The 288,358-nt window shown below is 39.9% G+C and overlaps 2 protein-coding genes across 2 annotated transcripts; both read left to right on the top strand.

The window, feature by feature from the left end:
- The first annotated feature begins 20,697 nt into the window (after positions 1 to 20,697).
- Positions 20,698 to 35,454, top strand: LOC136881771 (uncharacterized). The gene is made up of 3 exons (XM_067154209.2): positions 20,698 to 20,753; positions 21,176 to 21,293; positions 33,706 to 35,454. The coding sequence occupies exons 2-3, from the start codon at positions 21,186 to 21,188 to the stop codon at positions 35,452 to 35,454; spliced, it is 1,857 nt and encodes a 618-aa protein (XP_067010310.2). The 5' UTR covers positions 20,698 to 20,753; positions 21,176 to 21,185.
- Positions 35,455 to 155,721: 120,267 nt separating this feature from the next.
- Positions 155,722 to 277,884, top strand: LOC136882302 (guanine nucleotide exchange factor DBS). The gene is made up of 22 exons (XM_067154874.2): positions 155,722 to 155,975; positions 163,941 to 164,018; positions 166,398 to 166,512; positions 169,182 to 169,272; positions 172,399 to 172,512; positions 175,682 to 175,798; positions 179,435 to 179,560; positions 180,490 to 180,668; positions 182,268 to 182,388; positions 188,089 to 188,202; positions 211,026 to 211,220; positions 214,741 to 214,950; positions 217,206 to 217,421; positions 220,874 to 221,062; positions 227,346 to 227,531; positions 233,029 to 233,220; positions 233,308 to 233,433; positions 234,453 to 234,656; positions 262,822 to 263,045; positions 265,870 to 266,062; positions 272,075 to 272,219; positions 276,700 to 277,884. Exons 2-22 carry the CDS (start codon positions 163,949 to 163,951, stop codon positions 276,819 to 276,821), a joined length of 3,249 nt encoding a protein of 1,082 aa, XP_067010975.1. The 5' UTR covers positions 155,722 to 155,975; positions 163,941 to 163,948; the 3' UTR covers positions 276,822 to 277,884.
- Positions 277,885 to 288,358: the final 10,474 nt, after the last annotated feature.

The raw sequence follows: 288,358 nt of genomic DNA, 5'->3' as shown, positions 1-288,358 counted from the left end.
TCATAGCCTACTGTAATTTCAACATATCGTCAACATTTTTTATCTCTTTACAAACTTTGACATCTTCAGCATATAATAATAAACATTGAGAAAACCTAATTCTAGTAGGCAAATCATTTATATATAAAATAAAGGGCCAAGGTTAGATCCTTGTGGTACACCATAAGTAACATTGTATGCGTAAGACTCATGTTGATGATAGCAAACATATTGTTTCCGTGCACTAAGATAGGATGCAAGCAGTTTTAACCAAGGAGGGGTCCGACCAAAGCATGACAATTTTCTCAATAAAACGCCATGATCTAATTTGTCGAAGACTTCGGAAAAATCTGTGTATATTACGTCGACCTGTCCTTGATTATTCAAAACGGCATACGCATATTGTATAAATTTTAATAGATTAGTCGTAGTTGATCTACCTGTCATAAAACCATGCTGATTAATACGCATACCGACCCTCACCTGATTAAATATGCGCGCGTGCATTATTTACTCAAATACTTTAGCCGGTGCACATAAAATACAAACATTTTTACTGTCCCCACATTTAAAAACTGGACACACTTTCGCTATCTTCCATACTTTTGGAAAAGTTTGCGTTTTTACCACAATGTTATATCAGGCTCGTAAGGGGAAATACAACACATTCAAACACATAACCCAAGCATAAACCAAGAAAACGCGCGAATAGCAGTGTTTTATTTGACTTCCTTCACTAGAATCACTACTGCTCGGCTTCCTTTTGTCGTAGATAGGAGTTTCATACACCTAAACCTTCATCGATAAAGACATTATACCCTCCCCCATGGCACTATAGCCCTTGAAGGGCTTTGGCCTACAAAGCGACCGCTGCTCACCCCGAAGGCCTGCAGATTACGAGGTGTCGTGTGGTCAGCACGACGAATCCTCTCGGCCGTTATTCTTGGCTTTCTAGACCGGACCGCTATCTCACTGTCAGATAGCTCCTCAATTCTAATCACGTAGGCTGAGTGGACCTCGAATCAGCCCTCAGGTCAAGGTAAAAATCCCTGACCTGGCCGCGAATCGAACCCGGGGTCTCCGGGTAAGAGGCAGGCACGCTAGCCCTACACCACGGGGGCGGCTAAAGGCTTTATACGGTACAAGAAAAACAATTGCTAGTTGCTTTACGTTGCACCGACACAGATAGGTGTTATGGCGACGATGGGATAGGAAAGGCCTAGGAGTGGGAGGGAAGCGGCCGTTGCCTTAATTAAGGTACAGCCCCAGCATTTGCCTGGTGTGAAAATGGGAAACCACGGAAAACCATTTTCAGGTCTGCCGACAGTAGGGTTCGAACCTACTATCTCCCGAATACTGGATACTGGGTATACGAAAAAAAAAACATTAAAATTATTGGTCACCTTTTGTCCGCGTTTTGCTAACAACCAAGTATTTATTTTACAAAATACGATCTGCCATTGCTCAAGCGTTAAGGCACTCAGGACCGGGTGAGTTGGCCGTGCGGTTAGGGGCGCGCAGTTGTGAGCTTGCATCTGGGAGATAGTGCGTTCGAACCCCACTGTCGGCAGCCCTGAAGATGATTTTCTGTGGTTTCCCATTTTTACACCAGGAGAATGCTGGGGCTGTACCTTAATGAAGGCCACGATCGCTTCCTTCCCATTCCTAGGCCTTTCCTATCCCATTGTCGCCATAAGACCTATCTGTGTCGGTGCGACGTAAAACAAATTGTAAAGAAAAAAAAAAAGAAACTCAGGATTTAGTCTTCGAGGAGGTTCATGTCTCTGTGTTATAGGGAACACCCGTAAAGTTGACCCGATAGGCTTCAAAGACCGGTGAAAGGGCTTTGTAGATCCGACGATCAGATTTGAAACGGCTGAAACGCACGAGGGAAAGAAAGCAACATGTTAACCAACCGAACCCACTCTTATCAACAAGAGTACCAGTTGGATGACATCCAAATCATCTGATAATGGTTGGTGCTGGAGGAACCTTTCCTCCCTTTTGTGCTAAATTCTGCAAATAATTTAACCTTGATCAGGCATTAAATAAGAGGAGTTGCAGTGACTGCTTTGAAAGATATAATCCAAATCCTAAAAGACCATTATCTCCCAAACGTGTCAATGAAACCGCATATATCAGATATGTTATTAGCCAATTATTATGCAGTCAACTCCTCGCAATTACGTTACCAATTTCTCTTGTTTAAGAGTATACAATCTCCAGTTTGGTAAAAGTTGAAATAAATAAACATAGTTTGGTCCGGGTCTGTTGTGTAGAGGTTAGTGTGATTAGCTTCCTTCCCTCTTCCTTATCATTTCCAATCTTCCCTTCCCACGGCAAGGTCCCTGTTCAGCATAGCAGGTGAGGCCGCCTGGACGAGGTACTGGTCATCCTCCCCATTTGTATCCCTCAACCCAGAGCCTAAAGCTCCAAGACACTGCCCTTGAGGCGCTAGAGGTGGGATCCATCGCTTAGTCCGAGGGAAAAACCGACCCTGGAGGGTAAACAGATTAAGAAGAAGAATTAATTGATTTCTGCAACTATGATTCTCACAACGGAGGAGGTGTTGATCGGGGAACATTATTTCCGGTCATACGGAGTGGAGCGTCAAAATGAGCGGAGTTCACTTCACGTTAAAGAACAGTAGGAGCAGCGATTTCATAGGGACCCACCAAGAAACAGAGCAATGTCATACGATATCAGTCTTATGTCAAAGAAAAGGGACAGCAAGGCGCCCAAGGACTGTCACCACAAAACGCTAATCATCGAGACTCCTTCAACAGGTGTTACACTCCCTAATATGTTGATGGTGATTCGTCCGTCGGATGGCGTCGGTGCTGTTCGATAGGAGTAGGCTATGTGTCGGCACCTGGTCTCATCCTCTCATCTCATTAACTCCTCTAATGAGGTTGATGTCAGGAAGGGCATCCAGCCGTAAAAGCTCGCTACGACAATTCATCTCACTTCACACCCGACCCGCAGATAAACAGACAAGGGTTGGACACACACATGCAACTTCAAAGTTAACTGCAAGATACTGTATCAGCAAACAGGTCTGCTCATTGTTTGGTTGGCAACACAGAATGCAGCCCAACAGTTATAAAATAAGTATAAATCACAAGGTTCACCTGTAATGGTGGTGGGAGAAAGAGACAAAACCTACAGACCGTCTGAGGTTTGACAGAGGCTACACACCTTCAGACCAGATGAGGTTAGTGAAGACTCCGAATGAATTGCAGCCGACTGTGTTCGTGTTATCCCTAGGGTCGTTTGCTCTGTATTATGCCTCTGGATCTTTCAAAACATCAAAACTACCCGGCGAATTGGCGGTGCGGTTCGAATCGCGCAGCTGTGAGCTGGCATCCGGGAGATAGTGGGTTCGAATCCCACTGTCGGCAGCCCTGAAGATGGTTTTCTGTGGTTTCCCATTTTCACGCCAGGCAAATGCTGGGGATGTACTTTAATTAAGACCACGGCCGCTTCCTTCCCACTCCTAGGCCTCCCCTCTCCCATCGTCGCCATAAGACCTATCTGCGTCGGTACGACGTAACACAAATAGCAAAATAAATAAATAAATAAATAAATAAATAAATAAATAAATAAATAAATAAATAAATAAATAAATAAAAACATTAACAAAACTTAGGACTAGCAATGAGTGTTATAGTTGTTCGACAAATTTGACCATTTTCGGTCCCTTAGTTGGTCCGTATTGACTAGGTTCATATAATATACTACGAGTGATTGTTTGGTCCGCCCTGTCAATATATTATCAGTAGAACCCGGATTTTTATGCATTAATAGGTTAGAATGCAAACTTACTGAAGCGAGTAGCAAGTATAGTCTACCTTCACAACGATCATGCTATGGGGTTTACATAAACATGAGGGGTACGGCCCATCAGAACCCCTATAATTTATGTTACTCTTGCTACATTATGGAAGATCGGGTGGCCGACACTTCCTACTAACCAAATTAGTTTGCAGTCTAACCTGTTAGTGCATAAAAATCCGGGCTTTAATTATCGGTTTATAATGTTGTACAATGTTTCACTCGTACGTGTTACGGGAGCCCCAACTCCCTTTATCAGCGATTTCTACATCATACATCAATATTCCCCATATCTTAAGATCTAACATTTTTCAGCTCTACGTAATACATCGTCAACATATAACATTATTTTTCACAGACGCACACAAAATGACCATTTCTTGATAATAGATAAAGCCCGGATTTTTATGCAGTAACAGGTTAGATTGCAAACTAATTTGGTTAGTAGCAAGCGTAGGCCACCCGCTCTTCCATAATGTAGCAAGAGTAACATAAATAATAGGGGTTCTGATGGGCCGTACCCATGTTTATGCAAACGCCATAGCATAATCGTTGTGAAGGTAGACTATACTTGCTACTCGCTTCAGTAAGTTTGCATTCTATTATTATTATTATTATTATTATTATTATTATTATTATTATTATTATTATTATTATTATTATTATTATCGAACGCTTACAGTTTTCCCTTGTTCGTTGCTTACTTTTCGACGGAGGTGTACCTCAGTGCCCTCCTTCCTATGTTATCGATATAAGGTCCGTACTAGTCTCCTCTTAAGACGGAGGTGCTGAGTAATCAAATCACGCTCGACGTGTTCTATCCAGCTTTCTCTGGAGGCTCTTCTGGAGCCTAGCTCAGGATTCCCAAGCGATTCTCTTCTTGTGATGGTGTTCCTACAATAAAGGACTCCAGACTTGAAGTGCTGATACTAAGATATGGCGTGAACTACTGGAATGCGATACTACAGTATATTTATTTATTTATTTATTTATTTATTTATTTATTTATTTATTTATTTATTTATTTATTTATTTATTTGCGAGGCGTGGCTAGCTCAGTTGTTTAGCTGCTGGATTCTCACCCGAAAGGCTGAGGACCGAGCTCGATAGCTGCAGTCGCTTAAGCGTGGCCAGTATCCAGAATTCGGGAGATAGTAGGTTCGAACTCCACTGTCGGCAGCCCTGAAAATGGTTTCCCGTGGTTTCCCATTTTCACACCAGGCAAATGTTGGGGCTGTACCTTAACTAAGGCCACGGCCGCTTCCTTCCCTGTCCTGGACCTTTCCTGTTCCATCGTCGCCATAAGGCCTATCTGTGTCGGTGCGACGTAAAGCCAATAGCAAAAAAAAAAGCTGAGGTTTGAATCCTGGTGGATTAATTTATTATTATTATTATTATTATTATTATTATTATTATTATTATTATTATTATTATTATTATTATTATTATTATTATTATTATTCTTTTACGACCGCATTGGACCACTGTAGTCAATTTCTGTCCGGTATTCTATGATGTTTTATGTTTTTTTCTTTTTTGTTCTTCCAGTATTTCTTCATTCTATCTGATCTTCGTTGTCGTTCTTCAGCTGAAAATACCCTTTTAGTTGTTTCTCTATTATCACATTTTGGTAGGAATTTAATTTTACTATTCTTCAATTTATTTACTTCGTTTGATTTATTCTTTAAATCCTCCAGTGCTATGTCTAATTTTTTCATGTCTTCTTTTATTTCTTTTATACAGACAGGTTGTTGTTTTTCCTTCCAAAGCTTTTCCAAAAGATTAGTTAATTAATTTCGAATGCTCTCTCCCCAGTTGGTGATTATCCGTGACTAGGAGAGAAGGGTGTTTATTCAGTCAGTCAGTCAGTCTGTCAGTCAGTCAGTCAGTCAGTCAGTCAGTCAGTCAGTCAGTCAGTCAGTCAGTCAGTCAGTTAATTCATAAGGTTTATTTTATGCTGACGATAACTCTGTTCAGACTCGTGACACAAATAAATACTTGCACTAGATCTAATACAAATTTATAAAAGTAAGATACATGTCATCACTCACTACTGATCTGCTTTTAAGGCAGTCGCCCAGGTGGCAGATTCCCTATCAGTTGTTGTTTTCCTAGCCTTTTATTTTATTTTATTTTCTTCCTAAACTATACAACAGTAGTAACGTCTTGAACAATAATTTAAAAAAATACTGTAAATAGTGATTAGACTTATTTGAAAATGTTTACTGTAATTATAAATACATAAATTGTAATAACGAACCTCGTATTTGTATCAAAATATACTTTGGATTGCACTAACTGATTGTTCTCTCCGCGTTTTCAGGCGATCTGGAACTAGGTGATATAAATATTCTATTCTACTTATTTATTTCTTACCGAGCGAGTTGGCCGTGCGTTTAGGGGTGCGCAGCTGTGAACTTGCATTCAGGAGATAGTGGGTTCGAACCCCACTGTTGGCAGCCCTGAAGGTGATTTTCCGTGGTTTCCCATTTTCACACCAGGCAAATGCTAGAGGCTGTACCTTAATTAAGGGCACGGCCGCTACCTTCCCAATCTTAGCCCTTTCCTATATCCCACCATCATAAGACCTATTTGTATCGGTGCGACGTAAAGCAAGATGTATTTAATTAATTAATTAATTAATTTATAGTCACCTAACATTGTATGTTCAGTGCTCAGCCCGAAGGCCGGTTTGATCCTCAACAGCTACACTGTTAGCTGTTATAGATGGCCTAGGCATCACTGAAGAGGCGTTCTAGGGAAATGAGGAGTGAGGTAGTTTCCCATTGCTTTCCTCGCTGAGCCAGAAGTCGCTATTACATACCAGTCTGCCAAGCCCATTGAAATGCATGCAACAACCGACCCTATGAGCAACATTTCCACAGTATTCACAGTAGGAACTGGCTGCATAAGGAATGGCATTACTAGCATCGTTCATACCTCAATCACTTTCATGTTGTCAAAGTAACAAAGTTGTTCTAGCCTATACCAGAAAACATAGTGCACTGTTAACACTAGATCTCACCAGCCAGGGCATTCACCTATCATTACAGAAGAAAATAAACGTAAACTTTGATGCAAGTGTAATGGGCTATTATAACTTGGAAACAATTCTCTAACCCCTGGGTAAATAATGAAAATATCAAGCTCGGTTATTATTATTATTATTATTATTATTATTATTATTATTATTACTATTATTATTATTATTATTATTATTATTATTATTATTATTATTATTATTATTATTATTATTATTACCGTGGTTGGTGGATCAGCAGAGGTGAAAGAAGGTGCCGGGGTGAATGGGTCTAACTACAAAATCAAAGCTAATTTAAAACTGTAACAAGGTTATATTTTTCTCTCTCTTTTTTTTAAGAAACAAGTAACAATGTAATAGGTACAAGTAGCGAAAATTAAGTCTAGGAAAGATAAGATAGGTGGTATAAACAGAACTTGGGCTTCAAGCCCTCACTTTACATTTTCTGAGCTCTCAGCTCACAAACACATATTTACCAAAGGGCAGAAATCCCCTAATACCTGGAGCATTTGCTCCCAAAAATTGCAATATCAGGCCTCCCAAGGGCACTTTTACACACTCGGAAAGAGCTGACACGCTCTCAGTTTTTCAAGCCTTTTCAAGGCACCATAATAACCTTACAATTACTTGCCATCAGGGCACAAATTACAAAAATGAAACAGGGGTATCTTGTACCCAACCTATTGGGCCTTTATGGAACGCGAATAATGGTTAAGAAAATGGCCCGAAACCAAAATGAAAGGAGGCAAAAACTTGCACTCCTCGATGTGACTCCTTAAAACCTAACTGGCACTAGGCCGAAGAAACAGGGGCTATTCCCAAACTATGGACGTGACTCGTATAGGAATAATTTAAGACAGAAAGAAGAAAACCAGTTACGAAACGTAGTCACCTCAAACCAAAATGAAGGAGAGCTCGAGAGGGTAAAACACTCTCTATCCCCGAATTACGGTTACAGATTTATAAGGTTTTTACATAAGCCGGAAGAACTTACATTTTAGAGAAGTTGGTTACATATTAAAGTTTCGGACCTTTCCCGCGGGTTAAACTGCTGAGCTAGCAAGAAATAGGAAGTTAACCGGCCATTACCTTGCTGAAGAGCAGCTGCCTGATCAAAGAGGCACATCCCGCCTCCTGCTTCACATACCCACACTTAGTTAGACGTTGATGGAGTGGCCAAGAGACGTGAAAATCCGCAGTTTATAAACCCTCGGGGAAAGTTCGAGACCTTTCATGAATAATCAAGACACACCCACAGGTTTTTATTGGCTACATAAAACAGTTACACACAAAATCGAAGAAGAAGTACGGGATTCGCTGAAAATTAATTACAGAAATTATTGATTGGCTAACTTCAAAACTGGCGGAAGGAAAAGATAAAAATTGCCAACCCAAAAATGAATGAACAAAATTTAGTAAAGAAAAAACTCATCAATACAAAATTTCTTCAAAAAGGTTCTTTCACTTCACACCAGGGTGCATGATCATAGTTTTTGTAGTGACATCTATGAGAGAACGTCCACACTTCTTGACCAATGGAAAACAAAACAAGTTGAAATTGACACAGTACTGGCAACTTCGTAATCACAAAATTTACGGTAGTGACATCTTCTGAGAAAAAATTTAAGTTGATGTAGTTCCAAGTTCAGTGTTTCTTCAGTAGAGGAGTTCTAATTGGCGCAAGATTTAAACGTGCGGCGTAGAGGTCTACCACCCGGTACAATTATTATTATTATTATTATTATTATTATTATTATTATTATTATTATTTACGTAGTTATGTACCAACTTTATTTGATATAAATCGTGGTCGAAACAAAACATGTGAGGTTATGACACAACACGTTTGCTGTATGTACCGTATATTAATATGATTTTATTTAATGTAAGAACAAGTAATTAATAGTATACAATTTAATATTACCTGTAAATATGATGAATGAATCCAATGTAATGTTATGCAACACAGGGTAATAGTCCAGAACAACGCATCTTGTCACTAGAATTGTATAGAAAATTCCATTCTTTGTAAATAGGCTATTGGAGACTTCAGAAAGTGGAAATGACAAAATCAAAAGTGTAGGCAACGCTCATCATCCTCTTTGGTGGCATTATCCACAGGGAATTATTTTATTCCCACCGGCACCACTATCAATTCCCAGTATTATCTGGGTGTCATGGATCGATTGTGCAAGAGGATTCAGTGGGTTCGTCCGCAACAATGGAAGGGGAGGAATTTCTTCTTGCTGCACGACAATGCGCCCTCTCACATGGTTGGAGTTGTTGCACAGTTTCTAGCGGAAAAACAAGTGTCAGTTCACAACCAGCCTCCATATTCACCGGATTGGGTGCGTAGTAACTGATTTTATTCCACGAAATAAAAAATGCACATGAAGGGTCACTGCTTTGACGACATAACCGACATTCAAGCTACTGTGACAAGCGAGTTGAACACTTCTGGTAGATACACATGGTTATATGAACGTTCTGAGCGTTGTAGCTGGAAGACAGTACGTTTCCGTACACGAGTTCCTATGATAAACTAAACCGTCTTGGTCCCTCGCTCCAAGCCCTCAACGTCTGTAATGGGAATTAGAAACACCTGTAGACTGTCAAAAGAGTCGCCGTGGAGATCGTTTCAGCGATGTTTCAAGGGATTTGCGCACCTGCCAGTATTTTTTAAATATTAAACCGATGCTAGGTTTTTTATTACCTGAAGGAAGAGATCAAATCAAGATCAGCAAACAATGCAAAGAAATGAAAGTGCAAAGGGCCACAGAGGGCAAGGAAGCGAGTACGTCACGACAAGCCATTGACAGGGAGAGCATGCCCACTTATGTGCTTCGCAATCTCGGGAGCAATGAGTAGAGTGCACATGCTATGTCAACGACTAGAACTAGTTTTAACTAAATCGAAACTGTAGAGAAATGGCTTCCACTATATCAAGAAAACGAGAAAAGACAATTTTCAGCACGGAATTATTCTGTTTTATTTTTATATAAATATGGCTTAGGCTATGCCCTAGGTGCGAGCGTCCAGCGTGCGCGCTACTTGTTTACCGGCTTCCATGCATTCATTGTCGTAGTTACCAGGCTAGCAGCATGATGACAACTGAAAATAAAGCAAGAATTTTTAGACGTGATACGGGCTTTTAGACTTATATCGTGTCAAGAAACCAAGGTGAAACTGTTTACGTTTCGCAGATAATTTTGTTCTGCGTCTTCAGCAGAAAATCTCGACTGTTCACGAGGAAGACTTCTACAACAATGAGGGTTGAAGGTAACGTTCCGCAGTATTCAAAAATTTATTATAGAGGTGACAGAACTCCCCTAACGGATGCCGACCTTTGACTATAATGCCTGCTTTACCTCGTATTCCCACTTAACTTCCTCGCGTTCATAGAGGATGGTTGCACAGTTGTGCTTCCTGTGAAAAAAATTACTAACCACCACCTCCACCACCACCACCACCACCTCTCACTTCATTGTCTGTGTCTGCCGCACGAGAATGGAACCTTTTAATGGATGACGTCACAAGAATATCAACCACAGTGTAATTTAAAAGAGCGTTAAGTGGTACAGCAAGATACGAGTGGACTGTGCATTTCTAGTCTTTCGTTGACAGTATTATTAGAATATTATTATTAATTGTACAATTATATCACTATGTATATCTCACTGAGGTTGAAATTTATTTTAGTTATAACATATATGATTGTGTTAGAGTAACTGTGCTTTATTTAGTATTAATTACGATTCTACTGTACAATTATTGTTTAATGTAAGAGAAGACCTAATCACCTTAGCTACGCCATTAAAGACATTTATCTATCTATTTACGTTCGACCCCGTATCAGCAGACGGGACTAAGAGGTAGACATATGGTGATAAGAGTGGATGGTTGCTCAGTTATACTTTCTCTTAAGGGAAAAATCGCAACCGTGAATGTTTGTAACTATTAAAAAAGATATTTTATACTGAATTTTTAGTAGGCTTGTTTCTTCAGAATGTAACTTCAGCGTAGATCTGTTAATTACTACGTAAGTCATACTACTATAGTCAATAAGTTCGTGGACTGGCGCCTATAGTCTAGGCAACACGGAGTACACCAATGTAGTACAGTAATTAGGTTCGTGGACTGGCACCTATAGTCTAGGCAACACGGCGTACACCGATGTACTACAGTCATTAGGTTCATGGACTGGCGCCTGTAGTGTAGGCAACACAGTGTACACTTATGTACTACAGAGAAAGTTCGTGGACTGGCGCCAATAGTGCAGGCAACACGGTGTACACCCATGTACGTTCTACAGTCAATAAGTTCGTGGACTGGCGCTTACAGTGTACGCAACACAGTGTACACTTATGTACTACAGAGAAAGTTCGTGGACTGGCACCTGCAGTGTAGGCAACACAGTGTACACTTATGTACCACAGTCAATATGTTCGTGGACGCGCTAACAGCTGAAGGATCACATAGTCTTTTGACCTGCCTTTCCGCGACTTTTTCCCGTCGTGATGACACGGATGATTTCAGCTTCATAATCTCAAACGTTTCGCTAGTTGATGTGCGTCATTTTTGGCAGAACTTGTAATTTACCTGTTGCTTAACCTACGACATTCTCAAATTCCGCGGAACTACCCTTCACAACAATGACCATGGTTTTGCTTATACAGTAAGTACGTGACTGCCTTTTGCTGGGACTAGCGAAGAACTATCACGGCACGCTAGACGGTCATTCTACGAACTTAATGACTCTGCTACGTAAAATGTCTGCTCGTGAAAGGCGAGTGAGTTGGCCGCGTGGTTTGGACCACGCAGTTGTGAGCTTGCATTTGGAAGATTGTGGGGTCGAACCCACTGTCGGCGGTCCTGAAGATGGTTTTCCACGGTTTCCCATTTTCACACCAGGCAAATGCTGGGGCTGTACCTTGATTAAGGCCACTACCGCTTCCTTATCTCATCATCGTCGTAAGACCTATCTGTGTCGGTGCGACGCAAAGCACAATCCTTTGTGTATTCTTCAGTCCGACAAGTGTAGAAAATTTCATGAAAGGAACTGAATGATTTTCACCAGGCAAACACCGGAAGAATACGGTTATAGTAATACATAGATGTAAATAAAAGCAGAAATATATATAATACATTAAAATGGGTGAGGGGGAGAGCGGATGTTTATTTCCTTAATTCCTCACTGAACTTGAAAACCGACTTAGTTATGAATATCTTGATTTCTCATTTGCTTGTGCAAGGGGACCTTGCTGCTTGTTGTTTTAAGGGACCTAACATCGAAGGTCATCCGCCCAAAGGGGACCTTTATTATTGATGCTTGCACTGAGATTATAGTTTGTTATGGTTATATCTGGTGATTTCAATATGTAACTAGTCAAATTGGCAACAGTGATGAGCCATTAGCAAACGAGAATAGGGTCTACGTGCCGAGTGCTACGAGCATAATATTGCCAAATACAGTACAGACAATTTAACTTTAACAGACAGTTAAAGTATGGATCGCGCAGGTCAGAAATGTTGGAAGTACTATACAAATCTCTTTGCAACTGGAAGAATATCTATGCAAACACAATATTTACTTACATTTTCTTGTCATGAGGGTAACGGAAGAAAGACCGCGAATCCTTCTGCACTTCATAGTCATTGCAGCCAAACACAGCAAATATCTTTCCACTCATACTGAGAGGAGATATAAAGGAATGACACACGCTACTATTTACTTACGTCAACTTAATGCAAACGCACAAATAACCCCAAAAACTTCACAAACAAATACACGTGCTTTTATGACAATCAGTAACTCTCAGGTCACACCGTTAGATAGAGCTCTAATCGCTGTCCCTCGATATCTCGCAGTGTCGCGTATTGTCTCTACTGTATTTGATATTGCTCGTCTTTCCAGACGACCCCTTAGCGAGACCATGCTGATACTTTCCGCAATACATACATGAGCGGAATGTGGCTGGGCCGTTCTGGTTCCTTCGTAGTTCGTGTGCACATACCAGCCAGCCTGCCAATCTTAAGTTTCTGACTACCAGGAATCGAACCCGAGCCTCCGAGGGCGGTTGTTAATAGCTCTAACCGTTACACTATGGAGGTAGTTTTAACAACAACAAAAAAGTCAATACTTTATTATTTATTTATGTATTCATTTATTTATTTTTAAGCCTTCATTCCTCCCCTGAAGGGGGAGGCGGGCCACCTAGTACCGAACACCTCCTCTCTGGCCAAGAGAGTTGTTACTTTGTAAAACCAGATGTAACAAGAAATTCTAAATTCTTTCAAATGCGAGTTCTACCAAACTACTGTAGTAGCAGCATTTTCCACTAGGCATTTGCAAACATAGCTTTTCCCGCCACGCTATGCTGAAATATCACACCGGAAAACAGTGCAAAAATCTATATTCTTACTGTATATAAAATACGAGTTTTGTTTGTACATTGCTCGTAATTTTAAAAGAATGGTATTTCTGTATAGGTCGTGTTCACACTAACGTCTGTCTGTATGTACGTATGGGCATCACAAGAAAATGGCTGAAAAGATTTTACTGAAAATCGGTACGCAAAGTCGGGAAACAAAGCACTGCAATCTAGGCTGTAAATAATTTTATTCTCGCTAAATGGTAGTTTAGGGTAAGGCCTAAAATATAATTCTCAAATATTTCTTATTAATGGTCCCATCGATAAATAATACATATGCAACTAAAGATACGAGGATTTAACTTTGCGAACATTTATGTCTCACATTTTTGCCGTACCGGCTATGATAACAGAGTTATTAGTGAATTTCGATTTTTGTTCCTCAGTCCATATCAACGCCGAACCACGAGGGAATAAGTTGCTACAAGCTAGGTTATAAATAATTTTTATTCACGCTGCATGAAATGGTAGTTTAGGGGAAGGTGCCTAAAATTTAATTTTTTAAATACGTATGATATCGGTCCTAGCGAATAATATTACACACCGTAACAAAAGGTATAGATAATACAAGTTCCAATCATTTATGCCTTATATAGTTTTACCGTACCGACTATGATAATAAAATAATGAATTTAGACTTTTGTTGCTTATCCATATTAACGTCAAGCACTGTTAACTTGTTAACAAGTGGAGTTTGTGTTGGAGCTAGGAGAGTAGAATATAGAAGATTTGCAGATGATATGGTTGTGATGGGAGAAAGCCAACGTGAAATGATACAAATGTTAGATAAACTCAACATGGAACTAGAAGAATATGGAATGAGAATTAATAAGAAGAATACCAAAAGTATGATAATTGGAGGAAGAGGTAGAAGTTGTGGTATTAGTATAGGGGTAGAATAAATAGAGCAAGTCAGTAACTCTAAGTATTTGGGAAGTATGATCAGAGATGATATGTATTGCACGACAGAAATTAAGAAAAGAATTGCCACAGCAAAAGAAGGCTTTAAGAGAAAATCGAAATTACTTAGTGGACCACTAAACAAAGATTTAAGGAAAAGACTTGCTAAGTGTTATACGAGGGTCGAGTCATAAGTCATGACAACCATTTTCTTCTCGCGGACAGGAGACGACACGGAAAATCTAAGATATGCGTTTGGAAATATAGGGCATGCATTGTACTTGTGCATAGTGCCTGAAGACAAATTCTGACTTCAGGAGATTCTCGTAGGAAAGTGACAGAACACAGGTCATTGGTAAACATTGTTTTATTTTGGTATAGAAAGCAAATACACAAGACTACGTACAAAGGACAGGTCCCCACTGGTTACAGACCTTCGAAATAATTACCCAAGGTTTCCACTGTGCGTTGCCAGCGGTGGGGCAAGCGCTGAATACCATTCGCTGCATGTGTTTCGCTAAGGTGTGACACCTCTCTCCGAAATGCTGTTACGATGTCCTCTTTGTTAGCAAACCTTTGCTCACGTAGGCTTCTTGACTTTGGGGATTAGATCATAGTCACACGGGCTCAGATCAGACGAATAAGGTGGGTGTGGAAGAACCTCCCATACGGTCGTTGCTCCTGCTTGTTGACTTCCATTTTGTGACGCTCTCACTCATACACTGAACTTGGGGGCATGCTTGGACCCACACTGTTGTTTACATACACCATCTAGTTGCATCATACGCAAGTACATACCGTACGTTTCCAAATGCATATCTTAGATTTTCCGTGTTGTCTCATGTTCGCGAGAAAAAAATAGTTGCCGTGACTTATGACTCAGCCCTTGCATTTGGAGCATAGCGCTGTATGGTGCAGAGACGTGGACATTGCGGAAGGAAGATGAGAGAAGATGGGAGGCACTAGAGATGTGGTTATGGAGGAGAACAGAACAAGTGAAATGGGAAGACCGGGTAAGGAATGAGGAGGTATTGCGAAGAGATGGAGAAGAACGAAGTATGTTGCAAATCATTAGAAGGGGAAAAATGAATTGGATCGGACATTATAGACATGATACTGTATAAGCTTTTGGGCTTATGCCGTGTCAAGAACACATCATGCCATATTTTAATTATAACAAATAAGCAAATTAAATTAACTCTTACAGGGAGAATAGCACTGCCTCTGACTCTGTTACATGAACAGACAATACCACTTTTAAAAAGTAACACTGCATTAAGGACTGATCACCATTCACAGCGAAGAGGTTCAGACAAAGAAGCAACATCGTGAAACGGCGGGAGATTCAAAACCTATTTTAAGTTCTGCAGTCTCTGACTTATAGTCGGGAGAAACAGTTAACTGATCGGGAGGTCGTGAAGCAATGTAAAAACAAACACCACTTCTCCCTTTGAAAATTTACGGCCTGTTTCCAGTCATTCGATCGGATCGGGAATTGGATGAATGAAGCGCCCATCTAGCGGCGAGGATAGGAATTGTGCCGGCTGCCGAAGCCTATCGCATTCCTCTGGGGCAATGATAAATGACTGACAGATGAAATGAAATGATACTGGAGAGTGTTTTTGGAATGAAAGATGACAGGGAAAAACGGAGCACCCGGAGAAAAACCTGTCCCGCCTCCGCTTTATCCAGCACAAATCTCACATGGAGTGACCGGGATTCGAACCACGGAACCCAGTGGTGAGACGCCGGCGCGCTGCCGCCTGAGCCACGGAGGCTTGCAACACCTTTCCCTTTTTTTGAAAATCAATGGTCATAAATATATCTCTCGGCCATGATTATCCGTCAACGGCTCCTAATTTCAGATGACCATACCCTGCACAGTTCGTAGGTAACATTGTCTGGTCATCCATCCATACTTTACATCACAGACTGCACGGTTGCTAGGTAACATTGTCTGGCCATCCATCCATACTTTTCATCACAGACTGTGTCCGGCTCCATGGCTAAATGGTTAGCGTGCTGGCCGTTGGTCACAGGAGTCGCGAATTTTAACCATACTTGGTTAATTTCGCTGACACGGGGGCTGGGTGTATGTGTCGTCTTCATCATCATTTCATCCTTATCACGTCATGCAGGTCGCCTACGGGTGTTAAATAAAAAACCTGCATCTGGCGAGCCGAACTTGCCCTCCGACGCTCCCGGCACTAAAAGCCATACGCCATTTTATCACAGACTGCACGGTTGTTAGGTAACATTGTCTGGCCATCAACCCATATCTTACATCACAGCCTGCACGGTTGCTAGGTAACATTATCTGGCTATCCATCCATACCTTACATCACAGCCTGAACGGTTGCTTGGTAACAATGTCTGGCTATCCATCCATACCTTACATCACAGCCTGAACGGTTGCTTGGTGACATTGTCTGGCCATCCACCCATATCTTACATCACAGCCAGCACGGTTGCTAGGTAACATTGTCTGGCCGTCCACCCATATCTTACATCACAGCCTGAACGGTTGCTTGGTAACATTGTCTGGCTATCCATCCATACCTTACATCATAGCCTGAACGGTTGCTTGGTAACATTGTCTGGCTATCCATCCATACCTTACATCACAGCCTGAACGGTTGCTTGGTAACATTGTATGGCCATCCGTCCATACCTTACGTCTTCAGTTTTTGAGATATAAGTATCCCTATAAAAAAGAATTCAACCCCTTTATAAGACCTTCCGCCAACCCCACCTAAGTAGATTTTCCGAAAACATGGCCCCAGGGGCTTTGAACTTCGGGGCGTGGGTTGGAGACCACAGGGCCGTTAGCTTAGTCCTGGCATTGTTTCCACTTACTTGTGCCAGGCTCCTCACTTTCATCTATGCTATCCGACTTCCCTTGGTGAACTCTTGTTCTTTTCCGACCCCGACGGTATTAGAGCATTCGAGGCCTAGGGAGTCTTCCATTTTCACGCCCTTCTTTTTTTTTTTGCTAGGGGCTTTACGTCGCACCGACACAGATAGGTCTTATGGCGACGATGGGATAGGAAAGGCCTAGGAGTTGGAAGGAAGCGGCCGTGGCCTTAATTAAGGTACAGCCCCAGCATTTGCCTGGTGTGAAAATGGGAAACCACGGAAAACCATCTTCAGGGCTGCCGATAGTGGGATTCGAACCTACTATCTCCCGGATGCAAGCTCACAGCCGCGCGCCTCTACGCGCTCGGCCAACTCGCCCGGTTTCACGCCCTTCGGAGCCCTTGTCTTTCTGTGGCCAATAGCTTCATTTTTCGAAGTGTTGGTTCCCTTCCATTTTGTTTCTCTCTGATTAGTGTTATGCAGAGGATGTTTGCCTAGTTGTACTTCCTCTTAAAACAATAATCACTACCACCTCTCTACTCTCTCTGTCGTTGGAGCATTTGTTAATACTTGTTTCTGTTGTTTTTTTCTGTTATTTAATTTGAAACTGATGTTGACGGATTTCGAGTTTTAACAGTAACATTTATTTATTTATTTATTTATTTATTTATTTATTTATTTATTTATTTATTTATTTATTTATTTATTTATTTATTTATTTATTTATTTATTTATTTATTTATTTAGCATACGGGAAAAATACAAGACATACATACCAGTCATATGTTCAAAATATGCAAGGACAAGAAATATGCATGATTCCTGAGTCACTGAGTCTCTATCTACTCCACTAGTAAACTTCCATGTTATTTATAGAACATTGTTTATTCTTGATTCACACCAGGCAAATGCTGGGGTTGTACCTTAATTAATGCCGCGGTTGCTCCCTTCCCACTCCTAGCCCTTTCCTATCCCATCGTCGCCATAAGACCTGTCTGTGTCGGTGCGAAGTAAAGCAAATTAAAAAAAAGAAACATTTGTTCTTGGACTACAGCTATGAGTGTTCATGTGCAAAAATGTGTCCCCGAATGTAGCCTGCTCGACATGATCGTTAAGGCGTGAAGTCTATACGGTCTAACACCGTGGTTAACCGGTTTGAGTCCCGTTGGTCGAAAACATATCCCCATCAGAATATTGGCCGTCAGGGTAGGAGAGTAATGGTATACCATTTCTAATCACTAGATTGCTTAGCAAAATTCTGGATTAAATTCCGAACCTCTCCGCAGAGCTCGTATGATGGTGATTCATCTGTCGAATGGAGATGTTAAGCATTGAGCAAAACCCTTCAGCAGTAGGCTATGTGCCCGTAAATGGCAAACTCGATAGGTAGTTCCGGCCTGACAGTTCACACGGATGACGTCACACTTGTAGTGTTTCAATATGGAGGCATGAGTCTTATTTTCATGATAGTTTGTTAGCACGTTGTTGTTATTTCAACATTATTAACGGCGTTCGTTGATGTTTTCAAGGGTTAACTGCACAAAAAAGCACCAGTAAAAGATGTGTTTTCGACAATAATATGTGTTTGCTACTACAGCATTGTAATTTGAGCAGCCTGATGGTAGGAAGCATTGCTAGGTTATGCGATAGGTTATATGAACCCACTGAACTATAATGAATTATCTAACGTAATTTAAAGCTTATCGTTTAATTATTGAATTATGATTAGTATTATAATGTGTTAGTATACGCTCCTCTTTGCTATATGGGACGAACGTGTAGTGTGCCTGGTTGTACGTATACTGTAATTACCGTTCAAATAAGGAAGGGGAAATGTCAACCTTTGCATTTCCTAGCGGTAAGGAGAAGGAAATAAATGAATTCGTGCTATACACCGAGTAAATATGCCTGTGCCTGTATTGAACATTTTTCTGAAAATCATATAATTCGCGTGGACACGGCGAAAAGACCAGACGTTTCGTTTCAACTACCGGTATGCCCAGAGAAAAGCCGAAATTAACTGATGATGCTGGGCAGTCATCAACACAGTGAAAAGCATAGGGATATTTTGGAAATGAAAATTGAAGAACCTGGCCAATTTCGGTGACAAACGTGGGTGTGTGGTGTTGCATTAATTAGTGTTGTGTCCAAGATCTGTCATATGTCGTTATTCATAAACAATTAATAACAACATCATGTGCTCGAACAAGCATAAAACAATGATATCATTTTTAAAGAGAACAATTCACCTATAATTGTGACTACCAGCCTACAGTCCAGTTGAGTAGCCTTCATTCCAATATTGTTAATATGCAACATATGTTGAGTGCATATATTTCTGTATTTGTGTGTAATGTCTTTTGATAACGCTTCTACAATGTTATGTGTTTATAGGCTTATTATTGCATATATTTTGCTACATTAAGAGAAGAAGTATCGTATCGGTAGTATAGGAATTGCACGCGACAACGAAGACTTAGCACTTAGCGTGTGACGTCACAACTCTTGGTAGCAGGCTTCTGTATCAAGATGGCTATGGCCGGTACCGGGTTTCAACCTCTCCCTTCCTACTATCGTATATCACGTCATCATTTCATGTCATTTACTCCTCTGAGGAGGTGACGTCAGGCAGGGCATCCGGTGATAAAAACTTGCCACGACAAATTCACCTCACTTCATACCCGACCCCGTAGAGAAACGAGAACTATCCTTCTGTTTTTGTCACTTTGTTTCAGATACTTTTTTTTTTGCTAGTTGCTTTACGTCGCACCGACACAGATAGGTCTTATGGCGACGATGTGACAGGGAAGGGCTAGGAATGGGAAGGAAGCGGCCGTGGCCTTAATTAAGGTACAGCCCCAGCATTTGCCTGGTGTGAAAATGGGAAACCACGGAAAACCATCTTCAGGGCTGCCGACAGTGGGGTTCGAACCTACTATCTCCCGAATACTTGTTTCAGATACAGAGATAGACGAATTTCCACATTTTGTCAGAAAAACATCTAAATACAACCTATAAAATGTATGTAATCTGAAAGGGCACTGTCGAATGGTTTCCCATGGGCACACTGTACCTAGTATTTACTTTACGTAATTTCGGACTCTCGTTACGTACGGTGCCTAAATGTAGGGGTGCTTGACCATGGCCTTCTTAACGTGTCTTAACTCTTCTCTGGGTTCCCATAATGGCAAAGTTTGAATTCTGGTCTCTTTTTTTTTTTCGTGAAAAGTATGTAATATCTTCCGAGTTGCTAAAATTCACCATTTGAATGACCCGGTTCAAGACATTTCAATGAATAAACAGACAACGGCGTCAATCGAGGAATAAATATTGTAACGCCGATTCTGCAATAGCACGATCTACGAGATTCAGAAGTGAAACAAGGTGAGAAATTCACGTATTATTCCACGAACGTCTGATAAATTGAGTAAACAACTTTCTCCCGAGTGTACGTATCGTATCGACCTGGCCGATGGTGGAGGCATTCGAGCGAATTTGGCGGCGCGATGATCTAGGAAGCCATCAAGTGCGGCTTCACCGTGCGCCGCCGTGCGCCATATTGGCGAGCTGAGGTTGGCTCTATTTATATTTAAATAGTCTTATTTTTCACAGAGATGTCCTTATATTTGGACAGAAAGAAGATGTGCAAGTAAATAAAGGTCAACTTCGAGAGACTCAAGATCGAAGATAATTAGTTTACTATTTATTTCGAGGTAAGTAAGTAAGAAACGGCAAATGATCATAGAGCCTATATTTGTTTGTTTCTAACCTTGACTTGCCATTTTGAACCATTTCGCCAAGCAATAAGGTTCAATATTGAAAGTAGGAGCGGTCTTTTAACTTGTCAAGTGGATTCATTGCATTATAATCCATTTTACTTTGGGAGTATTTATTTCCCGTTGGACAGTGATGAGGAGGTTCATTTATAGCCAAATGCTTATTCGTCTTTGCCTGCTTATTGATCATTGACCGTGTATTTTGATGTCTTAATACTGCTTGATATATATTTCATTCAGGGATAGAGATACGGCGATGATTACAGGTGGTAAATAGGAAATCAGTGTGAGCTTGGAAATGCGTATTTATGTCTTCGTAATGTCACTGGTGAAAAATTTGCGTTTCTTGTATTTTATAGGGTACAGAACATGGAGCAACTTGATGCTGCTGAAAAAGAAGCCAGTGAAGTGCTCCACTCGTTATTATCAGTTGAAAAAATTGAAAAACATGCTCTACCCCACGACGACGAGAATCAGGTATGTAAAATAATTATCTTTTTTGTATCCATTGGGAAGTTAGGCGTATGTAACAAGGGCATACCACTTTCCTGTAAACATTTACATGAGAAACATATTTCCAACAGTTTTACTATTGAAGTATGGTAAGTCATTCAACATATAGGTTTCTTAATTAATTAATTAATTAATTGAGTTTCACTGCTTGTGGAAGAAACTAAAAAGTATCCATTTGTAATTTAATTATATTAATTTTTTTTTTCAAAACAGCTGATATTTGCATGACTCGTGACTTAACAGCTTGGGTAACAGCAGTGATGTTGCCTGTTTAAAATCTGTAAGTGTGCACACACAGCAGACAGTAGATTTAAAAAACATATATATATATATATATATATATATAGGCTGTAAGTTGCTCTTCAGTCAGGTAATACGTTAATGGGAGCCCAGTTAGCGTATACTGTGTTGGTAATATTTTAGAATAAACCGACATGAATACAAATACAAAGTTAACACCCACAATTTAAAAATAACTTGCTTACCGGTAATATTGTTGTAGAAACAATCCCTCCCCTCTATTTCATCCTACTGAAGAGCTGTCAAAATAGTTGATAGGAATTGTAATTAATATTTTCAACTACACAAGCAGAAAGTACAAATCTACTCTGTAAGCAAATAGCTAAAAGCTTATTTGGTCCGTTAAGCAATATTATGCTACTCCTGCGACTGACAAGAACAGCGCCATGTGGTTGGTCAGTTAACCATTCTTTGGTAGCAGCCCTGTGCCTTACCCACTACACGTTACATGCTGCCATCTGTGGGATTTGAAAAAAAATTTATGAAAAGGTGTTAGTAGAAAGGGCCAGCAGACTGTGATCACACCAAGAATTGTGCTCATATTCGCCACACCCACAGCATTTAACTTGTCGTTCACAGTGGGGTTGTGATCAGCTGACACGGCACATGATTCAAATGAAAACGGAGAGTGAATCGGCACTTACACCGTAAATACGTTCTAAAAATCTTGTAATCATACAATATAGTGTAAATTTCAATTGAGATTACAGAGGTGTTGATGTGCTCGTATGATCCTTTTGACAAGATGCTCCTGGGTAAACAGTATACATTGTTCCCTCAGCACGAAGTACATAGTTGAGGAATGTGGATCTTTGAAATCTCACCTCGTATAACCTGTATGAGAAAGAGTTGTGTGCATTGCCATAGCCACCAACCTGTCTCTATTCTTCTTCTTATTGTTCTTGTTATTGTTGTTGTTACTGTTGTTATTATTGGTGTCAGAAGCACTTACAATGATTGAAGTTAATATGGTAATAATGCATAATATGTACATGATACACAAACAATATAGCCTAACATTGAATTGACGGTTCATTTACACTATTGTTGCCCAGAAGTTAGCAACATCGATTGCATTTGGTGTAGCACGAATCAGGTCTTCCAGAGTACATGATGGCGCTCATGACACAAGCTCTTGTTAGTTTTCTTTCAAAGAATGGTCATTTAATTAAACAGCATGTTAACTTAAAATACATATTGATGTCTGCTGTTACATCATATGCATTGCAGAATTTATGCTTGTAAGTTCCTTATTGTTGTGGTGCAGATCATATTACTTCCCTGCCAGCTAATTGCTCAAAAACCCATCGACATGAAAATTATAGTTTAGGCCTGTAGATTTACACATAACTCACCTTAATCCCTCTCAGTTTTTCAGCTAGGTGTTTAATGTAATGTCAAAGAAGCCAGTTTTCAACTTGTTAGCAGTTAAATTCAGTAGTCAGTCTGTGGCAAATCTGTGATGGTACAACATCAGAAAGTTTAATACCTCAAATTTGTCACCTTCCACTTTAGACTTCACCTGCGGATTGCCTACCATGTGACCACACCAATAACACTCACTGTACATGGTTAGGAAGTACCTACTTTTGAAATAATGGTACTTACATTCTCCAGGTGAAGTTTGATGACCATTGAAATATCATCCAGTGTTTTGTAGTGAAAATGGCATGCAGGTCCATTTTCTGCTTTCAAGTGAGACTCCGCTTTTCTACTTTCTATTGTTAGAATCTATCAGGATCATCATTGTCTTAGTATTGTCCAGCAGGAGCAGGGTCCACTTTTTGAATCTTCGATAACCACTTCGCTCGGTCCTGGGCATCAGTTGGATTAATGCCACAGATTCTCAGGTCCTTGTTGATAGTGTCCTGCCATCGTTGCTTGCGCCTGCCACGTGGTCGCAGGCCGTCGACGGCAAGGTGATAGGATATATCTTGGTGCTGTCTGTAAGACGTGGCCAAACCATCGTAGTCGCCCTTCTTGCATTTTATCTTGAATGGAGGCGATACCAAGCTGCTGCCCGCGGGTGTTGTTTTTGGATGTGATTCTGGAGGGAGACGTCCATTTCCAGCGAGCCATGCGCGTTTCCATTGCATGAAGTAGACTTTTGTTAGTTTCTGGTCGTGGGCCAGCATTCCGTGCCATAAAATGCCACTGGACGTACAGCAGTTGGGTAGATCTTTGACTTCAGGTGGTATTGGTATTCTGCAGTGACACAAAGTACCTGTGACTTCCCTTCACTTTGACCGAGTCGTGCTCTAACATCACCATCAATTCCACCCTCACCCTGCAATTATGATCCCAGGTATCTAAACAAGTTAGTTTTATGGGGATTTAAAACATTAACTTGGATGGAACCACCAGCCGGACTTGTTTCCAAATACTCTGTTTTTGGAGTGTTAAGACAAAGTCCAAATTTTAAAAGGCGATCGGCCCACATCTCTATTTGTTGCTGGAGCTCTTCACTGGTTGCAGCTGCAAACATGACATCAGCATATAACAATGTTCATGGAATAAAACAATGCAAATCACATGTTATGGTGTCTGTGATGAGGATGAAAAGCATCGGTGATAGTGTAGATCCCTGATGGATGTCAACTTTCACACAGTCATCATCAGAAGTGCCGACTGATCATCGAACGTGGTTGTGGTATTTGAGTATAGTGGTATTTCAGTATCCAGCGCTGCGAGTACCATATTAGCTATAAGCTAGGAAAGCTTATTTGTAATGGCTTTCTGTTCTCCTGGTGTCTCTTCTAGTAGCATCTTTGCATCAGAAATTGCAGCTGTAGTGCTGGGACCTTTGACAAAGCCACGCTGTTTGATGGTGAGAGTGACAATGCTGCAAAGGCGCTGGTCAGGAACTGGCTCGAATATCTTCAGGGTGTGACACAAGAGGTGAATTGATGAATAGTTTGAACACAACGACCGCTCTTCCTTTTTTTAATAATAGGGTCTGTTACGCTCAATGTTCAGTCAGTAGGAATTGACCTATTATGGTTAAGTTTATCAACAGTCAGTTCTGACATTAAAGATGTTTTTAAGCCAGGTAATAGCAGTTCCTTGAGCTCTGCGATCACTGGGACCGGCTACGTTCCAGTTCTTCATGTCATTAATAGTTCTCTCTAAATCTGGTTGTGATTTGAGGTATAGAGCCTGTAGTTTTCTGACCTTCAGGGATAGACTGGTGGGGGAATTCAGTATTTCAAATCTCACTGAAGTGCTCTTGCCACCGTTTCAGAATTGCACTTCTGTTGTGTAGCCTATGCCTATGCATATCCTTGTCTTTCACACACTTCTATCGCTTTGCTTTGAGCTCTTGCCAGTCTGTTGATAACATTCTTTGTACCCAGATGTTCGTGAAGGCTGCAGTAGTCTTAGTCACCTGCGGCTGCTGCATTCCTCTTAGCTTCTCTCCAGATGTTCAAGTACTTCTGCCAGTTCTCATCTGTCTTCAGTGCAAACCATTCCGTGAGGGCTGACTTCTCCTGCAACTTTTGCTTTACCTGGTCTGTTCAAAACCATGCCTGCTTAACAGTGTGGTGATGCCTAAGCTTCTTGATGCCAAGTGCTGTATTTGCAGCAGTGGTGACTGGGTCGTGGAGAGCTACTGACGCAGCGGAGAAAATCGTGGCTGTCACCTGGCGATGCCGGTCCTTCAACACCAAGGCCAAATCGCTTTGGCAAGAGGACCATGCTTTGTGTCTGGTGGGACCATATTGGTATTGTGTATTATGAACTCTTGAAGCCCGGCTAAACCTTAATACGCAATACTGTCACCAACAAATGATACATGGCAAAGTGATTTTGTTACAAGACAGTGCACTGCCTCACACAGCAAAACCAGTGAGCGACACCTTGAAATCGCTTGGATGGGACATCATTTTACATCCGCCGTACTCCCCCCACTTGGTGCCATCTATCACGTCTTCGCATCAATGGGGCACGCGCTCACAGAGCAGCACTTCAGCAATTTCAAGGAAGTTAGAAAATGGCTCAAAGAATGGTTTGCTGCAAGAAACAAGCAGTTTTTCTGGCATGGTACTCATAACTTACCTGAATGATGGGCGAAGTGTGTATAAGCCGATAGGCAATATTTTGAATAAACAAAAAATGAATTTCCCTTGAAAATTACGTGTTTTCTTTACTACAAAAACTGGCAAAAACTTATGCATACACCTGGTATTAAGATGAATACACTCAGTTTACAAAAGAAAATATTTATAAAATCCTCCTATCAATACAATTCAAGTCATCTGTTAGATGAAGCAAAGTCTATACATGTTTCAGCCTAATCTCAAGGCCATCTTCAGTAGTAAAACAATGATTACATAATATACAAACAAATTAAAAAACGTAATGATGTGAAGTGACAGTGATCATGATTAGTGAGTTAAAAACACATTGAGGTGCAAAGTCCTCTCGTCTAATAGATCTTGCTGACTGTTAAATAAAACACTATGCTGAGGAGTGTAGTGAAACCGTCAATACTACGAATAAAACGTGTAACATCTGTAATGAGAAAAAAGGAATATATGAGTGGATGAAGAACAAGTTAAAAATGATGTACGAAAAAGACTCATATGACTTTCTTGTAACTAAAAGTTGTCGTCTCGAATGGAGATGACCTTGTCGGTCTCAAGTCACATTGACAACTAAGCCTGTGTGTGGCTTGCTGTGTATCTGTGTCGATGTGGTTGGGAGGGGTAATGGAGGGGGAGGGGCAGGGAGGGAGGGACGTTCTGATTTGCGGAAGGAGGGTGTTGATGGAAGGGCGGGTCTTGTGCTAGAATGTCGGTAGTGAAGCTCTTTTTTATTAATGAACTGTTCGCAGATGAGCGGGACAAAGGTTTCCAATAAAATATTTTTCTTTTCGTTGATTTCATTTAAGTTATAGACGGGATTGTTATATTGGTCGATATCTATATATATATTCTCTAGTATATTAAGTAAGGGACCTTTCTGTTCGTAATGCAGGATCTTTAAATCTTGATCAATTGTTGTGTATTTATGATTTTTCTCTCTACAATGTTCGCTCATGGCTGAGTAGCGATTATACTTTAGGGCATTAAGATGTTCGGAGTATCTTACATTGAAACTGCGGCCTGTTTGCCCAATATACGTTGAAAGACATGATTGGCATTTTAATTTGTATATTCCAGAGTTAGAAAATTTTTTGCTGTTGACAGTATGAGAATTAAAAAACATTTTTGTATTGGTGTGAACGGTCTTGAAAGCTACTTTTAACTTGTGCTTTTTAAAGATGTTTGAAATAGGACATATATTATTATTATTAAAGGTAAATGTGGTGAACAAAACAATCTGGTCGTAACTAAAGCGGACAAAGGCAACACCACAGTAGTCATTGACAAAAATGTATACATTCAAAAAACAAAAGAAGTTTTCAATAACGACACCTTTCGGATCATACGCAAGGACCCTACAAATATAATACAAAGAAATCTCAAGACTCTACTTAAAAACACGCACCTACTACTTACCGAAACTGAAGCACAAAATCTCATAGTTATGAACCCCCAACTACCGAATGCAAAAGCTCTTCCAAAAATACATAAGGACAACATACCCATGAGACCCATAGTAAATTACAGAGCAAGTCCTACATATAAATTATCGCAATTCATCCAAAAATTCCTCAAAAAACATTATTCATTTCAAGCCAATAAAACTATACACAATTCAGTAGACTTCTGCAACAAAACTAAAGAGCTACAACTAGAACGATACCATTCCTTAGCGTCTTATGACATTACCAATATGTACCCCAATATCCCCACTAAAAAAACTATAGATATAATTTCATCCAACCTCAAAACTTACAGTAAACTAAGTAATTTAGAAATCGAGGAATTTATAATAATTTTAGAATTTGCCGTCAATAACAACTTTTTTAAGTTCCATGACACAATTTATCAACAACTAGGCTTACCAATGGGTTCTCCCGCCTCCGGTATAATTGCTGAAATATATTTAGACCACCTCGAATACAACTCAATCAGTACAATAAACGGAATATTCTTTTGGTGCCGTTTTGTTGATGACGTATTTGCTATCATCGATAATAGACTAACCAATGACAACACTTTGTTAGACACATTAAACACCATAGACCCACATATACAGTTTACAAAAGAATCAGAAAACAACTGCAAACTGAACTATCTCGATTTGACCATTACTAGACAAGACAGTCATTTATCTTTCAAAATTTATCGCAAGCCTACCCATACAATAAACACAATAGCAACAGATTCCATTCATCCTAGCTCCCATAAAAAAGCAGCATATTACAGTATGGTGTATAGAGCCTTTAACATACCGCTTTCAAAAACAGATTTTAATGAAGAGATACATTTAATCCAAGAAATAGCAAGAAAAAATGGATACAAGAAAGATACAGTCAATTCAATCATTCATAAATTCAAATTAAAACCCAAAACTAAATTATCAAAAATAGACAAACCTAAGAAAAACTACGCAACCTTTACATTTAATAACACGCACATATACTCGTTAACCAACATTTTCAAAAAACATAACCTTGAAATAGCCTACAGGACTACACATAACAGCAACATCATCATACATAACACAAAAACTATCAACAATAACAACAAATACCTTCGTTCTGGAGTTTACCGTATCCGCTGCAATAACTGCCTAACAAGCTACATAGGACGTACAGGCAGAAACTTTACTATCAGATACAACGAACATGTCAATGCCATAAAACACAACCATTTTTCGGCAATAGGACAACACATGGTTGATTACAAACATAACTTTACTAATATAGATAATGATATGATAATATTAAGCACAAACCCCAAAGGACCCTTACTCAATATTACTGAAGAACTATATATAACAGTAGACCAATATGCCAACCCTAATTATAATATTAATGAAATCACAGAAAAAACCAATATTTTATTTAATAAAATCATCCCTTTTATAAAAAACTATTATATGAGAACAGTCAATAAACAACACCACGCGCAATCTACAGCGCAGGAGAAAGACACAACTAACTCCACCTCTACACAGTTAGCAACTCCCCTTCCCCACCCCTCCATTCCCCTCACGACAACAGACACTAATACCACAAGTTCACGATATAGTACACGCCAAGCTGCCAAGCGATACACTTCCCAATCATCTCACGACAGTAAGTAATCTCTACAATACACACACACACACACACACAGACACACACAAGTTTAACACTTTAACATTCTAATGCGCTTCTAACTGATTTCATTTACTTTTTACAGATAGTTAGCAAGTATCATAGACCGAAAAAGAACCACCTACAACAACAGCTTTCATAACCCCAGCAGCACATTCATCTTCAATCTGTATATTCAACAAGACAATATAAATTTATAGTGATTGGACTTTAAGCAAATAGTGGCCAATAGTGCCCCATTTGAACTTGGCATGTACACGTGAAGAACAGTACTTCATATGAAGTTTTACAAATTTGCAGGACTGCCTCTTACCTTTTAACTTATAATGAAATGTACCATTGTTTTATGTTGAATTTAATGTATTTTACACAGTATATATCTGAAGAGGCCATTCAATACAGGTTTTAATTACCTGGCATTTCATTTCTCAACGCAATCTCAAAATTTAGATTCACATTACTTAATTTGACAAAGTTTATATAAAGTATACTACCCCATTTGAAATTGACACATACGCATGAGGAAAGAACATTACTTCATATAAATTTCACAAAACATATATGATTGTCTTATACCTTTCAACTTTTATATATTGAAGTGTGCTAATGTCTTCTTTGCATGAAATGTATTTTAAATAGCATATAATTGCAGGAGTTATTCAACAGAGGTTACAATTACCTAGATCACTATTAATTCAAACGCACTTCACTTTGTTATTGTAATTTCAACTTTGAATTCACATTATTCATTTTGACAAAGTCTAAGCCTAATAAGAAGTATCTGTATAAGCACATGCGGCTACATTTAAGCATATTTAGTCGACTAAAAACAATGCAATATAAAAGTCCTTTTAAAGAACTATTATTAGTAAAACTTGAACGATAATGCTATATTCAAGATCAGGTGTAAACAACAAATTTTATCATGTGTTGTAAAAAAATTTTAATGTGTTAAAGATAGATATCTTTTTAATATTCTTGATCCTTTAAACTTAGATGTAAGAAGCAGAATTTCACTTCTAGACATACTACCTAATGTCTATCAAACACGACATGTTTATTTGTAAGATACAACTGTTTGAACATGTATTCTAATGTGTATGTAAATGACAGCTGAAGATGACTTGTAATAAGTCGAAACCGGTCCTGTTTTAAATAACAATATTAAATTTAGTATTGATAAGGTGGATCTCTTTCTTTCTATGACATACTATAGATATCAATACGGAACATCATGAAATTTATTAATCAAGATATTAATCGATAAGGTTTTATCGAAAAAACAAAGCACTCTTGACAAGAAGTGGAATAACTTAATAAAAGCTTCCCATAATACCCCAAACACGCAGAATCACGCGGAATCGAACGTTTTTCACCCGCCGGTAGTGAACCTCAGTCAAGTTGACCTTGATCCTAAGGACCTCAAGATATTAAATAAGGGACCAAAACATAACTAGGACACGTCCTTCAACCACGACGATTTAATCATTACGTTGGCTGAATCTGAATTAGCGATTAATAGGTTACCTACAGACGTTCAAAATGAGGTTAGATATGAAGTTAAGCGAAAGTTACTTTCATCTTTCGATCAGAAACATACCGGTTCTGGCAAACCCAATAAAGAACAAGTCACCAACATACGCAATCTCAAAAAGAAAATTAAAGATAACGATTTAATAGTAACTAAAGCAGATAAAGGTAATGCTACTGTGGTTATGGAGAAAAGTGACTACGTAAATAAAGCACATTTCTTCTTTACTAATAATAACTTTAACACAGTAAAGAAGATCCTACCAATAGAATACAAAGAGAGCTGAAAGCTTTAATTAAGAATTTTTTATTTTTGTTTAATGACGTAGAAAAATCAAAACTGATTATCATGAATCCCAAGTTACCTACGGCGAAAGCGTTACCGAAGATTCACAAGGCGGATGTCCCCATAAGGCCCGTTATTAACTTCAGAAGTAGTCCGACGTATAAAATATCCCAATTTATTCACAATTTTCTTAAAACACATTATTCCTTTCAAGCTAACACGTCAGTTAAAAATTCCCTGGAATTCTGCAATAGAATAAAAAATCTCACGTTACCGAAACATTACACCCTTCACTCTTTTGACATAGAAAATATGTACGCGAATGTACCCGTCAATAAAACCATCGAAATAGTAAAAAACAATCTTTCCAAATTCAGTAAATTGACTGTAGGGGAGATAGAAGAGTTTATTCAGATTCTCAAGTTTACATTAAATAATGGCTTCTTTACTTTTAACAACATCATATACCAACAGAAGGGGCTTCCTATGGGGTCACCGGCCTCGGGAATCCTCGCTGATATTTACGTAGATTTCCTCGAATACACTCACATTATAGGTAAAATTAATGGGATCAAACATTGGACTCGATATGTGGATGATACTTTTATTATCCTGGATTCTCACATTACTGACAGCAACACCGTTCTTGAATTACTTAATAACCTGGATCCACACATAAAGTTTACGATAGAATCCGAGAACAACAATTCCCTTAATTATCTCGATTTAACTATAACTCACAATCAGAATAAAACCATTTCTTTTAATATTTACAGGAAGCCCACTCACACAGTAAACACAATCCATCAAACTTCTCTACATCCAGGGACACAGAAGAAGACAGCTTACAATAGTATGATTTTCAGAGCTCTTAATGTTCCTTTATCCCGTAAGAATTTTAGAAAGGAAATCAACACCATTTATGCAATAGCCGAAGGTAATGGTTTCAGTAAAGCTTTTGTGAATAAAATTCTCAATAAATTTAGAAATAAACCCAAGACCACCTTAGAAAAACAATCTTCCCATAAAGAGAAGTTCACCACATTTACCTTTAATAATAATAATAATATATATCCTATTTCAAACATCTTTAAAAAGCACAAGTTAAAAGTAGCTTTCAAGACCGTTCACACCAATACAAAAATGTTTTTTAATTCTCATACTGTCAACAGCAAAAAATTTTCTAACTCTGGAATATACAAATTAAAATGCCAATCATGTCTTTCAACGTATATTGGGCAAACAGGCCGCAGTTTCAATGTAAGATACTCCGAACATCTTAATGCCCTAAAGTATAATCGCTACTCAGCCATGAGCGAACATTGTAGAGAGAAAAATCATAAATACACAACAATTGATCAAGATTTAAAGATCCTGCATTACAAACAGAAAGGTCCCTTACTTAATATACTAGAGAATATATATATATAGATATCGACCAATATAACAATCCCGTCTATAACTTAAATGAAATCAACGAAAAGAAAAATATTTTATTGGAAACCTTTGTCCCGCTCATCTGCGAACAGTTCATTAATAAAAAAGAGCTTCACTACCGACATTCTAGCACAAGACCCGCCCTTCCATCAACACCCTCCTTCCGCGAATCACAACGTCCCTCCCACCCTGCCCCTTCCCCTCCATTACCCCTCCCAACCACATCGACACAGATACACAGCAAGCCACACACAGGCTTAGTTGTCAATGTGACTTGAGACCGACAAGGTCATCTCCATTCGAGACGACAACTTTTAGTTACAAGAAAGTCATATGAGTCTTTTTCGTACATCATTTTTAACTTGTTCTTCATCCACTCATATATTCCTTTTTTCTCATTACAGATGTTACACGTTTTATTCGTAGTATTGACGGTCTCACTACACTCCTCAGCATAGTGTTTTATTTAACAGTCAGCAAGATCTATTAGACGAGAGGACTTTGCACCTCAATGTGTTTTTAACTCACTAATCATGATCACTGTCACTTCACATCATTACGTTTTTTAATTTGTTTGTATATTATGTAATCATTGTTTTACTACTGAAGATGGCCTTGAGATTAGGCTGAAACATGTATAGACTTTGTTTCATCTAACAGATGACTTGAATTGTATTGATAGGAGGATTTTATAAATATTTTTTTTTGTAAAGTGATAACCGTCAATACGGAATGAGATTCATAACTTGCAATGAATGCACTCAGTCCTTGAGACAAGAATTAAACATGCATAGTTAAATTACTTTGCATGGCTGAGAATCAAACCTTGGGCCCTCTGATACAGTGACCAATACACTGACCATTCAGCCAATGAGCTGGGTTTTATCCATCATATGTGAATAATCTATATATAAAATAACATGTCCTGACTGATTCACCATCGCCGAGCCAAAACTACTGAACATATAGATGTGAAATTTTGGGGATACATTTATATTATGTAGGTGCTCGCTAAGGGACGATTTTTGGATATTCTTTCACTAAGGGGGTGAATTTTTAAAATGAGTGTATATCTCAGAAATTTAAAAATTTACAGATGTAAAAATTGGTATTTAGAATCTCAAAAAATAAAGAAACATGTCTTCTTCCATTTTCGAAAAATCCACTTAAGGGGTGAAAAAAATTGAAAAATTAGTTGAATTATTTGTTTTGAGGATAATTATATCCATAAAAGCTAAAGATGTTACAGACGTGGAAATAGGTCTTCGAAATCTCCTTTAAAAATATAGAAACATGTTTGTTTTTTCCGAGTTTAGAGAAGACTTTTTCTCACATGTACAGTTCTATGTTACTTGATCATCTTAGCCTCAAAAGGCAGTATCACAAACATTGTTTACAAAGAGTTTCTGTGGTAAATAAAGCTAAATTTTTCGGTGAGTTTTAATACTTTAGGGATTTTCAGATAATGTGTTAGTACAGTACCAAGGAACGATTACTTTTATCAAATTACGAAATTCACGCGAGCGAAGCCGCGGGTACCTGCTATTGTTATATATATCTACTTAAGTTAGCTATTGACTTCTTTCTTTTATTATGCCTTCTTTTTCTTACAGGTGGTTGTTGTAACTTCTGAACCCGATATTGTGACCGATTGCCAGGATCAAAGTTCAATACAATGGCATCATGGTCCTGTTATGTTTGCAAACATGGTTGGAGGCAATCCTGGCCTTCAAGGAGAACAGGTGATATGGCAGCTCAATCATACCTCATTGACGGCCCAGCAGCATGGCACAATCTGCATTCCAACTATGCATTCACTTCAAACTTTAGGAGAGGATCATTTCACTACCCAAACCCCGAGTGAACCGGCACCAGTTGTCTTCACTGCTGTTGAGAAAGAAAAATCTGTGAACAAGGTACAGTCCTCAGGGAGTACACAGAAGTCATCTGGACAAAAGAAAAAGCAACAACAGCAGCAACAGACCCAGCAGGAGGAACAACATCAGCAGGTGCAGGATGGTAAATCAACTTTGAGAGCAGCCCCACTTACTCTGCTCGAGGAGAATGCTCAGCAGGTGCGAGAAAGGTTTGAAAGAGGGTGTGAATGTCAGGAAGAGAATTGTTTCAAAGGTCTAAGTCCTGAATATGTTTATAGACACAGACTTAATATAGCTGAACTGACCAAAGGTGAGCACGACATGTACTTGATGGGAGTGACGATGGCTGTTCTTACAAATCCAGACGAAACTGTAAGACACAAGGAGAGACGTAGATTAAGAGCTCAGTATGTGTTTCAAGGTCGTAGAGTATGTTTAGATGCATTTCTTTACCTTGAAAATTGCACACACTATCAGCTAAAGAGAATAAGAAAACATGTGATGACACATGGTGTAGCTCCTCGTGTCCATGGTAATCACGGGAAGAAACCTCACAACACATTTCCACTGACTAGTTACAGACATGCTGCATTGTTCTTGCGCCAGTTCATCGAACAGCATGTACCTGGTGCTACTGCTCTAACTCATTCTAGCACACCGATCAAAGGTAAATCAAAATCCAACAATAAGACAGCTCCTATTTATCTTCCTTCAGAAATAACTCGCAAGACAATTCACAATGCATATCGTGAACATTGTGAAAAATATGAGCCTTCCATCAAAATTATGGGGTATTCCACGTTTAGACAGTATATGAAAGAACAATTTGCCCACGTCAGATTTTCTAAATTGGACAGTGCTGTGAGTAAGTTGTCTAATAGTAGTTCCAATGTGGGGAATCTGAATAATAGTTCTGCCAATTTTGGAAATGTTAGTGTTATTAGTAATGTTCCAAGTATTTCTAATAACTTTGGAAGTGTTACTGTTGAAAGCAGTGGTACAGATATTACTGATAGTAATCAGCAGCAAAATCCTGTTACCATGGAAGTGGAAATTGTGTCGCAGCAGAATCCAAAAATCCCAGATGATGGTATAATAGCACAAACTATTGAAAGTCACCACGAAACGCAGCCTACTACTATGATAAACTCGGCCAGTGATGTCCAGCAAGTAACTGCTATTCCTATTGTACTTTCACAACCTAGTTCTCAACCTGATGCTATGGTACAAACAGGAAGGCTTTCCCAGTCACAGCAAGAGCAGCAGCAAACGACTTACATTGTCACTCCCGTATCACAGATCCTCCAGTCCCCTATGAATCAGGCTCCTTCCGCTGGTAACGGTGCTACTGCGTATGCTTCTTACCAGTTAACACCTGCTACTCCTTCAAGTTACGCTGCAGCACAGCACATAGCACCTACCCAGGTTGGTACTATTACCGTTACTAATTCTCAGGCAGGTACCTATGCTTTCACTACTTTGTAGTTTTCCTGAGTTATAGGAAAAGTGTGTCGAGGCTAGTTGACAACGTTACTGGATAACATTTACTATTTGGTTCTAGGACATTTTGTACCATGGACATTTCATACCACTTGACCGGCTGATTACCTGCAAAGTGTCAGGTAATGATTTGAAAATATTTAGGAGAGGACATTCCGTACCACTTGAAAGAGTGGGAAATACTGCGAGGTGAAAACGATGTCCTACTACATATATTCATTTGTATGTCCGCTGTCCACTACTGGTGCAGAAGCCTCCGCACGGTGCCACTACTGATGTTAACTTTCCGTCGAGAGCAACTGTTCTGGTTGGCACACGTGTTAATTCTTATCTCGTATTCGTCATTCGCAGGACTTAGCGACTTCCACATTTCAGTAGTTTCCCTGTTTCTGTATGACCTTCAAGCATATATCGGCCAGTTCAACAGAATCTTTTATTTTACTTACTTGATAATGAAATAATGCAGTTTTTTATAAATATTCACAATAATAGTAATAATATCCTGTCGTGATCCTAAGGAATCAGCAGGCTAAGGACCTAGGTTCGATTTTTCGGGAGCTAAACTTAAAAATGACAAGAATCAGCTTTGGAACACACACAATTCCCTTCACCTGTATTATCTCAAATAGACACACACTGTACAAATACAAAAAATACAGTTATGATTCTTGAAAATTTTTGTACAAGTATAGTCTCTCTCAAAGTCCTTGACTTTCCAGTTCATTAACACTCTGCAATACAACAAGATCAAATCCCGCGAAACTTTGCAATTACTTACCTTGTGATTGAAGACTTCTTCTTCCGTCTTTCTTGACTTTCTTCTCCGCACCTGTGATGCCGTAGTCGTCCAGCGCGATGCAATGTTTAGTAGAAGCGGATGTGTATCTCCAGAGTTCGAACACGACACCCACAAACACCGTCGTCGATCAGAATAGCTTATCTCCCAACAGTTCTGGCTACAAGGTTAGGTTTACTGATAGGATATGCTCACTATATTACACGGCCTTCGTAGTAAACAGTTCGATGTTCATTCCCAGTCTTAAGGATTACAGCTGCGACAACTAACTTAGTCGTTGCAGCTCTAAATCTTTCTATAGCAACCTGCTATTTATGCTGTACTCAGTAATATCCTCACTGCCTCGCCTAACCCTTTCCAATAACTGGACTGTTTTGCCTAGCCACATATATTACCGGCACACTTTATCTTGGTGCATTTACACCCTAGTACTGAATCGGTCGACCTCGGCAATATTCGAGATACGTACTGGCAGCCTTTGAAACACAAACTATAAATCGCTTAAGCATCGTTGTGTGACATCTGGCGTACACTTTACGTACTAGTACTGTTGTTGTTTACACAGCAAAGCCAAACAATAGAATTCATGCTAGGAACAGGATTCTCATCGAGAAATGTTATATAATGTTATATAATGTGTATATGACACAGTTGTTGGCTTAAGATAATAACGGTTTAGAAACTTCATATCGATCGATCATATTCTCTATTCAATTCAGATTTCATTTTCATTCAGTTGGCAGCACTATCGGAACCCTCCTTACTCCTCACCCCCGTACACAAATGCACCAAGATAAAGTGGTTCTGTGGCTCACTGCCACACACATAGCCTACAAATTCTGTATTATTCTGACTCACAGACACACACACATATGTTGCTTGCACAAAAGCTGGACAGTTTCTCTCCCTTTGTGGTGCACTGCTACGCGCATGCTGCTTTCATGTTAGACAAATTCTCCCCAATCTGTCGAAGTATCATTCCCTATATCTTACGTTCAAAGTTACTCGAAGCTTTTCCCCTCTGTTTCTCCAGAAGTCTGTAGTTTTAAGTCTGATTGGTTCATGTGTCCCTCACACTAACTGATGGGGAGTGTCATCGAATTTACTTTAACAACTTGCTTCTTACTGCGTCAAAAATTCTATGCACTACTTCCTTCTAGAAACACTTTCAGAACTTCTATTGGGTTTTCTGTTTTACAGTGATGCTGTGTTGCCAGCTATTACACAACATTACACAGGCATTAACTTTGCGTTGCACCAGCTTGCTTCAAGTAAAACTTGTATAAAATCTTATGCTTAAACACTTATCATTTTTCACTTAATAAAATTATCACTCAAACATTTGAAGCACTATGACTTCTTGCCACTGTTACATGATCGTAAAAACTCGAGATCAGTACTCAATATCCTTGGTCTCGCAGATCGCGGATTTAAGACTCGCTCGAGTCAGTTCGCTCGCCACTGAAACATGAAAGGGGGTGCGTCGCGACACGAGGTCGTGACAATCCATCCTTGTGCTTGTCAGGCACATTGCGCCCGAACAAGATGTGTATTTCTATTGTATTGTTTTGTTTCAGGACTTACACTTTAAAAAATCGACTGTCTTATGATAATATTTACGTAAACATAAGTAATAAGTATAATTTAAAGGGCAATTATGAAAATAATATATAGTAGAAGTTTTCTTCACTATATGTTGTAAATTTTTTTTTTTTCTGATTTCTAAAGTGTGTCTCTCAGGCTCATTATGCCCGCTGGCGTGGAAATGAAATTCCAGTTTGTATTAAGTGGTACGGATTGTCCTGGTGTAAATATTTGAAGATTACTAGAAAACCGTCGCAGGTAGATAACGACCTAGGTTGTACTAAATGTCCTCAAAAATCTAGTGGTATGGACTGTCCGTGGTACGAAATGTCCAGACACCTACTATTTCATGGTGATCATTGCCCTAGCAACCTTCATTTACAGTGCAGCTAAGTCAAAGGATATGGTGATATACTGTAGATGAGTGAAAGCCTGAAGCTTTAAATTACTCCTTAAAAATACTGTTATCCATCTTATACCCCAGTAAAGCAGTAACAACGATAGTATCAGTCACCAGAACCCAAGATCGCAGGCTCAGGTAGTCAGATTTTTTAGGGACTTTTCTACCCGTTTGGCACTCAATGTCTTAAAATGTTGGCTTGTAAAATATCTCTGGTGACACATTAGTGTTTATCTGACAAATTCAGCACATTTACTATGGGGTTAAAAATTACGTTTGCCTTCTCCCCTTCGTAAGTGAAATTTTCCCGTTTTCCGTATTGTTGTGGATATTCTAAGGATGCATTCTTACAAGAGCGCTAAATTGGAGGAGTTCAGTCATGGTTCAGTGCGGTGGCATCAGAAGGTGATCAATAGGGCTCGGATGTTTAGGAAAAGTCATATTGTTTTCTTTGTCTCTATTTTCTTGTCTGGTTGGATTTCGGTGCAAATCAGGTGATTATCGTCACAATTAAGTAATTTTAATTTGTCATATAAATGCATATTTTGGCTATTTTTTGCCATAAAGTCATATTTTGAGCTATTTTAGTAGAAACGTCATATTATGTTAGCCTTCTCCCCTTCGTAAGTGAAATTTTTCCGTTTTCCATATTGTTGTGGATATTCTAAAGATGCATTCTTATAAGAGCGCTAAATTGGAGGAGTTCAATCGTGGTTCGGTGCGGTGGCATCAGAAGGTGATCAATAGGGCTCGGATGTTTAGGAAAAGTCATATTTTTTTCTTTCTCTCTATTTTCTTGTCTGATTGGATTTCGGTGCAAATCAGGTGATTATCGTCACAATTAAGTGATTTTAATTTGTTATATAAATGCATATTTTGGCTATTTTTTGCCATGAGGTCATATTTTGAGCTATTTTAGAGGAAACGTCATATTTCGGCGGTTTGACGACAGCTGTAGGTGTGCGAAATCCTCTTCAATTTACCAAATGTGAACTAGTGTTCACAAAACTGCTTCTCGGTATCACGCTGTTGATAAGTCGAATAGTCGAATAACCGACCCGCTGTACTCGGCAACCCGGTCTCCCAGGTAGAAACAGAAATAATCCGGAAAATCCCGTCCCAGCAGTGAGCTAATTACTTCTGATAATTGCTCACTTGTCTTTGTCCAGATATTGGAATCTCAACCTCTTTTCACTTACACAAGCGTTAGTTTACAGTAAATCGTATCCCAGCACACATTCCAGTATGCCTAAGGAAAAGTCTTCTACTAGTGTTAAGTTACGAAGCTTTGTTAAGGAATTTGGAGAAGAATATTTCTGTACAGACAGTTTAGTTCTATTTTGCAAGTTGTGTAAAGTGAAAGTCGTGGCTGAAAAACGTTTTAATGTGCATCAACAATGTAACACAGCGAAACACAGTAACAATGTCAAACGACAACATGTCGATAAGAAGAGGCAGCAATTGATATTCGATAAGGCTGTTACGTCTTTAGCGATGGACAGATGTTCGGATTTTTCAAAGGAACTTTGTGAAATGATGGTGTCTGCAAACATTCCTCTAAACAAGGTGAACAATACCCATTTCAAGAATTTTCTGGAGAAATACACTAAAAAATCTGTTCATACAGAAACAACACTGCGAAAAAACTATCGCGTTGCTATGAAGATACTCTAAATCGAATATGACACAGTGTAGCAGACAATAAGATTTGGACATCTATTGATGAGACGACGGACACTGCAGGTAGATATATATAGGGAATGTAATTATTCGAACACTCCGTGCTGATCGCCCTGGGGATATTTTTGTACTAACCTCAGAAGTTTTAGAGAGTGCAAATCATTCAACGATTGCAATTCTTTTTGATAATGCACTAAAAATGTTGTGGAAGGATGAAATTAAGCAGGAAAATGTTCTTTTCTGTGTTAGCGATGCTGCTCTGTACATGGTGAAAGCTGCTGAAGGCCTCAACCTGTTTTATCCAAGAATGATTCACGTCACTTGCCTTGCGCATGCTCGCATAGAATGGCAGAAGAAATTCGTGGACATTTTCCTGAAGTCGATAAATTAATATCTAACGTCAAAATTTTTTTTTTGAAAGCACCACTGCGGGTTGCGACTTTCACGGAGTTAGCTCCTTCGACGCCACTCCCTCCACAGCCAGTTCTTACTAGGTGGGGGACGTGGCTCGATGCTGCGGCGTATTATTGCGTAAACTACTCCACTATCAAAAACATTGTTAACGGATTCAACAAAGATGATGCCTCTTCTATCAAGATTGCCCAGGAATTGTTTTCCAACAGTTTGTCAGATAGTTTGGCATATATTAAGTCAAACTTTGGAATTATACTGAGTGCAATTACACGTTTAGAATCTGCTGGCTTGGAAATTCATGCAAGTATTGACATTGTGAGAAGTGTTTAACTTTCAGTACAACAATCACATGGAATAGTTGGTGACAGTGTAAAACGGAAACTTCAAAATGTGTTTAATCGAAATGATGGTTTTCGCCGTGTGTGCAAGATAACTGATGTTCTTTGGGGAAAATATACCAGTACACTTCAAGATGAGTGCATGCTCAACAGCAGTGTTTTAACATTATTTAAATATGCACCAATAATGTCTTGTGATGTAGAAAGGAGCTTCTCCTCTTACAAGAATGTGTTAAGTGATAATCAAAGGTCTTTCGCGCCTGATGCTTTGAAGATGAATCTTGTCATACACTTCAATTCCACCCGCGGAGAAGAATGAAAAAGGTATGCGAGTTTGCACTATAGGCTCTGACGCCCTACCATAATGTATTGAAAGACATCTATTTAATTCGTTTCTTGGTGCTCAGTTTAAACTTTTAACGCATTTGAATAATGTTAATGAAATCTGGGCTTAAACGTTCCAAAATATATTTTTTAAATAGATTGATTTCTAGTTTTTTTTTCGTATTTAAAACCACCAGTGCAGGGTGCAAACATGAACTTTTACAATGTTGTGTGATCTGATAATCTTAGCGAACTTAGTTCACAAAAGGTTGATAAGTGAATCAAGGATAATAGACTGTGGATAATTGCTGTATGTATGTTCAGTCCGTCAGCGATTCCGCTGGTGTGATCCTCAAGAGCTCTGCCATCAGCTGTCATAGATGCCCTAGGCATTACTGAAGAGGCGTACTAGGGATATGAGGAGTGAGGTAGTTTCCCGTTGCTTTGGTGCACATGTATATTCAGAAAACTAATATTAAAGTAAGAATAAAGAATTTAGTTAACAAATATATATCAGAGGAATTACCGTTCCGATTTATAATTTATTTCAAAATGCTCATATTTTTATTATCATTTTTGGGTCATATTTTGTCATTTTTACATCATATTTCGTCACTTTTGAGGTCATATTTCCTCATTTTTGAGGTCATATTTGCTTGCTTATTTGGGCTATTTTTAGGTCTTAAACATCCGAGCCGTAGTGATCAAATACATCTGCCTCATTTCAGTAGATTTACTGGCTTGTGAAAGAACTACTGTCACAAAATTTTGGCATCAGCATCCCTGGAAACCATAAAGGTGGTTTACTGTTATGTTCGATCACGGAAGTCCTTTGACTTGACACCATTCGGACAACCTATGCGTCGATTTGCAAGTTTCATTTTCTCTAACAGGTTGAGCTACTGCAGATAATTGCAGTCAGGGCACCCTTTAGCGAAACAAAGAGCTCTATGCAGGTGGATTAGATTTCTGGGAGAATTTTGTCAAATCAATACCCTGAAATTCGTTTACGTGAGCAGTGAACAAGATTTGTTTTGTCTTCAAGAATTTATTGATCATGGCTGTGATGAAACTTAAGGTCTTAATACTTGGTACTTAATATCATATTTGTCAGACATCATCACACCCGTTTGAGTAGCTGAGTCAGTAAAAGGATGACCTTATGAGCTCAAGTTGGTGAGCTTCATCCCAGCTCAGTCTGGTATAATTTGAAGGTGCTCAAATATGTCATTCTTGTGTCTGTATATTTACCGACTTGTAAACAACTTCTTGCTGGACAAAATTCTGACGTCGGCGTCTCTGAAAACCATATTAGTAGTTAGTGGGATGTAAAACCATTATTATTATTATTATTATTATTATTAGACATCATGTTACATACATGTTTCGTCTAGTCGTACCTCTGTCCTGATTATTTTATATATATATATATCTTGGTTGTTAATTGGCCATTACAAGCAAACTTGGATGAGGCAAGATATTCCCATCAGTAATCATGCTAGTTAGTGAGCAGCACGTGCTGGTGTATCCCCTCCTCCTAGTGCAAGCGTACTTGCGTGAATTAAGCTTTTGACGTGTATGTGCCCATGCATCTTTGACTGGCAACGTTAATTGCTCCAAATGTGGAAGAAGAAGAAGAGCAGCAACATTATTGTATCTTTGTCCGTCTCCATGACTAAATGGTTAGCGTGCTGGCCTTTGGTCACAGGGGTGCCGTGTTCGATTCCCGGCAGGGTTGGGAATTTTAACCATGATTGGTTAATTTCCCTGGCACAGGGGGCTGGGTGTATGTGTCGTCTTCATTATAATTTCATCCTCATCAAGACGCGCAGGTCCCCTACGGGTGTTAAGTCTAAAAGACCTGTATTTGGCAAGCCGAACTTGTCCTCGGACACTCCCGGCACTAGAAAGCCATACGCCTTTCATTTTTTATTGCATCTTTTACCAGTTTGTGTTTTAACCCAATCACATCATTTGGCGACCCTAGCTTGCAAAAATTATTCGTGGCATATGAATCCAATGACGAGCTCAGCTCACGGCGATTCACTGCTGTATTTCAATGCATGTAGTTCAATTACTAACTCACAGATGGCACTTGTATGCGTTTTGAGCTGAAGTTTAGACATCTGGCTTTGGTTATTTCCCGCGTTCCAGGTTATCACACATTTCTGGAACAAGAGATAAAAGAATCTTTGTTCATATTATTTTGCTCACGTCAGTTGCAATCATGGCGTCAAGCAGATGTGGTGTTGATGAAGATGGAATACGAAAGCTAATAGTGTTTTAGAGAGTGATTTTGAAGACAGTGATGTTTGTGACGACAAAATAGACCCTGAAGAAGAATTTTGTGGTACAGAATGAAATTATTATTATTGTTGTTGTTGTTGTTTAAAGGGGCCTAACATCTAGGTCATTGTTCCCTAATGGTACAAGATGAGGAGAAATGTAATGACAATTACAATTCCAAAATTCATCCGCTGACCAGAATCCTGCCGTAGTGCAGGATTTAAATGTGTTTTCTCAGTGAACTGCTACGGTATTTAAATAGGATGCGAATGGGTTAAGAACTGTTATCCTTACACAGATAATTTAAGTCGCTTGCTTCATCCCTCTTCTCTTCTAGAAAATATAAATGACTCAGAATTTTCTTCTTAGATAGCCTAATTTTAGTCCAACAAGATGGAGGAATGCACTTTAATTTTATATTCAATATTATACAGGGTGTAATTGAAATAAGGTGTGTTTTCTTGAGCTGGTGGTGGAAGATGGTATTCTAAGACAATTTAATTAAAAAAATTATTCCTGTCTTAATTAGTGTAGCAGAAAATAAGTCACAGAATTTCGGTCAATGTTTTTGATAAGTCATTAGGTACTGGATACTCCCCTCTGCTAAACAGAATGTTGACACAGCTTGGTTTCCCCAGGTTGCCCTCCCCTCCAAGGCTGTGCTACGTTCTAGATCATTGTGTTTCAGGTCAGTGCACTACATATAATTTTCTTTTGTCATTTATTCCTCAGCTCATGGAGGAGCTTTTTTATTTTTTAACGATACTTGTTCGTGGCGTCGATCTCTGTAAATCTTTTGCCACTACTTGCACTATATGATATGAACCTGCGTGTAATTGTAATTGCTGAAGTGTAAAGTGTTGAATTTGAGGAAAGAAACATTGAGGACGACACAAATACCCAGTCCCCAGGCCAGGGATGTTAATCATTTACAATTAAAACCTCCTGACCCGGCTGGGAATCGAAGCTGGGACCGCCGGGTGACAGGCGGACGCGTTTTCCCCTCCATCGCGGGGCCGGAGAAGGAGAAGCTTAATTTTCTTTCATTTCATTCCGTAATGCTCAGTACAGTGAGGATATTAATTTTCTTTTACTTCATCCCTTAATCCTCAGCACAGTGAGGGGCTTTATTTTATTTCATTCTTTAACCCTCCACATAGTGAAGAACTTTTCTTTTGTTCCCAGTCATAATCCATTGAACCCTGCTTTCAAATCCTGGTAGGACCATGTGACATGTATGTAGGACATTGCTTGACAGATTGATTAACGTACATTTTCAAACATACTTCCACACCAGGGCTGATCATCAAAATAATTTTATCCTTTAACAACAATCAATCACTCAGTGACTTTCACACTTACTAGGTAAGCTATACGGTAATACCGGTCCATATATTCCAATCCTTTATTTGAGGTTACAACAATAATCTGTTCGCGTAGGTATTTTACCAGGTGAACTCTGGTATTGTCTTACCAGCTGACTCCCTCCCCTCCTCACCTCTGCCATCAGGCAGTCATTCTGTGAAGACTATAATGGAGGCTAAAGAAACTAGAGCTTATTGAGCCATTGACGTAGATGCACCATTATGCATTGAGTAGGCCTATGTAAAGGAAAATCAAACTATCAGTATTCACTGCCATGTGGAATGATTAATGAAGCTATCTACCTATCTTCTATATATATAAAAGTGGATGTTGGTATATTTGAGATTAATAGATACAAAAGCTACTGGACCGATTTTGCTGTAAATTTCACAATTTGTTCTTATTACTCCTCAGAGAGTTTATGAAGTGGTTTGAACAAAATCTGATGAATAGTTTTTTTATGATGAGTAATTTTATGTAATTGCAAAGCCGCACCAAGATTGGATCGACTTGATGTACGAATTGTCGCTAGGCGACAGCAGCTCGCGCTATATCATGATAGTTCGGTAATAAATGCTGCATATAAGAGGATGGGAACATGCCACCATGTTTTGTAAAGTACCTTTCTTGATAGGAGGTCCATTCTTATGCCTGTTATTTGAAAATAGCAATCCAACATACTGTGATCGAGATGTACTTTCATGTCCTAGGACGAACTTTAATAGGTCTGCCCAGTTTGAAGAATGTAAATGTGCAACACATTAAGAAATTGTGAAAAATATAGAATATCAACAGTGGAATGACACGAGTTAACTACTACTAACAAAGAACAACTGGGGGATTCCCAATGAGCAAAAGCGAGTCTATGTAATCTATCTATAGGTATATAAATGTCATTGTATGTGGGTATGTATTACATCTCCTCTTAAACCACTTGAGCGATTTCAACCAAACTTGGTACACTGATGACTTAGTTGTTGTTGTTGTTGTTGTATGTTATGGCTATCCCGGATTCCAATCCATCAGCTTTCTTGTGTTCCAGTATAGTTGAGTGAAATTTCCTGAAGTTCTGGCTGTCACATCAAGTTTGTTGCAATGTAGCAGGTGTTCCTTGTCCGTTTTGCTTCCAGGGTCTTGGTAAGGTGTGCATTTTTCAGATCCCAGGATGTTGATTCATTTCAGATGAGCTGCAAGACAGTCGTGGCCAGTGTTTAGTCTGAAGAAGGCTACAGCTTCTCTTCTTGGTTTTATTTTATACTGATTCCATTTAGCATCAATATCCTTCCATAATTTGGTTTCTGCTGTTTTCATTGGTATTTCTTCATGCTTGTTTTTAGTAGTGTTTTCAAAATCCTTTTTGCTGACATAAAATCAGTCTGACTGGCAGGTTGTTGTAGTGTGGTGCCTTTTTTTGGTTAATCTGTCTGCCTCTTCATTACCTGTTATTCCAACATGAGAAGGAATCTACTGAAATGAGATCTGTTTGTGGAGTCATTTTGTTCATTTCTTTATTTTGAGACTTATTATTTGACGACACTGCTTGGGTGGCTGCTTTTGAATCTGTAAGGATAACAAATTTTTGGTAATCATTGTTTCTGCCTAATAACTGTGGTAATGCATGGGAAATTGCTTTTATCTCTGCATCAAAATTTGTTTAATTTTGGCCTACTGGGAAGTGGAGTGAGAAGAGAGATGAATGTATTCCCGCCCCAGTTCTGTTTTCCTTGTCCTGTGAGCCATCTGTATATCTTTTTAACCATTGATTAGACAGATATCATTTTTCTATTGTACAGAGGGCCAGCTGTTTTAGATCATATGGTGAACAGTCTTTCTTGCAGGCTCTTCTAACGAAGTAAGATCTGCAGTCACTTGCATATATTCATAGGGGTTGACTGGCATACAGAGTTGTTCAAGTTTTATTTGCAGATTGCTCTTATTAATATATTATTTGGCAAGACTCAACAGTCTTTTTGGGTTTTAAGATTGGGGCTAGTAACTGGTTTTTTTGACCCAGGTCATTTGGGGTAGTCTTTGTAAGCTGAGATATGCATTGGTTGTTTGTTGTTTCATCTCTTCTTCTATTGGTAAATTGTGGGTATACAACTTTAAGGCGGTTACAGGCGTGGTTTTTATTGCTCCTGTTATGATTCGTAGGGCATTATTCTGACACCTCTCAAGGTGATCAATGTTTGATTGGGGTGCTGTAGTAAGTACTTCATTGCCATATATTATTATAATAGGTTAGATGTAAGTGTTGTAGGTTCTGTTGAGTGTGTCTTGAGTGCTCCCCCAAGTAGCTCCTGCTAGTCTCTTCAGCAATTCATCCTTTAGTTTTCTTTCTCCTCCACATGTTGTATGTGTTCAGTCCAGTTCAGTTTCTTGTCCATGATGATACCTAGGTACTTGGCGCTTTCACTTTTTGGAAGTTCCTGATCACTGAATTTGAGACTGAAAGTAGGATTGTGATATCTCAGGGAGAAAACTGATATACTGTTTTATTAGTAATAATTTCCATATTATTTTCAGTCCAGTTTTTAAGTTTTATAAGTGCCTGGTTCATTCTGTGTTCAAGAAGCATTTGCTGATTTGGGCTGTTACGTGTTGTGGTCAGAATGATAACATCATCTGTAAACATGCTAATATTCATATCACTTACTTCCTTTATTGTTGCTGGAAGATCATTGAATAATGTTGTGCTTGATACAGCTCCTTGTGGGAGGCCAAGTTTTGATTGCTCGCACCCTGAAGTTTTATTGTTGTAACGAACATTGATCATTCTTTGGGAAAGGAATCTTGAAAACCTCTTTACCCTCGGTCCATTTACTTTGAATCTGATAAGCTTCCTTAACAGCATGTTTTGCCATGCAGTATCATAGGCTTCTTTAAAATCAGTGAAAACTGCAAAAACACTTTCCCTTTTCTTAAAGGCTTCCTTCACAGCTTGTGTAAATCTCATTATTTGATGGAAGGTGGACCTGTTTTGTCTGAATCCTGCTTGTTATTCTGATGGGAGAGATTTTTTTTTTCCAAATATCAATTGAGTCTATTCGTAATCATCCTTTCTAGAATTTTTACCAGAATTGAAGTAAGTGCTATAGGTTGGTACGAGGGGATTTGGTTTTTTGGCTTGGCCGGTTTTAGGATCGGAATGCTAGTTGCCTTTGTCCAGTCGTTTGGTAGGTTTTCATTTGTTGTCCAAAATTTGTTGAATATGTGCAGCAGTATGCTAAGAGCAGATGGTCCAAGGTTTTTTTTATGAATTCTGGCAATATCTCGTTGGTTCTTGGTTGTTTTCTGACTTGTGTGTTCTTTATCGCTAACATGAACTCTTCTATGGAAAATTCATTGTTAAAAATGTCTTCTGCATTATTATTAATGAATTTTTCACTATTTGTTTGAGGGTCATATCTTCTTTCTTTTTCTGTCTTGATAACCTATTTGAAGTGTAATGTTTACAGAAGTGGCTTGCTATTTTGTGACAATCTGTAATTTCCTTATTTATTTTAATAGGATTCAAAGGAGTGACTACATGTTTGTTGTTTAGGGAATTGATAAGTTTGTGGGTTTTATTGCTGTCTCTCGTATAGTCAACTGTTGTTAAGAAAGTGTTCCAAGATTCCCTTTTTGATTTTGTTATGGCTTGTTTTAGCTGTTACTTGTTGCTATTTCCGTACATCATTTTGATCCTGATGACTTAGTATCAGGAGACAAACCTCATGGGGGGTAAGACACCACAAGCGCCCTTGAGGGGGCAAAGGGGGTGAGATATAAAAATAATAAAAAATGGTGTCAAACCCATTATTGCTGAGGCGAATAGTGACACTCCAGAATTTTTAAAGTCCAAGTTCAGCCCACTTCGGGGTGGAGGGTGAGGGGAGCGAGATATAAAAATAATTTAAAATAGTGTTGAATCCATAGTTCTCGGGATCGCTTAGATGAATAGTGACACTCCAGACTAGGTGGGGGTCGAGGGGGGTGAGAGATAAAAATAATCGAAAATAGTGTTTAATCTACAGTTTTCGGGGTCTCTGAAATGAAAAGTTACACTCCAGATTTTTTAAAGTACAATTTTAGCCCCCTTGGTTGGGGGCGAGGTGGGAGTGAGATATAATAATAATAATAATAATAATAATAATAATAATAACGCCGGGCACTACAGCTAGTTTATAAACCTGTGACAGTAAAGTTTGGTGAATAGTCCTGTACTATCAACATAGATGAACTGTGCGCTGCTGAGATTGGCGATACATGTCCTGGAAACTTTACAAGAAGGCTTCCTTTGGGTTGGTGTTCAAAAGCCTCGTCACGTTTCGTTGAATGTCAGGAATATCGTCAAATCTCTTTCCTTTCAAAGCGAGTTTGAGTCATGGGAATAGGAAGAAGTCTGTAGGATTGAGATCTGGTGAGTATGAGGGATGTTCAAGTTGCAGCACCCCCTTTTTTTGCCATGGCATGAACTGTTTGACGATATTGGCTGTGTGTGGGCGAGCGTTGTCATGGACCAAAAAACCATGAACCTTTTTGTGCGTACTGGGGTCGTACCCTGCGTAGACGTTTCATGAAATGGGTCAAAATTTCAATGTACCGTGCAGCATTCATCGTTGTTCCCTCAGGTAGAAATTCCTTGTGGATAATGCCTTGACTATCAAAAAAGGTGATGAACACCGTTTTGATGTGTGATTTTTCGGCTCTGACCTTTTTCTGACGAGGGGATCCCGGAGAAAATCATTCCATGCTTTGCCGTTTCGTTTCAGGCTCGTACCTGAGACACTACACTGTCATTTAAAAAATGAGAGATTACAATTAAAATAACATGGCAGGGTACAATGAAAAAAAAATCATAAATGGAAATAAGAGGTATGGCCTTCATCACATGTTGCGGAATGCACAGGCTACTGGAGTGTACATATACAGACAAATAGCTCATATTTCCCAGCATATTAAAACAAACACCCATGAACTATTTAAAGGTAACTTTCTACTTGCCAACTCAATTTCTCAGTTACTGGACTTTCAAAAGCTTCCATGAAGATTTGGTGGATGTTCGAGATAGTAAATCTAGTCCAGATTTCCTTCATTGTGAAGAAAAGTCGGCACTTCAGATAATGATAAACAAGTCAGGGATTATATCCATAACATGTTAAAGACAACAGCCAGCTTTGGAAGGAAATCTGCTACATGCCTGACAGTCCAGCTTGGACAGTAAAGTAAACTTGTGTCCTCATTCCGAGGTGGTGCAGCTCTTTTCAGGTACACTCCCCATGGAGGTGAACTGCATGAACCATTTTAACCATATACCAGCCTCCTACCATTCTTAATCTCTGACAGTACTGGGAATCAAACCCAGGCCTCAGAGGACGGCAGCTAATAGCGCTAATAGTTACACTACAGAGACGGACGATACAGTCAGCAGTGAGCGGTCAAGTTCATTAGAACTTCTTTTTACTTACAAGGGAACATCCACAATGGTGAAGTCGCCGATCACAATGAAACTTAGCAAACACATTGAGGTACATGTAAAAACAATGCCAGCATCAATTTTAGGCGCCAACATTCATTAGCGCGTTAACTAAAGGGCCTAAAAGTTGCGACATTTCAAGTTCCGCGCGAACAGCGATGAATTCCTCCTGACCAATGCTTAGCTGGAACACTGCTTTGTGCCATACCTCTGCTCCTTCTACCCTCCGCCCCGCCTGGTTCAGCACCACTCGTTTCCCTCTCCCCGCGCTGCCGTCTGCTTAGCTGTCGAACAGAACCTGTGCTACACTGCGTACGCTATCAGCCTTCCTCATAGCTCTCCCTTGGAATTTCCACATTGTATAGGCAGTTTACATTTTTGTACCAGTTCGTACAATAGCTATGTACACTTTTACGTATGTAACTGCCATTGTACCCAGAAGACTGTAGTGTGATACTTTAATATGGCTACTTGTTGAATACATAGACCTCTGTCAGCTATAGCGCAAAAGTACGAGTAAGTAGGACTACGGCTCTGCCTGCGATTACGGTATATCTACTGCATATATAAATGCACATCTTTATTAGACTTTGCTTATTACGTCAATCATTCAATGTCATACTCATATCAAAGTTGTCTATGCATTTAATTGATTTATGTTCGACAACCATGGCTGCAATTGAAATGTGTTGTGCCTTTCACTGCAAAACATAAATACATCGTTCAATACAAGCATAAATAAAAACATTCTATCTAGATTCCTTATACCAGAGTACGTAATACAGTAAATACCAGCAGTTTCTAACTAGGAGTTTATAATTGCTGCTGTTCGCGATTTTGCTTCGTTATGACACAACTGATAATGTACACAAAATGGGGGTAGGGGAGTGGACATGAAAAGAAGGTCTGGACCTGTAACCATATTTTGATATCCTGAGGTACAACATCTCATTACATCCATTGAGATCCTCTACCCGGGCACGTAATTTCTTTAAATAAAAGGATATTTAACGTTGTTTCAAGGTGGGTGATTTATTTTAATAAATTTCATATGTATGTCCACTCTAAATGACACTACCGACAGCTTCAAGGTGTTTCAGACATAAATAATAATTTAAGCCTAGGTCGGACGCGGTACCTTATACCATGTTTGTCCACGCCCGATGGTGCTTAACTCGGGATTGTACCCACGAATTGACAACTCACCGGAATTAGCAGGAATGAAAATATAACATTTGCATAAAATACGAGTAAATACGTTTAGGTTATTTATTATCATTATGTGTGAAACGGAACGTGATTTAAAGGATTTCAATAATTATAGTATGTAAAGAAGCAAAATATAGCGCCGGTCTCGTTCCACAGCCAAGCAGCCGGCAAGCGCGAGGAGAAGGGAGGGGAACGTGCCGGGGAGAACCACTTGGAGGGTAAAAGGCGGTGCAGAGGGTGTGTCTCCAGACGGGAAGTGTGTGTGCCGGCTTAGCATTGGCCAGCAGGTATTCATCGCTGATCGCGCGGAACTTGAAATGTCGCAACTTTTAGGCCCCTTAGTTAACACGCTAATGAATGTTGGCGCCTAAAATTGATGCTGGCATTGTTTTTACATGTACCTCAATGTGTTTGCTAAGTTTCATCGCGATTGGCGACTTCACCATTGTGGATGTTCCCTTGTTAGAGCAAGCCTAAGAACCATTGCAATAAAATAAGTATATAATAAGAGCACACTAACAAATAACTCTTCTCCAAACTCTGTTCTCCAAATGTAATTGCAAACTATGCAGTTCCACAGCAGTTCCTACTTACAAAGTGAAATCATTCTTTGTCTTATATTTCCTATTTCCAACTTGATTGGATTGTCTGTATTCCACCTTTGTTCAAACATTTCCTAAATAGACCATTAATATTATTCAATTTTTCAAATTGATGTCTGTCCTTTGGTGGTGAAAAAAATTGCATACCATCAACTATTCTACCATAGCCTGACTTACAACCAGGCTCAAAACAGTACGGCATGCTGAACTATTAAATTAAACAAGCTACGTAAGATAGATGCTTGAAGTACACAACATACAGTGAATTGAGTTTAGGAATTGAAAGCGAAGAAAATTCAACTTATTGACTGAAATATCTCTTACAGTAACATCTCCCACACTTTTCTATTCCCTCCTTGCCGGAATTACTGGAGCACGTGTTGCTTGCAGTGTTTGTAGTGGCAGGACCACAAACTAACATGCTATAATGGCTGAGTCCTCACACTTGGTCTTATATTCTTCATGGTGGAGCTGTAGGCTGAGTTTTATGAGAAAGCCATTCCAAGCTTGGACTTGATGTTGAAATTCAGTCTTAATTCAGAGGCCTGCAACACATCATAATACAGTAGAGTCCAAAGTGTGGTGATCTATAGATCTCCTTTGACTGTAATTGTGATTTATGGAGAGGTTGAGATGAGAGAGCAGATCCCAAAATCGACCCCCATGGAAACAATTGCTTGATAATCCAACAACTGATTGTATTAGACTCTTTGGATCGTGGTAGAGCAGTTTGTTCCATTCTGTTAGTTCTTGAGGTAACAAGAGAAAGCCAGATCAACACGGTGGGACTCAGTCAGATGACTTTTCCAGGTCAAGGAAACAGAGGTGTAGGTACTTAGACTTATAACTCCCCCGTCCCAATATGCATGCAAACCACATGGATAACATTTATTGTTCCACAGCCTTTCATGATTCTGTATTGGTTGGTTGTAAGGCAGACAGTTTGTTGTATCTATCCTTTTATCTATGATATGTTCAAAGATCTTCCTGTGTGATAGGAGGCGTACTGGCCGAGAGATGCAACATTCAGCTGGACTTCCTTTTTACTTCCAAATTGGAACTATACTACTGCATGTCCACTTGGCTGGAATCCTCCTCTCTTTGATGGCCCTGTTGAAGAAACCTGTCAGCCATAGAGCTCAATCCCAGTGCTTAGATTTCTACAGTTGCTGCAGGTCAATCGTCTGGTTCACCTGCCTTTCCTGGTTTCATCATAACCAGCGATTCAACGATGTCGGCCTCTGTGATGGACATAACGGGTAATTTTACAGGTGTGAACTTTGGAGTTGGAGACTGTAGAAACTTCTCATTGATCATTTATCCAAGTATTGCTGCCATTGCTCTGTTACTTTGGTTCTGTTGGTGACAAGTTTACCTTCTTCATCACTGATGCCATAAGATATTTCTTGGTCAGCTGTCTGTGGTGCTGCTTAGCAAGTCAGTAGAGTTTTTGCATGTCATTTGGTATGTCGAGTTTATCGTAGACTTTGCTGATGTGGGGCTGATTTTGGTGCTACAGTTGCCTTCTTCACTGCACTCCTGGCATCGTGGCAAGCATTCCAATTTTCAGTCTCTTAGAAACAAGGAATTTTCGATATACAGTTGAAATTGGTTAATACATAACTCAGCTCTGCGTAATTCTGTTTTATATGAAAATTTTGTATGTCCCAGGAAAATATAACTAAAAAAATATATTAATTAAACCTCATTTGTATGTAACCCAATTATGCAGTGACCGAGTGAGTTGGCCGTGTAGTTAGGGGCGTGCAGCTGTGAGCTTGCATTTGGGAGATATTGGATTCAAACCCAACTGTTGGCACCTCTGAAAATGGTTTTCTATGGTTGTGCTTTATTTAAGGCCATGGCCGCTTCTTATTCGTAGCCCCCTTTCCTGTCCTATCGTTGCCATAAGACCTATCTGTGTCGGTGCGACGTAAATCAAATTGAAAAGTATCCGTAATGTGGTGTTATACATATTAATGTTCATAAAATGCAATTTATTTGTACATAACATAGTTAAAATAATGTTGCCGACATATGCATTTCCTCTAATTAAAATACAGGCTAGTTAGGAATGTGATATATTAGAATGAGCATTGTTGACGTGGGGGGACTTAAGCAGCCAATGCCGGACAGGTGCTTTGTGATAGCATAATGAAAACCGTGGGATGTTACCGCGTGACATTTAACTAAAAGAGAAATGTTATGGTACGGTTGATTTCCACATAACAGGGTTAAAATAATTCCGTAGATGTATGACTTACCTGTTGTTACCGAAATACAAGTGAATTAGGAATGCGATACTGTAGAGTCGGCATTGCTGGCGGCGGAACTTTAATTGCAAATGTCGAAGTGTTGTGGTTGTAGCCAAGGTCATGAGAAGTGACCACGCAGCATAAAGGTAAAGTAAAAGGTTACGAGACATGTTCGGGACGTAGGACACACTTCCGTTTTAACTGTAATTAGGTTAGCACATTAAAAAGTAACCTTTATATGAAAAGTGGACAATAATCCACATAAAGCTAAAATTGAAATGGCTTGAGATTTAGGAATCACTTGTACATAAACTTTGCAGTCATTAGTAAAAGAAATATTATTTTAGACAAATTTTTAAAAATTGGATGAAAAATCAACAATGGTGATTAACAATGTTGCAAACCTGGTATATTAAAAGAATTATATGTACAAATTACGTTAATAACTAATATCTCTGAAATAACACGTCTTCAGTTTTATTCCTGAAAATATAGGAAAGTGTTTTAAATGTAATTCTTAATTATATGTAACATCTGCACTTCACCTTGATATACTCAGGTTCAACTGAAGTTCCTTTTTCATGTGAACAGTATTCTTCATATAGCCATGTCTGGTGATCAGTTTTACGTTGACCAAGCAAATTGACCATGCGGTTAGGGTTTCGCAGCTGTGTGCTTGCATTCGGAAGATAGTGGGTTCAAATCCCACCATCGGCAGCTGTAAAGAGGGTTTTCCGTGGTTTCTGATTCTTACACCACTCAAATGTACCTTAAACCTTTCCCAGCGCCAACTGCTTATAAGCGTCAAAAGTTTATAGATAGTTGAGGTAATCCATTTGTTTGAGGAATGCTATCAATAGTTCTATTGTAAATGGGATTGAGCCATTCTTATTTATCAGAAATTTCTCCCTTTATTGTTTGATCCAAGAAATGGAAGCAAATTCTTTATTACTTCTTTCTCAAAGAAAAATATTCTCATCAATTTTGTTGCTTTGATTTGTTTATAATGTTTAATCCTATATGTGGCGTGACTGTCTTAATTCATTTTTTTACTGCTTTGAAATGTTTATGTGAACAAATTGAATCAAAAGTATGAATTCAGGCATCTTCTTCTTTCGACAGTTTGCATCCACATAAATTACAATTCATAGATGGTGGAGGGCATAGTTGGGTTCGGCGAAGCTTGCATGCTTGCTGTTCGGACTCCTCGTGTCAACATTCTTGTTCAAACAGTTCAACAGCAGCAGGGATGGATTGCCACCAAATTATAGATTTATTGGCATGTGTTTATATTGATCTCCTTCATGGTTTGCTTGACTCAAAGGAGTACCTTGAGATAAGTTCATTGTAGAGAATTTGGCTACGGAGTCATTCATACAACGGGCAGGCCTAGTCCTTCTTAGTTGAAGATCAGTGATGGAATCCTCCATACTGTTAATACTTGCTTTCTCCAAAACTGCAAGATTTGGTGATATGGTCCTCTGAACTTGATGTTAAAAATGGAGCAGAGTTTCTGCTTGTAAAACATTCAAGTTTATTTCACGGTGGTATAAGGTCCAGGTTTCACATTCATAAAGTAGTGTTGAAATTACTACAGCTTGGTAGACCACGAGTTTGGTACGGATAGTTAAGTAATTCCTTAAGACACTGGGATAGTCGTCCAAGTGCCATGTGGGCAGCACGGAGTCTTTTCCACATCCTGTTCTGAAGTACATCACTGAGACAAGGTGAAGGTTCAGAGATGTTATTTTGTTGTAAAATTTGTGCAGACATGCATTCATGAATTTCCTGGACTAAATTCACAAATTGTTCTGGGCAACCAAATCATCTAACCACTGCCCACATAGCAGATCTTGGTAGAGAATGAAGGCCTTTTTCAGATCATAAAATACAGTGAAAAACTGTTTATGTTGCTCCCTACATTTTCCTGAAGCTGTCTTGCACAATTATCAATTGTCATTTATCAATTGGGCCTCTGACAGCTTGGAAACTACACTGAGATTTAGGGAGAATCCTCTCAGAAACAACTTACACTTAATACACCAGATTATTATTCTCTGCGATATGAGGTGAAGCTTGTTGGTAACTGGTTAGAGGGAGGTGGGGTTCAGATCCTTTGCTTTTCTGTTAGTAATCTAAAGACTTTGATATTATTTCTTCAAATGCAACATTCGTAGTGGACGCAAACTCAAAAGAATGTTCAGTATTTTTATGTTATTTCCTCGGTTACACTGTGGCATAAATGCTGTGGTAAGGAGGCTAAAGGAAGTGAAATTTATATTTGTATAAGAAACCGACTTGCCATGTAAGTTCACCTGGATAGAGTAAATATAAAAAAGAAAGACATGGACTCAAAATTTTCAGCTTCAACCTTTGTCAATTCACTGACGAATCAATTGAGTTGGTTAGCAAGATGAGTTGAGTGGCATGCGTGATAGTTTGAAAAATAAAAGTCCAATTTTTTACAAGCCAATTCGAGCTGGACCGTTTACTATTTCAAAAAATTACTGAGGAAAGTGGATTCACCTCAAACTTTGAAATTTTATGCTGTAAAATTCAGGATTGATGAAGAACTTCACCAATAATATAATTTATTATGCTTGTGATGAAGTATATGATTGAGTTCCAGTGTTATATCATAATGATATCAGGATTTAGTTTGTTTTTAAATTTATGATTTCTCCTTTTAACCCAATGAGTAAGTTTTTTTTCTTTTTTTTATTTTTTATTTCCTGTTGTAATTAAGACCTTGTGGCAATATAATTTTACATAAAATGAAAAATGCATTTCAAACACCTTATTCTAACCAACAAGCTGCTCCTCAGAACTTGGTTCACACATTTGGAATTTTTTTCATCTCACCACTAGATTGTATTATCTGCCGATTAATTATATACACCCAGACAAGACACAATTAGCTTCAGAGAAACAAGCAGAAATGAGTAAGACTGTTTAGACAAAATATGCCAAATAAAGAAAAAAGTATATATTTTCAAATTTGTTTATGTAATGTGTAACAGGTGTCAGAACAAGTTTGGATAAAAGCAGGAAAACTTATAGAAACTAAATTGAATGGAAAATGAAGTTCAAATACATGATGATCAAGTGATTGAACATTCAAATGTAAATTGGGAGTCGGATGTGAAATTGTGTAAGCACTATTTTTGTTTGAAATTTTGATTCATGTTACATCCATACGACAGCAGGCCTAGTTGTAGGCTGATGTGAACAATTGTGCAGCTTAAAAGTTAAAACTGTTCACCTTTGTAATACCATGAAATCTCGATACAGCACCAGGCAGACAAAATAAAAATATTGTTATAGAGGGAGTTATTGTTATGTTGACGATTTAGCTTTTACATAAGGACATACTTCTGACAGAAGGCCAGTTTTATCCTTCACATGACTCAAACATTACCAGAAATTTCCATATACATGTAGTATGTAGTCATGGAAGTGGCATCTGTAGGTGAAAAGTCTTCCAAGATGGTATGGCTATGTCATGCAGAATGAGGAATAGTCAGTGGCCAAGACAGTTATGTGCCTGAATCCAAATGGGGGCAGACTAAAAACCATAGCTTGACTGTTTCAAAATATGAAGCTCATCACCATCTCACCCAATGATGTCCTGGATCAACAGAAATGTAGGTTGACATGCAAGAAAGTGGACCCTACACCAGAAGGACAAATGCTTGGAAGATGCATATGTGTGGTTGCCAGAGCACTTTCTTGTCACTATGTCCTGACATTTAATCACATTTTGTTTTTCAGTCTTTCATATTTGACTTGCACTGAATATGTGAAATCAATACTAAGGAGTGTGGTTATTACCAGATGATTATAAGCTAATGAAGATACAGTGAAATGTAAGATTGGACTTCAGAGCGCCCATAGAACTTAATGCAGGTGGAGTAAGGTGCATGCATGAACAATTAATAGCCAAGGTAATCATAGTTAGAGCCCTGCACAGAAGTTAGTTCCGCAAAGTTAGTGTCTTCGTGGATGCAAACTGTATGGCAGTGCAGAGATAATTTTCCTGAAAATTTCTAAATAATGAATGTTATTGATTTTCACTCTTTTATACTCTTATTATTTTTGCTTGTGGTTAGGCAACCTTGACATTGGAATGGGAGAATGGTGACATATAAAGAGCCTTGAGACCGTAAAGCCGTAAATCTGACCTAAGCCTGACTGGCTCCTATCTGCAATTAATGGAAGGAAGAAACAGAGGTTCCGAAAGAGAACCGCTCAATACGTCAGTAGTTGTCGCAAGAGGAAATCCCTCATAAACATCTGACTGTAGGGGGTTTGGCCTGTTGTTTTATGTTAATATCCGCGGATAGCCATTCACAGGTGCGGATGAAGGAAGAGCGGATGCGGATAATGTTTTGTATATCCGCGCAGGGCTCTAGTCATAGTCTTCAGTGCAATTTATAATTATGGTTTATTTTGCTTGTCTTCGCTGCATCTTGAAATGGAAACAAGTCCACCATTGCAAAGAACAATTCTCAGAGCAATTTATTTATATGTGAGAAGCAGAACAAATAAAAATCAAAGAACAACAGCTGTAAAGTATGATAATTGAGTGATATCATCGCTGGCTTCTCACCAAGGCAGCCACAGTTCAGTTTGTGGTCAAGTAAGTTACTTTAAAAAATAAATGAAAAGTCATGTCCCTCTGATTCAGATTCTACATGAAACTGAAAGTTCCATGGCTTGACCACGATGTCAACAGTCGTGTAATACTACAGAGTTACATCTTATAGAATTATTGGTTTCTGAAAAATACAGCCTCTAGAATGGAAAATCGTACAATAGGGCTTGGTTCTAACCAAGACCCAGCATCTCATTTCTACTGTAAAGGCATGTACAGGAACTAATTTATCGTAAATCTGTTTAAGTTTTGAAATATTGGAGATTTTATACATGTAAGTGTATTAACCATAGTCAGGTTATGACCACTGTTTATAATGAAGCTATATCTAATCCATAGCTAGCCAGTGGATTGCATGAATGCATCAAAGATTGGTATAATGGTACAAAATTAAGACATATTGTTCCTATTTCATCACATTATCATTATCAGCACTTTCATTTATCATATTATAGATTTGAGTAATGTTATTATTTCTGTTTAATATAGTGGATAAATATGGTACTAGCTAATCATAAAATATGGAGAGCAGCATGAAAAATACATATGATTTTGGGGTAAAACGTCAAACTTTCCTTGTTTGTAACGGATAGTTGTAGGTAGCTGTTGGTTATTCCTGACCCTGTGAAGGCTTTCAGAATGCAGCAAAATTAGATGCCCTTTAAATTCTTATCATTTGCATATAGAAGGCAAGCAGACAATCTGTGAAACTTGTGCATGGCATCAAGTTCATTGGCTTGTTCTTCAGGCCAATCAATGACAGGATTCTTGAGACTGACTGTCTAATAAAACACTGTTTATTTGTACTTATAAAGGCCAAGCTACCCTTTTACTGCAACAGCACTACGTACATTTCCTGGATAATCTGCTTGCCCAGTATATTAGATGAGCATCCAGGCAAAGCCAAACATGTCAGTCAGATCCAGACTTTCAGAAGGAAAGGAAAAACTTACGTTAGCAACAGGATGGCAGTCTTTTGATTTGCATCTTTCAGACTTTTTTTATTGACACAGGAAAGATCTCTTGCATAATTGACCCAGATCAAAAGTCTGTATCAGTTAAGTTATTCAATTATTTCATGTTTGAAAATGGACATGTTTGGCTTTTTCTGAGCTGAATTTGACTTGTTTGTTTTTGCTCAGACACTAGCAGGACTTGTTCCTTTCTTCTCAGAAATGCGGGGAGGCAGGAAGATGTGAAAAATACATGGTCTTGGTTCAGACAAGTTCTCAATTGCTAGGGGCCCACTTACATCATACCTTCAGTATTTGGAGGAACTGTTCTGTTTTGGGTCAGATTTGTTGAGAAACTGATTCAAGCAGTACTGTTGAATCAAATCCTTGCTTACTTAACTACGGTATTTTATTTTTTTGGACACGTCCTATAACTATTTCCCTGGACGTTGCTAGTCATGTCTGTTTCATTGAAATTGTGACCTTGCATGATCGATCAGATTAGACTTCACTTTGACAGTAAGTGATAAATTCAAAATTAAGCTTCTAATATTTTCTGATCAATTGATTAGAACTGAAATTTCTACCTTGGTAAGCACGGTCCAGTTTTTTGAAAAAAGTTTTTTTCCATTAAATCTGTTCAAAGATATTTGCTAAGAGTCCATGTTTTGTAAAAGCCTCTGCAGGCTTGAAATCATAGAAAAATCCTATTTATTTTACACCAATTTTGTGTGATTTCAAAATCCTTACCATTTCAGCAAAATAGCCCACCATTCAACTTCTTTCAAATGAAGTACAAATATTTGTCACTAGTTAAAAAAGCTGGCCCAGCGATCTGGGGGTAGCGAGACTGCCTCTTACCGGGAGGCCCTGGGTTTGATTTCAAGCCAGGTGAGGGATTTTTACCTGGACCCGAAGGCTAGTTTTGGGTTCCCTCAGTCTACAGTACGCGAGGACAATTGAGGAACTATCTGATGGTAAGATAGCAGTCCTGGTCTCAAAAGCCAAGAATAATGGTTGAGAGGATTTGTCGCACTAATCATTTATCACTTTGTAATCTGCAGGCCTTCGAGCTGAGCTGCAACTGCTTGGTAGGCCAAGGCCCGTCTAGGCAGTATGTCCTTGGAATTTTTATTTTATAATTTAAAAATTGCAAGCCGTGCAGTATATGGGAGCCTGTCTGCTTCTAGACTAGAGGCCCTGGGTTTAATTTTTAGCCAGTTCGAAGATTTTAATTCTTAAATGGACATTGAAACCCAGTTCACTCAATCTCAGGAGACCAACTGAGGAACTGCCCGATATGTGAGCATGAAGGGAGTAATTAAAAAGTATTGGCATTCTCTTTTCTGTAATGTGATGACTATATAAACCATAGCCTCATTTTAGGTGGGTTGCTTAAAAGAAGAGGTGATATACTGTACATTTCAACAAAACCTTTTGTGTATCCTGAAGTTGTTACTCCTTCCTTTGGGTATTCTTTTATTATCAAGCTATTTACTGTGAATCCATGTTGCTTTCCACTGATATTTGCTAGTATCGTACTCATATTGCCAACACTTTCCATTATTGGAGAAGATATTTTGTTTCAAATTTGGACTGAAGTCTGTTGTAAATGTATATATAAATAAAAGTTGATTGGTATTATAAGAATTTTAAAGGTATTTAGAAAAATTTGTTTTTGTGAAAACATTTTTGAAATAGATGATTAAAATAAGATATTTCCTTTGAGTATTTATGAGTCTAGTATCCACTGAGGAATGGGTGGAATTAAAGAATATATTTTTTAAATATTTCAGAATTTAGCTTTTATATAGTATTGTGTGTTTGTTTTTTGCTCAGAGTATCTTTCTATATATTTATTATATAGTGTATATATTTATTCTATCAATATTTATCAGTATTTTGTTTTTCAGTTGTTTTTAGATTGTAATATTTGAGAATATATATAAAACAATTTTTGTGCTGTTTGCAAGATATTAAATGATTTATTATTAAAGATAAATATCGTTTCATTTCCTGTCCATGTGTGAATATATTTCCTGAATTCCTATGTTGTGTGATACATTCAATATGCAAATGAAACTCATTCCATACAACCAAAGTACCTTCATACTGCAGCAGCAGCACTGGTGGATAGTGAGTGCAAAACGTGGAGAGACCAAAACAGTCCTCAAAATAAAGCATATTCTGGTTTAGTGCACTGTTTATTTTGCTATGTGTATGTACTTTATACATTATAAAAGGCATATACAAACGGAAACAACATCCAGTCTGCTGTGCAAATGCAACAAAAGCACAGAGTTGGAAATGTGAGATTTTGAACACAAAATTATTGTTCGTTCTGCAGCAGATCGATATCCTGTATAGCCAAATTAGGCCCTGAGGATGCTTGAACATTATGAGACATACTCTATTCCAAAGAATCCAATTTGTTTTGGGTCAGATTATCCCATTGGATAACAGCTGCTTTCACTTGCTGAATGTTGGCAAGAAGATTAGTATGTTGGGCAATTGTTCCCTTCAGTTCACATCATGCATGTTCAACACAGTTCATGTCTGCAGAGTATGGTGACCACACCATTTACTGCGTGCCATGCCATTCTCTCCCTCGGTGTGTACGAAACACGCACCGTTATTATGCTTGTCATATCTAGGTGATTTTATGCTATGAAAAACTAAGAATAGCGTTCGCATCTTTTAATATTCGCTACAATACAGCATTGTAGCAAAATTGCTGTGAATTTGTTGGGCTCAGTGGCCCTGACGATTGAGGCGCTGGCCTTCTGACCTCAAATTGGCAGGTTCAATTCTGGATCAGTCCGGTGGTGTTTGAAGGTGCTCAAATACGTTAGCCTCGTGTCGGTAGATTTACTGGCACGTAAAAGAACTCTTGCGGGACAAAATTTCGGCATCTACGAAAACCGTAAAAGTAGTTACTGGAACGTAAAGCAAATAATAATATTATTAGTTGCTGTGAATTTTACGTTCAACGAGCTGAGTAGCTTCTGCTAACAGTGGCCGCGGCTTTTCAGATTTGCATTCGGGAGGCGATGGGGTTGGCCCCACCGTCGGCTGTCCTGAGAATGGTTTTTCCATTCTCCTCACTAAAGCGAATGCCGCGACAGTTTCTTTTACAGGGCACGGTCGGTTCCCCCCTCTTCTCACGGCAAATAACCGCAACACATCTCTTGGCCTGAGAGAGAACGTCATCCTGTAGGAGGCCCGCCATCAGGATACGGAATTAAAACATTTTAGTAGCAGTCGTAATTTTAATAATAATTTTATTGGCTTTACGTGCCAGGAAATCTACCAACACGAGGTTGGCATATTTGAGCATCTCCAAATACCACCGGATTGATGCAGTATCGAACCTGCCAACTTGGGCCAGAGCCTCAACCGTCAGTCGCAATTTTAGTTTTGTTAATGCACTCACAGATTATTCCCGGAAAAATGCATCGTCGGTTATAGGGGTTTACCATATGAGTGGAGAAGCAACCGTACAAGGAACTTCCAGTGAAATGATTTAAGTACCGTACCGTAAGTTATTTTGTGTCCGGCTCTGTGGTGTAGTGGTTAGTGTGATTAGCTGCCACCTCCGGAGGCCCGTAACGGGGTCCACTCAGCCTCGGGAGGTCAACTGAGTAGAGGTGGGTTCGATTCCCCCATCCTGGAAGTGGTTTCCCACTTCTCTTCCAGGCAAATGCCGGGATGGTACCTAACTTAAGACCACGCCCTCTTCCTTGTCTATTTCTTCCAATCTTCCCATCCCCCCACAAGGCCCCTGTTCAGTATAGCAGGTGAGGCCGCCTCGGCGAGATACTGGTCATACTCCCCAGTTGTATCCCCCGACCCAGAGTCTGAAGCTCCAGGACACTGTCGTTAATGCAGTAGAGGTGGGATCTCTCGCTGAGTCCGCGGGAAAATACTGAACCTGGAGCGTAAACAGGTAAAGAAAGAAGTTATTTTGTACTGAGTTGCATTATACAATTGACAAACTATTACGATTTTTTTTTCATTTTTTGTGATGTTATTTGTACAAAAGACTTGAAAGATATTCATTCATTCATTTATTCATTATTTACCATAAACCTTTACAGCATCTATCGAAGGTCAGGGGAAAAGGACAAGCCCCCTACACGCAGTGCCCCCTGACCTTTGAAATAATTACCTAAATCCTAAAGTAAAACAGTCATATACACTATTTACAGGTAAAGTAACAAAGTATAGCCTAATATATACACATTTCTCATTTATACAACCTTTCACTCCCTCATTCATATCGACACAATTTAACGTCACAGATACAAACCGTTATACAAACAATAACTTCAATTTTGTCACGGGTCAAGAAAGCTGCCCATCATGGAATGAATGATCTCTCTGCAGCAGGTACATATTCATTTTTTTCTCATTCTCCATTTTAATTCTGGAAATAAGTTCTTGATAAGTTGGATAGGCTTTTGGAATACTCTCCATAATCCTGGAATGATGGCCTTAAAAGAAAGGTATAGCGCAAGAGCCTCGAAGGACCATAGCCCACCATGCGACCGCTGCTCAGACCGAAGGCATGCAGATTAAGAGATGTGTGGTCAGAATGACGAATCCTCTCTGTCGTTGTTCTTAGCTTTCTAGACCGGGATCACCATCTCACCTTCGGATTAGCTCCCCAGTTGTAATAACGTAGGTTGAGTGGACCTCGAACCAGCACTCAGACCCAGGACCTCCGGGTAAGAGGCAGGCACGCTACCCCGCGGGGCCGTCTTTCGTATATCGTCAGTCATACTTATCCCAACGATGTTCTTATGATTAAAACATAGGTATCCCTTCATGTGCCCCTGTAGGGCGTCTTTTCAGTAAATGCAAAGATGTACTTTATCCCAAAGAGGGATGCTTAGCGCTGAGAATTTTAAGAACCATTTATTTGTAAAGTAAATGGGAAATTATTTGCAGGCCCGATGACAGGATTCTCGGGCCCCTGGGCAACTGAGGGGCCCGGGCCCCTAAATTTCGGTACACCCTTCACTTAATTTAGACCAGAACTACGAACTTCCAGGTTATTTTATAACCAAAACTTACGTGATCATCAGCGCCTGGCGGCGGGGTTTGCACAAAAAATTGGTGTAAAGTAGGTGCCAAATTTTTATCGGTACAAACGTGGTGTATTTGTGGTGCTAATTTGGTTCCAGATCGACAGTGGGTGCGCCGATTTATTACCAATGAAAAATGCACCATAATTACACCGCATATTTTCTCATATTAATTTACACCAAGAAAGTTGGTGCAAGAGAAGTGGCATTTTACACGACAGTTACACCAAAAATAGAGTACATTAATCCGGCAATTTCTGCACCAAGGTCGCGCCAAAAATACACCGAAGTTTTTCTTTCAACCTTTTTAATGACAACACCACTGTTGAACCAAATTTGCTTCAAAAATGCTCCAAAGTTACACCAAGGATTCGGGTCCATTAGTGTAATTACCTTGGTGTCATTTTAGTGCATAATTTGTGCAGTTTCTTCGTATTTTTTATTGGCATTTAAATTTACTTAAGCTTTAATTTTTTTTGGTGGGGGTCCGGCTCCCTGGGTATTTGCCCCTTCTGCCTCCCCCTCCCCCCCTTGGCGCCGGCCCTGATTATTTGAAACGCTACAAGTCATTAACGAAAATAAAAATGATAAGAAAAGGTCATTTTGAAAGTTCCAAGGTATCGCGTTTAGTCTCACGTACAACCCACTGTCCCTATGCTAAGAAAAAAAACTCGAATAAGATGAACAATATCGTTTCCTTGCAAGCTTTGGTATTGTTTCCCCTCCCACCAGAACAATTGCAAGACAAGGGCCTCCGTGGCTCAGGCGGCACCGCGCCGGCCTCTCGCCGGTGGGTTCCGTGGTACAAATCCCGGTCACTCATGTGAGATTTGTGCTGGACAAAGCGGAGGCGGGACAAGTTTTTCTCTGGGTACTCCGGTTTTCGCTGTCATATTTCATTGCAGCAACGCTCTCCAATATCATTTCATCTGTCAGTCATTAATCGTTGCCCCATAGTAGTGCGACAGGTTTCGGCAGCCGACACAATTCCTGACCCGGTTGAATGACTGGAAACAGGCTGTGGAATATCATTTTCTCTCCATCGCTGTGTGCAAACATCTCTCTTAACACCGATTAGATGGGACAATGGAAGAGGACCAACCCTTCAAAGATTGGCAGTATCGATAAAAGGAAAGGAAAGGCTACCTAGGGCTCGCAAATATAATAACGCTGGGGTCGTAAAAGAACAAGAGTTGACCAAGCGAGACTGGATGTTACTGGTTTTACTCCCCGCCAACTACTTTAACGGTTTTCTTAGTCGCCGAGGTGCCGGAATTTTGTTCCGTATGAGTTCTTTTACGTGCAGTAAAAATACCGACACACAAGCCTTCGTGGCTCAGGCGGCAGCGCGCCGGCCTCTCACCGCTGGGTTCCATGGTCAAATCCCGGTTACTGGACAAAGCGAAGGTGGGACAGGTTTTTTCTTTTTCCGGTTACTCCAGTTTTCCCTGCCATCTTTCATTCCAGCAACACTTTCCGATATTTCATCTGTCAGGCATTAATCATTGCCTCAGAAGAGTGCGACAGGATTCGGCAGCCGACACAATTCATATCCTCGCCGCTAGATGGGGCTTCACTCATTTTATTCCTGACCCGGCCAAATGAATGGAACCAGGCTGTAGATTTTCAAATATACCAACACTAACTGATGCCCTTTCAAATATCAGCGAACTGAGTCGGGATCGAACCCGGCATGAGGCCGAATGGGAAAGACGAAAATGAGGAACCCAGCAGTGAACAAGTACGAGATTCAGCTAGGGGGCCCATGATAGCCAACTCACGTTCCCACGTTGAAAGCCTCTGGATGTGATCAATTACTTTAGAGGAAAATTAACATACTACACACGGTCGGCTCAAACTGTGTGTATTCTGATTTTCTTTTGAATTTCAACACACCCCCTCCAAACAAGCGACATGAGCGCTGTCAGTGGATACTGATTCGAAAGGCCAGAGCTATCATGTTGTATCGGCCATCGCACTGTCTTTGTTCAGCTAGTGCTAGACCGACATTCTGCTCTGTATTATGTGCTGTTTGTTATCGGTAGAGCCCGCAATGGGCGGCGAGTTCGCATTACCAAATCGGTAATCACTATTAGTCACGGAGTGTCATGCGGGTTGATAATACGAGGAGGAGGAAGGAAACATGTCCGCGACTTGACTGTCCCAATATGCCGCGCTCATCAACATAACTGTTCTTCCAAAAGGATTGCCTTACAGCTTACGTAGGCTCGGAGCCAGTTTTCAACACACTGATTCATGTCCCAGCTAATCCAACAGGTGAGTGACTTTAACCTTATCGTGCGTTTATTGCTTAGGTATGTTTAGAGGCATGATTTTTTCGTATTAATTTATGTTCGATTTCGCGAAAAAGAAACAATTTTTCACGTTATCTCGCGAAATAGGGCTGACCCCCATCGCTTTAATAATTTCCTAAAATTATTCATAAATAGTTTAATTCGTGAGATTTATTAATTATTTATGTGAATGATAGATAAATAAAGAGAAACAATATTGATAATCATTTTTCTTATGCAATTTTTAGGACTATAATACAGTATAGCCCTAATCAAGATTACCGGTACATAACAAATTACCCTTTCACCCTACATGCGCGTAACTTTCGCCTTATATGGCCATAGGGATTTCCTAGAAAATTAATACGAAGAGATACTTCCGTCGAACTGAGAACTCCTTATTCTGTCTTCTGTTTCCATTCACACACGTAATATTGGAATCATTTCAAGATGGTTATTTTCCACGAATTTCGCTGCAGTTTCGCACTACTCGCAAAATAAGTAAATTTCGCTTTAAACTGGCCTTGTCGCTTTAATTCGCGAAAACAAAATCACCGATTTCTTAACTAGAATCATATGACTTGTGAAGATATCTCAAAATCGCTTCAACATGTTTTTTGTTGCGTTTATCGTTAATGCTAAAATATAATGTCTTTAGGTATGTTTTATCTATATATTTTCGGAAACAGTGGTGCTGAAGGACAGCTGTTTATCTTGTTACACTTGTATTCACCCTTTGTGATACTATGTATTGCCTAGTTTCAAGGGACGCTGCCCAGGCTAATCGGTTCCTCCCAAGACATTGCTGCATTCTCTATTTTATCAAATACCGTTTCAAATGTTCTTAAAGCGTTTTGTTTTATAATAGTAACATATAATTGCAATATAACCCCGTCGAACTGTATTTTCGGTGTATGCCATTTTCAGTAAGTATTCTCTGGGCCGTTTTCTTCCGGAGCCATTCATTCTTTTACTTTTTAAAGTAAGAAACCAAAGAAACTTTTAGTCTTCGACGTGTGCCAGTTAATACATTAGCCTACATAAACCTAATATAACTCGATGCAAAATATTTTATGAAAATGCAGTAAGGAAGGGACTTAGAATGACGTTGAAAAGCGTAATTTAGGTTCAGTTATAAGTTGTTTGCTCCGAAACTGATATATATTCTGAGCACTAAAATATTATACATAAATGAATAAATCTCGAACAACTTTCATAGACGGAATGCTGCAACTATAAATTACTCTTCTCATGTGGCCTACGGATGTTTGTTCAGTTTATCCACTGTAATACCTGAAGACCTGATGCATGACTGCGTCACATCAAAGTATGGAAGTCGCTTTATAATGTTAGTTTTGGGTGGAAAGTGATGAATAGTGATTTCTTTGTTTGTTTCGATTATCAGCTTCACATCCATCAATGAATTACTCAGAACTTCAGAGCCGGTGAGTATATTATTATTTTTGAACGTTTTGAAATATAATAGGGGCAAGATATAGCAGATGTCTTGGATTCAGGAGGTCAAATGGATTGTATCGCGATTAACCTGTATTTGATAGGGTGGATCATGGGGGACTACTGGCAAACATGAGTGGAATAGGACTAGACAAAAGAGTGACTGAAGGTGTGGCTATACTGTATCTCTAGAAAATAGATATCAGAGAATTAGAGTCGGCGAAGCTTTATCTGACCCTGTCATAATTAAGAGGGGAATTCCTCAAGGCAGTATTATTGGACCTTTATGTTTTCTTTCATATATATCAGTGATATGTGCAAAGAAGTGGAATCAGAGATAAGGCTGTTTGCAGATGACGTTATTCTGTACAGAGTAATAAATACGTTACAAGATTGTGAGCAACTGCAAAATGACCTCGATAATGTCGTGAGATGGACAGTAGGCAATGGTATGATGGTAAACGGGTTTAAAAGTCAGGTTGTGAGTTTCACAAATAGGAAAAGTCCTCTCAGTTTTAATTACTGCGTTGATGGGGTAAAAGTTCCCTATGGAGATCATTATAAGTACCTAGATCTTAATATAAGAAAAGATCTTCACTGGGGTAATCACATAAATATGATTGCAAATAAAGGGTATAGATCTCTGCACATGGTTATGAGGGTATTTAGGAGTTGTACTAAGGATTTATAGGAGAGGGCATAAGAGTCTCTGGTAAGACCCCAACTAGAGTATGGTTCCATTGTATGGGACCCTCACCAGGATTACTTGATGCATGAACTGGAAAAAATCCAAAGAAAAGCAGCTCGATTTGTTCTGGGTGATTTCCGACAAAAGAGTACCGTTACAAAAATGTTGCAAAGTTCGGTCTGGGAAGACTTGGGAGAAAGGAGACGAGCTGTTCGACTAAGTGGTATGTTCCGAGCTGTCAGTGGAAAATTGGCGTGTAGTGACATTAGTAGACGAATAAGTTTGAGTGGTGGAGTAGGAAAGAGCACAGTATGAAGATAAAGTTGGAAGTCAAGAGGACAAATTGGGGCAAATATTCATTTATAGGAAGGGGAGTTAGGGATTGTAATAACTTACCAAGCGAGATGTTCAATAAATTTCCAATTTCTTTGCAATTGTTTAAGAAAAGGCTAGGAAAACAACAGATAGGGAATCTGCCACCTGGGCGACTGCCCTAAATGCAGATCAGTAGTGACTGATTGATTTTGATATGTATGTTCTTGCCGGGGCGCAAGGTGTCAATTCCGCTCTATAGAGTAAATGAATAAAATAAATAAATAGCCTTGTAAATCCTCTAAGGGCTGTGGCCTCCTGCAATGCTCAGTTTAATTCAATAGGTGAGCAGGTTCTGAGGAGCATTATTATATAGGTTATTTCCTAGTTTGTTTTGTGAGAACGTGTTACTGCATGTTGTACACTGTGTAGTCTCAGCTCCGAGTGGACGCAATTGTGTCTTTCGAGATCAACAATTCAAGAAAACGTGTTATTACATTCTTGACACTTGTACAGGTTTTCCCAGGGAGAGTTGTGTTGTAACCAAGGTTGAGATTTACAAAACACAACTTTATTATTCGCTTCAAATGCAAAATACACTATTTACACAAATAAAATGCAATTTAACTTGAAGCTAATGAATTAGGAATCTTGGGAATGAGTCTATCTTTTGGTACACTATATACAAGTTTACAGTATTTACATCCACTTCTATCTCGAAAAGATAGTCCTTGTGATATGAAAAGTCGATAGTCGAAAACTATCCGAAGTACTGACATAAATGTTTTGGAAAGTCCTTCCTTGTTGAGTTCATCAAGGCAAGTTCAATGTTGGAAGAATTCGTACTTGGCGAAACCAAGGGAGCTTGCATTAATTAGGGAAATATAACGGTATGTAATAGTATGACTGGATATGGGCAGCGGAAGAGGAGCGGTGACCAGAGGTGAGACCTCGTACTGCCAGAAATTCAGTCCACCTGGTCGAAGCACATTTTCAAGAGGAGTAGCCTCCGTGCTCGACGTAGGGTGTATTCTGGAGCTGGACACCGGGGCAAGTGGGCATCTGGACAAGGACCAAGGGGGATGTTTTCATTCCCCTCCCCGAAGGGGAGGGGCGGGCCACCTAGAAGGTAACGCCTTCTCTCTGGCCAGGAGATTTGGCGGGGTTCGGGGATTTGGAGTGGTTTGAAGTTAGAGAGGGGCGGTGTTATGTTTTTGTGAGGTGGGGGTGTTTGGCCTCCTGGCTAAGGGTGCAGTACCTGTTCTTGTGCTTTTTATTGAGTTTTTACTAAAGATACATTTTGTTACAATACCTGTTTGGTTTACAATACAATTGAGATTACAAATACATATAGCGATTACAATGAGGTTTTACATAAAGTGGTGGTATGGTTGCGGGTTGGACGTGGTGTTAAGGTAGGTTTGGGATGTTAGGAAATGGAGGGTTGTTGTGATGTTTGTGATGGAGGTGGCTAATAGTCGGAGAAGGTCTAGTATTGGGAGGGGTGGTATAAAGTAGTTGGTTTGAGGAATGGGTGGATGGATGACTGGTGGAGGGGTTGGGGGTGGCGGTGGGCGTGGGCGGCGGTGGGAGTTGTTAGAAGGTATACGGGTGGGTGGGGGTGGGGAGCGGGACTGCTCTACTCGGTGGTACTGAGAGTTGACTCGGACGCCGGTGGTGACGAGGTGGTGTACATCTTCTTCAGCAGGGAGATGGATGCGGACCATGTATGTCGGGCCGTTCCTGTTGAATATTCTGAATGCTCTGAGGGCTGGGATGCCTGCTGTTTTGAGTTGTTCGAGGATGTCGCTTGTGGTTATTGTAGGGTCAATGCCCCGGATGACACAACTCGGTGCTGGCTGCTGGGGTGCTGGTGGAGTGGCAGTTGCTTCTTCTTGTTGTATGGCTGGCTGAGCTGTGCTGGTTGGTTCTGCTTGGTTGGGCGTTGCTTCTTCTTGAGGTGTGATGGTTGTGTCTACTTTGTTGACAGGGGATTGCTGGGTGCTAGGTTGTGAGGGGCTGAGGGGGGTGATGGGTATTGACATTATGGGAGAGGGGTGCATAGAAGTGGTGGTAGTAATGATAGAGGTGTGGGTAGGAGTGATGGCCGAGGTAGTGATGGTAGTAGTGGTAGTGGTTATTGATATGGACGAAATGGCGGAGGGAGGTGGTGGGGGTTCCTGGGTTGCGGGTTGATTTTCTATGACAGTGGGAAGAGTGTTGGGGTTTTCATCCAGTTGCTGCATTATATAGTCCGGGGTTGGTACCACTGTGTATATCCTGTTGTTTATTTTTGCTCCGTCGACTTCCATAACTGATGCGTCAACGTCATTTCTAAGGTAGACCAGGACTTGCGTAGACGGTTGAGAAGTAGCGCTGTCCAGGAGTCTGCGGACATCGTAGACTCGGAGGCCGGCTTTCCGTAGTTGGGTCCTGATGACATGTTCTGATAGGCTGGTTTCTACACCTGTGATGAGGGAGAGATAATACATGGTTTTATGGGGAGGCGACAACCAACTAGGAGTCTGCCTATTTCTGCTTGTGTGGGCCGACTGGGTTGCGATTTTAGAGTTGAGGACACCCCAGCCGAAAAAAATACAGGTGTTGAGTTGATCTCGAGTATGGAGAGGAGATGCATCTGGACAGGCTGGGGTTCCTCTTTATAGTACACACACGACTGTTCAGGCACGCGCACTGAGGGCTGCGCGTCGAGGCTAGAAGAATGACACTTGGCGCGCGTGTAGCTGGCTGGCGGAGCGAGAAGGGAGCGCCGGACAGACAACAGGTTGAGATTCCTTTTTTGTGAAAGCGTACCCCTCCACATTTCGTTCTTACATATATATTCTCCTCAGAATGTTTGTGGAAGTCTCTTTTAAGTTCTTGAGCTTTTCCCACGTGGAAATTCTCTATTACATACTTGCGTGTCCTCGTGATGTGTTTCGTGATGACTTATAAGATCACCACTTAATGTCTGTTTGACACCTGTCTTGCTGCTTCCCAGAAGATGACCATCATGATTCCCTCTTCGTGAAGACGTGCCGTACTATTGTATGTTGTATATTTCACCTCTGTCCTAAGGACGTACTTTAACATACTTTATACTTGAGCGGCTTCTTTCCGCAGTGTGCGCGATGGTGATTTTTATGTTCTCCACTTCATAAAAACCTCTTGTATTTTTGGCACTCTATAGAGTAGCAACGTATAATTGCCTTAGATGCCCATTAATGTAGGTTCGTGCTTTAGACTGATTGTGTAATTTAAAACAGCGGTTTTGTTTCGCTTATCCCTGAAACATAAGTTACGTACAGCTCACGGATATCGCAGTTTTCAATAGGAGTTATTCTTCATTGAGTCATTTTATTTTAGAACTATTTATTACCTACTAGTAGCGGTTAGCCTGTTCACAATGATATGTTATACAGTAGATCCCTTTTTCTCCGGATATCGGGTTTATCAGGACTGATTACGTGGATGATATTTCTACTCAAACTCGCTCTTAAAATTAACATTTTTTAGCTTGGATGAACCTAAATTACTTCCATTGTAGATGTAGACTGAGGTGGTTTGGACATGTAATGAGGATGGAGCCAACAAGGACAGCATATGTTAACTTGGAGCGACATGTGGCAGGGAAACGGAGGGTGGAAAGACCAAGAACCCACTGGATGGACATCGGGGAAGGACACTAGAGGACGTCATTAACAACAGAACGTATCTCAATAAGACAGAATGGAATTGGCTCACCAACAGTACCCGGGGAACTGGAACTGTAAAATGATGATATAGATGAAAATTACTTCAGTCTAAGATAATTATTCTGAAATGCTTGTAAGTTAAAATAAAATTAATCATTTTAGAATTTAATTTTTTGTATTAGTTTTAAAGATTTCTACTTGTTATATTTATCTATGATAAAACGTGGGTGCGTGAACCTGAATGTACTGAAAACAAAGGGAAAAACCATCTTGACTCAATAGATTTTTGTGACAGCGGGTGTTCCGTTAGTGCAAGTATGACGTCCTCTTCCCCACAGATTTATTAACTGAAATGATGTACAGTTCTATAATCGAAGTCGCTTATACAGTATGTGCTATATTTACTTTACATTATTGATTGTTGCTTCATCTTTTGCATTGCACTGTTGGTAGTGTAGTAAAAACGCAATATATTTTATATAAACTGCTATTCGTGTCCTTTACGAATTTTCTGCATTTTCGGTCATTTGAGTCGGTCCCTTCTGAGCCGGGTAAATGGTATTCTACTGATAAAGTGAATTATTCGTTCTATTAATGAATTTTTCGTGTTGTCAGCTGTAGGGAATTTAGGCCAAAAAGCTTAATTTAGAGTCACGTAGTTGTAGCTTGAAGCATAAGGCGTATTCGAATATAGATTCGATCCATTGACCATCTGTAAAGACCTCACGCATATTTTTCAATACTCCAACGTTCCAGAACCCATAGGAATTCGCTTTTTTTCCTCAAGAAAGCGGTCTGGAATTCTATGCATACTGATTAGAGATTACGAGAGCTCGGAAATTGAGAAAAAATCCTACTTCAACTATTCATGTTTTTTGTGTTAAAAGCATGATAGCAAACAGGAAGGTGGAAAACGTTTATTCAGCAAAGAAAACGGTAGATGACTTGCTTATCATTGCAATTGTTCGCCACTTCACACTTTAGTTCCTCGTTATGATTACAAATTAAGACCTAGCGGACGAGTGACAATCATATGTAAAGAGTGGACAATATTACTAGTTTCCACCTTGCCCGTAGCCTGCTATAATTACCATTAAAATTAAAAAAAAAAACTGATGTAGTTATATAATGTTATTAGACAGAATCCATGCTTGCAATAGGGTCGCAGGAACGTGACTACGATATTCCAAACTTCTACAAAGAAATAATTGTTTTGGTTCTTACATTTACTTTCAAAAGATCAGCTCTAAATGCATTTCCTATCTGTTTAGTCATTGTGGTTGGAAAGTTCCAGTGACGTAAACAGGATGCCGATTAAGTCATATCTTTTATCTTTTAAATATGTCGAGAGAGAGGATATCAAAACTCTAAGATATGCCGATGATATTGTTATTTTCACTCACTACTGATCTTCATTTAGGGCAGTCGCCCAGATGGCAGATTCCCTATCTGTTGTTTTCCTAGCCTCTTCTTAAATAATTGCAAAGAAATTGGGAATTTATTGAACATCTCGTTTGGTAAGTTATTACAATCCCTAACTCCCCTTCCTATAAACGAATATTTGCCCCAATTTTTCCTCTTGAATTCCAACTTTATCTTCATATTGTGATCCTTCCTACTTCACCACTCAAACTTATTCCTCTACTAATGTCACTACACGCCATCTTTCCACTGACAGCTCGGAACATACCACTTAGTCGAACAGCTCGTATCCTTTCTCCCAAGTCTTCCCAGACCGAACTTTGCAACATTTTTGTGACGCTACTCTTTTGTCGGAAATCACCCAGAACAAATCGAGCTGCTTTTCTTTGGATTTTTTCCAGTTCATGAATCAAGTAATCCTGGTGAGGGTCCCATACACTGGGACCATACTCTAGTTGGGGTCTCACCAGAGACTCTTATGCCCTCTTCTTTACATCCTTACTACAACTCCTAAATTCCCTCATAGCCATGTGCAGAGATCTATACCCTTTATTTACGATCATATTTATATGATTACCCCAGTGAAGATCTTTTCTTATACACTGACTGGCAGAGCAAATGCAACACCAAGAAGGAGTGGTCAGAACTTTATGCCAATTGCAGGGTAGACTGACGTCACTGAGGTATGCTCATGATGTGAAATGCACCGCTGTGCTGCGCACGTAGCGAACGATAAATGGGACACGGCGTTGGCGAATGGCCCACTTCGTACCGTGATTTCTCAGCCGACAGTCATTGTAGAACTTGTTGTCGTGTGCCACAGGACACGTGTATAGCTAAGAATGCCAGGCCGCCGTCAACGGAGGCATTTCCAGCAGACAGACGACTTTACGAGGGGTATGGTGATCGGGCTGAGAAGGGCAGGTTGGTCGCTTCGTCAAATCGCAGCCGATACCCATAGGGATGTGTCCACGGTGCAGCGCCTGTGGCGAAGATGGTTGGCGCAGGGACATGTGGCACGTGCGAGGGGTCCAGGCGCAGCCCGAGTGACGTCAGCACGCGAGGATCGGCGCATCCGCCGCCAAGCGGTGGCAGCCCCGCACGCCACGTCAACCGCCATTCTTCAGCATGTGCAAGACACCCTGGCTGTTCCAATATCGACCAGACCAATTTCCCGTCGATTGGTTGAAGGAGGCCTGTACTCCCGGCGTCCGCTCAGAAGACTACCATTGACTCCACAGCATAGACGTGCACGCCTGGCATGGTGCCGGGCTAGAGCGACTTGGATGACGGAATGGCGGAACGTCGTGTTCTCCGATGAGTCACGCTTCTGTTCTGTCAGTGATAGTCACCGCAGACGAGTGTGGCGTCGGCGTGGAGAAAGGTCAAATCCGGCAGTAACTGTGGAGCGCCCTACCGCTAGACAACGCGGCATCATGGTTTGGGGCGCTATTGCGTATGATTCCACGTCACCTCTAGTGCGTATTCAAGGCACGTTAAATGCCCACCGCTACGTGCAGCATGTGCTGCGGCCGGTGGCACTCCCGTACCTTCAGGGGCTGCCCAATGCTCTGTTTCAGCAGGATAATGCCCGCCCACACACTGCTCGCATCTCCCAACAGGCTCTACGAGGTGTACAGATGCTTCCGTGGCCAGCGTACTCTCCGGATCTCTCACCAATCGAACACGTGTGGGATCTCATTGGACGCCGTTTGCAAACTCTGCCCCAGCCTCGTACGGACGACCAACTGTGGCAAATGGTTGACAGAGAATGGAGAACCATCCCTCAGGACACCATCCGCACTCTTATTGACTCTGTACCTCGACGTGTTTCTGCGTGCATCGCCGCTCGCGGTGGTCCTACATCCTACTGAGTCGATGCCGTGCGCATTGTGTAACCTGCATATCGGTTTGAAATAAACATCAATTATTCGTCCGTGCCGTCTCTGTTTTTTCCCCAACTTTCATCCCTTTCGAACCACTCCTCCTTGGTGTTGCATTTGCTCTGTCAGTCAGTGTAGATTAGGAAATGAAGTCTTAAAGGAAGTAGGTGAATATTGTTACTTGGGTAGTAAAATAACTAACGATGGCAGAAGCAAGGGGGACATGAAATGCCGACTAGCACAAGCAAGGAAGAGATTGCTTAAGAAAATAAATTTGCTCACTTCGAACATTGATATAGGAATTAGGTGTTTCCGAAGACTTTCTTCTGGAGCATGGCACTGTATTGAAGTGAAACATGGACGAAAACTGGTTCAGAAAGAAAGAGAATAGAAGCTTTTGAAATGTGGTGTTACAGAAGAATGCTGAAGGTGAGATGGATAGATCGAATCACGAATGAAGAGATCCTGAATCGAATTGGTGAAAGGAGATCGATTTGGCTAAATTTGACGAGAAGAAGACAGAATGATGGGACACATTTAAGACACTCAGGACTTGGTCAGATTAGTTTTTGAGGGAAGTGTAGGTGGTAAGAACGGTAGGGCTAGACCAAGGTATGAATATAACAAGCAGATTAGAGCAGATGTAGGATTTAGTACTTACGTAGAAATTACAAGGATAGCAACAGGACAGGCTGGCATGGAGAGCTGCATCAAACCAATCTATTGGACTGATGACTCAAACAGTAACAATACATACCGTACTATTAATAAAATTGAGACAGTGCTTGTTTGTTTGGGATAGGATCGAAAACTACTGGACCGTTTGAGCTGAAATTTAGTAAGAATATAGCTTGAAATCCCGAATTACTCAAGGGATACTTTTGATTTTGATATACAGTCGAACCTCGATATCTCGATTACTCGAAGTTTCATTATCTCGAAGTAACTTAAATTTCCCGGCCGTTTGTTCTATTCTTCACGTGTAGGTTTATTTCTCTATTACTCGAAATTCGGTTACACAAATTTCTCGATTTCTCGAAGCAAAAATTTCCTCCCTTGAAGCAAAAAAGACTCTGTAACTCGAATTTTGTGCACTATTAACTCTGCAATACGCCATTTGTGATTTGTGAGGAACAGTTACCAAGTAAAGAATGGGTTGCAGTGATGCTGAGTGCTAATACGACGGGAACAGAAAAACTAAAACTTGTAGTGATCGGTAAATAGGCGAAGTCTCCCTGTGTCTCGGCTGTGCATTAATTACCGGTCACGTACGAAAGCAACCTCCGAAGTCGCGGATGACAAGCTCCATTTACGAATCTCCGCTGCGTGGTATTGACGAGAAGTTTCAGCGTGAAGGGAGGAAAGGTTAACAGTAACAAACAGAAGAGACTAACGGATGTTTGCCAAAGGTGTTAACCGAGGTATGTTTCTTGTTTCACTACTGTATGTACTGTGTCCTTTCTTCTTCTTCTTCTTCTTCTTCTTCTTCTTCTTCTCTCTTTTTTTTTCCTTACGGCGACGATGGGATAGGAAAGACCTAGGAAATGGAAGGAAGCGGCCGTGGCCTTAATTGAGGTACAGCCCCGGCATATTCCTGGTGTGAAAAGGCCTTTACTATACAGTAAGCGGCTGCTAAATTAATGTTACGAAATCTTAGAATCGGGGAAGAAGTCCATTTCATCACATGATTAGCAACAGTAAGACCCACAGTATATTAAGCATAACATCAATTTGCACTGAATGGTGAACACGTTATTTAATTACAGTAAAACAACAGAGTACGCCAACAATGGGAGTACAGTACGGTGGTAGTGGTTACTGTTTTAAGAGGAAGTGCACCTGGGCAACCATCCTCTATTAATACTAATCAAAATAAAAATGGAAGAGGTCCGACACCGGGCGAGTTGACCTTGCGGTTAGGGGCGCGCAGCTGTGAGCTTACATCCGGGAGGTAGTGGGTTCGAACCCCACTGTCGACAGGCTTCAAGAGGGTTTTCTGTGGTTTCCCATTTTGACACCAGGCTGTACCTTAATTGAGACCACGGCTGCTTCCTTCCCACTCCCAGCCCTTTCCTATCCCATCGTCGCCATAATACCTATCTGTGTCGGTGCGACGTAAAGCGACTAGCAAAAAAACAACAACAACAATAAAGTGTGTGTGCAGTTTGCAAGCAAAGTCATCTCCGTACAGGCCATGCCGGGCATTGGAGGGGTGGAAGGTCAAGGCTTCGACTATCCGTAACCTCGGCACTTGGGTAGAATGGTTATCTCTATGCCCCCAGGAATTAACATGGTATACGTGACGACCATGCCTTTACTGGCAGGACCTAGTGTTTACAGTGCACTATGTCTTCTGGTATGGGGTAGAACAATTTTGTTCCGTATGCAGCCAGTCCCTGCTATGAATGGTGTGAAAATGTTGCTCATAGGGTCGGTTGGTGCATGCATTTCAGTGGGCTTGGCAGACTGATATGTAAGAGCAACTTCTGACTCGGTGAGGAAAGCAACGGGAAACTACCTCACTAACTTCCCTGGTACGCCTCTTCAGTGATGCCTATGACAGCTGATGGTGGAGCTGTTGAGGATCCAACCAGCCTTAGGGTGGAAGACTGAACATACATACACACGACTATCCAGCGGCAGCCCGGTGTCTATTAGCTGCTTGTAGGATTTACTACGTCTACTGTAGCCGGAGTTGCCAAATCGTCTACTGCACTGGACGTGCAGAAAGGGTAAAGGCGGAAGAGAGTGTCGAAGAAAGTGGTTTGGCAACATCTCCACAATTAACAAGGATCACTCAGAACTCGTTAACTCAGCAGGGTGCAAGGTGTGATTGCTGGTTTCGAGCTCGCTTCCAGGAATTGAGCTCACCATGTTTTGTTTTGTCTCAAAGTATACTCATTTTTTATGTAGGCTGGGTGAACCTCATGACCATATGTACCTCCGGAAGTGGAAATCTCACTTCTTAAATTTTTCAACTTCTTGACGGAGAATCGAATCCACGTCCTTTCGGGTGAACCGGGCACGTTTTTACCGTCTCGGCCAGGCAGCCCCTTTGTGCAGTTTGTACTGTAGTATGTTTAGGTCTTATTTCAGCGGTCTGTCTGTCTGTTAGGTCATCAGCCCAGAGGCTGGTTGGATCCTCAAATAGTGCCACCAAAGGTTATGCGGTTATAAGGAAACCGCAAAAACCAATGGCAGCACCAAAATGAGGCGTACTAGGCAAGACGAGGAGTGAGGTAGTTTGCCATTGCTTTCCTCACTGGGTCAGAAAGTGCTATTGCAGCACGACTGACCCTATGAGCAATACCTTTCATAACACTCAGATGCACTAGTCGTGCTCTGAATGTCATTACTCAGCACCACCCATACCCCAGCAGCTTCCATATTGTCACAGCCATGGATGAGTCTGGGCCTTCGGTGGACGCTACACTTTACTCTGGCCTGCGCCAAGAGATGGATACAAAAGTACTGTATCCATCAAGAAATGGCAGCAGGCAAATTTCAGCGGTATGCGTTTCAAAATATTCTAACAGTTTATTCTGATCCGAGACATTTTTCTCGCCGTACTGCCAATAAGCGTAACAGTAGTAGGGCTGCACCCTTCTTTCCAAACATCATTGCAAACAAAAACATCTGAGTTCGTGTCTTGCCGACCCCTTCAATCACGCCGCCGCCCGCATTCACTATCGCGGATAATTTACGACTTTGTTTACTGGTGGGCTGCGGATAAAAGAGGATGAGGAAGAAGGACTGTAAACATTGTACCCGAGGAAGAAACTACAGAACTATTCGGATGGCGAGCTACAGACATGGACAAAAGTATTCATACCCCAACCCATCCAAAACAAAATACTTTATTGCTGGATAGAGATGGGAGTTACATATCGTAACATGATACTGTATCCTAATCCATAACAGTAAGCTGTTCCAGAAATATTATGTTCCTCCGGAGACCCTGCTACAAAAGTAACTGTCTCAGCGAAACCAAGGGAAGGGTAGGGAGTTTCTGATTGGCTAACGGGTATTAGGAAGTATAGCAGCTCGCTTTAAGGGCGCACTCCTGCGCAGGCGCGAGCGATACTTTTGTAACAGGTTAGTGGTTATACAGTTGGTCTTCCCACCTTGCATCTCGGGTTTCACTCCGTGTTCTGGACAATGAGTGAGTGGATGTATTACATCCGATACGATTTATGTGGACAAAAACTCAATTACAGGAAAACGGTTTCCTAGAAACGCGCTGAAATAATGTACCCAATAATAATAATATTAATAATAATAATAATAATGATAATTTAAAAAATTAAACATTCTACCGGTTCACAAAGTTCTGATAATGTACATGGAACTCAAATATCACATCCTGAAAAGCTATCGCAAGTCCCATTACGTGAATCTGTGCGTCCTGAAATTTCGTCATCGACTGCAACCTGTGAGGCAATGCAGCAAAAGCTGCTACCATAATTTTTACCAGTACAAAAAGAAAGAGTGATATACAGAAAAAAAGAAAAAGACACTGGACAAGCCACTTACACTGTTGTTTGCCACATACCCACAACCTTCTGTAAATGACAAATGATGATTTTGGAGCCTTTTATACTGGATTTACAGAGCGAGTTGGCTACACGGTTTGTGTTACGTAGCTGTTAGCTTGTATTCGGGAGATGGTGGATTCGAACCCCACTGCCGGCAGTCCTCAAGATTGTTTTCCGTGGTTTCCCGTTTTCACACCAAGCAAATGCTGGGACTGTTCCTCAGTTAAGGCCATGGTTGCTTCCGATCTAGTCCTGTCCTATCCTATCCCATCGTCACCGTAAGATCAGTCTGTGTCGGTGCAACGTAAAAAAAAAGAAAAGTACTGGATTAAATTTTTTTTTCTATTTTGCTTTACGTCGCACCGACACAGATAGGTCTTATGGCGACGGTGGATTAAACTCTGCTTACGTCTTGCCTAGTAGGGCTATTTTCTCATGACCCATTCCGGCAGCATCTAAGGTGTATAAGATACTCGTTCATCAACGTATTTTATAAAGTCTGGTCCTAATATCTGTTTAACTACAGATCCTTGGACATCTACGAATGCACATAGCAGCAAGTATTAGTTCTCGGAATGTAAGTGGGTCATTGCAAACATTTTTCTAGGAATAGTTAACAATGTGAGTGACGAGGTAGCGAAAGGGACAGTGAGAGAGAAGAAAGCGAGATGAAGGTATAGTATTGCTATTTATAAGTACTTACTAAGGTGTGGTTAGGGGCTACAAAAGACAGCAGGTATAAGGAATGTTCCTTCCAAAAGTTCACCTGCAATTTGTATTATGTTACTTTTATATCCTAATACTCCAACCTAATACTACAGTGTAACGGATACACAGGAACATGATACTGGAAAGCAACCATTTGTCCCATCCCTATTGCTGGACCAGTACGGAGTACAGGTCAAAATTACAAACCCAAACGTATACCTTGTACAGCAGTGTGCATTAAAAACCACAAAATAAACTGGAAGTAAATAACAGTACATAACAAAGCAAAAAATTCGTACTCCATGACACTACTTGTCTGGACATAAGTATTCATACCGTATCCCAGAAGAGTTCACAACTCAATGAAGAAACAGATATTACCAACTCGATCAGTAGCGCGTTTGTTTGCCTTTCCTGTATATTACTTATTTTAACCTGCTGGGCACTGAGAACACCAGTTTCCATGTTAGTTCAGATGAAATGTTCCCCATTCTTGTTGTAGTAACTGTTTCAAGTGTGCTTTACTTGTTATGTGATGTCTTCTTAGTCTGGACTCCAATTCACTCCATAGATGTTCGATGGGGTTGGTATCCGGCGATTCGGGAGGCGTTTCTAATGTGTGCGGCGTGTTGTAGAGTACCCAAAAATGAACAAATTCCGCCGTGTGTTTGGGATTATTGTCGTATTGGAAGTAAAACTCATTAGTAATCCCAAGTTTTCGGCGCTGTTGCGAAAGTTTTCTTTCAGGATGACCGGGCGAGTTGGCCGTGCGCGTAGAGGCGCGCGGCCGTGAGCTTGCATCCGGGAGATAGTAGGTTCGAATCCCACTGTCGGCAGCCCTGAAAATGGTTTTCCGTGGTTTCCCATTTTCACACCAGGCAAATGCTGGGGCTGTACCTTAATTAAGGCCACGGCCGCTTCCTTCCAACTCCTAGGCCTTTCCTATCCCATCGTCGCCATAAGACCTATCTGTGTCGGTGCGACGTAAAGCCCCTAGCAAAAAAAAAATCTTTCAGGATGTTTAAATACTGAAATGTGTCCATAGTCCCTTCGATAAATACCAACTCCCCGACTCCTGAAGCGGCCATTGAGCCTCACACCATAACCCCACCTTCGCCGTGCTTCACAATGGTAACGAGATTCTGCTCATCGAGCTCTGTGTTAGGGCGTCTCCACACTAAAATGCGTCCATCACTTCGGACTTCGGAAAATATTAAATTTACTCTCATCTGTAAACATCACTGTCGACCAAAAGGCATTATCTTTCGCCGCATGTTCTTTTGCAAACTATAGACTCTTCCGTCGATTCACTTTCGTTATGTGCGGTTTCTTTCTTGGGGCCCTAGATCGATACCCAGCACGATGAAGGACCTTCCTTACTGTTTCCTGTGACACTGCATGATGGAAATATTCTGCCAGTTGCGACGCTATTGCCGAAGATGTAGTGTGTGGTTGTTTTTTAATTGTGGTCCCTATGAACCTTTCTTCTCGTGCGGGCAGTTTCTTCGGACGACCACTTCTTTTCTTGCTTATAAGAACATCATGTCCTTTTAACCTTTGCGTGATGCTTTGCACAGTTGGTTTACTTCTTCCAATGATGTTTCCGATCTCGGAATACGATTTTCCTTGGTGGTGAAGGCGTAGAATAAGTCGTCTCTCTTCAACAGACGTTTCCCTAGTTTTCCTCGCCATTGGACAAGTATCGTCTTTGCCAGCTGATCAGTCCGTCTCTGTCTGCATCTACTACACATCTAATGCCACGGAACAACACAGGTTTCTGTTTACTCGTGCAAACCCTATTTTTACACGTAAGGTATAAATACGTATGCCCAGACAAGTAGTGTCATGGAGTACGCATTTGTTGCTTTGTTATGTACTGTTATTTACTTCCACTTTATTTTGTGCTTTGTAATGACCACTGCTGAACAAGGTATACGTTTGAATTTGTATTTTTGACCTGCACTCCGTATTGGTCCAGCAATAAAGTATTTTGCCTTGTATGGTTAGGGGTCTGAATACTTTTGTCCATGTCTGTATATAATATTGTCTGAAGGATGAACAACGTATTCGAAGCAGTTATGACCGGCCGTTTCATTCAGGTCACTTTCGTCAAATGTGTCTGGCTGTTGACCACACACAGTGTGATGGTGGTGGTGATTATTGTTTTAAGAGGAAGTACAACTAGGCAACCATCCTCTATATAACACTAATCAGAGGGAAAAATGGAAGGGATCCGACACTTCGAAAAATGAAGATATCGACCAAAGTAAGGTAAGGGCCACGAAGGGCGTGAAAATGAAAGACTCCCTAGCCCTCGCAAACCTAATAGCGTCGGGGTCGGAAAAGAACAAGAGTTGACCAAGAGAGGTCGGATAGGATAGGTTGAAGTGAGGAGCCTGGCACAAGTAAGTGGAAGCAGTGCCAGCACTCAGCTAAGGGCCCCGTGATCGCCAACCCACGCTCCAAAGTTCAGAGCTCCTGGGGCCCCTTTTAGTCGCCTCTTACGACAGGCAGGGGATAACGTGGGTGTTATTCTACCGCCCCCACCCACAGGGGGAACACAGTGTGAGGTGAGCGTTTAAAGGAGGGAATATTAACACAGGTTTACAGCGAGATTAATCGGTTCCAGATAAAAATAGTTGTTGATTGACATGACCGCTAAGGCAGTTTTCTCTGCGTTGTGATTTTTTCCCTCCTCGTCTCAGGACGTTATGAGTGACTTAAATTTTTTCCTCTCATTTCATTCTGTCTTAGACGCCTGTGCGATGTACAGATGTCGGTGGGTAGCTGTGCATTTGGCCGTGGGAGAAAAGTAATGTAAAGCTATCAAAATAGTACATAACTAACCTAGTATTTTCTTCTTTCTGAATCTGTTTACACCCCAGGGTTGGTTTTTTCCTCGGACTCGGCGAGAGATCCCACCTCTACCGCCGCAAGTGCAGCGTCTTGGAGCGTGAGACTTTTTGTCGCGGGATACAACTGGGTGGAGAGCCAGTACTTCGCCCAGGCAGCCTCACCTGTTATGCTCAATAGGGGCCTTGTGGGGAGGGGTGGGGATAGGAGGATTTGGGGGGATAAGACAAGGAAGAGGAAAGGATGTGGCCGTGGCCTTTTAGGTACCATCCTGGCATTTGCCTAGAGAAGTGGGAAACCACGGAAAACCACTTCGAGGATGGCTGAGGTGGGAATCGAAACCCCCTATACTCAGTTGGCCTCCCGAGGCTGAGTGGCCCCATTCCATTTTTGGTCCACTTTTCAAATTTTGGGGCAGAGCCGGGAATCGAACACGGGCCTCTGGGGTTAGCAGCTAATCACACTAACCACTACAGCACAGAGATGGACCTAGTATTTTCCCAAAGTGAAATATTTCCAATAACATTTTAACCTTTCCATTATATAATAATAATAATAATAATAATAATAATAATAATAATAATAATAATAATAATAATTGTACCGGGCGGTACACCTCCACTCCGCTAATTTAAAAATTGCGCCAGGTGAAACTCCTCTGCTGGAGGAAGTCTGAACTTTATTGACAGTATTAATTTTCTACCTTCTCAGAAGATGTCACCACGTGGAAAATTTTGAGTTTTTGAACTGTGTCATTTTTGATGTGTTTTTGTTTCGCTTGAAGTAAGAAGTGTGAACTTTCTCTTCTAGAGGACACTATTGAAGATCTATAATAGTGCAACCTAGTGCGGAGTCAAAGAACTATTTTTTTGGAGAAAATTTAATTTCAAGAGTTTGTTCTTTGTTAAATTTCTTTCTATCATTGTTTAAGTTGGCAATATTTACCCCTTTCTTCCCCTTGTGTTGAACCTAACCAATCCCGAATTTCTTAAATTAATTTCTATCCAATCAGATGTATCTTCCCCCAACTTTAATCTGTTGCGGGGTCCTATCCAATAAAGAGTTTGTGGGAGGGTGTTTTCTTTCCCCTAACGCCTAGAAACTTCCGCGAGAGTATTTAAACTGCTGATTTTTGGGTCTCTAGGCCACTTCTGTTCCATCTTTCAGTGTGTTAAGTACATAGCAGGGGGCGGGAAGCGCCTCTTTCTTCTCCAGCCGTTCAACACAAGGTAATGGCCGATTAATAACTTCTTTCTTTGCTAGCTCAGCAGTTTAACTTTCGGGGCGGGTTCTAAGCGTTCAACCATGTAACCTTTTCCTAAAATGGAACTTCTCTTTTCATCTATTCTCTTGTAAAACGACATATTGGGATAGAGAGTGCTAACCCTCTCGAGCTCCCACTCACATTGTCTTGAGGTGAACTTATTTTCTCAACCTATTCTTCGTTAATGTAAAACAAATTGTTCTTTTCTTAAGTCACCTCTTTAGCATGGGATTAGCCCTTGTATTAACGGCCTAGTGCCAAGTAGGTCTTAATCAAAGTGTATTAGGAGTGCAAGTTCGCCTCCTCTCAAATTGTTATTTTAGAGGTCATTTAATTAACCTGCTTTTCCTTTAATAGACCTCAGTAGATTGGGTATTTTACCCCTGTGTTTATGTCCGTTGAGGACAACTTGAAGGTGGAGTTTGGTGTGGCCTGGGAGAGGCTTAAATTTTGAGAGCGAGTGGCTCTTTTGAAAATTCTGGGTTGTATGCCTCATGGAGGTTTTTCAGTGTAATTTGGAGCAAGGGCTCCTAGGTATGAATGGGGTTTTCTCCCCCTCTGTTAAAACTTGTGTTTGAGGTAAAACTAAGCTGATTGCCCAAGCATTGTGAAGTCAGGGCGCGAAGCCCAAATTCTGTAAATATTGTAACTAACCCCTTTTGAATTGCTACTTTGTACCTGCCATGCTTGTTATTTCTTTGTTTTCGAAAAGAAAATATAACCTTGTTAACTTTTAAATTAATTTTACATTGCACTATAATTTCGTAGCTTGAAACCCATTCACACCCGCACCTTCTTTCACCTCTACCTACCACGGAAAAGTCCGTAACAAGTGGTAGCAGAGCGTGGTTGAATGGGTCTCAATTTAGCCCCTTTTGACGGCTACACATTGTTTTGATCCGAACTCTAACCATTTTCTCAGTTGCTGGAATTTTTTAACCTTTTCTAAATTGGTCTGTCATCATGCCCGGCCCTCGCGATGTTCTCCTTCTTAACTATTTGCGCAAGGAGGAGTTGATCTATGAATTAACTATCAGAAATGTGCAATCTGGAGGCACGGTTGCAATAGACACTAACAAGCTTAGAGAGTCCCTGGATTTGCCCATTTCCATCCCCAATTTGGGAGAGAAAGAAATTGACGACTCTCTTTCCACGATCACGGAGAATATTACTGGGTTAGCTTCTGTAGTTAGTTTTTTTGATGAAAATGATCCGTCTCCTAATCAAATTAAGCGTGTGCAAGGCAGGCTATATCATTTTTCGAATAGGGTTAACGATCTGTTGTCTCTAAAACTGAATGATGTTCAGAGGAAGGAAGCTAGTACGCTCCTGGAAAATATTTCCGAATTATCTAGTAAGGTCACTCAATTGTTAACTGGGGAAGTTCCTCCCAAATCTGATCAACCCACCATAGTAAATGCAGGTAGTGAGGAAGCGCCTCCCAAGGGAGAAGTTAATAGAATAACCGTTGCTGCTCAAACTATCCCTGCCCCATTGGACAACGAATCCGAACGTCGTGCATCATTGAGTAACATCCGTTCTGAATTAACTTCCTTACCATTGAAACCTTTACCTACTATGTCACCCGGGTTTAGCAGCTTGCCTCATCCATTGGCAATGTTGCTCAGAGGTATCTCTAAGTTTTCCGTTAATACCACTAGTGATGTAATTTCATTTTTAAGATTTCTAGTGGAATTTCAGGATCATGCCCTTGTTTTTTCTCTTTCTCCATGTCAAATCTTGCAAATTATCTATCCGTATGCTATTGGTATTCTCTCTGATAAAATCGTAAGAGCCATTGCCGAGCAATCATCTATTGAGGATTTCCATGCCCATTTGCTAGCTAACTTCATCCCTGCTAGGGCCAGGTCCTCCCTTATTCAGAAGTACTATTATCGTGTACAGCGCTTGGATGAAAACTTGGCTGATTTCATACAGGACATTAAGTTTTATATTGGGGTGTTTGCCCTTCATTTTCCTGAAGATCAGATTGTACAGGCTATTGTAGAGGGAATTTCACCTCCCTATAGGTCATATTTGTGTTTCGCGGCGTGCCCGCAAACTTTCTCGGAACTTGAAGCATTGGCCGTCTCAGCGGAAGGAGTTAGATACGCCGATTCTTTGCGTGTCGCGAAAGAACCCCCGCCTTCCATTAGTAATACTCGGCCTCCACCTCGCCGATCAGTCACCCCCCGTAAATGTTATGCTTGCGGGTCGCCTGACCATCTGCGCAATAAGTGTCCTTTGATCAAAACTAGTAGGGCAAATAATGGAGCTGGTTCATCACAAGGCTGTTTTAAATGTGGGGCTTTCTCACATATCGCAAAGAATTGTCCCAATTCGAATAGCACCCCCTCCTGCTCAACTTCTGGTGTAACTTCCAACAACAATCAAAAGTGACTAGTGGCTGCGGCTGAGTCAACTAATTCTGCTTCCCAAGGCTCAGCCCCTGGCAAAAAGGTCGAGAATTCAGGGAACGATAAGTCTTCGAATACATCTTTTGAATGCCCCAAAGAGTGCCTTAGGATCGCGGCGGATACCCCCGCACCTGTTCCTTTTCTTAAGATTGAGTTAAATAACGAGCCTATAACAGCTCTCTTAGATTCAGGCAGTGTTTGTTCGATTATTTCGGCTGAATGGTATTCTAAATTGAAATCGGTTTGTAAACTTCCTGACTATGTCTCTTCTCCTGTTCAATACGTTTCGGCTAATTCATCTCCATTAGAAATTCTAGGTTCCTTACTGGTCAAAATTCGTGTTTTTAAGTTTACTTGGAAAATTAAATTGTTTGTGGCTAAGCACCTGTCTTGCCCCATCATACTGGGAGCGGACTTTATTTCTCACACTGGTCTTGTGCTCGATCTTCAGAGTAAGTCGTGCACATTCAAATTTGTGTCCAATTGTAAAATTCCCTTGTTAAAGTGTAATTCTGTGTCGTGTTCATCTATTTCGCCTACCCAGGATGAGATGTTGTTAGACCTTAGACATCTACCTGAGGAGCAGGCTGATAGTATTCGTAAATTATGTCAGTCATTTCCAGAGGTGTTCTCTGATACTCTTGGTGTTACTGACCTTATTGAATACAAAATTGAGGTCACGGATTCGATTCCTGTCCGTTTTCCACCTTATAGGCTATCTCCACCTAAAATGAAGGCTCTGAAAGAAATTATCGATCAGATGTTGAAGGATGGTATTATTAGGCCCTCTAAGTCGGCGTATGCATCGCCTATTTTTCTAGTCCCGAAACCCCAAGGAGGCTTCAGGCCTGTCATTGATTACAGGGCTCTCAATCGGAAGGTGGTGTTGCAATCTGTGCCCCTTCCTGACCTTCATTCTTGTTTTTCATGGTTTCGTAAGGCCAAGTTCTTCACCATCTTGGACTTAAATCAGGCCTACAATCAAATTCCCCTTGCCGAAGAGTCTAAACACCTTACAGCGTTTGCCACGGACTGGAATTTATACGAATACAACCGCGTGCCTTTCGGGCTCCCTACGGGAGCAGCTGTGCTCACTAGGCTACTAGATAGGGTCTTCTCCGACATCAAATTCGAGTACTTATATCACTATTTAGATGATGTCGTCGTATTTTCAGAGACTTTTGAAGAACATCTTGATCATTTGCGAGAAGTTCTCGATCGCCTTCGTAAGGCTGGGTTAACTGTTAAGTTGTCCAAGGTTGCCTTTGCTAAGCCCTCTATGTCTTTCCTAGGGCATATTGTGTCACCTGATGGTGTAGCAGTCGATCATTCTAGAACACAGGCCATCCGTGATTTTAAACCTCCCAAGGACATTAAAGGCATCGCCAGGTTTATTGGTATGGTGAATTTCTTCAGAAAGTTCATTCCTAACTTTGCTAATAGAGCGGCGCCCTTAAACCTCCTTCGTAGGAAAGGTATCAAATTCGAGTGGGGACCTTCTCAACAAGCCGCTTTTGAAGATCTTAAATTAGCACTTTGTAATGCCCCTGTACTTGCTATGCCTGATTTCTCGAAGAAATTCATCGTCCAAACCGACGCGTCGTCGTCAGCAGTAGCTGCAGTCCTTCTTCAAGAGACTGAACTAGGGAGGCGACCTATCGCCTATGCCTCTAGGACCTTGTCGGCTCAAGAAGCCAAGTATTCCATCTATGAGCTCGAAGGTTTGGCAGTCTTATTCGCCTTAGAAAAGTTCCGTCTCTATCTGGAACACGTCAAATTCGACCTGGAGACAGATAATCAAGCATTAAGCTGGGTCTTAGGTAGGCCGCGTCGTACTGGTCGTATAGCCCGCTGGGCTATTCGTATTTCCGCCTTCCAGTTTGATGTTAGACATATCAGAGGTACCGAAAATGTTGTTGCTGATGGACTCAGCCGTATGTTTCATAACGACGTCGAGACCCACGAAACGGTCGACAGTTCATCACCTCCCGAGTCCATACTATCTGGTGTTAATGCCATCTTAACAGATGCTCCCATGCTTTTTAGGGATATTGAGAAATACCAACGTGAAGATCCGACGCTGGCTCCGATAATGGAAACCCTTTCTTCTGGGGAACATGTTGTCCCTTATGTTCTGAGGAATGGTGTTCTATGTTGCCCATCGAGGCATGATAGGATGATGAAAGTTGTCGTTCCAGCTGTTCTTGTACCTATGATCTTCAAGTATTATCATGAGACCCCATTAGGAGGGCATCTTGGAATCTTTAAAACTCGTGAGAAGATTCGTGAAATGTTCATCTGGAAAGGTATGGACGGTGAAATCCGTGAACTTGTAAAAGCTTGTAAATCTTGTTTGCTCAGTAAACCCACCATGTCCACCAAGGTAGGCCTTTTGTCTTCGCATCAAGCGTCGCGCCCCATGGAACGTCTGTATATCGATTATGTAGGACCCTTCCCCCAGTCAAAGGGTAATGCTAACAAGTTCATCTTTGTGTGCGTAGATGGTTTTACCAGATTTTCTTGGTTATTTCCGACTAAGCTGGCTACCGCTCAGTCTACCATTACCTGCTTAAATTCTATTTTTGCTTCTTTTGGTCCGTGTCAATATATTGTATCTGATAATGCTAAGGCTTTTACATCTAATTTATTTCGTAAATTCTGTTTTGACTTATCAATCTCTCATGTAACTACTTCTGCTTATTACCCTCAACCATCTCTGGCTGAACGGGTTAACCGTAATCTCAGGTCCGCACTTATTGCCTATCATCATGAAGATCATTCCAGGTGGGACACGTCCCTGCATTGGATAGCTTTTGCTTTGAATTCGGCGGTTCATGAATCTCACAAGTTTACTCCAGCTTCTTTGATGTTCAAGTTTGTTCCCAACTCGCCGCTCTCTAACCTCTGGTCTCTGAATGACATTCTACCCGAGACAATAGATCCGGATAACATTAAAGATCTTTGGAAGAAGGCTAAAGCCAATCTTAAAGTGTCTCATGAAAAGGTTAGGGAAAGGTATGATCGTGGACGGAGACCCACCCCTTTGAAGGTAGGTGACCAGGTTATGGTCAAAAATTTTGTTCCCGCGGGCAAGCTTGCCCCCAGATTTCATGGGCCATGCATCATTCTCGATTTTCTCACACCGGTTACATTGTTAGTAAGCAATCCAGCCACCGAGAGGATATTTAGGGTTCACCTGTCCCAGGTGAAACCGGTGTAAATTTGGTGTCAACTTGCTTCATATAATTTGATAGGAATATGAAGGTTATTTTTTTTTTTATTTTTTTTTGAGTTCCACTCTTAAGGCATTCTGCTCCTTCTATTTTATTTTACATGTAAGCATATCTTGTAAACCTCCCCGATTGTTAAACTGCCTTCCTGTCCTTACCTCGGCCATTACCACGCTCCCGTCTCCTGCTTCAATACACACAGTGGCTTGACTTATGCCATGGATATTTGCACGCCGCTGGCCCCTCAACCTCTCCACAAGCTTGTACCCTCAAAAAAGATGATGGTCCAACACAATTCTGCCGCCAAGCTTTAATGTTTCAGTGCCCCCGCAGCCGCGCGGCGCCGTGCAGCAACTGGAGCTGAGGACGGGCCCCCTCGGCCCCAGCGAGGAAGACGTGTGCACGGCGAGCCGGAGCTCTCCTCCCGGCCAAGGCTGATGTGCGGCGCACAACCTGCTACTTGCCCGCAGCCTGTTTATGTTCACCGCGGGCGCGGCGTGCTTCAACACCTCTGCTCCCCTCATAGTGCGGGCGAGCGGTATCTCAGGGTACTTGAGGGGTCCGAGCGGCCTCCTTTGGACGCAAGCCGCAACGGCCGGTCTGGCCATCCCACTTCATCACCATCTACTACATGAACAAATACTATAAGTAATGACTACACTTGGGAATTCAACTGCAATATTTGGTGGACTTTGAAAAATTTTTTTTTTCCTTCACTTTCAAGTATAAAAAGTTATCTTCAGAGATTCAACTTCTACAAATATAAAGACTTTACTTCATCTGCAACAACAAAATTTTGAAACTCTATCAAACCAAATTAAAAAATCTTATAAATGCTTCTGCAATCAATCTTCATATCCACAGTATAACTTGGACCTTGTTTCAAACTGATTTCATGTGTCATCCCTGGAGGAACTTTTTGGGGGGGGGGGGAGGTCTGTACCGGGCGGTACACCTCCACTCCGCTAATTTAAAAATTGCGCCAGGTGAAACTCCTCTGCTGGAGGAAGTCTGAACTTTATTGACAGTATTAATTTTCTACCTTCTCAGAAGATGTCACCACGTGGAAAATTTTGAGTTTTTGAACTGTGTCATTTTTGATGTGTTTTTGTTTCGTTTGAAGTAAGAAGTGTGAACTTTCTCTTCTAGAGGACACTATTGAAGATCTATAATAGTGCAACCTAGTGCGGAGTCAAAGAACTATTTTTTTGGAGAAAATTTAATTTCAATAGTTTGTTCTTTGTTAAATTTCTTTCTATCATTGTTTAAGTTGGCAATATTTACCCCTTTCTTCCCCTTGTGTTGAACCTAACCAATCCCGAATTTCTTAAATTAATTTCTATCCAATCAGATGTATCTTCCCCCAACTTTAATCTGTTGCGGGGTCCTATCCAATAAAGAGTTTGTGGGAGGGTGTTTTCTTTCCCCTAACGCCTAGAAACTTCCGCGAGAGTATTTAAACTGCTGATTTTTGGGTCTCTAGGCCACTTCTGTTCCATCTTTCAGTGTGTTAAGTACATAGCAGGGGGCGGGAAGCGCCTCTTTCTTCTCCAGCCGTTCAACACAAGGTAATGGCCGATTAATAACTTCTTTCTTTGCTAGCTCAGCAGTTTAACTTTCGGGGCGGGTTCTAAGCGTTCAACCATGTAACCTTTTCCTAAAATGGAACTTCTCTTTTCATCTATTCTCTTGTAAAACGACATATTGGGATAGAGAGTGCTAACCCTCTCGAGCTCCCACTCACATTGTCTTGAGGTGAACTTATTTTCTCAACCTATTCTTCGTTAATGTAAAACAAATTGTTCTTTTCTTAAGTCACCTCTTTAGCATGGGATTAGCCCTTGTATTAACGGCCTAGTGCCAAGTAGGTCTTAATCAAAGTGTATTAGGAGTGCAAGTTCGCCTCCTCTCAAATTGTTATTTTAGAGGTCATTTAATTAACCTGCTTTTCCTTTAATAGACCTCAGTAGATTGGGTATTTTACCCCTGTGTTTATGTCCGTTGAGGACAACTTGAAGGTGGAGTTTGGTGTGGCCTGGGAGAGGCTTAAATTTTGAGAGCGAGTGGCTCTTTTGAAAATTCTGGGTTGTATGCCTCATGGAGGTTTTTCAGTGTAATTTGGAGCAAGGGCTCCTAGGTATGAATGGGGTTTTCTCCCCCTCTGTTAAAACTTGTGTTTGAGGTAAAACTAAGCTGATTGCCCAAGCATTGTGAAGTCAGGGCGCGAAGCCCAAATTCTGTAAATATTGTAACTAACCCCTTTTGAATTGCTACTTTGTACCTGCCATGCTTGTTATTTCTTTGTTTTCGAAAAGAAAATATAACCTTGTTAACTTTTAAATTAATTTTACATTGCACTATAATTTCGTAGCTTGAAACCCATTCACACCCGCACCTTCTTTCACCTCTACCTACCACGGAAAAGTCCGTAACAATAATAATAATAATAATAATAATAATAATAATAATAATAATAATAAAGTTATTGTTTTTACGTTCCTCTAACTACTTTTGACGGGTTTCGGAGACACCAAGGTGCCGGAATTTTTTTTTACGTGCCAGTAAAACTACGTACACGAGGCTGACGTATTTGAGCGCCTTCAAATAACACCGGAGTGAGTCAGGGTCGAACCTACCAAGTTGGGTTCGGAAGGTCAGCCACTCAGCCCGGCAAATATAACTTAATTCATATTATATTAGTTATTATACAGTAGTCTAAACCAGTGAGTGGAAGCTGCGTTTTACAGCACAAACCCACAACTGACCAAGGAGAAGAAGGGTGATGAGCAGTGTAGGGACCGTATCGAATGCGTGCCTGTCTGATAAAATTGACGCGAATGGTAGTAGGTCACCGGGCACACGGCAGTGCTGCTTAGCTTGGCAATTTCTTTACACTCTAGTGGTATACAGGGGGAGGTGGATGAGGAACTGCACAGCTGGCTACGTTTACTGTACCTACAGTATATATACTGAAATTCAAGTTAAGAGCTTAGGAAAAGTATCCTTCCGCATGTGAGCACGTCCCCTGTTCCCCCTTCCCGTCTCAGTTCTCCATCTCCGCCACAACCAGCTTATCATTAACGCCGTGCGTCCATCTGACAAATACAGTACTTCATTCTGAAATAGTGAAGCATCAAACGAAATCACTGCCTTTCACATAGCTGTACTTTGATTACGTACCATACCTTTATTGACCATGTAAAACCTACAGATTACTGACGAATACCGAGGCAAGAGAAGCAAGAATTTTTTTTTTTTCTTACCCTGTGCTGAATAGATACGTTTAAATCAGCTGACGGGACATTTGGATAAAACATGGCGGAGCCAATCAGAGACTTACAACATACGTATACGATTCCGCTCTCGTGCAACGACTGTCAGTGGCAGTTTCTCATAGTTAAAAAAGCTGAAAAACCCACCGGTGAGTGGGATTGCAAAATACAATGCTTCCAGGAATGTTGTAAATATTGTAGTCTCGTCATTCGGAAGGTAAAAACGAACTCATGATCCTCTCATGACAACATTTCTGTAGGTAGAGGGCGGTTGCGAATATAAAGTAAAGTACACATTATTATTATTATTATTATTATTATTATTATTATTATTATTATTATTATTATTATTATTATTATTATTATCGAATACGCCAAGGATCCTATTCCCATACCGTGTTAAGGCCCTTCCTGTTTTATTTACGGCGAGTGCTGAGCTGACACATCGTTCTTTCCCTGGAGACTTGGATTTTCCATTCCCCAGGGTTCGGTATGGTACACCTGTCTCGAGAGATAGGTGTTAGTGTTGTGCCGATGCCGGTGTCTCTTCGAGACTCCTCTGTCGGCCTTTAATGTTATTTTGCAGTTGTGTGAAAGCTCATAAGTTTAATTTATTTGTTGTGTGTTGTTTTCAGTAAATGGTATTGCTAACGTATGTGTTTTGTTAAATGTATGTGTGAGTGTACTTGTTGTGGTCACCCATCCAGTGGGTGGCCATTCCCGATGTTGTTTAACTATTTGTGCGAGTAGTATGTAAGTGTGTTGATACCTAGGAGAATTTACATTCAGTAACCATGGCTAGCACAGCTGTTTTTGTTAACGATGTGGCTCACCCTGTTGGGCAGGGTTTGCCTAGCATAATGTTACGTTTGAAGGTTTGTAACGCTTCATCGTGTCTTGAGTTCGCAACTTGCACTTTTAACGTAAAAGTGCAAGTATCTGCGGATGTTAAGTAATAATTTTACAGCATCTGTAGGTGTTAATTTTGAGAAATTCAGCATTGTTAGTTAGCAGCATTTGTGTAGTGCTCCCGCCTCGGTTTCCGTGGGTTCCAGTGCTTTAAGGAAGTGAGGAGTGAGGTCTTTGCTTGTTACTGGGCGGGGGCGGTATTCAGGGCGGGATTTGATTTAATTGAGGATCAGTTGCTTGGCAGGCATGGGAAGTAGAGGCTGATCCGAAGTTGATATTAGCTTGGTAAGAAGACTGATCAGGGCGTGGGAAACTTGGCAGGGCTGAGTCGGATGGGCGTTGGTAGAAGGTCCTGGGTTCGAGTGATGCAGTGTGTTATGGCTGGGTGGTGTGTGTGGTGTGTGGTGGTGAGCGTGTGAGTGCCTGGCGCGTCTGTAATGGTCTCGAATTGCCCTCTTCAAGAACGGGCAGCCAGGAAATGAGGCGGCGTGACTGCCCTGGCAGTTCGCACACCTCGGCTGGCTGCGTGGTACAGTGCACTCAGTGTGGCGATGGGGACCGCCACACCGGTTACACCGCTGAGCCTCTGAGCACGAGGCTGCAGAGTGGTTCAGACGAAGGCAATTGAAACACTGTGTAATGAGTGTTGTGTGGGAGGGTGTGCGGGTTCGAGTCTCTGTGGGGGAGGTGTTGGTTGTTGGTGATTTCTTTGACTTAGGGGCAGGTTTTTTACGCCTGCTCCTAGTCTGAGTGTATCTGGAGTGTGTTTCCGTACTCGGTTGTGAGACGAAAGGGGTCTCAGTCCCGGGTTCGGATGCTGGTGGGGGAGAGAGGGGTGAGTCCGTGATGGTTGGTAGGTCGTCTGTCTGTACTGTCTGGTGTGCGTGGTTTGAGTGAGTTTGTGTGAGTTTGGTGAATGTTAGTGGTGTAGGGTTGGTTTGAGGTTCTGCGTGTGTTACGTCCAGCTCGGGTTGGGTAGCTGCTTCGGCGTCTGGCGCATACCCAGTACACACTCTGTAACGGATGACCTGAGTTTTAAGATGTTCGAGTATGGCGCTGTAGCTGCCTTCAATATCCATTGGAAATAGAATGATGCATCCGTTAGAGAGCTCCTGTAAGAGCTGGACATGTTGTATAACTGGCTGGATGGCTGTGTATATGCGTTCGCGGTGGTAGGGCCGGACGGTGGAGAGGTTGACTTCATAAGGTATGGGAAAGATGAAGGGATCGTACCAGGTGTTTCGGTTATTGGCACGGATATCTAGACGTTGATCGAAATTGGGGGTGGTTGGGGGTTTCCTGGACATGGTTTGAGATGGGAACGTCAGTGTCTTGGCTACTCAATCCACCAAGGTGGTTCTGACGACTGGTATGGGCTTGGGAGACTGGGGTGTTTGTGATAAAAACACTGGAACGGTCAAACTCAGTAAGAGGACCGGCGCGCTGTTGGGTGCTCTCTCAGTGGGTATGGTCGAAGCAGGTTTAGTTTTACCGTATCTCAACGGGACAAGCCTCGAACCAGGGACCACACTGAGGGCTCTGACAAATTGCTTGGCTCTGACAAATTGCTTGGACCTGCCTTAAACTTGGCTGGCAGGTGGTTGCGGTTTCTGCCTATTGTTGATGGCAGTTAGCTATTGTTGGTTTGAAATAGGCAGTATTGCTGGTGGCCTATTCCCGTGGTGAAGGGGCTCGCTGGTAGAACCCTATTTCTTGACAGGAGCGTAGGTATCGCAGTTGGCGGCTGATTACTAGCGTTCAGGGTGCTAGCTTCTTGGTAGCCGGAGCTTAGTGCTTACTGGACTGCACTGCACGGGCGCTGGGCTGCGAATGTGTTGGGATTTTCCATTCCAAGCGGGCGGCGTAAACACTGTACACAGAAACGCCGATCAGCTGCGCGGACTTTTTCACGTCTTCCACAGTCCACAGTGGATTCTAATCTCGTAGGCTACTGTAAACGTTTAAAACAATTTGGTTTAGATTTTCTACTTTATTTTCCTCTACTTTTGTTAGCTTTAAAGTATTTCACAGGGGACTCAAGCGTCACAGCATCACACACGTCTTGCTCACAGCTGGCAGCCATTATGAATACTGAACACGCTGTTGCAGCCAGTATTGCCAACAGTTTTCTTGGATCCATCTTCAACGTCCCACCTATTATGCGAACTTATCAACAGTGGAATGAACTCGAACAAACTTACCAAGTACACAGTGCAATAAGATATCAATATCATATTATATTATTATTATTTTGCTACATACACCACTGAGAACAATAACTATTCACAGCCATCTACGTATGAAATATAAGAGTTGGTAACGAATCCGAATAACATACAACCTGTGATATATTTTCCATATTTATACAGGGCAAAAATTTTAATTCATCAAGTCAGTTCACCAGAATATCTAACCAAACTGAAGGAAGCTCCTGACTTCAGGAACAAGTAACAAACCTAGGGAACTATTTGGCGCTGCGGAAGCCTTTTCACCGACCAGAAGTCTGACTAACATCAAAGGGACCGCTAAGGTCTTGAGTTGACTCTCAGTTATAGTAAAGTATTCACCTTTAGTGTGAAAGACTTTGGCAGGTCTGTAATTGGGAATATTTTACTAGCGTAATTGTGATTGTAGGTTAACAACTGGCACCTCAAAGGGTTGCCTAGACATTAGTCGAATAGGAAGAGTAGGAAGCGGCGTTATCAGTTTCCTTTCAGCAGTACAGCGTTTATTTGTTTCAAGTTTGTTGCTCACTTCATATTTATTTTTTAGGTTTGGCTAGCAGTTTCCCGCTGGCTCCGCCCGCATTGTATGGTGTTGTTGGTTATCATCCTCACGGATGTATTTGCAAAGTTTCGAGTTAATGAAATAAAGCACATGATGTGCTGTGGTAATAGAGTGTAATATTACGTCAACAAAACACTTGAAAATACATCACACAAAGAAGTTGAATTAAACGTTCCTTGGAACAACACTACGCGCCGAACTGTTAAAAACTCCTTCAAATATATTCGTCATGGAGACAAATGTACTCATAACTTTTCTCAGAATCTACGAATTTAAGTAGTTATCACCTCAAAAGAAAGCGCTTGATCCACTGAGTGTTTTTAGACCAAAACTAACTGCATACCTCAGTCAGAATGAAAGATATGATTGCTTCAATGAAAAAAAAATTGTTGAAGAAATCAGACGTCAAATTGAATGTGCACTCATAACTTTCCCAGAATCAACCAGTTTGAATAGTTAAGAGCTGAAATGAAAGAGCTTGATCCACTGAGTGTTCTTAGGCCAAAACGAACTCCGTACCTCAATTAGAACCAAACATATGATTGCTTCAAAGAGATAAAAAGTTTAAAAAATCAAATAATTTGAGGAAGGCGGAAGTTAAGTGATTTATAGTACTTGATGACAAATCTGTGCATGAATACCTTTCAGGTTGAAAAAAAATGAAGGAAATCGACCGGATAGAATGGCCGGACTGACTGACTGACTGACTTTAGTTTTCATAATTTTTTTGAATATATAGAAGATGAGGTGTGCTGTGAGTTCCTTAGTACCAAAATTTTGCTAGTGGCTTTACGTCGCGTCGCACCGACACAGGTAGGTCTTATGGCGACGATGGGATAGGAAAGGCCTAGGAGTTGAAAGCAAGCGGCCCTGGCCTTAATTAAGGTACAGCCCCAGCATTTGTCTGGTGTAAAAATGGGAAACCACACGAAAGCCATCTTCAGGGCTGCCGACAGTGGGATTCGAACCCACTATCTCCCGGATGCAAGCTCACAGTACCCAAACGACTTATATCGAACCTGTGAAATATGTAGTAACGATACGACAAGATATACAGAGCTCGGTAGCTGCAGTCGCTTAAGTGCGACCAGTATCCAGTATTCGAGAGATAGTGGGCTCGAACCCCACTGTCGGCAGCCCTGAAGATGGTTTTTCGTGTTTTCCGCATTTTCACACCGGGAAAATGTTGGGGCTGTTACTTAATTAAGACCACGGCTGCTTCTTTTCCATTCATAGCCCTTTCCTGTCCCATCGTCGACATACGACCTAATCTTTGTCGCTGGGATGAAAAGCAACTTATAAAAATAAAAATAAAAACAATAAAAGGCAAGATATCACAACCCAGTGCGTCACTCCCCGCGGAGTTGACAAGAAACTGTCATCCAGCATTCTCACTTTTTCATTGGATACCAGAGGGCTCTCACTGGTGCGGCTTGAGTCAAATAATATTTCCCGCTAGTCTACTGATGCTGTCATTGGTACGGCACAAGGCAAGGGACTTCAAAGTCGCAGCGCGTGGTAAAGTGTAGAGAAGCACAATAGTACGTTCTTCTTCTTCTTTTCGTTCCTTCTCCATTAATGAATGTTGGCCTCATCCTGGAGAACTCAATTCGTTCCTGACCAGTCTCAAGTTTTTCATCCACCAAGAACTTCTTTGAACTCGACCACGATAATCTTCAATTTTGTCTTTAAAAAATTTGCTTCAGGAAGTTATATTTGCCATTTCTTTCAAAATCCTCTGGTTTGAAATAGGATGAACATATTGTGCAGGTGGAAGGATCCCAAGTAGCATCTCTTCGGCCACCGGCTATCCACAATTTACAAATATCCTCACATCTAAAATTAAATATTTCTTTTTTGCCGGTCAGTGTGCAGTTGAGTGTACATGTTCAACATTATATTTGTGTACTACTGCTAAAATGTTTTCCTTCATCCCCTGAAGGGGGAGGCGGGCCTCTTGAATAGTAACGCCGTCTCTCAGGCTGGGAGATTTGTGACGGTGAAGGAGATGCTCGGAGAAGGTGAGGGGTTTGGCGGCCGTCAAATCAAATCTCTTTATTTGCAAATGAGGTGTCTACCTCGGTGGCAAATGGTACACTAAAATACATTATTGTCAAGCACTAAATTTTAAATTAACAGGAGACGAAGAAAATTTTCCTAGAATACAATATTATACAATTTACGCCAATAATTTTTTTCTATTAAACACACACATCATCCTTAATAAATTTATTATGTTTACAAAATTCTACTTATAATATCTTACAAACATAGTCAACTCATATACAGTACGGTATGTGAAATTACTTCTAATAATACTGTACACCTGGTATAAGATTAAAATTTACATTGCATTAATTTACTTTTTCTTTTCTTTACCCATTTTGGAACCTAAGTAGCATAACGACCTGCTGCGTCTTAATCAGAGCCCCTTTTGCCACCACTTTTCAGAGTTCCTGAAGGGCCTTCACAGCTACCGTAGCGGTCCCAGGGCCCTCGAAGTTCCCACTGTACTTCACCCCTACAGGCAGTCCCCTACTTGGGCTGTCCAAACTCCTTAGACCAGGGGATGGAATTAATTTAATCACACACATTTATTATTTACAATATCCTGCACTGGTCGAATGCCCTCTAACATTTAATTTATTATCTCTGTTGTTGTTTATTCTCTTCTTGAATATCTGTACAGATTTTGGAAAAGGACCAAACACTACCCCTGGTAAACTGTTCCACTCCTTCACGCCCTTCCCAATGAAAGAAAATTTACCCCAATCGCTTCTGCTAAAATTCCTTCTAATTTTGTACTTGTGGTCAGTTCTACCAATATAATTATTTTCCAACCGAAGCCTCTCACGGATATCTCCCCATGCTTCTTCTCCTGTATAGGCTCTATATAATCCTATAAGTCTAGTTTTCTCCCTTCTCTTACTTAAAGTTTCCCACCCAAGTTCCTTTAACATTTCTGATACACTACTTTTTCTCCTGAAATCCCCTGTTACAAACCTTGCTGCTTTCCTCTGCACACCATCTATTTCTTTTATTAGGTATTCTTGGTGATGATCCCAAACACTGTTTGCATATTCCAATAATGGACGAACCATACTTAAGTAACTTTTTTCTTTTAATTCTTTGTTGCATCCTTTAATTAGTCTCATTATGACATGTAACGATCTGTATGCTTTCCCAACAATGTCATCAACATGACCCTTCCAGTGCAAATTACTTTCAAATCTCACACCTAAGTATTTGCACTTGCCATCTTTTGGGATAACTACCTCATCCAAAGTATATTCAAATTCAGTTTTAAAGCTTCTGTTTGTAAATGTTGTAACAGTTGATTTGCCTCCATTAATCTTCATATTATTTTCCTCAACCCATTCTTGGATACTGTCAAGGTCCCTTTGTAATTCTGAACAATCCTCAATGTTATTTATTTCCCTATAAACAATTATGTCATCTGCATACAATCTTATTTTCGCATGTGTTAGGAACTGTCCCGGTATTCGCCTTAGTGCAGGAGAACGGAAAACCACGAAAAACCATTCTCAGGCAACTAACATGGCATTCTTGTTTCCCACCATTGTGAAAACTTATTATGCAGGATATTATAGGGAAAATCCTCCTATCTCTACGATGGCCATCTGTATGCTCTTGGAGATATATATTATACACGCGATACTGTTATCAGTGTGACAGGATACTTCCTGCATTGGACTGTTGTAAGCAACTCTTCCAAGAACTCATTTATACCAGTGTATCAACTGCATTCAAGTATTTAGCCACATTTCAAATGCATGGAGACATGTCATGAAATATAAATAAATTGCACATTTTTTGCCGATGACGGGAATAGTGCTAATCTCGTCATTCGCTTTATGCGTGAGAGTGGCTTATTCAAGGGCCTCTAAATTTCAACTTTTCAGTATTCTTTCCGGTTTAATTACAATCTTCTTGTTTTTTAATTCATTTTCAAAATTCTCTGTTTTATAAATAGTTTTAATTGTCCTTTTTTTCATTGTTGTTTCCACTTAATTTGTTCAGATAGAATTGTTACCTAGTTGCATTTCCTCTTAAAACAATAATCACTACCACTTTTGCCCCATATCTCACCGACCATTTTATCAACCATTTTTGACGAATTTTAAGGCCCAGATAGTAAAGTAAATTCTTACCCTCATTCCCCGGTGGTGCAGCTCTTTTCAGGCACGTCCCCAATGGAGGTGAGCTGCATGTATCATTTCTGGCAGTACTGCTAATCGAAGCCGGGCCCCCGAGGTCGGCAGCTAATAACGCTAATCGTTTCACTACGGCGGTAGACAAAGTCCTGATAATAACTCCATATAAGACACTTTATTGTATTTTTATTTATTTATATCGTGTCAGAAGCATACATAAGTTTAAAATTAAAGATAAGGAAAAACATAAAACATAATATAAATACTCCAATGACGAAGAGCCATATTAAACTATGTGAGCCCAAAACCTTGCAACATCAAGTGCATTTGGCTTCGCTTTAACCAGGTCTTCTGTTGTGCAGCTGAATGGGCATGAACAGCATTGCAGCAAATGGGCTGTGGTCTGCTCTTCTCCACATACACACAAGGTACTGTTCACTTCGAAACCCCATTTCTTCTGGTTTACCCTGCACCGCGTTAACACCAGAGCGCAGTCTGTTCAGTGCTCTCCAATTCACCCAATCTGTGACATGGCCAGGAGGGAGTTCCTCTTTTGGGGTCATCCATTGACTGATCCTCGTATGTTGACTCCTGATGCGCCATTCTTGAATTCTTGCTTGCTGCGCTGTTCCTGCAAGTGTTTCGGTTACTCTCAAGAAGCTTTTCCTAGACTTAAGCAGAACTTTATTGTATTATACACTATCTCATCAAAGTCCGGTGAATGGTCAGCGTACTGGAAACCTACAATCCCGCGGTCGCTGCGAAGTTTGTCTTTCTGCACACACCAACGCGGGAAGCGGGAGCGGGAGCGAAACCTACAATCCCGCGGTCGTTACGAAGTTCGTCCAATACATTACGTCCTTCATGGGTATCTGTTTGAGGAAGTTCGTGATGGTTTCCTCACGTTCTGTTGCTTCCAGGAGTGAATGTAGCAGGTAGTGCCGATACTTTCCTTTTTAGACATTCCAAAACGGTCTTACCCATAGGTTGTATCAAACTTCTTACGTTAGGGGGCAAAAATAAAGCACAAATTCCATCACATACTAGTTCATGATCATCTGGACATGCCCCTGCATTGCCCAAGGACCAAGGGGGATGTTTTCATTCCCCTCCCCGAAGGGGAGGGGCGGGCCACCTAGAAGGTTACGCCTTCTCTCTGGCCAGGAGATTTGGCGGGGTTTGGGGATTTGATGGGGTTTGAAGTTAAGAGGGAAGTAGCTTTGGGATTTGGAGATGTGAAGGAGTTTGGCCTCTTGGCTAAGTGTGCAGTATCTGCTCTTGTGCTTTTTATTGGGTTAGATACAATGGTGTTACAATAGTGTTTTACATTTAGAGATACAGTGGTTATACATAGATACAATGGTGTTACATTTGGTTTACAATTTGATGTTATACTAGGGGTTACAATTTTAGTATATGTGATTTGGGATTAGGTTTGACTGTGGGTATGGTGGGATGACCATGGTTGGGAGCAGGTGTGAGGTTAGGAGATGAAGAGTGGTGGTACAGTTGTGAAGAGACAGGATGAGGTAGTGGAGGAGATCCAGTGAGGGTGTGGGCGGCTGGTAGGGGCTGGAGTGAGGGAGAGGTGGGAGAGCTTGGTGATATAGTGGAATTTGTGTGGGGGGTGGCCGGGGGCGGGGATGCATAGTGGCTGATGGTTGGCGGGTGGATGGGGGTGGTGAAAAGGAGGGTTCCATTCGGTGATGTTCTCCGTAGATTTGTGCTCCGTTGTTGATGAGTTGTTGTACATCTCGTTCCGATGGTAGTTGCAGGCGGACCATATAGGTAGGGCCATGGATGTTTCGGATCCTTATGGCTTTCTTCACTGGGATGCCTGCAGTGCGGAGTTCCTGAATGATGGCTCTTGTAGGGATGTCCTGGTTGATGCCACGCAGTACACAGCTGTGGATGGACGTGGGAGATGGTGGCTGCTCGGTCGGCGTTGCTCGGTCGGTGTAGTACTCTTGTTCGGATGGTGTAACCTGGTCAGCGGTATAGTCCTGCAGAGTTATTTCGGACGTTGTTTGCTGTGGACTGGGGGGTTGGTAGATGGGAGGGGGGGGGGGAGAGTTGATGTCATGACCGGGAAGGAGTGGCAGGGTGTGCTGGTGGTGGTTATGGTTGTGGCGTGGGTGCTGGTAGTGGTTATGATGGTTGTGGTAGTGGTTGTGATAGGGAGGGAGAGTGGCAATTGTTTTGTCTTTATTGGAGGCTCATGGAGGATGGGAATTAATTCAGGTTTGGCTTGAAGTTGGTCTAAGATGTTCTGTGGCGGTGTTATTACCACGTAGTTGTAGTTCCTGAGGTTGACTCCCTGCAGTATTAGGCGGTGCACTTCTTGGTCGGTCATGACTTGTAGCAAGATGTGCTCTGAAGGTCTCTTCGTTCGGCCATCTATTACACGAAAGGATTTTATAACTTGGGCATACTGTGTTTGTAGTGCTTGCTGTATTTCTGTCTCTGGGATAGAGAGATCTACCCAGGGGAGGAGTACATAGGGCATGGTATTGGGCAGGCGACTGCCAACTAGGCGTCTGCCTATTTGTGCTTTTTTGAGCTCGGCTGGGCTGCGATTAGAGATGTGGGCCACCCGGCCGAGAAAAAAGTTTGAGGTGAGTGGTTTGTGCACTACGGAGATCGGAGAGGCGATGTGCATTGCCCAGCAATAAAACTGCTTTAGTAGCCAGACTTGGTCTCAGTAGAGGGGACCCACAGTACGATGACATGGCGGAAATACGCAGGGAATGAAATGCTGTAGACAAATCATTTTAAATTTACGAAAATAACAATTCAAATTACGCTCGGATTTGCGAAATTCAACTCCATTCACCCTATGCATTTTTGTTTCAGATTTATAGCTACTGGTGGTTCCTAATCTACAGTTGGTCACAGTTTCCGGGTCGGATTCACAACATTTAGTGCTACTGTGTGAAATGTTTGCCGAGATGTTTGTGACAGAATGCATACCAGAACCATCTATCGGAACATGGATAGAATCAGCTCAAGCATATTACAGAATGTAGCAATTCCCAAACTGTGTTGGTAGTTTCAATGTCCGAGAAACAGTGGATCAAATTATTTTTGTTACCTGAAGAAATCATCTATTGTACTTTTATCAATAATTGCTGGTCAAGATTACAAGTTCCTATGTGGGGATATCGGAGGATACGGAAAAAACAGTGATGGTGGTATTTTACAGAACTCTAATGGGACAGCGGTTAGAAGCGGGCGCTCTTGGTGTTTCGAAAGACAAAAATTCTTCCTGAACACAGCGTGCCGTATGTCATAATCGGCGACGAAGCGTTTCTTGTGAAAAGTTACTTATTGAGACCGTTTCCATTGTGTTGTTTGAGTCATCAGTCCATAGACTGGTTTGATCCAGCTCTCCATGCCACCCTACCCTGTGCTAACCTTTTCATTTCTACGTAACTATTGCATCCTACATCTGCTCTAATCTGCTTGTCATATTCAAACCTTGGTCTACCCCTACCGTTCTTACCACGTACACTTCCTTCAAAAACCAACTGAACAAGTCCTGGGTGTCTTAAGATGTGTCCTATCATTCTATCTCTTCTTCTCGTCAAATGTAGCCAAATCGATCTCCTCTCACCAATTCGATTCAGTATCTCTTCATTCGTGATTCGATCTATCCATCTCACCTTCAGCATTCTTCTGTAACACCACATATCAAAAGCTTCTATTCTCTTTCTTTCTGAGCTAGTTATCGTCCATGTTTCACTTCCACACAATGCCACGCTCCACACGAAAGTCTTCAAAAACATCTTTCTAATTCCGATATCAATGTTTGAAGTGAGCAAAAAGCTCTTCCTTGCTTGTGCTAGTCTGCATTTTATGTCCTCCTTACTTCTGCCATCGTTAGTTATTTTACTACCTAAGTAACAATATTCACCTACTTCCTTTAAGACTTCATTTCCTAATCTAATATTTCCTACATCACCTGCCTTCGTTCGACTGCACTCCATTACTTTTGGTTTGGACTTATTTCTTTTCATCATGTACTCCTTACCCAAGACTTCATCCATACCATTCAGCAACTTCTCGAGATCTTCTGCAGTCTCAGATAAAATAACAATATCATCAGCAAATCTCAAGGTTTTGATTTCCTCTCCTTGGACTGTGATTCCCTTTCCAAATTGCTCTTTGATTTCCTTTACTGCCTGTTCTATGCAAACATTGAAAAGGAGAGGGGACAAACTGCAGCCTTGCCTCACTCCTTTCTGGATTGCTGCTTCTTTTTCAAAGCCCTCGATTCCATACCGTTTCCATACAGGCAAACAAAAGGAGACAAGCGCCATGAAAATTACAACCATCGACTGTGTAGAGCAAGAAGGGTCGTAGAAAATGCCTTCGGCATATTAGCACAGAAATGGAGAATTTATTACAGACCTATGGAAGTTCATGTGGACACAGCTAAGCTAATCATTAGAACAACGTGCATTCTACACAATTTCCCGAGAGTTAGCATATTGAGAAGATTTAGATCCACCGGAATCGGGACTTGGAGCCTTTGAAAATGTTGACAATGATGCACGACGAGCACCCGCTGTAGCCTTCGCTGATCGTGAAAAATGTGTAGAGTTCCTTGACATGCATAACAACAGTGTATAGATGGTTTTAGTATACATCTTGCATGTATCTGGAAGTTTACGAACGGTATACGCAGTTCTTTTCCTATTCCATCCCACAACATATATTTCTTCCTTACAATACTCATGTCATAAAGCATTGGGTGTTTCTTAACGCACTCTATCAACAGTTCAGTCGTCATTGCTACTGTCGCAATGAATGCAGGACGCAGGAAAACGCTGCATGCAGCGAACTGAAAATGGTTCGCAGCAATCCCGCCATGTAGGCGGGAGAGTGGCGCACCTGTGTGAATGGCTCCATATCCCGCTGTACTCATAATAGTTCGCGACGGGATCGTTTCCGCTCCCGCTCCCGCGTCCCGCGTTGGTGTGTGCTTGTGTGTGCAGACCTTTACTCCAATTCTGCGGGGCGGAACGTCTCTCGGAGAATGTCAGGCCATCCTTCCCAGAGCATTGTAACAAGTGTAGTTAGTGCTGTTGGTTGTTGGGGGCTGGAGCGAGGTCGCTGTTCTCGTTCATCCCAGAGGTCAGTGCTCTGCGCTGGCCAGTCCATTTCTGAAACCTTATAGTCCACAAATCACTCAGGGTCAGGGACAGGGAGCATTATCCTGCTGAAACACACAGTGATCATCTCAGAACTCGTCTTCTGTCGCAGACAGCAGCTGGTCAAAATGTCTTCATATCCTCATGTTCTGTTTTGAACGACCCTTCCATGAAAATTAACCATACATTGCATTATCTTTATTCCCAACCATAGTACATACACCATCGATATAGGGCAGGGCCTCTCAAACGCCCAAAATCTCACGCGTGCAGATAGAGGCGCAAGAGCTCCGTGCACTGTGCATCGCTGCCGCTCGGCATGGCTCGGATCAACGCTTCGTCTCTGGGCTACTCGGCTAAGCTCGGCTCAAGTCAGCCTGGATTTGGAGCGCTACGGCGCAAGTGGGGCAGAGGGAGACAGGCGGAGCGAGCGAGACAGGCGTGAGGAAAGAGAGAGTAAGCGCTATTGCTCCAAATCGAGGAGTGGGGGGGTCTGCACTCTGTTCAACCAAGCCAAGTCGTCTCTTGCACCGTGCACAGTGCATGCACCACGCGCATGCACCCTGAGAGGCCCTGATATCTATATATATAAAATAACTTGTCCTGACTGACTGACTGACTGACTGACTGATTCATCATCGCCGAGCCAAAACTACTGGACATAAAGAAATGAAATTTTGGGGATATATTCATATTAAGATCTAGGTGCTCGCTAAGAGAGGATTTTTTGATATTCCGTCGCTAAGGGGGTGAAAAGGGGGGTGAAATTTTAAAAAGAGTGTATCTATATCTCAAAACTTTAGAAGTTTACAGATGTAAAAATTGGTATTTAGAATCTTCTTTTAAAATAAGGATACACGTATTTTTTTGTTTTCTGAAAACCCCAATAGGAGGGGTGAAAAAGGGTGAAAATGGGGAAAAATGGGTTGAATGCCTTCAATCAGGATACCGGTACTTATACCTCAGAAACTGAAGATATTACAGACCTGAAAGTTGGTACTTTTGATCTCTTTTAAAAATAAAGAAATACGTATTTTTTTGTTTTTGGAAAATCCAATTAATGGGAGGGTGAAAGGGGGGTGAATTTTTAAAATGAGTGAATCTCTATCTCCAAACTTTTAAAGTTTGCAGATGTAAAAACTGGTATTTAGAATCTTCATTAAAAATAAAGAAACACGTATTTTTCTGTTTTCGGAAAATCGCAATAGGAGGAGTGAAAAGGGGTGGAAAATGGGTTGAATGCCTTTAATGAGGTTACTTATATCTCAGAAACTGAAGATATTACAGACCTGAAAATCGGTGTTTGGGATCTCCTTTAAAAATAAAGAAACACGTATTTTTTTGTTTCTGGAAAATCCAATTAAGGGAGGGGGTGAAAAGGGGGTAATATTTTAAAATGAGTGTATCTATATCTCAAAACTTTTAAAGGTTATAGATGTGAAAATTGGTATTTAGAATCTCCTTTAAAAATAAAGAAACACGTATATTTTGTTTTCGGAAAATCCAATTAATTGCGGTTAAACAGGAGTGACAAATTGGGGTGAATTTTTGAAAGACTACATCTACAGAATATCTTGGAAACGTAAAATGTTACAGACGTAAAAAGTGGGTGTTTGGAATCTCCTGTAAATGTAAAGAAACATAGGTGGTTTGTTTTTGGAAACTCCACTTAAGGGGAACTCAAAAGGGGTGAAATTTTGAAATGAGAATTTTTACAGTATATCTAAAAAGCTCAACATGTTACAGAAGTGAAAAATGGTATTTTTTTATCTCTATTAAACATAAAGAAACGTGTATTTTTAGTTTTCGGAAATATCACCTGGGTGGAGGGGGGGGGGTTAAAGTGACTGAAAATGGTGTTGAATTCTTTTAATTAGGCTACTGATATATCAAAAATGAAGATTTTACAGACGTGAAATTTGATATTTTCAATCTGCTTTAAAAGTAAAAATACACGTATTCTCTTAAAATCCAATGAAGCGGGAGGGGGGGGGGGGGGGGGGTGAAAGAATTGAAAAATAAATTTGCTTAATTGTATGAGAATACATACATCTAATAAAAACTAAAGTTATTACAGATGTGAAAATTCGTGTTTGGATCTCCTTTAAAAACAAAGAAAAACGCGATTTGGGCGGGAAACCATCTTGGAGGGCGGGAGTGTAAAGGAGTTGAATTCCTTTCATGAGGACACATAAATCAAAAACTGAAGAAGTTAGAGTCGTGATAATTGGTATTTAGAAGATCCTTTACTATTAAAGAAACAAGTATTTTTTCGGGGAAGTTCATTTAGGGGGGGGGGGTAGTGTGAAATGAAGTGAAAAAAGTAAATTACTTTTATGGGGATACTTATATCTCAAAACTGAAGGTAAGAGACGTGAACATTGGTGTTTGGAATCTCCCTTAAACATAAAGAAACAAGCCTTCTTTTCATTTCTTTTTGTGGGGTGGGGGGGGGGTTTGGCGGTAAATAAACTTAACGGCGGTGGGGTGTAGAAGGAGGTGAGACCAATTGATTTTACTGTTATTAATGTACTTACAAGGATCCTCCGTTGCTCAGGCGGCACCGCGCCGGCCTCTCAAAGCTGGGTTCCGTGGTTCAAATCCCGGTCACTCCATGTGACATTCGTGCTGGACAAAACGGAGGCGGGACAGGTTTTTCTCCGGATACTCCGGTTTTCCCTGTCATCAGCCATTCCAGCAACACATAATAATAATAATAATAATAATAATAATAATAATAATAATAATAATAATAATAATGTTCCGGACCGTCGTCAAATGTGCGGACCGCGCTGGCAACGGCGCCTGGACGGGTAATGACTAAGAATGCAGTCCGGCCGCGGGTTCAGTGCCGCCATATCACCCAATATGACACCACGCCGGATCTCCTGAAGGATTTTATCCATATTAAAAATGATTAAAGGAAAAGATGGCAAAGATTTACGGACCCAACTGACCAGGAGGAATACCTGAGCCTAGCCCGGGAAGTACGAAATCGATTGCTGGAAAGGAATATTGAAAAATGGGAGGAAACGTGCTGTAAAATAATAGAAAACGAGTCAGATCGCGAATTTCGGCGGATATATATCTAAAACAATAAGCATTCAATTATAAATTTCAGTATAATACCGTAGCGAAGCACGGGTATCTTGCTAGTAGGGTAATAAAGAAATTGACCAACTATTTAACTCTGCTAAATCTATAACTAATTTTCTACTAATGTACTATGTAGCATCTCACACATGAGCGGATAGCCAGCTCCAAATGCAAGACGCTACCTCTACAACGACTTAACTACATTAAATCCATGTTACCTCTATTCTAAATCTGACTTGTCGCGGCATCACGCCATGATGAAGAACAAAAGCCATCCTTCCCTTGGATGCCACTACCGGCCATGTCTCGTGAGGCCGGAAACCGCATCCTCACAGACCCCTTACGCTGTCAATGTTATTTCCTCACCACTCCTTATGTAAGAGGCCGCATGTGAGTGGATATCAGCTCTACACGCGGCCCGTCACAACTCTCTTCTCCTGCCAAGACGGATACCATTATTCGGCTTTCATTTCACTGTCACATTGACAGTGTACTTCCACTCACCTACTCTCTCTAACTGTGCAGACGTACTGAGTCATCACTTCCTTCGGATAGGTAAGGCTTATTCCTCCCTCTCACATCTTGCGTCATACACTCCACTATCTCGCTTATTTCAACCTATCACTTAACATTCATGAAAGAAAATTAACCATACAGTGTCATCCCACCTCCGTCAAATTTCATTGTGGTGTGGTGAATCCCATCCTCCCTTCTGACTTCCACGTGGTGTAGCTTGATTCATCACTCCAAATCACGTGTCTTCAGTCGTCCATGGGTCAGTGGACCAGTGGCGTTCACCGGTGAAATTTGCGGTGTATGGGCGGGTGTCTAACGTTGAACCCCAATCCTCGTATTTCTAGGCACACAATCATTGTGCAAATAATGGCACTGCGCAATTCACTGGTGAAGGTATCAATCGATGTCACAGGATTTTCCCGTACTATCTTCTTCAGCGCTCGATGGCCTCTGTCGGTCAACACACGTGACCTACTCGACCGTAGTTGCAACTTCCCATTCCCACTTCACCATCATGTATCCCAACTGTCGGCTTGGGCAGTTTGAGAAGGGAGGATATGACCCTAACCTGATTGCTTACTGATGTGGTAACCAACAGCCATTCCACATTCAAAGTCACTAACAAGGAAACCCTTCCATCTGTAAGTCTCCGATTTGATTGAGATTTGGTATAACGACTACAGTAGGAATACTTTATTCAGCCATATCAAAATTAGATGCGCAGTCTTATATTTAGTAACTGTTTTGGGGCATCAAAGTCTGCTCATTTAAGCACCGAACGGACAGGAGTGAGTGGCGGGAAGCAGGTAGAGTCAGGGCGGCCGGCCGGTTCATGTGTCACACTCTCAGTCTTTCTCGCACACCCATGGTTAAGCCTTTTGCTTAAGTTTTGTTTTTAATGCATAGCCTACATATCGACAGCATCAGCCGTCTTTCATAGCAGCAGCGGAAGTTGTCGTGACATCTAGGATCTAGTTTACGTATACAGTGGGGTATTGGAATATTTTTGATAAGTTAGTGAACATACAGTATATAGGATGCTGTATAAGCAACGCCTGACCACTGGCATAACTATTGTCCGTTATGTTCGAGGTAGCCTTCGCTTTCATTGGCTGCTGATCTTACAGCCAAAAATTTAAAACTAAACACCCAATGATTCCACGGTTGGATAAGATTCTCAACTCAAGAGCTTCGTGATGTGACTTGCGACCATGTATCAGTATCACTGAAAGAGTTTATGGATTTGATCTGCCTCGAAGAGTCCAAACCGCATATGTCAACTCATCTCGTTGGTAGGCGGGAATACAATTCCTTCTCCACAATGCGAGTGCAAGTGTCTAATTATATTGTAGTTCTGTAACGTTCAATGTGTTGAAAAAAATTATTAAAGAAATAGAATAGTACGAATTACTTCCATGTCCGGATCATGATCCTCTATATTTTATCGATCGTTCCCATGTATTTGAATTTCATCATACTTCGTGAATGAATTCCAAAAATGCATGGTCGTACTTCTGGTAGCTGAAAGTCATGAATTTTACTTTTCGTGTATTTATATAGAGTCTCAAAAACCTAGTCTTGATGAAGATGGATTTCTAGATTCCTTGTTGAGCTGATAGGATACGGAATGTGTCGTTCTTCCTGTTGTGGATCACTGTATCACAGCTGTTTGATGTTGCACCGTCATACTTCAAATAATGATGCTATGAATTGCAGTCCATCTGGTGTACATAACATTTTGTCGTACTAGTACTGCATAGTGCTGATGCCAGCTGTTGAGCTTGCGATTATCTGAGTTGCATGTTTCTTCTCAGGCTGACGAAATGATCATTTACTGCACATTACCGACATTACTCCGGGAAGGCCACTCTTTCAAGACTTCTCTTGTGTAATCAATTTACTTTTATCGTGCGGTAGAGTGTCGGCATTTGGATCCCAAGAACACCTAGGAAATATTTCTTTCCTTCTTTCTTTCGCCCTTCTTGGCCCTTCCGTTTGTTTTGCCGATATTATAATTTTTCGAAATGTCGAACCTCTTCCTTTTTTCTCTTCTCATGACATTTTAAAAAATATTTGTTTTACGTTGCACAGACTCAGCGAGGTCCTATGATGGCGGAGGGATAGGCCTGGGAAGAGACAATGGTCTTAATTAAGGTACAACCTCAGTTTTATTCTTGGTGTGAAAATGGGAAACAATTATCAGTGCTATCGACAGTGGGGTTCGAATCCCCTATCTCTCGAATGCCGGCCAACAGCTACACTCCTCGAACCGTTTAGTCTTGCGTTAAAAGTTAAGAGCGGCTAGTCATCTAGTTCACTTCCCCTTAAAAATTAATCACGTGATAGTCTTTATTTTTTCCGCCTTTTTTATTTGGGGCGAGGTCAAATTTCAATTATAATTTACCGAGCTCGATAGCTGCAGTCACTTAAGTGCGGCCAGTATCCAGTAATCGGGAGATAGTGGGTTCAAGCCCCACTGTCGGCAGCCCTGAAGATGGTTTTCCGTAGTTTCCCATTTTCACACCAGGCAAATGCCGGGGCTGTACCTTAATTAAGACCACGGCCGCTTCCTTCCAATTCCTAGGCTTTCCCTATCCCATCGTCGCCATAAGACCTATCTGTGTCGGTGCGACGTTAAGCAAATAGCAAAAAAAAAAAAAAATCAATTATAATTTAGAAAAAAAACAGTGTTAAGACATACACGCATTTTTCAGATTCCTTTCACATTACTTTTTCTCTCATTTGACCAAAATATTCAGGTTCTTGCTTTTTCAATATATTGGAATATTTTGGAAGGTATCTACTGCATTTCTATTAATTTTGAATATGTACGATATATCACTAATAAATTTACAAAATGTATAAGATTTGTTAGCTTTTAAGCAAAATAAGTATACTCCAGCGAGTATACGGATTCGTGATCTTAAAGGATTGTCTTGCAGTGAATGGCGTGATGCAATAAAAATGAACGCCAATATTTCTGCTGTGCGTACTGTACCTGGTAGATCCCAGGGCAACAGCCTCTGTCGGCGTTGCCACAGAGAGTTCGAAACTCTTTCACATGTCCTGGGAGCCTGTCCACATGATGAATTACTACGCACCTCACGCCATAATGTAGCCAGATCAATGATAGCTAACGCTTTGAGAGGACAAGGTTATTATGTCTATGAAGAAGTACATGGTCTCTCCAACAGAGGAAGCAACCGACGCATTGACATTATTGCTTTCAAGCCATCCTGTTCTGAAGGTTTCATCATTGATCCAACAAGTAGATTTGAGACCAGCGAAAACCAGCCGGAAGAGGTCGATGCAGAAGAAAGAAGAATTTATCAAGAAACGGTAGACTTCTATAAGCGAAAGTATAAGCTCTCATCCATCTCTGTAATCGGCTTGATGTTAGGTGCTCGAGGAACTATACCTACATTTTTTGTCAACTTCTGCAATACCTTTGGGCTGAATAGAGATTTCATGTATAACATTGCGATTACCATACTCAAGAAGTCCATCATGATCTTCAAGAACCATGCTTGCGGACCTCAAACAAATGTTTGACATGCCTCACCTCGCCAATCGAAGTTGGAAGAATTGAAAGAAAATTTCAAGCAGCACTGTTCTGTAAGTATTATTGTTTTAATTCTAAAATGCTTGTTTACAAACGGGAATGAAGAAATGATTGAATTAGTATCTGAAGAACACTAAAATTGTAACTTGCCGTATTTTTGTCTGACAGGAGATTGAGGAGAGTGGGGTTGGTGGACTCAATTTACGAGCAAACTACAAATGTTCGCCGCGAATTGCCAAAGCTGGGAATCCCTTCACGGAAGGGAATGTAATCAAGGAGTATCTAACGGACTCGGCGGCATGTATTTGTCCTATGGAGGTAGTTGAGAAATTTGACAAAATCTCCCTTCCTTCCCAAACTGTGGCTCGCAGAATAGACGATATGGCCGTTGATATGGAACAGCAATTAATGGAGAAGGCAGCACATTTTGTATCCTTTCCCATCACCCTCGACGAATCAACCGACATTGCGGACACAGCTCAGCTCGTTATTTTCACTTGAGGGTGGATGACGATCTTCGAGTCACCACTACCGGTTTCGATATTTTCCAAGCAGTGGAGGTTGTTTTTGAGTCAGTGGCATTAAAGTGGGAGCGGTTGACGAGTGTAACGACGCATGGAGCTCCTGCTTTACGTGGTCTACCCACGGGGTTCCTCAGCTATGTAAAATTAAAAATGGCTGAGAGCGGTAGTACTCTAATGGCGGAGATCCAGTGCTTGATACACCAGGAGGCAATCTGTGCAAAAGTCGCCAAGCTTAAAGTCGTAATGGGAACAGTTGTGCGAATGGTAAATTGTTTTCGCTCCCATGGACTCACGCACCGTCAATTCAAAGATTACCGGGCTTGTTGGCCGTGCGGTTAGGGGCGCGCAGCTGTGAGCTCGCAATCGGGAGATAGTGGTTCGAACCCCACTGTCGGCACCTTTGAAGATGGTTTTCCGTGGTTTCCCATTTTCACACCAGGCAAATTCTGGGGCTGTACCCTAATTAATACCTTAATTAAAGCCACGGCCGCTTCCTTCCCATTCCTGGGCCTTTCTTGTCCCATCGTCGCCAAAAGACCTATCTTTGTCGGTGCGACGTAAAGCAAATAGCAAATATATATCAGAGAGTTCTTGAATGACATCGAAGCGGAGTATTCGGATACCCCGTACCATGCAGAAATAAGATGGAAGGTGCTTCGAGTTATTTGCTTGCGGAATGCAATAGATAGCTTTTATGTCATGAAAGGACGGCCCGAGTTCCTTTGCGTGATCCTAAGTGGGTGGCGGACTTGGCCTTTTTAAGTGACTTTACTGCCCATCTGAACACTTCGCTTCAGGGCGAAAATCACAATATCTGCGATTTGGTGGGGGAAAAAATCCAAGCGTTCAAAAGAAAATTGATTTTGTGGGAAAACCAGTTGCGTGCAAGGAACACAGGACATTTTCCATTGCTTCAAACAGTGAAATAAGGTGTCGACTTTGATGAGTACTTGCAGCTAATTCGCCAAGTACAAGAAGAGTTTGAAAAAAGATTTTCAGAATTATCAGAACTCCAAGCGGTGTTAGATGTATTTGTTCGACCATTTTCTCTTAGTGCAGACAGTGCTTCACAGCTATTTCAATTAGAATTGCTTGAACTGCAGTGTAATGTTCATCTTAAAGACCGCTTGCTAATGTCACGAAGTTTAGAAGAATTTAACATCGGCTTTCCGCAAGAAGAACACCCCCTTTTGTATAAACATGCATGCACAGTTCTGTCAATATTTGGCTCAACGTACATTTGTGAGCGTTTCTTTTCGGTTCTTAAGCTTACCAAAAGTAAACATCGTGCAATGATGAGCGGTAGAAACTTGCGCAATTGCTTAATAGCTGTGTCCCGAAATATTGTAGGCGTACTCAATTTGGAGAAGATTGTTTGCTCCAAAAGTAAAAGCTCGTAAAAACGACTGAGCAAAAGTCACTCAAGTTCTGTACTATCTGTTCATATTGATATAATTTTGTTGAATTTTCATCTCAGATATGGTCAAATTTCAGTTTTGAATAAATCACATTACTGTATTCTTTACTTAACACTTGATTTTGTTTCTTGCATATTCCATACATCGGAGTACCTTTTGATGTGTATAAGCGGTATATTTTTTATGGCAAAACAGCCCTATCAATGTGATGTCAACAAACCCACAAAAGCCGTCGGACGCACGACCGTACGTACGTATCTAGTTAGCGCGGTCCGTACATCGTCCGTCTCAGGTCTCCTCGCTGCCACACTGTAGTGGTGGTAGGGGAAGGAGCGCTAGTCTGCCCAATGCTCTCCGAGCGCAATGGCTGGATGGCTCTAATCTACGGTATTGTGTGAGAACGAAATTAACTCTCGGACGCAGTTGCCTTTATATCGATCAGTTTTCAGATGACTTTGCTGCACGGAAATACATAATGCTGCAAAGTAGCCTATACCATTATATAAAGAAAATGTATGTATGTATGTATGTATGTATGTATGTATGTATGAAAAACGCCCTCTTCACGTAGCTTTTTTCTCTTTCTCCGTTAGCACGAAATGTCCTCGTGTACAGGATGTGATTCGTAACAAACAAACAAACAAAAATGTTCTGGTGGGACTTAGCTAAAAAAAAAAAAAGAAGAAAACCTATAAGCTACTAAGACACCGGAACAAAACCGTTGTTAATGCGGCATGTTTAGAAGGATCTCACTTGCTTGGTTAGTTGTTGCTGGTAGAGCAGTAAACTATGTTTTCCATGGAAAAAGCAATTCACCACTGAAAAAACTGAGGAGTCAGGGGTCACACACACGTCTAATCGCGTTCCCCCTCTGCACTAAGGCCTTGTCCACATCTGGCAATACTACTTTATTGTAACCCCTGTTTTCGATCAAAACAGGATTCAGGAAACACATTAAATAGATAATGAGTGGCTTTACATGGTAATGACTGTGGGAATTGTGCAGCATGGGGAAGAACGATCACGAATCGATGACATAACCGCCGATTCTGAGTATTACCTCCTTGTCACGAGTGTTGTCCCTAATTCAAACACACCAGGGGCTGAAGGTCAGGACTACATGGGCCTTACACCAATGACTAATGACCACATGCTTTATGCGATCTTAATTTTCTTGGCAAATGCGTTCTATCAACACACTTTCGCAATATAAATCCCTAGTGTGTTAATATTTTATACAATATTTTACGATAGAATGAATATGTAGTAGGAGTAGTAGTTAAAATGAAAATCCACACCCTGTTTCCAGTCATTCGACCGGGTCAGGAATGGAATGAATGAAGCTCCCATCTAGCGGCGAGGATAGGAATTGTGCCGGGTGCCGAAGCCTGTCGCACTCTTCTGGGACAATAATTAATGGCTGGAAGATGAAATGAAATGATACTGGAGAGTGTTGCCGGAATGGAAGATGACAGTGTAAACCGGAGTACCCGGAGAAAAACCTGTTCCACCTACGCTTTATCCAACATAAATCTCACATGGAGTTTTTTGCTAGTGGCTTTACGTCGCACCGACACAGATAGATAGGTCTTTTTTTTTTTTTTTTTTTTTTTGCTAGTTGCTTTACGTCGCACCGACACAGATAGGTCTTATGGCGACGATGGGACAAGGAAGGGCTAGGAGTAGGAAGGAAGCGGCCGTGGCCTTAATTAAGGTACAGCCCCAGCATTTTTGTCTGGTGTGAAAATGGGAAACCACGGAAAACCATTTTCAGAGCTGCCGACAGTGGGATTCGAACCTACTATCTCCCGAATACTGGATACTGGCCGCATTTAAGCGACTGCAGCTATCGAGCTCGGTCAATAGATAGGTCTCATGGCGACGATGGGATAGGAAAGAACTACGAGTTGGAAGGAAGCGGCCGTGGCCTTAATTAAAGTACAGCCCTAGCATTTGCCTGGTGTGAAAATGGGAAACCACGGAAAACCATCTTCAGGGCTGCCGACAGTGGGATTCGAAGCCACTATATCCCGCATGCGAGGTCACAGCCACCTGCCCCTAACCGCACGCCTAACTCGCTCGGTCACATGAAGTGACCGGGATTTGAACCACGGAACGCAGCAGTGAGAGGCCGGTGTGCTGCCATCTGAGCCACGGTAGCTTTCAATAATAATGATAATAATAATAATAATAATAATAATAATAGTATAGATAAATTTATTGTAGATATTCCAGTAGATGGTACATTGTTCACGGATTGAAAGTTTAGTTTTTTGATTCTCGCAAGCCGGTACCGTGCCGTCATGTTTCATAAGCTTGATAGGTCAGTAACGAAGCCGGAAACAGGAAGTCATATTGTTTCCAATGTCAGATAATCAATTCTATATCTGCTCTGCAGCATGCAGGTGTTCACGTGAGTATAATGTATAATTTCGGCGTACAATAATTTTGTTCATCACTGCTACTAAAACGTTTTCGTTCCTCCCGTGAAGGGGGAGGCGGGCCGTTTAGACGATGACGCCGTCTCTCAGGCCGGGAGATTTGTTTCGGTGAAGGAGATGCTCGGAGAAGATGAGGAGGTTGGCGGCCGTGGCCTGTACTAGGAACTGTCCCGGCATTCACCTTAGTGCAGGAAAATAGAAAACCCCGGAAAACCATTCTCAGGACAGCCGACGGTTGGGGCCAGCCATTAGGTCCAGCACTGTCCCGCTTCCCGAATGCAGAGGTGTAGAGCCGTGGCCACCCCTCCTCTGCTCGGTTAGGCGGTCAGAGTGCAGAGCTGTTGTGGGCCCGAGACCTTTGTTGATTACATTATTCTTATAAGGTCCTTAAATTATCAGTGCGGTCACTGTTCAAGTAGTTACTTTGTCTTTCTTTCTTTCTTTCTTTCTTTCTTTCTTCTTCTTCTCAATCTGTTTATCCTCCAGGGTCGGTGTTTCCATCGGACTCAGCGAGGGATCCTACCTTTACCGCCTCAAGGGCAGTGTCCTCGAGTGCGAGACTTTGGGTCGGGGGATGAGGACCAGTACCTCGCCAGGCGGCCTCATCTGCTATGCTGAACAGGGGCCTTGCAGGGGGATGGGAAGAGTGGAAAAGATAGACAAGGAAGAGGAAGGAAGTGGCGGTGGCCTTAAGTTAGGTACCATCCCGGCATTTCTCTGGAGGAGAAGTGGGAAACCACGGAAAACCACTTCGATGATGGCTGAGGTGGAAATCAAGCGCCCCCCCCCCCTCTCTTTCTCTCTCTACTCAGTTGACCTGTCGAGTCTGAATGGGCCCCGTTCCAGCCCTCGTACCAGTTTTCAAATTTCGTGGCAGAGCCGGAGATTGAACCCGGACCTCCGGGGGCGGCAGCTAATCACACTACCCACTAAACCACAGAGACGGACAGCACTTTTCTCATGAGAACGAAAGTTATTGAACAGAACTTTAACACTATAGCTGTATTTCAATAAAGTACAACCTGCTCAATATATACCGGAAACCTGTAAAAACAGATTTAAATAAATAACCTCTTTTATATCTATTTCCAAGATGACATCAGTTCACAAATTGCGAGTGACCACGAAGATCCTGAGTTCTAAATGAAAGCTAGATGTACAAACTACTCTATAGAATAAGATGACCAGATGAGTTGGCCGTACGGTTAGGGACGCGCAGCTGTGAGCTTGCATCCGGGAGATGGTGGGTTCGAACCCCACTGTGGGCAGCCCTGAAGATGGTTTTTCCGTGGTTTTCCATGTTCACACCAGGCAAATACTCAGGCTTTCCCTTAATTAAGGTCACGGCTGCTTCCTTCCCACTCCTAGGCCTTTCCTGTCCCATCGTCGCCATAAGATTTATCTGCATCGGTGCGACGTAAAGCAAAATTGAAAAAAAAAATATATAAAAGTTGTAAAGAATAAGATGACCCACAATAATATTGTGAATAGCACAATCTGAATCTGAGAAATACCATGACCTATGTACAATAATGGAGATGGTGATTTAGGAGTTATTTTCAACTTTGTAATGATGGTAGAAAGAAAGACATTATTATTGAGACTGAGTGTATTTGGAATTCTAGGAACCATTAACCCCACTCTCTTTGACTGCCTTATTGAAGGACTCTGGAATATTCCATAGTATTCTAGCTAAAGAAGATTACGAAAGGTTCCTGACCCTACTGGGCTGTAAATATCGTTCTACATTATAATGCTTCCTACTTCAAAAAACTCAATTTAAGCATATTCGTCTGCTAATGTCATCCATGCCGTCTCTCCGGTGACAGTTCTGAACATGCCGTTTGGTCGAGCAGCTCGTCCCCTTACTCATAAAACTTCCGAGCACTAAGTTCCCACCAATTTTCGTAACACTGCTGGTTTGTCACGGCTGCTTTCCTGTGGTTCTCTTCCAGTTCTCAAAGGTGCCATACACAGGAATTATACTCTATACCTGTAATAATGAAAGAAGCGTTTTGATAGATACAGCTGGAGGGAGGAGCAGTTCACGGTGTTGCCACATTCCTGCATTCCTTTCTCCTCCCCCACGCTTTCGGCTCACTGGTTCGTTCGTTCAGACCGCTGTGTTCTGAAACTTAGAAGTGAGAGGTTTGGCAACTCCAAGCAACACGAGGCGGTCAGCAGGCTTATCTCCATGGCAACAGCAGTGCGTCCGCCCTCGTTTCCATGGAAACCATACTCCCTTCTCCCCACCCAGGCAAGCAATAAACGGACCTCCTTTTAAAAACTGTCGGACCGAGCTCGATAGCTGCAGTCGCTTAAGTGCGGCCAGTATCCAGTAATCGGGAGATAGTGGGTTCGAGCCCCACTGTCGGCTGCCCTGAAGATAGTTTTCCGTGGTTTCCCATTTTCACACCAGGCAAATGCCGGGGCTGTACCTTAATTAAGGCCACGGCCGCTTCCTTCCAATTCCTAGGCCTTTCCTATCCCATCGTCGCCGTAAGACATATCTGTGTCGGTGCGACGTAAAGCAAATAGCAAAAATTAAAAACTGTCGGAACACATCATATATATTATTTCAGTACTATAGATCCCTCTTGCGGCGCTCACAAGTAACCGATCGCGACAAATTAGCATTCAAAAGAAAGAGAATAGACATTAGCAGTGATGAATTGCGCTCTCATTTCATAAATATCGATAGTTTATGTTTAAAATGAGTTTTAACAAATTGTACGAAGTGTGCGATTTGCAAATACTGTTGCTGTAGGAAAATACGTGGCATCATTGCTGTCCACTTCACATTTTGGCAGCTGGGTCGCCTGTTTTATGTCATAATATGCTGTAATTATCAGTTATGAAAAGAACGATAGTAACACCAAAAAATTACTTCCGGAACATTCGTCAGTATAATAATGCACTTGCAGTTGCTTCCGTTCAAGTAAATACCATACCAGTATTCGGGAGATAGTAGGTTCGAACCCTACTGTCCTTTCCCATCGTCGCCACAAGACCTATCTGTGTCGATGCGACGTAAAGCAGGTTACAAAAAAAAAAAAAAAAAAAAAAAGAAATACCATAAATGAGTCGTATAGTTCCAAAACCTGCCTTCTCCTCAATAATAAAAAAAAGAGATATTGACACCAATTTTTTTTTTGCTAGGGGCTTTACGTCGCACCGACACAGATAGGTCTTATGGCGACGATGGGATAGGAAAGGCCTAGGAGTTGGAAGGAAGCGGCCGTGGCCTTAGTTAAGGTACAGCCCCAGCATTTGCCTGGTGTGAAAATGGGAAACCACGGAAAACCATCTTCAGGGCTGCCGATAGTGGGATTCGAACCTACTATCTCCCGGATGCAAGCTCACAGCCGCGCGCCTCTACGCGCACGGCCAACTCGCCCGGTGACACCAAATTATAAAATCTTATCTCAGGCAAAAACACTGACAAAATATTGAGTTTATTCCAAAAAGAGTCTAATCCTCAACTAATTTGTTCCAAAACACGCCTTCTCCACTCCATTCCAAAAACTGCCATATGCTGCAGTGCATAAATATGGCGAAGGAAGTTGTAATTCCAAAACATGCCTATTCCATGTAATGTATTTATTAACCTTATACTGTATCAATCATGACTAATTTGCCACAATAACAGATTTGGCTGGCATGTTTTTGTTTTTCAGGTTGTTTACACCGGTTATTATTTTGTAAACAGAGTAGCGGAGGCTGAGAACAATAGAGTGTTGTTTTGTTGCATCGTTGTTGCATGAGGTTGTGATTATAGAGCCCCGGTTCTGATAGGTACAAAGAATATAACATCTTAATCCGAAATGGATAAGAATAGTTTTGTTCGTCGTCAAGAAAGAGGTCGTAAAAGAAAAATAATTGAAGAAGAGTGGACTAAATAAAAAAACCTGCGAAGCTAAACGATGTGAATGAGCTCCTATCGAGTCATTTTGCAGAAAACTGGGGAGATAATCTAGATCTGGCTATCTGTGTTCTCATTCTGGACAGAGGGTGTGAAAATGTTGAAGACGAAGAAGTGTGCGAACATGAATATGATTCTTGGGAGAATGAATTAAGAGTTTAAAATATTTTGACCAATGATGAAATCAAACCCCTTTTTCATACGGTTTTGTATTGTCTAACCCTTTGTCAATACACAAAAGAATACATTATCATTCAAGGTTACGACGCAACCATGATTCTTTCATTCTAAAGCCTGCATGCATCATTGTTATTCCCAAAACTACCTTTTGCATATTTCAAGGGATTGTTCCATAAACTTCCTTATCCAGTGGAAATTGTTCCAAAACCTGCCTACAGCCATCTGCATTTCCAAAAGCTGCCTTATCCTTCATCAAAACTGAAATATAAATAATACACACTTATGTGAATAACATTTCAATATACAATTAAATTCTACAATTTAAGATGTTTTTAAACATGTAACATATGTCAGGTATACCTCAACATATCATGTTGAAACAGTTTTTACTCTTTCCTGTAAAAATTAAAAAAAAATGGATTAGGCAGGTTTTGGAACTATACGACTCAAATGTTAAAAAATCAAAGATTAAATTAAGTGGTAAGTAAGACTGTCTAATATTGTATTGATTTGTGTTCACCAGGGGGCTACTCCACTATAAACTTTATGCACTTGCGAGATTTCTCGCATGGGTCCGCTAGTCTTTCAATATTACGACTATAGCTGGGGTCTTACCAGTTACTTATACGTCCTCTCCTGTACATCCTTTCTACAAACCCTCAATACCCTCATAACCATATGAAAAGATCTGTGACCTTTATTTACAGTCTCATTAATGTGATTGCCTCTCCAGTGGCCACCGTAAGGTACTTTCACTTCATTCTGACCCCAACTTGGATGGTTCGATCGTGGCTCTGTCCTGCAGTAGCGGTTATTGGGAATAAGAATTGGACCGGGCGAGTTGGCCGTACGGTTAGGAACGCGTAGCTGTGAGCTCGCATCCGGGAGATAGTGGGTTCGAACCCTACTGTTGGCAGCCCTGAAGATAGTTTTCCGTGGTTTCCCATTTTCACACCAGGCAAATGCTGGGGCTGTACCTTAATTAAGGCCACGGCCGCTTCCTTCCCATTCCTAGGCCTTTCCTGTCCCATCGTCGCCATAAGACCTATCTGTGTCGGTGCGACGTAAAGCAAATAGCAAAAAAAAAAAAAAAAAAAAAAAAAATGGATTATTGGTGATTAATTAATTGACTGCATTGAAACGCATCAAATATTCCCCCAGGACTGTTATTTTAGAATGCAATCCTATGTTACCTATTTCCTTTACCATACTAGTTCATAGAAAATATTTATATTTTGAATTATCCATATATTGCTTATCTAAACATAGGATATTTCTAGATAGTAGTCTATTAGTCTATTACCCAAAGTAGTCCTAAAGTATTCTGTTCGTTATTATTGACAGCTTAGCAACTCAATACGTTAATCAAAAGGTTATGTTTATGTATCACAGGTGTGTTTACATGGAACCGATGCGACGGCCATGTTGTTTTTGTATTAAGGTCTGATATGATTGTAGATGGTCTTGATCGAATGGAGGTTATTCGATTATTAAAAGTATTCGATTATCCCATCACTACTCTGAACCGAAGGCCAGTACGCTGACCATTCAGCCAACGAGTCCGACATTGACTGTGTGAGACTGCCAGACTGACGAATGCGCGCAGCAAGCGAGCGAAAATAATACCCCTGACACTCTTTGTCGCGGAATATGTTACACGTTGCTGTGCAAGTCTCCACTACTTGTTGTGGCGCTGCTAGGCGCGACGAACGACATTTTGTGTGTATTTTTCTCAATAATTAAAGAAATTAAACGAAAGAATCAGCTGAAAAGACAACATAGTTTGCACTTTTCAAAAAAAATCCCTGTTTCAGCCGGCTAAAATGGAGTAAATGTGTAACTTTTCTCCATAAGTGTTGTCCGGTGGCATTTGCAGGTGCTCAGCCTCGTATCAGCACGTAAAAGAACTCCTGCGGGACTATATTCCGGCACCTTGGCGTCTCCCTGAATCGGAAAAGTAGTTAGTGGGACGTAAAACAAATAACATTATTATTCTTTCACTTTATCAACACACTAATTAAAACCGAGAGGACTTTATCTCTTAATGAAACTTACGACCTGACTTTTCACCCTGTTTACCATGATACAACGTAGGGTTAAAGTAAACATTATTAGTATAGAAGTTAATAGGTATTTGTTTTTGTTTTTTTTGCAAGTTTGAAGGTAGATTTTTAAGGTAGAATTTTGAATTTATGTAAAGCTTGAGGGAGATATATGATGCTTTGAAAATTGGATTACAAACTAGGATTAGATACCCCGTTATTCCAAATGTAAAGATTTTACTTGAGTAGTAATAGATATGATCTTGAAATTCAAAGAATTTGGCGGTGTTTTATTCTTTTCAGAGGAATCTGTCCTATAATCGATAGTACACGTTATATTTGACTTGGTTTTGTTATTAGTTTGCATACCACCGTCGTAAGATTATTTTTTTAGAGTGGTAATTTTCTATAACTCTTATACCAGCTGCCCATCTCACAACATTGTCAAGGATTTTTTTTTTTTTTTTTTGCAGTGGAGTGGCTTTCCGTTACCATCAAACGCTTTCTTCAATGCCATTAATGAACTGACATGTAAAGCTTAATCACTTAGACGTGTTCACCCAACAGGAGTCGGTTTTTACCACCAAGGAAAGGATTCACCCATTTTATGCTATGACAAATGCTTGAACGAACAACTTAAATGATTATGTCAAAAAATAAAACATTGACGCCGAAATAGAGCAGTGTTCTTTATTCACTTTGAGTTACCCTCGTATATTCACCAGAGGCGGTGGGCTCTCAGGAGCACATGAGCACGCGAACATCCAGTTCAAATACATATTCATGCATTCATGGATAATTCAAAATTGTTTCCCTTGTTTCTACCTGATTTCGTCAATCGATCGAAAGTATTCGACTTATATCGAAGCTCCGTTATACTGACAGCTGTTCGTTTCGACTGACAATGCAGGGAGCACTATGGAAATTTCGCTACGAACCTGAAGACTATACGCATGCGCATGGAGATGACGTCATGGTTTATTCACAGATATCTCCATAAGCGAGGAGCACAGTAAAGTATGTGCCTTTCAGTCTACCACTACCCCAACGAGCTAGAATAACATAGAGGGGCGGAAGCGCTGCCTGGGTGAACCTAATAGAACGAACGCCCGCCATGTTTCCTGTTGTCACACAAGCAAGGGGGCATGGCCTTTAAATGACGAAAAGTGTAGAAAATGCGCATTTTAGAATCGCTGGGTGAGAATTAAAGTCCGTTGCCGAAAGCTTGAAGCATGAAAGCGAATACCGCCACTTCATCATATTGCGGCACGAGGCCAACATCACGATCAGTTGATTGTAGGGTAGTTCGAAATCATCGCACAGTGACATACGGATAGGCCTCGAAATCGGAACAAGAGCGTTACCCTGCTTGGCTGTTGTGGTTAAGCGTAAATTAGAATAAAAATGATGGACATAAATATTTATGACAGGAAACCTTAAAATCATAGGGACCTATAATAGGTTACAACCTCATTCTGTTAATATTTTTAAAATTATTGCATCCTCATGAGTACTGTGTTCCTTTCTTAATCTGTTTACCCTCCCGGGTTGGTTTTTCCCACGGACTCAGCGACGGATCCCACCTCTACCACCTCAAGGACAGTATTCTGGAGCGTGAGACATTGGGTCGGAGGATACAACTGTGAGGGAGGGCTGCACCTGCTATGCTGAACAGGGGCCTTCTGGGGGGGGGGGGGAGAAGGAAGCGCCCGTGCCTTAAGTTAGGTACCATCCCGGCATTTGCCTGGAGGAGAAGTGGGAAACCACGGAAAATCACTTCGAGGATGGCTGAGGTGGGAGTCGAACCCACTTCTACTCAGTTCACCTCCCCAGGCTGATAGCATCCCGTTGCAGCCCTCGTGCCCCTTTTCAAATTTGGTGGCGGAGCTGGGAATCGAACCCGGGCTTCCAGGGGTGGCAGCTGCTCACGCTAACCAGTGCACCACAGAGGCGGCCCATGAATACTTTACCACAATAATCGTTTAGTGTATTTATTATTACTAGCTTGAAAGTTGTCCATTATGAAGTGTGGCGTAGTTTTAAAAACCAAGGCAACATACATCTACAATAAAGGCTGTATACATTTCAAAAATATCAGTAAAATGCTGTATTTATCATACTTGGTGTACGTTTGAACGAAATAAGTGATTTTTTTTTGTGGTTACGTTTTCTTGGCGGTGGGCGTTCCATTTCCTTTATTTGTAAATGTGAATGAAAATTAAATAGGGCTGGAAATGAACAGAGCATAAGCAACTGAATTGAGTGATCTCTTTTCGCCCTCACAACGCATTGTTCAGTTAATTCCTTGTTCTTTAAACGAAATCTGAAACAAAATTCGACAAATAATTACCGTGGCTATCCGTACTTTCGCTAAGTAAACAATAAAATGGATTTAATTACAAACAGAAATTACAAAAAGGAATCTCGGCTATAATTCAGTAATACTTACTTAAAGTACGATATATCCTTGACCGAGCTCGATAGCTGTAGTCGCTTAAATGCGGCCAGTATCCAGTAATCGGGAGATTGTGGGTTCGAATCCCACTGTCGGCAGCCCTGAAGATGGTTTTCCGTGGTTTCCCATTTTCACACCAGGCAAATGCTGGGGCTGTACCTTAATTAAGGCCACGGCCGCTTTCTTCCCATTCCTCGGCCTTTCCTATCCTACCGTCGCCATAAGACCTATCTGTGTCGGTGCGACGTAAAGCAAATAGCAAAAAAGATGTATCCTTGGTTTTATTACTCCGATTAGTACAACCATACGCTGAGCTTACGGCTGGCATTCTTGAAAGCGAGAATCTATCTTTTCACTTCTTAAAACTTAGGGAATTAAATTGGCATGCACGATCTCCCAGTCACCTCAACATATGCTCTCGCGCCAATTCGCTTTGTTTTGACAACCGTTAACATGGCTGCCCCTTATCAACTTGCTTCAAGCAGGGAGCGCTGATGTCAGGTATACAGCCCCTCTATGTTATTCTAGCTCGTTGCACTACCCTCAAAAAAGTGATAGTATTACAGTTGACCACAAGGGTCCGCCACCTCACCTGTTACTGTTGGCCACAGCTCCCAGAAATTACTATTGCATTACATCGCCGGAAGATTTCGCTAGTAGGTAATTCTGAACAGGGTTCGTTATCACGGGAAAATATTTGCTTTACATTGTGGGTGGAAAATCGTTTCAATTTCAATTAATTTGAGTATTGGTAAATGTGGTAACTGCACGCACTATGTTTATGCTTGTTGTCATACTTAAGTGGATTTCGGGCTATACAAAGCCAAGAATATTGTTCACATCATTTAATATTCGCTACAATACAGCATTGTAGCAAAATTGCTGTGAATTTTACTTTTACCGAGCTATGTACTGAACCTGCCAACTTGGAGTCAGAAATCCGTCCGAGCCACTCAGCCGAGCAGTCGTAATTTTAGTTTTATTGTACACTCACTGATTAGTCTCGGAAAAATGCATCCTCGGTTATAAGGGTTTTACGAAATTATGAGTGGAGAAGCAACCTTACAAGGAACGTTTAGTGAAATGATTAAGTAAGTTATTTTGTATTGATTTGTATTCTACTTTGGTATATTTAAAGACATTTTATTGTGAACCCCCCCGAAAATTTTGTCACGAGCTGCCACTGATATTCACCTTAATCTTATGATGTAATTCCATTACCTCCTCGTCCTCTAGAACGGTCTCGCTCTACCAAGCAGGCGGAACTTCGGATTTTATCGCGTAATTTGCCACCTCGTATCTTATTCTAATGCACGACAACTTCTTGTAAGTTACACGGCGTGAGATAGAAATAACAGTAATATGTATGTTAATAGATCACTTAAAAAGCAAAGTGGCTTGGACTCATTATTTAAAGCAACTTCCGTATCTGCGCTACGGAACAATTTTAACTACGGAGTGTTAGCCAACTAAATAAGATTATTCCTGAAATGTTCGTTCTTTATTTCGGACGGTTCGATAGTATAGGGGGAGCATGTCTGCATCTTACCGGAAGCCTCAGGTTTCATTCCCGGCCAGCCCTGTCACGAAAACCAACCAATATGGCTAACCATGTCACGTTGACCACGTGGCACTCAAACAACTGCAGGCCGGATTGTGCAGCATCCGTCTTGGGAGACCAGGGTCTTTACGGGCTGTTGTACCGTACCGTGGATTTGTTGTTTCATCCTTTACTTAACCTTTTAGGGGTAGGGTATACGAATATCATCAACAATGGTTTCTCACCAGGGACACCCACGGTATCCTCTGCCTGTCGTAAGAGGCGACTGAAAGGGGCCCCAGGGACACTGAATTTGGGAGCGTGGGTTGGCGACGACGGGGCCGTTAGCCGAGTCCTGTCATTGCTTCCATTTATTTATGCCAGGCTCCTCGCTTTCCTCTATCCTATCCGACCTCCCTTGGTCAACTCTTGTTCTTTTCCGACCTCAACATTTTCTTTCATTTTCACGCCCTTCGTGGCCCTTGTCTTTCATTTTTCGAAGTGTCGGTTCCCTTCCATATTTTCTCTCTGATTAGTGTTATGTAGGCGATGGTTGCCCAGTTATACTTCCTTTTAAAACAATGATCACCAACACCTTGTCACCAAAGTGGCCAAGTATCGAATCCATGGCAATGTCCTGCGGTTCGGACTCCACGTAAAACTTGAGGTCAATATTATTGGCATTTTATCCCTGTGGGAGTGCGTAGGTAGAATTTCTGCGACCAACTAAGGATAGTTTGCCTAAATTGCAACAACCTGGTATCTACAGAGTTCCCTGTACTTGCAGCAAGGTTTATATTGGGCAGACTTCGAGAACGGTATGTTCTCGCATCAAAGAACATACCAGGTGTATCAGACTCAACCAACCTGATAAATCAGCTGTTGCTGATCATGCCTTAACACTTGGTTATGATGTCTTGTTCCAAGAAGTGGACGTTCTTGCCCGTTAAAGCAACATCGCCCAAGAATTATCAGGGAGGCGGTTGAAATACGTAAACGCCCAGATAATTTCAACCGCGATACGGGCTACAACCTCAGTGAATCATGGCGACCTATTATCAGAACCATTAGAGAATGATGCTTTACTGTTGCCATTCGTTGTCTCTAGCATGGGGGCTAAAATGGCGTCCCTTTTACACCTTAGAGCACCATTTTAAGTTCCTTGTTGCTTTCTCCTAGCAACTTTTAATGCATCGTTTCGTTTCTCTGTTGCCTCCTGATGAAGAAAGGCAAGGTTCCTTTTGAAACGCGTAGTGTGTGTTTATAATTAATTACACGGCATAAGCCCAAAATATACTTCATGAATAGTTATACGGCCTTGAAAGTATAAATGATAATATTATACGTGTTCTTGCATTAACTGAACTCATATAAATGTCTGTATACAGTACATATTTCATGACATAACCTCACACACAATACGATCATCCGAGTATGTAAATAATAATAATAATAATACTAATAATAATAATAATAATAATAATAATAATAATAAAATTCGAGATCGATACTTGCATTATTTACCCTTGGGTGAGAGAATATTGTTTTCACGTTATATCAGTTTATCATACTTGCATGTCTGACTCGTTGGCTGAGCGGTCAGCGTACTGCTCTTCGGTTCAGATGGTCCCGGGTTCGATTCCCGGCCGGGTCGGGGATTTTAACCTTAATTGGTTAATTCCAATGGCACGGGGGCTGGGTGTATGTGTTGTCTTCATCATCATTTCATCCTCATCACGACGCGCAGATCGCCTACGGGAGTCAAATAGAAAGACCCGCACTTGGCGAGCCGAACCCGTCCTGGGATATCCCGGCACTAAAAGCCCTACGACATTTCATCATACTTGCATCAAGTTGTTGGTAGGCCACATGCTAGCATCCCTTTTAACGAAGTCGAAAATAAATATTGTAGATAATTTCTTGGAAGTTCGTCGCGAGTCCGCTGTAAGGCAGTATATGACTCAGTACAAAATATGGGTTTTACTGTACGAAACAACAGATGTGGCAGGTTGTGTGATTTTGTTAAAGGAAATGTTATCATCTGGCGAACTAGAAAATGTTTTTTTTTTTTTTTTTTTTTTTTTTTACAGTTTATCTTACTGTACGTCGGACCAAGGCAGATAGGTCTTATGGCGGCAATGGGATACGAAAGGGCTAGGAATGGGAAGGAAGCTGCTGTGGCCTTAATTAAGGTACAGCCCCAGCATTTGCCTGGTGTGAATATGGGAAACCATCTTCAGGGCTGCCGGCATCAGGGTTCGAAACCACTATCTCCCGAATGCAAGCTCACAACTGCATGCTCCTAACCGCACGGACAAATCGCTCGATTTTTCGACACATGCTACATGCCAACGTCGCTATCAACGAAGCGGAAAATAAATATTTTAGAGAATTTCTTGAAAAATACAAGGGTAAGAAAGTTCCCGGAGAGTCCACTTCAAGGCAGTATAAAAGACGCAGTACACAAGCTGAAAATATGGGTTTTACGACAGATAGGTTCGTAGCAACCTATTTTTGTGTGAATTTTGTTATCTGATCGTGTTGAGAAGAAACTAACACATATTTAGAATAAATCTAATGATAATGTGTGTAACCGGGCGAGTTGGCCGTGCGCGTAGAGGCGCGCGGCTGTGAGCTTGCATCCGGGAGATAGTAGGTTCGAATCCCACTATCGGCAGCCCTGAAAATGGTTTTCCGTGGTTTCCCATTTTCACTCCAGGTAAATGCTGGGGCTGTACCTTAATTAAGGCCACGGCCGCTTCCTTCCAACTCCTAGGCCTTTCCCATCCCATCGTCGCCACAAGACCTATCTGTGTCGGTGCGACGTAAAGCCCATAGCAAAAAAAAAAAAAAAAAATGATAATGTGAAGAAAGCAATCCTTAGTGTCAAAGGTAGGCTATATAGAAGCAGCAGATAAAATATAAAATAAACACACTTTCAATTATTTAATTAAGAAGATGGTACGTAGAGGTCGTAAGCTTCGTAAGTAGTTGACCGGTAGTTCAGGAATGGTGCCCCTTGCACCCAGCATGAGCCCTATGACCTTGATGTCCTCAAGGTTGTACTTACTGAGGTAACGGGGAATAATGGTTGGTGAGTATATTCTCGAGTGGGCTGTTGTGCATGTGATTCAAATCTGATTGTCGAATCGAGAAGGAAACATTTTTTTCCTTCAGGGTTTGAAGGCGATCATGTGGATTCGTCTTGTTCCACCGTCAACTGCGAGGCCATGGACCTCTTCATGTACTAGATACCCTTTTCCGCGTAGCTAATTGGCTAAAGACGACCGGATGTATTATTATTATTATTATTATTATTATTATTATTATTATTATTATTATTATTATTATTATTGTGTTGTTGTTGTTGTTGTTATTTATGCGTTTCAGAATCGCTTGTCTTATAATGTTTACCCCCTGTGGGTGGGGGCGGTAGAATAGCACCCACGGTATCCCCTGCCTGTCGTAAGAGGCGACTAAAAGGGGCCTCAGGGGCTCTTAACTTTGGAGTGTGGGTTGGCGACCACGAGGCCCTCAGCTGAGTTCTGGCATTGCTTCCACTTACTTGTGCCAGGCTCCTCACTTTCATCAATCCTATTCGGCCTCCCTTGGTCAACTCTTGTTCTTTTCCGACCCCGACGCTATTAGGTTTGCGAGGGCTAGGGAGTCTTTCATTTTCACACCCTTCGTGGCCCTTGTCTTCCTTTGGCCGATATCTTCATTTTTCGAAGTGTCGGACCCCTTCCATATTTTCCCTCTGATTAGTGTTAGATAGAGGATGGTTGCCTAGTTGTACTTCCTCTTAAAACAATAATCACCACCACCACCTTTCCCTCGGACTCAGCGCCTCTACCGCCTCAAGGGCAGTGTCCTGTGGAGGGATGGGAAGATTGGAAGGGATAGGCAAGGAAGAGGGAAGGAAGCGGCCGTGGCCTTAAGTGGGGAAACCACGGAAAACAACTTCGAGGATGGCTGAGGCGGGTATCGAACCTCCCTCTACTCAGTTAACCTCCCGAGCTCGAGTGGACTCCGTTCCAGCCCTCTTACCACTTTTCAAATTTCGTGGCAGAGCCGGGAATCACACTAACCACTACACCGCAAAGGCGGCTGCTGAAAATTCTGCGGTTTATATAGTTCTTGAAATTGATTTTACAATTTAATCGCCCTGAGAATTGTTTTTCCAGTGGCTCAGGCGGCGGCGCGCCGGCCTCTCACCGCTGGATTCCGCGGTTGAAATCCCGGTCACTCCATGTGAGATTTGTGTTACAAAGTTTAGGTGGGGCAGGTTATCTTTTTTTCTGGGTACTCCGGTTTTCTCTTGTCATTTTTCATTCCAGCAACACTCGCCAATGTCATTTCATCTGTTAGATGCTCTCTAGATGGGGTTTTCATTCATTCCATTACTGACGCGGTTCAAACATTTCATTCCGTCCAGTAGAAAGCACGCTACGTGCAGGAGAGCAGTACAGTACAGAAGCGCCATTCATAACAGAGCCAAGGAACGTGTCACTCAGAGGCTTGGTTCAAGTCAAAGTGTTGACCATCCTCGAAATAATTTCCCCATTCCAGTTCGTGGAACGTGCTGGGATGACGGCCTTCTGATAAGGCACAGTCGTGCTTTATCTAGTTCCTCCTATACTGCAACTTATCCTACTTCCCAGTGATATCCGTTTGTTATGCAAAGGAACGTTAGAAAATTGATCCACTTTTGTGCTAGTTTACAAACATTTTAAGTTATACAGTGTTCGCTTGGCGCTTGAGAACAAAATTCTTAATAATTGAACCTTGCTAGTGGAAGTAGATTAATTATCTAAATATAACCGAAATATTCGAGATAAAGGGGTAAGGGTACATTCTCTATCTATATAATACAGTAGCCTTTCTATCTGTACATTTTCAGGGTTGACATGACACTTGGTTCTCAAACCGGATAGGAAAACTTTTTTTGCTATTTGTTTTACGTCGCACCGACACAGATAGGTCTTATGGTGACGATGGGATAGGAAAGGCCTAGGAGTGAAAGGAAGCGTTCGTGGCCTTAGTTGGTGTACAGCCCCGGCATTTGCTTGGTGTGAAAATGGGAAACCACGGAAAACCATCTTCAGGGCTGCCGACAGTGGGGCTCGAACCCGCTATCTCCCGATTACCTGCCTGCTGCAATTTCTTGATGGATACAGTATTTTTGCACAGTGGCGAAACGAATAAAACAGGGGCCCACCTGCAGGAAACGAAATTGGGCCACCTTAAAGAAATTACCATATATACATATCTAATGAATAACACATACGTTTAAATACAACAGATACAAGCTTAACTTTAATACAGTATCTATCTATCTATCTATCTATCTATCTATCTATCTATCTATCTATCTATCTATCTATCTATCTATCTATATACGAAATTCTACATTTTATACACAATTCTAGGCTAAGTAGTGTATACACGTTGAGGGTGAGATTGTATTAAATTGCATAGCTCTTAACGTTATCCCTGAAACGCGATGGGGAAGTCACCATACGTCTTTTCTCATGTGAAGACGTTGTTAGGGAATATTAATTACAATGGTAGGCCTTCTTGCCTACTATTAGTCGCAATCAAGTTGTGACTTTTCATTATAATGGCAGACACTCACTCTCCACTTGCCTTTTTAGGGTACATTCTCAGAAAAACTGTCTTAGTGGTTTTACCAACTAACATCAACATAGGTCATTACAAAGACGTCAGTAGAGATGTCGTGATTAAAAGCAATGCTTTCATATGAAATAGGCCCCAGTCGATCAAATCACACATTTTCTCACTTTTAAAAAACAGTACTATGCTGCCGATCTAACAGTCCAAAGTTCCAGAGCTGGAATGACCAGGCCGCGGACAGCCGTTAACATTCCTCTGCCATTATTCCGCTAAGTGTGCACACTGCTCATTCCAATCAGCGCCTCAGAGTAGGAATCGAATAGCTGGAATAATATGATAAACCAGTGTGTTACGTACCAGCAGTATCAGAAAATGTATGAACCAGAGGAATGACATGCTAAAGAAGAAAGTTATCTAACTCCCCAGCTATTTCCCGCCAATATTCAGGCAGGCTGTTATACTCGGTACCCAGCAATAATCCCATCTATCGGAGATGAGTGGCAGCAGAAGAGACAATGAACATCACAACAAACAATGGTCAATGTAATGTTATTGTTGATCAATTTTGTGATCTTTTGATGTTGTAGGCCTTCACATTTAGTTTTCTTCAGACTCTGAAATACCACTCTTATCATTGTCGGTACGGTTAAACTGAATAAAACATAAATGATCAGAAATTGCATTCTCTATAAGTTTTGTTATGTTGTACTTTTTGACAGGACCAATAACATACGTATTTAAAAATTAAATTTGATGCGCCTTCCCCTAAACTACCATTTACCGGGCGAGTTGGCCGTGCGGTCAGGGGCGCGCAGCTGTGAGCTCTCATCCGGGAGATAGTGGGTTCGAACCTCACTGTCGGCAGCCTTGAAGATGGTTTTCCGTGGTTTCCCATTTTCACACCAGGCAAATGTTTGGGCTGTACCTTAATTAAGGCCACGGCTGCTTTCTTCCCATTCCTAGACCTCTCCTGCGCCATCGTCGCCATAAGACCTATCTGTGTCAATGCAACGTAAAGCAAATAGGCTAGCCAAAAAATAAAATAAAATAACCTCTACCGTTTAATCCAGGACGAATACAATTATTTAGAGTACAGACTAACTAACGCTATTCATACAGCCCGTCTCCTGGTGTAGAAACATAGAGAGAAAAACAAATCTCTACACCTAGCCTTTTTGGACTTAGAAAAGGCTTTTAACCGGATACCACATAAGCTTATTTGGAAAGCCCTCCGATCCCATAATGTTGCAGAAGCCTATGTCCGATGGACCCAACTTTTCTACGGCAAAGTCACCAGTGTGGTTCGCTGTCCGGTAGGGATCTCACCCTCATTTTCTATCAATGTTGGGGTTCATCAAGGTTCATCACAGTGCTGTCACCTCTCTTATTTATCATGTGTATGGATACAGTAACAGCTGACATCCAGACGCCATACCCATGGACCATTTTATATGCTGATGATGTGTTCCTTGCGGATTAGTCCCGCAATAATACGGAAAAATCTCCTGCAAATTTGGAAGGACCGTTTAGGGGAATATGGCTTGCGCCTTCTTAACATCACGAAAACTGAGTATGTGCAATGTGGCTTGCAGACTGCTGATAGTATTCTCATCGACGGGCAAGAGCTAGTTATCGCCAACTAATTCTTGGATCACTCATCACCTCAGACGGAAAGACATCACCAGACACCCTAGCACGAGTAAATGCTACGTGGCTGAAGTGGCTTCAAGTCACTGGTGTGCTGTGCGACAAGAAAATTCCCACCCGCCTGAAAGGAAAAGTCTACAAATCCATGATCCGACCATTTGCACTCTATGGGTCAGAATGTTGGTCTACAACTAATGGTTAGTCCACACCAAAGTTAATAAACAATGTTAAGGTAAAAAATATCTCAAGATGTTAATAAACTTTGGTAACAAACCTCATAACATTGTGTTTACACCAAAATATCTGTTTGTGAGGTTACAATGGATAGGGTCAGGAAGAAGAAAATACAGCTGCAGCTTTCATTATTTTAATGAGTGCAATTAGAGGAAAGCGCAGACGCAAAGTGTGGCAAAGAAAAATATTGAAAAAGCGTTTAGAATTCAGTTTGGAGAGGACACTTAGGCCTATGTCAAAACTTTTAATTCATGATGCAGCAGGCTTTCAAAACTTTCTGAGAATGTCCCCACAAGACTTTCAGTTCTTATTGGTATTAATTGGGCCTGAAATTGCAAGAAATGATACAAATTATCGGAATGTCGTCTCTATTAATGTTAGGTTAAGTATAACTTGAAGATTCCTAGCGACTGGTGACTCCTACCAAGGATCATGTAAAAGAAATACCCCTACACTTCATTTATGTTTTTGTATGGTGTATACGAGTTGCTTGCGATTCGACAGTCGATTTCAAAAAATAAGAATATTGTATTCCGCGCTACGAATTTGCGTCTTTGAACATGTGCGAACCGAAAAGTTAACGAAAACACGAAATATTAATGAAAAGTTTCATTCACAAAAGTTGAAGAAATTTTGGTTATCAACATGCTTGAAAAGTTAATGAACACGCTATTTTGTTTATTAACAGACGGAAATGTTCATGAACATTGTTCATTAACGATGTTTATTAACAAAGTTAATGAAAACATCTTGGTGTGGACGCACCTTAAGAAGCATGAGCAGGTTCTACATGGTATGGAGATGAAAATGTTACGTTGGTTATAATCCTTCAGCAGTAGAGCTGCCCGGCGGAAGTGAAAGGCTACAAGAGCATATAAACCAATCCTCTTTTCCAGTTGGAACAAAATCTAAAATTTTAGGTCAGTTACAAGGGGTTCAATCAGAACGAATCAAAACGAAGGGGAAAAAGTTCCAATAAATGCTTTTGATGAGAGGGGATCTGACTGAATATTCATTGAAATAGAATAAATATGTTATATAATTGGCTAATGACGTAGATGTTGGCCTTCAGGGGCGCTCGACGTGTGAGGTGTACGGAGCAGTCACGTGTATCCCCCTGTGGGTGGGGGCGGTAGAATAACACCCACGGTATCCTCTGCCTGTCGTAAGAGGCGACTAAAAGGGGCCCCAAGGGCTCTGAACTTTGGAGCGTGGGTTGGCAACCACGGGGCCCACAGCTGAGTCCTGGCATTGCTTCCACTTACTTGTGCCAGGCTCCTCACTTTCATCTATCCTATCCGACCTCCCTTGGTCAACACTTGTTCTTTTCCGACCCCGACGCTATTAGGTTTGCGAGGGCTAGGGAGTCTTTCATTTTCATGCCCTTCGTGGCCCTTGTCTTCCTTTGGCCGATATCTTCATTTTTCGAAGTGTCGGACCCCTTCCATATTTTCCCTCTGATTAGTGTTATGTAGGGGATGGTTGCCCAGTTGTACTTCCTCTTAAAACAATAATCACCACCAGTCACGTGTATCTAGCTATAAGAGATGGTGCTGGTGCTGATTATTGTTTTAAGAGGAAGTACAACTGGGCAACCATCTTCTATATAACACTAATCAGTGGAAAAAACCTGAAGGGGTCCGACACTTCGAAAAATAAAGGTATCGGCCAAAGAAAGACAAGGGACACGAAGGGCGTGAAAATAAAGACTCCCTAGGCCTCACAACCTAATAGTGTCTGGGTCGGAAAAGAACAAGAGTTGACCAAGGAAGGTCTCGGATAGGATAGATGAAAGTGAGGAGACCGGTAGAAGTAAGTGGAAGCAACGCCAGAACTCAGTTACTGGCCCCGTGGTCGCCAACCCACGCTCCAAAGTTAAGAGCCCTTGGGGAGATAGTGGTTGTACCTCTTATTTGTGGGGGCACAGAATACAGCATTCCCCTGCCTGTTGCAGTGGGCAACTACTGTCGACCAAAATGTTATGCGCACTTGAGTTGTTTTTGAAATAACCAACAGCATACAGACAATCCAATAACATCATCATTTTTCACGTTAGGTTATGTAGGTTTAGGATGTTTTATTTTTACCTTTTAACGCACGTGGAACGCAAAGCCCGTTTTAACACGTGTTTGAACTGTGCGTCACCATTAGGAAATTGTTTCTCAAGAACCCATTGAATCCAAGTAAACACAATACACATTGGAATGATTTGTGCATTTTTTATACATTTCAGAATTTCCAGGAAGGAAAGCTGTTAAAAATTTTGTAAGATAATATTTTCTCGGCTCGGAGTGGTTGGAAAATTGTGTTTTGGGTCGCGTTGTAATCTTCATGTATATCATATAGCTATACTGTATGACTGTGAAATCCCCCTGTGGGCGGGGGCGGTAGAATAACACCCACGATATCCCCTGCCTGTTGTAAGAGGCGACTAAAAGGGCCCCAGGGGCTCTGAACTTTGGAGCGTGGGTTGGCGACCACGGGGCCCTCAGCTGAGTCCTGGCATTGCTTCCACTTACTTGTGCCAGGCTCCTCATTTTCTTCTATCCTATCCGACCTCCCTTGGTCAACTCTTGTTTTTTCCCGACCCCGACGCTATTAGGTTTGCGAGGGCTAAGGAGTCTTTCATTTTCACGCCCTTCGTGGCCCTTGTCTTTCTTTGACCGATATCTTCATTTTTCGAAGTGTTGGAACCCTTCCACTTTTCCCTCTGATTAGTGTTATATAGAGGATGGTTGCCTAGTTGTACTTCCTCTTAAAACAATAATCACCACCACTGACTGTGAAATACATAAATGCATTCACTTTTTTAATGAACCGTCATATTCTATTTACATTTGCATATTTTAGTAATGTAATATGCAATATTTGGGCGAGGTACTGGTAATCCTCCCCAGTTGTATCCCCCGACCCAATGTCTCACGCTCCAGGACACTGCCCTTGAGGTGGTAGAGGTGGAATCTCTCGCTGAGTCCGAGGGAAAAAACCAACCCTGAAGGGTAAACAGATTAAGAAAGAAAGAAAGAAAGAAAGAAAGAAAGAAAGAAAGAAAGAAAGAATATCAATATTAATTTGAGATGTCGGACGTGCTATGCAGGGACTGAGGATGACTAGTGTGGTGACCCTCACTTTGGGGAGACCTCTATAGCATGTCCGAGAAGTATCGTATTTTTAATTTACCATAACTTCTATCTTTGTTCAATTCCTAAATCGTTTAAGTGTTGAAATTAGTTTATGATGTTTTCCAGACACTTCTTTATTTGTCTTTTCTTTTTGTTTTAAAATATGCTATAGGATATCAACTTTTGTATACTGCATGAATCAAAAATAAAAATACAAGATTACGATAAATAGTACCTCTTCCGGATGTGTGGGTTTCGAGATTATGGGAGACGGGTAATATCTTATCTTACCCCACCTTATACTATCTAATCATTCACTTTTTATATCAGTTTGTATCTGTATTTGGTATATTAATATTATGTACAGTTTGCTTTCCAAAATCATGTACGTACTACGTACGTATTGTATCTGTAAAGCCGATACGCTAAATAAAAACATAAATAATTAATTAAATAAATAAATGTATTGGGCAGAATGATATGGACCATGAGCTGCCCGGTAGAGGGAAAGCCGTGCGATAGCGCGGGAAAGTAAAAGGTGTGATTCTCCTGACGTTTTCAACTTAGAAGAGTCTGTTGGCGACCATCAGACGCTGAGTCTGTTATTGGCCAAACGTACTTATACCTTGGTCCTCATTTTCATCTTTCATATCCGACCTCCGTTGCTCAACCCCTGTGCTCTTCTGCTCCCCATTGTATCAGGTCGCGTACCCGTAGAAATATTTTTCTCATTTCTCGCGCCCTTCGTGGCCCTTTTATTGATGATACCTTTTTACTTCAAAGGGAATCCCCCTGTACCCTGTAGACGGAGACGTAGTACTGGGTCATCCAATTATCTTGGAACCGAACCGGCGGCTGGGGAGTGAGTAAGCAGACAACTACACGAGAGGGAAGGGAGAAGGGGCTTGTCTTGCAACGCGACTTGTTTCGTGTTTCAGTGAGAGCAACATCAAAGTGAAAATAAATTAATAATAATAATAATAATAATAATAATAATAATAATAATAATAATCCTACATGGGCTACAAGAAGACCAAAGGGACGACCTAAGTAACGTTGGGCCGACACAATACATAAACACCTTAAGAGCGTGAATAATTATCCAGATGCGGCCCTAATGCAGAACTATAGTATAAATGATAAATTGAGACAGCAGATCCATGAAGTGGATCCGGCAACCAGACGGGATAAATGCAGAAGAAAAATTATTATTATTATTATTATTATTATTATTATTATTATTATTAATTTCGTGCGGCTATTTCTAGCCGGGTGCAGCCGTTGTAAGGCAGACCCTCCGATGAGGGTGGGCGTAGAGTTGCCATAAGGTTCGGGATGAAATTCAGGACACCAATATCGACAAGTTCAAAACATTTTTTGCTTGTTGCTTTACGTCGCACCGACATAGATAGGTCTTATGGCGACGATGGGACAGGAAAGGGCTAGGAGTGGGAAGGAAGTGGCCGTGGCCAGCATTTGCCTGGTGTGAAAATGGGAAACCACGGAAAACCATCTTTAGGGCTGCCGATAGTGGGGTTCGAACCTACTATCTCCCGAATACTGGATACTGGCCGCACTTAAGCGACTGCAGCTATCGAGCTCGGTAGTTCCAAACATAGGTGCCGACTCCACGGAAGCACTTGCTCCCATGTATGTAGTGATATGGGGACACAATCGTATTTTTACTCCCATAAAAATATTTGATATAGTTATCCTTGCCCCCGTGCTCAAGACCAAAATTTGGCGCCTGTGGTTCCAATGAGTGTACTTGGGTAATTCCATGTGAACTGTCCCATCCATTACCAAAAGACGCATTTGTTATGTGATGTTAATGTTAAAAATCAATTGAGAAATTATTTAAAAAAATACTTTAAATACCTACCTTACAAACCACTCCAAAATGAAATAATATTCAATTTTAGAAAGAAAGAAGAAATGGCGTATGGCTTTTAGTGCCGGGAGTGTCCGAGGACAAGTTCGGCTCGCCAGATGCAGGTCTTTCGATTCGACACCCGTAGGCGACCTGCGCATCGTGATGAGGATGAAAGTATGATGAGGACGACACATACACCCAGCCCCCGTGCCAGCGAAATTAACCAATTAAGGTTAAAATTCCCGACCCTGCCGGGAATCGAACCCGGGACCCCTGTGACCAAAGGCCAGTACGCTAACCATTCAACCATGGAGCAATATTCAATTTTTTATTTGCATAGATGTTTAAGTAGCAGATGGGACATTCCCTTTCAAAAGTATTTGAGCAAAATTTTAAATAATTTGCTCTGATTTTTAAAACTCAGGACATTAAGGGATTTTTAAAAAATCAGTCAGGACGTCGGAACACATGCTCAAACTTGGGACAATCCCGCTTTTTCAGGACGTAATGGCAATCGTAGGTGGGCGACATCTGCCATGTGTAGGTAACTGAGTGTTATTGTGGAGGAGGATAGTGTTATGTGTGGTGTGTGAGTTGCAGGGACGTTGGGGACGGCACAAACACTCACTCCCCGGGCCATTGGAATTAACCAATGAAGGTTAAAATCCCCGACCCGGCCGGGAATCGATCCTGGAACCATCTGAACCGAAGGTCAGTACGCAGACCATTCAGCCAACGAGTGGGGCATGCTTTATTCTTCTCGCCTCAGACCACTTTGGACCGGGTTTCCTTTTAATTCTTCCTTGAAATCCTCCCATTCTTAAAACTTCCTTTATAAAAACCTCTCTTTTGTTGTTTTCTCTTCTCTTATTTTATTTCTTTCTAGATCTTTCTTGACCTCTTGTATCCAGCTTGTTGTTGTCTTTTTCTCCTAAATGTACGTGAATATCTTCGTCGGTGTGTTATCATCCATTCTACAGGTATGTCCAAAAATAGCAATCTACCTTATTGTGTCCGTTATATTTTCTATGTTCCGCTATATTTCCTTATTACTTCTTCATTTCCATTGTTCTGTTGTTCTAATTGGAACTAAGATTTTTCTCATGGTTCTTCTTTCTAGAACTTGAACTCTAGTTCAAAAGTAGATGTTCACATGCGTAAAGAATTCTAGTTTCACCACTGTTTTATAGTGACTCATTTTAAGATTTTTAGAAAAGCATTTCTTATTATTAAAAACATTCTTAATGATGCCGTATCTTCTTTCCATCTTGTGTAACCTTACTTTCTTCTACAGCAATTTTTTTCTAAACCATTTTCTTGAATTATTTCTCTATTCGACCAATATTTGTCGTAAAAAATTAGGAACGTTTTTTATACACTGACTGACAGAGCAAATGCAACACCAAGGAGGAGTGGTTCGAAAGGGATGAAAGTTCGGGAAAAAACAGAGACGGCACGGACGAATAATTGATGTTTATTTCAAACCGATATGCAGGTCACACAATGCGCACGGCATCGACTCAGTAGGATGTAGGACCACCGCGAGCGGCCATGCACGCAGAAACACGTCGAGGTACAGAGTCAATAAGAGTGCGGATGGTGTCCTGAGGGATGGTTCTCCATTCTCTGTCAACCATTTGCCACAGTTGGTCGTCCGTACGAGGCTGGAGCAGAGTTTGCAAACGGCGTCCAATGAGATCTCACACGTGTTCGATTGGTGAGAGATCCGGAGAGTACGCTGGCCACGGAAGCATCTGTACACCTCGTAGAGCCTGTTGGGAGATGCGAGCAGTGTGTGGGCGAGAATTATCCTGCTGAAACAGAGCATTGGGCAGCCCCTGAAGGTACGGGAGTGCCACCGGCCGCAGCACATGCTGCACGTAGCGGTGGGCATTTAACGTGCCTTGAATACGCACTAGAGGTGACGTGGAATCATACGTAATAGCGCCCCAAACCATGATGCCGCGTTGTCTAGCGGTAGGGCGCTCCACAGTTACGGCCGGATTTGACCTTTCTCCACGCCGACGCCACACGCGTCTGCGGTGACTATCACTGACAGAACAGAAGCGTGACTCATCGGAGAACACGACGTTCCGCCATTCCCTCATCCAAGTCGCTCTAGCCCGGCACCATGCCAGGCGTGCACGTCTATGCTGTGGAGTCAATGGTAGTCTTCTGAGCAGACGCCGGGAGTGCAGGCCTCCTTCAACCAATCGACGGGAAATTGTTCTGGTCGATATTGGAACAGCCAGGGTGTCTTGCACATGCTGAAGAATGGCGGTTGACGTGGCGTGCGGGGCTGCCACCGCTTGGCGGCGGATGCGCCGATCCTCGCGTGCTGACGTCACTCGGGCTGCGCCTGGACCCCTCGCACGTGCCACATGTCCCTGCGCCAACCATCTTCGCCACAGGCGCTGCACCGTGGACACATCCCTATGGGTATCGGCTGCGATTTGACGAAGCGACCAACCTGCCCTTCTCAGCCCGATCACCATACCCCTCGTAAAGTCGTCTGTCTGCTGGAAATGCCTCCGTTGACGGCGACCTGGCATTCTTAGCTATACACGTGTCCTGTGGCACACGACAACACGTTCTACAATGTCTGTCGGCTGAGAAATCACGGTACGAAGTGGGCCATTCGCCAACGTCGTGTCCCATTTATCGTTCGCTACGTGTGCAGCACAGCGGCGCATTTCACATCATGAGCATACCTCAGTGACGTCAGTCTACCCTGCAATTGGCATAAAGTTCTGACCACTCCTTCTTGGTGTTGCATTTGCTCTGTCAGTCAGTGTATTTGTAATTTGTTTCTTCTACATAGATTCTCAAATCTATTTTGTTGACCATTTCTTCCAAGAGAATTTAACTTGATAGGTTTTGATAATGCCAGCCCCGTGGTGTAGGGGTAGCGTGTCTGCCTCTTACCCGGAGGCCCCGGGTTCGATTCCCGGCCAGGTCAGGGATTTTTACCTGGACCTGAGGGCTGGTTCGAGGTCCACTCAGCCTACGTGATTAGAATTGAGGAGCTATCTGACGGTGAGATAGCGGCCCCGGTCTAGAAAGCCAAGAATAACGGCCGAGAGGATTCGTCGTGCTGACCACACGACACCTCGTAATCTGCAGGCCTTCGGGCTGAGCAGCGGTCGCTTGGTAGGCCAAGGCCCTTCAAGGGCTGTAGTGCCATGGGGTTTGGTTTGGTTTTTAGGTTTTGATAATTCCCCCATAAATTTTACTTTTGAAGCTGTGTCTGTGAGTTTCTCGTATTAGGTTTATAATTTAGATTTCTCTCCAAATTTCCGTATTGTTTTATCTAAGGCCTTTTTATATTCACAAATACCCCTACCATGTCCTTGGAGTTCATTATTCTATCATGAATTATGAAATATTTGTTCTTAGCAAGATCTGGCTTTTCGAAATCAGCCGTGATATTCACCTAATTGTTTGTCAAGTGTTGTTTCTACTCTGTTCAGCAAGATTTTTGACAAAACCTTTAAGCGATTTGCGGCAGGGATACTCCCCTATAGTTATCAACATTTTGCGTGTCACCTGTTTAAAATTTTATGCAATAGATGTATGAGGGCCACTTACCATTCTTTAGGAATCTTTTCATTTCTCCAAATGTCTTCAAAGATTAACTGTAGCTCTCGAATCATAGTCCTCTCGACTAACTTTATTATTTTTTTTGGGCTGTTAATTTTTTCTTCAAATATGGGTGGCATATCTTCTCCTATATTTTCATTTATTTCAGGGGATTCTAACTTGCGGTTTGGTTCAGGGAGTTTAATTGTTGATAAAAGTGTTTTACTATTATTTCACAATAGTCAGTATTGTTTAGGCCAATTCTACCATTTTTATATTTAAATAAATATTATGAGTACGTCTATTATTATTATTATTATTATTATTATTATTATTATTATTATTATTATTATTATTATTATTATTATTATTATTATTATTATTATTACATTGAAGTTGAGGGAAAGATTTCCCAAACTACTTTGTTAAAATGAACCCTGATTTCTATTCTGCTAGATAACGTAAGTCTGAAAATAGACTCCGCAATTACAGCTCATATTCCATGAAAATATACTTGGGTTTGCCTGGAGTGTGGTTACGACAAAGCCTGATGTTATTGCTTAATTTGAACAGGTGTTCGTACAGTATGGTACAAAATTTAATCGATGGAGGCATTTAAATGAGCTGAATTCTGGAAATACGTATAATGAAGCATCAGCACGAGGATAATTGGGTAAAGTTGTTTACAGAATGTTTAAGAAACGAGTCCTGTTTGCACCTGATATCCAAATATATTTGGTTCATATTTCATCTTTTTTTTTAACAATTGGTTTTACGTCGCACCGACACAGATAGGTCTTATGGTGACAAAGGGATAGGAAAGGGCTAGGAATGGGAAGGAAGCGGCCGTGGCCTTAATTCAGGTACAGCCCCAGCATTTGCCTGGTGTGAAAATGGGAAACCACGGAAAACCATCTTCAGGGCTGCCGATAGTGGGGTTCGAACCCACTATATCCCGGTCGCTAGCTCACAGCCGCGTGCTCCTAACCGCACGGCCAACTCGCTCGGTCATTATATATTGACTAACTTCACAACTATCTAGGCATATTTTAAAAGTCTTTCTTTCTTTCTTGCTTTCTTTCTTTCTTTCTTTCTTTCTTTCTTTTTTTCTTTCTTTCTTCGTCTTTTTATCCTCCAGGGTTAGTTTATCCCTCGGACTCACGAGGGATCCCACTTCTACCGCCTCAAGGGCAGTTTCCTGGAGCTTGAGACTTTGGGTCGGGGGAATTCAGCTGGGAGGATGACCAGTATACCTCGCCCAGGCTTCCTCACCTGCTATGCTGAACAGTGGCCTTGTAGGGGGATGGGGAGATTGGAAAGCATAGACAAGGAAGAGGGAAGAAAGCGGCTGAGGCCTTAAGTTAGATACCATCCCGGCATTTTCTTGGAGGAGAAGCGGGAAACCACGGAAAACTACTTCCAGGATGGCTGAGGGAGAATCGAACCCCCCTCCCCGTACTTAGTTGACTTCCCGAGGCTGAGTGGACCCCGTTCCAGCCCTCGTACCACTTTTCAAATATCGTGGCAGAGCCGAGAATCGAACCCGGGTCTCCGGGGGGGGGGGGGGGTGGCAGCTAATCACGCTAACCACTACACCACAGAGGTGGAGTGTTTTTTATTAAGTATTATTTATTATTCATCGTATGGCTTTTAGTGCCGGGAGTGTCCGAGGACATGTTCGGCTCACCTGGTGTAGGTCTTTCCATTTGACGGGCATAGGCGACCTGCGCATCTGGATGTGGTATGATTATGATAATGAGGTAGGGAGAGGGTGAAACCCAGTGTCGGCACGTAGCCTACCCCTGTCGAATAGCACCAAGGGGTCTGCTCAAGGCTTAACGTCTCCATCCGACGAACGAATCATCATCAACAGCGTCATATGCCCTCACTCCATATGAGCACTGCGGAGAGGTTTGGATTTAATCCAGTCTTTTACCATGTACTCTGTTGATTATAAATTGTATACCACCACCTCCCCTACCTTGCCGGCCAAGATTCTGATGGGACTCGAACCGGTCAACCACGGTTGGACTTCAACGCCTTAACGATCATGGCCACCAGGCGAGCTTTTATTTCCTCGTGCAATTGTAACTTTGTAAATTGAGACGATCAGCGATAAATTTTGTTAATGCGCTTGGTTCAGGAAGACAGTGGACTTCAAACACTTCAAGCCTTGGCCACATTAACACTGGAGTTCCCTCTTGTATTGTGACCGGAGATTTACTAATTTTTCTTTTCCTTTCTTTATCTGTTTACCCTCCAGGTTTGGTTTTTCCCTCGGACGCAGCGAGAGATCCCATTTCTACCGTCTCAAGGGCAGTTTCCTGGAGCGTGAGACTTTGGATCGGGGGGTACAACTGGGGAGGACGACCAGTACCGTGGCCAGGTGGTTTCATCTGCTATGCTGAACAGGGGTCTTGTGAGGGGATGGGAAGATTGGAAGGGATAGACAAGGAAGAGCCCGTCGTCTTAAGTTAGGTACACAAGAACCTCGTTAAAGTTAAAGACGGGAATTGTAAGTAATTCGACCGTGGTCTATCAAAGGTACCGTTCCGGTGTTCGCCTGGAAATGAGAATGGGAAACCGCGGAAAACCATTCCCAGGACGGCCGAGGTGGGATTCGAACCCACGCTCTTCTGAATGCAGCGCACTATTAATTCACTGATGGTGAATTCTTAAATGAAACCAGCGCTCCATCAGAAGAAACAATGACTCATGGAGAGGCAACAATGCAGCTGGACAAAGTGATGGCCTATTTAGAATCCTTGACTGAAACCAAATACAGTAGAGACAATACACGACACTTACGGATTTCGCCTTGCTAAAATGGGAGACAATTCGACGGTGGCGCTCCTAGTGACTTGACCTGAACAAATCGCGCTAAATTCAAATATCAATGGAAATGTATATACGGAAATGGATAAATAAATTACGCCTAGAAAGAAAGTAGTATTGAGATATTAACTTTGAAGTTGCCAAAGCAATTCTGGATAAATGAATGAAGAATTATTTAAAAGGTTATTATTTAAAGACTGAAATTAGACATATAAACAAGGTGTGAAATGGCTTGATCTTTCATTTATGCATTACTTTTTTTAGCTTTAGCATACCTGCCTGAAATCTTACGGTTGGATTTGTCTTTTTCCTCATTTAAAAACATTGTATCATCACATTAAGACATTTGTCAATAAAAATATCGGCACATTACTTACACATATGATGCAATGAATTAACATTTAATAGCTGGACAATTTTCCTCTTAACATGAAGCCTACTAACAGAAAGAAAATCTATAAAATCCCGGCTTTAATCTGAGAAGAGGGATAAAAGAAAGAAAAGTTTGAAAATGTTGTCGATAGTGATGCTTTGAGGAATATTTACGTACAATTAGAGTAAAAATGTAACGTACCCTTGGCTGTATAGTCGAGGATTTTTAAAGTCGCTGGCCTGGAAATGATCTGAACAGATCTTATAATTCTTATACAAGCGTAACGTCCCTTCTTTCTTGTACACTTTATCCAAATCGCTTCTGTGACATTTCAAAACCCACAGATCACACCTACAACAACACATCGGTATTGAAGGTTAACTGCTGCACTATACAATAAAATATGCGTATTATATTTTAAGCCCGTTAAAACATGGGTCGAGCAGATCAGAAGATTATGAAGTACTATAAAAATCTCTGTCACTGGAAGAATATATATCCAAACACAATATTACTTACATGTTCTTGTCACGAGGGAACCTGAAGAACGACCGCGCATTTTTCTCTACTTCGTAATTACTGCAGCCAAACACAGCACATACCTTTCCCCTCATGTTGAGAGGAGATATCAAGGTATGGCACACGCTACTATTTAATTATGTCAACTCACTGAGAACGTATAAATAACACCAAAAACTTCACACAAAAATGCACGTGCTCTTATGACAGAATCAGTACCGTTCAGGTCTATCCGCTAGAGTGAGCTCCAATAGCTGTCCCTCGATATCTCGCTCAGTGTCGTGTATTGTCTCTACTGTATTTGCTGAAACCACACCGACAGAACTGTTGTTAGTAAAACGTCTTCGTGATCGTGATCGTGCTGCGCGCAAACGCTATACAAATGTAAAACAGAAAAAAAAGCTCTAATATTATTTTAGTCCATAAAATAGAGTCGTAAATGTACGAAAAGTGTTCTTATATGTTTGGTGTACAATTTAAAAAGAAAGGTAAACTGTACAACTTATGTTAGTAGATTATATAACAAGTACTATACTGTATATGTGTTTTAATTTCTTCAGAATTATCCGAATTTTCGATAATCCGTATCAGTTCCGGTTCCACTTAATCCGGATAAATGAGGTTCTTTGTCTGCAGGAGACATGGGGAACCCCGGAAAACCATTTCGAGGTTGGCTGAGATGGAAATCAAACCCACCTCTAGTCATTTGACCTTCCGAGGTTGAGGCCCCAGGGGCTCTGAACTTTGGGGCGTGGGTTGGCGACCATGGGGCCATTAGCCTGGCATTATTTCCATTTCCTTGTGCCAGGCTCCTCACTTTCATCTATCCTACCTTCCTCGGTCAACTCTTGTTTTTTTCCGACCCCGACGGTATTAGAGCACTCGAGGCCTAGGGAGTCTTTCATTTTCACGCCCTTCGTGGTCCTTGCCTTTCTTTGGCCGATACCTTCATTTTTCGAAGTGTCGTATCCTTTCCATTTTTTCTCACTGATTAGTGTTATATAGAGGATAGTTGCCTAGTTGTAATTCCTCTTAAAACAATCACCACCACCTGAGGCTGAGTGGATCCCGTTCCAGCCCTCGTAGGACTTCTAAAATTTCGTGGCAGAGCCGGGAATCGAACTCGGACGTCCGGGGGTGGCAGCTAATCACACTAACCACTACACCACAGAGGCGGATGTTTTACTACGAAGGAAAATTGTGACAGTGGACAGGATCCATATTTTTCTTGAATAATCGACTCTGAAGAGCCTCCGCAGCTCAGGCGGCAGCGCGTCGGCCTCTCACGGCTGGATATCGTGGTTCAAATCCCGGTCACTCCATGTGAGATTTGTGCTGGACAAAGCGGAGGCGGGGCAGGTTTTTCTCCGAGTACTCCGGCTTTCCCTGTCATCTTTCATTCCGGCAACACTCTCCATTATCATTTCATAGCATCTATCAGTCATTAATACCACTTTGGGAGTGGCGACCCAATTGTAATAATAGCCTATACATGGTTCATTTATTACATCCCTGACCCGTTCAAAGACTAGAAAACAGGTTGTAGGTTTTCATTTTCAATCGACTGTGAATATGACGGTGATTTATTATTATTGTTATTAAATGATATGTTGCAACTAAATTACCTCAATTTAATGAAGATGTCGACATTCATTTTTCATCACTTGATTCCCCCTAGCGAATGTTTCACGTGTGCAGCTTTAGCTTGTGAAGAAATAGCAACCTATTTTCGGTCTGCGCTGTATGGATATGGAGCGGTAGAAGAACGCTTCTCTTACAATATCCTGTGTAGATGATTTACCAGAGCTTGGTAATACTGATGAGACGACAGTTCTTGATCACGATTAACATCCTTTAGAAAGCAGCAAATCATTCTGCAAAACCGAGCGAGTTGGCCGTGCGGTTATGGGCGCGCAGCATTGAGCTCACATTCGGGATTTAATGAGATCGAACCCCACTGTCGGCAGCCCAGAAGATGATTTTCCGTGGTTTCCCATGTTCATACCAGGGAAATGCTGGGGCTATCCCATCGTCGCCAAAAGACATGTCTGTGTCGGTACGATATAAAGCAAATTGTGTTTTTTATAAAAGAACCTTTACATCTCTCTACATTTCTTTCTTTTGTCAGTGGTTTAACGGCGGCACAAGGATAGGAAAGGGCTAGGATTTGGAAGGCGGCAGCAGCCGTGGAATTTATTTATTTATTTATTTATTTATTTTATTTATTTATATGTGGCGAAGTTCGGCTCACGGCCTCCCTTACACTTTGATCATTTACGTGTTATCACTTTCATTTTGTTTTTCATACCTGCGTAGGTACACTTGCTTCTCTACAAATTCATGAACATAACGCATTGAAATATTTCAGTAATATATCTGACCACTAACCGCACAATCAACAACACTGAGCGAGTTGGCCGTGCGGTTAGGGGCGCGCAGCTGTAAGCTTGCATTCGGGAGATAGTGGGGTCGAGCCCGATTGTCGGCAGCCCTGAAGATGGTTTTCCGTGGTTTCCCATTTTCACACCAGACTGTACCTTAATTAAGGCCACGACGCTTCTTTCCCACTCGTAGCCTTTCCTGTCCCATCGTCGTCATATGACCAATCTATGGCGGTGCGACTTAAAGCCAATTTAAAAAAAATGTTCACATGAACAATAATTATGGTAATGAACTTCATAGGTATTTACATGTTTTATTACTGCTATTCTTCTGAGGCTCGTGATAGCATAGAGTCCCTAGATGTGATATATATATTTCTGCTACCATATTATGGTTGCTACCTTTGTAATTTCCGAACACAGGATAAAATAAGGAGACATCCATTTTATTAACTTGAAGGATTGATTTCCTGCTGAAATGAAAACCTACAACCTGTTTTCCAGTCTTTGACCGGGTCAGGGATGTAATGAATGAACCGTAGGTATATGCTGTTAGTACAATAGGGTCGCCACTCCCAAAGTGATATTAATGACTGATAGATGCTATGAAATGATAATGGAGAGTGTTGCTGGAATGAAAGATGACAGGGAAAACCGGGGTACCCGGAGAAAAACCTGTCCCGCCTCCGCTTTGTCCAGCACAAATCTCACATGGAGTGACCGGGATTTGAACCACGGTATCCAGCGGTGAGAGGCCGACGCGCTACCGTCTGAGCCACGGAGGCTCTTTCTGCTGAAATATATTTTTAAATATCCACTGTAGGATGTTCCTTTTACTTATATTAATCTTTACTACACCATGTTATAACTTTCATATTATTATTATTATTATTATTATTATTATTATTATTATTATTATTATTATTATTATTATTATTTGCTATTTGCTTACGTCGCACCGATACAGATAGGTCTTATGGCGACGATGAGACAGGAAAGGCCTAGGAATGGGAAGGAAGCGGCCGTGGCCTTAATTAAGGTACAGCCTGGTGTGAAAATGGGAAACCACGGTAAACCATATTCAGGGCTGCCGACAGTGGGATTCGAATCCACTATCTCCCGGATGCGAGCTCACAGCTGCGCGCCCCTAACCGCATGATTAACTCGCCCGGTCATATTGTTATTGGTTTTACGTCTCGCTAAATACTTTTACGACCGAGCGAGTTGGCCGTGCGATTAGGGGCGCGCGGCTGTGAGCTCGCATCCGGGAGATAGTGGGTTCGAATCCTACTGTCGGTAGCCCTGAAGATGGTTTTCCGTGGTTTCCCATTTTCACACCAGCCAAATACTGGGGCTGTACCTTAATTAAGGCCACGGCCGCTTCCTTCCCATTCCTAGGCCTTTCCTGTCCCATCGTCGCCATAAGACCTACCTGTGTCGATGCGACTTAAAGCAAAAAAAAAAAAAAACACTTTTACGGGTGTTTGAGAGAACGCGATGACGGAATTTTCTCCCGCAAGAATTCTCTAACTTCCCAGTAATTCTATTGGCACAAGGCTGACGTATTTGAGAATCTTCAAATACCACCGGACTGTGCTAAAAAATCGAACCTGCTAACTTGAGCTGCTCAGCTCGACTGTACAAATGAAGTCTACTTCACTCTCCACTCTTGCACATACATTAATAGGTACTTTTTGTTACTTTTGGCAGCTTGTAGGAGTACCTTAAAGAGCAAATATTCAATATCTTTCCCAACAATCAATCAATCAATCAATCAATCAATCAATCAATCAATCAATCAATCAATCAATCAATCAATCAATACTGATCTGCATTTAGGGCAGTCGCCCATTTGGCAGATTCCCTATCTGTTGCTTTCCTAGCCTTTTCCTAAATGATTTCAAAGAAATTGGAAATTTATTGAACATCTTCCTTGGTAAGTTATTCCAATCCGTAACTCCCCTTCCTATAAATGAATATTTGCCCCAGTTTGTCCTCTTGAATTCCAACTTTATCTTCATATTGTGATCTTTCCTACTTTTATAGACGCCATTCAAACTTATTCGTCTACTAATGTCATTCCACGCCATCTCTCCGCTGACAGCTCGGAACATACCACTTAGTCGAGCAGCTCTTCTTCTTTCTCTCACTTCTTCCCAACCCGAACATTGCAACATTTTTGTAACGCTACTCTTTTGTCGGAAATCACCCAGAACAAATCGAGCTGCTTTTCTTTGGATTTTTTCCAGTTCTTGAATCAGGTAATCGTGGGAGGGTCCCATACACTGGAACCATACTCTAGTTGGGGTCTTACCAGAGACTTATATGCACTCTCCTTTACATCCTTACTACAACCCCTAAACCATGTGCAGAGATCTATACCCTTTATTTACAATCTCATTTATGTGATTACCCCAATGAAGATCTTTCCTTATATTAACACCTAGATACTTAGGCCTACAATGATCCCCAAAAGGGACTTTCACCCCATCAACGCAGTAATTAAAACTGAGAGGACTTTTCCTATTTCTGAAACTCGCAACCTGACTTTTAACCCCGTTTATCAACATACCATTGCCTGCTGCCCATCTCACAACATTTTCGACCACGTTGCAGATCAACTTATAATTCCAAACTTAAATATAGGCCTACTTAAGTTCTGTTAAATAGTTTAGTGTTCGAAATGATGAAATGAAATGGTGTATGTCCGAGAACATGTTCGGCTCACCAGGTGCAGGTCTTTTGATATGACGCCCGTGCGCGTGATGCGGATGAAATTATGATGAAGACGACCAATAAACCCAAACCCTGTGTCAGCGAAATTAACCAATTATAGTTACAATTCCCGACCCTGCCGGGAATCGAACGCGGGACCCCTGTGACCAAAGGCCAGCACGTTAACCATTTAGCCATAGAGCTGGACATATTAATGTTAATGATTATTTATCGGCATTCTATAGTCAGAGAGCAAAGAAGTTACATTATCATTGGCCATAGAATTGTTCAAACACAGACTAGAGTGGGCTTCGGCATTTAACAGCGGCTAGTTTTGGTTAGCCTTGCGGCTCTTCATCCGGGAGGTGGAGGGGCTGATCCCCACCGTCAGCTGTCCTGAGAATGGTTTTCCGTGGTTTTGCATTTTTCTGCACTAAGGCAAATGGCAAGAAAATCCTTCCATAGACCACGGTCGCTTTCCCCCTTACCCTTCTTCATACAACATTCTCCTGGTCTGAAAGAGGGGCTTCACCCTCTAAGAGAGTACAACCTTCAGGGTATGGAGTTAAAACTTGTGTAATATGTATATAACAATTAAAGCTTTTGAATTCCCGAACATTTGCGTACGGTGTTCCATTAGGCTACACTCTTTTAGACAGTTTATTTGATTTCTGAACTGTCCAGGCAAGCGCGCGCGCTATGTTGATGGGTCACTTATCTCTCCTTCTTAGATATGTTCATTAACGACGTCTTTCCCTAGGTATCAGAAGAATGGTGATTATGTCAAGTGACCTCCAGCAGCACGCATTGTTTTCAGAATCGTAAAGTAAGTTGACATGCAAATAGCTTTGTGCCAGTTATGTTATGAGTTGACTGTCGTCCAAGCAGACTTGTGGTAATGTTGAGTTGTACCTCTTCGTATGTACGAAGAAACTGCTGATTCAGCAGGTAAAGCTGACCCCAAAGCATCATTTTATACCCATTCAATTTCAGACCTTAGTTTTACACCATCGTCGTCGTTCTTGTTCACGTCTGTTGCAGTTAATAGCTTTCATCCGTTTGGGTTGCGACAAAATTAGATACCGGCGCAGCGGTTGGCTGGATGGGAAATGCGTTACGTAAACCTAAACAGATGCACGAGTTCGACACGCGTTTTGTTTAGAGTGTACGTAACGAGTGAGGCGCCGTATATGCCTGTGTAGTGAATAGTGCATTGTTCTGTTCTCTGTCCGTTCTGGGTTTAAGCACGGGGGGCGTGCCAACGCTGCCAACCAATGAAGCGTGAAGGTTGTCTTTGCTGGTGTACATGCTGCACTTAGTCCGGTTCTGCTGAATTAATGTGGAATTCACTGTGTAGGTTTTTGGGAAGTTACAGCTAAGCCGCAAGGCGATTCTTAACGGCCTTCGCGGCTAGTGATAATCGATCTTTGAAGCAATACAGGTGAGTATTATAGGTTATAAATATTAATTCTTCAAGTCTGTGTACATGGAAAGTAATATACCATTGAACCATGGAAATATACAGAACAGGTGTCCGAAAGGAGCAGACGTGACCGAGAAATCGAGCTTCGTGTTACTTAAATTTAGAAGGTAGTATAAATGATACAGCCCTTATAACCTATAAAATTGCGAAGTTAAGGATATTTACTGTGTAATACCTTTGAGATTAAGTGGAAATCTTGTGCGCGACATAATTTTATGAAAGATTATCCAAGGCTAGTGTTATTATGACTTTTATCCCAAAGTTATATGATTCGTGCATATTTCGTTTTATTTGTGATGTTTATATTGTGGTTTAATTGATATTGATTTCTTTGCATTATTACATAGGATGTATAAATATATGGAATATAGATATACCGTCATTCATAAAATTAAAAATCAGTCTAAACATCAACCTAAATATTAAAACAATGTTTTCGCTCATTAGCCGAGGCTTTGCTTCTCGAAATCAACAAATGTTGATTCCAACTTTATTTTTTAGTGGTAAATAAACTCCGTTCTAGAAAGCCAAGAATAACGGCCGAGAGGATTCGTTATGCTGACCCCACGACACCTCGTAATCTGCAGGCCTTCAGGCTGAGCAGCGGTCGCTTGGTAGGCCAAGGCCCTTCAGGAGCTGTAGTACCATGGAGTTTGGTTTGGTTTTGGTAAATAAACTAGGCACCCTTACCATGCCCTCGCTGGAGTGTTGTCAACAGATTTTGATCGGCCGTCCTGAGCAACTGATTCCAGCATTGAAGAATGTTATTTCCTGAAGTTTTGGACAAGAAATTAAAAGAGTTGCTACATTGTTTTAAAACGGAAGAACATCTCAATCGAATAGCATCTAAATATGCTAAGTTATTTGGCCTGTGATTTTTAATTATTGATTTCACCTATTTGTGCCAGATTCCTCTTCTTAAGTTTTTATAACCGACCTTTCTTGGTCATCTCTTGGTCTCTTCCGACACAGACTGTCGACCTTCATTTTCCCGCCTTTCGTGACTATCTTTTCTCCCTATAGTATTATTAAGAGAACCTGACAACACTGTCACTTTGCTCCTTGAAAAGTGACAAAGTGACCCTCACCCCCAAGACTGTATTAATGAATGGTGGTTTTCCGTGGTTACCCATTTTCACACCAGGCAAATGTTAGAGCTATATCTTAATTAAGGCCACGGTCATTTCCTTCCTACTTCCCTTTCCTATCCCAATGTCGCTATAAGGCTTATCCGTGTCGGTGCAATGTAAAGCCAATTTATAAAAAAAAGTTTATATGGTAGTAATTAATAAGACTATAAGCCCACTCACTAATATAGATGCATGTGTGGGAACAGGTTTAACATATGGATAGGCTTATATGGTTATGAAGATTTTTCATTTTACCAGGTGAGATTTATTAGTCACAGAAAATTGAAGCAGCACTTGACACCACTGTCCCTGGTATTAGTTTTAGAACTGATGATTTTAAGTTACTTCACATTATTAAAATTTTAAACCTGAGCTTTCGTAATACAGTGACACTAAAATAAGTAATAAAATCTGGAGTAAGAGCAAGTCCATCAAGGGAAAAGAAGGGACCTGACAAACAGCAAGGCACCTGTGCCATTAAGGTGAAGGGCAAGCTCAACATGGGATGAATATTTTATTTCCTTTCTTAAAATTACAAGCCACAGAGAACAGTAATGCGAATTTATTGAATTCACACTTCTTTCTTTTGGTAATAAACATTGAAGAAAACTGGGCAAAGATGTTAAGCGATGTGGCAATGAGTATGGAGGGGGAACGCAACTGCTCTCTTTTATGTAAGCGTCTATGCATTTTTGAGTGCAACAACCACATACTGTTCTCTACAAACAGTTAGGTCTATGTTTACTTCATTAAGCACTGTTGCACAAAAATGCCTCTGAGTGGTTTAACCGCTCACTGTTCACTACCCTGCCCTGCCCTTCAAAAACAAATTATCAAAGCTCAATTGATAGGAGCAAAATTTAAAGATGGGAAAATCTTCATCTTCCAATTCTCACAAGATTACAAACAAGGGTTCTACATGCATAATGAATATACAGTCATTTGGAAGTTAAAAAAACAAAAAAATTCAACCTAAGGCCCTGAAAAATTCTGTCCTGCAAATGAAAATAATCTGCAAAAATTGCACAACTGTCCAATTGCCATACTTAATTTCATTGTTATTTTTTTTAAACAAGTTGCTTTACATTGCATCGATACAGATAGGTCTTATGGCAACGATACATGTCATTGATCTAAAGGACATACATGAGTAATTGCTGTATTTCTCTTACAGTTGAGCAAGTTTTTCTTGTTGAGATCATTGGCAGCCAGACTCGGGTAACAGAGGAACAAGAAATAGAGAAGGACAATAATGACAATGACGTGATTGTGACATAATTTGGTTTTCGTAATAGAAGGTTTGATGGGAAAGAAAAAGAACATGTGTTATGGCTTCCTGGTTTGTTTATTAGAGATATTCAGTCCTTAAAAAAAAAACAGTTTTGTCTCACTGGAGCATTGTTTGGAATATTTTAAATGTTATATTTAGGAACAAAAATTGTGAATTTAAGAACGATCAAGTGGTTTAATTATATATGTATACTGTATTTACCAGTGGCAGCTGGTAGTATCTGAACCGGGGTGTTGCACCAAAATTTACAGTTTCACGTTTTTATACAAGAAACTTACAGAAATAACAAGAAACTATGTTATCGTTAAGTAATGAACTACATTCCTACTAAAACTGAAATATATCTGGCAATCACAACACTCACTCTTAATAATAATGTTATTGGCATTACGTCCCGCTAACTACTTTTTACGGTTTTGGGAGACGCCGAGGTGCAGGAATTTAGTCCCACAGGAGTTCTTTTACTTGCCAGTAAACCTAGTGACACGTGGCTGACGTATTTTAGCATCTCAAAATACCACCTGAAGGTCAGCGCCTCAACCGTGTGAGCCACTCAGCTTGGCAGAGTTACTCTTGCCTCACTTGAATTGAAAATTCTCCCTCCTGTTTTTCATTGAAGTAAGATGTTGATAAAATTGTGGGTGGTCTGGTATGGCGTGAATAAGAAATTACTAAACGAGTTGGCTGTTTGGTTAGGGTCACGTAGCTGTGAACTTGCATTCGGGAGATAGTGGGCTCGAACACCACTGTCGCAAGCCCTGAAAATGGTTTTCCACATTTTCCCATTTTCACACAGGCAAATGCTGTAGCTGTGTCTTAATTAAAGCCACGGTCGCTTCCTTCCCACTCCTAGCCCTTTCCAATCCCATCGTCGCCGTAACACCTTTCTGCGTCGGTGCAATGTAAAGCAAAAATTATAAATTTAAAAACAAAAATGGAAATAAAATTACCTTTGCGAGAGGAGAGAATGTAGGAATTAAGTATTCTCTGCAGAGTGCCGCAAGTGAACGGGGATATTTGGAACTGTTTCTCGGTAGGGGACTTGCTGGTCTCGTGCGACTCCCTGTGACTGATACTGGCGAGCATGCTACCTGATGCTGTACAGGCCTAGGCTCGTCCCTGCTGAGGTATATTGTGCCGCGCTGTCCGCTAGGGAGTTGCCGTAGGAAAGCAAACCCCCGAGTTTGATTCGAAGCCTGCAGCGTTTATCGGTCTGTTACGAAGCATTAGTACAGCGAACGACCAATGATGGTTAAATTTAATATGTTTTAGAATATATGTTAGGTTTATTAAACTAAAACATTAGAATAAAAGACGAGAAATTAAGTGCAAAATTATTGGGAGTTGTGCAACACTGCAACAATACCACGCACCGCCCCTGGTATTTACTGTGGTGGTTATTCTTCATAGTGCCGCCACTACCAGTAGAGATGTAATTAGGCCAGAACTGTGTTCTGAGAAAATTGTAAGCTATTCTCCACGACTCTTGTATAGACACAGAAGTACAGTTATTACAGTAAATAATCTTTTTGGCATAAGCCGGTCATTTTACATGTTATGATTTCCTACAGTTCTTCACAATATTTAGAAGTTCCTCCAAGTATTTGGCAAGTGACTCTCACTTTTTATTGTTGGTGACCCGTCTCCCTGTTGAAACCTTTGTCGAGTTCTCTAATGTTGTTCTTTTTGAAATTTACATCTATTTCCTTCAGTCGCTTCTTGTCATGTTGGGCTGATGATGTAGATGCTAGGCCCCGAAACAACGCAACAATCTTGTCATGCTTATGTTTCTCTACCCTAATATTTTGGATGTTTGTTTTCTGATTTCTGTAAGTTTAGTCCAGTCATCTTTATTATTTTATTTTTGTTGTTTTTTTCCCTCTCCCTGGTGGGGTTGCTGGTGCAAACCTATGTTGCGGGATGTATTCACTGATGCAATTTTCTGTGGTGATTGGTATTGTGGCGTATGTATGTGTGTTTGTCTGTCCCTGGGACAGACATTCTTTTATCTGCGACGGGGATTGTCGCTTGCCCGGTCTCCTGCGCTTCAAGCCTATCTTCCACCAAATACTTTGCCGTAATGCGGCCAGGGCTCACCCAGGACTGAGTCATAGATTTTTTTCGCACAAGATTTCCTATACCTTATGGTTTTATGTATATACAGTACACACGCATGTAATGAAAATGGCATTGGAACAACACATTGAGCACTAAACTCGTGAACACTTGACTAAACTGAACCTTGCGCTCATAAAGCTCTCTTGGCCGGGCTGAGTGGCTCTGACAGTTTAGGCACTGGCCTTCTGACCCCAACTTGGCAGGTTCGATCCTGGCTTAGTCCGGTGGTATTTGAAGGTGCTCAAATATGTCAGCCTCGTGTCGGTTGATTTACTGGCATATAAACGAACTCCTGCAGGACAAAATTCTGGCACTTTGGCATCTCTAAAAACTGTCAAAGTAGTTAGTAGGACGTAAAAACAATAACATTATTATTGATAAAGCTCTCAGCAGACTGCAAAGGAGGGGAAGTTGTAGTGGCGAGAAGTGTATTACAGCAAAGTGCTTGGCAGGAGACAAATTTGCATTGCAGGAGACCGGGTGAATAACAATCACCGTCATAGATAACACATTGTCCCTGTGTATATATAAAGAGGTGTGTATTAAGATAAACGCAAACACCTAAACCCCCCAGTCAGAGGAATTAAACAGATGAGCCTAAAACCTTTGACCTGACTGCGAGTCAAACCCGAGACCCTCTGAACCAAAGGCTATGACGCTGGCCATTCGGTCAAGCAGGCTGATATTTTCATGTACACAAAGTACAGAAGAGTATGTTTTATAGTCAGCTAACTGTTGTATGTATGGATGTTTATATGTATTCTTCTTCTTCTTTAGCCTCCGTGGCTCAGGTGGCAGCACACCGGTGTCTTACTGCTGGGTTCCATGGTTCAAATCCTTGTCACTCCACGTGAGATTTGTGCTGCATAAAGCGGAGGTGGGACAGGTTTTTCTCTGGGTACACCAGATTGCCCTGTCATCTTTCATTCCAGCAGCCTTTTTTGCTTTACGTCACACCGACACAGATAGGTCTTATGGCGACGATGGGACAGGGAAGGGTTGGGAGTGGGAAGGAAGCGGCCGTGGCCTTAATTAAGGTACAGACCCAGCATTTGCCTGGTGTGAAAATGGGAAACTACGGAAAACCATCTTCAGGGCTGCCGACAGTGGGGTTCGACCTACTATCTCCCGAATACTGGATACTGGCCGCACTTAAGCAACTGCAGCTATCGAGCTCAGTGCCAGCAGCTCTCTCATTCCATTCATTCTATTCTTGACCTAGTCAGATGACTGGAAACAGGCTGAGGATTATTATTATTATTATTATTATTATTATAAGAGTGAATCACGGTAAAATTTGTTGAAAGAAATTCCTTCTACATTTTTCGATTTTTTTTTTTTAAATTAGCATATCTCGGTCATATAAGAATGTATTACTGTTCTGTACAGGTCTTTTTAACCAACAGTTTATACATATTTTGTCTTTATTACTCTAGGATGACCAGATTTTCAAAACAGAAGAAAAGGGACATTTCGAGATTTTCTTGACTAAAAGAAGGGACAAAACTGGACATGTGATTAAAATTCAGCAGTACCCAATTAGAACATAGCATATCTGAATAAGTTATTTATCACGTGAAACAAAGAACTTAAGTTTATAATTATCGACTTTTGACAGTTTTTTAAGATTTGAACAGTGTTTTACGAATTACAAGTATTTGTTCCAAAATATATCACTCGTGTGTATTACGAACTATAAACATTGGTATATTTGCCTTATAAACATGCAAATGAAGATTAGTACTGTGAAAATTAAGACTTTGATCATGACAAGAGGTAAAAGAAAATCCGGGGTAGTGATAAAAATAGGGAATGAATCTCTTGAAGTAGACATTTTTTAAATATTTGGGTGGCATGATGTCACAAGATGGAAATTTGGATTGAGAAATTGATTTAAGAATACAGCAGTCTGCAAGTTTCTACCAGTGTGTGAGAGACATTGTTTGGAACAAAGATGTGCCACTGAAGGGCAAGAAGGTTTTATACTTGTCCTATTATAAATGAGGAAATAAGGCAAAATGTGGGAATGTGTAAACTTCAAGGAGACTGATATAGCAAAGCTAAAATGATTTGGACACATGATGAGAATGCCAGGAAGAGAATACCAAAGAGAACATTCATGGATACAGAGACTGCAAAGAGGCCTAGGGGACGACCTAGAATGAGATGGAGGAGCTCTGTTGTGGACTGTATTGCAAATAGAGGAGTCGATAGCAATAACGTACTAGAAGTGGAGTGGTGGAAGGATCGAGTAAGGTGGAGGGCTTTGGTACACTACCCTACCCAGAGTGAATCAGGAGGAGGAGGAGGAGAAGAAGAAGAAGAAGAAGAAGAAGAAGAAGAAGAAGAAGAAGAAGAAGAAGAAGAAGAAGAAGAAGAAGAAGAAGAAGAAGAAGAAGAAGAAGCATGCCAACGTGCAGAAACACAGTGGACTTCATCACAGAACTGAGAATTGCACTACCACTTATAATTGACAAGAAACCGTTTCCTCCAAATGTTTTTGATCTTTCAACGCAACTTTTTTAGCATTTGTTGTTAGACACCTGCCTCACATTGCAACATCAGGTTTAGACTAATTGAAGAGAGAGCACGTTTAGAATACTGTAGAACTCTATTATCCTAAGCTCAGACGTGACTTTTTTTTTTTTTTGGTGCTATGTCGATATGATACTTCATAATTGTTTATAAAAGTTGTATATATTGTACTATATGTTTAAGTTAATTTAAAAATAAATTGAATCGTTCATAAATGTTTCATATATTGTACTGTAACTATTGTGCATTTAAAAAAATTAAATTATAATTTTGTATTAGATTGTTCGGATTTTTGTTTATTTGGCACCCTCTAGTTCCAATCGATCCAGATAATCCAGTTCCTACTGTAGTTGTCAATCATGCAGCATACAGATATTCACTTTTGGAATATGACGGTTACTTTACACACCATTAGCGGAGCCTTCTGCATATTAAACATTCACAGCTTCTACAACTACAGCATCGTCGCCATAAGACCTATCTGTGTCGGTGCGACGTAAAGCCCCTAGCAAAACAAAAAAAAAAAACAACTACAGCAGTCATGCTATTATGTAAAAAATAAGTGTCAAAATGGGACCGTAATTAATAAAAGGGAATAATTTAGTGTCCATTTGAGTTTCATGGAGATACCGGGACAACAGTCGGGAGAAAAGGGACAGTCCTGTTAAAAATGGGACATCTGGTCACCCTAGATTAGACCCTCTCCACTTCTTGATAAAATGCTAACCTTTCAAACAAAAATAACACAGCATAATATTTAAAAAGTAAATGAAAAAATCACATTTATTATTATTTCCCATTTTATTTGTTTGCGATGGCCTTGCTAATTTTAGTGTTCTTCCTTCGCAGATGAGGTGATGGAGGGTGGTGAACTAGTTGTGCGGGATGTGATAGACTTACTGCATGCGCAGTTTGCAATCATCACGGGTAAGTTGAATTTTCAGTAACATTTTATCTTGTTAAATCTCTTGACTGTGCAGAATCTTGAATAAAATGAAGTTCGATGGCATTTTAATTATTGAACATAATAATAATAATAATAATAATAATAATAATAATAATAATAATAATAATAATAATTGTTCTGGGGATTTCCCGTGGAACACAAAGGTGAAAGAAGGTGCCAGGGTGAAATGGGTCCAACTACCAAATCAAATTTAATTTAAAACTTAAACTGAAGGTTATATTTTCAGAATTTTGAACTTAACCATTTTTCATCATAAAAAATTGAAACATCAGGTACAGTGATAATCATAAACAAGTCTAGGAAAAGACAAGATTAGTGGTCTTAACAAATCCTGGGCTTCAAGCCCTCGCTTTACATATCCTGAGCTCCTAGCTCAAATTTACAAAAGAGGACATATTTATACAGGGACAGAAATCCCCTAATTCCAAGAGCACTTGCTCCCAAAATTACAACATCTAGCCTTCAAGAGGCATTCATAAATCTTACAAAACTTTAAAAAAAAAAAAAAAAGGAGCGAACAGGCTCTCAGTTTTCCCAGCCTACTCGAGGCAACCTCATCTTACAATTACAGGCCTCTCAAGGCACTATTTGCAAATGGAACTATTTTTACACGGGTATTAAATACCCAACCAACTGGGCCTTCGTGGGATAAGAATAACAGGTTAAATTAATGGCCCAAACACAAAATGAATGGAGACGAATACTTGCACTCCTAGATATGAACACTTAAAACCTAAAGGGCACTTGTGATTGTCAGAATGGATAGCAGACTGGTATACAAAGCTTGCCTGGATGGAATTCTGGAGGTACAGGCAAAGCCCTCAGGAAGATTTTGCAAAGGATTCTTGGTTGGAGAAAATGTAAAAAATTAAATGATGTATTCTGTGCGACTTCTTCAGCCACACCATTAGAGCTCTCGCCAATAGAAATAGCTTTAAGTATTGCCCGATCACATCCAGTGAAGTTGAGAGGATATTTTCTCAATTTATAAATATTGTGACTGAAACAAGGGCTAAATTTGCACCAGAAAACTTTGAAAAATATACAGCAGTCAGCTGTAATGTAGCTGGAAAGTAAGTTGTGGTGTTTTTAGTAGAGTTTCATTCTATCTTCATGGAATTGAGATGGCTCTTCCAAACACAGTGAAAGCATTATTTAACATCATTCAAGAGATAATGTAAGTTTTAAACTGTCAAGAGTTTATTCAAGAAATTTTGATAGTGCCTATTTAGGCTGCCTAAACCAGAATTTTTAATGCTTAAATGTTGCTAGCTTAGTAATCATACATTCACGTGTATTGTTTTTACAAGCACCAGTGTATAAACTTATCGTACAGCTCAGAGTATATTTTCTTTGACTTTAGAGGAATTGATTCAGAAATTGCACATTCTGCTGCTACCTGTATTTCTTCTACAAAGATGTTCATAATTGTTAGATTTATTGTATGTATTGTATGATGTATTTTTCAGTGCGTGATAAAACTGTACGAATTAATAGACCATCTTGTCACCTAGAAACAAAATTCTTCCGCATGATCACCATGACCCCATGAAGAACATGAAATACATAAACTTACAACTTGAAGAGCATTTTTATAATGTTAATTTTATTTTTGTTTGAGGCTGTCATAGAAAAAATTCATAATCTGTTTTTTTAATCCTCATGTACTTGAGATTCTCGGCTTTCATATTGTTCCTCAAATTTCACACGCTGGTAAAAGAAATAATTACTTTGTGACTTTAACAATATCTCAAATAAGCAGTCTCGATGGATAAGTGGTCAAGTAGTAGATTGTCTGACTTGCGACCACAGGGTTGCAGGTTCAATCAGAGCTCAGGTAGTGGATCTTTGATGGGCACTCTACATCATTATGTTGGCATGTTAAAGATCTCTGGTTACACACATGGTGTCCTCCGACAAAATTGTTACCTCAGCCTTAGGAAATCTGCTTTAGTTGCTAGACTGCAGCGCAATCACAGTTTCAAAATTGGTAGTCAGGCTGTCTAGGTGGCACCACTTGAAAAGGTCTGCAACTTGGTTACTGATTGCATGGTGGTGGTGGTGATGATGATGATGATGATGATGATGATGATTATGATTATTATTATTATTATTATTATTATTATTATTATTATTATTATTATTATTATTATTATTATTATTATTATTATTATTATTATTATTATTATTATTAAAGTAAAGAAAAAAAAAGGCTAATATAAGTTTTCTTGGAATGAGGTTTCCGTTGTTTTCCTTCTGACACCTTTTATCTTTGTGAATATCGTTTTCCTTGAAGTTACTTGTTTGAATAGTTACAAGCATGATGTTTTATGTTGCAGGAGGTAAATCCCGTGATGGATGTCCCATCATCACCTTTCCTGATACAGGCAACTTTAATAGTCTTAGTGAAGAGGAATATCAGCGCCTTATTTTGTACCTGACTGCAGTGCCCTCGTAAGTAATGAAATTTCTATGTTAATTGTCTCTTGTAAGCCATATAACTTAAATTACAGGGTGTCCACTTATTTCCATTACTCCTATTGTGAGCAAACAAAAATAAATTAGAATTTTCTTTTATTGCAAACTTACTATGAATCCAAGACACTGTTCTGTAATGCAGACTGTTAATTATTCTAAGATTCAGTATCTGTTCCATCATTTTCATGACAAAGAATAATATGCTTTCAAGTTCTGTGCAACATTTTTTGGAGAATCCCTGGTGTAAAATGAGTGAAAGCACATCTTATAATGTCTTTCAATTTGTCAGTGCTATCATAACATTCTTGAGCAACGATGCTCATAGTAAAGTATCATGTGTATAGAGGTGTGGGCCTCCTAGTAGCCAGGCAAGTGGTGCTGGCAGTGTAGGTGGCCCATGGCTAATCCTGTGACAAACAAACACCTCATTAAGATATCTGTGTACTGTGATAGCATAATGGGTCCACCATCCTATCTCTTTAATTGCATGCTCATCCAAGAGGGGAACAAATGAGTTCGTCAACATGTCCAGGTATCGATGTTGATTGACAACAACCGTCTGCTGTACATTGCACATTGCTACCCATTTCATCACATTTGGGGGCAGGGGTTTCTTTGCCAACTCTTCATACAGATGTGGACTTCCCTTGGACCAAAAGACTGCACTCCACGGTTGAGAACTCCAGTATATGGCACACTCATATCAGAAAAGATCACTATCTCGTTTTGGTATTGTGTCGAACACCTGAAGGAGTGCTCCCCATGCCTCCCTACTTCGATCCAAGTCATAATCAGATAATTCTTGAATGGGTGTAGGTTGATGTGGGCACATTTAAGTTGTGTTTTACATCCTCCTGCACTCCTAGGGCGATCTCTCCATTGATGAGTCTGCATTGTTCTCCTCTGGTGGATGTCGATCACTGCGTTTCTTATCCTTTACATCACCCATGGAGAAGAGTTAATGTTCCCATCTCAAAAGTGTTTGTTTCAGAGGAGGATTCCATTGAAAACTTGGCTGGAAGAATATACATACATCTTCAATAGTCTTTGATGTTCGAGTTCTTTCATGCATCCAACAAATCACAATTGAATGTTGTACAGTGTTGTCAGATGGATCAGCCATTGTTGCTTAATCTACAATCTGAAACAGAAACAAAAATTTACATTTATTATTATTTACATAAGGATAGCAGGATTTTGTGGCCTCCCTTTTGTATTCTTGTTGGTGTTTGTTGATTTAAGGGCAAAACAATGATATGAGCCAGTCATTAACCTTCTTTTCAGTGGCAGGTTCTCACAGATTTCTTGTGCCAGAAAGGTGGAAGTTTTATCAGAGAAAGTGATATATTTGTAAGAAGCAACGAATTAGAGGCATTTGTTAATGGGAAATAATGCTAACACATTCATATAATCTTCAATGGTTGTTAAAACTTACTTTACAATTTATTTACACTTTCTATATCTTCCTTTTGGTGTTTTTATTGGCATTTTGAGAATACTGTCTTGGACCAATGGACATGCTACTGAAGAGGTTACAGGTAATCTAAGAAGGAAGAAAAAGAGTTCCATCCCATAAAATAATGGGGGTATTGTCCGACTCATTGGCTGAACGGTCAGCGTACTGGCCTTCGGTTCAGAGGGTCCCGGGTTCGATTCCCGGCCGGGTCGGGGATCTTAACCTTAATTGATTAATTCCTACGACACGGGGGCTTGTTGAATGTGTTGTCTTCATCATCATTTCATCCTCATCTCGATGCGCAGGTCGCCTACGGGAGTCAAATATAAAAACCTGCACTTGGTGAGCTGAACCTGTCCTGGGATATCCCGGCACTAAAAGCCATACGACATTTCATTTCTTGCGGGTATTTTGTAAAGGAAGGGCAAAGAAATTGTAATACCCTGTATATATGTCTATTCAGGGCCATTTTAAGGGGTGGCAGACAGGACAGTTGCCCTGGGGAGGTAGCTTTAGGGGGCAGCTAATATCAAGAATTTCATATAAAATGTTGAGTGAAATTAAATGAGCAGAGCATAGAGTTATCTCTGTGTGATTGAAAATTTAAAAATGAAAATACCCTACATTGCTTATATCCATGATAGGTGGTAAAATACAGTAGAGTAAGGTATTGTGTTGGTTTGTTGTCGAATGTTTTTTTTTTTATTGTGTGTGTGCATTTGTAGAAAGTTTGAATTGGTTGAAATGATGGCTTTGAGTTAACATTTTTTGTTCGAACCCCACTGTCGGCAGCCCTGAAGATGGTTTTCCTTGGTCTCCCATTTTCACACCAGGCAAATGATGGGGCTGTACCTTAATTAAGGCTGATTAAAGCTGATGATGGGGCTGTACCTTAATTAAGGCTGATTAAACTGATTCCTTCGCATTCCTAGGCCTTTCCTATCCCATCATCGCCATAAGACCTATCTGTGGTGGTGAACGTAAAGCAAGTTGTGAAAAAAATAAAAATAAAAGAAACACTCCAGAGCTAAACTATTGTGTGCTTGGGAAAAGAATTTAATATCTTTAAAATGTACTGAATTTTACGAGGTTTTTTTACTTTCTGAATCAACTGGACATGTTTAGATATTGTTGCTATGCACATTCCTTACAAGAATTAATTCTTGATTTGATGTGTTGTGTGTTACAGGATGCAAGAGGCAGATGTAGGCTTTGTTTTGTTAATTGATCGTCGTAATGATAAGTGGAGTTCTGTCAAAGCTGTCCTCCTAAAAATTTCTGTAAGTTCTTCAAAATAAAAGTATTTATATACTGTATGTATGGTTTAATAGATTTTTATGGTTAATACAAAGAGTGAGTGAGTGAGTGAGTTTTTTACTGATGATGATGATAGCTGGGTGAAGATTTTCTCTATCTTTAAGCATTTTCTGATTTCATCCTTGTTGAAATTTCCATCTCTGAGGGTCTTCTATGTTAATTACTTGATTTAAATGCTGTGAAGTTATGGATTATTTTGTAATGGGGTCTAGAGTTCAGAGCCTGAATAGCAAATTATTCAAGCAATAACATTTAAAACTATAAGAAAGATCAAAATTACAGGATGAATTTCATCCTTTCTTAACCCATATGTGCCCACTGTCGACATTTGTCGACGTTAATATCTGAATATTGTCGATCTTATATCGGTAAACCTGAATAATATTTTTGAGGTGCATTTTTTACAATTCATAGTTTGATACTTACTGCACAGCACGAAAATAAGAATCACTCGTTTTCGCGCCTTATCGCTTGGCTGCGTATGAAATATCATTCTGTATACACTCAAGAGGATGACGCTTCCGTCGCGGTGAGTAATATTTTCTTATAATATTGTTACAGTTGAAAGTAAGATCGGACTGTTGTGTTAAACGTAATAACGAAACATGCCTTTAACGGATTTTGAATTAATTTATGGCTGATTTATAGTTGCTTTTGTCTAGCAGAGCAAAAATTTCCACGTCGACATATGTCGACAGTGGGCGTGAATGGGACTGCCTCAGTACTGATATACAATTTTCATTTATTCTTCTCAGAGTGACCGTCGAGCAGATCGTAATCATCTTAGAGGAATCACAAAACATCCTAGATGCTAATATATACATAAAACAACCTGAAAATGCTTTCCATAGTGACAGGGATAGCGATGATGATGAGTCTTGTGGAGATATAAACAGACTCTCTGGTAATCAACTCCGGGCTGATGCTGAACTAGTGGGTACAAAAATAAGTGAAAATGGTACAATGGTAATGCTGAAATGAAATACATAACAGTAATTCAGCCAGCATGTAAAATTCCGCATAATATGCACATGGGGAGCGTCGATCGATTGGATCAAAATGTATCTTGTTACCGCATCAGCATCAAAAACAAGAAATGGTACTGGCCTCTAATTGCGTTCTTTCTGAACGTCTGCATGGACAATGCATGGCAACTTTACCGTTTGACCCCAAAGGGCATAGAGGAAAATTTAGACCTTCTCGGCTTCACACGGTACATCGTTAGGACATATATTCTATCTCGTGCCGCTACGCGTCCTAACGCATGAAAACCGAGTACGAAAGTATCTTCACGCGTGTTGCCAGAAGTGCGTTCTGATGGGGTATCCCACTACCTCTAAACAAGAGGGAAGCAAGTGCGGTGCGCTCACTGTGGTAAAGCTGCCAGGAAACAGTGCAAAAATGTAACGTTGGCCGCCACGTCCTTTGCTTCGAGTCATTTCACTCACGCTAAACAAGACTGGATGAAGAGAAGCAGAGTGTAACCTCAAAATGCAGACTAAACTGTTTTGAAATTCTACTCGTCGTTTTCCTTTTTTGCTATTTTCAGAGTGATCATACTTGCTCAAAATTTGGTATTGTGTGTGTAACAAGTACTTTAAACATATGAATATTATCCTTTCGTTTTGAAACAGTATGCATTCTAAATTGAGACAAAACTGTTCCTCATTTATGTTTTGAATCATGTTTTTAAATAATTTTCTGCTTATTCAACACTCATGTGATTAATATCCACTAACTGATTAATTATTACATTCATATAAGCTTAAAATGCGAAGAAAAGTTCCTTTTTTGAGCATGTCTCTTACCCTACCCGTTCATGCTCACTGTCGACATATGTCGACACGGTAAATCTCCGCGAAAATATGTTAATGAAACCTAAAATCATAATAAGCCTTTCATTTAGGTTACAAACAACTGTACTTACGAAATATATCGCAATATTCCACAGAAAAATAATTTGGGCAGATATGGGTTAATTATGATGACATTTTAAAAGAAACTGAAATAAACCTACCAGTGAGCCTTATTGCGACTGCTCTGACGTGCCTCAGACCGTTCAACATATCGTCACAGAGTGCCCACTCCGAAGATTCAGTGGGACAATAAAGGACATCCACGAGGCCAGTGATGAAGCTGTGAGTTGGATAACAAAACTGGACATTCAGCTTTAGCAGCAATGCAGATATTTGTAAATAATCAAATTGTAACAATGTATCCTCATGCCATACGAAATATATAAATATATATACAATGTTAATGTAATATTTGGATGGTCTGTGAGAGCGATCAGAGAAGTTGCTTTGTCAAATACAAAAAAGTGGCACATGCATCAGGCCTGTTAATAATCAGGAGTAAACAAAATGGATGAAAGTTACTGGATATACAACTATAGGCGAGACACTGGCTAAAAGTGACGTTTTAAAGAATTCAACTATTTTAAATGTATAGGATCCATTATAACTTCAAAGAATGATGTATAGCAAGAAATTTGATCAGGGATCGCTGCTAGAATGGATGTTAATATAGTCATAGACAAATTTTTAAATCCAGAACATTGAGTAAAACAGTCAAAATTCAAATATATAAACCAATGATATAGTCAATAATTGTGTAAGAAAGTACAGTAAATAATGGCTGGCCTATGTCAGAAATGGATATGATGAGCCGAATATCTGAGAAAGGCAAGTATTGTGACGCATCTATAGGCCAATAGTGGAGAATAGTGGCAGATATTAAAAACAGAAGGCATACAGAAAATAATGAGCAATTGCCTCAGAGGAACTTAGAACTAAGGAGTGAGTAAGTAAGAATTTTTAAAAGTAGAATTGGCTCACAGAAAGTTCATCCTCAAAATATGCATGCAAAGTTTTCAAAATTTAGAGAATTTCAAAATTGCACGTTAACTGAATGGTCCAGCTGCATGAACCTAAAAGATAACAGGAGAGTGCGGCCAGGGACTGAATTTAATTTAAGCATCATCTGATTAAATCAATCCCAGATGATGAAAGAGTTATCTGTAACTCTTTACCCTTTAGGTATTATTCTCCTTCAAGAGTTCAACTTCAAGACTTGTGTAACTATTCCAGGGCTTCTTCCCTGGCCTTATCCATGTGGCTTATGTCCTGCGACCTGCTGGCTTCCTCCAGAAAGCTATCTCCGAAGTAAGCAACAAACTGTTCAAGGAAGAATTCAAATTTAGGGTAAGTGGAGAAAAAACATTAGTACCTCTGACAATTCAGGTTTGCCTAAAAATGTAATACTGTTCAAAACAGCATTTCCTTAGCTTGCATAATGACCATGCTAGGTAGGCTAACCTCCAAAATAATTTCCTAAATGAAATAGTATTTTTTGACATTTATTTTCATTCTACCGAGCTCGATAGCTGCAGTTGCTTAAGTGCGGCCAGTATCCAGTAATTGGGTGATAGTGGGTTCGAGCCCCACTGTCGGCAGCCCTGAATATGGTTTTTCGTGGTTTTCCATTTTCATACCAGGCAAATGCCGGGGTTATACCTTAATTAAGGCCATGGCCGCTTCCTTCTACTTCCTAGGCCTTTCCTATCCCATCGTCGCCATAAGACATATCTGTGTCAGCGTGACGTAAAGCAAATAGCAAAAAAAACCAAAAACAAGTGTTATTAAACACAGTTAAATTTTCCTCAGAGCACAGCACATTGAGACGGTTAGATAACGCAAGCAGCCACTTTGTTGGACAATTCTGAATAGCTGCTCAACGCCAAACCGCTTCCCGTCTGACCCAGACTATAGTTTCATAAATTCTTTTTTTGATAAGAAATGGAAAGGAACAAGTGATAAACAGAGTCATGTGTTAAAAGATACAAACATGAAAAGGAAAATATGGGCAAATTAGCACAATAAAAGGTCAGTGTAAGGAAGAGGGAACAACAGAAAGGAGGAGACAGTGACAAACTTGGAAGTATCAAAAGTCAAGGGCAATTTCCACATCTTCAAATAGACGGGTGCTCTCTCATCTATCCTAGTTTTTGTACATCCATTTCTTCTCAGCCCACCGAGCGAGTTGGCCGTGCAGTTTGGGGCACGCAGCTGTGAGCTTGCATAAGAGACAGTGGGTTCGAACCCCACTGTTCGCAGCCATGAAGATGGTTTTCCTTGGTTTCTAATTTTCTCACCAGGCAATTACTGGGGCTGTACCTTATTTAAGGGCTATGGTCACTTCTTTCTCACTCCTAGCCCTTTCCTGTCCCATCGTTGCCATAAGACCTAACTGTGCCGGTGCAATGCAAAGCAAATAGTAGAAGAAATCTTCTCAGCCCCTCTACAAGATCATTTCTGTTTCCCAGCTTCATCAGGAGGATGGGCATCAGTCTTGATGTGGGAAGTGTAGAAATAGGAGAAAGCCAGATGAATACAGATAAAGGAAAGAAGCATAAGGTAAAGATGATTACATGTAGTAAAATACTAGGAACACTAGACAAACACAGAGGGAGAAAAGGATCGCAATGCATCAGTGAAAGTTATGGAAAGGAACAAACAAGTGTCTAATCATGTCTTGTATAGATAGGGACATGGAAAATGTAAAAATAATGATAGATGAGTGTGGGGAGCAACAGAAAGAGGAGACAAGGACAGGCATGAAAACACAAAGGGACAAGGACGATCTCCATATCTTCACACTCTCCCTTTTTCTCATAGATGGGCTCTCTCTCTCCTCATCAATCCCAGTTCTTAACAGACTTTTCTTTTCAGCTCTGTTCTTTTTTATTGTTACCTATTTCCACACTTGACATGTCATAGTATTCATCTGTATGTTCCTACATCTCACCTCATCCCCAACCCAGTATCAGGAAATGAGACTAAGGGGGAGGCAAACATATATAAGGAGTGATCAAAATGTTTCCATTTGACGGTCATACGGTCCTGAATCAGGATATTAATTAGGCACTCATTCCACCACTGCACCAGGTTGAAGATCCCCCTGTGGTAAAACACAGTGTTCTGCTGCACATCCTCGTCTGGAAGTGTCGACTCTTCAAGGCTGTTTTGAGGGGTGCGAAGGCGTGACAATTACATGGGGAGAGATCAGGACTATATGGCGGGTATGTCATAGAATGTCATAGAAAGAGATATATGGCGGGTACTCGAGTGTCTCCCAATTGAATTGGCGTACCTTCTGGATGAGGCTGGCCTCCCAGTCGACCAGCGTCTTGTGTCAAAATGCAACCCCCACGGAACTTCGTGCACCATTCCACAACGGTGGTTTACGACAGACTTGCTGCCCCATGCATGGTCTCCATTCTCCAAAGGATGTCCACGGGTGTTTGTCCTCTGGCAGCTAAGAACAGAATAACAGCATATTGGTTCTGTTTGGACACATTTGTTAATAATGTTGCCATAGTACATGTGGCCGCTTTTAACGCATGCACTGGAACAACAGGACTGCCACAGTAATTCCTTTGTCTGCATGTCTGTGCTTATATACCCGCATCAGAGTCGTGCTGTGTTGCATGTCCGCTGCAGTAACGCCCTCAAATGGAAACTTTTCGACCATGCATTATGTGTTCCTATTCATGTTCCTGTCTCTTGATAAGACTTGGTTTATCATTAATTTTAGTTCAGCATCCAGGAGATAGTAGGTTCGAATCCCACTATCGGCAGCCCTGAAAATGGTTTTCCGTGGTTTCCCATTTTCACACCAGGCAAATGCTGGGGCTGTACCTTAATTAAGGCCACAGCCGCTTCTTTCCAACTCCTAGGCCTTCCCTATCCCATCGTCGCCATAAGACCTATCTGTATCGGTGCGACGTAAAGCCCCTAGCAAAAAAAAAAAATTAGTTCATTGAACTTCTAACAGTTGAGCTATATAGCTCAGAAAGCAGAAGCACTGGCCTTCTGAGCCCGAGTTGGCGGGATTGATTCTTGCTCAGTCTGCTGGTATTTGAAGGTGCTCAAATACACCAGCCTTATGTCAGTAGATTTAATGACACATAAAATAACTTCTATGTGACAAAATTCTAGCATCTCGGTGTTTCTGAAAACTATAAAAGTAGTTAATGGGACTTAAAGCAAATTTCAGTATTATTCAACTTACAACAGATGGTAAAAGTAGCTTTAAGAATGTTAAAGTTACTATTGAGATCTGAGATGCAGGGACAAAAAGTTGGCAGTTTTAACAGTTACAGTATAGAGCCTCCCATCTCTCTTAAAGACTTAATGTATGTAGTATTTTATTTGTTGTCTTAGTGACTTCATTGATATGTGAGATGTTATCCTCATAGACCAGCTGATAATGCTTTCCACTTATTTCCCAGTGCTGTCTCTCTCTTAATTAGATTTCTGACACTTGTTTGAGAGTATGGTTGATGGTAATTCCAGTTCTGTCATTTTTCAGGTGGTAGTATGTAACTGTTTAGAAGAGCTTCATGAAAATGTCGACAAGGGCCAGTTGACACCAGAACTTGGTGGCCAAATAACATACTGCCATCAAGAATGGATTCAGCAGCGAATGGTAAGCAGTTTCATATTATTAACCCCTTTCACTTTGGGGAATGTAGTTAATTTTAAAAGAGTGTATTCCCTCCTTCCCCAGTTCTCCTGCTCCCAATTTGCTGCAAGACAGTGAAAGTGGCCTTAGGATTACATTCGTGGTTAGGTGCTGTCTTCCCACCCAGACGGCAGAAGTGTGAATCCAGGTCGATCATAGGTTTCGATTTTCATCTCGAACATCACGTGGCATCGAGAAAGGCTTCTGGCCTTAAACCCCCCAGCCGAAACCAAACTGGCCGGGCTGAGTGGCTCAGATGGTTGAGGCACTGGCCTTTTGACCCCAACTTGGCAGGTTTGATCCTGGCTCAGTCCGATGGTGTTTGAAGATGCTCAAATATGTCAGCCTCGTGTCGGTAGATTTACTGGCACGTAAAATAACTCCTGTGGGACAAATTTTTAACACCTCAGTGTCTCCAAAAAGTGTAAAAGTTGTTAGTGGGACGTAAAATAAATACTACTATTACTACTACGTTTTCATTCCTACCCTGAAGGGGGAGGCAGGCCTCTTGGACGGTAATGCCATCTCTCAGGCAGGGAGATTTGTTATGGTGAATGAGATGCACGGAGAAGGTAAGGAGGTTGGCGACCGTGGCCTATACTAGGAACTATCCTGGCATTCGCCTTAGTGCAAGTGAATGGAAAACCATTCTCAGGACAGCCGACGGTTGGGGCCAACCGTGAGGTCTAGCCCTTTCCAGTCTCTCGAATGCAGAGGCATAAAGCCACGGTAGAGCCGTGGCCACCCCTCCTGTGCTCAGGTGGCCGGTCAGAGTGTGGAGCTGTTGGACCACTGGACCAGCCGTGGCCACTTATGGGCCGAAACCCACTCTGCATCTACCGACTCTTTAATTTGAACCTAACACTTTGATTTATAGTGGATTGGAAAGGTTGCACCCTTCCAGGGATTTAGTTGGAAAACATTCACTGCCAGTACTCTACTAACTTTTCAATTTTTCTCACAATCAAACTGCTAGAGTGTGGAGTCATGTGCGATTAAGAGACGTGAGATCTGCTTTGTCTTTCACTGAAAGAACCCTTTTACTTTTGTATTGCATTCATTGAGCTGAAGGTTTTTGTGTTTTCATGTTTGTCCTTGTTTTCTCCTTGTGTTTCTTTCTACACTGACCTGTCATTTTGTTTACCCTATTGCGCTTTCCTTTCCTTGTTCCTCTCTCTACACAATTTACTTGAAACTTAAGTTGATCACACAATTCCTGACACTTTTCTCTCCATATAATGAGGTGGAAGTAATGGAGCAGGAAAAGTGGAAGGACAGAAAGGAGTCGGAAGCTCGTTAACTACACCCGGGCGACTGGACTGGGACATTGATGATGATGATAATGTATCTAAGACTTTTGGCCATTGAGATGGAGACAGCTCTTTTAAGTGATTAGTAAAATTACCGTAGATATCCTTCTCTAAACTGTCAGAATTTAGTTCTCTATGAGATGACTGTGATGTCAGCAATCTCAATTCCATATTGTCTACCGGTCTTTGGTCATTTGACAATACAGGCTGCATTTCATTTTTCTCATTCCTTTTTTGTTTTGTGAGTAAATGATTATACTTTTCAGTTTTCAGAAGATTTTTAAAAAACACCACGAGACAGCATAGTTCAAAGGAATAGCGTCACTCAATTTATATTTAATTGTAAAGAATAATGTAATTTTTTTGAAAATTTCATAAACTGGGGTTTGTTCTACTTCATTTCTTGTTACAAATATGAAATACTCGCCGGGCTGAGTGGTTCAGATGGTTGAGGTGCTGGCCTTCTAACCCCAACTTGGAAGGTTTGATCCTGGCTCAGTCTGGTGGTATTGGAAGGTGCTCAGATACGTCACCCTTGTGTCAGTAGATCTACTGGCACATAACAGTACTTCTGCGGGACTAAATTCTGGCACCTCGGCGTCTCCGAAAACTGTTAAAGTTATAAGCTAAAATTTATTTTTTGTTCGGTCCACCTTTTCAATACAATATATCAAGTAAATGATATTACATAAGTCTTGGGACTAGTTTCAGACACTTAGTGGCTATCTTCAGCCAAATACAAATTAAACAGATTATGTGATAATTAAAATGAATGTATACCAGACAAAGACAATGTTGTAGGAATAATTATAACATTAAAATATATATAATAACAAAAAATAAGGTTATGATCTTGTCGTAATATGAGGTCTTTTAGTTGACTTAGGACCTCAGGCAAGGAAGTAAATCTGGAAGTACCGGGCGAACTGGCCGTGCGCGTAGAGGCGCGCGGCTGTGAGCTTGCATCCGGGAGATAGTAGGTTCGAATCCCACTATCGGCAGCCCTGAAAATGGTTTTCCGTGGTTTCCCATTTTCACACCAGGCAAATGCTGGGGCTGTACCTTAATTAAGGCCACGGCCGCTTCCTTCCAACTCCTAGGCCTTTCCTATCCCATCGTCGCCATAAGACCTATCTGTGTCGGTGCGACGTAAAGCCCCTAGCAAAAAAAAAAAAAAAAAAAAAAAACTCTGGAAGTGATAGCCAGAATTAGGAATAAAATATACAGAAAAGAAATTAAAAAGAGAAAAATTATTTGAGACTCACCTCTAATGTCCGATGTAGAACAAGCACTGACTTGCTGGAGGAAACCTGATGTGAGGAAATAAATGGAGTAGGTCCAACCCTTTGAAGAAGGAAGTTCTCAGCAAATGAAAGGTAACAGCCACAAACGGCCTCACAAACCTAATACCGTCAGGGTCGGAACGGATCAAGAGTTGACCAAGGAAGGTTGGATAGGAAAAACGAAAGTGATGAGCCTGGCACAGGTTAGTATAAGTAATATTGGGCTCAGCTAGGACTCCATGCTTGCAAGCCCCTGCTTCCGAGTTCAAAGCTCCTGGGCTCCCATTTCTATTACAACAGGCAGAGGATACTCATTTTGGATTTTTAAATTAAATACTAGTTTTGAACTTAGGTAATTTTTTTATTTCACTATATTTGAGTTCATACTTCTACTTCACCTCTGTAAAAACTGTAATACAGTTGATAGATCCCTTACCATGGAAATAGTGGTTTGAAATTGGTAGGTTTTTCATTCTTTTTAAAGTTTAACATATACCCTTAACTAATACAATATGGCTTATATTCAGTTTGTTGAGAATTGTTTGAACAAGAGATACATCTATGTAATAATTAGTACATAAATATTATGAGTAATCTGTTAGGGACGTGTAGTTTTTATAAATCACTGTCGTTCGTCTACATCTGCGCGCGGCCGCCATTATGTGCAGACTGCTGTCTAGTCGACACAGCTCTGACACGATTTGAAAGGAAGTATATGACCGGAGAGTTGTAGTTTGCTACCGTTTGTATTCTTTTTTTTTTCCGAGAACTATATGAACCATATAGAATAGTGCAGTGCTGACGAACGTACAAAGTATGGTTGTTTCATAATAACAATAATTTAAACCAGAGTTCTCTGCAATAAATGACCCACCCCATACAGCATATGGCCTTCAACCTCAATGTGTTAATAGAAATTCTAGTATGTTGTTCTTTTCACCAGTTTATTGTAATCAATTTAAGCATATTTGACATGTAAGAGTGACTGAATTGAGTTTCTGTTTCAGGCACTGGAGAAATTTTCATGTAACACGCAGGAAGTGTCCGCAGCACTTGACAGTTTCACCCAGAGTCTGCAAGACACTGAGTTTCCTAATGATGTGGATGCTACTCAGCAGCTTCTTAAAACACAGGTGAACTTCTTGCAATATGTTTTGAGGATTGTATTTATAAATTTGCTAGCTTAAGAACTCCTTCTGTGGGTGGGTTGTGAAAGAGGATGTTATTTTAGCATAAATGAAGAAACACAGTGTGGAGATAATCATATTTTATTTCTAGTATTTTCTGTTTCCTTTGTATTTTTCATGCTATTTTTTCACATGAGTTTATAATGTGTTCCTGTACAACCTTTCCATAAATGTATAAGTTTTTGGCACTGGAAAATGGAGAGCATGAAATGTAAAGTTTGTTGCATGGGCCGAGGAACATCTCTCACAAATTACAAGATTAGTATCATTAAAGAGCAAATAATTTTATAATATTAATGTTATTATTTAAAGTTTTCTTTTATTAATAGAATTCTATAGATAAAATTTGATATATTTTACCTTGTTTTTAACGGCAGCTTGTAAATGCAGGAGGTTGTTCCTAAATAGATAGATATGTATATAAGCTGATTTCAAAGATGTTGGCCTGATAAAAAAAAAGTGGTAATTGGGAAAATCGACTAGCAGGTAATTTTTATGACCAGTTATAGTAGTATCACATTTCCCAAATATTGAAAGATTTCTGGGTTTGAAAATTCACAATCATTCAAAAATAAGTGGTTTGATCACTGGACATTTGCTACACAGATGTTTTATGACATTAGATTTTACTGTTTTAAGTTTAGAGACTGTCATAAGTTTGCACTTTTTGACATAATCATGAAAATTAATTCTCCTAAGAATATTTCCACTATAAAATACTTATTCTTGAAAAATGTATAGAAAAAAGAATTATAGATTCTAGGGAATATCTCGTGGCCTGGTGTAATTGATGCCTGGGCCTGGCGGTTGAGAAACATTGACGTAGTTGATCTAAAAGTGTGTAAATAATAATTTGTTGTATTTGGGCTTTGTAGGGTGCAGAATATTCTGAGCTTAAGGAAGAAATCCTTAACGCAGCTCGTCATGGTGAGAATCTTCTGAATAGCATCCGCCAGTGTCCGAATGGCAATGGTACCTTGAACAGCAGAGAAGGACAGATGGAGCTGTATCGTAGTTGTCCATACAGGCTGTGTAATGTCACAGCTGTTGAAAGGTGAGTCACACTTGACACTACTCAGTTTTATCTTTATAATTAATTCTCAAAAGCACTTTGATACTGGCAACAAAAGCTATGTTGTTTGCAGAGGATATAGGGATATGCGGTGAGGATGAAACGGAAGTGCAAAAACAAGAAGATGTATGGAATAGAGAGAGAGAAATTTGGGATGAAAGTAAGCACAAAGAAAATTAAAAGAATAGTGATGACAAGGGAAGGAAGGAAGGAAGAGGAAAGATGAAACTGAATGGGAAAATTCTGGAAGTGGTTAAAGTTTCAAATAATTGGGAAGTGTGATCACAGAAGGTGGGAAGATAACCGAGGAAATTGGGAAAATAATACAACAAGCAAACAGCTTCTACCAGAGTGTAAGGGGTATTTTGTGGAACCAAGATGTCCTGAAGAAATGTAAGAAAGTATTATATTCATCCTATTGTGAACCCATAGTAACTTACGCAGCTGGATCATGGACTACAACAAAAAGAGAGGAGAGTAGAATACAGGCAGCAGAGATGAAATTCCTAAGAGGTATCGAGGGTAAGACCAGAAAGGATAGAATTAGAAATGAAGAGATAAGGAAAAGGATAGGAAACTTGAAACTTCAAGACAGGACAGAAACAACAAAGCTAAAGTGGTATGGGCATATGATGAGAATGGGAGAAGAGAGAGTGCCAAAAAAAGCTTTTTCAGAGGAGTTAACATGAACGAGACCACGAGGAAGACTGAAAGAGATGGACAGATTCAGTGTGGGAGTGCATAGAGAAGAGGGGAGGAAAACCAGAAGATGTACTTAAAAAAGGACAACAGTGGTGGAGAGACAGGCAGTGATGGAGGTACTTGATTCACAACCTGACCCGGGAAGCTGAAAACAGGAAATGAAGATGATGATGATGGTGATGATGGTGATGATGATTATTCCTTTCCAAGACTTGAAGCAAAACTGATTTCTGTTATGTAGTGGTAGTGGTTATTGTTTTTAGAGGATGTACAACTAAATGGCCGTCCCAGAATTTCTACTGCTAAATACCTTGCTCTGTATTCCTTGAAATAGAAATATTTGTAGTGAATGTAAGTAAAGGAAAGGAACAAAAAAATGATAAATCAAGTCATATAAGAAGATTAAAAGAAACACATAATAGAATAAGCACAATGACAGGTCGCTGTAGGAGGATTGGGCAACAGAAAGGGAAGACAAGGACAATCTCCACATCTTCAATTAGATGGGCTCTTTCCTTATCGATCCCAGTTCTTCTTCACCCATTTCTTCTCAGTACACTATAAATAACAGGAGGCTTTTAGCTTGTCCCACACTTGCAACTTCCCTTGTCCTTATATGTTTTCGTGTTTGTCCTGGCCTCCTCTTTCTGTTGTTTCCTCTTCCCACACTGACCTATTCTTCTGTTTATCCTGTTATGAGTTCCTTTTCTTGTTTCTTTATTTCTTTCTTTCTATATATGATTTACTTTTAGTGAATAGTTATTTGAGAAGAGTTCAATATTAACTGTTCATTCTTTTCTGCCATACTTTTGTTTGTTGTAATTAGTGACAACACATGAAAATGCCCATTCAGGTTTTGTTCTGTTTTGTACGTTGCAGGTTATTAGTTCAGTTGGAAGAAACTGAACGAACATTTGACGAGTTTTGGCTGAATCATTCGGCAAGATTACGTCAGTGCCTCGAGCTTCGAAGGTTTGAACAAGACTTCAAGGAATTGCAGGTGAGTGTAGAGGAAAATAATAACATAGGCCCTAGTTATTATTATTGCCATTAGGTTCAGGCATTCTGAAGAAAACATTAACCAACTAAGGGGGGGAAAAAAAAAATAAAAAAAAAATAAAAAGTAGTTGGGCTAAATTACAGTTACCTAAAAAAGTATCTTACTCAGTTAATATTTACAATTTTTTTTTTTTACAAGTAATCAGTAAAATTATAACTACTTCACAGAATTCTAGTCTTGACAAAATCACTGACTGTTTTTAATCAATACCAAAGGTTGCAAGTAAAAAGTTTTAAACAAAAGCATAAATACATTAAGGGGCTTTCATCACCAAGTGACACTAAACATGATACCATTGAATTTCCAGTTCTTTTCCCCCCTCATCATGTTGCAGGGAGAGGAAATTCCCCATCCTCTTCAAAGTCATATATTTCTTCTAGGTCTGTTATCTATCACATGTGAACTCACCAAGTCATAGTACTTACTTACTTACTTATCCGGCGCTACAGCCCTGTGTGAGCCTTGGCCTCTTCTACGATAGTCCGCTATCTACTTCGATCCTGAGCGGCTGGTCTCCATGGGCAGATGTTCATTGCTCTCAAGTCAGCTTCAACTTCATCGCTCCATCTATTACGGGGCCTTCCTTGTCGCCGTCTTTTATCTACTCGGGATTTAACTACTTTTCTTAGTATTCGATCTTCCTCCATTCTTTCCACATGGCCAAGCCATCATAGTCTCTGTGCCTTAATAAATCTAACCTTATCCTCCTGGTCTAATATGTTCTGTATTTCAGCATTCGTCCTTATCCTCCAACCATTCTGGTCTTGAATTGGGCCATATACTCGTCTAATAATCTTTCTTTCAAATATTCTTAATTTATTTGTGTCATCAACTAAAAGGTTCCAGGCTTCTGAGCCATATGTCACTACAGGTCTAATAAGGGTCTTATATATATATATATATATACATATTGAATTTTGTAGGTTTAGACAATAGACGAGATTTAAATAATGTAAGATTTGCATAATAGGCCCTGTTTCCAGCTATTATTCTATGATGTATCTTCTCACTTATTCTATTACTAGCAAGATAACCGTGCTTCGCTACGGTATTATACTGAAATTTATAATTGGATACTTTACGTTTTATATATAATCCGCCAAAATTCGCGATCTGACTCGTCTTCTGAGAGAATCCGCCAAAATTTGCGATCTGACTCGATTTCTGAGAGATTACGGCAAAGTTCCTCCCATTTTTTAATCTTTCTTTCCAGCAATCGATTTCGTACTTCCTGGGCCACATCCAGGTATTCCACCTGGACAGTTGGATCCCTAAATCTTTGCCATCTTTTCCTATAAGCATTTTTCATATGGAACAAATCCTTGAGGAGATCTGGCGTGGTGTTGTTTTGGGTGCCTTGGCGGTACTGAACCCGCGGCCAGACTGCATTTGAAGTCATTACCCGTCCAGGACACATTTCCAGCGCAGTCTGCACATTTTGACCATGGTCCAAGACATTATTATTATTATTATTAGCCTATTATTATCATCATCATCATCATCAACATCAACATCATCATCATCATCATCATCATCATCATCATCATCATCATAATCATTGACCTTGCTATAGAGGTGAACAGTTGCACGGTCGATCTCATTCCTATCGTTTATTTCAAATGTGTTTTAATTTTTATTTATATGCCAGAAGAATCTACTGTATTTTAAGAACATTCACCAAAGGAACAAATGGCTCTCGAAAACTAACCCAGGAAAGATTAAAAATGATCGGTTTATAATCAGAATAAGTACATTGAAAATTCACAGCCTGTTTCCAGTCATTCGGCCGGGTCAGGAATGGAATGAATAAAGTCCCCATCTAGCGGCGAGGATAGGAATTGTGCCAGCTGCCGAGGCCTGTCGCGCTCCTCTGGGGTAATGATTCATGTATGACAAATGAAATGAAATGAAATGAAATGATATTGGAGCGTGTTGCCGGAATGAATGATGACAGGGAAAACCGGAGTACTCGGAGATAAACCTGTCCCACCTCCGCTTTGTCAGGCACAAATCTCACATGGAGTGACCGGGATTTGAACCATGGAACCCAGCGGTGAGAGCCGGCCAGCTGCCGTGTGCGCCACGGAGGCTCCCTATAAGTACATTATGAACGGTAAAATCAATTGGTCTCACCTCTTTTTTTCACCCCACCGCCGTTAAGTTGATTCACCCCCCCCCCCCCCCCCCCCCCGCAAAAAAAAAAAAAAAAGGAGGCATGTTCCTTTTTGTTTAAAGGAGATTCCAAATACCAATGTTCACGTCTGTTACTTTCAGTTTTGAGATATAAGTATCCCCATAAATATAATTACCATTTTTTCACTTCCTTTCACACTACCCCCCATAAGTGAATTTTCTGGCAAAAATACTTGTTTCTTTAATAGTAAAGGATATTCTAAATATCAAAATCAAATTATCACGACTCTAACGCCTTCAGGTTTTGAGATATGTGTCCTCATGAAAGGAGTTTAACTCCTTTTCACTCCCGCACCCCAAGATGATTCTCCCCCCAAAAAAATGCGTTTTTCTTTGTTTTTAAAGGAGATCCAAATACCAATTTTCACATCTGTAACAACTTTAGTTTTTATTAGATGTAAGTATCCTCATACAATTAATTCAATTAATTTTTCAATTCTTTCATCTTCCCCCCCGCCCTTCATTGTATTTTCCCAAAATACGTGATTCTTTACTTTTAAAGCAAATTCCAAATACCAAATTTCACGTCTGTAACATATTCAGTTTTGAGATATCAGTAGGCCTATCCTAATTAAAAGAATTCAACCCCATGTTCAGTCACTTTTACCACCCACCCAAGTGTTTTTTTCCGAAAACTAAAAAAACCCACTTTTCTTTATTTTTAATAGAGATAAAAAATTACGATTTTACAATTCTGTAACATGTTAAGTTTATGAGGTATACTGTAGAAATTCTCATTTTAAAATTTCACCCCCTTTTTCGTTTCCTTTGAGTGGAGTTTCAAAAACAAATGACCTATGTTTCTTTACTTTTAGAGGAGATTCTAAATATCAGTTTTTACATCTGTAAACTTTTAAAGTTTTGAGATATAGATACACTCATTTTAAAAATTCACCCCCTTTTTCACCCCCCACTATTTGGATTTTCCAAAAACAAAAAGTACATGTTTCTTTATTTTTAAAGGAGATTCCAAATACCAATTTTCAGGTCTGTAATATCTTCAGTTTCTGAGATATAAGTATCCTCATTAAAGGCATTCAACTATTTTTCACCCTTTTTCTCCCCTCCTATTAGGATTTTCCAAAAACAAAAAAAATACGTGTTTCTTTATTTTTAAAGGAGATTCCAAATACCAATTTTTACATCTGTAAATTTTTAAAGTTATGAGATATAGATACACTCATTTTCAAAATTCACCCCCCTTTTCACCCCCATTGTTTGGATTTTCCAAAAACAAAAAAAATAAGTGTTTCTTTATTTTTAAAGGAGATCCCAAATACCAATTTTCAGATCTGTAATATCTTCAGTTTCTGAGATATAATTAGCCTCATTAAAGGCATTCAACCCCCCTTTTCACCCTTTTCTACCCTTCCTATTGGGATTTTCCTAAAACAGAAAAATACATGTTTATTTTTAAAGGAGATTGTAGGTGCCAATTTTTACATCTGTAAACCTTTAAAGTTTTGAGATATAGATACACTCATTTTAAAAATTAACCCCCTTAGCGATGAAATATCCAAAAATCCTCCCTTAGCGAGCACCTACATGTTAATATGAATGTATCCCCAAAATTTCATTTCTTTATGTCCAGTAGTTTTGGCTCGGCGATGATGAATCAGTCAGTCAGGACAAGTTCTTTTATACAGAGTCCGCCAGAAAAATGTATACACCCTTTGTTAGACGATATCGGGATATGGACATTGTCAACTGTTATCATTGTTTTTAAATGTTGTAGTATGGTCTTTCGCTCAACAGATGTCTGTACTTGCATCACGATGATGGGAAAACAAAATGGCTGGAGCACGCTTGACGTTCGAGCAACGAAAGTACATTCTGAAGTGGTTTATCATGTTTGATAATGCCGTCGAAGTGCAACGTCAGTGGAGGAGAGAGTTTGAAACAGAACAATTAAAGGCATTACTGGGAAGTTTGAGATGCGTGGAATGATTTGTGATATTCACAAAGGAAGACTGGGAAAAATGCGCGCAGCTACCAGTCCTGCTCACGTGTTGGAAAGTTTTGCTAATTTTCCACAGAAGTCTGCTACGCAATGTGCACGGGAAATGGGGATTAGCAGTACAAGTGTACGACGAATTTCCCAAAACACCTAAGTAGAAAGTTTACATCCCAGGAATACTGCATGCGATCCCGATCGTCGAATGGTATCAGCAAATGGTAACCCAAGATAAACAATTTCTGATGAAGTTAGTGTGGTCTGATGAAGCCCAGTTTAAACTTAATGGAACAGTGAATCGACATAACTGTGTCTACTGAGCTCCGGAAAATCCGCGCATGTTCATGTGGACAAGGCGGTCAATCTACCAGGGGTTAATGTCTGGTGTGGACTGTCATCGAGGGGCTTACTAGGACCCTTTTTCTTTGATGGTACTGTCACTGGAGCAGTGTACTTGGAAATGTTACGAACATTAATTTTACCAGCTGTTCGTGCGCTTTATGGAGCTGATGATGAAGTCTTCTGCCAACAGGATGGGGCGCCACCACACTATCATGTAGCAGTACGAGCTTTCCTGGATGACAATCTGCCGGGACATTGGATTGGACGACGAGGGCTCATTGAGTTCTCCCGCTCGGTCGCCAGATCTTACCTCTATGGACTTTTACTTGTAGGGAACTGTGAAAAATTAAGTCTGTCGACGTACGGCACGCACGCTGGAGACCCTTTGCCAGGAGATTACAGCGGCATGTGCAGAGATCCCCATTCAAACAGTGACGGACGTAGTTGCAGCGACCGCTCGTCGTTCTACTATGTGTCTGGCAGCCAACGGTGAACATTTTGAACATCTCATGTAACCATATGTTTAACTGAAAACGGTACTACACGTGTAATCAAAATTTAAAATGTAAAAAAAAAAAAAAAAACAATAAATAGTTTTTGTTCCGTAAAGAGTGTATACATTTTTCTGGCGGACCCTGTATATGTAGATTGTTTGTCAACATGGTTCCCAAATACTCAAAACTTCGTACATTCTCAAAATTTCCCATTTATTGTCAGATTATCTTGACTTCTTCTGCCCTGTATAACAGTCACATGCATACACTTAGATTTACTGTCATTCACCTCCAATCCCATCCGTTTTCCTGCTTCCTCCATTTCAAGAAATATTTCCTTCAAATATCTATTATTCCTGGCCATTAACACTACATCATCTGCATATGCAAAAATTTGTTTAGATTTATATACAATATTTCCGCTATCCATTATTTTTTCAAGGACTTGGTTAATTGCCAGATGTGGATGGATGGATGGGTGGGTGGGTGGGTGGGTGGATGGATGGATGGATGGATTCTTCCTAAGTTGTGAAATATTAAGGTTGGATCATGAATCCTGGAAGTTATAATCAGTCTGTATACCATCAATGTTTTCCAGTATTTAAACAGTTTATGTGAGTAATAATTTTTTCAGGTTTCACTGTTCTTGTGTTTCAGGGTAATTTTGACAGTCATCTGAAGACAGTTTGTGAGATGACAGAAGTTGGTGAAACTGCTGCTCGTGTTGAAACTCTTCTCAGGGAAGCAGCAGTATTCAAGAAATTGTGCTTGGTAAGTTTGTATTTTTTTCCGTCTATACCTAAAGCAATGTTCTAGTAACTTGAAGTTGCTGTCTAGTTCAGCTGACCACTAACTCTATCCATCCAACTCAATTAGGAAGAGGAGAGCTTTGTTTTAACCGGCTCACCAAGCAAGTGGCTGCGCGGTTTGGGTCGCTTAGCTGTGAGCTTGCATTCAGGAGATAGTGGGTTCGAACCTCACTGTCGGCAGCCATGAAGATGGTTTTCCATTTTGACACCAGGCAAATGCTGGGGCTGTATCTTAATTAAGGTCACGGTCACTTCCTTCCCACTTTCCTGCCCCATTGTTACCTTAAGATCTGTCTTTGTCAGTGCGATGTAGAGCAAATTGTCAACAAAATATATTAACACACATGATCTGTTCCTACTTATGCTGCACATCCCATGTGCTCAGCCATTTCCTGAGTAACTTAATGCACAATCACATGCATAGAATCAGATGAGCCTGGCTTCACTAACCTTGTACTGAAAAAGTGGTTGGATGAATAAGAACCAGGAAATAATGAATGAATATTAAGTAAGAAGTGTGAGAGTGAATGAATGAATTATTATTACAAGATATTAGAATCATTCCGTATTGACGGTTTTCACTTTACAAAGGAAATATAATATGTCCTCCTATTCAATACATACACATCTCCATTATTAGATGGAGTAATAAATCAAACATGTTTCAACTCGTTTGAGCCATCTTCAGCGAAAAAAATATTAATTTCTTATTCTTCTTTTATGACCACATAGGATCACTTTAGTCAGTCCATCGTTCAGGTCTCTTTGAAGGGATTGTTCGGGCTTTGCGGTCCTCCCAGTACTTCTTCAGACGCTCAGATCTTTGTGCCCTTTCCTCACTTGAAAATATGCGTGTTGTTGGTTTGTTTCGTGTAAGGGTAAAGCGGAGGTTTGTATTCTTGAGTTTTGTATTCAGTTTTATCTTATTTGTGGTGTCTTCTGTTGTAAGGCCTATTTCCTTCAGATCCTCTCTTACTTCTCTGATCCATTTACATCCTGTTGTGGTATTTTTTTGAGATGAGATTGTGTTGTACTAGTTGTTTCAGAGGTCTCGAATACTGCATCCTCATATGTCCAAAGAATCCCAGTCTCCTCTTACGCATAGTATCTGTAACGGGTTCTAGCTCTTTGTACACGACTTTATTAGGTGTTATCCGCCACTGTCCGTCATTAAAGTTATTTACGTAATAGATACTAAAAATGTGTTAAAAACATATTGAAGGAAAGAATGAAAAACAAAAGAGACATGACGGAAAATATAAAACAATTCAATATGTACACATTTCCATCATTAGATGGAGTAAAAATCAACTCGTTTGACACCTTCAGTGAAAAAAGTTAACGTTTTTTACATAATTGATGCTAAAAAAACATGTTAAAACCTAATGAAGAAAAGAATGAAAACAAATGAGGCAAGACGGAAACAAGCAATAATTGACTATGGCGAGGTTGTGGACCTCTTAGTCTAAAACTTGCAGTGTGTTATAATTAAGAAACAGGACGAAATCACTATGTTAAAAATCCAAACTGACAGACTGTCTCTGTTGTGTCACCATTACAAATAGTTAAGAGGGGAGCGAAAAACTTGAGAAACTAAGTTTGGGAGGAAATACGTGCCAGGTGGCACATAGTGGAAAACCGCCAATGAAGTTCAAATTTTTGAATAGTTGCACTCTTGAAGGCTTGACCTTCTCAATTTTGGCGGTCACGTTCTCAATGATTGTGTCCAATGTTGTCTAGGTCTGTTTACCTTATTTATAAATAGTCAGGAGGCAGCAAAAAAAATTGAGAAGCTATGTTAGAGAAGACGGCAGATGCTTGGTAAACTGTATGTGACCCATAGTTGAAACTGTCAATGAAGTTCAAATCTATAATGGAAAAAAGAGGTTGTATGAGAAACTAAGGCTAATAAGTAAAAAATAAGTGTGAAGAAAACTTTTAAACTTACTTATTAAGTAGTTGTGCTCTTGAAACATTTTGCCCTTTCAAATTTAATGGTCCCGTTCTTACGATCGTGTCTATTGTTGGCTCAGCTGTGTTTATGTGGATGGGAGGAGTGAAGGGGGAAGGGGAGGGGGCTGCAGGGCTGGTGGGGGGGCGGGGGGAGTGGTGACAAGTTGGAGAAATCGAGGCGGGGTTTGTTTTTTATTATAGAAGTTCTGACAAATACATGGAATGAATGTTTCAAGTAGAATGTTATTTTTTTCGTTGATTTCATTTAAATTATGAGAGGGGTTCATAAACATATACTGTATATCGATGTGGATGCTCTCGAAAACGTTGGCAAGGTGCCATTTTGCTCGTAATCCAAGATCTTAGGATCTTTATTCTATTGATGTGTATTCGTGACTGGATTCTTTATGATGCTCACTCATAGCTGAAAAAAGATTATACTTGATAGCGTTGAGATGTTTGGCGTATCTTATGACAAAATTGTAGCCTCTTTGACCAACATGCCTTGAATTACAGGATTTGCATTCTAATTTTTTTGCTGCCCTCCTGACTAGCCAACATTGGACACAATCATTGAGAACGTGACCCCAAAAATTGAGAAGGTCAAGACTTTCAAGAGTGTAACTATTCAAAAATTTGAACTTCATTAGCAGTTTTCCACTATGTTATATGTAACTATTCTCATGTTTAGACCCGTATTGAAATTTGCTATAATTTGCATACAAATTTGTATTTTTTATTTTTCTATTCCACCTTTTCAATACAATTGATTTTTTGTTGTAGCAATATGAATTTCTAACAACACTACATTAAAAGGGACATGTTTCGCTCAGTTTCGAGCATCCTCAGCCTTTGTAATTTATCTCAAGGTTAAGACCTGTCATTGTTAATTTGCTTCTGACTAATTATAACTAATTTATACTTAATTATGATTCTAAAAACTAAGTGGTAAAATATGTGAACATAGGCATTTGTAAATACAATGGATAGTTTAACAATTTAAAATGACCGTGCTGAAATTGGGATATACATTAATTCTAATAACATTGACGTCCAAAACACAGTAATATCTTCACAATGATGAGATTTGCTAAACTTCTCAAGTTCATTGTGTTTTAAAAAACAATTATTGGTTGAATTATTGTATTAAAATTTGAGTTGTAAATTCTGCTAAAACGCAATAGTGTCTAAAGCTTAAAGTCTTAATTGTGTTGGAAATATTCTGCATCATGTATTGGTTTGAGGCATGCTTCTGTAATTTATTAGTTGTAACTGGTGAAATGCAACTTATTGGTAGTTTCCTCAAACTCGGTCTTAATTTGATGAGCAGGTTTTACATTTACATTTTTGAATTTTTAACACAATGCGGACCGGTCCCGAGTTATCTCGTGTTAGCAGCAGACCCAGCAGACTGAAGTTTAGTGCTATCTTTTGAGATATACCGGAACTATTTGGTGGTCAAGGGTGATAGAACTCTGTTATGCATGGTTTTACACAATCGAGTCGCATTTTTTTTCGATTATTCTTCATATCATAGATTTTCTTTGCATTTTCTGACAACATGTTTACAAAGTTTGAAGAGCCATGCAAGATAGCAGCGCCCAGGGATCGCACGTGTTTAGACAAGGATGAAATTATTTGCGAATGATGTGCTGATACAGGCTCCAAATATCCAAGTGATGCTGACTATTTAGAGCTCGATGATGAAATATCTTCTAACGGAAATGTTTCAAGTGATGACGAGGATATAGCCTTATCTTCAAGGTGTGAACTCGCGTAGTGCAGAACAAGTCTGATAATAGTGTTACAGGTGTAAATATCCTAAATATTGTAAACAATGTAGTGTTTTCTGACAACTGGGTTATGGACAACAGTGAACCTAGACTAGAGGATTTTGAAGGTGCTCCTGGTATAAAGGTATTGCCTAATGAATCTGGAAACATAGTACAAGTAGCAGGACTTATGTTTGGTGAGGAATTTTTTCAGTATGTAGCTGAGCAGACAAACTTATACTATGAGCGGAATTCACATTCTCATAACATATCCCCTAAAATACTAAAGTGGACTAATGTCACTAGCAGGGAAATTAAGAAAATATTGCTCTGTGTGTATTAATAGGGCAGGTGAAGAAACCACGTCTGAAAGATTACTGACCAGCCGATCCCCTAATAGAAAACCCCATATTTCCGAAAACTATGAGCCGAAATAAATTTCAACAAATACTAACCTACCTGCATTTCAACAACTATTCAGGAAAGCCACCAGAAAAAACCACAGTAGTCCTTCAAAAGCTAGTGAAGTTCTGACATTTTATTAGAATTCATGCACTCCAGCTTGTAGGTAGTTAGAATGTGGCCGGGAACAGGGCTGTGCATGGGGTGAAGGGCATCCGGTCTGCAATGTGTTAACACAGTGATTTTGTCCTGTTTTTTTATTTATAACACACTGTAAATTTTAGACTAAGAGGTCCACAACCTTGCCATAATCATTTATTGCTTGTTTCTATCTTATCTCATTTGTTTTCATCCTTTTCTTCATTAGGTTTTAACACATTTTTTAGCATCAATTATGTAAAAAGTTAACTTTTTTCACTGAAGATGTCTCAAATGAGTTTATTTTGAATGTTTTTTTAAAAATTTTCTGTCATATCTCTTTTGTTTTTCATTCTTTCCTTCAAAACATTTTTTTCACTGAAGATGGCTCAAACGAGTTGAAACATGTTTGATTATTATTACTCTATCTAATAATGGAGATGTGTATGTATTAAATAGGAGGGCATATTATATTTTCTTTCTAAAGTGAATGAATGAATGAATGAATGAATGAATGAATTTGTAGGTGTATTAATTAATTACTGAATGATAAATAAGAAAAGTATATTTTCTTGCTAAATTGTAAAATATTAAGGTTGGATCATGAATCCTGAAGGAGTCCCAACAATATTTGCTGGTGTGGTAAGTTGTGTAGCGATGATCTCGGTGAAGGAACACACAGTGACTTGTACAGATTTCATGTTGTTTTGAAGGGTATCTTCAGTCTCACCACACACACTTTCCCTCAGAAGAGCTTTGAATATTGAACTCGCATTCTTCATCATTACTTGAGCATTCTGAATAATTATTCGCATATAGTTCATTAAATATTTCTTCTGAATCTAAACATGCAGTCAGTATCTTACCCACGACATGGCTCTTTGAATAACAAAAACATGCGGTCGGAAAACTAAGAATATTTATCATAAAACAGAAGAACAAAAAGTAAAGGTAGCATGGAATTAACAAAAACCTTCAGCACCGAGATTCCATCAAACTTGACTGCTAGCAAGTTTCAGAAGTTCCAACAGATGTCGCAGAATGTACAAGTCTCGTAAACACGAGTTAACTCAGGTTCCTTCAGCAATGTTAACTGGCTCATTTTAATGAGTGGACCAGGGGCTCGGCATGCGTTTCACTACCAGAGGAAAAAATTAAAATAAAACAAATTTTATACTTTAACCATGTCATATATAGGAAGCTTGGAACATGTAAGTAGGGATGGTGGTTTTTTTTTTTAGCTGTTTGAAATCAGAAAATTTGTATTTTGATTTGTACATTTAACGTTTTATAGTGTTTATACATTTGTTATTTAACGTTTTTTAGAATTTCAAAGAATATCATGGAATTTGAGTTAAATCTGATTAATAGGTGCAGGTTCTTGATTACACCTTTATTAATGTGAAATAAAAGAGCATTTGCTTGGAGCTAATAGTAAAATAAAAATGTATCAAGTACATAGTAAAAAAAAAAAAAAAAATTGTACATTTACTTTAAATTGATATAGGCTAGAACATAGAAAAAAGTCATGTTATTTGCTTTGTCCCACTAACTACTTTTACGGTTTTCAGAGCACATAGAAAGAGGAACACATTTATATTGATGCAAAATCAGAATAGTAAAAAGAAAATGTTCAAAGTTAACTTCATATTCATAGAACATAATTGAACATTTTGTTTATTATTCGTGTTCCTGTATTGCTTAAAGTTGAATTGTTATTTACAGGAATATCTTTCAGCATTTACAATCTTAGTAGAACCCAAATGCATTGCAAACTCTAGGCAGTCCTAGGGTGTATGAACACAGTTTTAATTTTCCAGAAGAAAAATAAAATACATTAAGGTTTTGTTTTTAAAAAGTCGTGTGGTATCCAGCCGATGAGCCCATGCAGCACTGGAGTGAAACACTGGTAATTTTAGTGATTGAGTTTCCTGAACTTTATTTAACAGATGGGCCTGTTGACTTAGATATCCCAACATGAAAAAACAACTAGTATTTTGACAGTAACTGATCCTTCCTATTAGAGAGATCATCTCATTCACGACTCTAACACTGTGGTCATATCATGTTGGATGTTATAGCTGTTACTCCAGCACAATAGCTCTGAGTTTCCTCATCCCATTCTTTATACTGACTTTTGTTGCTCTATTAATATTTTATTGGCCATATCTTCACTCGCATTCCACATTCCATTCTACGGTGCAGTACAATGCTTCCCATTAAGAGGTCTTGTGTTTACACCTGCAAGGTATGCTCTTAGAAGTCTGTCCTCTCTTACAGTTGTCTCAAATAGTTTTGCATTTGTTTTTTTTTAATGTAGATATCATTTTCATTTGAATATTCTCTACTTTCAGTCATAACCTTGCTTCCAATCACACCTGTAATGCTAATGGATAAATTATTCATTTGCTACATTATGTGATTTGTGATTTGTTAAAAGGGCATGAGTCATTCTGGGGAAATTCAGAAAAACTGTTTTATTCTGCAGGTGGGTTACGATTGAATGAGGATGTTTTAATATATTTATACTTCAGCATTGGTTTGACCATATGGAATGATCAAATGCATGAATTGATGTTGTAATACTTTTCTATTATCATCATCATCATCATAATCATCATCATCATTTCCCCTTGTTCAGCTCCTGCCAGGTCGGGTTGTTGATGGCACTTCTCCACCGTTGCCTCTCCTTCCACCACTCCTCTTCAATAATTGTATTCCAGTCCAGTCTTCCTTTTCTTACACTGTTCTTGACAGAGTCTATCCATCTTGCGCTGTGCCTCCCTCTTGATCTCGTTCCCTCTTTCTTAGCCCCCAACACTTGTTTTGGTATCCTTCCCTCCTCCTTCCTCATAACATGTCCAAACCACCTCAATTTATTCATCACCACCCTATCACTCAGTTTTTCTATCCCTATTTCTTTTCTGACCTCAACATTTGTTAATCTGTCTCTCCTTGTTTTTCCTATCAAACTCCTCAGGAACTTCATCTCTTTGGCCTGAATTTTACTCTCATCTCTTGCTGTCAGTATCCAAGTCTCTGATGCATACGTTAATTTAGGGGTAGAATACATCTTGTACATTATCTCTATCCGTTTCATATAAACTTCTCTGTTCCGCACATTCTGGTTGATCGTATTTCCCACTTGTAGCCTTCTGCTAATCTCCTTACCCGATCTTTCATCTTGCATTATTTCAGTTCCCAAACATTTGAAGCATTGAACAACCTCAAGGTGGTGTCCCCTGATACTAAAAATTCCTTTTCCTTCTTTTTCTCCCCTTGTCATCACCATTCTTTTGTTCTTCCCCACACTGATTCTCAATATTTAACTATCTAACGTGTTTTAAAATGTGCAGATCGATGCCCTTTTAACAAAACACAAGTGTAAGATGAACTAGCAGATGTTATATCATTTTATTTTTCTGAAAATAACCCACAGAATTGCTATGTTGTTGTGCAAATAAACTAAAATTGTCTGTAAGAATACTCGGTGCAATCCTAGAAATAGCAAGAAATCTAGCACTCTTAATTGTCTTCTTGTGTGCTGTTATCTGCTGGCCAGTGTAGAATACTCTTATTGAACTCAATATGATTACTGTCCGGCTCCATGGCTAAATGGTTAGTGTGCTGGCGTTTGGTCACAGGGGTCCCGGGTTCGATTCTCGGCAGGGTCGGGATTTTTAACCATCATTGGTTAATTTCGCTGGCACTGGCGCTGGATGTATGTGTCGTCTTCATAATCATTTCATCCTCATCACGACGCGCAGGTCGTATACAGGCGTCAAATCAAAAGACCTGCACCTGGCAAGCCGAACATGTCCTTGGACTCTCCCAGCACTAAAAGCCATACGCCATTTCATTTTTCAATATGGTTACTGGCTACATATTGCTCAAGTTAGACAAAATCTCTCTCAGCTTGCTGCTGTTAAGGGAACTTTATCAGTTTGGTTTTGTACGGTAATATCTCTAAAAGATGTTTCTGCAGGGGAGATAAACTAGAAAACGTCCTATCGAATATCCAATTAAAAACTACCCACCAGGGATATGGAATCACTTTATACTTCTATTTGGACATGTTTGCATTTAACATGGTAGGATGGTGACCTAGTTTTACTTCCTCTTAAACGAAAATCACCACCTGTTACTGTCTCTTCAAAGCAAAAACTAGGTTCGGCAGTCACGTTTGAGCTCATGAGAGAAATAGAAACGACATTGTGCAGTAGTCACTTTGGTCAGAAACGGCCAGAAAAACACACATGCATATCATAATTCAGGTAATGATTTTATAATGCTTTCAAAGCTCTTTGTCTGAAAATAGAGAATTGTTTAGAAATCTATTATCTTGCCTCTGCTGGAAATTGACGCCAAGTTATTCCAATTAGAAATTTAATATGTTAACTGTTAAACCTCTCAATTTCATATCATCATTTTCCCTCTTTCAGCTCCAGCCGGATGTTAAAGGCATCTTTCCATCCAACCATCATTGCAGCTCCTCGCATGTATTCCAGTACAGGTTCCTTCTTATCATACCGTTCACGATCAGTTCCAACCACCTTAGTGGGGGTCTTCCGCTTATTCGCCTTCCTTCAGTTATAGCCTTCATCTTCTGCTTTGGTATCCTTCCCTCTTCCTTGTCTAATTTATTTCCCTCCATTCTGTAAGAAAGCTTTTCTACTCTGACCTCCTCACTCGCATCCTCATTTCGTACTCTGCCCTTTCTTGTCTTTTCCTGTCACACTTATAAAAATAAAAAATAATAATAATAATAATGAAAAAATGAAATGGCATATGGCTTTTAGCCCTGGGAGTGTCCGAGGACAAGTTTGGCTCGCCAGATACAGGTCTTTTGATTTGATTCCCGTAGGCGACCTGCACATCGTGATGAGGATGAAATTATGAAGACGACACACACACCCAGCCCCCATGCCAGCGGAATTAACCAATGATGGTTAAATTTCCTGACCCTGCCGGGAATCGAACCTGTGACCAAAGGCCAACACTCTAACTATTTAGCCATGGAGCCGGAAATAATAATAATAATAATAATAATAATAATAATAATAATAATAATAATAATAATAATAATAATAATAATAATAATAATTATAATAATAATTATTATAATAATAATAATGATAATAATAATAATAATTATTATTATTATTTTCCCTCTTTCAGCTCCAGCCGGATGTTAAAGGCATCTTTCCATCCAATCATCATTGCAGCTCTTCACCTGTATTCCAGTACAGGTTCCTTCTTATCATACCGTTCATGATCAATTCCAACCACCTTAGTGGGAGTCTTCCTCTTATTTGCCTTCCTTCAATCATAGCCTTCATCTTTTCCCCTGCAGAAACATCTTAATGAGGTACTACCGTACAAAACCCAACTGATAAAGTTCCCTTAACAGCAGCAAGCTGAGAGATTTTGTCCAACTTAAGCAATATGTAGCCAGTAATGATATTGAAAATCATATTGAAATGAAGCACCTTGAAACACGCCATCTTCAATATAAACTTGCAACAACTAGTCCGAATGTTTGGACTTTCTCTACAGATGTCTCTGCCAAAAAAAAAAAGTAACTAGTGTGAAGAGAAACGATTAAGACTGCAAAGGAATTTGTTATTTTAAGGTTTCCTAAACTGAGTTGGCTTGTCTTTGTTCTTTTGTGTATCACAGTTGTCAACACTTCGATCTCTTTCTGCCAACTTCAAAATTGACCAATAGGAAATTTTGTGTAATTAATTTTCAGCCAATCATAGTTTTCTTGTACACATTTAATTATCCAATAAAAATTGGGAGTGTGTTGGGGCCTTAGCCCAGAACTCCCCAGAACCTTCCTCTCCGGTATAAAGCTGGCAAATTTTTGAGCCACCTTCTCTTATTGATCGTTCAGTCTACTGAGTGTGTGCTAATAGTGGAGGCGGGGGCGCCTCACCCTTAATCGAGCAGTCCAGCGCAGTAAGGTAATGGCAGTCATTTAATAATTAGGTGATAGCCTCTGAAAGCTAGCTCCAGGGGAAGGTTTCCTATCTTTAAGAATGTAACCTTAAATTTCCAATCTTCAATAATGTAAACTTCATCTTCAAATGTAAATCTCAAAACTAGCCTAGAAACTTAGCCAAAATTCGGGAATTGAGAGTGTGACACCCTCTTGAGTTTCCTATCAATCTGACTTTGAGGTGACTGTGATTTTGTAACCGTTTTCAGCCTGTAACTTAAATTTTCTCCTTTTAGTCACCTCAGTAGTATAGGATTAGCCTCTGTAACGTCGGGCAGTTTAGGGTTTTAAACTTCTAAGTGTGAGTTTCAAGGAGTGCAAGTGTCTGCCTCTGCATCATTTTTTATTTTTGGGGCCAGTAACTTTAACCTGTGTTGTTGTTGTTTGTTTTTTTTTTCTTCCTGCAAAGGCCCAGTAGAATGAGTATTCGATACTCCTGTAAAATTCATTGTGTTAAGTGGTCTGACCGTTGAGTGTCTAAGACAGTGAATTCTGTTTGTATTGTAAAATGTAGGTTGTGCTTTGAGAGGCCTGAAAAGTGTAAATTTTCGTGAACGAAGACGCTCGGGTTGTAAATGTGGAAGGTTGCCTTGAGGAGGCAATAAGAGTATAAGGTTCGGAGCGCAGTCTCCTAGATAATTCATAGAGCATGGACGCTTTTTCTATTTTGTAGAGGTGTTAGTAAAACTCTGTAAATGAAAGTGGGAGACCTGTCTCCTTGACTCTTGAGTGGATGGAGCAATGGTGCTCAAGTAACATTTGTAAAATTGGGAGCTTCAAGCTCACATGATTAATTGACAAATTTTGTTGATTTTCTGATTCCTCATCCTTTAAATTTAAACTGCTGTACCTGAAATCTTGTTCCGTCGCTGAGCGACTCGTTTTATTAAAATTTAGCTTCTGAAAAAAAAAAACCCAGCCCAAAAGAAATATAACTAATTTTAAAGCTTTTAATTAATATTTTGATTGTAGTAGATAGACGCATTCATGCCAGCACCTTTTACCTCTGTCCACCACGGAATCTCCGTAACAATAATAATAATATAATAACAATAACAAATTGTTAACTGTATTGCAATGGGTTAATGCAGCAGTAGCAGGTCAGACGAAGCATGGAGAGAATGTGCAAGTTGGCTGGCCACCTGGGGAATATTGTTTCCAGTAATCAGGTGACATATAGACATGTGACTCTTTGGCTAGTGATAGTACTCAAGGACACTTGCCATGTTGTTAAGATAGTGTGTCCAGGTATGGTGGCATTCCTCCCTAGCTATCATGGATCCTATTAAAAAGTGAGTTTGCCATATAGAAGTAAGATTTACAAGGAAATAAATCAAGGTTATCAATTCCTACTTGCTTGATGAGAAATAGTCTAGCTAGGAAACAGAATAGGTTGCACTACGATTGACAGTCTTGAGAAAGTAGTCCATGGATGTACTTCATTGCTTTAACCTCAGTGCATTGGGAATGTGTTTTCGTTCCTTTCCACTACTTATATTGACTCATTGGGGCCCCTTTCCCCTTCTGTTCTTGTCCATGTTCCTAATATTTTACCGCCTGTTTTCATCTTTACCATTGTCACTTCCCTTTTCCTGGCTTTATCTGGATTTCTTCTTATTCTATACTTTCCACACCATCATTGAAGATATGTCAAGATGGTTCTGCAATGAGTATTGATGACTGCTTTCCTGATGAAGCTGGGAAGTAGAAATGAGTTTGATGGAGGATGACCTGGAACTGATAACATTAAAACTCTTGTGAATGGTGCTGTTGGATTATGCCAGTATTAATATAAGATACAACATTAATCTAATGGTATTGTCAATTGTGTGCATGTACATCTGTTTAGTTATTAGATGTTTTACATAAGGCTGAAGATGGCCAGCCCCGGCTGAAACTAGTCCCTAATTAATGTAATTTAGAATATTACATATTATAGTATGGAAAGGTGGACCATTACTATATTAATTTAATAATTATATTGTAGGTGGACCTTTCTCTACTCTTTGATAGTGATTGTCAATACGGACCATAATGAAATTCATAACTTATGAATAAATAACCTAGTGACCTGAGCGATATGTCATTCTGTGCATAACAACGTAAATGTCTCGATGTCCAAATTATGTGGAAATTCATGCAGATATGTAGGAGTTATTCCATGGAGAAGAAATCATGCCATCGGGTGATGTCAGAGCCAGAATCTTATAAAAGAGGGCCCTAGGATTGGATAGTCAGCATCTTAAGGGTTAGAAATTTCATTCTGATTGGTCCATACTGAACTGAGATTACATATGATTTATTCAATAATTTTAGTTTTAATTTAATAAATCATATGTAGTCAGCATTCGTTGTTCAGCATCTGGAAGCGTTGTTCGTCAGGCTTGCCATGTATCACTGCGATGCTGCTCAGAGTGCTAAAGTCTGCCGGAAACTCTGTCTGAATGAACCTTCTTACGTAAGTACAGTGGAACTTATACATACATTCGCATACCAATATGAACACAGAATATTTCCAAGTGTTTAAAACTTTCAATGAACTGTGATACTTAGAACTTGCAAGATCAAGTGTTTGAACATGTTAAATTATTTGAAGTGAAACATAGAAATATTTCACATGACTCAGTGAACGTAAGTTTGTGTGTTACAAAAAGAGGACTTATGTAACTGTTATTTCTTACACATTTTATATTCATTTCAAATTCAGTTATTTAAGACATTGCTGTCTGATTCAGTGAGTACATATTTGAATAACACCAGTGATTTGCAAACTGTTGTATCATGAATGGTGATTATTATTATTATTATTATTATTATTGTACCGGGCGGTACACCTCCACTCCGCTAATTTAAAATGTGCGCCTGTTGAAACTCCTCTGTTGGAGGAAGTCTGAACTTTATCTACGCTACTAATTCTCTACTTTCTCTGAAGATGTCACCACATGGAAAACTTTGAGTTTTTGAACTGTGTCATTTTTGATGTGTTTTTGTTTCACTTGAAGTAAGAAGTGTGAACTTTCTCTTCTAGAGGACACTACTGAAGATCACCAATAGTGCAACCTAGTGCGGAGTCAAAGAACTATTTTGTTGGAGAAATTTTTATTTCAAATGTTTGGTTCTTGTTAAATTTCTTTCTGTTATTGTTTAAGTTGGCTGTATACCCCTCTTTTCCCCCTTGTTTTAGATTTATCCAATCCCGAATTTCTTTTAGTAATTTCCGACCAATCCGATGTATCTTCCCCCAACTTGGATATGTTTCTGTACCCTAGCCAATAAAGTAATTGTGGGCGGGTGTTTTCATTCCCCTAACGCCTAGAAACTTCCGCGAGAGGATATAAACTGCTGATTTTAGGGTCTCCGGGCCACTTCTGTTCCATCTTTCAGTGTGTAAAGTACATAGCAGGGGGCGGGTAGCGCCTCTTTCTTCTCCAGCTATTCAACACCAGGTAATGGCCTCTTAATAACTTCTTTTCTTGCTAGGTTGGCAGTTTAACTCTCGGAGCGGGTTCGAAGCGTTTCCACCATGTAACCTTTTCCTAAAATGTAACCAATCTTTCATCTATTCTCTTTTAAGCGGCATATTGGGATAGAGAGTGCTAACCCTCTCGAGCTCCCACTCACATTGTTTTGAGGTGAACTTATTTTCTCTATCTATTCTTCGTTAATGTAAAACCAACTGCTTTTTTTTAAAGTCACCTCTGTAGTATGGGATTAGCCCTTGTATTAACGGCCTAGTGCCAAGTAGGTCTTAATCAAAGTGTACTAGGAGTGCAAGTTCGCCTCCTCTCAAATTGTTATTTTAGAGGTCATTTAATTAACCTCCTTTGCATTTAATAGACCTCAGTAGATTGGGTATTTTACCCCTGTGTTTACGTCCGTTGAGGACAACTTGAAGGTGGAGTTTGGTGTGGCCTGGGAGAGGTTTAAATTTGAGAGCGAGTGGCTCTTTTGAAAATTGAGTGTTGTATGCCTCGAGGAGGCTTTTCAGTGTAATTTGGAGCAAGGGCTCCTAGGCATGAATGGGGTTTTCTGCCCCTCTGTTGAAACTTGTGTTTGGGGTAAAACTGAGCTGATTGCCCAAGCAGTGTAAAGTCAGGGCGCGAAGCCCAAATCCTGTAAATATTGTAACTCCCCTTTTGATTTGCTACTTTGTACCTGCCATGCTTGTTATTTCTTTGTTTTTGAAAAGAAAATATAACCTTGTTAAATTTTACATTAACTTTGATTCCGTAGTTTGAGACCCGTTCACGCCCGCACCTTCTTTCACCTCTACCTACCACTAAAACACGGTAACAAGTGGTAGCAGAGCGTGGTTGAATGGGTCTCAATTTAGCCCCTTTTGACGGCTAAACATTGTTTTGTTCCGAACTCTAACTATTTTTTCAGTTGCTGGAATTTTTTGAGTTTTTCAAAATTGTTCTGTCACCATGCCCGGCCCTCGCGATGTTCTCCATCGTAACTATTTGCGCAAGGAGGAGTTGATCTATGAATTGACTATTAGAAATGTACAATCTGGAGGCACGGTTGCAGTAGACACAAACAAGCTTAGAGAGTCCCTAGATTTGCCCATTTCCATCCCCAATTTGGGAGAGAAAGAGATTGACGACTCTCTTTCCACGATCACGGAGAATATTACTGGGCTAGCTTCTGTAGTTAGTTTTTTTGATGAAAATGACCCTTCTTCTAATCAAATTAAGCGTGTGCAAGCTAGGCTATATCACTTTTCAAATAGAGTTAACGATCTCTTGTCTCTAAAGTTGAATGACGTTCAGAAGAAGGAAGCTAGTACGCTGCTTGAAAATATGTCTGAATTATCTAGCAAGGTCACTCAATTGTTAACTGGGGAAGTTCCTCCCAAATCTGATCAACCCATCATAGTGAATGCAGGTAGTGAGGAAGCGCCTCCCAAGGGAGAAGTTAATAGGATAACCGTTGCTGCTCAAACTATCCCTGCCCCATTGGACAACGAATCTGAACGTCGTGCATCATTGAGTAACATCCGTTCTGAATTAACTTCCTTGCCATTGAAACCTTTACCTACTATGTCACCAGGGTTTAGCAGCTTGCCTCATCCATTGGCAATGTTGCTCAGAGGTATCTCTAAGTTTTCCATTAATACCACCAGTGATGTAATTTCATTTTTAAGATTTCTAGTTGAATTTTAGGATCATGCACTTGTGTTTTCTCTTTCTCCATGTCAAATTTTGCAAATTATCTATCCGTATGCTATTGGTATTCTCTCAGATAAAATCGTAAGAGCCATTGCCGAGCAATCATCTATTGAGGATTTCCATGCCCATTTGCTAGCTAACTTCATCCCGGCTAGGGCCAGGTCTTCCCTTATTCAGAAGTACTATTACCGTGTACAACGCTTGGATGAAAACTTGGCTGATTTCATACAGGACATTAAGTTTTATACTAGGGTGTTTGCTCTGCACTTCCCTGAGGACCAGATTGTACAAGCCATTGTAGAAGGCATTTCACCGTCTTATAGGTCATATTTGTGTTTCGCGGCATGCCCGCAGACTTTCTCTGAACTTGAAGCGTTGGCCGTCTCAGCGGAAGGAGTTAGGTACGCCGATTCTTTGCGTGTGGCAAAAGAACCCCCTCCTTCGTTTAGTAATACTCGGCCTCCACCTCGCCGACCAGTCACACCCCGTAAATGTTATGCTTGCGGGTCGTCTGACCATCTTCGCAATAAATGTCCATTGGTCAAAACTAGTAGGGCAAATAATGGAGCTGGTTCAGCACAAGGCTGTTTTAAATGTGGGGCTTTCTCACATATCGCCAAGAATTGTCCCAATTCGAATAGCACCCCCTCCTGCTCAACTTCTGGTGCAAATTCCAACTATGCCAATAATAAAAAGTGACTAGTGGCTTCGGCTGAGTCGTCTAATCCACCTTCCCGAGACTCAGCCCCGGGTAAACAGGTTGTAAATTCAGGGAACGAGCAATTTTCAAATTCATCTTTTGAAGGTCCCAAAGAGTGTCTTAGGATTGCGGCGGATACCCCCGCACCGGTCCCCTTTCTCAAAATTGAGTTAAATAACGAGCCTATAACAGCTCTCTTAGATTCAGGTAGTGTTTGTTCTATTATTTCGGCTGATTGGTATTCAAAATTGAAATCTGTTTGTAAGCTTCCTAACTATTGTTTGTCGGCGATCCAATACGTTTCGGCTAATTCCTCTCCATTAGAAATTCTCGGTTCCTTATATGTCAAAATTCGTATTTTCAAATTCACTTGGAAAGTTAAATTGTTTGTGGCCAAGCACTTGTCTTGCCCCATTATATTGGGAGCGGACTTTATTTCTCACACTGGTCTTGTGCTCGATCTTCAGAGCAGGTCTTGCACTTTCAAATTTGCCTCTAATTGTAATATCCCTCTATTAAAGTGTAATTCTGCATCATGTTCTTCTATTTCGCCTACCCAGGATGAGATGTTGTTAGACCTTAGACATCTACCTGAGGAGCAGGCTGATAGTATTCGCAAATTGTGTCAGTCGTTTCCCGAGGTGTTCTCTGATACTCTTGGTGTTACTGACCTGATCGAATACAAAATTGAGGTCACGGATTCGATTCCTGTCCGTTTTCCACCGTATAGGCTATCTCCACCTAAAATGAAGGCTCTAAAAGAAATCATCGATCAGATGTTGAAGGATGGTATTATTAGGCCCTCTAAGTCGGCGTATTCTTCGCCTATTTTTCTAGTTCCGAAACCCCAAGGAGGCTTCAGGCCTGTAATTGATTATAGGGCTCTCAATCGGAAGGTGGTGTTACAATCTGTGCCCCTTCCCGACCTTCATTCTTGTTTTTCATGGTTTCGTAAGGCCAAGTTCTTTACTATCTTGGACTTGAATCAGGCCTATAATCAAATTCCCCTTGCCGAAGAGTCTAAACATCTTACAGCGTTTGTCACGGACTGGAATTTATACGAATACAACCGCGTGCCTTTCGGGCTCCCCACGGGAGCAGCTGTACTCACTAGGCTGCTAGATAGGGTCTTCTCCGACATCAAATTTGAGTACTTATATCACTACTTGGATGATGTCGTCGTATTTTCAGAAACTTTTGAAGAACATCTAGATCATCTGCGAGAAGTTCTCGATCGCCTTCGTAAAGCTGGGTTAACTGTTAAGTTGTCCAAGGTTGCCTTTGCTAAGCCCTCTATGTCTTTCCTAGGGCATATTGTGTCGCCTGATGGTGTAGCCGTCGATCATTCTAGAACACAGGCCATCCGTGATTTTAAACCTCCCAAGGACATCAAAGGCATCGCCAGGTTTATTGGTATGGTGAATTTCTTCAGGAAGTTTATTCCTAACTTCGCTAATAGAGCGGCGCCCTTAAACCTTCTTCGTAGGAAAGGCATCAAATTCGAGTGGGGACCTTCTCAACAAGCCGCTTTTGAAGACCTTAAATTAGCTCTTTGTAATGCCCCCGTACTTGCTATGCCTGATTTCTCGAAGAAATTCATCGTCCAAACCGACGCGTCGTCGTCAGCAGTAGCGGCAGTCCTTCTTCAAGAGACTGAACTAGGGAGGCGACCCATCGCCTATGCATCTAGGACCTTGTCGGCTCAAGAAGCCAAGTATTCCATATATGAGCTCGAAGGTTTGGCAGTCTTATTCGCCTTAGAGAAGTTCCGTCTCTATCTGGAACATGTTAAATTCGACCTGGAGACAGATAATCAAGCCTTAAGCTGGGTCTTAGGTAGGCCGCGTCGTACTGGTCGTATAGCCCGTTGGGCCATCCGTATTTCTGCCTTCCAGTTTGATGTTAGACATATCAGAGGTACCAAAAATGTTGTTGCTGATGGACTCAGCCTGATGTTTTCTAACGACGTCGAGACTCATGAACCGGTCGACAGTTCCTCACCTTCCGAGTCCATACTATCTGAGGTTAATGCCATCCTAACGGATGCTCCCATGCTCTTTAGGGATATCGAGAAATACCAACGTGAAGATCCGACGCTGGCTCTGATAATGGAAACCCTTTCTTCTGGGGAACATGTTGTCCCTTATGTTCTGAGGAATGGTGTTCTATGTTGCTCTTCGAGGCATGATAAGATGATGAAAGTTGTTGTTCCAGCGGTTCTTGTACCTATGATCTTTAAGTATTATCATGAGACCCCATTAGGAGGGCATCTTGGTATCTTTAAAACTCGTGAAAAGATTCGTGAAATGTTCATCTGGAAAGGTATGGACGGTGAAATCCGTGAACTTGTAAAAGCTTGTAAATCTTGTTTGCTCAGTAAACCCACCATGTCCACCAAAGTAGGCCTTTTGTCTTCGCATCAAGCATCGCGTCCCATGGAACGCCTGTATATTGATTATGTAGGACCCTTCCCCCAGTCGAAGGGAAATGCCAACAAATTCATCTTTGTATGCGTAGATGGTTTTACCAGATTTTCCTGGTTATTTCCGACTAAGCTGGCTACCGCTCAGTCCACCATTACTTGCCTAAATTCTATTTTTGCTTCTTTTGGTCCGTGCCAATATATTGTGTCTGATAATGCTAAGGCGTTCACATCAAATCTTTTTCGTAAATTCTGTTTTGACTTATCCATCTCTCATGTAACTACTTCTGCTTATTACCCTCAACCATCTCTGGCTGAACGGGTTAATCGTAATCTCAGGTCCGCACTTATTGCCTATCATCATGATGATCATTCCAGGTGGGACACGTCCCTGCATTGGTTAGCGTTTGCTTTGAATTCGGCGGTTCATGAATCACATAAATTTACTCCAGCTTCTTTGATGTTCAAGTTTGTTCCCAACACGCCGCTCTCTAACCTCTGGTCTCTGAGTGACATTCTACCCGAGACAATAGATCCGGATAACATTAAAGATCTTTGGAAGAAGGCTAAAGCCAATCTTAAGGTATCTCATGAAAAGGTTAGGGAAAGGTATGATCGTGGACGGAGACCCACCACTTTGAATGTAGGTGACCAGGTGGTGGTCAAGAACTTTGTTCCCGCGGGCAAGCTTGCCCCCAGATTTCATGGGCCTTGTATCATTCTCGATTTTCTTACGCCAGTTACGTTGTTAGTAAGCAATCCAGCCACCGAGAGGATATTTAGGGTTCACCTGTCACAGGTGAAACCGGTGTAATTTCCGTGTTAACTTGCTTCATATTATTTTGAAAGGAATATGAAGGTTATATTTTTTTTTTTTTTGAGTTTCACTTTTAAGGCTTTCTGCCCCTTCTATAAGATTTTGTTCTATATGTAAGCATTTGTGTGAAACCTCCCCCGATTTGTTAAACTGCCATCCTGTCCTTGCCACGGCCATTACCACGCTCCCGTCTCCTGCTCCACTACACACAGTGGCTGTATTATAGTAAATGCCATGGACATCTGCACGCCGCTGACCCCTCAACCTCTTCACCAAGCCTGTGCCCTCAAAAAGAAACATGATGGTCCAACACAATTCTGCCGCCTAGCTTTAATGTTTCAGTGCCCCCGCAGCCGCGCGGCGCCGTGCAGCAACTGGGGCAGAGGACGGGCCCCCTCTTCTCCAGCGAGGACGTCAGGTGCACGGCGAGCCGGAGCTCTCCTCCCGGCCAAGGCTGAGGCGCGGCGCACGACCTGCTACTTGCCCGCAGCCTGTATATGTTCACCGCGGGCGCGGCATGTTTCGACACCTCTGCTCCCCTCATAGTGCGGGCGAGCGGTATCTCAGGGTAATTGAGGGGTCCGAGCGGCCTCGTTTGGACGCAAGCTGCAACGGCCGGTCTGGCCATCCAACTTCATCAACATCAACTACATGAACAGTTACTGTAAGCAATGACTACACTTGGGAATTCAACAGCAATATTTGGTGGACATTGCAAAATTTTTCATCACTTTTAAGTGTTAAAAGTTTATCTTCAGAATTCTACTTCTACTAACTTAAAGACTATACTTCACCTGCAACAACAAAATTTTGAAACTGAATCAAACCAAATTAAGAAATCTTATAAATGTTTTGGCAATTAATCTCCATATCTACATCAAAACTTGGACCTTGTTTTCAAACATTTCATGTGTTACCCCGGGAGGAACTTTTGGGGGGGGAGGTCTGTACCGGGCGGTACACCTCCACTCCGCTAATTTAAAATGTGCGTCTGTTGAAACTCCTCTGTTGGAGGAAGTCTGAACTTTATCTACGCTACTAATTCTCTACTTTCTCTGAAGATGTCACCACATGGAAAACTTTGAGTTTTTGAACTGTGTCATTTTTGATGTGTTTTTGTTTCACTTGAAGTAAGAAGTGTGAACTTTCTCTTCTAGAGGACACTACTGAAGATCACCAATAGTGCAACCTAGTGCGGAGTCAAAGAACTATTTTGTTGGAGAAATTTTTATTTCAAATGTTTGGTTCTTGTTAAATTTCTTTCTGTTATTGTTTAAGTTGGCTGTATACCCCTCTTTTCCCCCTTGTTTTAGATTTATCCAATCCCGAATTTCTTTTAGTAATTTCCGACCAATCCGATGTATCTTCCCCCAACTTGGATATGTTTCTGTACCCTAGCCAATAAAGTAATTGTGGGCGGGTGTTTTCATTCCCCTAACGCCTAGAAACTTCCGCGAGAGGATATAAACTGCTGATTTTAGGGTCTCCGGGCCACTTCTGTTCCATCTTTCAGTGTGTAAAGTACATAGCAGGGGGCGGGTAGCGCCTCTTTCTTCTCCAGCTATTCAACACCAGGTAATGGCCTCTTAATAACTTCTTTTCTTGCTAGGTTGGCAGTTTAACTCTCGGAGCGGGTTCGAAGCGTTTCCACCATGTAACCTTTTCCTAAAATGTAACCAATCTTTCATCTATTCTCTTTTAAGCGGCATATTGGGATAGAGAGTGCTAACCCTCTCGAGCTCCCACTCACATTGTTTTGAGGTGAACTTATTTTCTCTATCTATTCTTCGTTAATGTAAAACCAACTGCTTTTTTTTAAAGTCACCTCTGTAGTATGGGATTAGCCCTTGTATTAACGGCCTAGTGCCAAGTAGGTCTTAATCAAAGTGTACTAGGAGTGCAAGTTCGCCTCCTCTCAAATTGTTATTTTAGAGGTCATTTAATTAACCTCCTTTGCATTTAATAGACCTCAGTAGATTGGGTATTTTACCCCTGTGTTTACGTCCGTTGAGGACAACTTGAAGGTGGAGTTTGGTGTGGCCTGGGAGAGGCTTAAATTTGAGAGCGAGTGGCTCTTTTGAAAATTGAGTGTTGTATGCCTCGAGGAGGCTTTTCAGTGTAATTTGGAGCAAGGGCTCCTAGGCATGAATGGGGTTTTCTGCCCCTCTGTTGAAACTTGTGTTTGGGGTAAAACTGAGCTGATTGCCCAAGCAGTGTAAAGTCAGGGCGCGAAGCCCAAATCCTGTAAATATTGTAACTCCCCTTTTGATTTGCTACTTTGTACCTGCCATGCTTGTTATTTCTTTGTTTTTGAAAAGAAAATATAACCTTGTTAAATTTTACATTAACTTTGATTCCGTAGTTTGAGACCCGTTCACGCCCGCACCTTCTTTCACCTCTACCTACCACTAAAACACGGTAACAATTATTATTATTATTATTATTATTATTATTATTATTATTTCTATGAACTTGTTATTTTGTGCCTACAATAGTGTCAAATCACGAATAAACTCTCATAATCTAGCAGTGTTCATGTGAAAGATAAACTCTTGCATATTGTGATAATTATCTATTGTTCAACAACATTCAAACTTAAGTCATTTTTCTTCATAAAGTAGTAAGACACCACTACCATCTTCATATTTAATTTCAACATTTTTACTCAAAGTGATTATTTGAGTTCAGACAATTACCCAATTAAACATAAGGGGAACCTGTTAGGGGGATTTGTATGAAGTGGACACTCTTGCTAAATCATAATTACGAGTGGGGTGATCCTGCGTCAAGATCTGGAACTTCCCAGTCTTTGCTGGATTGGAATCCTTTGGTGGTGAACGGTCGCCAATGGATCATGGTACCATGGTGATGGGACCATGGCGCCTTAGTAGGACAATTCCAGGGGAACCAGCTCGGAAGATGAAGAACAAACCTGTACTGAGGTGATATGTGTTTATTTTTGCCAGTCTTGAATAAATTCAAGTTCAGAAAAAACTTCAAAGGAATATAGTTAGAAACTTCTCCCTCTGTACCATGCACTAGCATTCACTGGTGACACCCTGATTTAAATACGTGCTTTCAAAACAAACTTTAAGTTAGTTTGGGCAATTTACTGGTACAATAAATTAAATGGCATATGGCTTTTAGTGCCAGGAGTGTCCGAGGACATACTGGTACAGTATATACAACTTGATTTGTCACTTGTTATTGCCTTTCCATTATTTACATGGAACTGTTGAACAAAGTATCCCAGTTCTCTTACATGATGTAACAATGTATCTTGGTTTTGGCTGATATTGATCACACTTATCATTATATCTTCTCATATTCTGACCTCCCTAGTTCTCCTGTTCTGTATTATAAAAAACAAATTTCTTGACTAAAAACTATTTTTTAAATATAATTTCAGAGCGACATCGAACGGGCAGAGGAGTTGATCTCCACTGGCGAGCAACTGCTGTGCAGTAGACATTACTGCCCTCTCGATTGTGTGCAGCCCAAGTGTTCAGAACTACAACGGATGTGTAAACTGCTGTCAGAGCGGTTAGAGAGTCGGCTGGGGACACTCGTCAAGAATAGAGACCTTCAGGAACGCATTGAGAAGGTGGGATAAGTACAGTTTAATTCAGTTTATTTTGTTAAAATTTGTTGATTGTTACGTGTAAATTGTTAGAATTGACTATCATCATCATAATCATAATCATCATCATCATCATTGTGGACCATCTCCAGTTGGCCGAAACATGCTATTTTCTTCTATCCTGTGCTATTTCTTAAAGGGATTTTGGATTGATACAGTCAGTCCATCTCATCCGTTGTTTCCCACTTCTTCTTTTACCACAAGTTTTCCCCTGTAATAAACTCTTTTCCAGTGAATCATGTTTTCTCATAATGTGATCAGAGTACTTCAGTTTTTAGTTCAGTATTTGTCCTTCCAATGAGCAGCCTTGGTTGATTTCCTGTAGTATGAACTTAAGATACCTTTGCAGTCCATGGAACTCTGAGTTTTCTCCAATACCATAGTTCAAATGCATCTATTCTTTGACTTTCAGCCTTTCTTATTGTGCAGGTCTCACTTCCATACATCATATGGGGAAGACCATAGCCTTTACTATACGGATCTTTGTTTTTAAAGTTATATCCCTATTCATGAAAACACTGTAGAAATTGGCCATTGCCTTTCTTGTGTGTCTTAATTTCTTGGCTGCAGTCACCATCATCAGTGATCTTGGAGCCTAGGCAGGTGAAACTAGGAACTACCTCCTTCGTTTCTTCCTTTATATGCCAGGAAATGATAGGTTTAAAAAAAAAAAAAGAAAAAAAGCTATTTGTTTGGGGCGTCGACCTAGAAAGATCTTTTGCCCCTACTTGCACCATATGTTAAGAACCTGCGTGTATTTGGAAATTGTGGAAGTGTAAAGTGTTGAATGTGAGGAAAGGAACGTTAAGGATGACACAAGCACTCAGTCCCCAGGCCGGAGAAATTAATCATTTACACATAAAAAACCCCAACCAGGCCGGGAATCGAAGCCGGGGCCGCCGGGTGACAGGCAGACGTGTTGCCCTGTACACCGCGGGGCCGGAGAAGTGATAGGTTTAGTTGCCATGATTTTAGTTTTCTTGATATTCAACATTAGTCCAGCCTGTGTACTTTCTTCTTGCACCTACAGTGGGAGATAATTTAGTTTTTCGTTACTTTCTACCATCAGGGTGGTGTCATACGCAAATGTAAGGTTTTTTTAGATATGCCAACTCTCCCAATTTAAGTGGGAGACACCCAATATTTTTCCCTCTGATCGCAGAGATTTATTTCCCAATTTTGAGAGCAGATTTATAATTTCTTTATTGTTTGAAAATCCCATGTTTTTCCTCATGATTTAAGTAGCTGGAGAGAACTCATGTTCAGTGGGCAATGACAGGGCATATGCAATCAGCTGGTGGTGATCTTGAAAATGACAAAATCTGTAACATAATGCTTTTTAATTTACCATTTACACATAGCATTGCCGACAGTGAGACATTTTTTTAAGCAGTTTTTAGCACAGTTCAGATCAATACATCCCGATAAAGAATTTTGAAGGAAAAAACCCAACAACTTTTAACTTTAAATTCTATTCAGCAAGGCAAGTGCCTTGAACATAAATTTCAGTTGAGAATTTCTAAAGAGGCCTAAGACAGTTGCAATATTCTAAAGCACATAAATATGCAGTAAAAATAAATAAACAATAAATAAGGGAAATTACATAATAGAGTAGTATACTGTGCTAAATATCCTTCAGTTGATGCGTATTGTGTCATCAGTGATGTGTTGTAACATGATGCATTATGCTTTTAAAAAAAAAAAAAAAAAAAAAAGCTCCTGATTTCTAACTTTAGGAAGTTGGCATGTTTGTTATATTGCTCCCAGCAATTCCAATTTCTGTTTCATTTAACTTAGCATTCCTCATATGCAGTTGTAGGAAACTGAAAAAAACCCATACAGCTTCCCGTCCTCATATTTTTCTTGTGGGACAAAGTTCCATATTCTTTGCTATCTCCAGAAACTGTTACAATAGTTAGTAGGAAGTAAAACCAATAACATAGTTAGTAGGAAGTAAAACCAATAACATCACTAATATTCGTAGTTTAGAATTGACCGGGCAAGTTGGCAGTGTGGTTAGGGGCGCACGGCTGTGAGCTTGCATCCGGGAGATAGTGGGTTCGAATCTCAATGTCGGCAGCCCTGAAGATGGCTTTCCGTGGTTTCCCATTTTCACACCAGGCAAATGCTGGGGCTGTACCTTAATTAAGGCCACAGCTGCTTCCTTCCAACTCCTAGGCCTTTTCTATCCCATTATCGCCATAAGACCTATCTGTATCGGTGCGACGTAAAGCCACTAGCAAAAAAAAAAAAATTAGAGTTGAAAGTTAGACCATTTTGGCACTGGAACAGAAATCCGTCTGATGAATTAGTTAAACCATGGTATGTATTCGAATTAGACTCTCAATCAGGTCTGTCACCTGAAGTCTGAGAATTTATATAATGACTGATCATCTGCAGTTTTGTATAATGGTTTACCTATTAAAATATTGTGTGGATTTGGCACTTTTTCAACCTCAGCACGTTTTAATGTAGATTTTTCATTCCAGTACTTTGGATTCATTGGTCATGATTTTCTTTTATAGGGACCTTGTTAGTCTTCGGTCTTCTCTTGCAGCATGATCTGCAAGACGTTGTACTTCCTCTCTGTTTGCTCTCCCTGCTACAAACAACATCACCTTCAGCTCCCTGTCCTCATATTTTTCTTTTGTCTCCTTGCCAGTTTCATCCATTACCATTATGAACATTTCTTGCATGTAAACATTAAATTGATTTAGTTATTATTCATTCTTTATGATAAATACAGTTTGTCTTAACTTCCAACATTTATAAACTAAAGACCAGGGCATTGCTGAGGATGTAGTATTGATAGTATTCTCTTTGCATATTTCACACTATGGTGAATTAAATACACTTGTACAAAATGGTGAATGTTTGTGTTACAAGGTTAAACGATCTTCTGATATACTGGAGAATGTGTTCAAATTTCCACTGTGATATTTTCAGTTATATGAGAAATATTTAATGCCTTGAGAACATGTTGAAAGTACATCCGTTTTTCTCACTGTAAAATTATTGGACTATTAACTTCAGTATCAATTTACAAAGCCTGTTGTATCCCTGTAGGGCAAGGACCTCCTACAATCCGGTAGGGGTAGCTCAGCTGAACTCACAGAGTGAGCTAGTCCCTGTGAGTTAGTTTCTCCTGTTGTGGTAGGGGTTCCAAGCAATTAACACAAATTAATAATCACCAACTATCCTTTGTCCTTATTCCAATAATCTCAACCCTAATAAAGTTCTGACTACTAATTTTATGTTCCCAAATTATCACTCGTCACTATTCCAATTTAAAACTTAGAATGATTCTTTCCACTTCATTCTGTCTGCTGTCCCTGACCACTGAACACCAGCCACTTACTGGAATTCCTGAGACCATCTTTGTAGTGGATGTCCTCATTTTCTTCAGTATCAATATTTAAAAAATGTATTTGTATGTCCTACATGAAGGAAGTAAATGGTCATGCAACATCTCTACTGTTCACAGGCCAATCGATGGTGCACGAAGGGTATTGACTTGCTAGCGTCACAACACATTGAGAAGTGCTCATCGTCCCCAGAATTGGCTGAACAGTCACTGAAAGAAATTCAGCAGTACATAGCAAGTGCTGATGAATTCAAACTTAGCAGCCCGAAAGAGTTCCGCACATTGTTCCAAGATTCCATCACAGTTGAAACTAAAGCTTTAGTTACACAGGTAAGGAAAACTCACAGTGTATTTTTAATTATTATTTTTAGATTGTGACTGGGAGAATAAAATTATTTTTGACTTTTGATCATCTATTAAATGACTGGATTAAAGTGGGAAGATAATGTGAGTGAGTGAGGGGGAGAGAGTTTTGGTTAGTTTTTAAATTCCTCTTTTTTGCTTTTGGGCATAACAGTAGAGCTTGTAAATAATAGATGCGGGGCTTAGATCTGTGGTTAATAACCAGAAGAGATCTCAAAGAGCAACATGGTCAAAGACAAACATGAAGTTTTAAAATTAATTGTGCAGAAATGAGTGAACAGTTGTGTTCACTCGTCACATAGCTGGGAAGTACTGTTACATTCTTTTATCTGTGGACATTATATCTAAGATTTTGTATCCCTTTGATAGCGCTATGGTAATTTGGAAAAATTCCACCGTACAATATTTTATTGAGATAATGTTATTCTAAAAAGGAATAAGAGATTTGTATTGTAAAGTTTTTTTTTTTTCAAAAAGTAGCATAATGCCCTTAAGGTTGACAATACGGGTTTAATAATGAAATTCATTTATTGTAATTCCTTTGATATATAATTATCATCATCATTTTCTTTTCTCCACTCTAGCAGGCCTAATGTGGAAATCTACTGAATAAATCACACTAAATGCATGGAGTAAGGTGCGCTGTTCAAACAATGATAGATTGTTGCTGTTAGTTTACGTACAAGTACAGAACAATGATTTATCATTGTCTGGCACTCTTAGAGGTAAAGGCAAAGGAGTTCGAAAAGTAACCACCCATGGCATTCAAGCTCAAGTATCCCAGAAATCAATTTTGTTGTAATCTAGAGGCCAACACTCTACCACTAAACCACAGAGGGATTAGCAAGGACCAATAGAGCTCTCTGTTAGTCTTGTTCTGTATTACATAAAGCAAACTTTTTAATCTTAGGCTTTTCTTCTTGTCCTTAGGGTATAGTGCATTAGACTTGAGTAAATAAGACATGACTTTTATCGTTCTGCGATGCGATTTTATTTTACATAAATAAATATCATACAAGAACACGTTCACTTCCTTGTATAAATTACTTTATTTACACTGTATGTCACAACACACAGTTATACACAGTAGCAAATGACACTATATACAACACTCAATAGCGGAGTACCCTGAAGTCGATTTCTGACAAGTTCAGATATCAACAACACTGACGTACACATTATAACATACTCTCTCTTAAATTCACCGCCTCACTCACTCGAGTCCAATACTCAGCCTCCACCTTGGAGCCCAACATTCACTCCCAGTCCATCACTTGCCTGAGTCCCAAGAACTAAGATCTAAGAACTCACTTCACTGACTGACAGCTCGATATTTATACTACTCTATCAACCATCTAGAATGATCGATTTCTGGAAGAGTTCTTACAATCACTCTAATGAAACACACTCGAAACATCGATCGACCAGCTAGTTGAATGGGTACTCGAACATTTGTGTATATTTACCAACACTCATGGAAACATCTACAGCATTCATAATGTCTCTACATGTATCTGGATAATAAAACCTTACAGTAAGTTTCCAGAACCTTTCATATATACCAAATATAGTACAATAAGTCTAACATACGAACATTATGGAATTTTCTACTGCTTTCGACCATCTAGATTTTGAGGTTAAACAATACGTATTTGAGGTTATACAATTTTATACTACATATTTACAGAGAAGCCATATACTAGTCATGTTTAACACTTAATAAAAGATAATTTAGCATTAAATAAACTATAATTAAAATATATTAAACATACTAATTGAAGGTTTTACACCAGTTACGATGTTGTACCTACGACACTTTTAAATCAAGAAAAATATGTTGTTGATACAGAATTGATCAGCACATTCCATTGTGAGAAAATGTGTAGATTTGAAGGTATTGAAAATTGAAGTTCTCTCTTCATTTATTTTTGTAACTTTTTGTATTTCCAAATGTTTAATGCTGTAGACTATATGTTGTGTTATTAATCTTTGAATTTTTAGAGTTATTTATAAGATGATGTTGATGTTCAAGTTTAATTTTGTTATTTTTGTGATGTAGTTAAACTTTGTCCTTGTGGCAACCCACAAAGTCTGGGAAGTTGTTGAGTTTCTCAATAAATATATAATCAAAAATTTCCTGTGAATGTTTGGTTTCTTGAAACAAGTACTTTAATGCTGATATCTTAAGCTGTTGTAGTGCTTTATTGTGATTGTATTCGTAGGTGCTGCAAAGGATCGATGATGTCACGATGATGTGTGAGAAGAGAATAGCTAATCTCAAGCGTCTGACCCTTCGTCCTCCACGTCCAGTGCAGACGGTGACTCCCGAGCCAGCTGTGCCCCTCCAGCCTCCTGGAGGGGCACCTAACCTAGGACATGACCATAATCATTCCAACAAAGGGGCAAAGACCTTCCGTAAAGCCAACACGTTGCCCAAGGTAGGTGGCTGTATTACTCCCTAATTTCATAGTTTAATCAAGATCGCCCAATGCATGTGAGATTTTAAAAATTAAGTCACGTCCCAGTAGTTTGGTTCGCACATAAAATGCAAACTTGTTTTTTTAAGGTATTCTTGTATGGTATACATACGGGTGCAGGACTTGGACTGCTTACGGAACACACTTACAGTGTCCTGAGAAACACAAATAGTGCTGTCTTAGAAGAATACTTAAAGTGAAAAGGCAAGGCTGCCGAATGAACATCATTGTCTTGAAGAGGCCAATATCACTGGCATTGAGGCTATGTTCAAATGTCATCTTTTCATACCCGATGTTTTCTAGATTACAAAAAAAAATGTTTTCTGGTCTAACATTCAAGAAGGATATATAAGAAAACTAATATAGTTAAGGCTAAATATGCATTCCAAATATTCGTAAACACCTTAGTAAGTTTTATTTCTCAGACAAATATTTGAAAAATATAAAATTTTGGGGGAAAAAGGTAATATACATAATTGTGTACAGAGGGTCTGAAAAGGTTCCCTCAACCGTGGCAGTAAAGCAGGTCTCTTTACCAACACATGGCTCTGAGCTGGCTGAGACATCGTGGCTTTCCTTCTCGTATTTATATTTGGTCTCAACAGATGATGTCACTTACCATATCAGGTCCTCTAGAAGGAGTTTCATCAGTAGGTACGGATGCCTATTCCTTTAGTGAGCCGGGCTGAGTGGCTCAGGCGGTTAAGGCGCTGGCCTTCTGACCCCAACTTGGCAGGTTCGATCCTGGCTCAGTCCGGTGGTATTTGAAGGTGCTCAAATACGTCAGCCTCGTGTCAGTAGATTTACTGGCATGTAAAAGAACTCCTGCGGGACTAAATTCTGGCACCTCGGCGTCTCCGAAAACCATAAAAGAGTAGTTAGTGGGACGTAAAACAAATAACATTATTATTACTATTATTCCTTTAGTGAGGTTGTGAAGCAAAAAAACAAGCTTGTTCGTGGCTGAGAAAAAATAAAATGCAAAGGAGAGGGGAGGGAGGCCTTTATAAAAATAGTAGTGTGTTTGCAGAGGTGGGTTTTGTTCCTGTCCTTTCATGTATTTTATTTCTCCTTATCTTACTCCGTCTACTAACACAGACCTTTCATTGTGTTTACATGCTAAATGTTCATTTTTTTCCTTTTGTAGTTCCCTATACTTGAACATTTGATTATCCTTTCATTTACTTGTGTGCTATATATGTAAGAAATGGAAAGGAACAATCAAGTGCAAATCAAGTCATATACAGAAAGATAGGAATATTGAAAGGAGCACGTAATAGACTAAACACAATGACACCGAGCTCGATAGCTGCAGTCGCTTAAGTGCGGCCAGTATCCAGTATTCGGGAGATAGTAGGTTCGAACCCCACTGTCGGCAGCCCTGAAAATGGTTTTCCGTGGTTTCCCATTTTCACACCAGGCAAATGCTGGGGCTGTACCTTAATCAAGGCCACGGCCGCTTCCTTCCCACTCCTAGCCCTTCCTTGTCCCACCGTCGCCATAAGACCTATCTGTGTCGGTGCAACGTAAAGCAAAAAAAAAACCCACAATGACAGGTGTCAGAAGAGGGAGGACAAGGACGATCTACACATCTTCATACACTGCTGTTTTAAAATAGATTGGCTGTCTTTTTACCACCTGTATTTATCCTTATCTTTTTCTTGTTTCTGTAGCTTTCTTCTTATCCCATATTTCCCACATCAAGACTCTAGGGCTGCCAAGATTGTCCCTTAATGAGTGTTGATGCTGACCCTTTTGATGTAGCTGGGAAGCAGAAATGAGCTCATCAGGGGCTGAGTAGAATGGATGTTCAAGAACTGGGACTGATGAAGAGAGAAGACAGCAGTGAGTGAAGAAGTGGAGATAGTCCTTGTCCTTTTGTCTTTTCTTCCTTCTTTTCTTCTTCCCACAAGGACCTCTCATTGTGTTTATCCTATTGTGTGTTCCCTTTGATCTTTCTTTCTACATAGGCAAGTCAATAAGTATCTGCAATTTTGCTCTAGTTGTCTTTAGGTTGGCTCTATGGCGTTGTGTGCTCACCAGCTGCTAGATGGCACTGTTGTCTACATCTATGGTAGGTTTCAGCGTTATCAGATCAATACAGCTTGTGCTGTTGCGACTTAAAGATGGCAGCACCACTCCCTCTTTGCAACAAGGAAGAACAGCATTCCGTAATCTGATTTTTTTGTGGTCTGAGGGTGTACCAGGAGCAGAAATTCATTGAAGACTTTCAGCACCATACAGGGACAATGTTTTGCCACATCGAATTGTTTACCAGTAGATTGAACAGTTCAAAAGGGTCACACTAGCGTGAAGGATGTGGAAAGATCTGAGCGTCCATCTGCAGCCGAAACTGATGCCAATATTGAACAAGTGCGTGATGTGATCCTGAATAACAGACGAGTGACTGTTGATGACATGGCAAACCATTTGCACATCAGCCATGGTTCTGCATATGAAATCATGCATAACAGGCTTAACTTTCACAAAGTCTGTTCGAGAATGGTTCCAAAACAATTCAATGAAGAGCAGAAGCGCAATCATGTGAGAATATGTCAACACCTACTGGACCATCATGCTAACGAAGGCAAAATGTTTCTGAAACTGATCATCACTGGAGATTAAACATGGGTTCACCACTTCGAACCAGAGAGCAAACGTCAGAGCATTTAATGGAAGCATCCTCTGTGTCAAAACATTGTCCCCGTATTGTGCTGAAAGTCTTCTATGAATTTCCGCTCCTGATACACCCTCAGACCATAAAAAACGGATTACAGAACGCAGTTCTTCCTTGATGCAAACAGATAGTGGTGAGGTTTGCGGGACATGTAACCAGGATGAATATGGATAGAATGACGAAAAGAGTATGGGAAACAACAGCGAGGACACGAGGAAAGACAGGAACCAAGTGGGTAGTTGAACTCCGGAAAGATTGGTCAGAATTGGGGATCAAGGTGGAAGAAAAGGAAAATTGGAAAAGCAAGTACATACCGACTAATATGCCAGAGATCAATGATAGGGATGGATACAGGAAAAGGATTGAGAGTCACCAGTGGAGTAGACAAGAGAAGAGGATACTGAATATCTCGGAAGAAGAGCGGGAGAGAAGAAGAGAAAGGATGAAGAGGTTCTGGGAGGAGAAGAAGAAAATGCAATCCGTGAAGGAGCTGTCCGTGGTCCTACAGAGGCCGTAACGCAAGAAGAAGAAGAAGAAGAAGAAGAAGAAGAAGATGTGATAACGCTGAAACCTACTACAGACGTAGACAACGGTGCCATGTAGCAGCTGGTGAGCACACAATGCCATAGAGGAAACCTGAAGACAATTAGAGCAAATACTTGCAGATACTTATTGACTTGCCCTCGTATATTTATGACATGTATTGAGGTTGACATTAGGATAGGTTTCTTTACAGATAGATGTTCCTTCAGAAAGCTGGCAGCTGCAGAACAAACAGCTGGAACCCTGTGATCCTGGCTCCTCTCCCGACAGTGAGAGTTCTAGTCAGGACCACGAGATCCTCAAGAGTAAACAGGGCCATGTTTTGGCCGAACTGTTGGAGACTGAGAGAATCTACGTTGCTGAACTTGGCTCCATCATCCAGGTGAGTGCAAACTAATTGATAATGCAATTGTACATTCCTTATTCAGTTGGTGCTTAGTTTGATCAGTTGTGATTTCGAATCATATTGAAATACAGCCGGTCCAGTGTACGCATCTGAAAACCTGTGTCTCACTCTACTTAAAGCCTCCAACTGATGATATCTATGTGCATTAACAACGTGTGCTATCGGCTATGCTTTAGGATGGATGTAACTGAAATTGAACTGTGTCAATACATGAAAATTACTGGTGGTTATGGGCTGTCATATAAAATTGTGAGACCTTCAAGTGTTGATGCATACAGAGCGACTGTTGATCTGTTGCAGAGAGAATGTTTCGTGTCTGCTCATGCAGGGATGTCAGTGGCTCAACAGGGACAGGCATTGGTTAATAGTGGAAATACAGGCATTGGACGATAGTGGAAATATCCCACATCTGGGTTTTTCCTTGTTGATTGTTCCAAATTTTTATAACAGAACTTGCAGATGCGGAGGATTTGTGGGGCATTAGTTCCTGTACTTGGACCCAATGTGGTGTTAGCATTGAGAAGCACATTCCAGTGGTCTTCAAACATATATAGTAGATTTATATCGCTTCTCCTTTTTTGGAAGATATAACATAGTTGCCATAACTTTCGAATAACTCTCATATATAACGCAAGTTGTCAGTATTGCTCTATTTTATACCTTCAAGAGAAAAGTTCTTAGCTTGCTGATACAGAGCTTGCCAAGCAGCAAAGTGGGAAAAGCATCATAGTTGCACAACCCTGTATGGTCAGCTCTTTAGCTCTTTCAGTGCCAGTTGCGACTCGTAACTGACTGAATCTTGTTGGGTTGAGATAAATGTGATAATTTCATGCCTTTGGTTGAGAGGAGTTGTCTAGCTGAGGTGATAAAGATATACCAGGTGTCCGTGTTAAAGGTATACTAATATAAAATTTAAGAACTTGAGAAGTAGTGGAGATATTTACTTGCGGTTTGTTTCTACAGGTAGGGTAACTCAAAATGTTTGTTTACATACCTATGCGCACCATTAGTGGCGTGACAGACATCTTCTTTCCAAGTGTTCTGCAGCATTGTAGGCGTAACATTTGCGATAGCTACACGAATGCGATGACGCAGATCTGGTAGATCACGAACTGGTGTCTGGTACATTTGATTCTTGACAAACCCCCACAGGAAAAAATCAAGTGGCGTAAGTTTGGGGTTTCTAGGGGGCCAAGCAATTGATGGTTTACCTCTCCAAATCCAGCGATCTGAGAACTTATGATTCAAGAAATCCCTCACAACTACCGCATAATGGCAAAGTGCACCATCTTGCTGAAAGATCACGTCACGAGGAAGTTGTGGCACAACATACTGCTCCAACATGTCTAGGTAACGTGTTCTATTAACCGTAGGCTTCACGAAGAAGAATGGGCCAATAACCCTGTCCTTCAACAATCCACACCACACATTCATTTTTGGAGAGTCCCGTTCCAACTCTTACCACTACGTGGGGGGTTCCAATCCCCAGATCCCCATATGCGGCAATTGTGCTTGTTTACTGTGCAGGAAATATGGAATGTAGCCTCGTCTGAGAAACAGACCGAATCAAGGAATGCCTCGTTTCTATCAATTTTTACCAGAATTGTCTCCACGAATGCCTTCCGTAGCGGCCTGTCCTGAGGTTTGATTTTCTGACGAAGCTGCGGTTTGTACACCCATAGGCGCAATCTTTAGTGGAACACATCATGTACTGTCGAACGAGGTAACTGTAACTGCCTACTTGCTTGTCGAATTGACTTACGAGGACTCTGCTTGAAGGACTCACGGATTAAATCAACAGTAGCCTCTGAAACTGCGTGCTTGGCATGGCGGCCCAACATCGACAGCAAGGTCCCAGATTCTCGAAGGCGCCTGTTCCATTTCATGATTGTTACACAAGTGGGAATATCATCAGTTGGTAACAGTCCATACTCACGTCGAAATCTACATTGTACTAGTGTAACGGATTTTATCTCCGCGAGCGAAAGAACACAGAACACCTTCTGCTGTGGAGTCCACAATACATGGTTACTGGCACGCTTCTCGTGAACAATGCCGTAACATGCATGCACATGTGGTACCACCGCCACCGCAAGCGAAAACAGAAAACATCTTGAGTTACCCTACTTGTAGAAACAAACCGCCAATAAATATCTCAATTATTTCTCAAGTTATGGAATTTTATATTATTATACCTTTAACCCGGACACCTTGTATTTGGTTCACCTGCATGGGCATGGGTTCAATCCCCTTCAGGAAGTCGAAAAACTTAGAAACTAGACTTTCACATCTGGAGAGGCATATGACCATGGTGTTCACTCAGGTTACAATCGTAATGAGTAATTTTTTTATTATTTTTTTTATTTTTACAATTGGCTTAACATTGCACCGACGATGGAACAGGAAAGTGTTAAGAATGGGAAGAAGGCAGTCATGGACTTAATTAAGGTTCAGCCCCAGCATTTGCCTGGTGTGAAAATGGGAAACCACAGAATACCATCTTCAGAGCTGCTGACAGTGGGGTTTGAAGCCACTATCTCATTGCAGGAAACACATTTCATGTTGAACCTGTATTGTCACTTGTATAAGCACTATAAATGTTTAGTGAAAAGTTCCACCTTTACAATACAAAAGTTATTTTATTCATTTCAAAACAACATATATTTATAAAAATAGGACATGTTTCGTCCCCATCCGGGACACAATCAGCTAATTAGTGAAAGATAAAATAATTGGAACAAGGATAATATAAAACACTTGATGAATAAAGGGTGATTCGACTGGCGAATCAGTTAATAGTAATTAGGTTAAAATACAATACTACATCGAAAGTTAACATACAGGTGTGTTTAAAATATGTACAGTGAATACTGAATCCACATCTAAAACATGTGTTTAGAGCTTGAAGACTAATTGCACACATTAAAAGTTTTTAATTACAGTGAAACGTCATTAGTACATTTCTGCAGGGGCCGACAAAAAAAAAAAAAAAAAAAAAAAAAAAAGTGTTTAGCGGCAAAATGTACTATCGAATATCCCATTAAAAACTATCCACCAGGGAGATGGTATCACCTTACACATTAGTACATTTTACATGGTGTGGGTAGTGTTTCAGGAGATAAAGGAGAGCACTAAAAAGTGTGAAGAAGTCGAGAGAACAAATATCAATAATTCTCTACTGGAGCCTGTTAAAGTAACAAGAGACTATTAAAAGATGTGAAAAATATGGAAGAACACATATGACATTCTTTTGCCCTTGGGCTCATAGAAGTAGCTACAGTACCTAGATATTATAGCAGATCACTTTCACCTAAAACAATTGTATAATGAATTGTTAGTTGAAGCCTTAGGTTTCTGACTAGTGGGTAATTAAACACTGTTTTCTGGTCACTTTGTTAGAGCATGAATTTCTCGCGAGGTTATACTCGCCATACGCGTTTAAGCACCTTCGGCCGCCATCTTGAACACTAAACTTCGGGAGTACTCGGCATTGTTCGGACAGACTCGCCAGTGAATAATAAAAACTTGCCAACTGTCAAACTAGCAGTTTTTATTTTTGTATGAATGGTACACCACTTTACCATTGCCTGTAACTTTACATAACTTTTTAATGGGATAGGCCTACAGTATATGGAAGCCTTATTACTTAACGGCACCCACAAATGACCTGTCGATCTGCTTTTGCTGCACTATAGACTTATTTTAACTTCAGTCGTACCACACTGATTAAATTACCTTATCACAAGAACAGTTATTGGCATTTCCTTCAATTTATTGCGTTGAGTGGTAAAAAGAAGTGAAGTGATTATTTGTCGCGTGACAGCGTACTTATGGACTAATAGGATAATTGTGAGAAGTTCAGTAGCTCCCTACAAACGGTATCTGTCTTGTGATAGCCTAGCTATGGAAAAGGAAAGGGTCATAAAACCACTCACTAATGAAGAAAAAATTAAAATCCTTCAGGAAGTAGGTGGGAATCCACATCTTAAGCGCATAGAGTTGGCACGAACATTAAAACTAGCACATTTTACTATGAACACTGTTGTGGGCAACCGAGACAAAATTTAAAATGCTTATAAGCAAAATAAGAACGGAAAAAGGAAATGAGTGCACGAAGGAAAGTTTCTGAAGTTGGAAAGAATGATTTTGAATAAATAAATTTCTAACTTCTGATTGGAATGCGAAATAGGCTACAAGCACAATCAAGCGCAATGGGTTATTCGACAATCTCACTGACAACAAAGACTTTCCCATAGAACAAAGAACATTGAACAAAAAATAAAAAACAGAAAATCAAATGATCAGAGATATATCTCTCAGTCTTGACCATCCACCAACAGCTGCACGGTTGCTAGAGTTACACTTCAGTTACACATTTTGTGGCGGTAACGTCCGTGACGCATAATTTCGGATGACTTCCAGCCATAAGCCATGTATGTCAACAGGACAGCTTAAAAATTTTTAAAAAAAGCGTGAAAACTTAATTCGGCGCTCCTAGCCGCAGTAGAATCTATTACTGTGCTTTAACTTACTGTACTTAGCACTGTCCTGCCTTGTTCTAGTGTAAAGTCTTTGCTGTCAATCAATGACACAAAACTCAAGTTTATTGAAGCTAACAGCTTGCCCCTCGAAGGCGCAATATACTCGGTGTTCGAGAATTCAAGGCCATTTCCTCTTATCGCGCTACTTTCTCTGACCGTCCCATGGCGAGGGCTCTTATCTCTGTTGGAAATCACATTCCGTGCTGTTGAACAAGCTTCTTAGAGTGTTGATTTTGGAAAAATTAATTTCAGGTCTCTTATGGTTGAAGATTGATCCCGTTACGCAGTGAATTGTAGGAGGACTTTCTTTGAAAATTGCACTTGCCGGGTACCAGGTTTTGCCAGCATATCTAAAAATAGAAGGTTCAACCCCAGCATTTTTCTGGTGTGAAAATGGGAAATTGTGGAAAATGAGGGGAAGAACAACTAGGCAGCCATCCCCTCTTAACCCTCATCTGATATAGTATTCAGTCAATTCATTTTCACTATCTCGTTTGGCACTACTGTACTTGTAAACATCTTGGTGTGCGATGATGATGATTTCAAGCATCCTTTCATCATCATCATCATCATCATTTCCCTTTATCTAGCTGTAGCCGGGTAGGGGCAAATATGGTTCCTCTCCACTTTCTTCGGTCTTTCCACCACTCCTCCTCCAACACTGTGTCCCTTTATCAGACTATAATGTTTGTTTCTTGAGGGTGTCTAATTAGTTGTGAAAGTAGTAATGGAAAAAACAAACACACGAGTGATATGCAGAAAGATAGGAACATGAAAAGGAACAAATCTGTTTGAAGACAGCAGTGTATGAAGATGTGGAGACTGTCCTTTGACTTTTGCTTTTTAATGTGTCCCCACTGAGCCACTTCCCGCCTGGACACAACCTTGCTGATGTGCAGGATCCATAGGTTCATGGGGCATAAGCTACACTCTCACGCACCCATCAGCTCGATACAACTGGAACCGGGATTCATCGGACCATACCACATACCGCCACTGTTCCAGGATCCACTGCCGATGTTCGCGTGCCCATGCACATCATTGGGTTCTGTGTCGAGGTGCAAGCAAAGGGACACGAGTTGGTCGTCGGCTGTTGAAGGCCTATGTGGTGCAGTTGCCTCCTTACAGACCTGGTAGAAATGGGTTCCTGACTCCCAGCATTCAAGTGGGTGGTGATTTGACTCACAGTAGCCCGTCGAGCGCCCAATATGGTCCTGCAGAGGCGACGTGAAGTCCATTCGTTAAACACTTACGGTCTACCCATGCAGCGGTTTACGCGGGTGGTATCATTCTCTCTGCGATATTGAAGATCCACCCTCGACACTGTTGACCTCGGAAACCCAAATTCGCGTGTAATCTGTGCAATGCTTTGACCCATGTGCCATGCACCGATGATCATCCCACGTTCAAAGTCGCTTAACTCACGACTTGTTGCCATTTTCACGACACTGGTGTCTGTGACAGACTGCTCACCTAGGCCGCAGCTAGCTGCAATGCTTGGGGTTCACCCCTTCGTGTGACTTTTGGCCACTCATTGTATATGACTTGATCTCTCATTGCGTTAATGCTGTTATATGTTCCTTTTCATGTTATTATCTTTATATTAATTACTTAAACTATCTTCTTGTGATGATTTCCTCTTCTGTGGGTGATTTTGGTTTGCCCTTGGTCTCATAACTCATTTTTTCTTTCTGTACTTGATATCTCTTCTTTTCCAGGGCTATAAGAATGAGCTGCAGTCTAATGACATGCAGACGCTAATCCCACCCGTTCTGGTAGGAAAAGCTGACATTCTTTTTGGTAATTTGGAAGAGATCTTTACTTTCCATGGCGATGTGTTCCTCCGAGATCTGGAGAACTGTATCTCCAACACAGAGTTGGTGGCACTGTGCTTCACACAACACGTAAGTTAACTCTCTTAAACTTATTAACTTGTAGGAATGGTAAAATAAACCAAGTTATTGTACCTTACCACCTTCTTTTTACAATTCTTTTCAAAAACTGATATTGATGTATTCCAGCTTTTTTAGGCCTTTTCTATGGTGAAATTACCAACGTTTGTCCCCAGAGTGCTAGCAGGCTTGTCAGTAGGATTGTCACATCTTTCCAAGACACTGACAGCTAATGTGCTCTTGGTACACTACTAAATGCTTTCATTCCTTACCCTGATGGGGTACAGTGGGTCTCCTAGAGGGCAATGCCCTCTCTCAGGCCAAACAGTGTGTTGTGGCGATTTGAGGTACGCAGAAGGATGAGAGAGGAGTGGCTGTGGCTAATAAAATGAACTGCCCCGGCATTTGCCTTAACGAGGAAAGACAAATGAAACCTTTCTCAGGACAGCCAATGGTGGGACCAGCCCACCGCCTCCCAAATGCAAAACCCTGTTTCAAGCTGTGGCTGCTTGGTGTTGGTGCACAACTACTACTACTACTACTACTACAGTAGAACCTCGATAATTCAAAATCGGTTAACTCAAAATCCCACCTAATTCAAAGAAGCTCTCGTTCCCAGAAACATGAGATACGGTTTTGCATGTCATTTAAATGGTTTAATTCAAAATACCGATAATTCATAATTCGAAGAACAGTGTCGGCCCCATTACCGAAATTCAGACTTTTAATTCAAAACTGCCTTTACATTTTAAAAAAATAGTTTTTTGGGAGTGAGTTAATTTAAATTCAAAATTTATCCGTGTCATGATTAAACGCGTCTTCCGGAACGTGCTGCGGTAGCTTTCAGTACTTTCACTCACTTTGGTGTGTCTACAGTGTGCTTCATATTTGCTAAGTTCGAGTAATATCGTAATTCTTTATGTATTCAGCGTTTTAAAGAATGCCATAATATCACGTAGCAGGCAGTGTGTGGAGGAGCAGAATCCGCGAACACCAGCGATGCTAACAATTAGCAAAAAAGCGTGGCTCATATAATCAATTCAATATGCACCAAACAATTTTTTTTAATTTTTTATGCCGAGCCCAAACGGACTTACGGTTTTACAGGAGGGAAGTGCCAGCCAGGAAATTGTACAAAGAGGGTCATTGTACTGTGTTGCTATGCACACAGAAGTGAGAGACTTCCTCCCCTCGTCATAGGGAAGTTCGATAAGCCACGATGTTTTAAGGACGTCAGGCACTTTCCATGCAAGTACAAGGCATCTAAAAAATGCAAACAGTACAGTAATCCAAAAAATAAAGCATTTGCACAGGGGAGCCAGCATAGATTTCTCGTCGTCTTTGAATCATGCTTTTTTTCTTTTGTTGCGTGAGGTTATGTTTGCCGGTGAGTTATCCAAGTGCATTATTTGAATACTGTAAATGCACCTTGTTTGGATACATTTTGGAAATCGTTTCTTCCATGGCATTTGAAAGGTTTAAACTGTGAATCAAGGTTAATTGCAGTAACGGGTCTTAGGATATTTTGTGATGCGGCCGGGGTTGGCATTTCTAAATTACAAGTTGGTGATTAATTCGAAATCACGTCATTCAAAGTCCGATTTTTGCGTCCCAACAACTCCGAATTAATAAGGTTTTACTATACTACTACTCAGTGTTTTCATTCCTCCCCTGAAGGGAGAAGGAGGGCCTTTTAGACAGTGATGCAGTCTCTCAGGCCAGGAGATTTGTATTGGAGGAGGAGATTTGTGGCGAAGGTGAGAGAGCTGGCGGCCGTGGCCTATACTAGGAACTGTCCCAGCATTTGCCTTATTGCAGGAGAATGGAAAACCACGGAAAACTATTCTAAAGACAATCGATGGTAGAGCCACGGCCACCCCTCCTCTGCTCGATCGGGCACTCGGAGTGCTGAGCTGTCCAATCACGGACCGGCCGTGACCGCTTGTAGCCTGAAGCCTATTCTGCATCTACCGACCCTTGGTACAAAATTGCAAGCCTCCTTTGTAGGACAGTACAGTGACGATGCACTAGGGGAGATGTGTACCTTTACTTGTATAAAGCTTGACTTTAAGCAAGTTCCCAGAAGGGAACCCAAATTTTTCTTTGCCAGGTGGGGTAGCTCAGACAGTTGAGGCACTGGCCTTCTGACCCCAACTTGGCAGGTTTGATCCTGGCTCAGTCCGGTGGTATTTGAAAGTGCTCAGATACGTCAGCCTCGTGTCAGTAGATTTACTGGCACGTAAAAGAACTCCTGCAGGACTAAATTCCGGCACCTCGGCGTCTCCGAAAACCATCAAAAAGTAGTTAGTGGGACGTAAGCAAATAATATTATTGCCATTGATGCTTTCACGGCCCGTAATTTCACAAATTGCAAAGTATTCAAGCTTCTTAGGCTTTTCCAGTCGTGAAATCAGTCTTTCACCCCAGTGTGGTAGCCCCCTTGTTAATTGGATTGCCACCACACCTTACCAAGATGTTGGTGGCTAGCGCACTGTTGAGATCACAGCAGGCCTCCTTGAATACTTTTAATAATTGCAAATGGTGGAATTAAATTTTGGTTTCCTTCTGGGAATTTAATTTTTGGTATAAATGCTGATATTTTCTCCTCCTACATGTCCGTTTGTTCTTGTTCCTATACTAATAAGTGGAAGTAGAGATGTAGCGATCCACAAGGATATGAGGAAATGAGGCACCTCTGGGCACCCTAGAAATTTTGAAGTCTGTATATGATATGATAAACTATACTAGGGGGCTGAGCTGAGAGGGGTTCACAATTGAAGCTCAGAAGCAAAATAGCTTAAGTATGCAAGTGGAAGCATTCTTTCACTCAGTGGGAAAACTTTCCTCCCTAAAGTAATGGAAAGGAACATCATCATCATCATTATCATAATCATTTTACAGTTCCATTTTCCCGGGTACTGTTGGCGAGCCTCTTCCATTCTGTCTTATTGAGATACGTTCTGTTGTTAATGACGTCCTCCAGTGTCCTTCCCCGATCTGCAATGTCCTTCTTTACGATGCCCATTCAGTGGGTTCTTGGTCTTCCCACCATCTGTTTTGCTGCCACATGTCGCTCCAAGTTAACATATGCTGTCCTTGTTGGCTCCATCCTCATTACATGCCCAAACCACCTCAGGCCGGACATGCTGATCCGATCTAACAATGCTGTAACAATCACAGCTTCCTTCCTAACCACATCATTCCTCAACTTGTCCTGTTTGGTTTTTTGAATTGTGGACCTAAGGAACTTCATCTTGGATGCCTGCAACTTTTGATTGAACATCACCAGCTTTGATTTTGTTGGTACTGTGGGATCCCAGAGGAGTGTTCGTACTTGCTGGTAAAAGTGAGAGCTCTTGTGCACTCTATTTGCCAACTCCTTTGTGGCTAGTGTATCTCGAGATATTACACTGCCGAGGTATGTAAAGCTTTCCACACTTTCTAGTTTATGGTTTCCTAGCATGAACAAACAAGTGCAAATCAAGTTGTATGAAGATCGTAGTTGTACTTTGAATACGCCTAACACCTCTTCCAAGAGCCTGAAGGCTTTTAGTTTTTCCAATAGTACCAAGTGCAGGAGTTCTGATGTAGTAAGATTTTTTGTTTAGTCTATTTCTGGTAACTTGTTTTCTCTCTTTTTTTTTTTTTTTTTTTTAAAAATCTTATTCCATACTTTTTGCACTTAAAGTTGAAAATGTTGCAGGCAGCGGTACATTGACTGGAGAGCATTATTTACTCAGTGTTGTCGTGTCCGGTATACAAAGAAACCGAATGAGCATTCTCATCCCATGGCTGGTCTTCTTCTGCAGTATCCCTCTGGATTTCAAGTGGGCCAGCAGATTACGAGGGTAATCCCAAAAATAAGGTCTCCTATATTTTTATAAATACAGAACTTTGTTCGTGTGGCTATTGGTCACAGTATTGTGAAGAGTGTTTCCCGTGCACGGCACTCTGAGGCACTCGGTCTTGGCTTGGCATCCGTTGAGAATGGAACTCCCGTTCGATGTTAGCACCACGTGCACGGATGTGAAAAGTGTTTGTAAGTGGCGTAGAGAGTTTGCAGTCGGTCAGACTGAAATTCACGACGAACAAAGGAGCAGGAGACCATCAATTTCCGTCAAGACAGTCTTGAAGATTGAGCAAATCATGCGTGGAGATCGGCGGATCACCCTGGATGATCTCTGCACTTTGGTTCCCGAGGTTTCCCGAAGCGCCGTTCACAGAATTTTAACAGAAAAGTTGAAATACTGGAAGGTGTCCGCAAGATGGGTGCCAGCACCGACGACAAGGTGAAAGATGAGGTTCACAACTTCCTGAACAGCATGGCAGCGAGCTGGTATGACGTGGGCGTACAAAAACTGTCACAGCGTCTACAAAAATGCATCGACCGAAGTGGTGATTATGTAGAAAAATAGCTAAATGTTGAAGCTGTAAAATGATGTAAACCATTGTAGAAATAAACAGGTCTGTGTACTTAAAAAAAAAAAGGAGACCTTATTTTTGGGATGTGCTTGTTGAAGGATTTGATTCTGCTGGTATGAGTTTATGAACGTCCTCTTTCCACTGTTTTAAGTGAACTTTATTTCAATTTTGTATTTTATCAATTTTTATTTTTGATTTAATGTTAATTAATTTCTTTCATATCTGAGATTCTCTTATTTCACACCGTTCTGATACAAGTTTCCCTAGTATTTCTTTCATTGCTTCTTCTTTCTTTTCTTTCTTTTCTTTCTTTCTTTCTTTCTTTCAAATTCAGGAAGATTTGATTTCTCTAATAGAACAGGACAGTTCATTAGCAGTCACACAAATTTTAACCATGTGTTCAAACATTCACTGTGTATCCTTGCTATAAAATTCCAGTGGTTTAATCATTTGAAAATTATGTATAACTGAAGTTGCCACTCTGGTCAGTTTATTGTCGACAATCGGTCAGCTTGTTATGAATACAACAGAGCTGCAATAACAGACAGGCTTGAAGTGCACAAAAAAAAGTCTTTTTTTCTCTTCTCTTCTTTGTTGACCATTATTGCAGAAGAAGTTTGTAAGGTGCTGTAAGATTACATGCAAATCTGCTATCTAATGCAGTGCGAGTAAAGCGAGTACTGCTCGAGGCATAGTGGGTACTACATTTCTTTCATTTGGGATTATTATTATTATGAAGAAAAGTGTAGTACATACTAATCTCTGTAGTACCCACTATAATTCTTCAAAGCACTTACTTTGAAAAACCTGGTCAGTTTTACTCATGCCACCTATTGTTTGAGGTGAAGCAGTGCCAATCTTATTTCAAATAATGCATGCACCCCAGTTTTTCTTCACTAATTTCTAAAAACATATGTGTAGAATATTCACGTATATATGGTTTATTTAGTTTAATAATTACTGCTTTGTCATCATTTTCCAACTCCAGTTTCCTGGGTGTGATGAATGTTTACTGCTTGATATTTTAAAATCTCGTACTTGTAAATAGTTTAGAATTGTGTGTAATAGATCACTTATCTTGTTGCAGCGCGAAGCGTTTCACCGACTGTACAGCTACTATTGTCTGAACACTCCTCGTTCGGAGCGGTTACGGGAAGCTGCTGGTGAAAAGAATCTGTTCTTCCAGGCATGCCAACTAAAACTTGGTCATAAACTACCTCTCGCTGCATACCTGTTAAAACCTGTTCAGAGGATAACTAAATATCAACTTTTATTAAAAGTATGCATTGCTTGTCTCTCAGTTTTTCCTTTACCACATTTTCTAATGATCTGTTGCTTCAGAAATGTTTTTTTTTTTTCTGTTCAGGATCTACTGCGCTACAGCGAGGATGGTAAATGCTGCCGGGAAATTCAGGAAGCCCTTGATGCTATGCTCGTTGTTCTGAAGTGTGTCAATGACAGCATGCATCAGATAGCAATCACCGGATTTTGGGTTAGTATTTTGAGCATATATACAAGTACACTTTCTGCTCTTTAGCCTGTCTCAACTCTGAACCATTCAGTTTGACCTTCTATGATTCTGACACAGCTTTCACGGTTTTGATATAATGCTATTACCATCTGCATTGTTTCATTCCCGGTCTGTGCCTTGATCATTGTTTTCCATACCAAGTGCCTTGGAACACTGCCATATGTCTTCTCTCTATCTAGAAAAATCATTACCATGCCCTTTCCATATTCCTAATATTTTTTCCATCATTTGATGTAATGTACTGTAAATATTGGGTCAAATGTGGACCTGCCTCTTTTGAAACCATAGTGGTGTTCTGCAAGTTTTCACTCTACACTGTCTCTTACTTATTTATCTAAGACTCTTTTGAGGATCTTAGCTGTGTGAAGGATCAGTGTCACTCCTCTGGTTTTCATATCTCTTCCTTTCTCCTTTTTTATCTTCCATTACCTTCCATTTGCAGTAAGCTGATACTTCTACAACTGTATGTTGCTAAGACAGCAATTGTACATCTGATGACGGTAGAGCAGTTGTTAGTTCTTGGTAACACTCATAACGTATGTAATTTTAAGTGGAAGAGTGAGTAGTGGGTGTGTACAAGACGTATAGTATTCTTACTGCAATATGCCTGATGTAACAGTGTCTGTTGTGGACTGGGAGAGAAACAAGTTCACAGCAGTTGTTCGAAGTGCTAGCGGGAATGCAAAACAATGAGTGTTTTCTAACTTATACATTGTGATCAAATACCAGTAGCAGTGTTGTATTGGACCATAGTTCTTCATTTACTTTCTCCTTATCATTACTCCAGTCACCTCCACATGTTTTACTATAAGGGAGAGACTTGTCCTAATAGGAAAATAGTGTAACTGTTGAACTGTATTTCAACTGAGAAACTACCGAATTTGCTCTTAGATGTGGAGTGGAAAATTGGGTTCGAGGGTTAGTATTAGTAATGAAATTCAAACATTTTTTCTAAGCATTTGTCTTCTTTTTCATTTCAGGGTGATGTCAGGGAGCAAGGAGAACTGCTGATGCAGGGTTCTTTCTCTGTTTGGTCCGAGAGTAAGAAGGACAGGCTGAGGGAGCTAAGACTCAAACCCATGCAGCGCCACATCTTCCTCTACCAGAAATCCATGCTCTTCTGTAAAAAGGCTGTTAAAGAGGGCTACAACAAGGCCACTTACCACTTCAAGAGATACTTACAGGTAGAATGCCCATTTACTGCCACATTTCCTGTTTCCAGCTTGCCAGTTTGGGTTGTGAATCAAGGACCTCCATCGCTGCCTGTCTCTCCACCACTCTTCTCCTTTTTTCAAGTGCCTGTATTCTACTCTCCTCTCTTTTTGTTGTAGTCCATGATCCAACTGCATAAGTTACTATGGGTTCACAAGAGGATGAATATACCGTATTTCACGGCATAATCGTCGCACTTTTTATACCAAAATTTTCGAAAAAAATTCTAGGGTGCGACCATTATACGATGAATATTTAATACCAGTATTTGTATTACTAAAAAAATGTATTTATAACTAAATTGTATTTGGCCTGTTTAAATTTAAGATGCACGTAATACTCGCGTTTATACATCAAAATAATTAAAATAGTCTAAAACAAAATTCATCATTTTTCGCAACAATTCGGCTAACGTTTTTCCAACCTGACAATAAAAATGAACGTATTAAGTTAATTTGTCATTAATTTGAGTATTAAAGTTAAAATATTACACTTGCAAAAAATTATCGCTTTGTTGTGAAATGCGGACTTACCGGTACGCAATTTATTCCAAATCTTCGGTGTCGCTATCGCAGGTTTCGCTATCTGATGCGCCGTCCTCGCCTCTGTTAATACCAGTATCAGATTCTTCGTCTCCCTGCCACACTGCGTCATCTTCGGAACTGTCTAGTGCATTCGAAATCCCAGTCCTTTTGAAGCTCTTGGAGACTAGTTCAGGTGGTATAAGATCCCAACTCTTCTTCACCCACGAGCATAACAAGTCCAAGGGTGGACGCCTGATATTTCCGGCGGGCGTCAATTGCTGATCGCCGCTCATCATCCACTCGTTGTAAAATCGACGTAAGTGGTCTTTAAAGGGTTTATTAACACATACGTCTAGTGGCTGCAAAGCAGATCTTAGGCCACCAGGAATGACTATCTGTCGTGTCTTATTTGTAGTGAGAATTTGCTTCACTTCGTTCACGAGGTGACCTCGGAAACTATCTAACACAAGCAGAGCTGGTTGTTTTAGTAGTGCACCAGGTCTTCTATTCCACACAGTTTTAACCCAGTCCAGCATGAGTTCTACGTCCATCCAACCCTTTGGTTGCACTCGTACATGAATTCCACGGGGAAACTGTATATTCTTAGGCATCGTTTTCCTCTTGAAAATGATGTAAGGCGGCAACTTTCTCCCGTCAGCTGTAATGGCTAGCATTGCCGTGCATCGCAACTTCTCACTACCGCTGGTTTTCATTAATACACTCCGTGATCCTTTTAGCGCAATAGTGCTGTTGCGAGGCATATCAAAAAAGATTGGAGTCTGATCGGCATTACCTATTTGAGAAAGCAAGTACGAAGTTTCCTTGCGCAAACGTATGACAAATCGGTGAAAATTTACAATCTTGTCCGTGTAATCAGCAGGCAACTTTTGGCTTAGTGTAGTTCTCCTTCGCACTGACAGATTGTGTCGTCGCATGAACCCCTTAATCCACCCACGAGTCGCCTTAAACTGAGTTACCGGTATGTTGTGTTTGCGCGCTACCTCCTGTGCCTTAATTTGTAACATTTCATATGATACACTGCAGCCATTGTTACGTATTTCACTGACGTACCTAAACACTTCTTCGTCAATTATAGGAAACTTCCCTGTTTTAGGACCTCTAAACGCGCGTCTAGAAGGGTTTGTGCTTTTTAGCTTGTTTTTTACTTTCCGCCAGTCACGCACCAACTTTTCACTCACAGAAAATTTTCTTTCTGCAGCTCTGTTCCCGTGCTGTTCAGCGAAGGCAATTACGCTTAGCTTGAAGCCCACACAATAGTTTCTATATTTACCCATAATCGCTTATAAATGCTTCACATGTTAATGTTTTGCGATATAAATGACTTTCCGTAATTGTTCACTATTAAAACAAATTATTTCTGCAAACACCCAAAACACAAATTAAAAACTTAAATTCTCACGCACACATGTCTACAGTAATCACGTAAATCTGAAACAAATAAATGCATCTGTGATCTGTCCATTCCAGAGCAGCCAATACTGTTAGGCAGCAAGGAAGCATGCAACAATTTATCAGTTTAGCTCGTTGGTTGCGACACACTACTGCGCTTGCGCAAGCTCGCAAACAGGAGCTCTAGCTAGCGCGGTGTAGATCTACTGTATAGTTGACTGTATTCCGAGACGTCAGTAACAAACATTCATTTTTTTCAATTTCTTTTAAACATACGGTAATTAGGTTAATATTTCTTCCCAGTTATTGATGATTTTACATTACATTACTGACGAGTTTATAAAATAAAACTTTAATAGCATTGGATAATAATTATCTTGACTACTTGGATAAAAGTTTTCATCCCATGCCCGGACACTTATGACGTAGTAGTAAGATAAGAGTCTAGCGATGACAACTGAGACATCGTAAATAATTCGGCTGAATAATTCCGTGGAAATCTGCGTTATTGTCTTGGATTTCACTTCATGCGCAATAACACAGGAGCCGGCCCCATAGTGTAGGGGTAGCGTGCTTGCCTCTTACACGGAGGCCTCGGGTTCAATTCACGGACGGGTCAGGGAATTTTACCTGTATCTGAGGGCTGGTTTGAGGTCCATTCAACCTACCTAGCCGGTATTTCCTGGTGACGTTGCCGATAAGCGATAACTTACAGCCTTACGTATTTCAAATGGGAACTCATAATATGTAGGTGGTGAATAAATAGTACACTGTCTCGCGACCACGTTGTCAAACTGCCGATAGCCTACCGGTAAGCATAATATGTAGGTGGTGAATAAATAGTACACTGTCTCGCGACCACGTTGTCAAACTGCCGATAGTCTACCGGTAAGCCATGCGTCGTACATATACCGGTATTATTTATTTATACGTTGTGCAACATGTCGCAAACGTGACTGTGTTGCCAAATTGCCCATAAACCATACACGTATTTAAATTGCGCATTCATGTGCAACTTACGTTGCAGTTCCATTTACCTTTTAACCAGATTAGTGAACAAAATTTGGACGTGCGACGATTATGTAATTAAAGGTTTAAAGTCCGATTTTTTTATTGAAAATAAAGGATGCGACGATTACGCGGTGGCGACGATTATGCCGTGAAATACGGTAATACTTTCTTACATTTCTTCAGGACATCTTTGTTCCACAAAATACCACTTACACTCTGATAGAAGCTGTTTGCCTGTTGTATTCTTTTCCCAATTTCCTCGGTTATTTTTCCATCTTCCGTGGTCACACTTCCCAAGTACTTGAAACTTTTAACCACTTCCAGAATTTTACCATTCAGTTTTATCTTTCCTCTTCCTTCCTTCCTTCCTTCCTTCCTTCCTTCCTTCCTTCCTTCCTTCCTTCCTCTTGTCATCACTATTGTTTTCCTTTTCTCTGTGCTTACTTTCATCCCAAATATTTCTAACTCTTGATTACATACATCTACTTGTTTTTCACTTCCATTTCATCTTCACCCATATCACTATATCATCTGCAAACAACATGGCTTTTGTTGCCTGTCTTCCCAATCTCTGTTTAATGTTCTTATGAATTTCATTCACGACTATGATGAATAATATGGGGATAGTACACTTCCCTATCGGAGACCAGTTTCATCTTTAACCCATTAGCGCCTTGCATTGCCATATGGTAACGATTTTCGCACCTTTTTCTTTTAATACTGTTGGCAACAGGAAATACTCTGGAAGATTGTAGTGTCATCCGACAGTTAGAGAAGAGTTTGTAGAATCGAGTAATCACATTTATTTAATTTTAAAATCTATTGTTGCAACACAAAGACTGGTGGACTCTTGGTTATTTTAAGATTCCTGCGAAATGGCTGCCGGCTTCACGTAAGAAGGATATAAAATCTATAAGTGAAGTTCTTTCATTGGATTATGTTTACAGTAGTGTTGTGCACACTTCATTATATATGTTGTAAGCATTTGAAATAGCACGGGCGCACAATGCCGTAGTAGTGCTTGTTGAATCATTAGCGTTGCCCGCTAGGCGTTTATACTCAGTAAAATTGCTGCAGCTGTCAGATCATGATATTTTATACTGATTCATACATCTTCATTGCAGGAAGGGATTTTTCCTATTAGAAGCACTGGATATGCTACTGACTGAAGATCTCGATGGCGATATTTTTGTGGAACCGCCCTATGTAAATGTAATTACAGATGAGGGTTTCTGGTGATGAAGATGATGGTGGGCTTATTGACAATCTCTCTCCCCACAGTTACGTGTCAGTGCTGAAATGAAGCTTATAAATAATGGAAGAATCGGGGTTAGTTACGATGGTGAAGGTGTGTTACCACAGGACGAAGTGCCTTTTCTGTCTACTGTTGCAAGATCTGTTTCAATACCCGATGCTGCGAAAGAGCGGCTAACTGATAGAAGAAATAATAAATCAAATAACAAACCAAGATAGACCAATGAGGCTGATTTCAATATTGGGCGACTGTTGACATTTCCGGAGCCTGGTTATAGCAAGTGAAAATCCAAGACTGTTGTTGGCATTTTTGAATTGTTTACAGATAACCAGCTGATCAAACATTTAGTTCGAGAGACTAAAACATATGCAGTGTTTTTAAATTGTGCGGACCCAGAAATAACTTCTGATGAAATTCGTTGCTTTATCGCCATACTTTTCATTTCTGTATATAATAGGTTGCCCTCCAAGCATTCGTATTGGGACACGCAGGATGATATGAAGACAGTGAAAGATTGTCATTCCCTATCTCTGTGCCTAACGCACAAGTATTGCGGGCGAGCTCTTATATGCCTCTGAAAATATAGACTACTCTAGTTACTCTATAGTTTGTAACTACTTCTGAAGTGCTTTGATTCTTCATTTTCTAATTTTTTCATTTTATTCTATTGTTCCAGATAGTGTTTTGTTTTGACAGGCAACGAACTGTACATATGTGTCTATGTACTGCAAACAAATATTTTCTCCTTTGTTCAATAATTCTTTTCTGCTGTGATGTTAATAAAAACTGATATTCCATATTCTTACAATAAATAATGCTAAGATACTTCAACACTGTTATTGCATGAAAATAAAAAAACACTTTGCAACCTAAATTCGACTTTCAAAACTCATTGTTTAAAAACAGGTAGTGCAAGCGCCTAGCGTTGCCATATGGCAACATCAAATATCTTATGACCTAGTGATTCCAAAATTCTGGAAATTGGTTTATTAATTTATTTTGGTCTCAAACATACAGCAAAACACAATAAATAAGCAAATCTCAGAAAAATAATTAATTCAGGCGCTAATGGGTTAAACCATTTTGTTTTTACTATACAAGTCGTCACATTACTATCCCCTTCCATTTTGTCTCACTCATTCCTAATATATGAATCTTCCTCCTCTCCATCAGGTCGACTATCTCTTCACACTTGTTGGTCAGTGTAATTATATTCAGGGTTCCTACTCTCATTTTGGTTTCTTGGTAAGGTCTATTCTGGTAGTTATATCTTTGATCAGTATATCTTCTTGCATTTTCAGGATAAACATCAGCCTTCTTAGGGTCATCATTAGTTCCTGAAGTGCCAGAAGTGGAGTCTTTCTCTGGTATGTTCGATCCGAGGCTTCTCCGTATATTGAAAGCAATCAAACAATTACTTCTTTACTGACTCGCTGGGCCTAACATAAAGAAGGATTTTCTTTTGGGGTTTACTTCCTTTGCCTTTGAGGATCCCTCCTCATCCCACAAGGCAGTGGGTTCTCTTCCACCATAATCTCCACCTTCGCTGTTGTTGAGGTCTTCACCCGTAACCCTGGGCACCGGTTCCATGATATACCCCACGGGACTGAGTCCTTGTCTGAACTCAGCCATCCTATCACTCCGGCCTACTGGAGTGTAGAATGCCCACCCCTGCGATGTGGACGTGCCAGGCAAGAATTACTTAAGTGGAGGACAGGGAAGGTGGCCGTCTTCCTTGAGCCGGGTTAACGGTTGTATATGATGCTACAACCAAAGGCCTTTTTCATGTATAAACTAGTGTTTCCAAGTATTGAACCCTTGAACTTACCATTCCATCGTTGGTCAGCTACAGCTGCTACAGTAGAACAATATAGAACTCTTAAATCATGGGTCATTGCGGGAAGAAATTCGGTCACGATCTTAACCAAACGATGGGGTTCAGAAGAGAGCCTAACTACTTGAAATGAGGAGCAAATATGTGCTTACTAACTTTTATTAAATTCGAAATGGCACGACAACATTATTATTTTAATATAAATCCTTGAAATAAAAAAAAAATTTATAAATCATTTATTATTGAATGTTTCAAACGCAGTCACATTGCATAGCATTGATTTGTTTCTCACAATATCAAAGAGTTGCTTCGGAGAAAGTAATAAATTAGTGGACAGCGAAACTGAAAAACTGAAAAAGGAAAGACCTGAAAACCGGGCACCTATTACTCCAAACGAGAACTGAGAATTAATCCACACGATCCGTGGAAAATCTGACTTTCAACAAGTAGAACGCCTGATTTCCTCTCAATTAAGGTTATCCACCAGTCGAATACCCTTGCGGATACGGAACACCCGCCGAATGGACCCTTAATCAAACCAAATTGACTATCAGTTGCTTTGGATAGGTTGCGAAATATTATGGGAAAGCATGGTGTTCACTACGAGTTAACAGCATCATTCACAATTGAAATAAAATTCCACCATGTATTTGTCATTCATGACACCCTTAAGTGATAAAATAATCCCAATGCTAAATGTGCATCACCCAAACAACTGTTCGGAAGGAACCAACAACAACATGATCCGCGAGGATCTTACGTTACGTCGGTCTGAAGGAACAAAACTGCGAAATGCAGGAAACACTTATTCATCACGCATTTAGAAGAAATGCCAAACACTGAAGTTAATTAAAAAGTAGTAAATCACTTGAAAAGTATTATTATCAAACCGATTTTCAGGTTAGAAATGGTTGTTACGCTTAATAAAATTACCAGTCCACATTGAAAATTACAACAAACTTAAGGAATTCTTTCCTTTCTAAACCATGACTGCCATTACAGATCCATCTACTTATTGTTTGTCCCAACACACTACCTACAAAGTTCGCACTTAATCGAACTCAACTACGTATATAAATGAAAGAACGACAAAGATTGAAAAAATAATAATATTACCGGCTGACGAATCGAAACCACATTCGCAACTCAAGTCTCACACTAATACATTGAGTGTCAATATGCACACTATCAAAACGAAATGGACGTCAGAACAACAAAACAATTAAGTCCGTAAAATAAAATAAAATATCGAAGTTATTTAAACTCAACATGCATGGAGAATTACAGTAAAATATTTAATCACCATCAGGTCGATATCCAATGTTGGGCAACCCTCATTCGCCGATAACGGTCCCATATCTTAGGGAGCACCTTCCAGCTGTATAAGCTGCGCACAAGTTGGCCTCATTATTACCGATCTAACCCTCTTCATATTTCATATTTTACTGTAGATGCTACCTTCGCCCAGGTCACTTTGCAAAAACAAAAAAATACATCTAATCTGAGACTTGAGTATGTACAGCTGACATCCCAGACCTATCGTCGGGCTCACTTAAAATCTGTACACCTTAACACTAATCTCTATGTACACGATACCTTCCTAATTCTATCGTCAAGCGTGAACTAGGACGTCTCATCATCAGTCTACTCCTAGGATAACATGTGACATCCTAAATCTATTGTCGGGCGGAAAATGGGTCGTATTATGCTTCCCCTGGTATATCAGGCGAACTAGCAATTTCAAACAAACTCTGACATTTCGATTGTAAACCTGGTCAGACTAATAACACACAACGGAACAACGTCTCTTACTATTAACCAAACGCAAGTCGGAAAATGCAGCAAGTCTCTATCTCGTTACAAAACGTGAGCTCGAAAATAAATATACGTGACGAACAATCCCCCAACTCAAACACAATCTCAGCATGCGCAATGAAGTTTTAGGGAAGAATATAATAGTTCCCAACACACATCTACCATTTAGTGGATGTTGTCCAAAAATAATAATCATCACTACCGCATTGGAAACCCTCAAATCGCCTACCGTCAATTTCAAATATTTATATCTATGAATATCCAGTGAAATGAAATTCAATAAATTTACACCGTCAAACAACACGAACCGTGTATTTTAAATGCTCTTTTATCCTTGAGGTCACATTATCTTAATATTCATACTGACTTTACGTAACTAGTCACTTGACTTTTACTACCAAGATTTTTAATCTTTACTAGAATCATTTTTCACTTGGGATCGTACTAGAAATCTACGGTGCACTCACACAGTAGTCGTCTCAATTTTCGGATTGTTAGCGGAATACACTACAGCCTGCCACAATACAGCCTGTCTCACAAATCCTTCCTCGGCAAACATAGCCTGTCTCAAAACTCATTCTCCTCGCCTTATCCCAGCGGTATTACTTAAAATCCAGGCTCCCTTTCACCTTCAGTATTCCTATCACTCTCATCTCCACATACATAAATTCTTCGCTCTCAATCCATTTTTCTTATATTTCCAAGACCCTTTTCACATTTCAATCCTCTGGTGAAAAACAATAACCATTACAAAATACACCTCTTTATTTTCCTGTTACTACAACTTTCGGATCTCGAGAATACAAGAACACACCGCGATTTTTCCGTATCATCGACATACACGATGTCACAAAATTTTACTTCCCATGAATAAAACATAACTCTATCAAATTTCACTGGAATTTTCTAAATGCCTGCGATCCTTGTAAAACATACTTGTTAAATGCACTTTTAACATAGGAAAATTTTATCCCGTGGTAGACATTATTATTATTATTATTATTATTATTATTATTATTAATTTCGACAAAAACTTCTGAATTCAAATGATACTTGAAATTAAGACATTCGCCACGACTACTTTACCATTGTTAATAAACTTAATAGAGCTATGAACATACCTATGTCTAAGAAGAATCATAATAGAGAGATAAATATAATCCATCAAATCGCTCGTAGCAACGGATATTCCAACAGATTTATTAATAGAATGATAAATAAAGTGAAAAATGAACCTAAAACAACTTTAATTAAAGAGCGAAAAGAGAAAAAGAAATTCGTAGTTCTAACTTTTCGAAATAAGCACTCTTATCAACTGGCTAAAATTTTCAGGAAAAAGAACATCAATGTCACATACAAAACGGATAATAATACTAATAAGATAATTTTCAATTCAGATAAAATAGAGAATAAATGTATATTTAATAAATCAGGAATTTACAAATTAACATGCCAAACATGTAAACGACGATACAAAGGACAGTCCGGAAGAAGTTTGGCTATAAGGTACAAAGAACACGTTAATGCGGTCAAACATAAAAGATATTTGGCAATGGGAGAACATATGCTTGAAATGAATCATAAATATACAGACATTTCCAATGACATGAAATTATTACATTCTACCAAAAAGGGAAAACTGATGAATGTTTTGGAAAATTTAGAAATTTACCTTACACAAAAATGTAATTCTGAATCAAGTTTAAATGAGAAAAGTACAGAAGATAACCCACTGTTTAGGCTAGCATATAATCATTTAAGGAACAAAAAGAAGAAGAAAAGAAGAAAAACTTGAAGATCCTAAATTTGTATAGTGTTCTCATTCAGTTCAACCAAAATTGTATGTATTGATCATTTTTATAATATTTCATAAGTTCTCTTTACTCTTTGATATGATGTATTGGGACACAATACTCCTTCAAATTGTAAAACAAAAGATTGTGTCTTATTGTGTTATTCTTTGATCTAACCACTGATGAAGGGAATGGTTGAGATTTCCCGAAACATGTATGGTTTAATTAATAACGTTTCTTTCATTTAATGAGTGTATTGATCAAGGCGGATTTAAATAAACTATTATAAATAGTTATATTATACATACTTTACCATTATCGCTTTCCTAAATTTCCCCACTTTGGACAATATCTCATAGAACATTAACACCAGATTTAAACGTCGCATTTTACAGTTTCTTGACGTGAAATTTTACAAAACTAAAATTTTCACACGCTGACCAAAATTATAACACTTCTTGCCTGATAATTACAAATATCATTGATGGTTATGAATTTCATGTTTTTGGTCCGTATTGAACAATATATAAGTAATAATAATAATAATAACTTAAATGTTTCCACCTTTTCAATACAATATATTCACAAATTTACAAAATTATACGGTACTAGTTTCGACCCATCTAGGGGTCATCATCAGCCGTATTGAAGCAAAGATCATTTGTGGCGAAATCCTAAGACAATATTATTTTAAAGAATAACAAGTGACATGAGATGTTATGGTAATAGTTAATAATACAAGGAATATACATAATAAGAGGTTTTTAACAAAGAATAAAGTATAAATGGGGTGTTGTAAAAATTATAATCATGGAAATCAGTAAGTTCTTGTATTGAAATGAAATATGGCTTAGGAAGAGGGCTTAAGGTGGGGCTGAAGGGTGCGGGAGAAAGTGTAATTGTCTTGGAAAAGTACCTTTGATTAAATTTAGGATTGAGTTTAGGTTGGCTGCATTATTGTTTCTGAGGAAAGTGATAAATAGATCGAAGAGTATGTTGGGTTTCTCTGAGATTTCATTGAGATTGTGACTGGCATTAAAGTATTGGTCTAGGTGTATGTAGTAATTTTCCATTATGTTCAGTAAAGGGCCCTTGTTTGCTAATACGAGGATGTCCATGTCTTGTTCAATATTGGTGAAATTATGGTTATAATCTTGCATGTGTTGGCTGATGGCTGAAAACTTGTTGTATTTTATTGCGTTAGTGTGCTCGTGGTATCTGATAATGAAGTTTCTCCCGGTTTGCCCGATGTAGGTTTTTTTACAGGTGGTACATTTGATCCTATAAACTCCTGATTTTAAAAAACTGCTGGTCTTGTTGATGTGTGAAGTATTGTATAAAACATTCATGTTCTTATTGTTGGTTTTGAAGGCTATTTTAACGCCTTGTTTCTTAAAGATGTTGGTTAACTTGTAGATATCATTGTTGAACGTGAAGGTGGAAAATGTTAGAGGTTTGGTTATTTCTTTTTTGAGGGTAGTTTTTGGGCGATGTTTGTGTTTATTGATTATCCTTTCTATAAAATGATTGCTGAAGCCGTTGAATTTTGCGATTCCGCGGATTGTGTTGAGTTCGTTTTTTAGATCTTTATTGGACATAGGTATGCTGAAGGCTCGGTGAACTAGGCTGTTGTATGTGGCTCGTTTGTGGGACTGGGGGTGCACTGAATCTTGGCGAATGGTGGAGGCTGTTTGAGTGGGTTTTCTGAAAATTTTATAACTGAAAGAATCTGAGTTTCTAGTGATGGTTAAATCTAGAAAGTTGATTTTTTGATTTGATTCGGATTCTAGTGTGAATTTGATATGAGGATCAATATTGTTGAGTCTTAAGAGGGTGGTGGGTGCGTTAATTGATTTCTCATTCATGATTACAAAGACATCGTCGACATATCTGGCCCAAAAGAGAATGTTTTCGAATTCGTTGTCAATTTTGGTGTATTCGAGGAAGTCCAGGTATATTTCTGCTAAGATACCTGAGGCCGGTGACCCCATTGCCAAACCATTTTGTTGATATATGACATTGTCAAAAGTGAAGAAGTTATTGTCGATGATAAGTTTTAATATTGTGATAAAGTCTTGTATCTCTAGTTTGCTTAAGTGGCTGTTTTTGTTTAAATTGTTTATAATTATCGGAATTAATTTTGATACTTGTATGCTTGGGTACATGTTTACAATATCGAAAGAGTGGATGGAGTGATCCGGTTGCAAATTGAACTTGTTTAGTTTTTCTACTAGCTCAGATGTGTTTTTAATAGACTTTTTGGATAAGAATTGATAATTTTTTCTTAAGAAACATTGGATGAATTGTGATATTCTGTATAAGGGGCTTGGTCTATAGTTGATAATTGGCCGGATGGGAATTCCGGTTTTGTGAATTTTGGGAAGAGCTTTAGCAGTGGGGAGTCCTGGGTTCATATGTATGAGTTTGGATTTTTCCTGTTCGGTAAATAAAAATGAAGTGTTTTTAAGAGTTTGTTTAAGTAGTTTTTGAATTTTTTGGGTGGGGTCTTTTTTGATTATGGAAAATGAGCTGTCTGTGAAAAAGTTTTTTGTTTTTTCAATATATACTTTTTTATCCATGATAACTGTTGCATTGCCTTTGTCAGCTTTGGTTATGATGAGTTCGTTGTCTTTAATTTTCTTCTTGAGGGCGTATATGCGCTTTTGTTCAGCAATTTTTTCTTTATTATTGAGGTTATTTGCGGGGTTGGTTAAATTGTGGAGGATATCAGTCAGTTTCCTTTTAACATCGGTTCTAACCTCATTTTGCGTGTCTTCCGGTATTTTGCTGATGGCTAGCTCTGATTCTGTGATCATAGTAGCGGCTATGTTGAGGCTGTTCAAGTTTGGCCAGTTGTGTTTCGGTCCTTTGGATAAAGTTAAGTGTTCACTTTCACTTAAGGGCGTGTTAGATAGATTTACAACAGCTGGATGAAACTGCGTACGAACGAACGTGTTACTATTGGAGTTTCTAGTTTGTTGGTTATGTAGTTGGCAGTTTTTTAGCCTGTTGAGTTTATTCTCCAAATTTGACTGTTTTTTGGCTAGTTCGTAGAATAATTTGTTCTCTACTTCTTGATAGAATAGTGTCCATTGTGCGTTTGAAAGTAGTTTAGTCGCTGCGAGGTGAGTGTCGTATAATTTCTGATTCAAAAAATATTTCTTCCTGTACAAGAATTTAATTTCGTCTCTTAACCATATTTTGTTTGTTTTGTTTTGAGTTTTGATGGTTTGAGGTGAAGTCCGATGTTTCTTTTTATTGCTTCTTAGAAAATTAGGTGTCAAGTTAAGTGATATACATTGCTTTAGGAAATCGATGTCTTTGCGTAATTTGGCTATCTTTAATTTTAGGCCTAGATATTGAAAGGCTTTCTGTTTTGCCTGGTAAGCTACATCATTGATGGTTATGAATTTCATGTTTTTGGTCCGTATTGAACAATATATAAGTAATAATAATAATAATAACTTAAATGTTTCCACCTTTTCAATACAATATATTCACAAATTTACAAAATTATACGGTACTAGTTTCGACCCATCTAGGGGTCATCATCAGCCGTATTGAAGCAAAGATCATTTGTGGCGAAATCCTAAGACAATATTATTTTAAAGAATAACAAGTGACATGAGATGTTATGGTAATAGTTAATAATACAAGGAATATACATAATAAGAGGTTTTTAACAAAGAATAAAGTATAAATGGGGTGTTGTAAAAATTATAATCATGGAAATCAGTAAGTTCTTGTATTGAAATGAAATATGGCTTAGGAAGAGGGCTTAAGGTGGGGCTGAAGGGTGCGGGAGAAAGTGTAATTGTCTTGGAAAAGTACCTTTGATTAAATTTAGGATTGAGTTTAGGTTGGCTGCATTATTGTTTCTGAGGAAAGTGATAAATAGATCGAAGAGTATGTTGGGTTTCTCTGAGATTTCATTGAGATTGTGACTGGCATTAAAGTATTGGTCTAGGTGTATGTAGTAATTTTCCATTATGTTCAGTAAAGGGCCCTTGTTTGCTAATACGAGGATGTCCATGTCTTGTTCAATATTGGTGAAATTATGGTTATAATCTTGCATGTGTTGGCCGATGGCTGAAAACTTGTTGTATTTTATTGCGTTAGTGTGCTCGTGGTATCTGATAATGAAGTTTCTCCCGGTTTGCCCGATGTAGGTTTTTTTACAGGTGGTACATTTGATCCTATAAACTCCTGATTTTAAAAAACTGCTGGTCTTGTTGATGTGTGAAGTATTGTATAAAACATTCATGTTCTTATTGTTGGTTTTGAAGGCTATTTTAACGCCTTGTTTCTTAAAGATGTTGGTTAACTTGTAGATATCATTGTTGAACGTGAAGGTGGAAAATGTTAGAGGTTTGGTTATTTCTTTTTTGAGGGTAGTTTTTGGGCGATGTTTGTGTTTATTGATTATCCTTTCTATAAAATGATTGCTGAAGCCGTTGAATTTTGCGATTCCGCGGATTGTGTTGAGTTCGTTTTTTAGATCTTTATTGGACATAGGTATGCTGAAGGCTCGGTGAACTAGGCTGTTGTATGTGGCTCGTTTGTGGGACTGGGGGTGCACTGAATCTTGGCGAATGGTGGAGGCTGTTTGAGTGGGTTTTCTGAAAATTTTATAACTGAAAGAATCTGAGTTTCTAGTGATGGTTAAATCTAGAAAGTTGATTTTTTGATTTGATTCGGATTCTAGTGTGAATTTGATATGAGGATCAATATTGTTGAGTCTTAAGAGGGTGGTGGGTGCGTTAATTGATTTCTCATTCATGATTACAAAGACATCGTCGACATATCTGGCCCAAAAGAGAATGTTTTCGAATTCGTTGTCAATTTTGGTGTATTCGAGGAAGTCCAGGTATATTTCTGCTAAGATACCTGAGGCCGGTGACCCCATTGCCAAACCATTTTGTTGATATATGACATTGTCAAAAGTGAAGAAGTTATTGTCGATGATAAGTTTTAATATTGTGATAAAGTCTTGTATCTCTAGTTTGCTTAAGTGGCTGTTTTTGTTTAAATTGTTTATAATTATCGGAATTAATTTTGATACTTGTATGCTTGGGTACATGTTTACAATATCGAAAGAGTGGATGGAGTGATCCGGTTGCAAATTGAACTTGTTTAGTTTTTCTACTAGCTCAGATGTGTTTTTAATAGACTTTTTGGATAAGAATTGATAATTTTTTCTTAAGAAACATTGGATGAATTGTGATATTCTGTATAAGGGGCTTGGTCTATAGTTGATAATTGGCCGGATGGGAATTCCGGTTTTGTGAATTTTGGGAAGAGCTTTAGCAGTGGGGAGTCCTGGGTTCATATGTATGAGTTTGGATTTTTCCTGTTCGGTAAATAAAAATGAAGTGTTTTTAAGAGTTTGTTTAAGTAGTTTTTGAATTTTTTGGGTGGGGTCTTTTTTGATTATGGAAAATGAGCTGTCTGTGAAAAAGTTTTTTGTTTTTTCAATATATACTTTTTTATCCATGATAACTGTTGCATTGCCTTTGTCAGCTTTGGTTATGATGAGTTCGTTGTCTTTAATTTTCTTCTTGAGGGCGTATATGCGCTTTTGTTCAGCAATTTTTTCTTTATTATTGAGGTTATTTGCGGGGTTGGTTAAATTGTGGAGGATATCAGTCAGTTTCCTTTTAACATCGGTTCTAACCTCATTTTGCGTGTCTTCCGGTATTTTGCTGATGGCTAGCTCTGATTCTGTGATCATAGTAGCGGCTATGTTGAGGCTGTTCAAGTTTGGCCAGTTGTGTTTCGGTCCTTTGGATAAAGTTAAGTGTTCACTTTCACTTAAGGGCGTGTTAGATAGATTTACAACAGCTGGATGAAACTGCGTACGAACGAACGTGTTACTATTGGAGTTTCTAGTTTGTTGGTTATGTAGTTGGCAGTTTTTTAGCCTGTTGAGTTTATTCTCCAAATTTGACTGTTTTTTGGCTAGTTCGTAGAATAATTTGTTCTCTACTTCTTGATAGAATAGTGTCCATTGTGCGTTTGAAAGTAGTTTAGTCGCTGCGAGGTGAGTGTCGTATAATTTCTGATTCAAAAAATATTTCTTCCTGTACAAGAATTTAATTTCGTCTCTTAACCATATTTTGTTTGTTTTGTTTTGAGTTTTGATGGTTTGAGGTGAAGTCCGATGTTTCTTTTTATTGCTTCTTAGAAAATTAGGTGTCAAGTTAAGTGATATACATTGCTTTAGGAAATCGATGTCTTTGCGTAATTTGGCTATCTTTAATTTTAGGCCTAGATATTGAAAGGCTTTCTGTTTTGCCTGGTAAGCTACATCATTGATGGTTATGAATTTCATGTTTTTGGTCCGTATTGAACAATATATAAGTAATAATAATAATAATAACTTAAATGTTTCCACCTTTTCAATACAATATATTCACAAATTTACAAAATTATACGGTACTAGTTTCGACCCATCTAGGGGTCATCATCAGCCGTATTGAAGCAAAGATCATTTGTGGCGAAATCCTAAGACAATATTATTTTAAAGAATAACAAGTGACATGAGATGTTATGGTAATAGTTAATAATACAAGGAATATACATAATAAGAGGTTTTTAACAAAGAATAAAGTATAAATGGGGTGTTGTAAAAATTATAATCATGGAAATCAGTAAGTTCTTGTATTGAAATGAAATATGGCTTAGGAAGAGGGCTTAAGGTGGGGCTGAAGGGTGCGGGAGAAAGTGTAATTGTCTTGGAAAAGTACCTTTGATTAAATTTAGGATTGAGTTTAGGTTGGCTGCATTATTGTTTCTGAGGAAAGTGATAAATAGATCGAAGAGTATGTTGGGTTTCTCTGAGATTTCATTGAGATTGTGACTGGCATTAAAGTATTGGTCTAGGTGTATGTAGTAATTTTCCATTATGTTCAGTAAAGGGCCCTTGTTTGCTAATACGAGGATGTCCATGTCTTGTTCAATATTGGTGAAATTATGGTTATAATCTTGCATGTGTTGGCCGATGGCTGAAAACTTGTTGTATTTTATTGCGTTAGTGTGCTCGTGGTATCTGATAATGAAGTTTCTCCCGGTTTGCCCGATGTAGGTTTTTTTACAGGTGGTACATTTGATCCTATAAACTCCTGATTTTAAAAAACTGCTGGTCTTGTTGATGTGTGAAGTATTGTATAAAACATTCATGTTCTTATTGTTGGTTTTGAAGGCTATTTTAACGCCTTGTTTCTTAAAGATGTTGGTTAACTTGTAGAAATCATTGTTGAACGTTAAAATAGCCTTCAAAACCAACAATAAGAACATGAATGTTTTATACAATACTTCACACATCAACAAGACCAGCAGTTTTTTAAAATCAGGAGTTTATAGGATCAAATGTACCACCTGTAAAAAAACCTACATCGGGCAAACCGGGAGAAACTTCATTATCAGATACCACGAGCACACTAACGCAATAAAATACAACAAGTTTTCAGCCATCGGCCAACACATGCAAGATTATAACCATAATTTCACCAATATTGAACAAGACATGGACATCCTCGTATTAGCAAACAAGGGCCCTTTACTGAACATAATGGAAAATTACTACATACACCTAGACCAATACTTTAATGCCAGTCACAATCTCAATGAAATCTCAGAGAAACCCAACATACTCTTCGATCTATTTATCACTTTCCTCAGAAACAATAATGCAGCCAACCTAAACTCAATCCTAAATTTAATCAAAGGTACTTTTCCAAGACAATTACACTTTCTCCCGCACCCTTCAGCCCCACCTTAAGCCCTCTTCCTAAGCCATATTTCATTTCAATACAAGAACTTACTGATTTCCATGATTATAATTTTTACAACACCCCATTTATACTTTATTCTTTGTTAAAAACCTCTTATTATGTATATTCCTTGTATTATTAACTATTACCATAACATCTCATGTCACTTGTTATTCTTTAAAATAATATTGTCTTAGGATTTCGCCACAAATGATCTTTGCTTCAATACGGCTGATGATGACCCCTAGATGGGTCGAAACTAGTACCGTATAATTTTGTAAATTTGTGAATATATTGTATTGAAAAGGTGGAAACATTTAAGTTATTATTATTATTATTACTTATATATTGTTCAATACGGACCAAAAACATGAAATTCATAACCATCAATGATGTAGCTTACCAGGCAAAACAGAAAGCCTTTCAATATCTAGGCCTAAAATTAAAGATAGCCAAATTACGCAAAGACATCGATTTCCTAAAGCAATGTATATCACTTAACTTGACACCTAATTTTCTAAGAAGCAATAAAAAGAAACATCGGACTTCACCTCAAACCATCAAAACTCAAAACAAAACAAACAAAATATGGTTAAGAGACGAAATTAAATTCTTGTACAGGAAGAAATATTTTTTGAATCAGAAATTATACGACACTCACCTCGCAGCGACTAAACTACTTTCAAACGCACAATGGACACTATTCTATCAAGAAGTAGAGAACAAATTATTCTACGAACTAGCCAAAAAACAGTCAAATTTGGAGAATAAACTCAACAGGCTAAAAAACTGCCAACTACATAACCAACAAACTAGAAACTCCAATAGTAACACGTTCGTTCGTACGCAGTTTCATCCAGCTGTTGTAAATCTATCTAACACGCCCTTAAGTGAAAGTGAACACTTAACTTTATCCAAAGGACCGAAACACAACTGGCCAAACTTGAACAGCCTCAACATAGCCGCTACTATGATCACAGAATCAGAGCTAGCCATCAGCAAAATACCGGAAGACACGCAAAATGAGGTTAGAACCGATGTTAAAAGGAAACTGACTGATATCCTCCACAATTTAACCAACCCCGCAAATAACCTCAATAATAAAGAAAAAATTGCTGAACAAAAGCGCATATACGCCCTCAAGAAGAAAATTAAAGACAACGAACTCATCATAACCAAAGCTGACAAAGGCAATGCAACAGTTATCATGGATAAAAAAGTATATATTGAAAAAACAAAAAACTTTTTCACAGACAGCTCATTTTCCATAATCAAAAAAGACCCCACCCAAAAAATTCAAAAACTACTTAAACAAACCCTTAAAAACACTTCATTTTTATTTACCGAACAGGAAAAATCCAAACTCATACATATGAACCCAGGACTCCCCACTGCTAAAGCTCTTCCCAAAATTCACAAATCCGGAATTCCCATCCGGCCAATTATCAACTATAGACCAAGCCCCTTATACAGAATATCACAATTCATCCAATGTTTCTTAAGAAAAAATTATCAATTCTATTAAAAACACATCTGAGCTAGTAGAAAAACTAAACAAGTTCAATTTGCAACCGGATCACTCCATCCACTCTTTCGATATTGTAAACATGTACCCAAGCATACAAGTATCAAAATTAATTCCGATAATTATAAACAATTTAAACAAAAACAGCCACTTAAGCAAACTAGAGATACAAGACTTTATCACAATATTAAAACTTATCATCGACAATAACTTCTTCACTTTTGACAATGTCATATATCAACAAAATGGTTTGGCAATGGGGTCACCGGCCTCAGGTATCTTAGCAGAAATATACCTGGACTTCCTCGAATACACCAAAATTGACAACGAATTCGAAAACATTCTCTTTTGGGCCAGATATGTCGACGATGTCTTTGTAATCATGAATGAGAAATCAATTAACGCACCCACCACCCTCTTAAGACTCAACAATATTGATCCTCATATCAAATTCACACTAGAATCCGAATCAAATCAAAAAATCAACTTTCTAGATTTAACCATCACTAGAAACTCAGATTCTTTCAGTTATAAAATTTTCAGAAAACCCACTCAAACAGCCTCCACCATTCGCCAAGATTCAGTGCACCCCCAGTCCCACAAACGAGCCACATACAACAGCCTAGTTCACCGAGCCTTCAGCATACCTATGTCCAATAAAGATCTAAAAAACGAACTCAACACAATCCGCGGAATCGCAAAATTCAACGGCTTCAGCAATCATTTTATAGAAAGGATAATCAATAAACACAAACATCGCCCAAAAACTACCCTCAAAAAAGAAATAACCAAACCTCTAACATTTTCCACCTTCACGTTCAACAATGATATCTACAAGTTAACCAACATCTTTAAGAAACAAGGCGTTAAAATAGCCTTCAAAACCAACAATAAGAACATGAATGTTTTATACAATACTTCACACATCAACAAGACCAGCAGTTTTTTAAAATCAGGAGTTTATAGGATCAAATGTACCACCTGTAAAAAAACCTACATCGGGCAAACCGGGAGAAACTTCATTATCAGATACCACGAGCACACTAACGCAATAAAATACAACAAGTTTTCAGCCATCGGCCAACACATGCAAGATTATAACCATAATTTCACCAATATTGAACAAGACATGGACATCCTCGTATTAGCAAACAAGGGCCCTTTACTGAACATAATGGAAAATTACTACATACACCTAGACCAATACTTTAATGCCAGTCACAATCTCAATGAAATCTCAGAGAAACCCAACATACTCTTCGATCTATTTATCACTTTCCTCAGAAACAATAATGCAGCCAACCTAAACTCAATCCTAAATTTAATCAAAGGTACTTTTCCAAGACAATTACACTTTCTCCCGCACCCTTCAGCCCCACCTTAAGCCCTCTTCCTAAGCCATATTTCATTTCAATACAAGAACTTACTGATTTCCATGATTATAATTTTTACAACACCCCATTTATACTTTATTCTTTGTTAAAAACCTCTTATTATGTATATTCCTTGTATTATTAACTATTACCATAACATCTCATGTCACTTGTTATTCTTTAAAATAATATTGTCTTAGGATTTCGCCACAAATGATCTTTGCTTCAATACGGCTGATGATGACCCCTAGATGGGTCGAAACTAGTACCGTATAATTTTGTAAATTTGTGAATATATTGTATTGAAAAGGTGGAAACATTTAAGTTATTATTATTATTATTACTTATATATTGTTCAATACGGACCAAAAACATGAAATTCATAACCATCAATGATGTAGCTTACCAGGCAAAACAGAAAGCCTTTCAATATCTAGGCCTAAAATTAAAGATAGCCAAATTACGCAAAGACATCGATTTCCTAAAGCAATGTATATCACTTAACTTGACACCTAATTTTCTAAGAAGCAATAAAAAGAAACATCGGACTTCACCTCAAACCATCAAAACTCAAAACAAAACAAACAAAATATGGTTAAGAGACGAAATTAAATTCTTGTACAGGAAGAAATATTTTTTGAATCAGAAATTATACGACACTCACCTCGCAGCGACTAAACTACTTTCAAACGCACAATGGACACTATTCTATCAAGAAGTAGAGAACAAATTATTCTACGAACTAGCCAAAAAACAGTCAAATTTGGAGAATAAACTCAACAGGCTAAAAAACTGCCAACTACATAACCAACAAACTAGAAACTCCAATAGTAACACGTTCGTTCGTACGCAGTTTCATCCAGCTGTTGTAAATCTATCTAACACGCCCTTAAGTGAAAGTGAACACTTAACTTTATCCAAAGGACCGAAACACAACTGGCCAAACTTGAACAGCCTCAACATAGCCGCTACTATGATCACAGAATCAGAGCTAGCCATCAGCAAAATACCGGAAGACACGCAAAATGAGGTTAGAACCGATGTTAAAAGGAAACTGACTGATATCCTCCACAATTTAACCAACCCTGCAAATAACCTCAATAATAAAGAAAAAATTGCTGAACAAAAGCGCATATACGCCCTCAAGAAGAAAATTAAAGACAACGAACTCATCATAACCAAAGCTGACAAAGGCAATGCAACAGTTATCATGGATAAAAAAGTATATATTGAAAAAACAAAAAACTTTTTCACAGACAGCTCATTTTCCATAATCAAAAAAGACCCCACCCAAAAAATTCAAAAACTACTTAAACAAACTCTTAAAAACACTTCATTTTTATTTACCGAACAGGAAAAATCCAAACTCATACATATGAACCCAGGACTCCCCACTGCTAAAGCTCTTCCCAAAATTCACAAAACCGGAATTCCCATCCGGCCAATTATCAACTATAGACCAAGCCCCTTATACAGAATATCACAATTCATCCAATGTTTCTTAAGAAAAAATTATCAATTCTTATCCAAAAAGTCTATTAAAAACACATCTGAGCTAGTAGAAAAACTAAACAAGTTCAATTTGCAACCGGATCACTCCATCCACTCTTTCGATATTGTAAACATGTACCCAAGCATACAAGTATCAAAATTAATTCCGATAATTATAAACAATTTAAACAAAAACAGCCACTTAAGCAAACTAGAGATACAAGACTTTATCACAATATTAAAACTTATCATCGACAATAACTTCTTCACTTTTGACAATGTCATATATCAACAAAATGGTTTGGCAATGGGGTCACCGGCCTCAGGTATCTTAGCAGAAATATACCTGGACTTCCTCGAATACACCAAAATTGACAACGAATTCGAAAACATTCTCTTTTGGGCCAGATATGTCGACGATGTCTTTGTAATCATGAATGAGAAATCAATTAACGCACCCACCACCCTCTTAAGACTCAACAATATTGATCCTCATATCAAATTCACACTAGAATCCGAATCAAATCAAAAAATCAACTTTCTAGATTTAACCATCACTAGAAACTCAGATTCTTTCAGTTATAAAATTTTCAGAAAACCCACTCAAACAGCCTCCACCATTCGCCAAGATTCAGTGCACCCCCAGTCCCACAAACGAGCCACATACAACAGCCTAGTTCACCGAGCCTTCAGCATACCTATGTCCAATAAAGATCTAAAAAACGAACTCAACACAATCCGCGGAATCGCAAAATTCAACGGCTTCAGCAATCATTTTATAGAAAGGATAATCAATAAACACAAACATCGCCCAAAAACTACCCTCAAAAAAGAAATAACCAAACCTCTAACATTTTCCACCTTCACGTTCAACAATGATATCTACAAGTTAACCAACATCTTTAAGAAACAAGGCGTTAAAATAGCCTTCAAAACCAACAATAAGAACATGAATGTTTTATACAATACTTCACACATCAACAAGACCAGCAGTTTTTTAAAATCAGGAGTTTATAGGATCAAATGTACCACCTGTAAAAAAACCTACATCGGGCAAACCGGGAGAAACTTCATTATCAGATACCACGAGCACACTAACGCAATAAAATACAACAAGTTTTCAGCCATCGGCCAACACATGCAAGATTATAACCATAATTTCACCAATATTGAACAAGACATGGACATCCTCGTATTAGCAAACAAGGGCCCTTTACTGAACATAATGGAAAATTACTACATACACCTAGACCAATACTTTAATGCCAGTCACAATCTCAATGAAATCTCAGAGAAACCCAACATACTCTTCGATCTATTTATCACTTTCCTCAGAAACAATAATGCAGCCAACCTAAACTCAATCCTAAATTTAATCAAAGGTACTTTTCCAAGACAATTACACTTTCTCCCGCACCCTTCAGCCCCACCTTAAGCCCTCTTCCTAAGCCATATTTCATTTCAATACAAGAACTTACTGATTTCCATGATTATAATTTTTACAACACCCCATTTATACTTTATTCTTTGTTAAAAACCTCTTATTATGTATATTCCTTGTATTATTAACTATTACCATAACATCTCATGTCACTTGTTATTCTTTAAAATAATATTGTCTTAGGATTTCGCCACAAATGATCTTTGCTTCAATACGGCTGATGATGACCCCTAGATGGGTCGAAACTAGTACCGTATAATTTTGTAAATTTGTGAATATATTGTATTGAAAAGGTGGAAACATTTAAGTTATTATTATTATTACTTATATATTGTTCAATACGGACCAAAAACATGAAATTCATAACCATCAATGATGTAGCTTACCAGGCAAAACAGAAAGCCTTTCAATATCTAGGCCTAAAATTAAAGATAGCCAAATTACGCAAAGACATCGATTTCCTAAAGCAATGTATATCACTTAACTTGACACCTAATTTTCTAAGAAGCAATAAAAAGAAACATCGGACTTCACCTCAAACCATCAAAACTCAAAACAAAACAAACAAAATATGGTTAAGAGACGAAATTAAATTCTTGTACAGGAAGAAATATTTTTTGAATCAGAAATTATACGACACTCACCTCGCAGCGACTAAACTACTTTCAAACGCACAATGGACACTATTCTATCAAGAAGTAGAGAACAAATTATTCTACGAACTAGCCAAAAAACAGTCAAATTTGGAGAATAAACTCAACAGGCTAAAAAACTGCCAACTACATAACCAACAAACTAGAAACTCCAATAGTAACACGTTCGTTCGTACGCAGTTTCATCCAGCTGTTGTAAATCTATCTAACACGCCCTTAAGTGAAAGTGAACACTTAACTTTATCCAAAGGACCGAAACACAACTGGCCAAACTTGAACAGCCTCAACATAGCCGCTACTATGATCACAGAATCAGAGCTAGCCATCAGCAAAATACCGGAAGACACGCAAAATGAGGTTAGAACCGATGTTAAAAGGAAACTGACTGATATCCTCCACAATTTAACCAACCCCGCAAATAACCTCAATAATAAAGAAAAAATTGCTGAACAAAAGCGCATATACGCCCTCAAGAAGAAAATTAAAGACAACGAACTCATCATAACCAAAGCTGACAAAGGCAATGCAACAGTTATCATGGATAAAAAAGTATATATTGAAAAAACAAAAAACTTTTTCACAGACAGCTCATTTTCCATAATCAAAAAAGACCCCACCCAAAAAATTCAAAAACTACTTAAACAAACTCTTAAAAACACTTCATTTTTATTTACCGAACAGGAAAAATCCAAACTCATACATATGAACCCAGGACTCCCCACTGCTAAAGCTCTTCCCAAAATTCACAAAACCGGAATTCCCATCCGGCCAATTATCAACTATAGACCAAGCCCCTTATACAGAATATCACAATTCATCCAATGTTTCTTAAGAAAAAATTATCAATTCTTATCCAAAAAGTCTATTAAAAACACATCTGAGCTAGTAGAAAAACTAAACAAGTTCAATTTGCAACCGGATCACTCCATCCACTCTTTCGATATTGTAAACATGTACCCAAGCATACAAGTATCAAAATTAATTCCGATAATTATAAACAATTTAAACAAAAACAGCCACTTAAGCAAACTAGAGATACAAGACTTTATCACAATATTAAAACTTATCATCGACAATAACTTCTTCACTTTTGACAATGTCATATATCAACAAAATGGTTTGGCAATGGGGTCACCGGCCTCAGGTATCTTAGCAGAAATATACCTGGACTTCCTCGAATACACCAAAATTGACAACGAATTCGAAAACATTCTCTTTTGGGCCAGATATGTCGACGATGTCTTTGTAATCATGAATGAGAAATCAATTAACGCACCCACCACCCTCTTAAGACTCAACAATATTGATCCTCATATCAAATTCACACTAGAATCCGAATCAAATCAAAAAATCAACTTTCTAGATTTAACCATCACTAGAAACTCAGATTCTTTCAGTTATAAAATTTTCAGAAAACCCACTCAAACAGCCTCCACCATTCGCCAAGATTCAGTGCACCCCCAGTCCCACAAACGAGCCACATACAACAGCCTAGTTCACCGAGCCTTCAGCATACCTATGTCCAATAAAGATCTAAAAAACGAACTCAACACAATCCGCGGAATCGCAAAATTCAACGGCTTCAGCAATCATTTTATAGAAAGGATAATCAATAAACACAAACATCGCCCAAAAACTACCCTCAAAAAAGAAATAACCAAACCTCTAACATTTTCCACCTTCACGTTCAACAATGATATCTACAAGTTAACCAACATCTTTAAGAAACAAGGCGTTAAAATAGCCTTCAAAACCAACAATAAGAACATGAATGTTTTATACAATACTTCACACATCAACAAGACCAGCAGTTTTTTAAAATCAGGAGTTTATAGGATCAAATGTACCACCTGTAAAAAAACCTACATCGGGCAAACCGGGAGAAACTTCATTATCAGATACCACGAGCACACTAACGCAATAAAATACAACAAGTTTTCAGCCATCGGCCAACACATGCAAGATTATAACCATAATTTCACCAATATTGAACAAGACATGGACATCCTCGTATTAGCAAACAAGGGCCCTTTACTGAACATAATGGAAAATTACTACATACACCTAGACCAATACTTTAATGCCAGTCACAATCTCAATGAAATCTCAGAGAAACCCAACATACTCTTCGATCTATTTATCACTTTCCTCAGAAACAATAATGCAGCCAACCTAAACTCAATCCTAAATTTAATCAAAGGTACTTTTCCAAGACAATTACACTTTCTCCCGCACCCTTCAGCCCCACCTTAAGCCCTCTTCCTAAGCCATATTTCATTTCAATACAAGAACTTACTGATTTCCATGATTATAATTTTTACAACACCCCATTTATACTTTATTCTTTGTTAAAAACCTCTTATTATGTATATTCCTTGTATTATTAACTATTACCATAACATCTCATGTCACTTGTTATTCTTTAAAATAATATTGTCTTAGGATTTCGCCACAAATGATCTTTGCTTCAATACGGCTGATGATGACCCCTAGATGGGTCGAAACTAGTACCGTATAATTTTGTAAATTTGTGAATATATTGTATTGAAAAGGTGGAAACATTTAAGTTATTATTATTATTATTACTTACAAATATCAACCCGACACACGTCTTGGAAAAAAATTGGTTGGGACAAACAAAAAAATCTAACTACAATATAATACAAAATATAGACAGACCTGCATTGACGTCATATCCAGTATTCTGGCTATATTTTCGCCAGCTGACCTCGTGCTTAGCCGCACATTGGTACAAAGAACATCATCTTCTCAAACATATCAATCTTACAAATACTGCCTTTTCACACGTTATTAAATGACAACACAAATCACGCACTTTCTTCGTTATAATTTGTACAGCAAACCTCCTTTGTTCTGCAGTCGACTGCGACTGTCTCCCTTCTCCCCAGAGTCGGCTTTCAATCACCCTAATACAACAGGTGTTCAACAGATAATGAAATCAGAACTACTCTGACTAGCTTCCCAACTCCCTTAACACTTTCCAACACACACGAGGTGATACAATAAAATCTGCTATGTACTTTAACAGACGCCTATGCTTTCACAGTTTGTCGGCGAAAGTTCAGAAAATTTCTATCACTCTCCCTTCCTAACAGAAGATGTGGACCACAGCCACGAACATGTACTAAGTAATTTGTAGATCAATCTTATACAATTTTCTGCTGACGATGGGTGTAAGCTTCTGCTGCTTCAGAACCCAGACTGACAGTGAGAAATATGCAGAGGGGGGTTTCTTTTATAGTCTTAGGAGTGACGCTACTCACACCACTAAGCTTGATTACGTAATCTGCTAATTTCGCGCCCAATAGACCGATTTTCATGAAACTTATTCCAGAATTCCGGACAGACTTGTGATTTATTTAGATGTTAATTTCATAATTTTACCACACTCGCAACAGGTGAAATAAATTATTTCTGCCCGGGCGTTTCGCGGGTTTTCTTCATCCATTGACCTTGGCACGTGGAGCTAGTCCTCGGATCTGACGCTGATTTGTACCTAGGCTTACTGCATTTATATTTTACCATGGGGGTTCTGTCTTCACGTAGGTTTTAAGAATAATTTAGATAATTTATTTCTGTATTTACTGTGTTGCCAAAATCTCTCGTTATGCAGAATTCCGTGAATATAAAATATTGTAGGATACTCTGTATTTACTGTGTTGCCAAAATCTCTCGTTATGCAGAATTCCGTGAATATAAAATATTGTAGGATACTCGAAGTCCACCGAGGTGTCACGGTATTTCATGAGCTTACCGCCGGTGAGTTCGTTCCCACGCGACAGCGAGGCTCTGGAAGTGCAACATGGCTGCTGTCAAAAATAAAAGTAGCTTGTTATTTGAAATAAATATTGAGAAAAATGAAAAAATATTTTTCTCATCGTAGAATTATGGGTTCAGTATCATGGTATAAACGATAGAAATCATGCCAGTATTTTCTCGGCTTGTAGGCCGTAGTCCAGAAGCATGTGATGGTCCGGACGTTTCTCTGAAGACTGCGTTGCCCTATAACGGACCATTTATATTGGTATTATAAATTTACTCATTCGGGACAAATATTTCAGATTCCCTATGGGAATCAACATCTATATCATTATCAAGGGTTCCGACTGACAGTGGAATGGAGCGGTGTTGCAATTCCATGGACCACGGCCCATAAATCCAGAAAATACTGACATGATTTGTAATGCCGGCTGTTAATATTATTATTTTCTTTACACAGATGTCGCAAATTGGGTTGACGGAATCAGTGAAAGGTGATCCTCGAAAGTTTGAAGTGTGGCTTCAAGGTCGGCAAGAGGTACACACGATCCAGGCTCGAACTGTAGATCAGAAGGATGCTTGGGTGCGCGAAATCAAACGTGTTCTTCTAGAACAGCTGGCGGAGTTGAAAGGGGAGAAGATTCGACAGTACTCTCTGGCTGGTATCAGTAAACCTCCTCACAGGTAAACATATTTCACACCTTTTTTTTTTTAATATGGTGACCTGCATATTCTTAAAACAATTGAAAGATTTAGAGGTAGGATGAAACATATGCTGCTGTGCTCTTTTCCAAGAATATAACTTAATCCATATGCACCCACCTGCCCTGTGCACTGACATTGCTAGGAATCTGCCAACTTTTTAGTATGCAACCTTGGTGTTGCAAGCTTTCAGTTAAAACAGTATAGTGGGTGATCGACTGCACGTATTATCACGGGACCTGTTCTGTATTATTGAGAAATTCCACGCTATTGTTCATGACACAAAAAACAGAACAATACAGAAATATAACACACAAAAAATCCCTTTGAAATCTTAACCAGATGTAAATAATCTGCCGCGAGGCACGACAATTCTAACATAGGGTGTATCAACTCTTACATCTTTGCACCAGTAACTATGAGTTGTTGCTTTTTGTACCAGTCCCATTAGAATACAAAGAACAATATACAGTATACACGTATTTCATTCAAGTTCGTCTGAGAAAAGTTGGGATCAGCACTGGCGCATGCCTATTAGTTTTGTCTGCTATGAACTGTACAATGTTGTCATCTAAGTACTTCTGGAAAATGAAATCTGTACTAACATTTCTACATATACCACTACCAGGATTCACTCTACTTGTTCCAGAAAAGTTGTGAATAATTTAAGAACTGTCCAGGCACCCAATTCCATTGAACAGGTTGCTCATCATTTTCACTAAAATCACTTTCACTCTTACTTGAATCATTCGATATAACATGCACAGGATCACTAATAACTTTTTCCTCACTATCACTTCAGAGCCGAAAATATCAAGTAAGCTTTGAATTTTGCTATTACTGAGCATATCGCGCGAGCAAGCAACTTCCTTCTCAGCCATCTTGTCAACAACAGGATACAGATTTCACGATCCATATTTTAATCAGTTCTCTTTGCCAAAGAAGCATACCAGAGCACTCTGGTGACACTTTGAGACACCAAGAACAGATTTCAAGTAGAAATGTTTCCAGAAAAAGCCAACAGATGTAACAAACGTTTCCACTATGCGACCTTGCACCCTGGCATATCAGGCCGCTTGTGGAGTGCTGGCCCACCCGTTCGAGCATGTATCAGTCCGCTTACGGGTGCATAGGAATTAAAACAATGGCTTATTTCGTTGTTATTTTTGTTCCAAAACTTAGTTGTGATGAGTTTTAACTCAGTGATTACACTTCCCCAGGGACATTACAGTGAAGGAAATGTATGAACTATGAATTTTCTTTTCTATACTAAATAATGGAAATGAAATAAATTGTACGAGTACATTTCTCCACTACACGATAAAGCATAGAACCACGCATATTTTCTGGGCTTAGGAGATGAGAGAGCAAGTACAGATTCTTTGGTTGTTTCCCCTCTTAGTATCCTCTTACGATGTGTTGGGGGTACGGACAATGCATCCTTCAATTCCATTTGTAACATACGCTAGTTATCAGCTGGTGGTTTGGCACGCTTTCTGCAGCACGTCTTTGTTCGGAAGAAGTGGCTTCTGCTACACATACACAAACTCTCCAGAAACCATTTGGGAATAGATTCTCACTTTTCGAACTCTATAGTTGGGAACGAAGCTATTTTTAAAAGTTTCAAAAAGACAGGACCTCAAATGCTCTCGATGTAGGGCTGACGACATGTCAGTGAAGATTACGTCATTTGGAATGACGACATGCCGGTAGCAGGGAAGTTGGCGACACAAGACGATAATTCAAATGAAAGCAGTGATTAGATTTGCTCAGGTTTACTGTGCGGTAAACAAATTACTGGCCATTAAGTTCTTTTCTATCAATATTGAATAATATGATAATACCCTTTTCTCTGTGGGGTCAAGTATGAAATGAGACAAATTTTCGTAGTGAGTTTTTACGATCGTATGCCCTTCCTGACTTCAACCTAATCAGAGGAATTAATAAGATGAAACAAATGACGTGATATGAGTAACTAAAACTGACTATATTTAATTTATATGTAGGCTTAAAAGTAATGTTCACCATTTATTGACTCATGTAAAAATACTGCTTTGCAACGTAAATAGCCAGTATAACTCAAATACATTCATAAGTTTGTTAGAGAATAGTGTAGCATGTTTACATGTATAATTTATAGCTCTTTATAGCCTAGAAGCCGTGTGTTCACTACTCAAAATTTGAGGTTGTCCCATATTGGATCCCCCCTTACTTTTTTTTTTTTTTTTTTTTTTTGCCTGTAAAAGTGTAAGAAAAAGGGGTCTTAATATGCAAGCAAATACGGTAAAGCTGAAGGATGCAAACAGTTGAAATCCCGTGATCCACAGCCAGCCGAAACAGAGCAGAGAGAGAGAGAGAGAGAGAGGACAAACACAATAGCAGGTCACTGTGGAAAGAGGGAGCAACAGAAATAGGAGACGATGTCAAACATGGAAACACAAAAGGAAAATAAATATGTGAACAGATATTGAAAATGAAAGACTTTTCTCAGAGGTAGGATTTTCAATGTAATGTGTTTTGCTTATACAGCGACAAATGTGTTTTTATTTTTTCTCTTCTCCATATTCTTTCATGTTTATTTTCCTTTTTATTTCCATTTTATTTGAGAGTGGCTTATAGACATATTGTTTTGCCCCTTAAAACAATGATCATCACTACTGTGCTGTAGGCCGCATTTCAAAGGAGGTCAAGAAAGTTTCACGATTGCCATTCAGAATGCAGGTCATGATTTACTTAATTAGCTGCTGCACTTAAGTGGAAAAAAACAGTCATATATAGTATAGTTTGTGTTTTTTCTTTATGTTAGACCTCTCCGTCAGACGAGTTCCTGGGAGAGCCAACCAGGGCAGCCTCACAATGGTAGTCTCAGCATGGAGGAATCAAATCTCATGAGGCAGCTACCACAACAATTGTCAGAGAATGGCGAAGAGGAATGTGGAGCCTGGAGTTCGGATTACAGCAATAGTGAAGACGAAGACACGTTCACTGACCATTCTGAGGTAAAACTTCTGAAAATTGTTTGTCATTTTTAACTCATCTAAATAACAGAATATTTAGCATATATTTTGAGAAAAAGGTTGTCTGACTCATCCTGGGCTGAATGGTTGACATACTGGCCTTCGGTTCAGAAGACACCAGATTCGATTCCCAGCCAAGTCGGGGATTTTAACACTGTAGAGTTAATTTGTCGGGCTGTTTGTGTTAATCTCAATAGAAATCTATTTACAACTCTTCACACTTCTAACCACTACAGAAACGCACATTAGTGAATACCTCCCTCCACATAGGAAGGGCATCCAGCTGTGAAAGTCGATCAAATCTACATGACGCGTCGGTCATTACAAGTTAGACAAAAAAGATTATTTTGAGATATAGGATCCTCAGAGCCTCTGTGGCTCAGGTGGGAGCGCGCCGCCCTCTCACTGCTGGATACTGTGGTTCAAATCCCAGTCACTCCATGTGAGATTTCTGCTGGACAAAGCAAAGGCGGGACAGGTTTTTCTCCGGGTACTCCAGTTTTGCCTGTCATCTTTCATTCCAGCAAGACTCTCCACTATCTTTTCATTTCATCTGTCAGTCATTAATCATTGCCCCAGAGAAGTGCAACAGGCCTCGGCAGCTGGCACATTTCCTATCCTCGCTGTAGGTTGGGGGCTTCATTCATCCCATCCCTGATCCGGTTATTGACTGGAAAACAGGTTGTAGGTTTTCATTTTCAGTATTAAAATACATATTTGCATTCTGTCCATTTTGAGTGTAATCTGTCGAAAATAACTCATTCTTTATGTTTATCCAGTTCTAATGTTTTATTTTTCAAGAACTTGAGATTTTAGGTCATTTAATTCAGAGGGTGCGGAATTTTTCTCTGAATTGAGAAGCCAGCCTTGATTTCAGATACAGTGCGATTTTCTGGTCAGTGCCACTTCTACCAACTGCATTAATTTATACGTGCTTGTTTGAGTCTTATTCTAACCCTCTGTAGGCATGTAGTGGCATCATGTAGCTAGGCTCTTGACAAACACTGTCATCACGAGTCTCGAAAGGAGAAAAAGAAATTTGCAGTTCTAACGTTTTGAAATAAGCTCTCTTATCAACTGGGTAAAATTTTCAGAAAAAGGAACATTAGTGTCTCATATAAAATTGATAATACTACTAACGGGTGTATTACTTCACTGATGAAGGGAATGCATAATGTCTCCGAAACATCTATGAATGAATAAATAATTTTCTGTTATAAAAAGTGTATAGATAAGGTGGACCCAACACAAACTATTTTAAATAGTTATTAATAGATTTCTGTGTGCTAGGCATGGTGAATTGTTTGTTGCAGGTTCTCTCCAGTTTGACTCTTGAGTTGATATACCCATCAGCAAGCCCTCTGGGCAGGGTGCAAAATCAGAAAGAAATGGTAGGGGGGAGAAGGAACATAGGGCTTAAATGCTAGTGTTTATTTCATGCAGTATCCAGTGGGGCAGGGGGTATAAAATTCCCCTGTAAGTAAATTACCCCCTCCCTCAGAAAAATGAAAATTTTAGATCTTTTTGTTTGAGTTTTGTTGTTACAACAAGAATGATAAACATTAGAAGAAAGTGATTCCAATCAGCTGAGACTGTCCCTTTCTTAAGAAAGGCCAGACGAGGAGTGATTTGTCCTGATTTATTGGTTTATTCGTGGAACCTTCCTCTACCAGGGCTAAGTGTTGACTGAACAAATTTGTCGGTCTGTACACACCTTACAAGTAACTATTCTCATTTTGGTTCCGTATTGAAGTTGACGTATGTCTCAAGTATTATTACAATATTATAAGTCCACCTGTTCAATACAATGCAATATGATCCACTATTTCATACGGTCAAATTTTTTTTTTTTTTTTTTAATACATAATACATAAAAGTCAAAGGTACATGTTTCACCCTCCTTACGGGCATCATCAGCCTATATCAATCTTAAAAATAATACATATACTTATAAATTATAGGTTAAAACGTGGAAAAATGATTTCGTAAAACATTATCCAATAACATCTAAAACAACGATAATGCACCAAAGTATGTTAAAAGAGAGTGAATTAACATTTTTGAAGATTAAAACGTGATTAAACATGAAATTTTGAGAGTTTAAAACTAAAATGGATCCATATTTTTATAATATCATAAAGACTGCGATGGCCTTGAGTGTAAACACAATCATCAAAGGGGGATGTTTCTTCAGTTCCCAAGTTGAATCCAAGGTGGTAAAATCACCACCTTGGATTCAACTTGGGAATTGAAGAAAAATCACCACCTTGGATTCAACTTGGGAATTGAAGAAAAATCACCACCTTGGATTCAACTTGGGAATTGAAGAAAAATCACCACCTTGGATTCAACTTGGGAATTGAAGAAACATCCCCCTTTGATGATTGTGTTTACACTCAAGGCCATCGCAGTCTTTATGATATTATAAAAATATGGATCCATTTTAGTTTTAAACTCTCAAAATTTCATGTTTAATCACGTTTTAATCTTCAAAAATGTTAATTCACTCTCTTTTAACATACTTTGGTGCATTATCGTTGTTTTAGATGTTATTGGATAATGTTTTACGAAATCATTTTTCCACATTTTAACCTATAATTTATAAGTATATGTATTATTTTTAAGATTGATATAGGCTGATGATGCCCGTAAGGAGGGTGAAACATGTACCTTTGACTTTTATGTATTATGTATTAAAAAAAAAAAAAATATTTGACCATATGAAATAGTGGATCATATTGCATTGTATTGAACAGGTGGACTTATAATATTGTAATAATACTTGAGACATACTGTACACACCTTACGTGAATATTGTCATATTGATACCTATCGGAATCACACTCTCTCCAAGAAGTACAGGAGGGTGTAAGCTCGAGCAATGACAAGGGAGGAGAGCTGCTTCAAGTTTTGCCCGGGTTTCAGATGTACTTGCCAGAGTGAAACACGAACAATAGGCTGCAGGTGCAGAGTTGCCACGGCTGTGTTGTTTTATTGCTCAAGGTCTGCCAATCATTTGAATTGTTGCTGATGTTTTTATGAAAATATGCACAGTAAAAATCATTAATTTTCAGTAATAAATTATGTGTGTTATAAATTTTCCTCATTATTTTTAAATGAAAGAATCTCCCCCCCAGGCAGTTTTAGCAGGGGGAACCTTTGAGATAAAATCGTCAGTGGTGGGGAACTCCTTCCCTCCCCCCCCCCTCTCCCTGCGATTTCGTACTCTGCCTCTGGGCCTTCGACCAATGACCTTCCTTCTTTGATAGTCTTCCTCAGTCCATTGAGTCTTCTGACAGTGTGACAGAAGTACCTGAGCTATTTTTCTTTGATAAATGTTCATAGTCTTACTCTGATGCCAAGCTGTTTCAGGATTGACTCGTTTGTTTGGTGTGCCGCCCAAGGTGTTTGCAGTATTCTTCTGTAGCAACTCATTTCCAAAGAGTCGATCCTGCTGCGGTCTGTCACCTTTAAGGTGAAATGAATGTGTGCAGAAGCATAAATTTCATCATTACGCTATTGGAGGTGTAAGATTTGATGTCGAATTCTTCACCATCATGACGCGCGTGCAGACCTTAAATTTGCGGTCCACAGTGTTAAAGACAATAGATCCTAGGCACTCAAAGCAACAAACCACTTCATAGTCGGCAACCCCTGCTATGTCAGGCACATTGTTATGGCTAACTATAATCATTACTTTGGTTGTTTTTTTTCGCCGGGCTGAGTGGCTCAGACGGTTAAGGCGCTAGCCTTCTAACCCCAACTTGGCAGGTTCGATCCTGGCTCAGTCCGGTGGTATTTGAAGGTGCTCAAATATGACAGCCCCGTGTCTGTAGATTTACTGGCACGTAAAAGAACTCCTGCGGGACTAAATTCCGGCACCTCGGCGTCTCCGAAGACCGTAAAAAGTAGTTAGTGGGACGTAAAGCAAATAACATTATTATTAACATTACTTTGGTTTTCACGGTATTTGTTCCTGCTGATCTTTTGTAATTATTTCATTAGTATAGATCCCTTTTGCAGCACTCACAAGTAACCGATCATGAAAAATGAGCATTCAAAAGAAAGAGAATAGTCATTAGCAGTGACAAATTACACTCTTTAAATTATTAATAATAATAATAATAATAATAATAATAATAATAATAATAATAATGCTACTTGCTTTACGTCCCACTGACTACTTTAACGGTTTTCGGAGACGCCGAGGTGCCGGAATTTGGTCCCGCAGGAGTTCTTTTACGTGCTCGTAAATCTACCGACACGAGGCTGACATATTTGAGCCCCTTCAAATATCACCGGACTGAGCCAGGATCGAACCTGCCAAGTTGGGGTCAGAAGGCCAGCGTCTCAACTGCCTGAGCCACTCAGCCCGGCGCACTCTTTCAGTTCATAAATATCGATAATTTCTTTAAAAAAATAGTTTATGAAAATTGTACGAAGTGTGCAATTTGCAAATAGTGTTGCTGTAGGAAAATACACGCCATCGTTGCTGTCCACTTCACAGTCCAGCTGCTGGGACGTCTGTTTTACGTCATTATAATATGCTGTAATTATCAGTTAAGATAAGAATGATAGTAAGACCAAAAATTTCTTCCGGAACAATCGTCAGTATAATAATGCACTGGCATTGGCTTTCGTTCAAGTGGATACCATAAATGTTTTAAAAAATCAAAGATTACATTAAATGGTAAGTAAGACTGTCTAATATTGTACTGATCTGTGTATTCCATAGTTCACCAGGGGGCTACTCCACCACATACTTTATGAACATGCGAGATTTCTCGCATGGGTCCCCTAGTCTTTTGTAATTATCGAGGTGTCTACGTATCAAAGATGACTTACTTGTCTGCCTCCAACTGCAATGCTGCCATTCCAGGCTTCAAATACCTCTTTCATGATATACTCACTGTAGATGTTGAATAGGAGAGGGGAAAGAATGCACTCTTGCCTCATAGCAATAACAGGTGAGAAGACATAAGAGGGTGTCATTGATTCTTTCTGTTGCCATGTTCGAAGAGTACAGTTTCTGAATCAAGTGCACCAGGTAGGTTTCTCAGTGTCCCCATATCAATGAGAATGGTCCAAAATTTTTGATCATATCACCTTGTCAAAAATGCTTTTTTTTTTTTTTTTTTTTTTTTTTTTTTAAGTTCGCAAAACACATGTACATCGTCACTTTGAATTCTCTGGTCTTCTCCACAAGCTGCTGGAGGTTAAGAAATTGCTCACGAGTTCCTTTGCTTGGAACAAACCCAGTCTGCTCATCTGGTATTAGTGGCAGGAGAAAGGTCTTCAACCTCTCGTTCAGTTATCGTGAGAGTTATTTTGCTGCCATGGCAGACGAGAGCTATTGTTCTATAATTTTCAATCAAGAGCGGAGCCCTTTTTGAATAGTGGTATGAAAGCATAGCGGCACCATTATTCTGGCCAGATCCCAGATGTGCAGATGTTCTGGCATAGCCTGTGAGGAACATCAGTCCTGATTTCACCCATCTTCTTGTCTGACTTGTTGGCTGAATGGTCAGCGTACTGGCCTTCGGTTCAAAGGGTCCCGGGTTCGATTCCCAGCCGGGTCAGGGATTTTAACCTTCATTGGTTAATTCCATTGCCCCGGGAGCTTGGTGTTTGTGCTGTCCCCAACATCCCTGCAACTCACACACCACACATAACACTATCCTCCACCACAATAACACGCAGTTACCTACACATGGCAGATACTGCCGACCCTCATTGGAGGGTGTGAGCTTTTTCACTGCACGTTCTACCTCCTCTCTGAGAATGAATGATTCTAGGTCTTCTTTAATTTCTTCTTGTATGTGTTGTGGATGTCATGTAGGAGCCGTGGTATTTAAAGAATAAAGACTTCACAAGCAAGATACCATCAAATAGGATTGTGCTATCCTTCGAGCACAGCTTTCCAAATATTGATTTTACACCGCTAAAATTTAAATTCTTTATCTAAATCTCGTATATGAATATTGCTTGTTGCAGACTACGAGCAGTGTATATCAAGCCCGGTATGTGGCACTGGCGGACTACTGTGCAGTGGGTCACAGCGAAGTGTCCATGAAGGAAGGAGATACGGTAGAACTCTTGAAGGTTGGCTGTGCTGGCTGGTGGTACGTCAGAGTCTCGGGTGAGTGTGTCTGTAACGCGTTTGTACCGTCTTTTATTTTGCAAGGTTCAGATGATTTTAAAATAAGGTAATACTGTATTTGAGACTTGTATGAGATGAGATTTCTTTGCATCCAACAGCTGGTAGTTGTGCACTGGATAGTTTCACTGGCCGCAGTGCCACCATAGCTCAGTGATGTCTTGTCCAGTTATCCACTTTTTTCTATACTTAGTATATCCATAGCATATATGTAGGCTATACATTATTTAAATTATTTCAATTGAAATTATTGAAATTATTTCAGTTGAAATTATTGAAATTATTTCATTTGGACTAACAGAACAAAAAAGACATAAATGTTGTGGGTTTTTCAATTAAAAAATACTTGTTCAGGAAACATACAATGGAATAGTTTTCTGTATTCAACTTTTTAAAATATTTTCAAGAACTGAACATTTCTAATGAACAAATTATGAAGCTACAGCACAGATTTTCTCTGACTCATCTTTTTATATTACAAAAAATCAAATTATATTTCTTTCTTTCTAAAATGCCTTTGGGAATGGTGACCTTGTCATAGTAACAGCCTAAGCTGAAAACGGCACTTTTAAATCAGCCTCGAAAAAAGCTAGGGTGTTTCCTGGAAGCAGCACACAGTTCTTATGCTGGGGCAACTGTGAGAAGTGGGCGACCAGTAGAGAACATTATGGAAAGTCAGAAGAGATGATTGATTTCATGGAAAATATAGATACAATGGGACTGAGTGAGGGTGCGTGGAGAGGAAAGAGAAAGAAGTTGAGGAAGGGATACACACTCTACTGGAGTGGATGACATAGGGTAACGAACGGAGGGGGGATAATAAGCAGCAGGATCTTGGATGAGTATGTAGATAAAATGATAGAATAATAAAGATAGAGTTGAGGACAGAGAGTGGATGCAAAGAAGAAGATATAGACAAATTCCTGGAGACAATGGAAAGAGAAATGAAGGATGTGACTGTTATGGGAGTCTTTATTGCAATGGTTGAATGCGACAAAAAAGGAATGGAAGAAGTAATTGGACCTTTTGGACATGGAAAGAGAAATGAAGACTGGGAGAAGTTCGTGGATTTTTTGTAAGAAATGGGTTGTGTGTTCAGGTTCAGGAAGAAGAATAGTAGATAGATTACAAAATAGAGAAGGGGAAACAGAAGGATAAAAACAGTAACTGACTACTTCTTGGTGGAAAGAGCAAATGGTAGACAGTTTTTAGATGCAATAGTCTTCCCAGAAGTAGCCTTTGATGGAGACCATAGATTAGTGGTAGCTAACATGGAAGTGGGAAAAATAGTGAAAACAAAAGAAATAAGAGAGAAGAAAATAAAAGTATGGAAATTAAAAGATATGGATGTAAAAGAAAATTTCCAAAATAAATTGAAACAACACATACCTAGAACTGAAGTGGAGAGTGTGGAAGTGGAATGGGAGATGTTGAAGGCGGCATTGGTAAGCTGTGCAGAGAGTGCTTATGGCAGAATAGCTGAAAGAGTGAAAGATAGAGAGACCCCATGGTGGAATGAGAGGGTAGAGGAGGCAGTGGAAAATAAAAAGTAAGCATGGTAATTATAGAATAGGGGAAAGTGGGAAAGCACCCGGTTTCGACAATATAGGCCTACCGTATACCCAAAATTCCTGACACATTGTCAGAAGATTATATGGAAATGGCTGTGCCACGAGCTCGATAGCTACAGTCGCTTAAGTGCGGCCAGTATCCAGTATTTGGAAGATAGTGGGTTTGAACCCCACTGTCGGCAGCCCTGAAGATGGTTTTCTATGGTTTCCCATTTTCACACCAGGCAAATGTTAGGGCTGTACCTTAAGGCCACGGCCGCTTCCTTCCCGCTCCTAGCCCTTTCCTGTCCCATCATCACCATAAGACCTATCTGTGTTGTTGTGACGTAAAGCAAAAAAAAAAAAAGAAGAAGAAGCTTTTCTCCACCAACAAATCAGATCCATTTGTCTTCAGTGGTGAATCTATTGAATATATGGATAGCTTCACTTACTTGGAGCCGGGCTGAGTGGCTCAGACGGTTAAGGCGCTGGCCTTCTAACCCCAACTTGGCAGGTTCGATCCTGGCTCAGTCCGGTGGTATTTGAAGGTGCTCAAATACGACAGCCCCGTGTCGGTAGATTTACCGGCACGTAAAAGAACTCCTGCGGGACTAAATTCCGGCACCTCGGCGTCTCCGAAGACCTTAAAAAGTAGTTAGTGGGACGTAAAGCAAATAACATTATTATCATTATCACTTACTTGGGCAGTGTAGTTGCCAAAGATGGAGGTGGGGGGTGGGGAGCTGCACAAGATGTTTCGCAGCGCATTCAAAAAGCAAATGGTGTCTTTGTTTGGCTCTATCTGGTGTGGAAGAACAACAGAATATCTATCGGGACCAAACTCCGCATCTTCCGAAGTAATGTCAAGTCTATTCTATTATATGAGTCGGAGACTTGGAAAGTGACTGGAGTAATTACATCCAAGTTGCAGACCTTTGTTAACCACTGTTTGCAAAGGATTCTTAACATCTACTAGCCGGAAGTAATTTCCAACCATGAATTCTGGAGTAGGATGGGAGAGAATGAGATGGCCATACAGATAAAGCGGCAGAAATAGATCAGGCATCCACTGAGGAAGGATAACAAAGCAATTGAGAGAGAGGCACTGGACTGGAGCCCACAGGGTAAAAGGAAGAGAGGGAGATCCAAGTAAACGTGGCGAAGATCTGTTCACATGGAAGCGATGGAAGAAGCAAGACCTGGAGTGAGGTAAAGAGGCAGGCTGTCAACAGGACCAGATGGAGAGGCTTTGTTGATGCCCTTTGTTCCACGAGAAACAACAGGAATTAAGTCAAGTAAGTCAAGTTCTTCTCCAGCATCTTGCTCACTGGAAAGCTTCCATCAGTTTTTAAACAGACCAAGATTCTAAACCTGAGACCACTGAATTAGGCGGGTGAGAAAAACTGCACTGTTGTCAGATATGGGAACAACGAAGTGACAGATGGTCGAGAGTCGCTTACTTCTGTGCACAGATTGGTAGTGCTAATCATGCAGTGTTATTTAGTCGAAGCCGGTCCGCTCCAGTGTCACTGTTAAATCCTCACCTCTCCACTAGCTGCCTGTGCTGTGTCACATAGAACCCCCTAGATTGAAAAGACTAACCAATTTAGTGCAGACGTATGGTAAAATACCACTGAAATCTAGATCTCCAGCAGTCCGAACACTACAAGAACTAATCTCCAGAGATTTCAGTTAGGCAACTAAATGGAGTTTGGAATGGTTCACAGGAATTAGCAACTGGTTAATGTCCAGCGCCCTCCAAAAGATTTGTTATTTATTTGTAGTTAGTCGTGTCCTCATAACTGATTTCATTTTCTTGTTCCTGTGTTACCTGAGTTTGGGTGTTATTGCTGTTGACAAAAAACTTGTTCCATGGCAACCAGATGTATGCTCCTTCAGTTTTGGAGGAGGTATGGTTATTAGACAGTTGTACAATTTTTACAAATTATTTTAATTTCTTGGTCAATAATTTTCAGGGTTATAATTTTTGGCCTTCCTTTTTTGAAGGAAAAACAGGGGGATGCACTTGTAAATGCACAGACCTTTATGTAAACAAGGAGGCTTGAGTTTGCCTTGCTTAAAATATTTGTTTGGTGGTTTCTGTGTTTATTATCAAAAAGAAAGAAGGGTAAATTGAATAAAGTTGATGATTTTTTTAATGAAAAAAAAATTCCCCACTGTTGGCAGCCCTGAAGATGGTTTCCCATGGTTTTCCATTTTCACATCATTTCTTAGTTATCTTAATTGATGATGATTATTTTTATTTATTTTGCACACTTTCGTGCTAATGGTATTCAACTGGGTGAGTTGGCCATGTGGTTAGGGGCGTGTGGCTGTGAGCTTGCATCCGGGAGATAGTGGGCTTGAACTCGGCAGCCCTGAAGATGGTTTTTCGTGGTTTCCCATTTTCACACCAGGCAATGCTCAGGCTTTACCTGAGTTAAGGTCACGGCCGCTTCCTTCCCACTCCTAGGCCTTTCTTATCCCTTCGGCATTATGAGACCTATCTGTGTCTGTACGATGTAAAGCCAATTATAATGGTATTCAAGCAATCGTACAGATTTTAGGAAATCAAAGCACAATAAACCTCAATTTTTGCTACATTTTTACACAGAATTTGAACCCATAAATTTCTGAACAATTTTCAGTCGTCGCAATGACCACCGTCTTCTACATGATCTTGTAGGTGTTTGTGTTGACGTCCAACTTCTTCAGTCCTTCCACCAGAGTTTGTTGTTGTTGTTGTTGTAGTTGTAGTTGTAGGTAGGTAGGTAGAAAGAATGAACAATAAGGTCATGTTTCCCCAACATTAAGAGATTTAATACACATCAATTGCATTTTCTTAGGGCTTTAGAAACTGGTGAAACAAAATCATAAACAGTTATAATAATAGGTTTTGTTATTTGTTTCAGGAACCCAGGTTGAAGGCTGGGCCCCATCAGCTTACCTGGAGCCAGGGAGGAAATCTTGCAGAGCTGGCCAGTCGTTGGGAAGTCAGGAGGGGAGTCGTTCAGGGGGAGCGTTAACAGAATAAGGTCTGTGTTTCTCGCGAATTTCTCACAAGATGTCCTTGTGAATTGAGTGACAGTGTGGACTGTAACAACAAAAACAACAATCACAGTCACTTTTGTTAATTTGGACTCTACATGCTGTAAGCTGGTAGAGTTTGTTCGTTCATTTGTATTTCCTAGACATTGTAATGTATTGTAACAAGAACCTCCAAGTTCTCTTGGAAATTATCCCTAATGACAGTGTGTTGAAAGGTTTATGCATGAAGCTGTGTGATATTTGGGGATTGAGTACCTTCAATGGCAGTCAATTGACAGTAGAAATGATTTGTATTATCAGCTGTAGGAAACTAGTGATGTAGTGTTTGGAACCTGACAGTTTTTGCAACGGCTGGATACATGTGTGAACGGTCCTTTGATTTCCCACCGTCCTCAACGAGCTGGAACGAAATGAGATCTCGTTCCAGACTAATCATTAATGTGTTCTTGATTTTTCTGAAAGACACATGATAGAACCTCAGAAATTATAGATAATACATACTGGTTGTATTTGTTACTACTTGTGGCAGATTTATATGCATTAAAAAATTAGGTTGTAATGTCATACTGTTTGGTGAATGATGACTACAGTTTGTGTTAATGCTGTCACATAAACAAGTAAAACTTGTTTTATTTAACAAGCATTAATTTCTTGTATTTTCCTGATGTATCTCTTACACACCCTAAGTTATTGTAGGAGGAGAAATTCTAAAAAAAAAAATTAGCTTTAGTTTGCATTGTATTTACAACAAACCCTACATCAAATATCAGTTCGTTTTAAAACAATGTATACTGGGCATGTTGGCCATGCAGTTAGGGGCGCGCAGCTGTGAGCTTTCATCCGGGAGATAGAGGGTTCGAATCCTACTGTTGGCAGCCCTGAAGATAGTTTTCCATGGTCTCCCATTTTCACACCACGCAAATCCTGGGGCTGTACCTTAATTAAGGCCAAGGCCGCTTCCTTCCCACTCCTAGGCCTATCCTATTCCATCGTCACCATAAGACCTATCTATGTCGGTGCGACATAAAGCCACTAGTATGAAGAATGAGTTTTCCACCTAATCAATACTTTATTTTACAAAATGTTTAGAATTATTTACATTAAAAGTCAAAGACCTATAATTGTACCATATGTATATATCTTAACATTAGTGTTATATTAGAACAATGCATTCTTGTTTAATTATTTTTTAGTAATGTTTCATTATGTACAGTCGCTATTTAAGCAGATTCACCAACAGCTGATGACCTATTTACGGGTCGAAACCAGTACTGTTTTAATGTAAATAATTCTGAACATTTTGTAAAATAAAGTATTGATTAGGTGGGAAACTCATCCTTCATACTTCTGTGCTTAAATTATCAGTATGGACAATGAAGCTAATAGATTATAGTAAAGCCACTAGCAAAAAAACAAATTTTTCTTTAGCCGTTATAATGAGAACTTGTTGCACTTGCAGCCCTCTTGTGTTTAGTGGCTCACACGATGCTTAACACTGAAGTATAACAGGATTCAGGTATTATGAGAGCAGTAGCAACCCTGTCCTGAATAATATGCACACCTGCATTTTTCAGTGCCAACTTTAAAAAAAAGATAGGCACTGATAATGCACGTATATTTGGTATTTTAATTCTGTTATTAGTTGAGGATACCCCCAAACCCCCCATGGTTCAACAGCCCCGAAGGGTCATGGCCTACCAACCAACCGCTGCTCAGCCCGAAGGTCTGCAGTTATGAGGTTTTGTGTGGTCAGCACGACGGACCCTCTCGGCTGTTATTCTTGGCTTTCTAGACCAGGGCCACCATCTCACCGTCGGATAGCTCCTAGTTGTAATCACGTAGGCTGAGTGAACCTTGAACCAGCCCTGAGATCCAGGTAAAAAATCCCTGACCTGGCCAGGAATCAAATCCCGGGCCTGCGGGTAAGAGACAGGCACGCTACCCCTACACCGCAGAGCCGGCCAGTTGAGGATAGGCATTGGAAATTCAGAAAATAGGTTTGTCTATTACCCCTCAACAAATGTTGAGCATTTTAGCTCTCCTAGGGTTATCCTGGTTCTAATTCCCAAGCCTGTTATGAATTTAAGTATATTTCTGCTCTCTACCTTGGAAACTCAGTCCTTACATTTGCCTGGAGTTGAACTTAGAAACTGCTTAAAATTCTTTCTGTCAGTGATGTTAATTAAACCAGTATCTTTCTCGAGTCTTCAAATACTTTTTTAAATGCCAGACCTTTCTCTCATTCAGCCTGACATTTCAGGAGGCAGAATTCTTCCTTCTTTTCCTTATATATGATGATCTTAACTGGAATATCAGCCCCTTATTCAAAGATATTAGATTAGGAAATAAAGTCTTAAAGGAAGTGGATGAATATTGTTACTTGGGTAGTAAAATAACTAACGATGGCAGAAGTAAGGAGGACATAAAATGCACGCTAGCACAACCAAGGACCAGGCGAGTTAGCCATGTGGTTAGGGGCGCGTGGCCATGAGCTTGCATCGGGGAGATAGTGGGTTCGAATTCCACCGTCGGCAGCTCTGAAGATGGTTTTCAGTGGTTTCCCATTTTCAGGCCCCTTATCTTAGTTAAGGCCATGGCCGCTTCCTTCCCACTCCTAGGCCTTTCCTATCCCATCGTTGCCATAAGACCCACCTGTGTCGGTGTGACGTAAAGCTACTAGCACAAGCAAGGAAGGCCTTACTTAAGAAAAGAAATTTGCTCACTTCGAATATTGATATAGGAATTAGAAAAATGTTTTTGAAGACCTTTGTTTGGAGCGTAGCATTGTATGGAAGTGAAACATGGACGATAACTCGCTCAAAAAGAAAGAGAATAGAAGCTTTTGAAATGTGGTGTTACAGAAGAATGCTGAAGGTGAGAAGGATAGATCGAATCATGAATGAAGAGATACTGAATCGAATTGGTGAGAGGGGATCGTTGTCTAAATTTGACCAGAAGAAGAGATAGAATGATAGGGCACATTTTAAGACACCCAGGACTTGTGCAGTTGGCTTTTGAGGGAAGTGTAGGGGGTAAGAACAGTAGGGGTAGAGCAAGGTATGAATATGACAAGCAGATGTAAGATGCAGAAGTTATGTAGAAATAAAAATGTTAGCACAGGATAGGGTGGTATGGAGAGCTGCATCAAACAAGTCTATGGACTGATGACTCAAACAAAAACATATTCAAAATGTATTATGGAAATATTATGTATCTAGGCTGCAACACTGACGGAAGTATAGTAACTGTGTTTGTCTTCGACGTTGCAGTGAACCTAGTTTTGCATATAAATCTGCCCACAAGTTATTCTTTTCATGTATAAAAGGACTTCCAACATGCTAGCTTTAGGGTGACAATATTATAAATAACACATTTCATATCTATATGTATCATAAAATTCCAGGTGAATTACTTGTATTTTGGTTCCATAGCTGTAAAATATTGCTGTACAAATACAGTGTATATATTATGTATATACTGTACATCATCGACAGAGTGGTAGAAACAAACAGAAAGGATAAACACAATTATTGTAGATCAACGTAGCTTCAGAAAAGAGAGAGAAAGGATTAGTATCGAAACAAACTCTGCATCTTCACTCACTACAATCTTCATTGATGAACTCTCCCCTTCGGTCCCATTGCCAGCTTTCACAGTTGCTCTTGGTTACGTGATCACTGATAAAAGTAGAGAAACTCCAGCGTAATATGCACATCTCCTTTGTGTATGTAGACGACGCTTGGCACTTCTGGCAACTGGTCAGCACTCAGCCCATACAACGCCACCGGCTGGACAACTCAGTACTCCTGTGACTCCTTTCCATCCAAGCCATACTGTACTCACTTTGCATGCACTTTGCTGCCGGGATCTTAAACTCTGAAGGCTGCTGGTTTTCATTAGATCATGGCCATTGGCTTCAAATATTCATTCTTAACATTTAGGCGCAAGCTGAGTTGTCTTACAAAAAACCGAACCAAACCCCATGGCACAACAACCCCATGGCCTACCAAGTGACCGTTGCTCAGCCCGAAGGCCTGCAGATTACGAGTTGTCATGTGGTCAGCACGATGAATCTTCATAGCCTCTATTCATGGGTCTCTAGACTGGGGCCACTGTCTCACCATCGTATAGCTCCTCAATTGTAGTCACGAAGGCTGAGTGAACCTTGTTCCAGCCCTCAGATCCTGGTAAAAATCCATGACGTGGCTGGGAATCGAACCCAGGACCTCCGGGTAAGAGGCAGGGAGTTTTCTTATAAGGTCACTCCGTCTTTGAACATAAGCTTGCAGTTTCCCTTTGTTAGTAGCACACAGAAATTCTCATGCAGGTCAACAAGATAGTGTCCATAACAAGCATTAAGAGTCCAAGAGTGGATCCTTGTAAATGCCAGCTCTGACTTCTGGTGAAACATTGTGGGCTGATTATGCTTACAAACTGTTGATAAAATTAACCATAATAAGTTAATATGGTTGTTTGATCCTGTATTGACTTGTCTGAACTTGTCTGCCTACAAACTCAAATTATTTATTGTATATTCATCATGTCAGTTTTTCTCGATCTGTTTCTTATCAGTCACCCAACAAGCTCGTTTTTGTTTCTTAGTTCCATTTCAGAGACACATGATGGGACCATTCTTTGGATATATATATAGTCTTAACATGAGAAGATTAGGATAAGTTGAAAGCCGGACGAACACAGGAAACGGAGAGGCAAAAATTAAAAAGATGGTAGAAGACAACAGAAGACAAGCACAGAAGGGAAGAAAAGGATCACAGTGATTTTAATTCGTGCAGATAATTATTAAAAACACAAAGATGGAAACAGGCAGAAAATTGAGAGTAGAAATAAGCTAGTTGGGAGCTAACGAAATAGATGCACTAATTGGCACCATGAAATATTCTCCACAGGATAGCAGTACAGGGAAGGCCATGCATGTGAGCTGTGGGCTGTCAAAATCGTTCAGATAGATTACTGGAATAGTGCAACAGGATACAAGCGGTAATGTTTACTACTGAAGAGAGAGCTTTTTTGGTGGATTACGTTTTTCACGAAGGCAATCGGTTTACAGAAAATGTAAAACTAAAATTTCAGGCATGGTTTCCTAATTCAAAGTGTCCAAACCGGGATACCGTTCGGGATTTGATAAGTAAATTTCGTGTGACCGGCTCAGTTCACTATGTACTGGGAGCAGGCAGGCCTATGCTTTTAACAGATGAAAAACTTGAAGCGAATATTATTAATTATGTGCAGTCCATTATGCAAGAAACTTTAGTGAAGGTCTTCGACAATATGTGTAGATGTGTTGAAGTCTGTCTTCGAACACAAGGACAACACTTTCAGCATCTGTTATGAATTGCTGTGGTTAGTACAAAGTTTACTGTTTGTTGTTCATTTGTTTGTTTTGTTTTTACACAAGCGGACACAGCTGTGTTGCCAACTTAACTTGTGATGCCACCTCGCGCAGCAGCACGTAGGCGCTGCAGAGAACATTTCCTGGCGCCCTATAGATTGATAAAGGGTATGCTTGTTTTAAAATGAAGTACAACTGGCAACCATCCTCTCTCATCACTAATCAGAGGAAAAATAGCAGAATGAGGGCTTCTGTGAAGGGAAAGGGCCCCAAAAGGGATAAAATGAAAAATATCATAATCCTTGCAAATCTAATACCCTTGGGGTTGGAAGAGAAGAGGAGTTGGCCAAGGGAGGAGGTCAGATATGAAAGATGAAAGTGAGGAAGCTGGCACAAGTACGTGCAAGCAATGTGGATTCGGCTAGAGGGCCCTTGGTCAGCACCCCAATCTCCCATTGAGAGACCCTGGGTTCCCTCTTTTTAGTTGCCTCGTACAACAGGAGATATTGTAGATATTGTGGATGTACTCAATTGCTTCCACCCACAGGGGGTGCACTCATTGATGGGACCATATCTTGACGTGGCAGGTAGGATAAAGAAAAAAGCCAGACTGTAAATAGAAAGACAATGCACAGGAGATAAGCATAAGAAGAGAAAAGTAACCTGAGGTTTTTGATGTCTACAGACATTTATCAAAGTCAGGAAGATAGGAACAGGTACACAACTGAGAAGCGGAAACAATATTGAGGCCCAAGGAAATAGATGTAGAACGACTGGATTTAGAAGGAGAGAGCTCATCTTTGAAGACTACAGTTAGTGGAAATGTGGACTATAACTTTCTCTTTATGAGTATTGATGTTTGTCCTTATCTTCCCTTTTTGTTCCTTCCACTGAGCTTTCATTGTGCTCATCCTTTAAAAATGTTTCTGCCTTCCTATGCATAACTATTTCCCTCTCCCTTGTTTTTTCCTTTGTTGTTGTTGTTGTATTTAATCTAGTCAATTCGATCTGTAATCTGTTTATTAAACCTATCGACAGCTAGAAACTATCCTAATTATTTTGTTCCTGCATACTATTTAATACACAATATCTTGTAATAATACACAATATGGTTGGAAGAAGCTTGAGGTGGTAAGCAGCAAATACCATAAAATTCTTCTTATTGGCCTTTTTCTTTATTTTTTAAGCATTATCTTCTTTACCCCACATGCTAGTGGGATCACAGATGCAATTTGTGTCACACACATGGACTTGGCTCAGTTTCATGGCTTGTTATTTCAATTTCTTTAAAATAATTTTTCATAAAACATGATTAGTGTGGGTGTATACATAGAGGTGTGAAATTATAGCATTCATTTGTTCTAATTATGGTAAAAAATATGTTAAAAAGCATTCTGTAGCATTATGATGAGAAATAGCATTTATTAGCTATAACCTGTTAAGCTATTTTATTAGGCCAATTTGATTGGGGTAAATGAAATTAAAATATTAGGCATTGGACATACATAACCTAAGCAATATTACATCATCATCCAGCTCCCACCAGGTTGGAATGTTTATGGCACCTTTCCATCTTCCTCTATCCAGCCACCATTGTTCCTCCTTGACTGTGTTCCAATCCAAGTTTCTACTAATTATACTATTCCTGATAATTTTCAACCTCCTTAGTCTGTGTCTCGTTCTGCCCTCCCTCGTCTTGTCTGGATCTCAATCATCCACTTCAGCATCTTTCCCTCTTCCACCTTCCTAACATGTCCAGACCATCTAAGTTCATCCTTCTCCATTCTGTTGTACAGCTTTTCCACTCCAATTTCCTTCCTGAAGTCCTCATTTTACACTCTGTCCTTTCTTGCCTTTCCTATCATACTACATCAAAATTCATTTAACTGCGCTGGATTTTATTCTCCTGTCTTTTCCTCAGAGCCGGGTCTCCGCTGCATATGTCAGTATTGGGCAGTAGAACATTTTATACATCACCTCTTTACACTTCATTGGTACTTCTTTCCTCCACAGCAGGTTTCTCATACTTTGGTAGAATGCTGTTCCCTGTTGAATCCTCTTACTGATATCCATGTCTGGCCCCACGTCCTGTATCAGTTTGCTTCCACATTACTTGAAGCTGTCCACAATTTCACAATTATCATAAAAGCAAACATTTATAAAAAACCAACTGGCTAAGGGCTGTCTTGTCCATTTGGGCATTTTGTTTAGAAACAAATGCTCCAGTAAGAAAGCTAACAGGTGCAAAAATGCGTATAGGAAACAGATGGAGAACAGCAACATACTGTGTTAGAACACATGGGTAGATGATTATGTACTATTACAGTGAATCCTTGAGTATGTTCAGAGTTAATAACTGTAATTTTGAACTGTTGACACCATGACACCAAAACTTCTAAGAAGGTTAATGGTAAATTTTTAAATCTCTCCCCTTGCTTCAAGAAGTAATGCAGTTACCTGCCATTTTTGATATTTAAAATTTATATGTAATGAAAGTAAATTTATCAGTACAGTTGTTTTCAAATATGATCTCTCTCTATGTATTAAAGATTGATGAACAAATGTGCTGAGCATGAGATGGATATAAGGGGTAATCACGACCTAATGGGGTCTGCATGAACTTGCGACATAGGGATTGACCGTATAGGGAATGGTAATGTTATAACCGCTCAGTACCTGCTTGTTTCAAATTGTCTTAAGCCAAGGATGAAGTTGAAACAAATCAATAAAAATAACAAACTAGTTCTGGGCTATACCAAGGATACAAAAGCAAAAGGATGGATTTGTGGCACAATACAATCACATAATATTCTAAATTTGCTGTTCTTTAAGCATTATGTGTATAACATTCTGGGATGTGTGAAATATACACTTGCTGCTTTCCATTTTCAGCTGGCCCTTCCTTACATATAAGTTATATTGCTCCATTTGTTAATGGTCAAGAGAAGTGTGTGTTAATATTTTTCAGCTAACTTGATGTATTAGCATACAGACTTATTTTGCATTAATATTCCTTTCTGCATTCTTCCATTTCTTGTTTTCTCTGTAACTTTACATCAATTTCTTGCCACATTCCTAATTCTGAATGACTCTGTGTTCTTGCCTGAAGTAATGGAAGTAGTGGAGTATGCTGAGGGATGTAACATATTTTACTGAAATGTGTAGCTGTCAATTTTTTAAATAATAAAATTACCCCTCTCCTCATATCACTATTTTATTTACTCTTCAAAAAATTTAAATCTATCATATTTGGCAATTTTCAGACTTCAACATTGATAGGAACATTGAAAGAACATAACACTTCCATTCTGACAGAAGTGACCAGATTCAATTATTGCGATTTTGGATGAAATACATTTTTTTTGTGGTCATGTTCTACACAGCATAAATGTGCCATTAGCCTTTAACAACTGATCTAGCAATTATGGATCAACAACCATTTAAAGCCACTCTGAATGTATACTGGAATAATTCACAGAGAGAAATTACTAACTGTACTTAAACATCTAAGCCTTATAATTTTTATTTTATGCTCTAATTATGGAGGTTTTCAATACAATTTTCTTGAAACTATGATTTTAGACCTCCTCCTTTCTGCTGCAATTAGAACAGTATTTCCCATTTGATTGAAAGTTCATACACACACTATCTGATCCACCTGGGGCCTTCAACTTTAATTTTAACCTTCAAACAGTGAAATTTGTGTATTTTACTAAGCATCCAACGTATTGTTATTTTTTCTATAGAGATTATAAGAACTAGAATATTCCTGTCATGTTAAATTTTGTATGTTCATAAAAAGTACCGTTTTCTCAGGAAGTTTTTAACCTGTGCCAATGGAATTTGGCTAAGGTGTAGGTACATGTATTGTTTTTCTAGTTTTATGGAAGCACTGTATTGATAAACAGTACTTTTAAAGACATTTTTTCCTTTATCTTAAAAAAAAAAAATCATGTTGGATATTTAATAATTGTTTCCCTTCTAAGGTTATGAACCTGCAAAAACCAGTAACTGTTTAACTGTATGACTATAACAGTTGATGCAGATTTCCATGTTTCTACTATAGTACTTCCTGAGGAAAAAGGTACATTATTAGGAACAATTCAATTTATGAAAAAAATATTCTTAAATGTAAACACATTTTGTGAGTGAGGCATGATGAACATATAACTGCCTTCACAGTGCAAACAAACATGGCTGACAGTGACTGAAAACCATGCAGCCATCATACTTTTAGTGGGAAAAAAAACCCTCTCTATATCAGTAAAATTTAGATTATAGTCTCAGAGAAGTTTCTGAGTCTGGGTAGGCATGGCGCATATCATACTAGACATTTAAATGAGATAAAATTGCCTTTAAACAGTACATTTATAGGAAATCACTGCACAGAATTCTTCAGCAGGCTTTAAACTAAAAAAAAATAATAAAACCCACTTTAAACAGAAAATTGAAATTTTTGAGTGGAACTTGCTCCAATATCCTCTTAAATAGCCCTCAGTTCTAATGCTTACAGGAATAGGATAAGGAAAAATACAAACAAACTCAAATAATGTTCTAAAGAGCTTACACATGTTCGTTTTCGTGCACGTGAATTTTGTTGTCCAGTTGTCATGCGTAAATAAATGAACAATGAGTATAGTAAATTGTAACACAATTTGTTACATTCAAAGCTAATAAAATAATGCAATAATAATTAACATCTGTGTTAATTTTCTAAAAAAATTCCATTAACCATTACACTATGGAGTTGCACTGTTAATTTTCTGAGCTTGTGTTTAAATGGTGTGTTGTCTGAATATGAAGAGGGGAGTGGTGGGATGAACACAAACATCCAGTCCCCGAGCCAGAAGAATTAATCGGGTGCGATTAAAATCTCCGGCCCGGCTGGGAACCGAACTCAGGTTTCTCCGAACCGAAGGCCTCAGCACTGACCATTTAGCCAAGAAGTCAGACAGTTTAATTTCTCAGTTATCGTTAATAATTTCAAATTATGTAACAGACAACTCTTTTACAGAAAATTGGTGAAATTTGCCCCACAACCACCACCACCACCACCACCACCACCACCGAAATAATCGAGTTACTGCAGGGAATGAAGTACCAAAAAGAGAAGGTACCACGAGGACGAAAGAAAGGAAGAGGGTCTCTAGTCTCTAGACATTCCATAATGGAATGTTGTTTCATTTACCAGATTTTTGTAAATAAATAAAAGTCTTAAATGGGGGAGGGAACTCAAGGGTGTGTCCTAATTGTATCCCTAATTCTAATAAGGAAATTAAAACATATTGCATTTCTGTAATTACCTCTACTACCCATCACCTACAGGTTATTCATATTTCTGTTGGCGATGACTGTCATCACTGGAGTTAGCAATAAAAACCTAAATTCCTTAAAATCTCAGTTTCCATAGTTCATACAGTAAAAGTGTATTGGACATAAAATATTGGAAATTGCATTTTCTGCAACTTTTATTATGCACGGGTAAGATACAACTGATATTTATGTACCTAATATTGGGAAGTTTGTGGAAAAATGTAACAAGAACATCTCCGTTATTATTCGTTGTACAGTAGTAATCCATGCAACATATAAGATCGGAAATTATATTTTATACGTCTTCAGTATGAACAGTTTTTTGATATGCTAATATTAACAGAGAAATTTGAAATATCCTATTTTAGCCCCCTTAATTTTGCTAAAAAATCAAGTTTTGAGAAATTTTGTTTAGCCCTTTTCCAATGATGTAAGAAAGAAAGAAACAAACAAACAAGCGATCAGACAAAAATTGAACAAAATCTACTTTCATCTATTGTTTGCATAATCAGAGATTTTAAAAAAATTGAAGTTTGAAGTGTAAAAATGAAATTAATTTATTAAATAATATAAAATATTATATTATTATAATGTTAATAAAACATTATGTTCAAATATCAAAAATAGTGATATGAGGAATCTACTTTTTTAGATGTGGTAGTCATACAAGTTGCTTGATGGAATGAAACGTGTATTGGGCTGTGAACTGTTTGCTAGCTTTGAAGAAATTGATATTGCTGTTGATTTTGGACTGAAGAATTGAGCGGCTGGAACTGTGATTTTTACAAAATTTTTTTAGTGCTAGTCGATGTGCTGCTGTACTCAAATATCTGCACAAAGTTCATAGTTTGACTAAGATG

This window comes from Anabrus simplex, chromosome 10 (assembly GCF_040414725.1).
Source record: "Anabrus simplex isolate iqAnaSimp1 chromosome 10, ASM4041472v1, whole genome shotgun sequence".
Classification (NCBI taxonomy): Eukaryota; Metazoa; Arthropoda; class Insecta; order Orthoptera; family Tettigoniidae; genus Anabrus; species Anabrus simplex.
The sequence above is the reverse complement of the archived record's forward strand: the minus strand, read 5'-3'. Positions and strand labels throughout refer to the sequence as shown.

What these genes read in the sequence shown, in the direction of transcription:
- LOC136882302 (XM_067154874.2), top strand. Translation starts at nt 163,949, where the DNA reads ATGGAGGGTGGTGAACTAGTTGTGCGGGATGTGATAGACTTACTGCAT. An exon ending in AATGGATTCAGCAGCGAATG is followed by an intron (nt 175,799 to 179,434) that starts GTAAGCAGTTTC and finishes TTTCTGTTTCAG; the next exon opens with GCACTGGAGAAATTTTCATG. An exon ending in AAGACTTCAAGGAATTGCAG is followed by an intron (nt 182,389 to 188,088) that starts GTGAGTGTAGAG and finishes CTTGTGTTTCAG; the next exon opens with GGTAATTTTGACAGTCATCT.
- LOC136881771 (XM_067154209.2), top strand. Translation starts at nt 21,186, where the DNA reads ATGGAGCAACTTGATGCTGCTGAAAAAGAAGCCAGTGAAGTGCTCCAC. An exon ending in CCCACGACGACGAGAATCAG is followed by an intron (nt 21,294 to 33,705) that starts GTATGTAAAATA and finishes TTTTTCTTACAG; the next exon opens with GTGGTTGTTGTAACTTCTGA.